Source organism: Phyllostomus hastatus, unplaced genomic scaffold, assembly GCF_019186645.2.
Source record: "Phyllostomus hastatus isolate PE091 unplaced genomic scaffold, TTU_PhHast_1.1 phas_contig_113, whole genome shotgun sequence".
Taxonomy (NCBI): Eukaryota; Metazoa; Chordata; class Mammalia; order Chiroptera; family Phyllostomidae; genus Phyllostomus; species Phyllostomus hastatus.
The window spans coordinates 14,636,686-14,882,909 of NW_025333530.1; the positions used below are offsets into that span (position 1 = coordinate 14,636,686).

The 246,224-nt window shown below is 40.3% G+C and overlaps 6 protein-coding genes and 4 pseudogenes across 26 annotated transcripts; 7 read left to right on the forward strand and 3 right to left on the reverse strand.

The window, feature by feature from the left end:
• Nucleotides 1–308: 308 nt before the first annotated feature.
• Nucleotides 309–5,895, forward strand: ATP5MG (ATP synthase membrane subunit g). Its single transcript, XM_045838930.1, has 3 exons — nucleotides 309–466; nucleotides 3,718–3,878; nucleotides 5,693–5,895. Exons 1-3 carry the CDS (start codon nucleotides 415–417, stop codon nucleotides 5,789–5,791), a joined length of 312 nt encoding a protein of 103 aa, XP_045694886.1. The 5' UTR covers nucleotides 309–414; the 3' UTR covers nucleotides 5,792–5,895.
• A 21,950-nt stretch (nucleotides 5,896–27,845) lies between these two features.
• Nucleotides 27,846–125,181, forward strand: KMT2A (lysine methyltransferase 2A). Of its 8 annotated transcripts, XM_045838132.1 has the most exons (38): nucleotides 27,846–28,345; nucleotides 30,357–30,455; nucleotides 62,103–62,172; nucleotides 64,797–67,450; nucleotides 68,716–68,893; nucleotides 70,177–70,411; nucleotides 72,288–72,352; nucleotides 72,792–73,169; nucleotides 73,736–73,809; nucleotides 74,749–74,880; nucleotides 79,189–79,302; nucleotides 81,596–81,742; nucleotides 82,373–82,468; nucleotides 82,713–82,833; nucleotides 83,734–83,856; nucleotides 84,271–84,455; nucleotides 85,576–85,749; nucleotides 86,486–86,596; nucleotides 86,896–86,969; nucleotides 87,485–87,678; nucleotides 88,197–88,303; nucleotides 89,218–89,355; nucleotides 90,028–90,186; nucleotides 90,454–90,571; nucleotides 90,698–90,776; nucleotides 92,183–92,343; nucleotides 92,541–92,726; nucleotides 92,920–95,513; nucleotides 96,825–97,159; nucleotides 97,814–97,894; nucleotides 99,434–99,498; nucleotides 101,807–101,977; nucleotides 104,044–104,118; nucleotides 116,224–116,398; nucleotides 116,558–116,665; nucleotides 119,112–119,195; nucleotides 119,602–119,731; nucleotides 120,460–125,181. In XM_045838132.1, the coding sequence occupies exons 1-38, from the start codon at nucleotides 27,902–27,904 to the stop codon at nucleotides 120,733–120,735; spliced, it is 10,710 nt and encodes a 3,569-aa protein (XP_045694088.1). In that variant the 5' UTR covers nucleotides 27,846–27,901; the 3' UTR covers nucleotides 120,736–125,181. The 8 variants fall into 8 exon arrangements, with proteins under 8 accessions (XP_045694088.1, XP_045694047.1, XP_045694062.1 ...); XM_045838091.1 differs by having other exon boundaries at nucleotides 92,920–97,159; XM_045838106.1 differs by having other exon boundaries at nucleotides 83,734–83,847; nucleotides 92,920–97,159.
• LOC123818173 lies at nucleotides 74,172–74,551 on the forward strand (annotated as a pseudogene).
• On the reverse strand, nucleotides 100,624–101,090 carry LOC123818168 (annotated as a pseudogene).
• A 585-nt stretch (nucleotides 125,182–125,766) lies between the features above and the next one.
• Nucleotides 125,767–129,657, forward strand: TTC36 (tetratricopeptide repeat domain 36). The gene is made up of 3 exons (XM_045839635.1): nucleotides 125,767–125,952; nucleotides 126,810–126,998; nucleotides 129,334–129,657. Exons 1-3 carry the CDS (start codon nucleotides 125,841–125,843, stop codon nucleotides 129,594–129,596), a joined length of 564 nt encoding a protein of 187 aa, XP_045695591.1. The 5' UTR covers nucleotides 125,767–125,840; the 3' UTR covers nucleotides 129,597–129,657.
• A 64-nt stretch (nucleotides 129,658–129,721) lies between these two features.
• On the forward strand, nucleotides 129,722–134,191 carry TMEM25 (transmembrane protein 25). Of its 2 annotated transcripts, none has more exons than XM_045839626.1 (9): nucleotides 129,722–129,997; nucleotides 130,358–130,451; nucleotides 130,730–131,041; nucleotides 131,481–131,771; nucleotides 131,941–132,072; nucleotides 132,329–132,359; nucleotides 132,508–132,608; nucleotides 132,750–132,836; nucleotides 132,960–134,191. In XM_045839626.1, the coding sequence occupies exons 2-9, from the start codon at nucleotides 130,382–130,384 to the stop codon at nucleotides 133,031–133,033; spliced, it is 1,098 nt and encodes a 365-aa protein (XP_045695582.1). In that variant the 5' UTR covers nucleotides 129,722–129,997; nucleotides 130,358–130,381; the 3' UTR covers nucleotides 133,034–134,191. The 2 variants fall into 2 exon arrangements, with proteins under 2 accessions (XP_045695582.1, XP_045695575.1); XM_045839619.1 differs by having other exon boundaries at nucleotides 129,725–129,917.
• Nucleotides 133,046–153,555, forward strand: LOC123817703 (annotated as a pseudogene).
• Nucleotides 153,556–169,108: 15,553 nt separating this feature from the next.
• On the reverse strand, nucleotides 169,109–169,670 carry LOC123819118 (annotated as a pseudogene).
• On the reverse strand, nucleotides 169,608–200,764 carry IFT46 (intraflagellar transport 46). 12 transcript variants are annotated; one of them, XM_045839372.1, is made up of 14 exons: nucleotides 200,697–200,715; nucleotides 200,148–200,251; nucleotides 199,752–199,848; nucleotides 196,975–197,054; nucleotides 194,730–194,882; nucleotides 190,844–190,977; nucleotides 188,434–188,508; nucleotides 188,189–188,282; nucleotides 186,855–186,983; nucleotides 185,848–185,969; nucleotides 185,430–185,496; nucleotides 179,961–180,021; nucleotides 179,577–179,662; nucleotides 176,201–179,105 (listed from the first exon to the last, which is right to left on the reverse strand). In XM_045839372.1, the coding sequence occupies exons 2-14, from the start codon at nucleotides 200,169–200,171 to the stop codon at nucleotides 179,010–179,012; spliced, it is 1,218 nt and encodes a 405-aa protein (XP_045695328.1). In that variant the 5' UTR covers nucleotides 200,172–200,251; nucleotides 200,697–200,715; the 3' UTR covers nucleotides 176,201–179,009. The 12 variants fall into 12 exon arrangements, with proteins under 12 accessions (XP_045695383.1, XP_045695370.1, XP_045695339.1 ...); XM_045839379.1 differs by lacking the exon at nucleotides 200,697–200,715 and adding an exon at nucleotides 200,543–200,678 and having other exon boundaries at nucleotides 194,730–194,858; XM_045839364.1 differs by lacking the exon at nucleotides 200,697–200,715 and adding an exon at nucleotides 200,543–200,678.
• A 5,703-nt stretch (nucleotides 200,765–206,467) lies between these two features.
• On the forward strand, nucleotides 206,468–243,424 carry ARCN1 (archain 1). 2 transcript variants are annotated; one of them, XM_045838932.1, is made up of 10 exons: nucleotides 206,468–206,626; nucleotides 221,616–221,879; nucleotides 224,581–224,760; nucleotides 224,897–225,102; nucleotides 226,003–226,167; nucleotides 229,256–229,421; nucleotides 233,508–233,655; nucleotides 233,948–234,056; nucleotides 236,790–236,994; nucleotides 241,437–243,424. In XM_045838932.1, exons 1-10 carry the CDS (start codon nucleotides 206,624–206,626, stop codon nucleotides 241,524–241,526), a joined length of 1,536 nt encoding a protein of 511 aa, XP_045694888.1. In that variant the 5' UTR covers nucleotides 206,468–206,623; the 3' UTR covers nucleotides 241,527–243,424. The 2 variants fall into 2 exon arrangements, with proteins under 2 accessions (XP_045694888.1, XP_045694890.1); XM_045838934.1 differs by lacking the exon at nucleotides 221,616–221,879.
• The last annotated feature ends 2,800 nt before the right edge of the window (nucleotides 243,425–246,224 follow it).

Sequence of the window (246,224 nt, forward strand, 5' to 3'; positions counted from 1 at the left end):
CTACCTTCCCACATTCTCAGACGTGAAAACACCTTACGCAAAAGTCGAGATTGACAGTCCAAAAAAATTTTAAAAGGCGGGGGGGGGGGGGGCAGTGAGCATGCGCCTTTCCTCCAAACCGGCCTTCCGGGCTTCCATGAGCGGCTGCCCCAAGCAATGCCTGTTTCGCTGCGGAATCCCACCTTTCTTCACGTGCAGTCTGACCTCATCTTTAGTACTCACTTTCCCTTCTGTGGCTGAAGAAGCTAAATTAAACAGCAAAATTCCAGAAAGACAGTAGGACGACTAAATATCTCGGACCGGCTCAAACACAGGAGACCTGACCTTGGGAGCGGGACGGGGTCCTTCGGTGGGTCCTCTCGAGGGGTGACATTCAGCTGGCCTGGAGGACCACAGAATTTCCATCCGGCAACCATGGCCCAATTTGTCCGTAACCTCGCAGAGAAGGCCCCAGTGCTAGTAAATGGTGAGCGCGGCGTCAGCCTACCGGAGTGGGTAAACAGCATGACCGGACGCCCGCGACGGCCTGAAGAAGACGCGGGCTGTGGGAATCCGCGGGGCCCGTGGGAGCTGGGAGGGAAAGGCCTGAAGGTCGGGGGACCTGGAGGCAGATGTACGGCTCCTTTGGCCTTCTACTCTCCTGGCTTGCAGCTTGGGTTCTCAGTGCACCCTACCAATTGTGGATTGTGAAGGCCGCAGTGCAGGGGGATGTGTGCTGGAAGCCCGGCGCGGCCGCCATTAAGCTCCTTAGGGCGGGGATACGGCTCTGCTAGGAAAGCAAGAGCAGAGATGTGTGACAGGACATAAATTCTACCTCATCAGGCCGGCTGGTTCTTAATAGAGTATTTTCAAGTCTACAGAAGCTTTTATGGTTGAGTAACTTTCTGAACGTTGACTTTGCTTTCTATCCTGCGGGATTCTGAGGGAATTTTTAGGTGGTATTGGATTTCAGGGACGAATATCCCTTCCCCAGTAAGCATAAAAAGGGTTGTATGTAAACAGTAGTTAGTCCTTCTTATTATAGGTGAGTATTCATAGTGTTTTCCGTTTGAAAAATCTGAAGCTTTACTAGTAAAGCGCTGTATTTCAGAACAGCCCTGAATAGTCACAGCTCTGAGTAGCAGTCTGCTCTGTTTGTAAATACTTCCGCTCTCTGCTGGGTAGCAAGGTATGAGGTAAGTTAAACTGACACAAGCTTCCCCACATTACATTGAGTTGTCCTATCTTCTTTTCACCGGGCACCACATCAGCCTTGCGGTTGCCTTCAAAGGCCGAATGTAATTTTAAAGACTCTATAAATGTAACTACTCCTTAACAGTTAAGCGAGAGCTTGGCACTGCCGCCTGGTAGAAACAAGGTGCCGGGCTGGGTAAAACAAGGATAGAGGGCTGGATTCCACCGTGGGCCTTGTGTTTGCTACCTGTGGCCTAGCTTCTCTAGAGTATGACAGTTTTTCAATCTTTCCTTGCCTTCCATGACCTTGACAGTTTTAAGGTATCTGTGTAAGTATTTGTTTAGGTATCCTAAACAGATGTTCCCCAATCTAGATTTGTCTTGTGTTTTTCTCATGATTATTCTGGAGCTATGGGTTTTAAGAATACCACAGAAGTGAAGTGCTCTAATCACATATCAAGACGTATGTGATATCCATATAACGTCACTGGTGAAATTAGCTTTCATCACTTTGTTAAGGTAATGTTCCCTAGGTTTCTTCACTGTAAAGTTACCACATTTCCCTTTCCATATTTTGTTCTTTAGAAGCAAGTGACTAAGTCTAGCCCCTGATGTAGGGGGTGGGGAGAGGAGTAGCAGCAGTCATCCGCAGGGTTTCCATCTTCTAGAAAGATCGAGTATCTGTGTACCTTTAAATGGAATTTTCTATGAGAGATATGTCTCTTCCCCGTTTATTTGTTCAGTTACTTATTATATGGACTCATGTACATTTATTTCATATTTCATACCTCCAGTAGTATGTTATTTATTTTCTTGCTGAAATTGTTGCAGCCTTGGCCTTTGAGAACTCCTTCAGTTTGGCACCTCTATCCCTTTGATATGCCCCCTTTACTTGCTGGTACTATAAGATGCTTCAGACTCATCTTTTATTTTCCCTGCCATAGACTCAGCCATTTCTCCAAGGAGCCGTAGTTCTTTTTATTGGACAGTGGTATTTTGTAACTAAAATCTAGGCACTAGATATATACCTTGCTACTAGACTACTATATCATTGCTGCTAGGCCCTCTTAGTGAACAAGATTGTGTGTGCACACACTAAGCCATGTGTATACCTGCATACATATAAATTATTTCTGTATCCATCTGCATATATGTATTAAACCAAACATGAATCCATATGAATGTCTCCAGCTCTAATCCAGTACCACAGTATTTATTCTTGCTTCTGTTCTTTCCTACCAGTAATTTATCTCCTAAAGTATAGTGTTTGTGTACAGTATACTGATTTTTTTAAAGGGTGAAATATCTGTGTTTTGGGGTTTACATTTTAAAGAGAGTTACACAGACTTTGTGCTTTTTGATTGCCCCATCTTCAGGCATTCATAATTCTATTTAGAGAAATATCTCTTCATGCTTTTTGTCTGCCTAAAGATTTACCTATAGTCCTAAGCACAAAGGATGAGGGAAATAATAATTCTAAGAGTAAACAACAGGCAGTTAGTAACAGGAAAAGTATGAAAAGCCTTCGATCTGCCTTTCAACAATAGACACTTCATGGATGCTCATGCATTTGTGCTTTTATTACATTTGTCTTGTAATTTTTTTTAATAAAATGCCTTTCTTTTGCTGAAATCACTACCATACTCTCACATCTACACTGATTGTTTAAAATCTTTTTTCCTTGAGGAATTTCAGCTTAGTAATAGATTCAAGTTTTGGCTGCTCTTAACAATACATATAGGTTTTATTTTTATTGTTTTAGGTGTTTTGAAGGAGGGTTAGCTGTGCTTTTGTTAAAGATTTAATCCAACACATATTGATGAAGATATAAAAATGGGTACTAATTATAATTCCATCTGGATTTGTGACCAATATTGTGACAAGTTTTAATCTTTTCTGTAGGATGCCATTCTACGTAGCTCCTTCCCTCCCCTACTGTACCTCTTCCCTCCAAATTTTCTATAACACCACCAAGGAAGTGTTACATTGCTGCTGTTTTTTTAATCCAACTTCTAGTAACTATGGTTAACTAGATTTCTCATTCATAAGTAAAGTAACAGTACTAGCTGCCCACTAGTGAAATCCTGGCATAATTGAATATGCTTATAGTATCTTGCCTAATTGAACGTCCCTGGGACACAGGTGTTCTGCATCTTTAAAAGCCTTTTATTCCCTGGCTGGTGTGGCTTAGTGGCTTAAGTGCCAGCCTGCAAACCAAAGGGTCACTGGTTCCATTCCTAGTCAGGGCATGTGCCTGGGTTGGAGGTTAGATCCCTCAGTAGGGGGTGTGCAGGGGGCAACCACACATTGATGTTTCCCTTCCTCTCTCCCTTCCTTCCCCTCTCTCTAAAAATAAATAAAATCCCCCCCCCCCCCCAAAAAAAAGTGTTTTATTACCAGGAGCTGCTTTGGCTTTTCACACTGGCTGCACATTTCATACAAGCAGTGAATGAATGTGATACATAAATAAACATTTCTGTCCAGCCCACACATCTGCTTCTTTCGGTCTCTATTGAGTTCATCCTGTTTTGTTTTGTTTTCCAGCTGCTGTAACTTACTCAAAACCTCGACTGGCCACATTTTGGCACTATGCCAAGGTTGAGCTGATTCCTCCAACCCCTGCTGAGATCCCAACAGCTATACAGAGCTTGAAAAAAATAGTCAATAGTGCTCAAACTGGTAGCTTCAGACAGCTCACAGTTAAGGTAACTATGTGTTAAATGAAAACTTATACATAAAAGAAAATGTCTTCCCTTGGGATTTTCCCGATTGTTTTGATTACTATATACATTTTCCATTGAGGCTGAAACTAACATAATGAGAATCTCTTTCTTGACTATCGAGTTATTAGGCTATTATATATCTTACTTTTCTATATGTTTTATAACAAAAAAGTGAGCATTTACTGGGCAACTTTTTTCCCCTTCCTATTTTACTTAGTATACTAAAATAGGATGGCTTTGACTGGTATGGCTCAGTGGGTTGGACGTCCTCCCTCAAACTGAGGTTCAGTTATCAGTCAGGACACATGCCTGGATTGTGGGCCAGGACCCGGTTGGCATACTGATGGATGTTGCCCAGAAGCAACTGATAGATGTTTCTCTCCCTCTCTTTCTCCCTCCTTTACCCTCTCTCTAAAAGTAAATAAATGAAATAGGATGTCTTATTTTTGCTGATTCTATACCTTTTTTCATCTCTAGTCCTGGAACTATTCCAAATTTGGTCAAAAGATCTCTTGGAATATATCACAGTTAGGCAGCTCACATTCATATGAAGGATAAAAATATCAAAACCTAGCAACCATATATTATGAAATGAAGGGTTATTGAATTATGTGAAGATAAAATCTAAAGACCTGGAGATTGTGTTTTATGTTTGCTTGCATGATCAAAGCATAGGATTAAAAAACCCTAAATAACTAAATTATTGCTGACTTAATGCCCTGGCCAGGTAACTTGGTTGGAGTATCTTCCCAATACACCAAGATTACAGGTTCAGTCCCCAGTTAGGGCACATAGAGGAATCAGCCATTGAATGCATAGATAAGTAGAACAACAAACCATTGTCTGTCTGTCTGTCTCTCTCTTTCCCGCCCTCCCTCTCTGCCCTCTCTCCCCCCTCCTTCCTCTCTCTCTAAAATCAATAAATATAATAAATAAATTATTGCTGACTTAAGAATCCACATCCTGGAAAAGATGGTTAATTTTTTTCAGAAAACTTCCAATATGTCTGGTTTAATTTGAAGGGGGAAATTCCTTTGCAGGTGCTGAAAGGTAAAGGCTCAATTTTGTTGTGGAAAGTTGCTTTTTTTCAACTAGAGTTTCAAGATCCATATTTGCACTTGCATGTAACACTGTTTTCTGGAACTATAGATATACTTTTCTCTTCGGGGCAGTAAAACATTGATCTGTAAAACTGAATAATTACTGAATACAAGTGAAGGCAAATAATAAATAAAAATGATGTCTAAAGGAGAATACAGGCCCTTTTATCTAAATGTCTGTTCAAAGACTTGCCTTCTCATAGCCATCCTTTCATATGAATGCCCTGTCTAAAAGTGTCAGCTGTTTCTAGGATGTGGGTTGTTTGGGGGCTCATAAAGTATCTTATAAACTAAAAACTAAAGTGTTAAGTCAGCTCAGATCTTTAAAGAATGCTTTGAAAGAATTTATAAGCTCACCCTGGCTGGTGTGGCTCAGTGGGCTAAGTGCTGGCCTGTGAACCAAAGGGTCAAAGGTTTGATTCCCAGTCAGGGCACATGCCTGGGTTATGGGCCAGGTCCCCAGTAGGGGGGTGCCCAAGAGGCAACCACACATTGGTGTTTCTCTCCCTCTTTCTCCTTCCCCCCTCTCTAAAAATAAATAAAGTTTAAAAAAAAAGAATTTATAAGCTCTAGACTACTTACCTTACATAATTGAAATTTCAGGGGTTCTCAATTGAAGAAAGTTAACATCAGTAATTCTTGACTTTAACTAAAACTACCCTCTAACTTTAATAACATCCTTATATTCTTTTTCAGGAAGCTGTGCTGAATGGTTTGGTGGCCACTGAGGTGTGGATGTGGTTTTACATTGGCGAAATCATAGGCAAGCGTGGCATCATTGGCTATAATGTTTGAAGATCAACCTTTAACATCTATTTCTTTTTGGTTTATTATTTGAATGTTCTTGGACCATGAATAATCAGAATGGTATTTGAATTAAAAAAAAAGGTATTTCAAAATCAGTGTTTCTGTATCAAACACTTCATGGAAAGGTCAATTTCTCTTGATATTAGGTTGGGTTGTCTTTTGTTTTAATAACGTTAATACAACCTTTAACAGGAACCTAAACAACAAAACAAACACACAAGCAAAATATAACCAAAGACACTGAAACACAGAACAGGCTGACAGTGACCAGAGGGGAGAGGGGAGGGAATTTCAGGGGAAAAGGGGAAGGGTTTACAGGAACAAGTATAAAGGACACATGGACAAAAACTAAGTGGAAGATGGAAGTGGGAGGGAGGTGTGGAGGGTTGTGGGGGTGGGCTGGTATGCGAGTAAAACACAGAAAACTGTACTTAAACAACAATTAAAATAAAATAAAACATTAATACAGCTCTAAATGCATGTCTGCTTAGCCTGAAAATGGAAAGCATATATGTGAATATACCAATCTGGTATATATATTTCTGAGGAAAACATTTTAATTTAAAGGTTGGAAATATGTTACTTCAAAAAAAGTCGGGAAAAGGACCTTGAGAAAACTAGAATTTGCTGCAGTGGAAATAGTAATACCATGTATTAGAGTTATATCATGTTAGTAGTTAACAAAATTTGGATAGTTTCTCTTTGCTAAAATGAGAGAAAGATCTTTCTGACAACACCTATGTCTGATATAAATGTTGGGATATTTGGTGGTATTCCAAGTATGTATCTTTATAACATCTTTAACACCAGGACAGTGAAAGAGCCATGACCTACATTATTCTATCTGGTTTTATGATTTTTAGGAACCATCTTTGCCAAAACAAAATACTCTATGAGTATTTAAACAGGGTTATTACTTAGTATCATCCATAGATCTAAAAAGTATATTATGTCCTGCCCTGACCAGTGTGGCTCAGTGGGCTGGGCATCTTCCCTCAAAAAGAAACGTCACTGGTTTGATTCCCAGTCAGGGCACATGCCTGGGTTGTGGGCCAGGTCCCCAATGGGGGCATGCAAGAGGCAACCGAACGATGTTTCTCTTCCTCTCTCTCTCTCCTTCCCTTCTCTCTAAAAGTAAATAAATAAAATCTTTTTGAAAGTATATCCTAAAACAAATAGAAGTGATTGGTTATCAGTTTATCATCTTAAGCCATTTTATTGAGGATATAGGAGAGACTTAATCATTCATTGGCTTTTTGCAGATCTTAGCATCTTTGAATAGCTCATTGGTACTTTCTGAATCCATTCAGACAACTACTTGAGCTTAATAAAGGTCACAGCTCTTCTAATTGATAGATGATCTCTATAGAGACTGCTACTCTTCTGAAATAGAAAGTAATGTCTAACACTGCTTCTGCAATAAACATTTTGATAATTGATACTAATTGGTCCAAATTGATACTATCTCTTTTCAAAAACCATTCGATAATTTAAAATATGCATAGCAGAAGACTAAAAAGATGCTACTACAATAATGGTCTTCTTTATGGATTTTTCTTTTTCATGCACTATTAAAATTAACCAAGAACTTTTACATTTATATGTAATGTGTTTTTTTTTAAAACCAAATTGTCACCCCAGAAAGTTTTCAGAATAAACATTTACTACTCATGTCACTGCTTCCTCCTCTGTCATACAGCACATGTCTTATGTATAGAGATCTTACATGTATGGATCAAGCAGTGAGCTTCCTTGAGTGGCCACTTGACTTCACCAGGCCTGTTACTTTTTGCCTTCCTAAATCTTAAATGTCCTGTCGTCTAGCAGAGAACTATTTAGGCTGCCTTTTACTGAATTTGTTTGTGCCAAGTGTTTGGCACTAACAACTCATACCTCAGATATTTATAGCGTACCTCCTAAGCCCTGACACTACAAAACTGTATTGAACTGTTTCACAAGAATTTGGGCTGAGACAGGTAATTAAGCATGTAATACAATAATATGATGTGCTGTGATGAGGGAAGTGGAAGGTGATACTATGTATACCTCAGCATTATTCTGTTTGGATAAGTTTCTTTTTCCACTCAAGATATCATATACACCTAAGTATTAACTTTTGCCATGATTTCTAAGGATAGCTCAATACTATATACTTTTTAACATTTCATATTTGTATAGCATTTTACCTTTTCAAAGCACTTGTACTATTTCATTTAGCTCTCAAATTTTCTTTGAGGCACAAGGCATTTAAGTCAGGAACTAAGCAGCAGAAACAAATGATATGGCTAGGGTCCCATGAGTTGGGTTTGCTTGTTTTTAATTTATTGATTTTAGAGAGGAAGTGAAGGTTGAGTTTGTGTGTGCCTTGATGGGGATGGAACCAGCAACCTTGGCATATCAGGATGATGCTCTAACCAACTTCATGCTCTAGCCTGAGCTACCCAGCCAGGGCAGAATCCCTTGAGTTTTAAGAGATGGAACCACTATTTGGGCCCAGGTGATTGTCCCATGTTGTTTGTCCCCTGACCACCTCTCAGACCTTGCTACTTTATATTTTCACAGTTCCATTCTGTATCACTTTGTGTATATTCTCAGTCCAGTTTGCCTTACCATCAAGCTATTTAAGCTTTACTGTCTCATCAGATGTCAGCCTACCTAATCTTATATATTAATATTTCCTAGTTAGTGTGGTTTTATTTCTACCAAAACATGAATTGGTACAATTGTGATCACTCCTGAGATGAATAAAGTAGCAGTTCCCCCAGAGAATCCTGTAGCAAGGGAATTTACACTAGTCCTGCCTACCAAAAGAAAGACACTGATGCTAATAAAATACTGACCTGCAAGGCCTTTGACAATCTGCCTTCAGTGTTGCCTTCATCTCATTTTGCTAGCAACCATTGTTTCAACCACACCATTTCTAACCACTCTCCATAAAAACTCCCAGATTTAAATCTCATCATCAGGTTATATGGAGGTGGGGAGGGGGTGGCAAGGTAGGTTTACAGTTGTGAGTATGCGCAACAGTTTATTCTTGTATTATTAATTATTGTGTTTGTATTATTTGTCTTGTTACTGTTATTATTTTGTATCCTTATGATTTATCTTTTAGGTAATAATGGTTGGTAATTTACCTACTTTTGCTCACCCCTACATACCTACTGCTCCTGATTGTTAGCATTTTCTACCAGTCACTAGGCCACTCTTATTTCTTGACAATTTTTTCTCTTGGCTCACTACCACTCTACAAAACTACTTCTATCTTAATTCTTGGCAATTTCAACATACACATGGATCAGTGGATTTCAAAGTACGGTCCCTGGACTGCATCAGCAGCCGCATCACTAGGAAACTTAGAATTAAAAATTCTCAGGCTCTACCTGGAAACTCTGAGGGTGGGATCTGGCAATCTGTTTTAATTAGCTTTTGTATCATTTTGATTAAGGCTAAAGATTGACATAAATGATCCAACAAACTGGCTTCTCAGTTCTTAAAAAGTCCAATGATTATATATTTCACCTTCCTTCAGCACCCATCTCATTCCAATGTCTTTACTGATAATTACTACTCCATAGTTTGAATCTCATGCATCCCTCTCCCTGACCACTTATTATCTTTCCAGTTCATTCCCTCTAATATCACAACTACTTCAATTCAGAGTCACCATGATCATTAACAAATTGATCTTCCCCACTACCTGGATGTCCTCTTTTCCTTTCTTACCCAACTTATTTGTATACCATCATCAGCCACAATCATTCTCTTGAATACACCGTCAACTTTTTTGCTTCTCATTCACTGTTGTACTCGCCAAAATCACAACGTTGGCTAAAGTGTACCTGCCCTGCACAGTTAGCTGAATGGAGTTGGAGAAAACAAAGTGGCTAGTCACACTTTATGTTCATGATCAGAACCTTAAGAAATCACTTAATACTACCTGACAGTCATACTGTATTTCTTTTGGGCCATGATTATCTCCTTCAACAGATTACTTGCTTTCTGCTTAACTAAGAAAATGAAAGCAATTGTAGAACTTCCATTGACTACCACATCATCAACTCGGTACTTTGCATTTACTATTACTAGATTGTTTATGCTCCCTTTTTTTTTTTTGACTCTTCACCTGAGGACATGATTATTGATATTACTGATTTTAGAGGGAGAGTGAGGGAGAAACACTGATCGATTGCCTCCTATACACACCTTGGCTGGGAGTTGCCTCCCAAATGCATCCCAATGGGGTATCAAACCTACAGCCTAGGTATGTGCCCTCACTGGGAATTGAACCCACAACCTTCTGGTGTAGGATGACACTGAACAACCTGGCCAGGGCTGTTTATGCCCCTTTTTAAAGCCAATCCCTCCACTCAATGTCGTGCCATCATTTCTCCCCCTTCCTACCTACATCATTAGTTTTTTCATTTAGTGTTTCTATGAGTTTCTAAAAAGTTATCAATACTGCCCCCAATTTCTGTTCTCTCTTGAATGCACTCCAGTTAGGTGTTTATTCCTGCCACTCCACTGAAACTGCTCTTTTTACACAGTAAATGCAAATCACTACTCAGTCTTCATTTAATTTGACCTTTCAGCAGTATTTGACTTAGCTGAGTATTTCCTCCTGCTTGATGCACTTTCTTTTTATTTTTTATTATATTCTTTGGTGAAAAGGAAAGGTACGGTTTATTCAAAAGTTATACAGGTTTAGAATGCCAGAATGTCACCATTAAGTCCCAAAGTCTCTTTAAAACACCCATAAACACACAGTCCAGCCTCCCCTTGCCAAACCCGGCCAGTCAGGGGTACCGTATTGTAGAAAAAGAAAATAGCAGTCTGTAGCTCACCTAGGCTCCTATTCTTAATCCAAAACCGCATCCTCATGGCAAGCCTTCTGCATCCTTTCAAACCACTAAGAGAGCTCCACATCGCTGCTACATCTTGCTTTCCTGCTTCCTAAACCACGTGGTCAAGGGAGCCCCCTCTCCACTCCCCAAACTGCATGGTTAAGCTCCAGTATGGCTGCCATGCCTGGGTTTAAATCTCTGAGAGGATCTTCCTCCATAACCCCATTTCTGACTCTTGCTACAATCAGCTACATCTGCCAGTAGTCTGGTTTCTTCTGCCTTTCTCAGCTGCCATTGTTAGTTAGTCCATGGCCCCATGATGTGGAGCCACCTCCAAGCCACTCTCCTACACATAGGAAGCCCCTCTGAATACATCACATCACAGCTTAGAGTCACATACATCTCCCTGGCTCCGTTCAGGCACAGGTTTTAATATTATTAAAACACTGACCAAGTTACTCCCATTACAATGCCCCCTTTCATATATAACCCTTTATATTATTAAAAAGGACAATGGGCAAATGTCTCATCTTCTTGTAGCTACTTCTGGCTGGGCATGGCTGCTCTTCTACCTACCCTTGGGTCTGGGAGTCCCTAAAAGGTGGGGGGGGTGGGGATAGAGGATGGCTTTCCCGTGAAGGGAAGGACCTTGCAGGATCCAGGTCAGTTTGCTATTACCAGGGAGTGGCAGGCTTGATGTCCAAATGCTGGCATTACTTGACAGTTGATATCCTTGTCATATTCTGGAGGTAACAGATTTGGCAAAAGGGTTAGAAGGCACAATTAAACCATAATCACTAAATGACAAAGGCAGGAACTAATTTTTCAATGTCCCACATTAGGAAAAGAATGGCTTATCAGGAGGAAGGTGTGCAAGTCATGCTACACCTGTCCAAAGCCCTTTTGCCTACTATACTGATGAACTTTCTGATACACTTGACTTCTAGAGCTTGTCTTTGGCCTTTCTTATTCCTTAATTTTTGTTTACATTTCAGTGTCCTCTTCTGGTTCCCCCTTTTCCTGGCCTTCTATCTTTAGAATATCCCAAAGATAAGGCTCAGTACTTCTGTACTCGTTTCATTGGTGATCTCATCCAGTCTTATGGTTTTAAATAACATCTATGTACTGATGACTTTCAAATTTAATGTCTAGTCAATACCTATCCTCTAAACTTTAAAAATATATGTCACTGCCTATTTGATATCTCCACTTGGGTCTTTAATAGACATCTCAAAATTAACATGACCAAAATTGAACTGATTTTCTTCCCCATCACCATCTCAAACTTATTCCACAGTTTTTTCCCTCTTGGCTGATGACAACTCCATCCTTCTAAATTTTTAGACTAAAATCCTTTGTAGTTATCCTTGACTGCTATCTCTTATATCCCCATATCAATCCATGAAGTCCTATTGGTTCTACATTAAAAATATATCCAGAGCCCTGTCTGGTGTTGCTCAGTGGATTGAGCACCAGCCTGTAAACCTAAAGGTAGTCAGTTTGATTCCCGATCAGGACACATGTCTGGGTTGCAGTCCAGGTCCCCCACTGGGAGTGTGCAAGAAGCAGCCTTCTCTCACACATCGATGTTTCTCTTTCATACTTTCTCCCTCCCTTACCCTCTCTAAAAATTTTATATATATATATATATATATATATATATATATATATAATTAAATTATTAATATATATTAAAATGTATATATAAAATTTGTCCAGAATCTGACCATTTCTTACCATCTCACTGCTAACACCAAGGCACTATCATCTCTTACTAGGATTGTTAAAATGGCCTCCTACTTCCAAGCTTACCTGTCTACAGTCTATTCTTCACATCAGTCAGAGTAATCCTATCCAATTCTTACGTAGGACTATGTCACTCCACTACTCAGAGCCTTTCAGTGGCTTCCACCTCACTCAGATTCAAAGCTAAATTCTGTGGACTGCAAGACCCAACAAGATCTGACTTTCTATTATATCTCCAACCTCATCTCCTACCACCCTTACCCTTTCTCATGCTGCTTCACTGGCCCCCTTGTTCTTCCTTTAACACACCAGGCAACTCCTGGACCCTAAGCTTCAAATGCCATTCCACAACACAAGATATTCCCAGGTCTGGTTCCCTCACTTCATTCAATGTTTTCATTGTGAGGTTCCCCAACCACCCTAATTACAATTGCAAGAAACCTCTCTCCAAATATTCTTTTCCCTTACCTTATTTTTCCCCCAAAATTTCAACTTGTATTCTACATTATTTACTGGTTTTATGTTTATTTTTAATTGTTATACCTTGCTAAAATAAATGCAAGTCCCACAAAGGCAGATATTTTTAAAAATCTGTTTTGTTCATTAATAAATCCCTAGCTCCAAGCACATAGAGTTTTCTCAATATGGATGTGATCAATAAATTAATTTATCCATTCATGAATCCATACCTTCATAAATGCTGTTCCCTCTGCCTTCATGTCAGCCCTCTCTACTGATATATCTCTGTTCCATTTTCAAAACCAGTTAATAACTTCTTTCCAAAAATCTTTTCTGATTTTCCCAAAATGCTTCCCCTTGACCTCCTGTTGGGCCTCTTACAGCAAACATCATCGCAAACATCATCGTACTCTAATATTTTTACATTTGTGTATTTCCCTTACTAAACTGTAAGCATTTTAAGGAAGGCACAGTATCTAATTCACCTTTGTAATCCTAGCCTATCACCCTACCTGGCTTGTGTACAGTAGTTTTTCAAATAATGAAATAGCAAACTCTACTTACTGTGCTTGGTGCTGGATTGATAAATAACAGAGTTTAGTAGCAGTTTGCCACAGAGGGAGATGCAGGCCTGGGGGACTCATTTCCTGAAGGCCTGTAGACTGGAACTGCTACAAAGCTGATTCCAGATGAGTCACTTCTACATCTCAACCTCTAACTCTGAAATGGAGATTTTGATCCCTGATTAGCAGCCTTTCTCTACCAAACAAGGTTAATACAGGGCTGCTTTTGCATAAGGCCTAGGAGAGAAGAATGAGAAGGTGGGTGGTAGAAGATCCCTTTACAGAAGACCTAGCCTGATATCCCAGAAATTCCTTAGGAACTGATAATCCCTCTTTCTTTGCCAAGCCTGGATATCAAGATTTATATCCTTAGTAGAACTGAAAGAAGCACATCGTTATATGTTTACAGCACCACGCTTTTCCTTATAGGATTTACCCATGCAATCTTTGGATGGGTTTTTTTAATAAGAATTAACATGTCAGACTTCTTGCACAAAGCAAGGTTATCTTTAGAGGCTCCACGTTTTAATGCATTCTGGTATTGTCAAATATAAAAGCAATTAAAACATCATTGGGTGGTTTTGAATTACAGCCTACTTGTTAAAATAGCTATTGTTTCCTCTAAGGACAGCTTGCTTTTTTACCTGTGATGTCATCTCACTCTAAGTCTCAGGAGGATAGGGAACTGACTAGAACAAGTGAGTAAATATGTTCTGAAATAACAATGAATTCTAAGGTGATGGTAGAAAAGTGGTTACCAATTTTAATGACCCTCAGATGGAGTATCTATACTCCATGTAAGAAAGCCATGTAAACCCAGATTAGTGGAAGGAAGGCAGGAAGGCAGGCAGGAAGGAAAGCAGAGAAGGAAGGAAGGAAGGAAGGAAGGAAGGAAGGGAGGAAGGAAGGAAGGAAGGAAAGGGAAGGAAAAGAAAGAAAGAAAGAGAAAGAAAGAAAAAAGAAAGAAAAAGAAAGAAAGAAAGAAAGAAAGAAAAAGAAAGAAAGAAAGAAAAGAAAGAAAAGAGAAAGGAAGAAAGAAAAGTCTTAGCCACATAAATATTAAGAGTGATATTTTGATTGTCATTACCTTGAACCCTGTTATGGTTTCATCTGTCCTGATTATGCTAGTAGAAGTATGCTTATAATACCCATATTACTACTACAATGGGGAAACTAATTTTCATTTCACCCGAGACTTCAAATTTCACCCCCACTGCACTGAGGGTCAACACTAACACCAAATGGCCCTTGGTTTGGGACTCTTGAGTTTGTTTGCTCAACCATCACCATCTGCCCCATCCACCCATTCCAGAAGACAGCTGCCTATAAAGACTGATAACCTAAAGTTACACACAGAAAAGCCTCAAGAACACAAATCAGCAACAAAACCTATTTTTCTCTTAAATCAGTATCTACAGCTGCATGTTTTCTTATTTGTCCATCTCATCTACAGCAAAGGACCCTTGAAGGTAAGCATAAGTCACTCATCTTGGAAGATTTAAAAGAATGTTACTCTCCTCCCTTTTCAGTGCAAAATGAAATGAAGTAAAACCATTTCCTGAGGTGAGTGAGCCACGGGAAGGGGACTGGATTGTTGGACTTAATTTCTGGTTTCCTAACTCTAACCATATCCTCTACTCTCAGATGTTTCATTTGGTATTGGCACTGTGAGGAATAGGAGCGAGGAAGGAAGATGGTTTGCTTTTTACATTTTTATTCAGAAATGTACACTGAACTCTAACCCTCATGTAAGACACTCCATTTCAATTTTAACAGAACCAACTAATTCCTAACATATAATTTGTGTCAGAACCTTGATATTTCCTGAATTTTAAGCAATAGAATTTGTTAGATATTAATAGAGAGGGCTCAGAATAGTGAAGAGAATAAGGCTAAAGAAGAGAGGCTGAAACCTAGTCCTAAACATTTTTAAAGGTTGCCGTGGCTGGTGTGGCTCAGTGGATTGAGTGCCATCCTGCGAACCAAAGGGTTGCCAGTTCAATTCCCAGTCAGGGCACATGCCTGGGTTGCAGGCCATGTCCCCACTAGGGGGCACAATGATAGGCAGCCACACACTGATGTTTCTCTCCCTCTCTTTCTCTTTTCCTTCCCCTCTGTCTAAAAATAAATAAGTAAAATCTTTAATTTTAAAAACTGTTAAATAAAAGGTTAATTAACCAGTGATCATTTAACTACTTGATGTCTACCTATAATGTTTCAAAATAAGTTCTAAGTTTTTTTAATTAAGTTTATTGGGGGGTAACATTGGTTAATAACATCATATAAATTTCAGGTGTACAACTTCATAATGCAATATCTGTATATTGTGTGCTCACCACCCAAGTCTAGTCTGTCACTACATATTGATTATCATTTACCCTCTTAGTCTTCTCTCTGCTCTCCAAGTTCTCAGTTTTTAAACTTGATATCAGACCCTCATGTACCTTCACATATGAGAGACATTAGTAAATGTAGCTTTTAATTTAGGCTTACATGTTTGTATCAGAGATTATAAGGCCTTTGCCTTGTGCAATAATGGCCATGTTCTCATGGTTTTGTCTGTGTTTTTTTTTTTTACTTTAGTTACCTACCAAAACACTGTGCATTTTTTAAGTCTAGGAACTAATGACTAAATACTTTGCACATTGTAATCTAGAATCAAAAACATGTCAAAACAACCTTACCCAACTGGCCTTGAGAAAGGCAACCTTTAGAAAATCTTCCAAGCCAGCCACAATTGCTGAAAAGAAAATAACCAAGTGCTAATCAGTCAAAGAGTTTCTTCAAGTGACAAGAAATTCTAGTCTTTTAATACTAACACCTTCACTTGTAGAAATTCATCTCAGAATTCAGGAATTGGTAGCTTCTAGTTCCTCTGAGAATATTCCTAATGAACAAGTTTTCCACCTAGCTAAGGGGATGGCTTTCTGGAATTACATTGCAGAACCTAGGTTATAATTAACTCAGACTTCCTCCTTCTCTTGTACCTTGGCCATGATCTTAATCCTCACCTAGATTTTCCATCCTATCTATGGATAAAAATTTGTTCTAAATTAGATCAACTGAACTATAGTTCTATTAGTGTAAGATAAGTTGGCACTGGTGGCTGAAAGGAATCTTAAACCAATTTTAGACCATTTAGTTAGATACTAAGCATGACAAAAATAGAAAGTTAGACATCCCAGTGGGAGGGTAATATTGCTCAGTTTTACCTTTTTTCTCCCTGTAGTGAAAAAAACATTACTTGCTAATGCTATTAAGTCTAGTAAATTTTTAAAAAATAATTTGGAGGCAAACAAAATGTTTCCAATTCTAGGAACTGTGGCATTGATAATACACAGAAAGAATGAAAAGGGGTGGTAAATTGGGAGAGACTTTAGAACTTAGCAGCTTTCAACTGAATGGATTTAAAGTCATATTTAAATGATGATCAGCTAGGTCCATTGCTACTTTATCTAAAGAGCTCAAAGACCACCCTGACTAGTGTGGTTCAGTAAGTTGGGTGGCCTCCTGCAAACCGAAGTGTTACTGGTTCAATTCCCGGTGAGGGTACATGGCCAGGTTGTAGACCAGGTCCCAGGTGTGGAGTGTGCAAGAGGCAACTGAATGATGTTGTTTCTCTCCCTCTCTTTCTCTCTCCTTCCCCCTCTCTCTAGGAATAGACAAATAAAATCTTTTAAAATAAATAAATAAATAGTTCAAAGACCTATCCTATATTATCGCTTTGATTCCTAGAACTTTGCAAGAAAGGATTATGAGATAGAGTAGAATCAACTGTGTTGCAGGTGTGAAAGTTGAGATTTAAAGAAGTTGTTATGCACTTTCACTTACATGCAAGAGAAATACCTTACCTACTACATAAAGAAGAAAATATAGCCCTGGCCATGTGGTTTAATTGGTTGGAGCATCATCCAGTACACCAAAAGGTTGCAAGTTTGATTCCCATTCAGGGAACATACCTAGGTTGTGGGTTTGATCCCTGGTCGGAGGACATCTGGGAAGCAACTGAGTGATGTTTCTGTCTCTCTAAAATCAATAAAAAAACATATCCTCAGGTAAGAATTAAAAAATAATAATAACCATTAAATAAGTAAAATATAAACTGTCCAACATGAACTCCTTAGTTTCCTCCCCTTCACCTCAAACTGGTCTATTTCTGATTACACCCTTCCTTCCTTTCTCTGGTCCAAGAGGAAGACATTTAGGACATTCTTTCTAAAATGATCCTTCTACATTTGCCCTTGATTCTCTTTCTTTTTACACTACAGTGATCTCTCCCTATCCCTCCCCCATTGTCATTTGTTCATTTATTTATTTATTTAAAAATGTATTATAATAGGTCATATTAAGTGCTTGGGACACTGACATAAAGGACACATTTCTTACCTTCAAAGGGCTCACAGTCTAGTAGAAGAGGTAGAAAAATAAATAATTACAAATCACACAATTACGATATAGCACATAAAGATCAACAAGAGAGTCTGCACAATATGCAATGATTGTACACCCAGGAAAGGTTGAGGAAGGCTGGGGTGGAAGCAATGACAGCTGAGCTGAGTGTAAAAATTAGCTAAAAGGACAAGACAGGAAAGAAGGATATTTTATTTTTTTAAGATTTTTTTATTATTTATTTTCAGAGAGAGGAGAAGGGAGGGAGAAAGATAGGGAAAGAAACATCAATGTGTAGTTGCCTCTAGCATGCCCCACACTGGGGACCTGGCCCATAATCCAGGCATGTGCCCTGACTGGGAATCGAACAGACGACCCTTTAGTTTGCAGGCCAGGGCTCAATCCACTGAGCAACACCATCCAGGGCAGAAAAAGAGTATTTTAGACAGGGAATAACATGTACCAAAGCATGACCATACAAGAGAATTCAAGTTCAGTAACACAAGAACACAAGGAATAGATATGTGTTAAAGGCAAAGAGTAAGGGAAAATTAGACAAAATAATGAAAGACCTTGAAGATGATAAAGAATGAATAAAGTGTCTTATGGATGGAAGTAATATGGTCAGATTCACGTTTTAAAAAATTCAGTCTTGTAGCAGAGAATGATTAGACTGGGAACAATTGCAGTAAACCTGAAAAGAAATGGGCAACTGGGAGTGCATGGCAGTACAATTAGAGGAGGGAATACTGAAAGAGGCAAACTTCAGTGTAAAGAGGAATTCAGTTTAAGGACATACAAATAAGGAGGCCCAACAGAGTGTCGAATACATGTGTCTAAAATTAAAAAGAGTGTTTGTGCTGGAGACATAAATTTGGAAGTCACAAGCACATAGAGAGTGACTGGGGCCTTGAGTATGAGATGAGATTGCTCAAGAAGAGTAAGTAAGCTCCATGAGGAGAAGGCAGGCATTTTTGTATTGTTTATTGCTATATTCCTGGCACTTAGAACTGTTCCTGGCATGTAGTGAGCCTTCAGTAAGTATTTAAATCAATAAAAGAAATAATGGAATGAGGGCTAAGAACATAACTGAGAAATATCAACACTAAGGGGTGGACACAGGGAAAGAAGCCAGTGGCTTCTCCCTCCCTTCTTTCTCTTTCTCCCTCCCTCTCTTTCTCCCTCCCTTCCCCTCTCTCTAAAAATAAATCAACAAAATCTTTCAAAAGAGAGAGACTGAGAGAAACATCAGTTGGTTGCCTTTCACATACCCTCAACTGGGGACCTGGCCCACAACCCAGGCATATGCCCTGACTGGGAATCCAACTAGTGACCCTTTGGTTCAGCACTCAATCCACTGAGCCACATCAGTCAGGATGTCCCTGTATGTTTTAAAACACCCCCTCCCTCATTACTTCACACACTTCTTTCTCTGCCACTATCCCGTCAGTCACTTTATTCCTCTTTGTTGTTCTCTAGATATGCTCCCCTCAGGCCTTCTACATTTGCTGGTTATACTTGAAATGCTCTTTCCTCAGACATCATTTGGCTTACTCTCTCATTTCCTTCAGTGGTCTGTTCAGATATCCCCTTAACCCAAAGGTCTTTCCTGGCCATCCTATAAACTATCGCATCTCAGCATTTCCAAACTCTGTACTCTCTTTATCCTATTAATACAGCACTTGTCACCAACCGACGTATTATAGTCATTTATTTATTGCCTGTATCCCTTCACTAGACTGTGAGCACCTATAAAGTATACCTATGAAAAGCACCACCCTTGAAGAAGCAGAGATAACCGAGAGACTATTCCTGCCCTTGAGGAGCCCACAGTTCAGTGAGTCATGTAACCTAACAAGTAATTAGTGTGGAAATGCTCAAAGCACTTGGCTGCAGGAGTCTGAGGCCCCAGGGACAGTGCTGTTTGGGTCAGTAATTACAGTACTCTTCAGCCTGGGTGGCAGTGAAAACCATAAGTTTAAGAAAATATGAGAAATGAAAAGCACTCCGGATACACCAGTGTTTAAGGGGTGAAGGCCAGAGAAAGGAAGCTGAGACGAAATAATCAAAGTGAAGAAAAGCTGAAAGAATGGAGTCAGTGCTTTTATAGTATACTACTAAGACCCATAAGCAATGAGAATCCGTTACAATTTACCATGTGTCAGCTAATATTCTAAGCATGTCCATATGTTCACATATTAAACCTCACAACAACCCAGGGAGTTAGGCAATGGTATGACACTGTTTTACTGAGAGGAAACTGATTCACTCACCCAAGCGAACACACCTACAGAGAAATAAAGATTAGAACCCAAGCAGTTTGAGCTTGTACTCTTAATCACTATGTTGTTGTCCGTAATACTACACTGACTATTCTAGCTCTATGCCTTTTCCTATTTCATTGAGTTCTATTAAGAGTCAGGTACTGTTCTAGGCTCTGTATGTAGAATAGTGAAACAAAGTCCTTCCCTTCATGGAGCTCATATCCTTGTAGGGGAAACTGACATTGAACAAGTCAACAAATGCATAATAATAAGTGCTGTGAAGAAAAGTGAAACAAGGATAATGTGTCATTAACAATAGGGGGTAGGTAGCCCCTCTGAGGAGGTGACATTTAAGTAGAGATCTGGAGAGAAAGAGAGGAGCCAAGAGGTATCGGGGGTAAGAACAATCCAGGCAGAGGAAATGGCAAGTGTGAAAGCCTTAAGGTGTGAGTGTGCCTGGTGTGTTCCAGAAACAGAAAGGAGGTCAAAGCAGTAAAACACAATTAAATGGCGCAGGGCGCAGGGGGCGTGCAGGGCAAGATATGAGGTCAGAAAGATATGAAAAGGTTTCCAGGACATATTGTTAAGTGAAAAAGATTAAAGGGTCAGGTATAGTAGTTTAAATGGTATAATCACATTGAGTAAAGAAAATATGTATGTGTATACACGCATATATACACACATATATCTTCTGACATATTAGAATACAAATTTTCCAGTAATTATCTTTTTATTTTATATTCTTCCATACTCAAACTTTTTACCTTGCATGAATTATTTTTATAATAACCAAAACGTAGCTTAACAAATAAACTCAACCATCTGTTCAGCAGCTCCAGCTACAGTCCTTCTCTCCTCTCCGAAGAGCTGCCTCCACTTTCTTCTTGCTTTCTCCATTTCCCCCTCAACCAAGTATATTCTGACTTTGGGTTTCACCTTTCTCTTGCAACTGCTGTTAACGAGATTATCTGTGACTTCTCTAGGACTATGAAGAACACACTTTAGTCCTTTTGCTTCTTGACCTTTATTCCACTTGACATTGTTTACAGCTCATCTGTCTGAAAGTCTTTTTCTCCTCTGACTTCCTTCTTACCTCATTTGACCTCACTGAGCATTCTCAGTCTCCTTTCATGGGCTACTTAAATTTTTTAAAATTTATTAATTTTTAGAAAAAGAGAGAGAGAGAAACATTGATTCGTTGTTCCACTTATTTATGCATTCATTGGTTGCTTCTTGTATGTGCCCTGACCAGAGATCCAACCCTTGGTGTATCAGGGCGATGTTTTAATCACCTGAGCTACACACCCAGCGCTCATTCATTAATTTTTGTTAGCCCACCTGGTAGACTCTGGTTTCTTCTGGTTTTGGTTTTGACCTCTTTACCTATATGTGCTACACACACTCTTTCTGTGTGGACTCATCCATGCCCATGGTTTTTAGACAGTATAGGGACTTTGGCCAGGGAATGGAAAAACATTGGGTGGCCAGGAAGCCAAGTTAAGACCAGGTGGCCAGAGGATGTGGAATCCATTGAATTTTTTTAATTTTTTAAGGATATTATTTTTTATTTATTTTTTGAGAGAGGGGAAGGGAGGGAGAAAGAGAGGGAAAGAAGCATCAGTCGGTTGTCTCTTGCACGCCTCCAACTGGGGACCTGGCCAGCAACTCAGGCATGTACCCTGACTGGGTATCAAAGTGGCAACCTTTTGATTTGCAGGCCAGCGCTCAGTCCACAGACCTACACCAGCCAGGGTGAAACCATTGTTTTGCATGTGCAATTGATCAAGGTTTGGCCCCCATAGGACTTTTCTAGGGCGGTGGTAATGAGCAACACAACCATCTTGCCTGCACAGCACAGGTGCAAGATAGTTGCCAAATGGCCTGACAGAAGGAGGAAGTAACTTCTTCCTGACATAGAAAATTCTACTTCCTGAACCCCTCACAAGCCCACCTTTTCAGACCAGCCTGCTTTTTCATCAGCTTATAAAAGAAACCAAGCAGACCCAGCCCCGGAGCCAGTTCAGAGGACCTTCCTTTCCTCAAGCATAAGCTTAATAAAATCTGTCTGGAAATTTCTTTGGGGTTTCCTCTTGATTTCTATCTTAGGAAACTAAAGAACCCCAATCCTGGTAAGAGTTTCAACTACCACCTCTGTGCTTCCAATTCTCAAATCTATATTTTTAGCCTTTTCTTCTGAGCTCCAATCCAATATACCCAACTACTGTTTAGACAGCTCCATCTGCAGATCTCACAGGCCTCTCACACTCTACTGTTTCAAAGCCAAGATCCCTTGGGTATGAATCCCAAGGTCCAAGAGTGCAGCTGAAAAGGGAGTCAATTTTTTCTGCAGATATTAATTGTGCTGGTACAGACACTACTTGGCACAAGGGATACAAAGATAAATAATACTCAGTTCCTGTTCGCAAGGAACTCATGGCCCAAAAATCACTTAGTCTTTGCCTTTGGCCAGGACTACACCCAATCCTTTACAGAAAACCAGCTGTTCATCATGCTGGGGTCAGTATTTAAAGTCCTTTTAGTCATAAGTATAGCTTTACTTAATTTTTTTTTTCAGTTCAGAAATACAAACTTAAAGATTTGGGGCAGTTGCAAATTGCAACCATTGCTAACTTTTTAAAAAAAAATCCGCACCATAGGACATGCTTATTGATTTTAGAGAGAGGGGAAGGGAGGGGGAGAGTTGGGGAGAGAAACATCCATGTGAGGGAGATACATGGATCAGTTGCCTCTTGCATGTGCCTTGACCCAGGACCCAACCCAGGACGGAACCTGCAACCTAGGCATGTGCCCTGATTGGAATCGAACCTCCACCTTTAGGTGTATGGGATGATGCTCCAACCAACTGAGCCACACCAGCCAAGGTGCCTTTGTAAGAGTGATGGAGTTGGCCCTTCCTTCCCCAGAAGAAAGCAGCATCTAAAGACTTGGAATAATACTCTGTTCAGTGATGATCAGGCCTTCCTATGGGTAAATTTAAATGACTGTAGTCACTGTTCTTTTCTTAGCAGGAAGGCTTTAGGGATTACTAATCCAATGTTTTCCATGGGTGGCAGGGGGCCTGTTTGGAGAAAGGAAGTTGCTGATTTGAGAGGGGGTCCCTTCACCAATGAATAAGGAGACCCCTGGGGGGTAAATGTGTCTACCTGAATGACAGAGAAGACACTTTACTTAGATGATCTTATTCAATCTTCATAACAATCCTACGAAGTTGCTATTAATATCCTTATTTTGCAAATTAGGAGCATAATGAGCAAGGGTGCCAGTGTTCAAGATCACATAGCTACAATTACTGAACTTGCAATTCAGCCCAGATTTGTGACTTTGAGCCCATGTTAGTTCCACCACAATACTATGTGCAATGAGATGTCTTTCCAGGGAGGGGAAAAGGGAATGAACATGTAGAGGTTCCTTCAAACGAGAAGTAATTAATGAGTTGCAGAAAGTGGGGAAATTTGGGGTTTCCTTCTTAAAAGTTTCTTTTTGTCATTTTGAAAAAATTAAAATAGTGTGCATTTCTACTAGGCTGCCAACAATCAAGAAGTAAAAAAATCTTTTCTGGAAAGGCATGGGGAACAGGGCACTCAAACATTGCTTGTAGGAGTGTAAAGTAGTACAGTATTTATAGGGGACAACTTGTTGACATCTATCAAAATTACAAATGTACATATCATTTGACTCAGCAATTCCACTTCCAGAAATTTATATTACAGGCCCTGGCCAGGTAGCTCAGTTGGTTAGAGTGTCATCCCAATATGCCAAGGTTGCAGGTTTGATCCCTGGTCAGGGCACATACACGTATCAACGAATGAATGCGTGAATGAGTGGAAAAACAAATTGATGTTTCTCTCTCAGATCAATAAATAAAATTAAAAGAAGAGAAATTTATTCTAAAAATATATTTGCACACTTACTAAATTACATATGTTCAAGGTTATGCACTACAGCATTGTTTAAGATAGTAAAAGTTTGGAAATGATTTAAGTGCCCACTAAAAGAGAATTGGTTAAATAAACTATGCTGCATCTATTCCATGCAGGAAATGCTGACTACCATAAGAATGACTTCCAAGATATTTCTAAGCAAGATCCAGGAAGTGGGGTCAATATTCTTACCTTTATGGAAACATTTCTATATGTATTTGCTTGTATAGGCATAGGCTATCTCTGGAAGAATATACAAGAGACTGATAACATTAGTTGCTCTTGAGAAAAGGTAAGATATGACTGAGGGAGGTGAGGGTAGTTCAGAATAAGACTGGAATGAAAACTTTAATTCCTTTAAATTTTTAACTATATGACTATATTAGGTATTCAAGAAAAATAAATTGAATGGTAATTTAAAAAATTAAGCACATGGAGTTTAAGGTACCTTATGAATAAGGCACAAAATGTCTTTAAAAATATTCACATTATTGTGTAGCCATCACCACTATCCATCTCCAATTCTTTCCATCTTGTAAATCTGAGACTCTACACTCATCAAACAATAACTCTCCATTCTCCCCTCACCCTAGCCCCTGGCAACCATCATTACAGTTTCTGTCTTTATAATTTTTTTAAAGATTGTATTTATTTATTTTTTAGAGAGGGAAGGGAGGGAGAAAGAGAGAAAGAGAGAAACATCAATGTGCGGTTGCTGGGGGCCATGGCCTGCAACCCAGGCATGTGCCCTGACTGGAAATCGAACCTGCGATGCTTTGGTTCACAGCCCGTGCTCAATCTATTGAGCTACGCCAGCCAGGTGTCTTTATAATTTTTAACTACTATAAATACCTCATATAAGTAGAATCTACAGTATTTATCTTTTTGTGACTAGATTATTTCACTCAGTATAATGTTCTGAAGGTTCATCCACATTGTAGTGTACTACATAATTTCCTTCCTTTTTAAGGTTGAATAATAGTTCACTTTATGAACATACCACATTTTGCTTATCTATTCATTGGCCAATGAACACTTGGGTGGTTTCTGTGTTTTTGGCTATTGTGAATAATGCTGCCATGTACATTATTATACAAATATCTCTTTGAAACCCTGCTTTCAATTCTTTTGAGGGTATACCAGAAGTGGATGGAATTCCTTGATCATATGGTGATCCTATTTTAAATTTTTTGAGGAACTGCAATATTGTTTGTTTTCCATAGCAGCTGTACCATTTTACATCTCCACCAACATTACACAAGTGTTCCAATTTATCCACAGCTTTACCAACACTTGTTTTGCTTTTTTGATGGTAGCAATCCTAAAATGTCTTTTTGGGATCAGCAGTTTGGTTTATGGATATTCGTATCAGACCTAATGATTTTTGGTCCTGCTACTTATTGTGTGACCTGGGACATTACTCTAAGCCCCAGTTTCCCCATTTGTAAAATCAGAACTGCTGCAGAGGGTTTAAGAGAACTGAATGCACATAAAGCCCTTAGGCTTGTAGAAAAGCACTCAATAAATATAAGTTATCATTTCTGCATTAAAAGCTCCAAGAAACCCAGTTCTGATTTGCTCTGCCTCGTTTTGGAGTAGTCTGGAGGCAGAGACCAAGATGATTTCTCTAGTTTCTCTAACTAGAGGATTCAGTCTAAAGATTTCATACAATGTTAGACATTCTTTCTTCCTGCTGCCCCCACCATCCTGCAGACCTCCCGCCTGTGTCAAATGAGGTGTGCCTGATGTAAGGTTACTCAGAACCTACCTGGCTTAGGTTTTCTCAGGGGTAGAGGACAGCAAGAAACCCTGTTGGCAGTTACATAAAGCCTGTCGCTCAGGGCACTGCCTATTACCTCTGCAGACCGTTACGCATATTAAAGAAGGGGCGACAAAAAAAAAAAAGCTAGAGAGGGAACAAATCAGGATGCTTGAGGGAATCCATGTGGTCACCAATCTGTAAGTGATCAGAGCAGTCTCACCGAAACAAAAACCCCCAGCGCCTAACGCTAAATAGTATATTGTAATTTAGTCCTCCTTAGCAGAGTTTTGAGGCTGTCATTTAAGAGACTCTGCCATGACTCCTACTCGTTTTGCGCCTGGTAAACCACGCAATGTAACAACGAAATCTGGTTGTGTGTGCGCTTTGCAAACCATCTGGGCTTCGTCCTGCGTGGTTGGAAAGACGATCGATCCGGGACGAGTTGGGGGGAGTTGGAGCTCGCCTGTGTGTCTTCCCTTCCTCTGTCCCCCACACCCCCCCAACGTTCGCTTTGCATAAACATTTTGCGGTTGGAGGGACGCAGGTTTTCAGCACCAGGAGGTTGTGGACCTTCTCTGGAGGCGTGCGGTGCACCCTTCAGAGGACTAGAGCTGATTGCAACCTGTTCACCAAGAGCGTCCCCCTCTTTCCCAAATTCACTACCCCAGGCTGTAATATTACATGCAGTGCGCTGTAACAGTGCAAGAGTCCAGGACGACAACATGACCTTCCTGCGAACTCCACCTCGGTTGGGGGAGGGGGTGACTTAGGCTACCCCGGGCCTGCAGGCTGTGTATCGATTCCCCAGCCTCAGCCACCGCAAGTTCTCCCGGTGCAAACTCCACCTTCCCTTCTCTGCTTTCCCAGCTTTACGGGCTTCTAACGCCTAGTTTGAGGCACCCTCCCCTCTTTCCCTCGATAAAGTAAACCCGGTAGATATTTGTCCCCGCCCTAACCCTCCTCCTTCCTCCCCCCTCCTCCCCGCCTACTAATTCCGCCCTGAAATCGCTGCCGGCGGGCCCCAACCACGCAGTGTATCATAAAGCCCGGAGCTCTTCTCCTCCCTCTCTCTTAATCAGAAACGTGCTCGTGAACCCCCTTCCCTCTGCATGCACGTATTAGGGTCTGCTTTGCTTGCAGCGACAGGCACAGAACTGAGGAAGGGGCGGGGGCGCTTTTGCCCGCCTCTTCCCTCTAGGCCCGGTTAGCCATCGAACTTTAGCTACGTTGTAACACCGCCTCGTAAGCCAAGCACGCCTTGGCCCCGGTACGCGAGCTGGAGAAACAGCCCAACTCATTGCTGAAGGGTACGAAAAACAGGGGTTCCTCAGCCCCGAGTGCCTATTAGGACGAAGAGGTGGCGGGAGACCTGCCACTTGCTTGTGCATTTTGGAGAGAGCTCCAGCAGGAAAATGGGAGGGGCTCTTTTATTTTTTTTTTTAAGCGCATTCATTGAAGGCTTTTCTGTTTTGCATATAGTAAACTGGGAAACGCTTCCGTTTTGCAGATAATACAAAAAGGGGTCTTTTATTCTAGAGGCGTTAAATTAGGGCCGACCCATGTTGTGTCCGTGCCCGGAGTAGAGAATGCTCACTAGTCCCCAACCCGGCAGCCGCGTTATCCTGGAAGCTGCTCTCCCGAGTGGTTCGATTCCCAGCGCATCCCGGGAACATGTGTAATTGGCCTCTGCTTCTCCAGGATGCAGGCGGCTTGCTTCCCTCCGCCTTCGTCCCCTTCTAGTCTGCGCCCCCTCCCCCTCTCCCCGGAACCCGCGCTCGGCTTCGGGCTCCTCGGCTTCCTTCCCCCCTCCTTTTCCCGAGCCCGGCCGCTCCCGGAGGGCGGGGTATGCAGTTATTCAGGTTGCTGGGCGGGCGGCGGGCAGTAGGCAGGGGCCCGGGCCTCGGGTTGGCGTAGCGGCGGCCAGGCGTCAGAAGCGGATGCCGGAGTAGGGTATCCAGGTTACCGGGCCTGCTGGCGCGGCCCGGCGCTCTGCACTGCGGCCTGCTGGGCGCCGGCCGCCTGGCGGCGTCGAGCGGATTAGGCAGGTTCCGGGGCCCTCGGCCCCCCCATCCGCCTCCCCGCCCCCCTGTGTTGTCGCCTCTCCCTCTCGCTGCTTCACTTCACGGGGCGAACATGGCGCACAGCTGTCGGTGGCGCTTCCCCGCCCGACCTGGGACCACCGGGGGTGGCGGCGGCGGGGGCCGCCGGGGCCTAGGGGGCGCCCCGCGGCAACGCGTCCCGGCCCTGCTGCTTCCCCCCGGGCCTCCGGCCGGCGGCGGCAGCCCGGGGGCGCCCCCCTCCCCCCCGGCTGTGGCGGCCGCGGCGTCGGTGGCGGCGGCGGCGGCGGGAAGCGGCGGGGTTGGGGCTGCAGGGGGAGCGGCCGCTGCCTCAGCACCCTCTTCGTCGTCCGCCTGGTCTTCGTCTTCGTCATCATCCTCAGCCTCCTCTGGGCCGGCCCTGCTCCGGGTGGGCCCGGGCTTCGACGCGGCGCTGCAGGTCTCAGCCGCCATCGGCACCAACCTGCGCCGGTTCCGGGCAGTGTTTGGGGAGAGCGGCGGAGGAGGTGGCAGCGGAGAGGTAAGGGGGCGAGGAACCCCCAGGTTTGGGGTCTCGACCCTCTGTGGAGCCTCCTCCCCTCCCCCATCTGGGATTGTGGAGCGTCCTAATTTGGGGACCATCCTGGGGTCCCTGAACCGGGGCATTGGCCCTCCCATCTTGGGACCCCCATACATGGGTTCAGATCTCCCCAGGCGCTCCCACCCTGGCGTTTGAACCCATATGGCTGAGTGCGTTTCCCTTCCCACTCTCCTCCTGACCCTTGCCCAAATGCCTTGGCACCGACCCTTCACCGGGGCTTCCCATCCCGGGACTGAACCCCTCCTCCCTTCCACAGATTACCTCATCCAAGCAAGATTCCTCCCACCCTCCCTCCTAGGGACCTGATCTCTCCACACCCTGCCTCCCTCTCTGGGCAGATGTTACACTCTTGGGGCAGTTTTTCTCTTGGGTATCTCGGGTGATGGTCTTATCCAGGTCCATATTCTATCCTTGGGGACCGTTGTCCTTTCCAGTACCTCGCTTCCGAAATCCTGATGAATCCCTAGCTCCATCCCGGGGCCAGGTCCTTACTACCAGCCACTCCCCCTTCCTTCACCTCCGCCCTGGTCCCCCACTCCCCACCTCCTACCCCAAGCAGGTAGATGCTCCCTCATCCCGCCCTACCCCCCCCCCCAAATCTTTCCTCCTTTGCCTTCCTTCACCTCCTTTCCCTCTAAAGATAATGGTGATATCCTATACAGCGGTCTGCTTCCCCGTCATACAGAGCTACAGTTTCTAGCGTATTGGTAAATTACCGTCACTCCACCCTTTCCTCCTTCAGAATGAAGGATTAGTGGCATCTTTGAGGGGAAATAGTTAACTGTTCCCTGTGCTCAGAGAAGAGCATCTTTCCCCCGGAGAGGAGGCAGGCTTTCCCTCCAGCTCCGAGGATGGGGCCCTGTGAGGGAGGTGTTTGTGGGGGACTTGGGCAGCACCCTCCCAGGGAAAGCAGCTGCTCTCCTATCCCACCCACTGCGCGGGAGAGCGCGCAATCTTCAACCCTACCTCCCTTCTGGCCTCCTTCTCTCCAGCATTGCATTATTGATCCACCTTTTCCAAGGCCAATCCTGGGGCATGAAAAGGGTGGGGGAAGAGGGGTTGAGTGAGGAGAGTAGATAGGGACAGTTTTGCTTTAGTGCGTGGTGGTGGTTGCTTTTGGTTGGGAAAAAGGGAGTTATGAAGCAAAGTTATTCTTTAGAAAGAGTTAGGATTATGTCTCTGATTCACGATCTTTGCCCCTTCCACATTAGTACTGGAGTGAGAATAGGGATGCTTTGATAAGCATTATTCAGTCTCCTTCAGCAAAAAGGAAAGTTGCCCTAGGAATGGAAGTTGACTTGAGGTTCAGCCATGGCATTACACATTTATTTTCCATTAGATGCAGAAGGGGGAATTTGAATTGTAGGGGAAAGGGGAGAAGAGGATGAGGGATGCTAGGAGGAGGAAGAGCAGCTGCTAGGAGTCTAAAGGAAGCGCTGGTTATGGGGTTGCTGCTCTACACTGCTCTTGATTGAAACAGAAAGGGAAAGATAACCAGGCATTTCCTGCGTGTTCTGCCGTTAGTGCATACAAAATATCCTGGGCAAACCCCTATCCCCTAGTGTGTCCTGCACCCCTGTAGATATATGAAACATCCTGGGGAAGAAGTTGGGAGGGGGGAGATCCCAGAGATCCCAGCCCCTCCTTTCAAGGAGCTGGCATTTTTTAGTTGTTAGTCTTCCTGCCTCCTTTTTTAAATCGTTTCTAAGGCAGCCTGATGAGACTGACAACAACCCGCCTTCTGATAGAGCAGGGAGGACATGATGGGGGCGTGTTCCTTGCTATGTAGCTAGCTGCAGCGGCCCTTTTCCCTGCCTCTCTCTGCTATATCTCCACCTCCTTTTCCCAGCCCTTCAGAAGGCAGCTGCAGTCAGCAGGGTTGCTTGAGACTATTTATTGGTTGCTGTAGATTATTATTTTTTTTTGAAAGGCCAATTCTGTATTTTTTAAGCTAACAACACAGATCCCATGTAGTTGGAGAACCAAAGGCCTCATACATGACAAAAAGACTGAACCGGTCAGGTTACTTGCATGGAGTTGGTGCTTAAATGTGAGTTGATTTTGCTTTTCTAAAAGATACAGCAGCAAAAAAAAAAAATTAAGACATTTCATTTACCTGCTTATTTTCAAAATTGAGACTTGCCTGGTTATATGTAAATTTTAGCCCCATGTGTATTTGAATATAATAAGAAAGTCTTTATTAGGAGAAGCTAGTCTATTTTAAGAGGATCCTTGGAAGCATTTTCTTTTTGTGTAGCATGCTTATGTATTTTGTATTAAAGGACCAAGTGTTTACATTCCAAATGTTATCATATTAAAAAGCAAAGTTTTATGCTGACAGTTTCCAATTACAGCTTTTTAAGAGACTCGTGAGAAAGAGAGCTACCTGGATTCAGGGACCTAATGTCTGGGCACCAGAATATTTTATCTGTTGGTCTTTGATAAATCACCTTTAAAGTTTTAATCAGGTACTAATGTTTTCTTATCCACTGGCATTATTTTGCTTAGCAGTAGTATACAGTGAGTGAAGCCTCTTAAGAAATTGCAGTTATTTTAAATAAGGTCATATTAGTAAGGTTTTTCTTCTTTTAAAAGTTTTGCCAAAACAGTAGTTACTTCTTCACTATGAAAAGAGTGGTTGACTGCTTATTGAACTTTATTTTTTGTGAATTGGGCTTAACTGGACTGTTGTTTCATTAGTAAGCTTTTCATGTGATAGTTTGAGGCAATCTAGTATGGGTTGGTGGTATACATTGATTAGTGCTAATGCATAGTGATTATGTCCTTTGGCCTGCTAGTTTTCAATGTAGAAATCAAGCATTTTGTTATAGAGTCTTACAAATCAATGATAAAGTTCCAAAAGGAGGTTTAGGATTCCCCTAGGCCACATACTTACAGAATTCTGAAGATTGTTTCTCAGAATTCACTCAGCACTGTAGCAAGTCTTGCCTGGATTCATGAAGACATGGTTTGTGACCCAGAATGTTTCTGGCCTTCAAAATTCTGGTTTGGTTTAAATGAATAATGACTATAACTTGTTCATAACAAAACCTAAGTTAATATTTACAGAGCTAGTAGTATGTTAAGGTGATTGAAAGGTAATAGAACTTCCAGATCACTTCTCTTTTTAAATTTCTTTAGCCATAGGAGACTTGTCCTTCACTGCCACACATTCCTAACTTCCCTCATTGAATATCTTTCTGGGTTCTACATATAAGAGTTACATACTACATATAAGAGTTCTTCATGACCAAATTCTTGTGGAATGGGTTTATTTTTAAAAACAGGTGTTTCTGGTCTTCTGTATGACAATTAGGAAATAGAATTTGAGTTTGATTTTATCAAGCACTGTAAGAAATCAGAGGTCTGCTTTTGTGCCTTCATTCTTGCCTGCATAGTGTCTGTTACAATTTATTGAGGATTGGCTCAGGTAATGTTAGCATAGTTCTACTTTGCCATCTAAATAAGCATAGTACAGCATCTTCTGTTGACTAGAATTTGAGCTGTTTGAAAATAAATACCAGAAATGGTTTATTTATCAGCAACTAGTCTTTGTACCTTCTCTACTACCTCACAGAATGTTGAAAGCAAACTTTCCACCCTGATCATAAAACATGGCAAACTTTAATTATATGTAAATTGAAACTGAATTGCATTGGTATGTATTTGAAATGGCAGTTTAGTTGAGATAAACTGAAGTGGGTCCTTGGGTTGGGCTTAGAAAAGATGATGGTTCTGTAGTGAGAGAGTATCTGTGTTGGGTTTTTTGGTTGTTGTTGTTTATTGGGCGTATGTACCAAGAGTGGGAGTTGCTCCTTAATTGCCTTTATAGCTAATCCTGAGCTTGGTGGAAGGGAAATGAAGCAGAGAGCACAAGTGGACTAGAAAAAGCCTTGGAGTAAAATCCTTTGGAAGTCAGTGGACTCTCTTCACACTCATCTCTCACTGTTCAGTTACGGGACCATAGGCAATTCACATTTAACCTTAAATTTCAGATCTGTAAAATGAAACAGTTGGGTTAATATTAGCTCCTGAATTCTTTTCTACTCCTTTCCATTATGTGAAATTTTGGTCAGTGCAAAACTTCTTACTGAGTTTTTTTAGAGTCAGAGTCAGGGAGTCTCTTTGGTTATTTTTAATGTCAGGTTGTACATTTTCCTATTTAATTGGTGTTATTGAGGAAGTTTTCATTGTATAAACAAAATATAAGGAGTTAACTGTATGGAAAAAAAATTCTTTGCTGAAGTTGATGACGTACATGTATGACAGGTCAAAGGGGCAGTTGTTTTCAGTCTAGGTGGTATATTCCTCCAGGTATGTGAGGTGTTTAAAATGCATTTTATTTATTTATTTGTTTATTTATTTATTTATTTATTTATTTTTAGAAGGAGGGAAAGGGAGGGAGAAAGGGAGGAAAACATCAATGTGTGGTTGCCTCTCGTGAGCCCCCTACTGGGGACCTGGCCCACAACCCAGGCATGTGTCCTGACTGGGAATCAAACTGGTAACCCTTCGGTTTGCAGGCTGGCACTCAATCCACTGAGCTACACCAGTCAGGGCTAGATATGTGAGCTTTTAAATGAAAAGAAAAATCCAGTATATTAATGTAGTTATAACTCCAAAGTGATAGTATCTACGTTGCAGGGAGTGGTTGTTAATATGCTTTAAAATGTGGTATATAGTACTTTGGTTTGGTACTGAGTGAGCATCAGAGAAATGCAGTCTGTAGACCTTTTCTTCATCTCTCATTGAAAACCCTGTTACATGTGCCCATCTTAACCTTCCATTTAATTATCCTGTAGGAAATCATTATTCATAAAATAGTAATTATCTTTCTGATTGGAAGTTGAGAAAAAAATACTCCCATCTTGGCTCAATTCCCATTTCTTTGCTCACCCTGGAGCTGTCCTTCCATTGAGCTGTGCAGTCTCAGTACCTTTTGCCTTCCTTGCCCTGTGACTAGAGGGGGTTGCAACAGTGCTTTTCTTGCTCTGAGGGATCAAATACTTCAGTGCCTCTCTCTTTCGGAGACTCACTGTATTTTAATTGTAGGTCTCCTAATTGAGATGTTTTTGTGCCTGCCCACATTCCACTAGTGTTGGCACAGAACTTCAGCTTGTTTCTAGATTTAACTGAAGGCCTTCTTGTCTGTTTCCATTCTTCCTCTGCCAGGGTGGAACGCCCAGCAGCATAGACCTTTGAGAAACGGGGAAGCTTTGTGATTGTCATTGCTTTGGGGAGGAATTTATTCTAGGATTGCTGGGATGGAACCTTCTTTTGTATGCATATGTTATTTTCAGGTATTAACAAAAATTAAATTACTAGTGACTCTGACGTAAGATATCTACATTATAGTTAGTGCTTAACCTTGTAGACACTAGTGGGAGAGAGAAGGCTAAAGAGTTCACAGTTAAAAAGTATTTGTTTGGGTCTTACCTACATTGGTTTAAAGCTTTATAAATAAAACCTTATATAGAGTAAATCACAGCTGATTTTTTTATTGTTGTTCACTGGTAGGTGATAAAGACAATCAATGAAATTATTGATTGCTCCTACAATTGTATCAGATTTAAAAACAGACTGAATGAAAATGAACTTGGAGATTTGAATTAACTTTTTGCTTAGAAAAGACTTTAGGAGATTTTAGAAATTATTGAATTAATTAAGAATACTCCTGTAGGCTTCAATATTTCTTGAGAAGTTTAGGAAATGGCTAGACTTTCAGAGTAGTTTCAGAATAAGGTAAAATATTTTTTCTGGAAAATGGAGCTTCACTTTAGTTCAAAACACAGCATATGTGGTGTGCCACAGGCAGTTATCTTCTTTATTAATAAAAAAGAATTTTAAATCCTTCACCTGGACCCAGATGGTTTCATTGATCACATCAATATGAGGCAGGCAGACAAAGGACCACTATTTTGTGTTATAGTCTTTCACTGGCTGTGAAGAAGGCCTGAAAGAACGAAGTACAGGATCTTTATGGCATGCATTAAAAAAAGCTGGAGGCTTGCACTCTTATACCTGAGTGTGGGTGGTTTTACGGCCTAATTCTCTAATTGCTGGCATTTATGACAGTGTGCATGCCACTGGGCCCTGTGGCTGAGGTGGATTATGTTGAGAATGGAGAGAGAAAAGGGATCCTTTGTTAGGCTTTTCATTTTCTCCCTCAATAAGGTCTCTGAGAAAGCCCCAAGGAAGTAGTGAAACACTGGGACTGAGGGAATAACATCCCATAAAATGGTTCTTTATGTTTTTAAGAAGGATGATCTGCTTTTCTTGACCTATCCAAAGAAATCCATACTACCACTGTTAAATATTTCAATGAACTCTGTACCTTGTCAGGTTACAAACCGGAGGAAGCTAACCATTGTAGCCTCTGCCAGACATTTACTTTTAAAGACTAAGTAATACATTTGAGAGAATTTTGTTCTGTGATTTATAGTTGTTTTGGATGACCTAAATTCCCTCACAGAATTAGTACAAAACTTGTTAGAGGACAAACTTGGTTTTAACTTTTTAGATGTTAAATATACTACCCTAATTAGTTTTAACAGTTAAAGATATAAATGTAAGAGTTAGTTGGCAGTTTTCTGTGCTGTTTGTGAAAATTCCCCTTTCTTTGAAATGAGTACTTGTTTTTCTATTTGAAAAATAGACTGAAGGGAGTTCCCCAGATATCTTACCTTTAATTATTGCTACAGCAGTGCCCCATGTTTTAACCAGTGGATAGGGTCTATTCCACTGACATCTATTTCTGGAGTTGTACTTTTCTTCCATATATTTTGTTTTCTTGCATTTCTGTTTTGTGTTTGGTTGGAATAATTGGGCATAGAATTTTTTTATGTCTTTCAGCAATAAGAGCTATGAACCTTTCTAATATTTAACTGTTTTAATTCTTATGTCCCATGCTTTGCTGAAGGAGCATTGTTGTTGCTCATTTTATTGCATCAAAGTATTGTAATTGTGGCTTTCTGTCTTGAAGTAGGAAAGTAATGTTACTTCTGAGGAATGTTTTTGGAGAAAAATTTTTTCATGAAACTCTCCTTTGTATTATCTTAGTTCTAAGAACTGGGAAGAAGTTAATCACAAATAATCTACACTGAGAGTAATAAATATTTATACATGCCTATATTCAGCTTCTGTCCATCCATGACTATCAACTTATTTTATTTATTTATTCTTTAAAAAGATCTTATTTATATTTAGAGAGAGGAAGGAAGGGAGAGAGAGAGGGAGAGAAACATCAAAGTGTGAGAGAAACATAGAGCAGTTGCCTCTTGCATACCCCCATCTGGGGAACTGGCCTGCATCCCAGACATGTACCCTGACTTAGAATTGAACTGGCTACCTTCTCAGGCCAGCACTCAATCCACTGAGCCACACCAATCAGGGTGAGTATTAACTAATTTTTAGTTTAAATACAAACATGCAACATATTCCCTAGATTATTGCCTTTAACTATAAGCAGTAAAACCATGCAGATAATATTTCTTTAAGCTTCGTTAATGAATTTTTTTCATAATCTTTCAGATTTTTTATTCATATATAAACACCTTTACAAAGGAGGAGAGTCTCATTCTCTAATCTCTAATAGTATGAGATAGTGTAGCATAGAATAATTAAGATGTGTTAAAACCTTGGGCTCTGGATTTAGACTGCCTGGGTTCAGATCTTAACTCTACCATTTTTTAGTTGAATGACCTTGGAAAAATTTCTTAACCTTTCCATGCTTCAGTTTCTTGTAAATTATTGGGAGTCATCTTCGTAAAATTATTGTAAAACTTAATTGAAATTATTCATATAAAGTACTTAGTATTTTGCCCAGTACATAGGAATCCCTAATTATTATTAGGATTCAGAGATTGAAAGGATATGAATGCTGTAATCTTTTATACACCAAGATAACGGGTTTTCATTATTTTTACTTATACATGTATACACCTATTTGAGTGCTATAATCTAGACTTTAGAATGTTCTTTTTCTTTATATATTTTATTGATTATGTTATTACAGTTGTCCCATTATTTTTTCTCCCCTTTATTCCCCTCTGCCCTGCACTCCCTCTGACCAGCATTCCCCCCACTCCCCCACTTAGTTCATGTCCATGGATCGTACATATAAGTTCTTTGGCTTCTCTATTTCCCATACTATTTTTAACCTCCCCTTGTCTATTTTGTACCTACCAACTGCCAGTATGCTTCTTCTTTTTAAAGAATTTTTTTAATTAAATAGTGAATGCCTTTTCTAACTCTGCCTTTCTTTTTTAAAGAAGGCACACTTTTTTTAAAGATGTTATTTATTTTTTTAAAAAATTGTGGTTCTTTTAAAGATTTATTTATTTTTAGAGCAAGGGGAAGGGAAAGGAGAAAGAGAGTAAGAGAAACATCAATGTGTGGTTGCCTCTCGTATGCCCCCAACCAGGGACCTGGCCACCAACCCAGGCATGTGCTTTGACTGGGAATCGAACCAGCAACCTTTTGGTATGCAGTCCAGCACTCAATCCACTGAGCTACACCAACCAGGGAATATTTATTTATTTTTAGAGATAAGGGAAGGGAGGGAGAAAGAGAAGGAGAGGAACATCAATGTGTGGTTGCCTCTCATGTGTCCCCTACTGGGGACCGAGGCTGCAACCCAGGCATGTGTCCTGGCTGGGAATCAAACCAGAGACCTTTATGGTTCACAGACCTGTGCTCAATCTATTGAGCTATACCAGCCAAACCTCAATTATGCTTCTTATTCCCTGTACCTTTTCCCTCCATTCTCCTACTTCCGGCTACCTGCTTATAACCCTCCATGTGATCTCCATTTCTTTGATTCTCTTCTGTTCTAGTTGTTTGCTTAGTTCGTTTTTGTTTTGTAGGGTCAGTTTTGATAGTTGTGAGTTTGTTGTCATTTTACTGTTCATAGTTTTGATCTTCTTTTTCTTAGATAAGTCCCTTTAACATTTCACGCAATAAAGGCTTGGTGATGGTGAACACCTTTAAGTTGACCTTATCTGGGAAGCACTTTATCTGCCCTTCCATTCTAAATGAGAGCTTTGCTGGATACAGTAATCTTGGATGTAAGTCCTTGCCTTTCATGGCTTTGAATACTTCTTTCCAGCTCCTCTTGCCTGGAAAGTTTCTTTGGAGAAATCAGCTGATAGTCTTCTGGAACACCTCTGTAGGTAACTGTCTCCTTTTCTCTTGCTGCTTTTAAGATTCTCTCCCTATCTTCAATCGTGGGTAATGTAATTATGATGTGCCTTGGTGTGTTCTTCCTTGCGTCCAACTTCTTTGGGACTCTCTGAGCTTCCTGGACTTCCTGGAGGTCTATTTACTTTGCCAGATTAGGGAAGTTCTACTTCATTATTTGTTCAAATAGGTTTTCATTTCTTGCCCTTCTTCTTCTCCTTCAGTTCACTGAGCCACACCAACCAGGTCTGATTACCAGTGTTTTAAACTCTGCATCTGATAGGTTGGCTATATCTTCATTGCTTAGTTCTGTTTTTGGAGCTTTGTGCTATTCTTTCTTTTGAGCCATATTTTTTTGTCTCCATGTGCCTGTTACATCTAAGGGGCAGAGCCTTAGGTATTTACCAGAGCGGGGCTACTCACTTTGATGTGTAGTGAAGCTGTATGTGGGGGAGGGATCAGAGAATGAACAGTGCTGCTTGCTTGGCTCTTGGCCAGCTTTCAGTCACTTCCCCTGCTACTCACAAGTAAATTGGGCCCTTCTCGTGCTGATTCCCGGGTGGGTGGATTTATGTACATTCAGGACCCTGTGTGTCTCTCCAATGAACTCTCCTGTGAGGCTGGGAGATTCTGGCTGCCGCAACCCCCACAGGTTTTTTCAGTCAGAGGTTTTGAGGCTTTATTTCTTCGTGCTGGAACTTCGGGTTACATAGTCTGTCTCATTCCCCAATTGTTCCTCCTGGTTTATCCACATGCAAATGTGAGACTGCCAGGTCCTTCATCCATCACCTTGCCACGAGTCTTTTCCACCCTAGCTGCCCTCTCCACCCCTTCTCCCAGTCTGGATGAATGTTTCTTCTTTAAGTCCTTGGTTGCCGGACCTCTGTACATTTTGATTTTCTGGCAGTGTTGTTTTTTTGTTTTTTTTTTAATTTGTTATTGTCCTCCTTTTGGTTGTTCAAGGAGGCAAAGTGTATCTACCTATGCCTCCATCTTGGCTGGAAGTCTAGAGTGTTTTTGTTGTTGGGTTTTTTGTGTTTTTTGGGGGGAAAAAAAAAGATCTTATGCATTAATTTTGAGAGAGAAGGGAAGGGACGAAGAAAGACAGGGAGAGAAACAGTGATCAGTTGCTTTCTGTATCTGCTTCAACAAGGAACTGAACTCATCACCAAGGAATGTGCCCTGACGGGATCAAACTGACAACCTTTCACTTTGCAGGACAACACCTGAATAACTGAGCCTGGGTATTAAGTTCATCAGTAAGCTAGAACCAAACTGAAGTCCAGCCATTCATCTTGGTAACAGTGGGTACCATTAGTGTTAAACTGAAACATAATTAGAAATAAAGTAGAAAAGAGAGAAAAAAGAACAAGACAGTAAATAAGAAGGTAGAATACCAAGGAATACAGTACATCTATAAATTGTATAATTATTAGGCTAAGGCAGCTGTATGAGAATTGCTACTTTGGTCTCTGTAGCTAGTGTTCCTTTTTAAGATTGTGAGTACTTGATGGTCCCCTACAACAACTCTAAGGCTCTCCAGGGTTTTTGGCTCCCTGGTTGAGATCCATTACTCTGTACTTGGTAACTATTTGACATTTGTTCTCACGTTTCTGCTTGGGTAGATAAGTCTCCAGAGATCAATGCAATTGACAGTTTAATTATAGAAGAAATGCTAAGTTATAGGTTACAATTTCTGGGGTTTGGAACTTAACTTGAGAAGTAAAAATAACAACAAATAGAGTAGTCAAAAACAAATAAAACTTTTTAATTTTTCAATTACAGTTGACATTCAATATTATGTTATTTCCAAGTGTACTGCATAGTGGTTAGACATTTGTATAACTTACAAAGTGGTACCCCCAATAAATCTAGTACCCCCTGACACCATAAATAGTTAATATAATATTGTTGACTGTATTGCCTATGCTATAATTTACATTCTCTTCAGATTAAAGTTGAAGAATGACTAGCAGAGGGTAGTATGCTTAAGAAGGAAAAGTACAATTCTGATTTGTCTCTCTTAAATAAAAAGTTTGCTAAAATACACAATATACTATCTTTTGCAGCTAAATAGTTGTTCTTGTCATATGTCTAATAAGGGGCCAAGCTAGAATTCAAATCCAAACCTATATTTATTTGAAAGCTCATCTGTCTTCCCTGTAATGTTTTATCTTCAACTCCATTTTCTTTTTATGTCATCCAACCAATTTTTGAGCCTTGACCATGATATTTGTGTAGTGTTTATTTCATTAGTCCATGCTTTTCTGTTTATACCATCCTACTTTAAATTTCTGTTACCTTTGCATGGATTATTACTATAACTGCCTTTGTTTTCACCGTATGCAGTGTTACTCATGGTTTTCTTAAAGTCACATCTGATTATATCACTTTACTCTTAAAATCTTTTGATTTCTTATGATTATAAAATAAGATTTAAAATTCTAAGCCCCTGCCTTGGCTGGTGTAGCTCAGTGGATTGACCGTGGGCCTGTGAACCAAAGGGTCATTGTCAGGGCACATGGCTGGGTTGCAGGCCAGGTCTCCAGTGGGGGTTGTGTGGGAGGCAACCACACATTGATGTTTTTCTCCCTCTCTCCTTCCCTTCCCCTCTTTCTAAAAAATAAATAAATAAAATCTTTAAAAAAATTCTCAGCCCTTCATAATCTAGCTGGCCTACATTTTTACATTTTTAACATTACCTTTTAAATACACATTCTCATTTATGTGATTCAACCATATTGAACTACCAGTGTATTACATGTTCTCCACAGTCTGTGTGTACCTGCTTTTGTACTTTTGTGAATACCTCTTCTTCACCTTAAAGTCTTACCATCTTATCCTCCCTCTGGCTCATTTATCTTTTATGGCTCAGCTCAGATCCACAGGTCCCAGCTCTTCCATGAAGTTTTCACAGATACCACTACTAGTTGAAACTCAACTTCTAATTTCCTGTATGTATGTATGTATGTACATATATACGTATTTATTGTACTTTACAATAGAATTTACTTAAGGAAACTTTAAATTGCAAACACTTTTTATTGTATCTTACTTTTCCCTGTTAGATTGTGATTTCTTTAAGACATGGAACAATTTTAAGTCATCATTTATGTTTTATATTGTTTACAATGGTGACTTTTCATATAAAAGGTTATCAGTGAATGTTTATTGAATTGAAAATTTGATATATGTACAACTTTTAGGAATACATTGCAATGACATATAAGCTATTGATGTTGTACAAGTATATTAGCAGGAATATTTTGAATAATTTTTTTAAAATAGTAAACTAAAGTATCACAGAGGAAAGTCTAAGACCCATCTAAAGACATTTTTGTGAAAGTGCTAATTAGGGTTTTAGAAATGATGTGGTGGTGTCTTGATGGGATGGCATCACCTCTTTTGTAGCCAACACTAGCAGTGATTCTCCCCTTGCTTGAATGTTGTTTCCATTTCTAAGTTCCTCAGTTTAAAAGGAAGGGGGAGACCTTTGAGATGATTCTGAGGAGACTCAAAAGATGATTATATGATTCGAAGTCAGTCCTATGAGGAAAGGTTGAGAGGTTGAGAGGCCACTTAATAACTCTTCAAAAAACATGAATGAATCCATTATTAAGAATGGTAACCAGCTGTTTTATAGCTCCGCTGATGTGAGACTAAGACAAAAATAAGTTTCAACTCAAGCAAAGAGTAGTTGTGTAAAGAACTTGTTGCTAATGGTGGTTGTCATTATAGTGATGATAAAAAGGTTACCAAAATAATTTTATGGTCTTCTCTGGAGGTGAATTTTTAAAATACGGTCCTGCCTATATATATATACACACACACACGTAAATATGTTTTTGTGTGTTTGTGTGTAAATATGTCTTTTATACATATATATACACATACCTTTCAAGCTACCTTCTCACTCTGAATCAATAAGTATATGTATATATTTTTAAAGATTTTATTTTTAGGCAGCAGGCAAGAGGAGAAAGGGAGAGAAATATAAATGTGTGGTTGTCTCTCATGTGCCTCCTTCTGGGGACCTGGCCCCCAACCCAAGCATGTGCCCTGACTGGGAATTGAACCAGTAACCCTTTGGTTCTTAGGCCTGCACTCAATCCACTGAGCTACACCAGCCAGAGCTTAATAAGTATATTTTTATTCAGATCCTAGAGGACAGGGATCATGTTTTGTACTTTTTAATATTACCTAAGAGGTCCTACAGCCTGGTTGGCACCCTAAGAAGTGTTTGATTTGAATTGTCAATTTATGGCAGTAATTAGCTTTAAGTAGTAAACTCCAGAGAAATGTCATTATGAAATGATTTTATAGTGGTTTTATAGGAGAATAAAATTTTAGTAGATGGAGCTATGAAAGAAATCCTAAACATCAAGAGAAACCAGGGAAAATAGTACGTGTGCTTTCAATATAGGAAACAAGTAAGTATTTGTAGCTTTTACAGTTGTAGTTGAAAGAGATGTACTTCAGAATATTGCTTGTTAAGGTTATATCATTGCTTGTGCATATGTTATTAACAAGCTTTGTAAATCCTTCCCCATCTAAAGTAAGTTTGCTTCATGTGAATGAGGACTACAAAAGTCTCTGACCCTTAGCTTTTGAGGCTGTATGGAGGGCTTGCATCACTCAGAATGAAACCTTTTAGATATGTTGGGTTGCACAAAGCATTTCCTGTATAGTCAGAATGAAAACTGAATTGGGATTATTCATACAGATTACCAAGTCTGGGCTATTAATACCAGCTTGTTTCTTACCAACTCTTAGTTCTAAAACCTTGATTGAGTTACTGAAGCTTTAAAACTTTTGAATTTAGTACTGAAGTTGTGTATAAATTCCTTCTTTTAGGTGAACTGATACTTGGTTTATTTAAGGTTATTAATATATAGTGAATATTTGCTAAGTTTCATTATAGGAAATGCTGTCCAATCTTATTAAATGACTGGAGTTTTAAGGTGAAGCTGGACTGTTGCAGGAATTCTGCAAGTGATGGGAAAGTGAAGGACAGTTCGATTCCCTAATTGTAAAATTTGGTGTCATTTAAGAAACTCTGGGAATTGGAAAATATGAAAGGTTCATACTTTTCTTGTAACTTAAATGCTAGTCATACAAGTATAATTTAGAAAGCAAGAGATTATAAAAGCAAAGAATAATTCTCAAGATTTTTTCTTCTACTTGACATACTAGTGTTGGAGTAAAAAAAAAGTACCAGGACTTTTTTTTAAAGAATAGGTAATGCCCCATAATGTGGGCTGCTCAGAATGTGATAGCAAATGTCTAAATGTAATTTGGTAGGTAGAAGAGAATCCATTGGTTTTTAAAGATATTAAGAACATAAAACTTCTCAACTCATATATTAAACTTTAGTTTCTTAAAAACATTGCCCAAAATATTGCTGGTGTGGCTCAATGTATTGAATGCCAGCCTGCGAACCAAAGGGTCACTGGTTCACTTCCCAGTCAGGGCACATAACAGGGTTGCAGGCCAGGTCCCCAGTAGGGGGGCTCTCGAGAGGCAACCACACTTTGATGTTTTAAATATAATCTCTGCCTGATAATGAGAAATGTTAATCCAAAAGTCACCTAGGATTAAACAGTGCAAAGACAATACAATGTTCTTCATTAACAATGGTTGGTAAAATTTTCACCCACACAAGAATGAAATCTGTTTTAAAATATTTAATTGAATTTTACCTAGCAACTGTCACCTAGAAACACAAACAAATATACCCACGTTTTAAAAAATCATCATTCGAGGACATTTTTTTCCCATTGCTTTTTAGAAAGAGAGGTAGACAGTTAAGGGAGAGAAATATCAATGTAAGGAGAGAAACATTGATTGGCTCCCTCCCGTAAGCGCCTGGCCTGGGGATGAACTCGCAAATTAGGCATGTGGCACTGATCGGAAATCGAACCCCCAGACCCTTGGGCTGCAAGATTTTGCTCTAACTGAGCCACACTGGCCAGGTCAGAAATGTATCCACTTTGTAATCAGGGAAAATATGCCCCCCTTATCCTAACTCCACATTGACAAGAGCAAGAAGTAGAGATGCTCAAAACAGCTAAGCAAATGAAACAGGTAAACTCTACCTACCCTGCTTCAGAAAGGGGTAGCCATAATATTGTTCATTTGTCTTAGGAAAAAACTTAAAAAAAACAAACAAATAGCAAAATAAACTCACTACACCACATAGTAAGCACTACAGACTCTTGGCAATGCCCCAAATTACTTTGCAGAATCTTAAAGATCAAAACAAATGAGCAAGAAAGGTATATTTTCAGACTCCTAGTTTCCAAGCCTAAATGGGTTTATCTGCTGCAGCAGAGGAAATAGGCCATCTTAAAAGATATACTATAGAAATTTAGTTAATCATCACAATCACAGGGTTTATTCTGTTTAATAGGAAGATACCACAAAATGACCAGATCCATTTGAACAGGGTGGAAAAATTAAATAAACACCAACATTGTTTTCAGAGATGTTTTTGTTTATCGTAAGAGGTTTTAGTCCTCCATGTGCCTACTTGTTCTTATCTTGGTGCAAAACTCAGGTGCATCCTTCCTTCTGGGAAGATGGGCTATTGGATGACCAACAACAACAAGAGTAATACTGAGGAATTCATAACTTCCTTTCCTCTACAGGTAAATGGGAATTATCTCTCCATACTCAGTTTTCTGAAGGAGCAATGGTAAGTTAGATGACAAAAGTGAACATTCCCTTTGGCAACAAAACAATACTACCAAGTCAGCTAACACAATTTTTATGCAATATTTTAAAAGTTATTTTTAAAATTTTATTTTAGAGAGAGGGAGAGGAAGGGAGGAAGAGAGGAAAGAAACACTGATCAGCTGCATGTGGCAGCTGATCAGTGTTTCTTTCCTCTCTTCCTCCCTTCCTGTAGCTGAGGCACATACCCTGACTGGGAATTGAACCTGACTCTCCAGTTTGTGGGAAGATGCCCCAACCAAGTCACACCGGCAGGGCTTGATCCAGTATCTTTTTTTTTTTAAAGGGATTTCTTTCTTTCTCTTTTTTTCTTTTCTTTTCTTTTCTTCCCTCCCTCCCTCTCTCCTTTTTTCTTTTCTCTTCTTTTCTTTCTCTCTTTTTTTTAAAAAATAGATTTTATTTATTTAAGTTTAGAAAGAAGGGAGGCAGACAAATATCAAAGTGTGGTTGCCTCTCGAGAGCCCCCCTACTGGGGACCTGGCCTGCAACCCTGTTATGTGCCCTGACTGGGAAGTGAACCAGTGACCCTTTGGTTCGCAGGCTGGCATTCAATACATTGAGCCACACCAGCAATATTTTGGGCAATGTTTTTAAGAAACTAAAGTTTAATATATGAGTTGAGAAGTTTTATGTTCTTAATATCTTTAAAAACCAATGGATTCTCTTCTACCTACCAAATTACATTTAGACATTTGCTATCACATTCTGAGCAGCCCACATTATGGGGCATTACCTATTCTTTAAAAAAAGTCCTGGTATTTTTTTTTTTTACTCCAACACTAGTATGTCAAGTAGAAGAAAAAATCTTGAGAATTATTCTTTGCTTTTATAATCTCTTGCTTTCTAAATTATACTTGTATGACTAGCATTTAAGTTATAAGAAATTTATTATTTACTAGCATTTATTTTTATTTTTGGAGAGAGGGGATGGGAGGGAGAAGGAGATGGAGAGAAACATCAGTGTGTGGTTGCCTCTCGAGTGCCCCCTACTGGGGACCTGGCCCACAACCTAGGCATGTGCCCTGACTGGGAATCAACCAACATCGCTTAGGTTCTCAGCCCACACTCAATCCACTTAGCCACACCAGCCAGTTTAAATCACTTCCTGTTATGTATTCAAATAACCACTGTTCTTTTTGATGCACCATTAACGAAGAGAACTTGATATGGCCCTGTCCCTGCCAATCCTGACAAGAGATTGGTGATGTTAGTTCATTAACTGCAACCCTTTCATGAGTAGATAGGTTTCAAAACCATCTTGGTTTAAGAAATTTGTCATTCTCTTTTTAAAGATTTTATTTCTTCAGAGAGAAGGGGAAGGAGGGAGAAAGAAGGAGAAACATTGATGTGCGAGAGATACATCAGTTGCCTCTTTCATGCCCCCAGTTGGAGACCCAGCCCAAAGCCCAGATGCGCCCTGAGTGGGAGTCTGAACTGACCACCTTTTGGTTCCCAGGCCAGCGCTCAATCCACTGAGCCACACCACCCAGGCAGAAATTTGTCTCTTGATGTCTGTATATTCACCTATTCCTGAATATATCCTTTTCCTTTTGTATAGATTCAATTGCATTATCATTATATTCCACTTTTTAAAAATGATTTACAGATGTCACTATATTTTCTTCTATTACAAATGGTGAAGAGTGCTTACAAAGAAGCTCATCTTCCCCTAAATGGCATTCATAAATATAGCAGTCTATAAAGTAAGAGATGGAGAGAGGTTGGAAAATGTAATTCATCTTCTAAAGAACACTTTAAAAATTATTTATTTATTTTTTAAAGAGGAGGAAGAAAGGGAGAGAAACATCAATGTGTGGTTGCCTCTCACGCACCCCCAGCTGGGAACCTGGCCCATAACCCACGCATGTGCCCTGACTGGGAATTCAACCAGCAACCACTTTGGTTTTCAGGCCAGCACTCAGTCCACTGAGCCACACCAGCCAGGGCTGTTTCACCTAATCTTGACCACACTTTTAGGCAGCCACTACTAGTCCCAGGCAAGGAAACAGGATGCACTGAAGGACTTGGATATTTAATAGGTATTCTTAGACTTACCATGTCCAAAAATCTTGATTTTCCCTTTCCTTATTTTGGAATGACTCTGCTACTTACCCAATTTCTCAGCCTTGAAGTTTAAGAGTTATTCTTAAGAGTTAAGTCTTTCTGTACTACCTCCAAAATACCTTCAGTCCAACTTCTCATGAATCCTACCACGAAAGCCCCAGACTTATCCACTCTAATCTTTTGGCTGGACAACTTGGTCATCTTGCTTTTTACCTCACTAAAGTTCATTCCTCACATAGCAACCATGTACTCCAAGATTAAGTCATTCAAATCTTATTATTCACTCTCTTTAAACCCATCCGATCCCCATCCTACTAAATCTAAATTCCTTTTTATGGCCAACAAAGCCATACATGAGCAGGCCTCTGTCCAAGTCTGCTGCTTCAACACCATGTCTTTGTTCTGACTTGTGGTACTGCAAAGTCACGCCTTTTGTCTGTCACACATGCCATGCTTGTTGCTGTCCCCAGGCCTTTGTACTTACTATCAGTTTAGAATACTACTATACCTAGATCTTTATATATCTGTCTTTTTCTCATCATTTAGGTCTAAAGCAAGGTTTAGCAAACTTCTCTGAAAAGGGCCAGATAGTCTGTTTAAACGACTTACCTGTGCTGTTATAGTGTAAAAGCAGTCACAGACAATACATGAACAAATGAGTTTTGCTGTGTTTCTAATAAAACTTTTATGGACACTGAAATTTGAACTTCATATAATTCTCATGTACACAGAATATTCTTTTTTTTGTTTAACCATTTAAAAATATTAAAAACCATTCTTATGTCACAGACTGAACAAAAACCGGTGGCAGGCCAGATTTGGCCTGTGGCCCATAGTTTGGTAATCCTTGGTAAACCATCACCCTAGAGAAGCCCTTTCTGACCATCTTAAGTGTAAATAACCCCAATAGCTAACCCTCATTATTCCTTATTGCCCTCATTTCTTTATTTGTTATATGTTTATTTTCTCTCTCCACTAGATTGTAGCCTCATGGAGTAGGGATTTTTGTCATTCCTTCACCTGTGTGTCTTTGGAATCTACAACCCTGCCTGGCTATACTCAGTAGGTAGTGGCTGAGTGACTGAATGTCAGTCACACTTGAATTATGGCTGTAGACTGCTATCTGGTAACCCTTTATTAAGAAAAAGAACAGTCTCTTTCCTGCATTAATTCCATGTATATGTGTGTACCATTTCCAGAATAAACTTGAAATATGGCTGTGCTCCCTGCTGTTTATTTTATCAGTTTTGGCTTTGCCATTCTAAAATGGGCAAGGTTCTGACCATTCATCATTTATCTTGGCCCTGCTGTGGCTACCCCTTTCCAGTCAAATCAGTTTTTGCTAATCCTTGCATCTGACTTTTTTAAAGTATATTTTATTGATTATGTAATTACAGTTGGCCCATTTTTCTCTCCCCTTTATCCCCCTTTGTCTGATATCCCTCCTTCCCTCCAACATCCCCCCCGCTTAGTCATGTCCATGGGTCATGCATGTAAGTTCTTCAGCTTCTCCATTTCCCATACTATTCTTAACCTCCCCGTGTGTATTTTGTACCTATCAATTATGCTTCTTATTCCCTGTACCTTTTCCCCTACTCTCCCCCTCCGCACTGATAACCCTCCACGTGATCTCCATTTCTGTGATTCTGTTCCTGTTCTAGTTGTTTAATTAGTTCGTTTTTGTTTTTGTAAGGTCAGTTTTGATAGTTTGACCTTGTTGTCATTTTACTGTTCATAATTTTGATCATCTTCTTCTTAGCTAAGTTCCCTTTAACATTTCCTATAATAAAGGGTTGGTGATGATGAACTCCTTTAACTTGACCTTATTTGGGAAGCACTTGATCTGCCCTTCCATTCTAAATGATAGCTTTGCTGGACAGAGTCATCTTGGATCTAGGTCCTTGCCTTTCATGACTCGGAATACTCCTTTCCAGCCCCTTCTTGCCTGCAAGGTCTCTCTTGAGAAATCAGCTGTTAGTCTTCTGGGAACTCCTTTGTAGGTAACTGTCTCCTTTTCTCTTGCTGCTTTTAAGATTCTCTCCTTATCTTTAATCTTTGGCAGTTTAATTATGATGTGTCTTGGTATGTTCCTCTTTGTGTCCAACTTATTTGGGATTCTGAGCTTCCTGAACTTCTTGGAAGTCTGTTTCCTTTGGGAGACTAGGGAAGTTTTCTTTCATTATTTTCTCAAATAAGTTTCAATTTCTTGCTCCTCCTCTTTTCCTTTTGGCACCCCTGTGATTCAGGTGTTGAAGTGTTTAACATTGTCCCAAGGTTCCAAAGCTACTTCTCATTTTTTTGAATTCTTGTTTCTTCATTCTGTTCGAATTGGATGTTTATTTCTTTTGTTCCAAATCATTGATTTGAGTCCTGGTTTCCTTCTCTTCACTCTTGGTTCCCTGTATATTTTTCTTTATTTCACTTTGCATAGTCTTCACTTCTTTGTTTATTTGTCGACTATACTCAGTGATTTCTGTGAGCATCCTGATTACCAGTGTTTTGAATTCTCTGATAGATTGGCTGTCTCCTTGTCTTTTTCTGGAGTTTTGCTCTGTTCTTTCATTTGGGCCATAGTTCTTTGTCTTGGCACACCTGTTAGGTTGTAAGGGGTGGAGCCTTAGGTATTTGCCAAGGTGGGGAAACTGATTTTCTACTTTTCATTATTCCCCTTTCCCATTTACTCTTAGTCAGCCGGTTTTGTCTGTGATTTATTTCCTTCAGGGGTGCATTAAAAACAATTTTTGTAGGTAGTGAGTTTCTTTGAGAATCTGAAGAAATCTGTTGTTTCTGACCTGACAGGTTCCCATATAATCAAAATTTTGCTTGTGATTTTAGAGGAATTGCTAATCTTGCTCCTGCCTATCATCTCTTCTGCAACTAAGGTCATGCTTAGCCCCTTTCCTAAGGGAAGTGAATTTCCTTTTTTTGTATTTTGTATGTATTCCCTCCCAGTGGTGACCTCCCATCCCTTTCCATTTATTACTACTTTTTTCAAAAACATTTTTTTATTTGTTTTTAGAGAGGGGAAGGGAGAAGAAATAGAGGGAGAGAAACATCAGTGTGTGGTTGCTTTTTATGAGCCCCCTACTGGGGACCTGGCCCCTCAACTCAGGCATATGTCCTGACTGGCAATCTAACTGGCGATCCCTTGGTTTGCAGGTCGGCACTCAATCCACTGAGCCACACCAGCCAGGGTTTATCTACTTTGCTTTGAGGATTTTTAATTTCTTTTTCCTTGCTGCTATGTATTCCTTCAGCATATAAACATAGTCAACTAAAAAGAAGAATCCTCCCCAACTGGCCTTACCTTACCTTGTGCCCTCTCTCTTTCCCCATATAACTGAGTTTTTTTGTTTGTTTGTTAGTTTGTTTTTTAATTTTTTAAAAGATTTTATTTACTTTTAGAAAGAGAAGAAGGGAGGGAGATTAGCATCAGTGTGTGAGAGATACATCGATCTGTTGCCTCTCGCATGCCTCGAATTAGGGACCTGGCCTGCAACCCTGGCATGTGCCCTGACTGGGAATCTAGTTGGTGACCCTTTGACTCATGCCAGCACCCAGTCCACTGAGCCACACCATTCAGGGCTATAACTGAGTTTTTTTTCAAAAGAGTTACCTATAGTTATCTCAGTTTTGTCACTTTCTAGTTACACCTCAACCACTGCACTTTTGCCTCTAACAACATGGCTTTGAAACTGGTTTTGGATGGTTGGTCACAGGTGACCTCTCGGTTTTGATACCCAACTTGGCACTCCTCACATGTAATCTCGACTGTTTTGTACTTACTGTGTGTGACCTTCCTTGGCCATTCCATCTCTGTCTCCTTCCTTCGCTTTCCTTTTCCCTAGACATTGTTAAGTATAGGTATTTTGGGGGGATCTGCCATTGACCCTCCTTTTCTCTCAGTATTCTCTGCCTGAGTGATTACATTCATACGTAGTTTCAGCATTCATATATTCATTGGCTCAAATGTGTTTTCTCTGGATAGACAACTTGGATAGGCATTTCAAATTCAAATGTATAAGGTAGTCTCCCTTCCCATTCCTGTAAACTTCTGTGGTATTCCTATTCTTATAAATACCACCATAAACCTAATCAACATCAGCCAAACACCTGCAAGTCTTTATTAATTTTTTCCGTTCCCTTAACCCTTGATATTAGAACTTTTTCCATTTTGTCTCGTAGCTGTCTATGGATTCTGCCTTTTTCCCTAGGTCCCCAGTGCTGCTGCAGTCATTTTATAACTGGTCTTTGTGCATCTTGTTTTAAAGACAATCTCTACTTTCCCACTGCTGTCATAATGATCTTCTGAAAATATAAATCTAACCATGCTTCTTTCTCTCCTGTCTAAAAATGTCACTGATGAACTACAGCCTTCAGGGTAAGGCCCATAGTTCCTTAAAGGTAAACTAATCTCACGAAAGGATTTAAGAGCCTATGTGATCTGCCTCCGCTTCTCCCCTTTCTCCAGTATCTTATGCTCCTTTCCCACATTAGCTTAGGGCCTTAGCCACACTGAAGTATTTGTAATTTCACTCCATGCCATGATCTTGTACCTCTGTGCCTTTGTAGATGTTATTCTCTCTGCGTGTAATATCTTCCTCACATCCTAACTGACCATCCTTGAAAAGATACTAGGTTTTCATTTTTTTCTGCAATGGCTTTCCTAACTCTTTCTCCTTTAGTGAGTTAGTTTCTTTTCTGCTGTGTTTCTATAGCTATTCCTCTAATATAGCAGGCAACATACTATATAACATTAATTTATTCATCCTTTGTTGATAGATTACCACATTGTAAAAGGCAGAAGTTGTCTTTTATCTCTGTCTTTATCCCTTAACCCTGAAATGGGCTCACAAACATGTATTTTAAGTGAATGAATGGATTTTTGTCTGTCCCACCAGCCTGAAAACATTCCCACTATGCATTTTTTTTTCTTTTAAGATTTTATTTATTTTTTAGAGAGGTGGGAAGGGAGGGAGAAAGAGAGGGAGAGAAACATCAATGTGTGAGAAACATCCATTGGTTGCCTCTCACACGCCCCCAACATGAGGCCTAGCCTGCAAGAGAAGCATGTACTCTTAGTAGGAATTGAACCGGCCACCCTTCAATACGCAGGCTGGTGCTCAATCCCTTGAGCCACACTAGCCAGGGTCTGTTATGCATTATTAAAAATGAGAATCATATTGTCTAATTCTTTGGAGTCCACTCATATATTCTACTACAGTGCTGTTACCACAGTAGATACTTAATGTGTGTTTTTTTTAAACATTTAATTCATTTATTTTTAGAGAGAGGGGAAAGGAAGGAGAAAGAGAGGGAGAGCAGCATCAGTGTGTGGTTGTCTCATGTATGCCCCCTACTGGGGACCTGTTCTGCAACCCAGGCATGTGCCCTGACTGGGAATTGAACCAGTGACCCTTTGGTTCACAAGCTGGCACTCAATTCACTGAGCCATACTAGCCAGGGTGATATGTAATATTTTTTAAACAGTTAAATGTATTGTATGTCCTTTACTTTCATTTTACAAACATTTATTGAGTGTCAAATTTGTGCCAGATAGTAAGGAATACAAAAATGAATAAGTAAACTGCTCTTGCCTCAAAGAATGAACATTTTACGGGAGTCAGGTATGTGAACACATTTCTTAATCTCTTGTGCTCCACTCATCCAACACCCATTGGTTGCCTGAGGACCCTGATTCATCAGGACGATGCTCCAACCAAATGAGCCACCTGGAAAGGGCTAGAATTTTTTATTTGTAAATTATAGTTGACATAAAGTATTATGTTAGTTTCAGGTGTATGCCTGCATAATTAGACATTTATAGTACTTACAAAGTGACCACCTTGATAAATGTAGTATCCATCTGACACTATATATAGTTATTACAGCCATACTGACTATATTCCTTATACTGTGCTTTACGTCTCCATGACTATTCTATAACTACCAATTTATACTACTTTTTTTAAAGATTTTACTTATTTATTTTTAGAGGGGGAAGGGAGGGAGAGAGAGAGAGACATCAATGTGCAGTTGCTGGGGGCCGTGGCCTGCAACCCAGGCATGTGCCCTGACTGGGAATCGTACCAGCGATGCTTTGGTTCACAGCCCCACGCTCAATCCACTGAGCTGCGCCAGCCAGGGCCCCCAATTTATTTTCTTAATCTCCTTACCTTTTTAATCCATGCCCCCAACTATCTCCCAACCACCTATCTGGCAACCATCAAAATGTTCTCTGTATCTGTGAATCTGTTTCTGTTCTGCTTGTTTGTTGCTTTTGTTTTTTAGTTTGAACATATAAGTGAAATCATCTGGCATATGTCTTCTGTCTGACTTAATTCAATGAGTATTATACCCTGTATGTTTAGTCATGTTGTTGCAGATGGCAAGATTTCATTCTTTTTTATGTCTGAGTCATATTCCATTGTATATATGCACCACTTTATCCATTTACCTCTTTTTTAAATATATTTTATTGATTATGCTATTATAGTTGTCCCATTTTTCCCCTTCATTCCCCTCCACACTGCACACCCTCACCCACCCACATTCCCCCCCTGTAGTTCATGTCCATGTGTCATACATTCTTTGGCTTCTACATTTCCCATACTATTCTTGCCCCCCCCCCTGTCTATTTTCTACCTACCATCTATGCTACTTATTCTATGTACCTTCACCCCCACTTCTCCTCCCACTCCCCTGTTGCTAACCCTCCATGTGATTTCCATTTCTGTGGTTCTGTTCCTGTTTTAGTTGTTTGTTTAGTTTGCTTTTGCTTTTGTTTTAGGTGTGGTGGTTAGTAACTGTGAGTTTCCTGTCATTTTACTCTTAATATTTTTTACCTTCTTTTTCTTGGATAAATCCCTTTAACATTTCATATAATAAGGGCTTGGTGATGATAAACTCCTTTAACTTGACCTTATCTGAGAAGCACTTTATCTGCCCTTCCATTCTAAATGAGAGCTTTGCTGGATAGAGCAATCTTGGATGTAAGTCCTTGATTTTCATGACTTGGAATACTTCTTTCCAGCCCCTTCTTGCCTGTAAAGGCTCTTTTGAGAAATCAGCTGACAGTCTGATGGGCACTCCTTTGTAGGTGACTGTCTCCTTTTCTCTTGCTGCTTCTAGGATTCTCTCCTTCATTTTTACCTTGGCTAATGTAATTATGATGTGCCTTGGTGTGTTCTTCCTTGGGTTCAACTTCTTTGGGACTCTCTGAGCTTCCTGGGCTTCCTGGAAATCTATTTCCTTTGCCAGATTGGGGAGCTCCTTTATTATTTGTTCAAATAACTTTTTTTTAAGATTTTATTTATTTATTTTTAGAGAGGGAAGACGGGGAGAGAAAGAGAGAGAAACATCAATGTGCAGTTGCTGGGGGTCATGGCCTGCAACCCAGACATGTACCCTAACTGGGAATCAAACCTGCAACACTTTGGTTCGCAGCCCGCACTCAATCCACTGAGCTACTCCAGCCAGGGCTTCAAATAACTTTTCCACTTGTTGCTCTTCCTCTTCCCCTTCTGGTACCCCTATAAATTCAGATGTTGGAACATTTAAAGCTGTTTTGGAGGTTCCTAAGCCTCTCCTCATTTTTCTGAAACTCATTTTTCTGAAGAAACAAGAAACTCTTGTTTCTTCATTCTTTTCTGTTTTGTTGTTTCTTTCTTCTTTCTGGTCTACTCCATTGATTTGAGTCCCAGTTTTCTCCCATCACTATTGGTTCCCTATACATTTTCCTTTTTTTCACTTAGTATAGCATTCATTTTTTCATCTAATTTGTGACCAAATTCAACCAATTCTGTGAGCATCCTGATCACCAGTGTTTTGAACTATGCATCTGATAGGTTGGCTATTAGAAGCATAGCACTTCCCCCAAGCAAACTGAGCCCTTCTGGTGCTGATTTCCATGTGGGTGAGCTTGTGTACATTCTAGGACCCTGTGGGTCTCTCCAATGAACTTTCCTGTGAGGCTGGGAGTCTCTCCCTGTGCCTCAACCCCCACATGTGTTTTCAATGGGTGATTTGAGGCTTTATTTTCTGGCACTGGGGCCCTGGGATGTGTGGTCTGTCTCGCTCCCCAGTTTCGCCTGGTTTATCCACGCGCGAATATGTGACCTCCCGGTCAGGCAGCCACATTGGGCACCTCGCTGGTTCTGCCCGCTGCCACTCTGCGCCCGGGGTCTGCCAGCCATCACCTGCGTGCCCGCGATCCACAAGCCACTGCTTGTTTTTTGTTTTGTTTTGTTTGTTTGTTTGTTTGTTTGTTTGTTTGTTTGTTTTGGCTGCGACCCCTGTTCCCCTGGCCGCCCTTCCCACTGGTCTGGATGAATGTGTCTATATTAATTCCTTGGTTTTCGAACTTCCATACAGTTCAATTTTCTGTCAGTACTGGTTGTTTTTTAGTTTCTAAATTTTTGTTGTCTTTATTTTGGTTGTGCAAGGAGGCACAGTGTGTTTACCCACGCCCCCATCTTGGCCAGAAGTCTCCTGTTCACCTCTTGATGAACACTTAGGTATGTTACTTCCATATCTTGGCAATTGTAAATAATGCTTCAATAAACATTTAGATGTATATATCTTTTCAATTTAGTGTTTTGGGTTTCTTTGGATAAATACCTAGAACTGGGATTTGTCTCTTTTTATAGCCTTTGTTTGAAAGTCTATTTAGCCTGGTATAGATACTGCTACCCTATTTTTCTTGTTTGTTTCAATTTTCATGAAATAACTTTTTCTACCCCTTTGTATTCTGTCGTTCCATCTGAAATGAGTCTCTTGCTGACAGCATGTGTTAGTCTTGTTACCCATTCAGCCACTGTGTGTCTTTTGATTGGAGCATTTAATACATCTGCATTTAAAGTCATTGTTAATAGGTATGTAGTTACTGCCATTTTACTCATATTTTTTATCTTCTTAAAGAAGACCTTTAACATTTCTTGTAATACTGGTTTGGTGGTGATGAACTTTAGCTTTCTCTTGTCTGGGAAGCTCTTTATCTGTTCTTCGATTCTAAATGATGGCTTTGCCGAGTTGAGTAATCTTGGTTGTAGGTTCCAGCTTTTGATCACTTTGAATATTTCTTACCAATCCCTGCAAAATTTCTGTTGAAAATTTCGGTCTTAAGAGCGCTCCCTTGTAGGCAACTAACTGCTTTACTTTTGCTGCTTTTAAAATTGTCTCTTTAGCTTTAACCTTTGACATTTTAATTATGATGTGTCTTGGAGTAGTCCTCTTTGTGTCCATCTTGTTTGGGACTCTCTGTGCTTCCTAGACTTGTATGTCTATTTCCTTTACCAGGTTAGGGAAGTTTCCTCATTATTCTTTTAAATAAGTTTTCAATTTCTTTTCTCTTCTCCTTTGGCACCCCCATGATGCAAATGTCGGTACGCTTGAAGTTGTCCCAGAGGCTCCCTATATACTATCCTAATTTGGGTGGGGGGCATTCTTTTTTATTTTATTTTTTCTGTCTTGATTGTGTGTTTTTTGCTTCCTTATATTCCAAATCCTGCAGGGGTTTTTAAAAAATATTTTGTTTATTTATTTTTAGAGAGAGGGGAAGGGAAGGAGAAAGGGAGAGAAACATCAGTGTGTGGTTGCCTCTCTCCTGTGCCCCATCCTGGGGACCATGCCAGCAACCCGGGCCCGTGCCCTGACTGGGAATTGAACTGACAATCCTTTGGTTTGCAGGCCTGTGCTCAGTCCACTGAACTACACCACCTAGGACCCTGCAGAGCTTTTTTGTTTTGTTTTGTTTTTTAATCCTCACCCAAGGACATGCTTATTGATTTTAGAGAGAGGAAGGGAGGGAGAAGGAGAGAGATAGAAACATCAATGTGAGAAAAAAACACCAACCAGTTGCCTTTTCTATGAGCTCCCATCGAGGTTTGAACCCGCAACCTAGGTATATGCCATGATCGGGATTGAACCTATAACCTCTGTTGTATGGGACCATGCTCCAACTTACTGAACCACTGGTCAGGGCCCAAATCATTGTTTTGATTCTCGGCTTTATTCTGCTGATGATTTCCTGTAAATTACTCTTCATTTTAGTAAGTGTATCCTTCCTTTCTTACTGGTTCTTTTCTGTGGTTCCCATGGCCTTTTTTATGCTGTTGAAGTTCTACCTTCACCTTCTCTTCCCCAAAGTTCGCTGAACATCCTTAGGACCATTATTAGGTAGGACTGCTATATCTCCTGGTCTTGGTAGAGTGGCCTAATATATTAGGTGATCTGTAGGTCCTACCTACAGAACAGTAGGTATTCCAGTGGTACAACCTCACATGTCATCTGAGCTGGGCATTCCAGGTGTACCCTTCATGTGGAATGTATTCACTCACCTGTTGTAGTTGAGCCTTGATTGCTATTGGCACATCAATGGGAAGGACTAACCACAAGAGTGATCCACCGCAAGGACTGGCTACCACCACCGTGGAGGATCAGCTGTGTAGGGTTCAATCTCATGTAGCAGAACTCACTTTAGTGGGGTCCAGGTATCTGTGGAGTCCACCCTTTGAGTATGTCACTTCTGAAGGTGGTTGGGTGGTCCTTCTGCATGGTCTGAAGCTGTCCACCAGGTCCACTGGCTCTGGGGCCTCCTTGGAGGTACAGGCCAACTTCAGAGGCTGCCTGTGCCCTGCCTGGTGTCACCCAGCATGAGCTACAGAGCGATCTTCAGATAGTAGCTACTCGTGCTGGTTGGAGGTGCCAGGGAAAGGCCAAGCTGAGAAATGAGACCAGCTGCCACTAGTGCTGGGCCTGGAACCGCTTAGCAAGAGATCCAGGACAGGGTATGCAGAGAGGTTAGATGCTGCTTGCTTGAGAGATTTTTTTTTTTTTGAAAAGTCAGCAGCGTAAGCCAAGATAGGTCATTTGTGTGGAAAAGCCGATGAACAGGGCTTGAGTAACACAGTAATTTGGGTGGGACTGGGTCTCAGGGAATCACCAGTGCAGGGTATACTGTGTTAGCCATGTTGATGGAGTCTCAAATATGGCCCTGCCTGCTGGAACTGTGGGGAGCAGGTAGGGAGCTCAGCAAAGGAATGATTACCTCTGTCTGGGAGAAAGCTGCCCCTCCAGCCTTTCCCCTAATGTTAGTCAATTAAGTTCCTCCTTGTATATCCATGGTGCCTTTCCAGCTGCTGTCCTAGCACTGGGGCTCAGAGGGAGTGAGTCTGAGTAAATCCATGCGTGGGTCCTGGAACTCAGAAGCCCTCTGTCTCACTATGCTGGTTTTTTACAACCAGAACTTACTAGGACATCTTTACTCAGCACTGGAACCCTGGGTTGAGGGAGCCTGGTGTGGAGTTGGAACCCTTTACTCCTCAGGGGGGATCTCCACAGCTGAAATATTCTTTCCAATTTTTAACTGCCACTCACGGGTGTGGGACCAGCTCTTTCCATATCTCTGTACCTCCTACCAGTCTCTATGTGGTGGCTTCTTTTTATCCTTAGTTACAGGACTTCTGTTCAACTAGATTTCAGGTGATTCTGAATGATGATTGTTCTGTTGTTGTGACTTTGATGTGGTCATGGCAGGTTCTGAGTATCATGTTTACTTATGTTGCTGTCTTGACTGGGTGCTCCTTCATTGTATTCTTAATCATTGGAAGCTAAATATGATTTAATAGTATTTTACAGTGTTCAAGCTGACAAGGAGGTATGAAAGTGTGAAAATACTGGAGGTATAGTCTCCAAGATACCATTGTGTGGAAGGAATAGGTGTGATGATGGCTTTCACCTATGCTCTGTCTTGGAATGCTGTGTTAATCAGAAAGAAAGCCGTATTGGGAGAAGTGTGTGTGTGAAGACCAGCTGTTTGGGCCCAGTGCCCAGGAAGTCTGAGTTATGTATATGTAGCATGATTTCTTCTGTATGCTATCTCTTCAGGGTGTCCAGGGTTATGACATTTGCCACAGTACCAAACATGGATTTAATTGAGGTTCCTTATGTTCTCTTTCTTGTATATATTTGGCATTAGTCTTTGATTTCTAGGCAAGTCTAAATCCTTCAGAAGCCAGAACTGTTACCTTGTTTACTAAATTTTCCAGGGACCCTCATGTTTAAAGTGGGTGATGGGGGCAAGATTAGAGTCAGGAAAGACTTCAGTCTCCATCCTCTTGTAGCAGTACCTTCCCATTGTTTTTTGGAGCTGTCTTTCTTAAAATTTTTAGGGCTCTTATATGTGGAATTGGAGGTTCAGAGTTAGAAGACTAGAGAGAATTCTTTAGCATAGCAGCGATGGCTTTTGGTTTTGGCTAAATCATCTGGATTATATAAACAATGGGTACTTTTAAAAAAAAAAGATTTTATTTATTTATTTTAAATAGAGGGGAAGGGAGGGAGAAAAAGAGGGAGAGAAACATCAATGTGGGAGAGAAATATCAATGGGCTGCCTCTTGCACACGCCCCAACCGGGGATTGGGTCACAATGTTCAACCAGCTGAGCCATGCCAGTCAGGGCAGTACTCTTTCTCTAAAGCATGCTTTAAGTGGTCAACTGAAGTGAAAAGTAGGTTCTTTCGTGGAAATAATAGTCTTTTTTGACTACTCATTCTTTTCTTATATCAACTATAAGACCATAAGGAAAGAGTTACTTCCACCATTTTGAAAAGTACCGTATTTGCAAACTTCAAACATTGGCAAAGTTAGTTAAGTTACTACTTGACAGCTCAGTAGTACTGTGTTTTGGAGCACACTGCAATTAAGATCATAGAGTTACATTTTGTGAAAGTTTGAAATATAGAATGGTGATTAAGGTTGCTGATAATAAACATAGCAATGTGGATCTCTTATTTCTTTCACAGATTAATAATCTTTCATTACCTTAACTGTTTGTTACTTTTTCTGTTATTGTATATATAGTTATAGAACTATCTTTCATTACAGCACTTGAAGTATAAAATTCATACATTTAGCAATGTAGTCCTCTAGTAAGTGTTGGGAAATACTCAGATGTCTTTGTAATGCATACATTAGGTTGTTCAATGAGGACATAATAATTAATTAAATCAGAAATGTTAAGGATTTGGAAATGGTCATCATGTTGCTTTAATAGTAGTTGAAAGAATAGCAGATAATAGTAGTTGAAAGAATAGCAGATTTTGTACTGAAGATGGCTTGATTCCTTTAAATATTTATTTATAGTTTTAAATTGTAACTATTATGATAGGAAGTTCATTGTAACTAACTGATCTTAAGCAAATCATTTGGCCCCTTAGAGCTTCAGTTTCTGAAACCACATCGTTAATGGATGTTGTCTTAAAGTTTTCTGAGTGATTTTACATAATTTATGTATTTTATTTACTCATTACAGTAGTCCAATAAAGAAATTAATATATAAAACTAGTCATTGCCTTGACTAATATCAAACAGCCTGCATATGCTAGAACTGAGGCCTCCAACAAGTCCCTTAATCTCAATGGTGTCACATGCCTACAAATGGGAGGATTGAACTGCCCCCTCTAAAATTCTAAGATGCTGTCATATTTTTCAAAAATATGTTTTACTTATATTTATTATTTTTAGAGAGAGGGAAAGGGAGGGAGAAAGAGAAGGGGAGGAGAAACATGGGTCAGTTGCCTCTTCAAGGCACCCCTACCCAGGACCAAACTTGAAACCCAAGGTATGTGCCTAGACCGGGAATCAAACCAATGACCTTTTGGTTTATGGAAAGATACCCAGCCAACAGGGCCACATCCATGACTTTTTTTTTTTTTAACAGTATCTAAGGCATTTACCATGAACTGTTTGTCTGCTTTTTCTCAAAGTAAATTTTGGATTACTATTTTAAATGCCCCTTTTCCTGCCCAAAAGTACAATTTAAAAATTAACAATATGAGGCTTCCTTTATTGTGATAAGATTTTTGGATTGTCTTGTTAGTTTGGTCTTGTTTTGCTTTTTTGTTTGTTTGTTTTGGTAATGTTTTAGTTTACAAACACAAACCCTGAAAAATCTTTCGAGAAATTTATAGGATTAAGACCTACATGCCTCAGGTTATCCTAACTTGTTTTAAGATGAAGAGAGAGATTTTTTTTTATATTCACAAATGATGTTCACAATAGAATTTATTTTAAATTTTATTTCATGATTAAAGAAGAGACTAAAAAGTAATATGTATTCCTTAAATTTAGGTTTAATTCTTTGTTTTTTTAATCTTTTTATTTATTTTTAGAGAGAGAGGAAGAGAGGGGGAAAGAGAGGGAGAGAAACATCAATGTGTGGTTGCCTCTCACACAGCCCCCACTGGGGACCTGACCGGCAACCCAGGCATATGCCCTGACTGGGAATTGAACTGGCAACCCTTTGGTTTACAGCCCATGCTTAATCCACTGAGCTACACCAGCCAAGGCAGGTTTAATTCTCATAATTATAATACTTTACAAGAAATCTCTTTGAAAAGGATAACTGCAGATCTTTTAAATAGTTAAATATTTCAATAATTTTAACACTCTTAAGAGCAAGAACCTTTTTAGATTCTAGTGAGTAGTGTCTCTCAGTTGCATTATATCCAAAGTCTTGGCCTCAAGCATTTTGCCTCTCAAAAGCATTTCAATTTAAGAGCTGAACCTGCTAATTTGTCTAACAGGTTGCATGTGTCTTTTAATATATTACTGGTTATGAGTGGTAAACAGATTAGCACCTGAATTGAGCTTTAAACTAACTGGAGAAACAATTCCTCAGAAAATCCACAGATATGACCCACATACACGTGGTCCTTGCTCCTGAGGGGAAATTTGGGAGCTTTAATTGTTGGAACTTAGTTTGTATCAGTATACATCGGAGGTTCAAGAAAATCTGTCTTTCGTTCCTTATCTTTTTCTTGTTTGGTATGGATTTTGTTACTGGAATCTGAAGTTCTCTCTCTTTCTCACCTCTCTCTGGAAGGAACTTCTAGTCTCTGAATCAGTGAATTTCTATTAATCAGTTTGTTTAAATAGACCATCTTTTGTGAGAACATGTTCAAAATAGGTTTAATCCTTGGTATTTTTTTTTTTATAAAGGGCAGGTCAAAAGGGAGAAGTAGGAAGTTTTCACCTTTTCTAACTGAAAATAAGATGATTCCCTATGTTATTTTTGCATGAATTTCACCCTATATGTCATCAATTCATGATCGCTTTCTCAGATGCTGCTGCCCACCATTAAGTCTCTTATCACAGGGCATTTTAAAATGATGCCATAAAATGCCATGCTGAGAATCTTTGAATCTCAAATGTATAGAAATCACATCTAAATGTCAATTCCTGAGTTAAAGAATTGACGATTATGGAAACTTCAGTCTGTATTAATATTTAGTAAATCAGAGATTATGATATTGTTTATGTTACTCCTTATGTGTTTGTAGACTTAACTACTTGTTGAAAAGATTTGTTTTATCGGGGCTGTATATTTCTGCCATTGTACTGATTTGAATACTTGAATTAAAGTTCTTTAATTGTTTTGGGCTGCATCTATAGTGTGAACTTTTGGACTGTCCCCTGGGTTTTATGCATCAAAGATGACATTTCAGTGCATTGTTCAATTACACACAGCTCCTGTTTATAATAAAGCTGTATGCCTAGGTCCATTTATTTCAATACCAGTTATTTTAGATACCCATATGAATGATGATTAATATAGAGAGGATATTTTTTCAAATTCATTTTTGTCTCCTCTGGGCATTTCTTTAGGATTTGTTTGCATTTATGTTTTGGTTTCTGATTTTAAAATAATTTTCCTTTGTTGTAGGATGAGCAGTTCTTAGGTTTTGGCTCAGATGAAGAAGTCAGAGTACGAAGTCCTGCAAGGTCTCCTTCAGGTATGGCCAGTTAAGTGCATGGTGCCTTTAAGTTGTATTTGTTAAGAGACTGCGACTTCCCCTTGTCGTCTTTGGATGTAAAGGATGGTCTTAAATAGTAGCGTTTTGTTTTTTGTTTGTTTTTTGCACATCATTCCTTTTCCCTCACACTAAGTAAGAAATGGCTTGTGATATACATCTATTCATGGGACTGACTCTTGTCAGGCTTCTCTGTGGGAACCACCTGTGACATGATAGGTAGGCTTCCCATGGGATGATTGAAAAATCTGGTAGGCAAATAGAAAGTACCTACTAAGAGCAACCTCCGATTTACATATTTTGAATTATATGGTAGTATGTATGACTTTGGTAGTAATTTGACCAGGTTAAATTTGGTCTGTTACTGTGAAAGAACTAAAAACAAAATATTAGCACTGTGAACTATTTTACCCAATTCTTGAAAGGCTGTATTAAAATAAAACAAAAATGATATGGGGCATTTCCATTTATAAACAATAGTTTTGGCATTGTTCTCACTAAGAAAATATCTAGAATGTCTTGAAATTCTAGACTTACAGCTAGCTTTCTGACAGTCCTTAGTGGAGATAACATGTAAGGGTTTACAGCATTCTCTTCTATTTTGTTCTGTATAGGAGACACCTGTAGATCTTTTGATGAAGAAAACATTCCCTATTTGTGCTGCTCTTCTGAATTTTTGGATGATTTTTAAAAAATTTTGCGTGGATAGACAATCTAGTTTTAAAATGTTGTTAGCTGTGTTTTTGCTTTTTGACATTGATAGTTTGTGATGTTTGTTAGCATTTGGGTTTTATTTGAGTTGTCATGTTATGTAGTATTCTCATTCAAACACATAATGACAATTTTCTTTCCCAAATGGTGATGGTATTGTCATTTAGTTTGGAGAAGTTTGTTGGTAGGATCCTAGTATTTGTGCCATTTAGACAGTAGCAATGTTCTCTTGAACATGTGGTTAAATCCTAAAATTTCATATCAGAAAGTGATTTTAGAGATCATCTGGGCTAACCCTTATTTATACATGACAACATGAGGCCCAGAAAATACATGATGAGCAATTACTTATAATTGACTTGTGAGTTCGTTGAATGTGTCGTGGATTATGGAGGTTCACAGCAGAACTGGACTCTTCTCTGTTCTGCTTTTTCTATTTGTCCACCAAAAGCTTTTAAAAGTTGGATAGGTCTTCAGAATTAACAAAGCCCTGTTAGTTGCCAGGTTCAAGTATATCATGATGATAAGGAATCTTGTGATGTACCTGGGGAGGAGTTTATTTTGATAATTTACAACCCTTTCTTGGTGGTTTCCTCTTAAGTTTTTTTGTTGGCTATCAGTCTCTCTTGAATGTTGTCTTGGATTTTAAAAAATCATATGGATATGTTTCATTAATTAAAAAATGAAACATAGTTTCTCTGCTGTCTCAGCCTGTTACTTTTGTTGTAATTAGTATGTATTGAGAATGGATTTGTGAATCCTTAATCTATTAAGAGAAGTCTCAAGTTAGTTAATTGGTGAGGAAAGCAATTATATTTAGAGAGGTAAATAACAAGCCTGTTGTTGATTTCTGCTCTGTTAGAAAGTTCCATAGTCTAAAATGTTCATAAAGGCATGCATCTCTTTTGGTTCCTGTTAGGGGAGGTTTTAAATCTCAGAAGAATGTTGAGTTAAATAAAACATTAAAAAGTCATGAGAGAAGAGAAGATATGATAGACTAGGCAACTCTTAATACATTTAGAACATACAAATGTATACAAAAAGTTTTAGGAAAATTTTGTTTTCTTATGATAAGTAGCACATTGAGCTGATTTATAAATTGTCAAATTCTTTTATTTGGAAGGAATATGATTTAATAAGTTGTTGATTTGCTCTTACAGCAATTAAAGTTAAATCTTTTTTTGTAACTTGAGACTAACTAGTTCAAGAACCTATAGGTACGAGGACAGATTAATGGGCATACTATCATGCCATATCACTGATTAGATTACATGCTGCTGAGTTAGTTCAGTGATGATTTTCTGATGTCTCATGAATGAATACTTTCCTATTCATAAAACTTTTTTAGTTTACTATGGCAAAAACAGATTGAAAATATAGGAGGCTGAGCTGCTCAGGAGCCTTTCTCTATAGAAGTTGGTTGTTTAATTGAAGAGCACTTTGTTCAAATTTATTAAAGCAAAAATTTTGAATTGAAAAGATGGGATGAGTTACTATAAACATGTTCTTAGTGTCATTCTTGGTGGCTAGAATATGGAAAAGGTAGTACAGATGTTTTTTAAACATTTTTTTTTTTAATCAGAAAAAATCTTGCTTACCTAAAGTTGTAGGAAAATCACTTTTGTATAATATAAATTGCTCAGTTGAAAAACTTTTATGGTAGATTTTCTATCAAAAAAGTAGTTAAATGTTCTTTTAGGTGGAATGTTATTTAGTTGATTTCTTTGAGAAGGTTTTTGGGGAAAAGAAACTAAGCACAATTAAGATTTTATTGACTCATTAGACTCAAGTAGAGTTCAGTACCAAGTGGCTTGTGCTAAATTATATTCAGCTTAGTTAAGACCTGAACTGAAAAGCTAAATGTATGCTCTTCATTGTTTAATTTCTGTACACAGTTAAAACTAGTCCTCGAAAACCTCGTGGGAGACCTAGAAGTGGCTCTGACCGAAATTCAGCTATCCTCTCAGATCCATCTGTGTTTTCCCCTCTAAATAAATCAGAGACCAAATCTGGAGATAAGATCAAGAAGAAAGATGCTAAAAGTATAGAAAAAAAGAGAGGAAGACCTCCCACCTTCCCCGGAGTAAAAATCAAAATAACACATGGAAAGGACATTTCAGAGTTACCAAAGGGAAACAAAGAAGATAGCCTGAAAAAAATTAAACGGACACCTTCTGCTACATTTCAGCAAGCCACAAAGATTAAAAAATTAAGAGCAGGCAAACTCTCTCCTCTCAAGTCTAAGTTTAAGACAGGGAAACTTCAAATAGGAAGAAAAGGGGTACAGATTGTACGACGGCGAGGAAGGCCTCCATCGACAGAAAGGATAAAGACACCTTCAGGTCTCCTTACTAACTCTCAACTGGAAAAGCCCCAGAAAGTCCGGAAAGACAAGGAAGGAACACCTCCACACACAAAAGAAGATAAGACAGTAATCAGACAAAGCCCTAGAAGGATTAAGCCAGTTAGGATTATTCCTTCTTCTAAAAGGACAGATGCAACAATTGCTAAGCAGCTCTTGCAGAGGGCAAAAAAGGGGGCTCAAAAGAAAATTGAAAAAGAAGCAGCCCAGCTGCAGGGAAGAAAGGTGAAGACACAGGTCAAAAATATTCGACAGTTCATTATGCCTGTCGTCAGTGCCATTTCCTCACGGATCATTAAAACCCCTCGGCGGTTTATAGAGGATGAAGATTATGACCCTCCAATTAAAATTGCCCGACTAGAGTCTACACCGAATAGTAGATTCAGTGCCACATCCTGTGGATCATCCGAAAAATCAAGTGCAGCTTCTCAGCACTCCTCTCAAATGTCTTCAGACTCCTCCCGATCTAGCAGCCCCAGTGTTGATACCTCCACAGATTCTCAGGCCTCAGAGGAGATTCAGGTACTTCCTGAAGAACAGAGCGATACCCCTGAATCTCATATTCCACTACCTATTTCCCAGTCCCCAGAAAATGATAGTAATGACAGGAGAAGCAGAAGGTATTCTGTGTCAGAGAGGAGTTTTGGATCTAGAACGACAAAAAAATTATCAGCTCTACAAAGTGCCCCCCAGCAGCAGACCTCCTCCTCACCACCTCCACCTCTTCTTACTCCACCCCCACCATTGCAGCCAACCTCCAGCATCTCTGACCACACACCTTGGCTTATGCCTCCAACGATCCCTTTAGCATCACCATTTTTGCCTGCTTCTGCTGCTCCCATGCAAGGAAAGCGAAAATCTATTTTGCGAGAACCAACATTTAGGTGGACTTCTTTAAAGCATTCTAGGTCAGAGCCACAATACTTTTCCTCAGCGAAGTATGCCAAAGAAGGTCTTATTCGAAAACCAATATTTGATAATTTCCGACCTCCTCCACTAACTCCTGAGGATGTTGGCTTTGCATCTAGTTTCTCTACATCTGGTACTGCTGCATCAGCCCGATTGTTTTCACCACTCCATTCTGGAACAAGGTTTGATGTGCACAAAAGGAGCCCTCTTCTGAGAGCACCAAGATTTACTCCAAGTGAGGCTCATTCTAGAATATTTGAGTCTGTAACTTTACCTAGTAATAGAACTTCCGCTGGAACACCTTCTTCAGCAGTATCTAACAGGAAAAGGAAAAGAAAAGTGTTCAGCCCTATTCGATCTGAACCAAGATCTCCTTCTCACTCCATGAGGACAAGAAGTGGAAGGCTTAGTACTTCTGAGCTGTCACCTCTCACCACACCGTCTTCTGTTTCTTCCTCATTAAGCATTTCTGTTAGTCCTCTTGCCACTAGTGCCTTAAACCCAAGTTTTACTTTTCCTTCTCATTCCCTGACTCAATCTGGGGAATCTGCAGAGAAAAACCAGAGACCAAGAAAGCAGAGTAGTGCTCCAGCAGAGCCATTTTCATCTAGTAGTCCTACCCCTCTCTTCCCTTGGTTTTCCCCAGGCTCTCAGACTGAAAGAGGGAGAAATAAAGACAAGGCCCCTGAGGAGTTATCCAAAGATCGAGATGCTGACAAGAACATGGAGAAGGACAAGAGTAGAGAGAGAGACCGAGAGAGAGAAAAAGAGAATAAGAGGGAGTCAAGGAAAGAGAAAAGGAAAAAGGGATCAGAAATTCAGAGTAGTTCTGCTTTGTATCCTGGGGGTAGGGTTTCCAAAGAGAAGGTTGTTGGTGAAGATGTTGCCGCTTCATCTTCTGCCAAAAAAGCAACAGGACGGAAGAAGTCTTCATCACTTGATTCTGGGACTGATACTGTTTCTGTGACTCTTGGAGATACAACAGCTGTCAAAACCAAAATACTTATAAAGAAAGGGAGAGGAAATCTGGAAAAAAACAACTTGGACCTCAGCCCAACTGCCCCATCTCTGGAGAAGGAGAAAACTCTCTGCCTTTCCACTCCTTCATCTAGCACTGTTAAACATTCCACTTCCTCCATAGGCTCCATGTTGGCTCAGGCAGACAAGCTTCCAATGACTGACAAGAGGGTTGCCAGCCTCCTAAAAAAGGCCAAAGCCCAGCTCTGCAAGATTGAGAAGAGTAAGAGTCTTAAACAAACTGACCAACCCAAAGCACAGGTACTCTTTTCCATGTTGCCTGTTAAAATCAACAGACTATCAAGCCCCTTCTATGAGCAAGTTTTAGGCTAAGTGTTTCAGTTACATCCTGTTACGGGAATCAGGAAAAGGTTAGAGGAAGTGGTAGCATTTTGCAATGGTCCTTTAAGGACTGGTAGGATTTTGATAGGTATAAAATGATAGGGTAGAACATTCTATGTGGAGGGAACAGTGTGGGTAGAGAAGCATTTCAGGTACAGTGACTAGCTGGACTGGTACGCTCAGGAAAGTGAAGGACTGAGACTGAAAGGTAGGTTGGGGCCATGTGACAGAGAATGCTGAGTTGTTTGTACTTAATGGGTTTGGTGTATTGCAATCTGTGACTTAATTTTGAATGTGGATTTCAGTAGTCAAATTGTTTTGCTGTTGTTTACTTTAGAAAATGGGGGTGGGTGCAGATTCTCATCCTCTGAATAATAAGTGATCAGAGCAATAAATAATAGGTGTTTACAGAATACATATGAGAAGCATTTGGCCTTAAGTTGTGGGACAGAAAAGTTGTAGAATTGAGTTAGTTAAGAGGAAGACAAACAGATTTTTACAAAGAACAGCAATTTTTTTTTCCTTTTTACGCAGTGAGCTAGGCACTGGTCTTTTCTGAGAAAGCCTGCTGATCCTTGGGTTCTTTTTAAAAAATCGTCATGTAGATGCATATTTGTGCAAACATATCAAGTTAGGTTACAGTGACCACAAACTTGGGTTTGTTAATGTTATTCAACCTAGGGCGCTATATTTTAGTAATTGTGCCAGTTGAGAATTCAAACAGGGACTTATCTCTGGCATTATTTTGGATGTTTTTTTGGTTAGCCTCCTAGCGTTAACAGCAGTGGCTCTTTAAAATGTGAGACATTCCTGTTTGGAGCCATGGCCTTTTTATACTTCTATTTATAGGTTATTTCCTCTTCTCTGTTGATCATGGAAATAATAAGAAATAATCTATGGTTATACTGAACTCTTTGATAATATAGACTGGCAACTTAAATTTTGAGGGAAATTTTTAAGTAGTATAATTGGGAATAAAAATTTAGTTGATTCCTGGTTTTTTTCCTGCCAGTTTTAGGATATAGAAGTAGTTGATTCCTGCATATTGATATGGCTTATCAACTAGAAATAATTAGAGTGATTCTAGATTTTAATAAGTTAATCTAAAATACGTTGGTTTCATTTAATTATATTTTCAACATGTATGGTTGTTATTGTTTGTTTTTGGTTTGCCTCATATTTAGGGTCAAGAAAGTGATTCATCAGAGACCTCCGTGCGAGGACCCAGGATTAAACATGTCTGCAGAAGAGCTGCTGTTGCCCTTGGCCGAAAACGAGCTGTGTTCCCTGATGACATGCCTACCCTGAGTGCCTTACCATGGGAAGAACGAGAGAAGATATTGTCTTCCATGGGGAATGATGGTAGGTTAGGATGTCAACCTTGAAGTTGTAGCACACACATGATTTGTTTGCTGATCATTCTTAGGATGTAGGCTCTTCAGAGCATTATTCATTAGCCCAGATCCTCTAAACAACAGAGGGAAAGGGAGGATTAAATGCACAAGGATTTCATTAGAGGAAATGGCTATGAGGAAAAATGGGGAGGGAGCCAGGGAAGGCTGGGAGAATTTCAGACTGTTCTTCAAATCTGGCTAATGAAGGAGGGAGGGAATATTGGGCAGAATCTTCCTAGATTGCCACGTAGTATAAAAAAGTTCGACAAGACTGTCCTTGAGCAAAAGTTGACTGCCAGAAGAATCTTGTGTCCTGCCATGTTCAGTTGCTGCATAGGAGCAGCTCCCATGGCAAGTGTGGGCTCTGTACCACTGGATCTCTGCATTCAGCAGCTGGGGCCTTTGGTCACCTATGCTGCCTATGGTTGGAGGTTAGTGAGGCACAGTCTCATGGTTGCTGTACAGTTCTTAAATGATAGGTGACTGCTCGTATAAAATTTAGAGGTTTAATGAATCTTCAGAAGCATTCAATACATATTCTTTTCTTTTTTAAAAAATTTAGTTTTAGCCCTGGCTGGCGTAGCTTAGTGGATTGAGCTCGGGCTGGGAACTAAAGTGTCCCAGGTTCGATTCCCAGCCAGGGTACATTCCTGGGTTGCAGGCCATAACCCCCAGCAACCGCACATTGATGTCTGTCTGTCTGTCTGTCTGTCTCTCTCTCTCTCTCCCTCCCCCCTTCCCTCTCTAAAAATAAATAAATAAAATCTTTAAAAAAAAATTTAGTTTTAGAGAGAAGGGAAGGGAGAAAGAAAAGGAGAGAAAACATCAATGTGCAGGAGACACACTAATCAGTTGCCTCTTGCAACTGGCCCACAACCTGGACATGTACCCAGACTGGGAATTGAACTGATGACCTTTCAGTTTGCAGGTTGGCACTCAATCTATTGAACCATACCAGCCAAGGTTCAATTTATATTCTTGAACTTTAGGTTAGACTATGTTTTGTTTTCAGTGTTTGGATTTCTGCTTTCATGATGTTGCAAGTTATAAGCATTTAACAATATTTAAATAATTACTTAAACAGCTCCAAGTTCTACATTTGGATATTTTTATTGTATTCATTTTTGGAGTTGCAATGAAAACAACCTTAGAATGTATATAATAACATAAATTGATATTGAGGATTTCTGCCTCTACTCCCAAGAAGGAATTAGATACTCCCTCAGAACTAATGACACCTTTCTTCAACAGACAAGTCATCCATTGCTGGCTCCGAAGATGCTGAACCTCTTGCTCCACCCATCAAACCAATTAAACCTGTTACCAGAAACAAGGCGCCTCAGGAACCTCCAGTAAAGAAAGGACGGCGATCAAGGCGGTGTGGGCAGTGTCCTGGCTGCCAGGTGCCTGAGGACTGTGGTGTTTGTACTAATTGCTTAGACAAGCCCAAGTTTGGTGGACGCAACATAAAGAAACAGTGCTGCAAGTGAGTGGTGTCTTATTCTGAGGCCTTGACTTCTCTACCTTGAAGATTATTTTGTTGCAAAGATGAATCAGGAAACTAAATGTGGTTGTATTGAATTTTTGAGTTGCAAGATTAGCTGCATAGTTGGATTTTGCAGTGTGGCTAGGTTTGGGATGTGCTTAAATAAGAAATACTCTGAAATAATGCTGTCTGATAGAACATTCTGCAGTGGTGGAAATGTTATATTTTATCTGCTCAGTTCAGTATGGTAGCCATTAGCCAAATGTGGCTATTTAACACTTGAAGTGTGGTTAGTGACTGAGGAACTACATTTTTCATTTCACTTAATTTAATTTTTTAAAAAGATTTTATTTATTTTAGACAGAGGTGAAGGGAGAAAGAGAGGGAGAGAAACATCAGTGTGTGGATGCCTCTTGTGCGCCCCCTGTTGGGGACCTGACCTGGCCCGCAACCCAGGCGTGTGCCCTGACTGGGGATTGAACCAGCGATCTTTTGGTTCAGGGGCTCGTGTACAATCCACTGAGCCACTTCAGCAAGGGCTGTTTCACTTAATTTTAATTTCAATGTAAATGGCTGCATGTGTCTAGTGGCTACGATATCAGCTTACATCTGGGAGGTTTCTGCTTGAAAACCGACACATTTAGTTATAGTATTTATTAGTTCAACTGAAACTACCTTTATCTTTATGGCTTTCAGGAAATATTGGTAATATCTTGTATATGTCTCTTTGCTCTCAGAATGTTTTCATGCATATGGAATTTTTGATATGGAAGTTTTGGTTATCTTTTCTCTGTTTTTTTGGTGTATCTGTGGATGCTGTTTCTGCCCTCTGGGATTAACTTGCTTAAAGTTGATCAAAAGAGTTGCACAAACAGAAATTCTGGTGACTGAGCGTCTCACAAAGTACCTGGCATAAGGAATAGAGGTTATCAACAGATACTTTCTGAATGAATGAGTAACTTGAAATGATTTGTATGAAACATAGTTGGGAGAGACGTTGCATTGCTTATTTCCCGGGAGTCAGTTTCTAGGAGACAATAAGTAGTTCTGTGCTTTGGTTCAATCTGGCCTTAAGCAAGAATTTTGTCTCAGTCCCATTTGTGTAAAGGAGTGAGAATTCATAGATCAGCGCAAAGATATGCACTAGCAGGGTAAAATTATACTAAGTTTAGTGGTTGAAATGATTTGGTTCAATTTTATACTTCAAATTAAGTCTGAGTTTCACTAAATTGAGGAGTGGAGTCCTGACATAGACCTGCAGCATTGTGGTGCAGGCAGAGGACTTGCTGGGTAATTTTAGTCCATTTTGTATGGAGATTACTAAATGAATATTAACTTTGGAAGGGAACAGAAGTAATTTGATAATAAGAAATATCAACCAGTCATTTTGTGTGGTGCAAATCAGTACTAGGTCGTAAGAAATTTCAGTCTCATTTTAAAAATAATTTGGTAATTGGTCTTTTTAGATCATAAAAGTAGGTAAAATTGCCAATTGAAGGATTCAAAGGTTCAGATTTAATCTTAAGTAATTGAGCATTCCTTTTTCAACTCTCAAAATGAACCTGAATATTCACTGATTCTTTTTTTTTTTTTTTTTAAGATTTTATTTATTTATTTATTTTTAGAGAGGGAAGGGAGGGAGAGAGAGAGAGAGAGAGAAACATCAATGTGCGGTTGCTGGGGGCCGTGGCCTGCAACCCAGGCATGTACCCTGACTGGGAATCGAACCTGTGACACTTTGGTTTGCAGCCCGCGCTCAGTCCACTGAGCTACGCCAGCCAGGGCTTATTCACTGATTCTTGCAGACAAATTAACACTTTTTCAAATTGCTTCTCTTCTAAAATTGTTTACTTTATGGTAACTTTTGTTATTCCAGGATGAGAAAATGTCAGAATCTACAGTGGATGCCTTCCAAAGCCTATCTTCAGAAGCAAGCAAAAGGTGATGTAAAAAGTTCTTCCCCAAAATGCTTCTTGCTTTAATGCCATTTAGTTTTATACATCTAGTGTAAAACTAATACTAGTTTTTTTTTATTTGTTTGTTTGTTTTTAAGTACTCTTTCCCAGGGAGTTGATGGTTGTTGAAGCTTGGTTGATGGACATAGGGGTTCATTTTACTATACCCTTTACCTTGGTGTATGTTTGAAAATTTCCATAATAAGACATTTTTAAATTCATATAAAAATTACAGTTTATTTCATTCCCTAGATCAATGAAAGTATACCTATTTTACCTGACCAAGTTGGCATTAACTTTCTTGAGCCTCTTGAGTGTCAGCTTTAGCTGCAGGAAACTGAGAATAAGATTATGTTACATTCCTGTACTTCTGTTTTAAATAAAATTTTTCTTGCTTGTAGATAAATAATCATGTTTTTCCCTAGCTGTGAAAAAGAAAGAGAAAAAGTCTAAGACCAATGAAAAGAAAGAGAGCAAAGAGAGCAGTGTTGTGAAGAATTTGGTGGACTCTAGTCAGAAACCTACCCCATCAGTGAGAGAGGATCCTGCCCCCAAGAAAAGCAATGGTGAACCTTCTCTGCGAAAGCATGTTGAGGAAAAGAATGAAGAAGGGAATGCCTCTGCCTCAGGACCTGAATCCAAACAAGTTATTACTCCAACTTCCAGGAAGTCCAGCAAACAAGTCCCCCAGCCAGCACCAGTCATGCCCCCACAGCCACCTAGCACAGCACCACCAAGAAAGGAAGTTCCCAAGACTGCTCCTAATGAGCCCAAGAAAAAGCAGCCTCCACCACCAGAGTCGGGTGAGTGAGGAAGGCAAGAAGGAGCTGCTGGATGAGAAGTCCTAACAAAAAAGCATTGGTATCTTAAACAGCATTTGGAAATCTGAAATGTATATCTTTACCTTTTCAGTGCAAGAAAATTAGCTCTTTTAACCATTATATAGTAATAAGGAAATAGAAACGAAAGAGAAACCAGTTAAGTTGGTCTTAATTTTTATTTAATGCCTAGAGTTTAAATAGTTTTCTCTTTACTTTTTTTTTTTTAAGATTTTATTTATTTATTTTTAGAGAGAAGGGAAGGGAGAGAGAAAGAGAGGGACAAAAACATCAATGTGTGGTTGCCTCTCACATGGCCCCCACTGGGGACCTGGCCTGCAACCCAGGCATGTGCCCTGACTGGGAATTGAACCAGCGACCCTTCGGTTCACAGCCCATGCTCAATCCTCTGAGCTACACCAGCCAGGGCAGTTTTTTCTTTTCTAATACCCTTTTCTTCACAGGCCAATGAGTACTAAAGTAGTAATTGCTATTTAGCATTAACTATGCGTTTAATAGCATTTAACTGCAATTTATTTTGAATTCTTTAGGTCCAGAGCAAAGCAAGCAGAAAAAAGTGGCTCCTCGCCCAGCTATTCCTGTAAAACAAAAACCAAAAGAAAAGGTGAGAGATTTGTTTCTCTGCCATTTTTCAGGAATGTGTTCTATTCTGTAGGAAAATAGCCTTATTCTTGACATTTACATGACTGATGAATGAAACTGCATTTTTCTTTCTATGTAGATGGCAGCGGAATTTAGGCATTAGCTAATTTCTATTTTTGTCTCTCTCCCCTTGTTTTTCCCTTCCTTGTGGCCCTATATGCTTATGCTACATGCCGTTTAGTATAATTGTTTTTTGCTGTCAATATCCTTTAGCAATATTTGTAATAATCCCTTCTTCTGTGCTTTATTTTTATTATGTGGAAAGATAGAGTTATGTTTTTAAGAATCTTCTGGCTCTCTTCACCATGTTTTTGTGTCACCATAATGGTGCACATGTATATCCTGGCTGATGCTCTCAAGAGCATCAACAATGCCAAAAAGAGAGTCAAACACTAGGTCTTTATTAGGTCATGCTCCAAAGTCATTTTCCAGTTTCTAACAGTGATGATGAAGCATTGGCCAGTTTAAACCGTTGATGATCACAGAGCTGGGAAAACTGTCAGCTTCATAGGCAGGTTAAACAAGTGTGGAGTGATCAGCCCAAATCTGATATGTGACTGAAAGATCTAGAAAAATGGCAGAATAACCTGCCCCTGTCCCATCAGTTTGGTTTCACTGTACTGACAACCTCAGCAGGCATCATGGACCACAAAGAAGTAGGATGAAAACACACAGGAGTAAAAGTCCTGTGATTCTTTTTCTAGGAATGTTAATACATACATGCAAATAAAATGCCTCAATGGAAAAAAATCTTCTGAAGAGTACTTCACTATTTCTATAGGATACTTAAGGTTGAAAACTTGTTTTCCAGATTAGTAAGATTTCTCATTTGTATTATTTTCTGTTGTAAAAGTAAATGCAAGTAGAGTGTGGTTTTGTTCTTTGTCTTCTATCTCTGTAGGAAAAGCCACCTCCAGTCAATAAGCAGGAGAACACAGGCACTCTGAACATCCTCAGCACTCTCTCCAATGGCAATGGTTCTAAGCAAAAAATCCCAGCAGATGGAGTCCACAGGATCAGAGTGGACTTTAAGGTAAAAGTGTTTAGTGATCACATAGTATATTAAGTGTTGTGGACTTTTTTTTAAATAATTTTTTATTTTTCAATTACAGTTGACATACAATATTATATTAGTTTCAGGTGTACAACCGCCTGATTAGACATATAACTTACAAACTGATCATCACGATAAACCTATTTATCTGGCACTATACGTAGTTATGACTGTATTATTGACTGTATTCCCTATCCTGTACTTTACAACCTGTGACTATTTTGTAACAGCCAATTTGTGCCGTTTAATCCCTTCACCTTTTTCACCCATCCTCTAAACCCCTCCCATCTCGCAACCATCCAGATGTTCTCTGTATCCATGAGCCTGTTTCTGTTGTTTATTTTGTTCTTTAGATTATACATATAAGTGAAATCATCTGGCATTTGCCTTTCTTTGACTTATTTCACTCAGCACAGTGCTCTTTAGGTCCATCCGTGTTGTTGCAGACGGCAAGATTTCATTCTTTGTTATGACTAATATTTCATTTTGTATATGTACCACATTTTCTTTATCTATTCACTTACTGATGGGCACTTAGATTTCTTTCATTTCATGGCTCTTGTAAATAATGTTAGAATCAACATATGCATATAGATGTCTTTTTGACTTAGTGTTTTGGGTTTTTTTTTGATAAATACCCAGAAGTTGAATTGCTGGATCCTTTGTCTCTGGTTATAGCCTTTGTTTGAAAGTCTATTTAGTCTGGTATAAGTACTGCTACTCTACATTTTTTCTTGGTTTCCTTGTTTGTTTACATTTTCATGAAATACCTTTTTCTATCCCTTTACTTTCTGTGTCTTTCAGTCTGAAGTGAGTCTCTTGTGGACCGCATAGGTAGGGGTTTTGCTATCCATTAAACCACCATATGTCTTTTGATTAGAAGATTTAATCCATCTGCATTTAAAGTAACTTGATCGATATATAGTATTGCCATTTTATTATTCATATTTTGATCATCTTCTTCTTAAAGAAGACCCTTTAACATTTCTAATAATGCTGGCTTGGTGGTAATGAACTCCTTTAGCTTATCTTGTCTGGGAAGCTGTTTATCTGTCCTTCAGTTCTACATGATAGCTCTGCTGAGTACAGAAATCTTAGTTGTAGGTTCTAGCCTGCAAAGTTTCTGTTGAAAAATTAGCTGATAGTATTGTGGGAGCTCCCTTGTAGGCACCTAACTGCTTTTCTCTTGTTGCTTTTTTTTTCTCATTGTTCAGTTTTTTTATTTCAATTTTTAAAAATTTTAAAGATTTTTACTTATTTATTTTTAGAGAGAGGGGAAATGAGGGAGAAAAACATTGATTAGTTGCCTCTCACACACCCTCAACTAGGGACCTGGCCTGCAACCCAGGTGTGTGCCCTGACTGGGAATCAGACTGTGACAACTTTTTGGTTTGCAGGCTGGCACTCAATCCACTGGGCCACATCAGCCAGGGCTCAGGTTTTTTAATTGAATATCATCTTAGGGAGATACAGCACCCTTAAAAGGCTGTGTACCCATCCTCCATCTTGCTGCTTTTAAGATTCTGTCTTTGTCTTTAACCTTTGGCGTATTGATTATGATGTTTCTTGGTGTGGGCCTCTTTGGGTTCACCTTGTTTGGGACTCTCTGTGCTTCCTGGACTTGACGAAATCAGGGAATTTTTCTGACATTTTTTCCATATAGGTTTTCTATTTCTTGCTCTTTCTCTTCTCTTTTTGGCAACCCATGATGTGAATGTTGGTATGCTTGATGTTGTCCCAGAGACTCCTTAAACTATCATCATTTTGAGGGTTTTGTTTTTCTCTTTGCTTTCTAAATTAGTGTTTTCTGCTAACTTATCTTCTTCTTTTTTTTTTTCTGCTACTTTATCTTCTAAATTGCTAATTTTACCCTCTGCTTCATCGGCTGTACTGTTGATTCCCTATAATATAGTCTTTATTTTAGTTAGTGAATTCTACATTTCTGACTGGTTCTTTTCATGTTTTCTAATTCCATTTTTTTTAATTTATTATTAATTTAATTTAGAGAGAAACATTGATTTGTTGTTCTACTTAGTCATGCATTTATTGTTTTATTCTTTTTTTTTTTTAAGATTTTATTTATTTATTTTTAGAGAGGGAAGGGAGGGAGATAGACAGAGAGAGAGAGAAACATCAATGTGCGGTTGCTGGGGGTTATGGCCTGCAACCCAGGCGTGTACCCTGGCTGGGAATCGAACCCGCGACACTTTGGTTCACAGCCCGCGCTCAATCCACTGAGCTACGCCAGCCAGGGCTATTGTTTTATTCTTATATGTGCCCTGACTGGGGATCAAACCTGCAATCTTGGTGTATCAGGTTGACGCTCTAACCAACTGAGCTACCTGATGAGGGCCTCTAGTTTTAATTTTATGTTTTTGCTTTATTGAAGTTCTAAGTTTCTCTACTCTTCCCCTAAGTTAATTTAGCATCTTTATAACCAGTGTTTTGAACTCTGCATCTGCTAGATTGCATATCTGTTTTGTTCAGTACTTTTTCTGGAGTTTTGTTCTATTCTTTCATCTGAGACACATTTCTTTCTCATTTTGGCTGCCTCCCTGTATTTGCTTCTATATATTAGGTAGAGCTGCTACATCTTCTGGCCTTAGTACAGTGACCTTATTGGTAGGTGTCTTGTGGGGTCCAATGGTTCAGCCTCCCCAGCCACCTGGAACTGGGTGCTCTAGTTGCGCTCCCTGTGTGGGCTATGTGTGCTTTCCGGTTGTAGTTGAACCTTGATTGCTGTTGGCATATCAGTGGGAGAGATTTACCCCCAGGCTAATTGGTTGGGAGGACAAGACTACAGCAGAGGATCAGGTGTGCCGCAGCCCACCCAATGGGACAGGACTCCGTTTAGTGGAGCCCTGGTGCCTGTCCACTCCCCTTGAGTGTGTGGCAAGTGAAGGTGGTTGGGTGGTTCTTTGATTCAGTCTGATGCTGTCCACTGGGTGTGCGGACTTTGGGGCCTCCTTGGGACAAGCAGGCCAAGGTCCGCAGCTGCTTAGGGCCACCAGGTGTGAGCTACAGAGTGATATGCTGATGGCTGCTACTTGCTGGGTTTGGAGATGCCTGGGAAAAAGGCTATGCTGCAGACTGAGTTCAGTTGCTGCTAGTGCCAGCCTTGGAACTAATTAGTAGCAGGTATGGGGCATGCTAGGGCCAGATACAGCTTGTTTGGGGTTTGTGGACCTTTGAGATATTGTAAAAAAAAAAGTCTGCAGCATGAACCAGGCATGCCATTTGTATGGAAATGGCACTGGCAACTGCCTTGCTGGGCATGCAAGGTGGGTGAGGTGGAGTCTCAAGGAATCAGCAGGGTAGGCAAACTTGTTAGCCAGGTCGATGGTGCCTGAAATATGGTACCTACCTGCACCTGCAGGGGGTGGGTTCAGCTAAAGGGAACTCATTGCTCGTAAGTCTGAGTACTGAATAATGCTGTGCAAGAGCCCTTTAAGAGGAACACCTGGGATTCTTGTAGTTCTCTGTCACTTAGCCACCGTCTTCATCCGTTTTTATAGCCAGAAGTTATAAGGACTTTTCTTCCTGGTACTGAAACCCTGGTATGGGGTTGGGACTCCTTGTTTTTTAGGGATATCCCTCCCAGTTTTTAACTACCACATATGGGTGTGGGATCTGTGTCTCTGGCCCTACTACCAGTCTTGAAGTGGCTTCTTTTGTATATCTAAGTTAGTTATAGGATTTCTGTTCAGCTAGATTTCAGGTGGCTTTCAATGATGGCTGTTCTGTAGTTTAGCTGTGAGTTTGATATGGTTGTGGGAGGAAGTGAATACCACGTTTACCTTCTGCACTTAAAAGTGAGGAAATTCAGCACTAACTGGGGAAATGAATAAGAACTCTCCTTAGCAGATGGGTTCCAGTGTGTGAAAGCTTTGATCACTCTTTGTGAACTGACTGAAGGACATTGGTGTGGGAACACCCTTGTTCATCCAAAGTAATAAAGTATATGTAGATGAGAATAATATTTGAGGAAATAATTCTTTCACATAGGAATTGTCAAATGATGATTTCTTGAATTAGCAAAACTAATAGAAATTCAATTCCAGTATATCTTTGCATATAGTTAATGTGAATTGAACCAATAATTAGTTGAGCCTTTTAACAGTTTGTATTTGAGATTAAAGATTTTCAAAGCAGCAGTTGTTTTTGAACTCATAAAATGTAGTATTCTTGACATTCTGGTGTCATCTAATTTTACTATTTTTATCTTTATTTTCAATCCAAAGTTGTGTCATTCTAAATCTTTTATAAATGATTTTTCTGTCTCCACAGGAGGATTGTGAAGCAGAAAACGTGTGGGAGATGGGAGGCTTAGGAATCTTGACCTCTCTCCCTATAACACCCAGGGTGGTTTGCTTTCTCTGTGCCAGTAGTGGACACGTAGAGGTAAGATATTCTGCTTCTTGGTACACTAGAAGGTATAATGGTAGGTGTTTTTGTTTTTTGTTTTGTGATTTAAAAAAATGCCTTGACCTGATGTGCCTCAGTTGGTTGGGCAACATCCTACAAAGTGAAATGTCACCTGTTCCAGGGCACATGCCTTGATTGGTGGGTTCAGTCCCTGGTCTGGATGCATATGAGAGGCAACTGATTGATATTTCTCTTTCACATCGATGTTTCTCTCCCTTCCCCTTTCTTTAAAAATAAATAAATATTTGAAAAATATAACTATACTCTGATTTATTGGTATGCAACAGGTACTACTCCTTGTTTAAACCAGCTAGTGAAATGCTTTTACTTTTTTTTTTTTTTTGAGATTTTAGGAAGGCATCTGCTTCTTATTAGAATAGCAGAATTATTGGATGTGAAAAGTTTAACAGTCTAATCTTCTAATTTTACTCTTTACTAGAGGTCTGTTTTTTCTACTAGATAACCAAACATGGAAAAATAATAATACAGTGTTCGTCTAGATAAAGAGATGCTTTTAATGGTGGTTTTATATTAGATACCGAAACCCTCTTGTCTCTAAAGAGCTCTTAGCAATTAATAAGAAAAAAGAGTAACACCCAGTTAAAAAAATTACAGGCCTAAAGACAGAAATATATAATTCACAAATGAGACATAAAAACATAGTGGGAATGAGCATTGAGCTTTCTGATGTCCAAAAACTGGAAATTAAAAGCCTGATATAAGAAAGGAAGGCTCTCTGTTGGTGGAAATCTAAATTAGCTACATTCTTTCTTTCTGAGGGTTATTTGAAAATGTGTATTTTAAAATAGGTATACCTTCTAACCCAGTAATTATACTCCTAGGCATTTATCTCATGTATATAATTAGGTAAATTAGCAAATATGTGTGTGTGTATACACAAGTATGTAAAATAAACATTTCTCTCTATATATGTATAATAAAGAGAAGGGCTTCTTTCAGTATTGTTTATATTGGGGTTGCTATAGATGTCATTGAAACTAAGAATATTCAGTCTATAAGTGCCAGGGGCTACTGTATTTCTTTTCCTACTTAATCTAATGCTTTGCATTTACACAATATGCTAGCTACAGAAATACCATAACTTAAGCAACAATACTTTGACTTCTGTGACTAAACAGGGTTGGTTTGTTTGTTTTTTCAGAGTATAGGTGCTCTAAATTGTGTAGCTGTGGGGGGATGGAGGGTAGGGAGTTGGAGGGGGTAAAGGGGGGTTAAATGGTGATGGAAGGAGAACTTGGGGAGTGTACGTACAATACAATATACAGAGTGATATATTATAAAACCCTATACCTTAAATCTATATAATTTTTTTAACCACTGTCATCCCAATAAATTCAATAAAAAGAAAAAAATGTGTAGTGCACAGCAGTCCTACAGAATTCCTAAAAACTGAGCTAGAGGATGAACAGCGCACTGCCATGTGCCCTTCGGCAGCATACCCAGTGCCTGATGAAGGCTCCCTGCATCCAGATCTAAAAGTTTGTATGTTGACATGATATCAGAGTTACAGAAAAGTTACAAGCATAGTACAAAGAATTCCCATATCCCCTTTACCCAGAGTCCCCAAATGTTAATAGTTTTCATTTATAAGTAGACACATTTTTTTCCTAAAAATTTGGAAGCAAGTTACAGCTCTTTTACCTCTAAATATTTTACTATGTATTTCCTAAAATCAAGGACATTCTTATAACTACAGTATAATTATCAAAGTCAGGAAATAATGATACATTATTACTACCTAATATATGGACCTTATTTATGTTTAACCAGTTGTCTCAATAATTATTTTATGACAAAAGAAAATTCTCGGTCGCCCTCATTCAAATTTTTAAAAATATTGACATGAAAATAATTATTTCTAAAATTAGACACAGAAAGGGTAAACCAGAGCCTTAAATTGTTTAGAATATTATAGAAAACCCTTAAAAACCCTCCCTATTTCCTTTACCCCACTCCTTTACATTCTCATAGCCCTTTGTTTATATTTGTCTTATGTTACTTAGCATATCCTGTAAAATCTTGGATTACTATTACTTTGTTGCTTTATAATTCTGTTATTCCCCACTTTAGTTCCCTGTACCTCCTGCAGTGCCTAATATGCTGTTTAAAAAATATAATCACTGCTTAATGAATATATATTTAATAAAATATAGGTAGGACTGTATTTCTGAAGACCTAAATGTATTGGTAGGATTTGGTCGATATTTCTGCATGTCATTTTACAACTTTTGTTTCCATCTTTCCCTAGTTTGTGTATTGCCAAGTCTGTTGTGAGCCCTTCCACAAGTTTTGTTTAGAGGAGAATGAGCGCCCTCTGGAGGACCAGCTGGAAAATTGGTGTTGTCGTCGTTGCAAGTTCTGTCATGTTTGTGGAAGGCAGCATCAAGCCACAAAGGTACAAAAACTAAGCAGTAGAACTACACAGACTATTGTTCTCTATCTCCATTTCTGCCTTTTTACTTTAGGATTGTGTACCTGAATTTATTCTCTTGGCTTAGTCTATTTTGACTATTTAATTGGGTATTTTTGTGTTTTAATTTTGGGAATATAGTAGAAAACATGGTATTGGAAAAAATCCCCAAAATAGCCCTGGTTGGTGTGGCTCAGTGGATTGAGTGCCAGCCTGTGAACCAAAAGGTCACCAGTTCAATTCCCAGTCAGGGCACATGCTTGGGTTGCAGGCTGGTCCATAATTGGGGATGTGTGAGAGACAACTGAATGTTTCTCTCATACATTAATGTTTTCTCTCCCTCTTTTCCTCCCTTTCTGTCTCTCTAAAAAAAAAAAATAAAATCTATAAAACCTTTTTAAATATCCCCAAAATCTACCTGATAAGAATATTCATCACTGAATGCCCTCAGCATGAAATAAATCTGATGCTTTAAGAGTAAATTAATTGAGGAAATTTAAAATGTTATTATGATGCGCTATACCTACTTGAAGACAAATATGAAATGGGGTATGAAATAATAGGTGCTTCATAAAGATGCTATGATGCCACCTTTGCCTTTGTACTTTCTTATAGCAGCTGCTAGAATGTAACAAGTGCCGAAACAGCTATCACCCGGAGTGCCTAGGACCTAACTACCCCACCAAACCTACTAAGAAAAAGAAAGTTTGGGTGAGTACACACAAACTTTCTAAGAACTATGCTGTTTCAAAGAGAATTATCATGGGCCTGTAGGCTTGGACAATTTACAATAGAATACCCTTGCTTCCCGATGTCAATGCAACCATTTTTTTGCCTGTTATTAGAAAAAGCCATCCCAGCAGAGAAGTCAACTCTAGAAATTTGTGATCTTTTTAAATAAGAAAAAAATACTAAAAATAAGAAATTTTATTAAATTTCTTTTCTTCCTTTACAGATCTGTACCAAGTGTGTTCGCTGCAAGAGCTGTGGATCTACGACTCCAGGCAAAGGGTGGGATGCACAGTGGTCTCACGATTTCTCACTGTGCCATGATTGTGCCAAACTCTTTGCTAAAGGTACCTCAGAAGAGCCAATTTTATCAACTTTTAGATGCTGTACTGAACATTATAGTGGAATAAAATAAGTCTTCACACATCTTATCAAGGACACCATTTAGATATATTTACTAAATTTCTGGTCTTGCTCTTTCCTTTACACAGAGAATTATAGCAACTCGACATGTTTTATAGGTTATAGGAAGGATTAAAGGTATTTTTTAGAATATTTAAATAACCGCAAAGAAATGCTCTGAGCCAGTATGTTCCCAAAGTAAGGTACATAGATATTTGATTTTTTCAGAAATGATTTTAGGTGGTACTGAGGCAAACATTTTATTTTAATTGTTATACTGGGGAAAAAAGTATATAAGTAATACATTAAGCTCATTATTTTATTGACTTAGGATAATGATGATGCAAAGTTCACTATTGAAGCTATTTATGCAAATCAATGTTGTCTATTAAGTAAAAAATAATAGAGAAGTTACATGGATAAAACAAATGAATGATGGTAGTACATTGTGCTCTACTCTAAAAGCCCTGGTAATAAAGTATAAATTAACTAACTGTTTTTCCTCCCATGTCCTTATCTCTTTTTAAAAATTTAAAGCTTATTTTGGAATATTTAAGAGATGAAGTTCTCACTTCCATCCTTTTTCTATTACATTATCTGTACAATCTACCTCATGACCTTTAAAAAATGGGTCAACAGAGGAGAACTAGTGGCGCATTCTAAGAGCTCAGAATAGTCTTGACAATTTACCATTCCATAGAAGAACCATGCTGGCATGTGTAATTCCAGAAGAAGAACATAATGATTTGCAGTCTAGATTGGGTTGACATATGTAAGTCCAGAGCCTTGGAGTCATCATTGGTTTGTGAACCAAAGCATTGCTGACAACTTTGGTTTGCTTTCAGGAAACTTCTGCCCTCTCTGTGATAAGTGTTACGATGATGATGACTATGAGAGTAAGATGATGCAATGTGGGAAATGTGATCGCTGGGTCCATTCCAAATGTGAGAATCTTTCAGGTACAGAAGGTTGGAGTCTTTTTTTAGTTTCCTTCTTTCTTCTTACAGCTGCATTTATAGCCCCCAAAGTACTATAAATGCAAAATTATGATAATGTTATTTGAAGCTTTTAAAAAACTTTTTCGTCTCTAGAATCAACAACATTGTGTTAAGTGTGTGCTCATTTATTTTGAGTATGTCCCTCTGAAATATTTATTTGCTGACCTTTGTTAGTACTATAACTTACTGATTATCCAATAACCAAATCCTGGATTAGTGTTAATAACGCCCCTTTGGAAATCCATACCTGTGAGTTTCTAGGGGATATTAGTCTTAATGCTATTCCTAACATACAGATTTATATTAAGTTCTATGGAATAGTTCCCTTTTTCCTCTCTCCCACTCTTCAAAGCACCTTATCATTGTAGGGTTTTGCTTTCCTAGATGAGATGTATGAGATTCTATCTAATCTGCCAGAAAGTGTGGCCTATACTTGTGTGAACTGTACTGAGCGGCATCCTGCAGAGTGGCGACTGGCTCTTGAAAAGGAGCTACAGATATCTCTGAAGCAAGTTCTGACAGCCTTGTTGAACTCTCGGACCACCAGCCATTTGTTACGCTACCGACAGGTAGGCCCATGTTTCATTTTGTATTCTGAGAGTTTGTTCTTAGGTGGTTTTTGCCTAACAGAATGTGTTTTGGTTGGTTGGGTTTCTTTTTTTAATTAAAAAAAAAGAGTTGCTTCATTTACTTTTATACAGTTGCTTGTTCTGACCTAAACCCATTAAGAACATTTTTAGAACCAAGAAGGGGCCATATGTTCAAAGGCTATGGGGAGTCAGTGAAGCACTTCACCCAAAAGAGTAACCTGGTCAGAGTTATTTGTTAGGGGAAAAAAGAGATTCTGATTGGAGACAGGTAAAGGATGGGAGAGGTCTGAGTTTAGAGGTAGGAACAGGGGTCAAAGGGCAGTTATATACAATAAATCTAGGTCAGAGAGCTTAGTAGACTAAAGATGATGGTGGGGTTAGAGACCCTTTGGCTCTGGGAAATCCCCAGGGCTCCTCAGGACACTATTTGGAAACCACTCTTCTTATCCAAGTTGTGAACTTTACATCTGTGAGTAGCCATTGGGAATACAAAGTGTAATGTTGGAGGAACCACATGAATTACTTGAACTCAGAGTCAGGCTATTGCTTTATCTTTTAATAGAGCTTAATTTTTTAAATAAGAAAATTAGCTGCCATTTATGTCTTAATCAAAAGGAACTGGACAGTTTCTATTTATTCATACTAGGTTTGGAAATTACTAAGTAAAAATCTTAAGTCTTAAATTAGCCTAGTGGAATTATTAGATAACTGGCTCATTTTAACTTTTCCTTTTCTGTAATTGGAGAAATGTCTTATTTTCATGTTCTTTAAATTTTACAATATGAAGCCCTGGCTGGCGTAGCTCAGTGGATTGAGCGCGGGCTGCGAACCAAAGTGTTGCAGGTTCAATTCCCAGTCAGGGCACATGCCTGGGTTGCAGGCCATGACCCCCAGCAACTGCACATTGATGTTTCTCTCTCTCTCTTTCTCCCTCCATTCCCTCTCTAAAAATAAGTAAATAAAATCTTAAAAAAAACACTTTTAAAAAAGTTTTACAATATGAGTCATTCAGTACCATCTTTGTTAATTTTAATATAATTTGCATAGATGCCTTATTTTTCACTGTTAGATAAATGAAATATATCTTCCCTGGCAATAGGCTGCCAAGCCTCCAGACTTAAATCCCGAGACAGAGGAGAGTATACCTTCCCGCAGCTCCCCAGAAGGACCTGATCCACCAGTGCTTACTGAAGTCAGCAAGCAGGAAGATCAGCAGCCTTTGGATCTGGAAGGAGTCAAGAGGAAAATGGACCAAGGAAATTACACATCTGTGGTATGTCTCTACAGCAAACTACCAAAATTTCAAGTGCCATTTTAGCTTTTTTATGTCTTATGGAAGATGAAACTGGGTATAAGCATTAAAAGATGGTTTGTATTATATTTAGAAATATCATGTGGCTTTAAATACCTAAAAATATGAGAGTTGTTTTAGTTCCATGTTTCAGAAGGTAAGTTATGATAAGGAAGACAGTGTCTTAAAATGGTTGTTTTTATTTGTCTTTCATCTGTTTTCTGGAAATTATTTTTATATTTAAGTCATTTTATATTAAAGCTGTTTATGGAAAAATGATAATGTGAAGTTAATTGGTTTGACCCTTTTGAGATAACATCTGAATATTATCTTTCTATGTAGGATATTAATTTATAGATATATGCTTTTTAATTATGGTTTTAAAACTATATTGGAAATGATCGATTTTTAACTCATGGTCCATGTTTGCTACTCAGTTGTTTATTCATTTTAGTCTAAATAAATAAAAAGTTGTAGCTTTGCGTAACTTACTATGATATAGCTAATTTATTTGCATTCTTGCTTTATTCCTTGCATCTCTTGACTTCCACAAGTTAATTGTGAACTGAATCTCAAATCTGTAAAGAGAGCCTACACTATATGAAAATAAGGTGTTAGTTTCCTGTTGGATCCCTGGTGGATGATTTAGGGGAGAAGAAGAAGTGGTTTTGAGAGCATACTGTTTTATGAATAATTAGTGCTTTGTTTTTATATTCAGTTGGAGTTCAGTGATGATATCGTGAAGATTATTCAAGCAGCCATTAATTCAGATGGAGGGCAACCAGAAATTAAAAAAGCCAACGGCATGGTCAAGTCCTTCTTTATTCGGGTGAATGATGTTAATAGTTCATCATTTTAATGCTTTTATGTGTGGATAATTACCCCATAAACAGAATGGATTTTTTCTCTTGTACATTTTGCTTTGCTATGTGCATAAAACATAATTTGGTTTAATTTGTTCTGCTAATTCTTTGGGAGGAAGTTGGTGAGGTCACCAGAGTGGATGGATCTGTTCCTTAGTGGGACAATGTCATCCTCATATTGATAGAAGCTTGTGTAAAGTTGTTGGTTTTTATGTGGCCTCCAAATGAATGTTCACATGTTTACATTTTGTTTGTTTGCTCTTAGCAAATGGAACGTGTTTTTCCATGGTTCAGTGTCAAAAAGTCCAGATTTTGGGAGCCAAATAAAGTATCAAGCAAGTAAGTGAATTCTTCATTACTTTTTTTTTCCATCAGTTAGAAATCCAAGAGTTCTTATATTTCTAGATTTAGGTATTTTTAGAGTAGGTTTTAATATTAAAAAATTAATCAGCTGAAATGCTTTTTCAGTGCTGGCTTAGAGACAACAGTGTTGAGTATAGTCTATTGTCATGTAGTCTGTTCTATTTTATTCAGTTCAAATGGTGTTCTCTACCTCTCTTGAGTCTTCATATTTAACCTTAAATTTCTATTCCAATAAATTCTTTTTGATTTCCTGATAAGGTTATCATTTGTTTCTGAAAGTTGAACCAAGAGTCATACATTGAGATTATACTTTAAAAAATAATAAACTCCTGTGTATTTAGGTAGTTTCCAAATTGTCACTTGGTTTTACATTTTGTGAATGGCCCATGCATGGGGCCAAGACCTGATGGTACCAAGAATTGAATTATTTTGTACAGTTCTGGGCATATTATAGGGGTTCAATAAATACTTGTTAAATCAATTATTTTCAGCAGTGGGATGTTACCAAACGCAGTGCTTCCACCTTCACTTGACCATAATTATGCTCAGTGGCAGGAGCGAGAGGAAAACAGCCACACTGAGCAGCCTCCTTTAATGAAGAAAATCATTCCAGCTCCCAAACCTAAAGGTCCTGGAGAACCAGACTCACCAACTCCTCTACATCCTCCTACACCACCAATTTTGAGTAAGGCACCAAATAAAGAGTCATTTTCCATTTTTCTCTACATGTAAATGATTGACTGTGTGAATCTAATTTAATATCCTTGCATGTTAGAAATTTTGAAGTGACTCTTAAAGTGTAATAAAATCATTACTTTTGCTTTGCTTGGAATGTTAACAGGTATTTATATAAATATTCTAACAGGTGGTAAATACTTTTGGAAAGTGTTCATTTTAAGCCCTGGCTGGTGTAGCTCAGTGGATTGAGCACAGGCTGAGAACCAAAGTGTCACAGGTTCGATTCCCAGTCAGGCCACATGCCTGGGTTGCAGGCCACAGCCCCCAGCAACCGCACATTGATGTTTCTCTCTCTCTCTCTCTCTTTCTGCCTCCCTTCTCTCTCTAAAAATAAATAAATAAAATCTGAAAAAGAAAAAAAAGAAAGTATTCATTTTATAGGCTATTTAAGCTGAATTGTTTTCTTTTTTCCTGGAAATCAAATTAGTATTGCCAGTTGTAACTGGATGTCTTTTGGATTCTAAGGTACTGATAGGAATCGAGAAGACAGTCCAGAACTGAACCCACCCCCAGGCATAGAAGATAACAGACAGTGTGCATTATGTTTGACATATGGAGATGACAGTGCTAATGTAAGTACCTTGGCATATGGGCTCCTATTTACTAGATATCCAGAATGAAACTCTTTGTTCTTTATGTCTAAACTTGATGACTGGGTGCCATCTATTAAATGAATGTTTGTCACTTAATTTGTGAAACTTGGGGTTTCTTTCTATAATTGATTTAGCTGATTTAAATAATGATTTGCTTTAAATTAACCTGCTGCTGTCTAGTACTTTCTATAGGAGGTTCCTCAAAAAGATTTTAAGAAAGTCAATAAAATAAAGTTGCATATTAAATAGCTTGTATTTGATGTAATAGAGCAGAATGGTTAATATCCCCAGTTCACGCAGACTGCCTGGATCCATTTGTGTGCTTCTTAACCTTAGCAAGAAGCTTAACCTCTCTGACCCTCAGTTTCATCTTTAAAATGAAGATAATAATACGTACCTCAGAATAGTTATGAGGATTAAAGGAAATAATGTACGTAAGCCTTATTTAGTATCTGGCACATAATAAGCTTAAAGAAAAAGGTTTTTTTTAATGCAAGCTGAGAGAGTTGGGTTTGAAATATGGTTTTAAAGAAGTCAGTGCATTTTTTGTTATGGTAGGGAAGGTGGGTGGAGGTTGAAAGGCGTATAAAGGATAAATGGTAATGAGAAAAATTACAATAAAAAAGTCTGCATTTTTATAAACTTATTGTTACCACATATTGCTTATTTTTTAACTTTCTGTTTATAAAATATCTTCAGTCTGTGGCCAAGGTAATCAGGAAGGAGGGAAGTGGAAAAAAAAATTGAAAAAAGGAATGTGATTTATTTTCACGTGTGTTCAGTTAAAGATTTTTAATTGATTTATTGTCTTGACTGAGGTAAAGCAAATACCAAGGAAAACTTTCTTTGACATAATATTCTTTAAAGAAAAAAGACATCTCTTCATTTCATAGGATGCTGGTCGTTTGCTGTACATTGGCCAAAATGAGTGGACCCATGTCAATTGCGCTTTGTGGTCAGCAGAAGTATTTGAAGATGATGATGGATCACTAAAGAATGTGCATATGGCTGTGATCAGGGGCAAGCAACTGGTAAGAACTTGTGGGTAAATGTTATGGAAGAGATTCCCTCTCAGTTTCCAGATGTTCTTTATGTGACTAAATGCTGACTCACTGATGTTTTTTATAGCCAGTAACAAATATTAGTATCCACTATAGGCTGATCATTATTCTTCCTCTTGGAGTATGGGTACAAAAGGGAAAAAAAAATAGTCTTCCCTGGAGAGGAGCCCACGTTGTGATTGTGGTGACAGACAGTCTAGTTAAAGGAAATTTTTAAATCATTTATCTGTTAAATCTAGTAACTAGAGAACCATTATGTTTCAGACTAGTATAATCTTTCTAGAAGTGAGTTCTTTTGGACATAATAGCTTTCTGAAAAGACGATGTTTCAGCATTGATCTTCAGAATTTCATCTTCTCTAAATCAATTGTTCATCGTAGAAGAAAAACTTACGTTTTTGCCCAAATTCTAAATCAAATTATAATATTTAAATTTAGTAGTTACAGGGCCCCATGGACAGTGGGAGAGAGAAGGTTTATGGAAGAGACTTTATGAGTCATCACTTCCCTGAAATTCAGCAGATTACCAATAAACAAAAGGAATTATAGGAAACCCAGAATGGAGTGATTCTATAGAGGAGATGGAAAATGGCTCAAAACATCTGAAAGTCTGATTCAGGCTCTCTCCTTTCTGCATTGTTAGAGATGTGAATTCTGCCAAAAGCCAGGAGCCACTGTGGGTTGCTGCCTCACATCCTGCACCAGCAACTATCACTTCATGTGTTCCCGAGCCAAAAATTGTGTTTTTCTGGATGATAAAAAAGTATATTGCCAACGACATCGGGATTTGATCAAAGGCGAGGTAAGAGAGCTTTAGTTGCTTTTTGAATTCTCTAGGGATTCAGGGAAAATAGACTGAAAATAGCAAGCAAGGTCATAAACTTTGTTTTACCTTCCTTCTAGGTGTTCCTAGAATGTCCTCCTTTTAGAGACATACAGAAGTCCTCCTAGTGAAACAGAAGGGTGATTTTGAGCTATGCTCTGTACTTTCCCTCTGAGAGAGTTAGTGTCATGAGGATGATTTATAAAGGGACAGCCTATTAACGGCTACTCTGGGTTTTCATTTAAGGTGGTTCCTGAGAATGGATTTGAAGTTTTTAGGAGGGTGTTTGTGGACTTCGAAGGAATCAGCTTGAGAAGAAAATTTCTTAATGGCTTGGAACCAGAAAATATTCACATGATGATTGGTATGACATGGGCCTTGGTTGTTGAGGAAGGCTGGGTGTATCACTGGGGTACTTTCTAATCTTTGGTTATAAAATTATTTTGTGTGTATCATTATCTCTTCTAATAACTTTTTCTTCCTTGGTCAGGCTCTATGACAATTGACTGCTTAGGAATTCTAAATGATCTCTCTGACTGTGAAGATAAGCTTTTCCCTATTGGATATCAGTAAGTAACACTGTAAAGAGAATATAGCAGTTGTGGAACTTGAATACTCTGAAGGAATGATCAAATTGCTAAATACGAAGCCATACTTGTTAGCTAATTTTAACTACTATTAAAAATTAACTATTTTATTGCTACTTCTCATAGATTAGGACTAAAGCATCGTTTTATGTCAGCTAAATCCAGTTATGGAAGCAAAACATTGAATAATATTGTGATAAGTTTGTATAGTAAAGGTTGATTACTAGAATTAGTGAGGTGATTAGATTGTAAGGTATAAAAATGTCGAATCATTATATTGTATACCTCAAATTAATATAACTTATATATTATATACCAACTATACCTAATTTTTGTCAGAATTAGTTCTAAATAAAATTAAGGAGAAAACACAATACCAGTCTCTTAGTTTACTGAATTCCGTTCACCTGGATTCACCAGTTCAGATTCTTATCATGGTCACATCGCACACACTTCAACCTGCTGTCCTCAACAGTACGTTTCATAGGTCCTTCTAAAAATAAAACCTCCCACAATAATAATCAGATTCTCCAGTAAGAATTTATAATCATTCCTATATGAAGAAAATTGTTTAAACTTCTAACAGGCTGACAATGTAAATTTAAAATTCCCTTTTTATCTCCCCTTTTAGAGTCTCATTTTGCTATATATACTTCAATTTACTCTGCATTTCAATTGTGACCACAGTCTGTACTCTGCATTTAGCTGGCAGCTTTTTGTACAAATTAGGCTCCATCAGCATCCAACAATTTGAAGTAGTTACATTCCCTCGTCTCATGGGGCTTTTCTTCCAAAGGAAACACATCAGGCTTGCTTTTTCCTCACTTTGTACACATTGTGGGGAAGTAGTCCCTTCCCGAAAGCCAGTAACTGTTTTATGTGGTAGTTAGTATTTTTTTTTCTCTGCGTTTTTGGATATTTTACTATTTTTGTCTCCTTAAAATACAATAAAAAATTTTTTTGCTGCTGTTTTCTAAGAAGCTAGTAAAAATAAAGGACTTCAAAAAACCTGGAACAAGCCCTGGCTGGTGTAGCTCAGTGGATTAAGCATGGGCTGCGAACCAAAGCATCACAGGTTTGATTCCCAGTCAGGGCACATGCCTGGGTTGCAGGCCACGGCCCCCAGCAACCACACATTGATATTTCTCTCTTTCACTCTCTCTCTTTCTCCCTCCCTTCCCTCTCTAAAAATAAATAAATAAAATCTTAAAAAAAAAATTTAAAAAGCCTGGAACATCCTAACTTGGGAAATCTAAGAGTCCATGAAAAAAAGCTAAATTCTATAAATCAAGGAGACCCGGAACCTAGGGTGAGAAGAGGTTTTGACAAATGTTAGTCTTTGCTTCTGTATACTCACTTCTAGTGATCTTTCCAAATCTGTTTGCTAGGTGTTCCAGGGTATACTGGAGCACCACCGATGCTCGCAAGCGCTGTGTGTATACATGCAAGATAGTAGAATGCCGGCCTCCAGTTGTAGAGCCAGATATCAACAGCACTGTTGAACATGATGAAAATAGGACTATTGCTCATAGTCCAACATCTTTTACAGGTTAGTCTTTAATCAAGATGTTACTTCAGTTAGATTTTGGGAGTATCGTGATTGAAGCATGGGAAAAATGTCATTTCTTTGGGAGATCTCATTTGATTCTATTTTGATATTTTCCAAATAACTGGCTTTTTATTGGGTCATTTGTTTGATATTTTCATTGGACTTTTTTTAGTAAGGGTTTTCATATCCTACCACAGAAATGTCATCTAAAGAAAGTCAAAACACAGCTGAAATTGTAAGTCCTCCATTACCAGACCGACCTCCTCATATACAAACCTCTGGTTCCTGCTTTTATCACGTCATCTCAAAGGTTCCTAGGATTCGAACACCCAGTTATTCTCCAACACAGAGATCCCCTGGCTGTCGGCCATTGCCTTCTGCAGGTAAAAGACTTCATTTATCCCGAGAAGGTCAGCTCAAAGATGAGTTTGTAATTCTTTCAAGCAACTTTATTTTAGTGACTTCTGTGTATTTTTAGTTACCTAGAAATATTTATCAGCAAGTCATTGAAACCAACGACTACCACACATTTGTTCTATCTATAATAGACTTTATTACTTTTTCTCTCTTGTTTAGGAAGTCCTACTCCAACTACTCATGAAATAGTCACAGTGGGTGACCCTTTACTCTCCTCTGGACTTCGAAGCATTGGCTCCAGGCGTCACAGTACTTCTTCCTTATCACCCCAGCAGTCTAAACTCCGGATAACATCTCCAATAAGAACTGGGGGCACTTACTCCAAGAATCGTGTTTCCTCAATCTCCACCGTAGGGACTACTACAGATCTTGAGTCAAGTGCCAAAGCAGTCGATTATGTCTTAGATCCACTGACTTCAAATACTGATTTAAGACAAAACACTTCCACCTCTTCAAATTTGCAAAGGACAGTGGTTACTGTGGTCACTAAAACCAGTCACTTGGATGGATCTTCATCTTCAGAAATGAAGCATTGTAGTGCTTCAGACTTGGCATCCAATAGCTCCTCTGTGAAAGGCGAGAAGACCAAAATACTGAGTTCCAGGAGTTCAGAGGGATCTGTACATACTGAGGCTTACTCTGGTATTCCTAAACTGGCCCCACAGGCTTATAATACAACATCTGGTGAATTAAATAGTAAAATCAGCACTTTTGCTGAATTCTCTTCAGTGCCATTTTCTTCTAAAGAGGCTCTTTCTTTTCCACCACTACATTTGAGAGGGCAAAGGAATGATCGAGACCAACTTACAGATTCTAACCAGTCAGTAAGCCCATCTCCTGGTGAAGGTAGTGAAGTTAAAACCTTGAAGCTATCTGGAGTGAGCAACAGATCATCTATTATCAATGAACATGTGGGATCTAGTTCCAGAGATAGAAGACAGAAAGGGAAAAAATCTTATAAAGACACTTTCAAAGAAAAGCATTCTAACAAATCGTTTTTGGAACCTGGTCAGGTGACAACTGGTGAGGAAGGAAACCTTAAGTCAGAGTTTGTTGATGAAGTTTTAACTCCTGAATTTATGGGACAACGACCATGTAATAATGTTTCTTCTGATAAGACTGGGGACAAAGTCCTTTCTATTCCAGGAGTCCCCAAAGCTCCATCCATGCAAATAGAAGGCTCTGGCAAGGAATTACAGACACCCCGGAAACGCACAGTCAAAGTAACACTGACACCACTAAAAATGGAAAATGAGAGTCAGTCCAAGAATACCTTAAAGGAAAGTAGTTCTATTTCCCCTTTGCAGATAGAGTCAGCATCCCCAACAGAACCAATTTCAGCTTCTGAAAGTTCAGCAGATGGTCCAGTGGCCCAACCAAGCCCCAATAATACCTCATCTCAGGAGTCTCAGAGTAACAATTATCAGAATCTTTCTGTACAGGACAGAAATCTGATGCTTCCAGATGGCCCCAAACCTCAGGAGGATGGCTCTTTCAAAAGAAGATATCCTCGACGAAGTGCCCGGGCACGTTCTAACATGTTCTTTGGTCTCACCCCACTCTATGGAGTAAGATCCTATGGGGAAGAAGACATTCCATTCTACAGCAGCTCCACTGGGAAGAAACGAGGCAAGCGATCAGCTGAAGGACAGGTGGATGGAGCTGATGACTTAAGCACTTCAGATGAAGATGACTTATACTATTATAATTTCACTAGAACAGTGATTTCTTCAGGTACAGAGGAACGGCTGGCATCCCATAATTTGTTTCGAGAGGAGGAACAGTGTGATCTTCCAAAAATTTCACAGTTGGATGGTGTTGATGATGGGACAGAGAGTGACACTAGTGTCACAGCCACAACAAGGAAAACCAGCCAGATTCCAAAAAGAAATGGTAAAGAAAACGGAACAGAGAACTTAAAGATTGATCGACCTGAAGACACTGGTGAAAAAGAACATGCCATTAAGAGTTCTGTTGGCCACAAAAATGAGCCCAAGTTGGACAACTGCCACTCTGTAAGCAGAATTAAAACACAGGGACAGGATTCCTTGGAAGCACAACTGAGCTCTTTGGAGTCAGGTCGCAGAGTCCACTCAACCACCCCCTCAGACAAAAATTTACTGGATACCTATAATACTGAACTCCTGAAATCTGATTCAGATAATAACAATAGTGATGATTGTGGGAATATCCTGCCCTCAGACATTATGGACTTTGTTCTAAAGAATACTCCATCCATGCAGGCTTTGGGTGAGAGTCCAGAGTCTTCTTCATCAGAACTTCTGAATCTTGGTGAAGGTTTGGGTCTTGATAGTAATCGTGAAAAAGACATGGGTCTTTTTGAAGTGTTTTCTCAGCAGCTGCCAACAACAGAACCTGTGGACAGTAGTGTCTCTTCCTCTATCTCAGCAGAGGAACAGTTTGAGTTGCCTCTAGAGCTGCCATCTGATCTCTCTGTCCTGACCACCCGAAGTCCCACTGTCCCTAGCCAGAATCCCAGTAGACTATCTGTAATCCCAGACTCAGCAGAGAAGAGAGTAACCATCACAGAAAAGTCTGTGGCATCCTCTGAAGATGACTCAGCACTGCTGAGTCCAGGAGTAGATCCAGCACCTGAAGGCCACATGACTCCTGATCATTTTATCCAGGGACACATGGATGCAGACATCTCCAGCCCTCCTTGTGCTTCAGTGGAGCAAGGTCATGGCAACAGTCAGGATTTAACTAGAAACAGTAGCACCCCTGGCCTTCAGGTACCTGTTTCCCCTACTGTTCCTATCCAGAACCAGAAATATGTGCCCAATTCTACTGATAGTTCTGGCCCATCTCAGATTTCTAATGCAGCTGTCCAGACCACTCCACCCCACCTGAAACCAGCCACTGAGAAACTCATTGTTGTTAACCAGAACATGCAGCCACTTTATGTTCTCCAAACTCTTCCAAATGGAGTGACCCAAAAAATTCAGTTGACCTCTTCTGTTAGTTCAACACCCAATGTAATGGAAACAAATACTTCAGTATTGGGGCCCATGGGCAGTGGTCTCACCCTAACCACAGGACTAAATCCAAGCTTGCCAAGTTCTCAATCTTTGTTCCCTACTGCTAGCAAAGGATTGCTCCCTGTGCCTCATCACCAGCACTTACATTCCTTCCCTGCAGCTACTCAAAGTAGTTTCCCACCTAACATGAGCAGTCCTTCTTCAGGGCTACTTATTGGGGTTCAGCCTTCTCCAGATCCCCAACTTTTGGTTTCAGAAGGCAGCCAGAGGACAGACCTCAATACCACAGTAGCCACTCCATCCTCTGGACTCAAGAAAAGACCCATATCTCGTCTTCAGACCCGAAAAAATAAAAAACTTGCTCCCTCTAGTACCCCTTCAAACATTGCCCCTTCTGATGTAGTTTCTAATATGACATTGATTAACTTCACACCCTCCCAGCTTCCAAATCATCCCAATCTATTAGATTTGGGGTCACTTAATACTTCATCTCACCGAACTGTCCCCAACATCATAAAAAGGTCTAAGTCTGGCATCATGTATTTTGAACAGGCATCCCTATTGCCACAGAGTGTGGGAGGAACTGCTGCCACAGCGACGGGCACACCAACAATAAGCCAGGACACTGGCCACCTCACTTCAGGGCCTGTGGCTGGCCTGGCATCTAGTTCCTCTGTCTTGAATGTTGTATCAATGCAAACTACAACAGCCCCTACAAGTAGTGCATCAGTTCCAGGACATGTCACATTAACAAACCCGCGGTTGCTGGGTACCCCAGATATTGGCTCAATAAGCAACCTGTTAATTAAAGCTAGCCAGCAGGGTCTGGGAATTCAGGACCAGCCTGTGACTTTACCACCAAGTTCAGGAATATTTCCACAACTGGGGACATCACAGACTCCCCCTACTGCTGCAATGACAGCAGCATCTAGCATCTGTGTCCTCCCCTCTGCTCAGACTATGGGCATAGCAGCTGCTTCACCTTCCAGGGAAGCAGAAGAACACTATCAACTTCAGCATGTGACCCAGCTTCTTGCCAACAAAACTGGAATTCTCTCTTCCCAGCGTGATCTTGATTCTGCTCCAGGGACCCAGGGATCCAGCTTTACGCAGACAGTAGATGCTTCTCATAGCATGGGGTTGGAGCAGAATAAGGCTTTATCTTCAGCTCTACAAGCCAGCTCAGCCTCTCCTGGAGGCTCACCACCCTCTGGACAGCAGTCAGCAAGTCCTTCAGTGCCAGGTCCCACTAAATCCAAACCAAAAGTCAAACGGATTCAGCTGCCTTTGGACAAAGGGAATGGCAAGAAGCACAAAGTTTCCCATTTGCGGACAAGTTCTTCTGAAGCACGTATTCCAGACCAAGAGGCCAACACATCATCCCTGACATCAGTCACAGGGTGAGAGATCTAAACACTGGCTCTGGGTTTGTGGGATTTGTGCCCTGGGTCAGAGGCTGTTTAAGTGATAATCAGGGAGGGACAGTCTTCTGTTCAGGTTGCAGTACTCGGGTGTTTTCTGGGTTTTAGCTTTCATTTTTTTTCCCCTCACAGTGGTAATTTATAGAGAAAAGGTCAGTTTCATTCTCGAGCAGTTTGTCTCTTGAATAGAATTCATATCTAATTACTCTTTGCTCTGATTTAAAACTGCTACTGTTTGCTTCTATTTCTTCTTTACTCAGGCTTAGAATGCTGAAGGATGATTATTCCTGTTTACAGGGCAAAGCCACCTTTTGTAGATCCTCATGAAGTCCTATTTTTAAAAAATACAACATGATGTATACATGTGAATTTTTACATATATATGCACTCATATAGCCATCATTCAGATCACAATTTAAAATAATCTCTAATGCTCCAGAAGGCTCCTTGGGCCCTCTCTTAGTCAGTGCCCCTGCAGGGTAGTCATCATCTAACCTGTATAGCCACGAGTTAGTTTTCCTGGCTTATAAATTTTATTAGATCCTGACAGAGTCATTTCTTTTGACTGACCTCCACATTTGGTACATATTCACTGGTGGTTTTTCTGAAAAGATATAAACAATTCTGTTTCAGGACTCTAGGAGCAGAGGCCAAGCAGCAAGACACAGCTAATGTGGAACAGTCATCACAAAAGGAGTGTGGGAAGCATGCAGGGTAAGCAAGCATAAAAGCTAGTTCTCTAAGATTAAGTCCTCGATTCTGTCCACATTATTTGAAAAATAGTTTTTTTCTGCCCTGGCTAGTGTAGCTCAGTGGATGGAGTACGGGCCTGTGAAGCAAAGGGTCACTGGTTCAATTCCCAGTCAGGACACATGCCTGGGTTGCGGGCCACATCCTCAGTAGGGGAGCGTTCGAGAGGCAACCACATATTGATGTTATTCTCACTCTCTTTCTCCTTCCCTTCCCTTTTCTAAAAATAAATAAGTTCTTTAAAAAATAGTTGTTTCTGATTTGTATTAATTTTTGTCAAAGGTTTATTTTAATAGAGGTAACACATACATGTTAAAAATAAAACAGTGTAGAATTCTTTAAATAACGGATAATGGTACCCTGTTCATCCTGCCTAACCCCTTCCCAGTCTATTCTTTAGAGGTAATAATTTGTTTTGCTAATAATTTGTTTTCATCCATATAGACACTTGTATTCATATACAAATAAACATGGTGTATATATATATATATATATACACTTTGTGAAATGAATAATGCTGTACATATAGTTCTTTACTTAGTTTTATCACTTATTATATATACATTTCTGTGCTAGTAGATACAGATGCACATCATTTTTAAAATTTTACTTATTTTTAGAGATAGGGGAAGAGGGGGAGAGAAACACCCATGTGCGAGAAAAATATCAGTTGGTTGCCTTTCCCATGCCCCTAACTAGGGACCTGGCCAACAATGTGCCCTGACTGGGAATCGAACTGGTGACCTCTCCAACAGCCTTTCAGTTTGCAGGATGATGCCTAACCACTGAGCCATACTAGTCAGGGCATAGATGCACTTCATTTTTTAATGGTTGCCTCCAGCTCTAGTGTGTGCATCTACAATAATTTATTTAACTAACCCCTGTTGGTACACATTTGGATTGTTTCCAAGACTTAATTTTTAAAAGTGAAAATTGATGGTGGTTTATTGCTCATGCAGTTTACTTTTGTTTTTAATTAAAGCAGCCAACTTAGCAGTTCTTAAGTACTCCAGAACTGCTTCTAACAAGTGTGCTTTTTTCCAATACCAATACTAAGAGTATAAAAAAAAATTGAAGGCTACAATCTACAACTTCAAAAGTAGAAATTTAATGGCAGTACTTGGGATGGGGGGAATCTCATAAAAAAATGATTTTAGTCCTGGCCTGTGTGACTCAGTTGGAGCATTGTTCTGTGACAAAAAGATTGTGGGTTCAGTTCCAGTCAGGGTATATGTGGGAGGCAGCCAGTCAGTGCCCTCTTTCCTTCTTTCTTTCTCTCTAAGAAGCAATGGGGATGGGAAAGATGGTTAGTAGTGTGGTGATGGTATTCATTCAACAGGTTCTACTCGAAGCACCCTGTGGTTTTCCATTTGTTGTTTTGAATAACGAACATAGCTGTATGTCAGATTATAGACAGTTTTTATCTTTGAATTAAAGAACTAGCTGATGTTACATCTCACATTTGTTTTGGGGGGGGTTGTGTGTGTGTTTATGTTTTTTTAGGCAAGTGGCTGTTCTTCCTGAGGTTCAGACAACACAAAATCCAGCACATGAACAAGAAAGTACAGGTATGTGGCTAGGTTAAGGGGTTAGAATCAGAATTTCAAAGCCAAATGTACTATACAAATCACTTACATTATCTACTGATTTTCTAGATTAAAAAAATTTCTTCGTCCCAAAGAAGTTAAGTGATTAGCCAGAGTTGTAGACTGATACTCAGAGCATTTATCTGCTGGTTCTGTGCTCTTACACTCTGTATTCTGTGGTCATCTGTCAACTAAAGGAAGCAGACCAAAATCTCCACTTTTGGGCCCTGCTTGATTTAATAGCATGGTGATTTAAATAGCCAGTGATGGCCTGACTTTATTCATCCCTTAGTTGTCACTGAGGAAAACAAAAGTACCATTTTCATTATATGAGAGCCAGATTTTGGTTGCAACGCCAGATACATCTCCATGCCACTTTCTGTCTGTCCTAATGACCTTGATCAGTACACACTGGTCACTTCAGGATTAGAGAGCTCTGTATATGAGGCTTTGCCCATTTCCCTTGGGGGCGGGGGGGTCTTTGCAAAAGAGAACCAGGTAGAGAAAATGCTTAGACCTAAGATTTGAGATGTAATCATATCCTGCTGACTTGCTGATTCCTCCAGAGTATTGATATACCTCTTTTATGTAAGAAGGCAGTAAGGATGCTAGCGCAGACTCGGGAGCCAGGTGGGTTAAAACACCAGCATTACCATTCATTCACTATATGAACTTGGGCTGCTAGGCTACTTACCTAACCGCTCTTCCTCAGTTTCTCACCTTTGAAATATAAAAAATAATAACACCTACCTCACTGGTTTGTTTTGAGGTTCACATAAGTTAATATATAGGCAATCCCAAGAAGTGTGCCCAATACATACTGCTTCATATACATTAACCATTATTCGTTTTTTACTTTAACTCTGTTGAGGGTAATTGCTTATTGAAAACTAAAAAAATGTCATACTAGAAACTACCACAAAGACAGCATGACTTTATGTTAAAAAAAATTCTCATTTTAGCTGCTTCTAGCTATGACCTAGGTACTGGGTTGGCCAAAAAGTCTGTTATGTTTCTTGGCGGGGGTGGGGGGTGTTCTGTTTTGGGTTTTTTTTGGTAGCGGTAGTGTAAAATTTTTATATTTAGAATTAGCCAGCTGGACTCAGTTTAGATGATCCCAATTTTGTTGTCAGTGCCCAAAGCATCATAATCTGGAGCTGGTCGAACATATGCCTTCTTCTCCCCATCAGGCCTGATCAGGGTGTTGACCTTGGCCACATCAATATCATACAGCTTCTTCACAGCCTCTTTGATCTGGTGGTTTTGGCCTTGACATCCACAGTGAACACAAGTGTATTGTTGTCTTCTATCTTCTTCATGGCTGACTCACTAGTCAGGGAGAACTTGATGATGTTATAGTGGTCAAGCCTGTTTCTCCTAGGGGCGCTCTTCTGAGGATATTTAGGCTGCCTTCGGAGCCGCAGTGTCTTAGGCCTCCTGAAGGTGGGTGATGTGCGGATCTTATTCTTGTGGACACCTTTTAGCTCTGCTTTCTTTGCCTTCAAAGCCTTTGCCTTGGCATCGGCTTTGGGAGGGGCTGGGGCTTCCTTCTTCGCTTTGGGCACCATCTTCATGAAAAGAGTTTTCTAGACCCGTTCTTTTTCTGTATGACGGCTCTTGTAGTGCCTAGTTGTCTTTAACTTCATTTCAAACAATTTTGTTCGATTGTATTGTGACAGCTGTCATGTTAGTGTGCATTTTAAAAAAAAGAAAATTGGTGAGTTTTTGTGTAGCCATTTTAATGTTGAAGATGGAAGAAAATATGCAACATTTTTGGTGTATTATCTTTTATTATTTCAAGGTAAAAAGTAAAAACACAACTGAAATGCAAAAAAAGATTTGTGCAGTGTATGGAGAAGGTGCTGTGACTGGTCAAACGTGTCAAAAATGGTTTGTGAAGTTTCTTGGTACTACAGACATTTTGGCCAAATAATTCTTTGCTGTGGAGCTCTCTTATGCATTAGAAGATGTTTAGCAGCACCCCTGGTCTCTACCTACTAAAAGCCAATAGCAGGAGATAGGTGACAAACTCAAAATATCCAGAGCAATAAAGTTATTGGTGAAAATGGAAAGTGTGTTTTTTATTTTATGGAAACAACATAACGGACTTTTGGGCCAATTCAATGGTAAGCTGTTGCACCTCTTTGAGACTCAGTTTTATTGTCTGCAAATGGAAATAATACCAGCTATGTAATGTTGTTAAGCTTAGAGATAATGTACGTAAAGCCAGTGTTCCAGAAGTGTTTTCTGTTGCAACCACTTTGTCTATTCTCCATTTTCTTCCTCATAGAACCTAAAACAGTGGAAGAAGAAGAAAGTAATTTCAGCTCTCCGCTTATGCTTTGGCTCCAGCAAGAACAGAAGCGGAAGGAAAGCATTACTGAGAAAAAGCCCAAGAAAGGACTTATTTTTGAAATTTCAAGTGATGATGGCTTTCAGATCTGTGCAGAAAGTATTGAAGGTAAGTGGATTAAATTAGGTTGGCCCACCAGCACAGTTGCTATTTCAGCTAGTTCTCCACTTTGTGTATATTTTTACCACTTGTATGGGCAGCTTTGTGCTAACTATAATGCAAGATATTTGGAGACACTATATATTTAATTTGTCCTTAAGACTTAGTGTTCTTAAGAAATAGTCCATAGTTTATGTGAAAAATTAGTGGTACAGTTTATGTGTTTAAGATTACACACACCCTAGCAGAGCATATGACACCTCTGTTATCTCTCCAGCTTTGTCTTCTACTACTTCCTTATGCACCTGACACACAATTCTCACCTCTGTCCATACATTTCTTCCCTTTGCTGGCAATGCTTTTCCTATCCCCATTCACCTGGTTGACTTCAACTCATCCTTTAAGATCAGCTCAGAGTCTTCTCTCACCTTCTGAGGCAGAGAAGCAGTCCCACTCTCTCCTCTCTGCCCCTTTTAGATTCTTAAGTGTTTCTCTCTCATAGCTTAAAATTTGTTCTGTAAGTGTTCATTTGTGTTATGCCTTGTTCAGTCAACAGGGAACTTCCCATAAGGGCTTGAATTTTATTTTCTTACTCATCTTTGTACCTCAAGCACATAGGTGTTCATTAACTGTTGAAGATCTAGTGAATATTCTATAGGCAATAAGTACTAGAGGAGTTTGAAGGAAAGAAAGATCATTGTAGTTCAACTAGGGTTATAAAAAACCCATGAAGATAACAGAATAGAAGATTCTTTATGCCCTGACCAGGTGGCTCAGTTGGTTGGAGTATCATCATATATACCAAAATGTGGCGGGTTCAGTTCCCAGTCAGGACACATACCTTGGTTGCAGGTTGGATCTCTGGGTGAGGTGCATACAAGAGGCAACCGATCAATGTTTCTCTTCTTACATCGATGTTTCTCTTTCTCCCCTCCCCCTCTTCCACCATTCCTCTCTCCCTCCTTCCCTCTCTCCCTCTCTCCCTCTTCCCCTCTCTAAAATCAGTAAACATATCCTTGGGTGAGGATAAAAAAATTGATTCTTTAAAAGAGATGGGTTTAATTTGGGTTAGGCAAAGGGAAGGGGGAGTGCTTTCTTAGAAGTGATGTAAGTTAGGAAGACAGCATTAAATTTGGTGGAGGTAGAGTAGTGTCAGGTGGGAAAATGATGTTTAAATCCCTGTCACATAGTAGTGAAAGAGAAAATTGGGAAGGTAGATTGGACATAGGTTTTGTAGGGCCTTCAGTGCCAAACCATGAGGGCTTTGAAAATTTGGGAGAGTGGAATAAAAGCTTAATGTGGTAGCTTCATATGAGATAGACTTGTACACACTAGAAGACAAGAGGTCACTAATGAGAAGTACTTCAGTAGAAATGTCAGGTAATAAAACCCCTTTCCAGTAGGAAAAGAAAGGAAAGAACAGACACACTTAATGACTGCTTGGATGTGGAGAACAGAGGAGTCAAAGATGCCTCTGAAGATTCAGACCTGGGTCACTAAGGAAAAAAAACATGTAACACATGTTTTCCTCCTACAGGAAAACTATTTTGAGAGTATGAAATCCACATATGGGTTACTTACCACCATTCCATGCTTCTCTGACAATGAGAGATCACAGAATCTTAGGTTAGAGTTGGAAGATACTATAAAGTTTTTCTAGTTATACTCCTTAATTTTAAGGAACTAAGAAGTTAGGATCTCATCACAGTCTTGGTTAAATTATTAATGCTAGTATTGTATTGGTTAGGGGTACAGGAAATAGAATTAATACCAAATGTTTAGGTTTGGGATCCAGATTACCAACAGGGGATGTGAATGCTTTGGGGATTCGGGGTCATTTTCAAAAGGTATGACTCTTCTTACTGCTCTGTGTTTTTTTCTAAAAGAAAGAAACACTTCTGGGTAGTATACCTTTCCAGCTTCTTTCTTATGCACTGAAATGATTTAAACAAGACAAAAAAAGTCTGTTCTAAAGCATGCAAATGTATTTTCATGCTTTAGGGATTCTAAGCACAAAGCTTATGCATATCACTTGTGGTAAGAGATACTGGCTTTAATATTTTATTTTCTCACAGATGCGTGGAAGTCCTTGACAGATAAAGTCCAGGAAGCTCGATCAAATGCCCGCCTAAAGCAACTCTCATTTGCAGGTAATTTCTATAGAGTGATAAACTTACTCCTGTCTCAGAATGGTAATTTGTTAGTCTAAGAGTTGATTCTACCAAAAAAAAAAAGTCATTCTTTTTTTTTTTTAAATAACTTTTTACAGCTTTATTGTGATATAATTTTTATATTGTTCATCCATTTAAAGAATATAATTCAGTGGCTTTTAGTGTATTCACAAAGTTGTGCAACCATTACTTCTGTATAATTCCAGGACATTTTTATTATCACTAAAAGAAACCTGTACTCATTAGCAGTCATTTCTCAGCCCAGCCCCTGGCAACCACTGATCTGTTCCCTGTGTCTGTGGATTTGCCTGGACATTTCATAGAAATGGGATCAGACAACATGTGGCATTTTGTGACTGCCTTCTTTCATTTAATATGATGCTTTCAAGATTTTTCTCTTCTGTAACATTGCATCAGTATTCCATTCCTTTTTTTTTCTAATAAAGAATTTTGTTTTACTTTATTTTGGTAAAATACACATAAAATTTACCACCTTAACCATTTTCAGGTGTGCAGTTCATTGGTGTTAAATGCATTCACATTGTTATGCAACCATCACCACACATATATACCCATTAAACAATAACTCCCCATTCTTTTCCTCATCCTGGCCCCTGGCAACCGCCATTCTCCTTTTTGTCTATGCTGGTTTAACTACTCTCTACTCTTAGTACCTCATATAATCATACAGTGTGTGAATGGCTTATTTCGCTCAGTACAATGTCCTCAAGGTCCATTATGTTGCAGCATTTCTTTACTTTTTAAGACTGAATAATATTTAACTGTATGTATATTTCACATTTTGCATATCCACCAGTTGTTGATGGACACTTTTCGTTGCTTCTGTGTTTTAGCTACTGTAAATAATTCGGCTATGAACATGGGTATACAAATATCTCTGAGAACCTGCTTTCAATTCTGTTTGGGGGTATATATACCTAACTGTGGAATTGCTGGTTCATATGATAGTTCAGTTTTCTTTTAATGTATTTTATTGATTATGCTATTACAGTTGTCCCATTTCCCCCCCTTTTTCCATTCCATCTTGCATCCCCCTCCCACCTGCATTCCCCCCCCGCCTTAGTTCATGTCCATGGGTCATACATATAAGTTCTTTGGCTTCTCCATTTCCCATACTATTCTTAATCTCCCCGTCTATTTTGTACCTATTTATGCTTCTTATTCCCTGTTATATGTTGTCGATAATTGTGAATTTGTTGCCATTTTACTGATCGTATTTTTTATCTTCTTTACCTTAGATAAATCCTTTTAATATAATTTTATATTAACATTTAATATAATAAGGGCTTGGTGATGATGAACTCCTTTAACTTGACCTTATCTGAGAAACACTGTATCTGCCCTCCCATTGTAAATGATAGCTTTGCTGGATAGAGTAATCTTGGATGTAGGTCCTTGCCTTTCAGGACTTGGTATACTTCTTTCCAGCCCCTTCTTGCCTGTAAGGTTTCTGTTGAGGAATCAGCTGACAGTCTAATGGGCACTCCTTTGTAGGTAACTGTCTCCTTTTCTCTTTGTGCTTTTAAGATTCTCTCCTTATCTTTGTTCTTGTGTAATGTAATTATATGATGTGCCTCAGTGTGTTCCTCCTTGGGTCCAACTTCTTTGGGACTCTCTGAGCTTCCTAGATTTCCTGGAAGTCTATGTTCTTTTCCAGATTAGGGAAGTTCTCCTTCACTATGTTTTCAAATAAGTTTTCCATTTCTTGCTCCTCCTCTTCTTCTCCTGAAACCCCTGTGATTCGGATGTTGGAACGTTTAAAGTTGTCCAGGAGGTTCCTAGCCTTTTCTCATATTTTTGAATTCTCGTTTCTTCTTTCTTTTCTGATTGAATGTTTCATCCTTCCTTCTGGTCCAAACTATTGATGTGAGTTCCTATTTCCTTCCCTTCACTGTTGGTTCCCTGTACATTTTCCTTTGTTTCACTTTACGTAGCCTTCACTCTCCTCTCTTTTGTGACCATACTCAACCATTTCTGTAAGCATTGTGATTACCAGCGTTTTGAAGTGTGCATCTGATAGGTTGGCTTTCTTCATTGCTTAGTTGTATTTTTTCTGGTGCTTTGATCTGTTCTTTCATTTGGGCCATTTTTTTTTGTCTCAGTGTGCCTGGTACAATGTAGTAAGGGGTGGAGCCTTAGGTGTTCACCAGGGCAGGGCAACCCACTTTCTGCTTTGTGGAGCTCTATGTGGGGGAGGGGTCAGAGAGGGAACAGTGCAGCTTGTGGAGCTCTGACCAGTTTTCAGTCACTTCCCCCGCTACCTGCAAGCAAATTGGGCCCTTCTGGTGCTGATTCCCCGGGTGGGTGGGTTTGTGTACGTTTTAGGACCCTGGGGGTCTCTCCAACAAACTCTCCTATGAGGCTAGGAGTTTCTCCCACCACCTCAGCCGCCACAGATTTTTTCAGTCACAGGTTTTGAAGCTCTATATTTCCCCATACTGGAACCCTGGGTTGTGTGGTCTGTCTTGCCCCCAGGTTGTTCCTCCCGGTTTATCCACACTCAAATGTGGGACTGCCCGTTCGACCAGCCATCACCTCAGCCAGTCCAGTCCTTCAGCCTTGAGTCCTCTCTGCCCTGGCCCTTTCTCTGCCCCTGCAACCCATCTGGATGAATGTTTCTTCTTTAACTCCTTGGTTGTCAGACTTCCAAATAGTTCAATTTTCTGGCAGTTCTTTTGTTTTGTTTTGTTTTGTTTTGTTTCGTTTTGTTTTGTTTTAAAATGTGTTGTTGTCCTTCTTTTGGCTGTGCAAGGAAGCACAGTGTATCTGTCTATGGCTCCATCTTGGCTAGAACTTAATAGTTCTATTTTTAAGTTTTTGAGGATCCATCATACTATTTGCCACAGCAGCTGTACCATTTTACATTCCCATGACAATGCACAGGGATTTCAGTTTCTTCTCATTCTTGCCAACACTTGTTTTCTGTTTGATAGCAGTTATCCTTATTAGGTATAAGGTGGAATCTCATAGTTTTTTATTTACATCCCTAATGGTTCATGACATTGAGCATTTTCTCATGTGTTTATTGGTCATTTGTATATTTTCTTTGGAGAAATGTCCATTCAAGTGTGAAGTTCTCTCTACAGTGTTGGGCAAAAGTAGGTTTCCAGTTGTGAGTATGTGAGACAGTTTATTCTTGTGTTGTTATTTATTACTTACTGTATGATCTTACATATGAACAACTGTAAACCTACTTTTGTCCCACCCTCAATATTCTGAGGATAGTGTCCCCTATTTTTTTTGCAGACTGGTGAGGGAGATATTTGCGAAGCAAGAAAATACGGTTTATAGGTCCTGTTCTGACCAACCTTGATTGTCATTAGATGAACTGTAATTAAATTTGTACGTGTTACTCTGAACTGGTTTTTAATAATGTGTAAAATTCTACTTCTGGAGGGAACCAGCTTTTATTTTTTTTTAAATATCCTCACCAGAGGATGAGTATATTGATTTTAGAGAAAGAGAGAGGGGAACAGGGGAGAGAAAGAGAGAGAGAAACATTGGTTGGTTATCTTTCATATACTCCATGCTCCAACCAACTGAGCACGTGGCCATGGTTAAAACCAGCATTTTGACTCAATATTCTCAACCTCAAATTGGATAGCCTAGCCCTTTGGTTTGTCCGTGTCTTTTACTATAATATGCAATGGTATGGTCAGTTCAAACACTATCTCCACCCTGCTGCTATCAATATTACATTGGATTCAGATAAGTAACTTCTCTGAGTCTTGGATCTCCTTCAAAATTTGTGAGAATTAATTAAAATAATGAATCTGACACTATTGGCAGCTATTTATTTATATCTCCTAATATAGCTAATGTGCCAAGTTAAGACCATTATCCTGACTGAAGGGATCTGAAACAGAATTTAGAGGAATTATTGAATACCAGCAATTTTTTATAGTATCTTTTGATGCCCAAATTTTTTTAACTTTTTTTCTTTCGTTACGTAGGCCTTTAATGTCATATGTAAGAAATCACTGCCAAATCCAGTGTTATGAAGATTGTTTTCCTATGTTTTTTCCTAAGAGTTTTATAGTTTTAGGTCTTACACTTAGGTTTTTGGAATGTTTTAAGTTAATTTCTGTATATGGTATTAGGTAAGGTTCCAGCTTCACTCTTTTGCATGTGGATATCCAGTTTTCCTGGCACCCTTTCTTAAGAAGACTGTCCTTTACCCCACTGAATGGTCTTGGCACCCTGACAAAATCATATGACCAAATATGTGAGGGTTTATTACTGGACCCTCTGTTCTATTCTATATATCTACATATCTATCTTTATGACAGTACCACACTGTTTTGATTGCTGTAGCTTTGTTTTCAGTTTTTTTCTTTTTATTTAATTTATTGGGTTGATGCTAGTTAACAAAATTATACAGGTTTCAGGTGCACAGTTCTACAACACAGCATGTTGTCAGTTTTGAAATCAGGAAATATCCTCCAGTTTTATTCTTTTTTCAAGATTGTTTTGGCTATTCAGGGTCCCTTGAGATTTTTCTTAAAATTTTTATGTATTTATTTTTAGAGAGAGTGGAAGGAAGGGAGAAAGAAAGGGAGAGAAACATTGGTGTGTTGTTGCCTCTTGCACATCCCCATCCTTGGAGTCCTGGCCCATAACCCAGGCATGTGCCCTGGACTGGGGATTGATCCAGTGACCCTCCACTGAGCCACACCAGCCACGGCAGGGTCCTGTGAGATTTAATGTGAATTTCAGGATGGGTTTTTCTGTTTCTGCAGAAAACCTCATTGGGATTTTGATAAGGATTGCCCTGAATCTGTCAATCACTTTGGATATGTTTGACCTCTTAACAGTTAATATTAAGCCTTCTGATCCATGAACGTGGATTGTGTTTCAATTTACTTGTGTCCTTTTAAAGTTTATTTCAGCAATTTTTTGTAGTGTTTTAAAAAATACTTTATTCATTTCTAGAAAGAGAGGAAGGGAAGGGAGAAAGAGAGGGAGAATAACATCAATCAGTTGTCTCTCACATGCCCCCAACTGGGGACCTGGCCTACAACCCAGGCAATTGCCTCAACTGGAAATTGAACTCGCAACCCTTCTATTTGCAGGCCAGCATTCAAACCCACTGAGCCACACCAGCCAGCGCTGTTTCATAGTTTTTATTGTTCAAGTCTCACCTCCTTAAGTTAAATCTTAAGTTTTTTCACTTTGTGGTGCTATTATGAATGGAATTGTTTTTGAAATTTTCTTTTCACATTGTTCATTATTCATATGGAGAAACGCAACTGATTTTTACTTTTGTGTGTTGACTTTATATCACGCTACTTTACTGAATTTATTTACTTGTCCTTAATAGTTATTTTGTGGAATCTTTAGGACTTTCTATATATATGAGAACATCTACAAACAGTCTTGCTTCTTCTTTTCTAATTTGGGTGCCTTTTATTTATTTTTTTACCTAATTGCTCTCAGTGGAATTCCCAGTACTATATTGAATAGAAGTAGAGAGTAGACATTCTTGCTTTTTTCATGATCTTAGAGGAAAAGCTTTCAGTCTTTCACCATTGAGTCTGATATTTGCTGTGGGTTTTCATATGTCGTTTGTATTAGTATTTTATTCCTTTATATCACCAAATAGTATTCTATTATGTGATATCCCGTATATATTGTATTCATCAAACTGGGTTTTTTCACCTTCTGACTATGATGAATAATGTTACCATGAACATTCATATACAAGTTTTTATGTAGGTATGTTTTTATTTCTCTTGGGTGTGTACCTAGAATTGGAATTGCTGGGTTATGTGGTAACTGTGTGTTTAATTTTTTAAGGAACTTCTCAATTGTTTTTTCAAACTAGCTATATAGTTTTATATTTCCACCAACAATGTACGGTGGTTCCAGTGTCCACATCCTTGCCAGTACTTATAATTGTCTGTCTTTTTTAGTATAGATATCTTACTGAGTTTGAAATGGTATCTATTGTGGTTTTGTTATACCTTTTTTTTAACTTTTACTTTAGAAAAATGTCTTTTATTAATAACAATAATTTTGTAAATTATGAGTACATTATATTCATGAAAAATCTCCTAGCTCTCAATAAGGAACATTACCTTTTTATGCAAATTTTGTCTGTTTCTGTACACACCACTTAACAATAAAGAATAGAGTCAACCTTCTCTGTACTCTTTTTTTTTAATTATTTAAATTGTTGCAGTACAATTTTCTATCTTTTGCTCCCATCCTAACCCACCCACCCTGTATTCTTAAATTTCTTTTTTTTTTTTAAGATTTTATTTATTTATTTTTAGAGAGGGAAGGGAGGGAGTTGAGAGAGAGAGACAGAGACAGAGACAGAGACATCAATGTGCAGTTGCTGGGGGTCATGGCCTGCAACCTAGGCATATGGCCTGACTGGGAATCGAACCTGCGATGCCTGGTTCGCAGCCTGCGCTCAATCCACCGAGCTACGCTAGCCAGGGCGTATTCTTAAATTTCTAAATGCCTGACTGAAATTTTTTACTTTCCCAAGCGCATGGATTAGATTAATGTACATATAGCCACAGAGACTCATCAAATACCTTCTTTTTAAAGTTGAAAGTTTCTCAAGGCTAATAGACTGTAAATTAAATTTAGGCAGTGTAAAAATATTAATACAACTCTTTCCAGTGAACATTAAAGATTTTAATCCATTGACTCTGTATTTTCTATATCTATCTAACTCTAATCTCTTTTCATATTGATAATAGGAAGGGAAGTGAATGCATACTTAAAGGAATATAACCTTTATAATGTTTTTGTTTTGAAAAGGGAGGGAAAATATTTGAAGTGTACATTAGAAAATACTAATATTTCTTTAAGTGACAGGTACACATATAGCTGTTATAACAGCCTGTGTACTTTTCTGTATTTTAAAATATTACCCCCAACAAAATACAAATGGTCAATAACAATGAAAATATACTCAATTTCACTCATAATTTTAAATGTGCATATTATAACATGATTAACTGTTTTTGCCTTTATTGTATTTTAAAAGATTCAGAATTTGGAGGTAATATAGAGAAAGATGGAGGAGATGGGCTCTCCCTTACATTACTAATACAACTTTTTAGAGGAGCAATTAAGTGGTAGCAATTATTTCATTCAACAATTCCACTTCTAGAAAATAATCCTACCTATCATCTCAACTGAATCAAAAAAATGTATAAGGATATTCATTCCAACATGTGGTTGCAAAAAAACTGGAAACAACCCAAATACTTCTCATTGGGGGAATTTAGAAAGAAGTCAAAGTAAATTCATTTGAAAAGGCAAGTAAACTCTGACTGGTGTGGCTCAGTGGATTGGGTGTTATCCTGCAACTAAAAGATCACTAGTTTGAATCTTGCCTGGGTTGCAGGCCAGGTCCCTGGTTGGGGGTGTGCAAGAAGCAACTATTTGATATTTCTCTCCCTCTCTTCCCCCCACCCATGCGTCTCTCTAAAAATTAATAAATAAAATCTTTTTTAAAAAGGAAAGAAAAGGCAAGTTATAACCGTATGTATCTAGAGTGTTCATGTTTTCCTTAAGATACTTCTGTGTTCGTGTGTGTGAAGCTTTCGAGGAATATTCCTGGGAACTTAGAACTTTACTTTTCTGTACTATTTCCCTTTATTTCTCTCAGTAGGTGTTATTTTTATGGATTTCTTTAAAACTTAGTTAATATTTAAATATATTCTGTTTTTAAAAGAATAGGTGACATCCTTTTCCCCCCAGTTAGATGCCTTTATTTTGTGACAAATTTCTGTGGCCTCACTTCTTAGTATAATTTAAATAGAAGTAGTGAAAGCAGACCTATTTAGATGATCGTATGTTATATTCTCTTACTATGTGCATATGGTATTTTACATGAGTTGATTTTGGGGTGGTTTTTTGGATAAACCCCATTTAGTCATAGTGCTTTATGTGTTGCTGGACTTGGTTTGCAAAAATTTTGTTGAGGGTTTTTGTGTATATGTTCACATGGGACGTTAGTCTATAATTTTCTTTTTCTTTTTCTTTTTTAAGGTTTATTTATTTATTTTTAGAGACAAGGGAAGAGAGGGAGAGAAACATTAATGTGTGGTTGCCTCTCATGCAGACCTGGCCTGCAACCCACCCAGGCATGTGCCCTGGCTGGGAATCAAACCCGCAACGCTTTGGTTCGAAGGCTAACACTCAGTCCACTGAGCTATACCAGCCAAGGCTATAGTTTTCTTTTCCTGTGATGTCTTTGTCTTCATAATTGATTTCCTATGTCTGCTGTAAAAAGTCATTACAAACTTGGTGGCCTATTCTTTCACATTTCTGGAGGCCAGGCATCCAAAATCAGTTTCACTGGGCACAAACTAGGGTGTTGGCAGAGGCACTAGGGGAGGATCCATTTTGTTGCCTTTTCTGGCTTCTAGAGATGCATTCTTTGGCTTATGGCCTCTTTCTCCATCTTCAAAACCAACACTATGCCATCTTCAAATTACACTATCTTCTGCTTTCTACTCTTTTGAAAGTCAGGATTCTCCTGGGTTTTCAGCCTCTTTACCTCTCATTCTCCTGCTCAGGAGGCTTGTTTAGTCATTCTCATGTTTTCACATTATACACTAATGGTTCAACGCATTCTTCCTACTGTCCTCCATACCTCAGGGTCAGAAAAATACAGTAAATCTTGATGTGCTTCCTTTCCCTCATCATTCACAACCAGTTGGTCACTGCTATTGGTTCTACCCCAAAAATATAAGTCGTATTTATTTTTTTCCTCAGGCATAACCTTTGTTATCTCTAACCTGTAATATCAGAAAGCCTTATAACTGGTCTCTGAATCTCTTTGTAATGAATCATTAGTGTCATTAGAGGTACCTCAGAAGCTTCTTATTGTTGCCAATAGTTGTTGAATAAATTTTCAGTCCTTAAATAATTGTTATTAGTAAATATTCACTTGAACATTTGTAATATGCCCGATATTATGTTAAACACTAAGGTGAGTAATGGCTGAGTAGAAGCAGACTAAGCCCTGCTTTCCTGAGGCTTCCAGTCTATGAATACTTTCACAACAAGGTCTCCTATTCACCCTTCCTCCTCTGTTCAGTCTTAGATCTCACCACTTTTCTCATCCACAAGATTCCTTGTTCTGTAGTCGTATTACATTATTTACTGTTACAGATCCCTCAGTGTGGCTTAAAGTGTGGTCTGTAGACGTGAATCACAACCTCTGGCCTAGGAGGTGAGAAGCTGAATTTTTAACATGTACCCCAAGTAGTTCTTGTTACTTACATTCCATGTGCTTTCACAGTAGCATACCATGGTTCATGCAGTTCCCTCTACCAGGAATGTCCTACCTACCTCCATCTTCTCTCTCCCTGCACCCCAAATTCCCTTTTTTGCTTTCCTGTTAATTCTTCAAGACCCTGCACAAAGTCACCTGTTTCCTTTAGCTTTTCTTGACCATTCTTCTCTATACCTACTGCCTTATCACTAAGGATACTTTTGGCCTCAAGTTACAGAAACCCCAACTCTTAGACTGATTTTAATAGGAAAATAATTTATTATCCTACATAACAGAACACCCAGAGGTAGGACACATATCAGGATTGATTGATATGGGAGTTTGCAGTGTCCTAAAGACCTAGATCTTTCCTTCTTTCCACTTTGTTCTCTATAGTAAAGGTTCATTTTCAGGCTGATAGCACACAATTGCACAATTCCCAGGATCACAGTCAGTCATGGCAATGTTAGCAAGCAGTGGACTTCTCATATCTCACAGATCAGAACTTGGTACCATGTCCATTCGAAAGCTAGTCCCCTCCAAGGGTTGGCTTAGACTAATCATCTGAAGTAGAACGGATGCTGAGGGTTAACCACAATGATCATTACATTCTCCAATCCAAAACTTGTCTGTTACTCTCCATCTCTAGAGCTATCACCTTGTCCTCATGACTTTATATTGTAGTGGAAGATACAATAACACTGACGAAGATAAAGTGGGGTGTTGAAATAGAGTGACACAAAGGTGGGTAGCTGGTGGCAGGGAACCTCTCCTAGAGTGGTCAGGAAACAAGTCTCAAGAAGAGGTGACATTAAAGCTTGAGAACTGAGTGATGGGGGTCAGCCAGTCATGAATAGGTAGAGTAAAAGTCCTCAATGCAGAAGAAATAGCAGATGAAAAACCCTGAAGTGGAAATACCTTTGTGTTTCTGTCTTCCATGAAATGAAAGCTCTATGAATACTGGTACCTTGCCTGCCTTGTTCTCTTCTGTATTCCTGAGGTTCTAACTGTCACTGTAGAGAGATAGAAAGAATGTGTGGGGTATAGTAAGTACTCAGTAAATATTTGTTGAATAAATGAATCCACCCACAACAAAATAGATTGTTCCCTCTTATGAGTGCCTCCAGTACTTTATACTCAAGTTATATTTGGATACTTCCACATTGTGTGGTTTCTGTACACATCCCTCCTCCTAAAACTCCTTGAGAACAAGGGCCATGCAGGATCCATCTTTGTTTTTCCATTATTGACATGGTACCTAATCTCATAGTGAGCCCTCTTGTGAATGTACAGCTGAACACTCACCCTAAGTGTTAAAATGAACTTGTGATAATATACTTAAGTACGTTTTTCAATGTGTTTTTCTGCCTGAGAATCCACAGCAACCTAAAACTCCTAAAAAAACCTTCTTGGGGAATATCAGTGCTGTATTAAAAAAAAAAAAGTTTGCCATTGTCTTATATGGTTTAAGCTCTTATATTGTATAATTGTGTTATATACTTACATTGAGTGCTAATCAGAACAGTTGTATTTGTAACAGTGTTCTTTATGTGGAGCTTGACTTTCTACTTGCCACTGAAACGAAATTATTTTCCTTTGAAATTCTCTAATAGATACTATACATATAATAATAACTGTCACCTCTTCTAAAAAAATAACCTAAGACACAGAAGCATTTTAAAATATGAAAAAAACAAACAACTGTAATAGCAAATTAAAAGCTAGATAAGGTCCTGTCACCCAGAAGTAACTATTGTTAACATTTAAACATGGATGTCCTTCTGGACACAGCATGTGGTTCCCAAATTATACTGAGTATGGCTCATAACACAAACTATGTCTGTTGAAATTTCATAGGTGATCCCAACACAGTTATGCTTATGAACTACATATCTTGTCTACAACAGACACCATTATTGTTTTGGCATCTATTAATAAAACTAAAAACAATATTTGTAAATGAAATAATATGGTTTACTTAATAAAGATATAAAGACCATTAGCTAGTCGTTCCTTTCAAAAAGAGTGTGGCTGTTGTTACTGTGTCCCATCCCTTTAATGAGAGAAGCACATCCTTTTAGAATGAGTTTCCATTGATTATAGAAAGGTTTTTATTAAAAAAAAAAAAAAGAAGAAGAAGTGCTCATTGATGGCATGGGACTGGTAAGTAAAACAAAGCAGCTATTGAGGGGAGTTATACAGTTCAAAGTTGAGATTTTGTCACACTAGTTATGTGACCTTGGGTATATTTAAATTATCTGAGCCTAGGTTTACTTACCTTAAGTTGAAGTTAGTAACTCCTGCCTTGTGTGGTCATTAGGACCATAAAATGAAATAAGGCATATAGCATTTTTGTGCACATACACAACATGGAAAATAGTCCATAATTTGGTAGCTTGCTTTCAGTTTTTTTTTAAGATTTATTTATTTATTTTTAGAGAGGGAAGGGAGGGAGAAAGAGACAGAGAAACATCAATGTGCGGTTGCTGGGGGCCGTGGCCTACAACCCTGGCATGTGCCCTGGCTGGGAATCGAACCTGCGATACTTTGGTTCGCAGCCCGCATTCAATCCACTGAGCTACTCCAGCCAGGGCCTGCTTTTTTCACTTTTATCTGTCACAAGTATTTCCATATTGATCAGTCTGTACCCACATTATTTTAATGGCTATCTAATGCAAATGTCTGGCTAGTCTTTAGTAGAGCTCACCCTTGAGCAGCGTCTGGCAGAGTTATTCTCTAGCGTAGGCATTTCTTTAGTACTGTGTACTTTGCTATTTGTTGTATTCCTCACAATGCTGGTGCCTTTGATCCAACTATAGGTGTTAATGGTTTGAGGATGCTGGGGATTCTCCATGATGCAGTTTTGTTCCTGATTGAGCAGCTGTCAGGTGCCAAGCACTGTAGAAATTACAAATTCCGTTTTCATAAACCAGAGGAGGCCAATGAACCACCCTTGAACCCTCATGGCTCAGCCAGGGCTGAAGTCCACCTGAGGCAAGTTCCATTCTTTTCTATAAGCAGTTTTGGGTCCTGATTTATTACCAAATGATGTAATTATTTTCCCATATAACCTTTGAGATTGGCGGTGTTAGTGCTGTCCTTACTGCTTCTGTTAAAGCATTTCTCTAAATATATTTAATCCTTTGGCTCCAGGAAGTCAGCATTTGACATGTTTAATTTCCTGGCTTCTAAACATCGGCAGCCTCCTGAATACAACCCCAATGATGAGGAAGAGGAGGAGGTACAACTGAAGTCAGCTCGGTAAGTCTTCAGTGGTGAGGGGTCATTTGAAATTCTCTTCTTCCCTCTACTCACCTCTTTAGGGCACTGTGTAGTTTTTCTTGGATCAGAATTGCCTGGGCAACATTTAAGAAGACTGAGATGCAGGTTATGTTGAAGTAGGTGTAGCTGGCTGGCAAAAAAAAAAAAAGAAGACGACAACAACTTCTGGCCAAGATGGAGGCGTAGGTAGATACATTGTGCCTCCTTGCACAACCAAAAGAAAGACAACAACAATTTAAAAACAACAACAACAACAAAAAACAATCAGAACTGACAGAAAATTGAACTGTATGGAAGTCTGACAACCAAAGAGTTAAAGACACATTCATCCAGACCAGTAGGGTTGGAGTTGGGCAGCCGGGACAGAGAGGGCTTGTGGCAAAGGGCAGCTGGTGGACCCAGCAAGGTGGTGGATTGTGGAGTGGGGCGTGGTGCGCAAGGTGGCTGGTGCACCAGGTGGTCCCACATTTGCTCCCAGATAAACCAGGAGAAACTGGGCAGTGGGACAGACTGCACAACCCAGGGCCTCCGCTTGGGGAAATAAAGCCTCAAACCACTGATTGAAAACACCTGTGGGGCTTGAGGTGGCAGTGGGAGAAACTCCCAGCCTCACAGGGGGTTCATTGGACCAGACCAACAGGGTCCTAGAACGTACACAAACCCACCCACATGGGAATCAGTCCCAGAAGGGCCCAATTTGCATGTGGGAAGTGGGGGAAATGACTGAAATCCGGCAGAGAGCGGATCAAGCACCATTGTTACCTTTCGGACCCCTTCCCCACATACAGGGTCACAACACAGCAACGTGGGTTGCCCCGTCCTGGTGAACACCTAAGGCTCTGTCCCTTACTACGTAGCAGGCATGTCAAGACAAAAAAATGGCCCAAATGAAAGAATAGATCAAAGCTCCAGAAAAAATAAAACTAAGCGACGAAGTCGCCAACCTATCAGATGCATAATTCAAAATACTGGTAATCACGATGCTCACAGAATTGGTTGAAGCTGGTCACAAGTTAGATGAAAAAATAAAGACTGCTCTAAGTGAAATAAAGGAAAATGTACAGGGAACTAATAGTGATGGGAAGGAAACTGGGACTCAAATCAACGGTGTGGACCAGAAGGAAGAAAGAAATATCCAACCAGAAAAGAATGAAGAAACAATAATTCAAAAAAATGAGGAGAGGCTTAGGAACCTCCAGGACATCTTTAAATGTTCCACATCCAAATGATAGGGATACCAGAAGGAGAAGAGGAAGAGCAACAAGTGGAAAAGTCATTTGAACAAATAAGGAAGGAGAACTCCCCCAATCTGGCCAAGGAAATAGACTTCCAGGAAGTCCAGGAAGTTCAGAGAGTCCCAAAGAAGTTGGACCCGAGGAGGAACACACTGAGGCACATCAAAATTGCATTAGCCAAGATAAAAATGAAGGAGAGAATCCTAGAAGCACAAGAGACAAGGAAAGAGTCACCTACAAAGGAGTTCCCATCAGACTGTCAGCTGATTTCTCAAAAGAGGCCTTACAGGCAAGAAAGGACTGCAAAGAAGTATTCCAAGTCAGGAAAGGCAAGGACCTACATCCAAAATTACTCTATCCAGCAAAGCAATCATTTAGAATGGAAGGTCAGATAAAGTGCTTCCCAGGTAAGGTCAAGTTAAAGGAGTTCATCATCACCAAGCTCTTATTTTATGAAATGTTAAAGGGACTTACCTAAGAAAAAGAAGATAAAAAACATGTACAGTAAAATGACAGCAAATTCACAATTATCAACAACCACACCTAAAACAAAAACTAACTAAACAAACAACTAGAACAGTAACAGAACCACAGAAATGAAGATCACATGGAGGTTTGTCAACAGGGGAGTGGCCGGGGGAGAGAGGAAAAAGGTACAGAGAATAAGTAGCATAGATGATAGGCAGAAAATAGACAGGGGGAGGGTAAGAATAGTATGGGGAATGTAGAAGCCAAAGAACTTATTATGTATGACACTTGGGCATGAACTAAAGGTGGGGGGGAGTGTGGGTGGGAGGGGGTATGCATGGTGTAGGGGAGTGAAGGGGGGAAATGGGACACCTGTAATGGCATAATCAAGATATATTACCAAAAAAATTTAAAAAATAAACAAATATTGTAAACTAAAAAAAAAGAAGAAGAGTATGTTATGGAGGAGAAATGAGATTAACTGTAAGATGTATATATTGTTTGACCATAGTATACTCTGTCAGCTCTGTCTGTACTGCTCTAGTCGTCATGGTCAGAACATACAATGTGTATTAAAATAGGCCTGATTTTATAAAGTATTTGTTATGCTTGGCCTTGAACAAAATGAATATTGTAGCCATATTCTCTAGGAACCTTTGATCTAAGATTCACAATTATTATTTCCTGAATAGAATTAATCAATAATGTGCTTATCTCTTTAGGAGGGCAACTAGTATGGATCTGCCCATGCCCATGCGTTTCCGGCACTTAAAAAAGACTTCTAAGGAGGCAGTTGGTGTCTACAGGTATGGGTAAAATTCTAGAGAGAATTATAGAAAACTACTAAAGTTTTCCCAAATGCTGGAGTGACCTCCCTCATTCCATAACTTAGGTTTTATAGGTATTATTAATTATTGAAGTACTGGGATCCTGCAGTTCTTGAACTGAACAACAAATTTAACGTAAGTCAGCATTACAATGTTGCTACTTCTAGTAAGACAGAATAGAGAAATTTTTAATCCTTGTCCATTTGTTAGAACATTTAATATGTTCAAATCAGGTGGGTCCAGATTCTTTTTTTTTTTCTAGTGTCTGTCTGTCCCTCTTGAGGGACTAACAGACCAAGGAATTTCATTCATTTATTCATGTAGTCACATAGTTAACCTTATTGCAAAATTTGTGTCTGATCTCTTGTCCATCTTTATGTTTTAGGTCTCCCATCCATGGTCGGGGTCTTTTTTGTAAGAGAAACATTGATGCAGGTGAGATGGTGATTGAGTATGCTGGCAATGTCATCCGTTCCATCCAGACTGACAAGAGAGAAAAGTATTATGACAGCAAGGTGAGTCTCACACTTTTACTCTCCAGTTCTTTTGTTTTGTTATAAAAAGTGGCCATCGACTATAAATATCTCTAGATCAAAAAATAGTGTATTTTATTGATTCAAAAACATGTTTGTTTGTTTGTTTTTTCAACATTTTAACACCTGAAATTTGTGGTGGGCCCAGTAAAAGTTTATAAGCCACTCTATGGATCAGTACATAAAATATACTTTGAAGGTTTGTCTGAGTGGATGCCAGAATTAAAAGCACCTAGCAACACATTTTTTAGGTTTCCCTTTCCTGGAGACATTAAGAAACCAGTAGTCTATTCCTGTAATCTAGAGATTCATCATGGAAGCATCATGAGAGATGAGAGAAATCTGGACTATTTTTTTTTTTAAGATTTTGTTTGTTTGTTTATTTGTTTGTTTTAGAGAGGAGAAGGGAAGGAGAAAGAAAGGGAGAGAAACATCAATGTGTGGTTTGCCTCCTACATGCCCCCTACTGGGGACTTGGCCCGCAACCCAGGCATGTGCCTTAGACCAGGAATCGAACCATCAGCCCCTTGGTTTACAGGTTGGTGCTAAATCCACTGAGCCACACCAGCCAGGGCAGAAATCTGGACATATTACTAGAGGAAACTTTGTTTATCAGCAGCTATAAGTCACATCAGAAAAAGGTTGGAAAATGTTCTCAAATCTGAGCTGAAATAAGTAACAGGTTCTTCTCCATTCTCCTGCACATATAGGGCATAGGTTGCTACATGTTTCGAATTGATGACTCAGAGGTAGTGGATGCCACCATGCATGGAAATGCTGCACGTTTCATCAATCACTCATGTGAGCCTAACTGCTACTCTCGTGTCATCAATATTGATGGACAGAAGCACATTGTCATCTTTGCCATGCGCAAGATCTACCGAGGGGAAGAACTCACTTACGACTATAAGTTTCCCATTGAGGATGCCAGCAACAAACTACCCTGTAACTGTGGCGCCAAGAAATGCCGGAAGTTCTTAAACTAAAGCTGCTCTTCTCCCCCAGTGTTGGAGTACTAAGACCCAGGGCCATCCAGAGCCGTGCTGAAGGTCTTTGCCAGCAGCTAGGAGTTCAGGATTGAGTGGTCAGTTGAGGGGCCTCCATGATGGCTGAGCTCCCTTATGTCCCATATTCACATTATACATGTGATCATAGTCCCGGAGAGAGATAAGGTCTCAAGAAAAGATCTCTGACCCACTTTTCACTGGGGCCTTCTGATTATATGCTGTTAAAAAGTAGGAAACGGGGTCCCTAGTAGACTTGCCTGGAAGGAGATATGGGTTACTTCTGTTGGGAGGTTGGGCCTGAGCATCTCCTCAAAGAGAAGTTGCCATCCTCTCCTTAGCCCTTTCCCAAGCACTGTAAGCAAGGAGTCAGGCAAAGCCTCAATTAGAGGGTTGGTTGGGTACCCAATAGTTTTCCAGCCAGGCCCAGCCTGTGGCCATCTGTTGAACAGAGAAGGTCTGATTGTTTTCCCATACGATCTTCCCACTTGAGAGTTTATTTCTACTTGGAAAACAGGATTCTTAGCATCTTTGATATCAAAAAGCTGTCTTGGGGTTGTGCCAATTAATTACCAAACGTTGAGCCTGTGGGTTTTAAGTGGGAGTATTATCCCAAGAGCCTTATTTCAGCCAATTACCTTTCTTGCTAATAGGAGCAGCTTCCCTCTCATTCCTTCTCTTCACTCTACTTCTTTGTTTTCCCTGTTCTTCATCCCACTGCTTCCCCATCCTGGATGGTAAGAGACAGTGACTCCCTGCTCAGGGACACTGCCTACTGGGTATACCATGTGCCTATGGAAACGTTCCCTGAGCCTGTGAGCACCCCTGGTGGGGAAATGGACAGGAGCCATTGGCCAGAACCAGACATAATCAGGAGTTTTTGTAAAGCTCCACTGAGAGTTTTAATGGAATATATGTAGCATGATATTTTAGAAGAAGAAAATATCATTTAAATAATTGAATCATGCAACAACCAGGATGACCTCTGGGCCCTATTCTGAGGACAAGGTGACTTTATTTTTCTGTTATTAAGACATAGGAAGATTTAATTTTTATATGGTCAATTTCCAGTTGAAGGCACAACACTAATCAGATTTCCATGCCCAAAACTTGGGGACTAGACCAACTAGTATTGAGGGAACTCTGCCACCTATGCAAAATCCATGGATAAAGTAAGTTAAATGACACTACTGCCCTGATTACTCCTTAGGATGTGGTCAAAGCATCGTCAGATATTCTCTCCCTTCCCCCAAGACAGTGTCCTGAACCTGTCAAATTAAGTCATTGGATTTTACTCTGTTCTGTTTACAGTTTACTATTTAAGGTTTTATAAATGTAAATATATTTTGTATATTTTTCTATGAGAAGCACTTCATAGGGAGAAGCACTTATGACAAGGCTATTTTTAAACCACGGTATTATCCTAATTTAAAAGAAGATTGGTTTTAAATAATTTTTTATTTTCATAGGATGAAGTCAAAGAAAATACTCAGCTGTATACACAAAGTCTGGTTTTTCCTGCCCAACTTCCCCGTGGAAGGTGTACTTCTTATTGTTTAATGTCTAGTTTGTTTGTGCCCTGTTGACATAAAAGTTTCCTAGGTTTGCTCTTTGACAATAAATAGAAAAGGAAGGTCACCCAACTCCATTGGGCCACTCTTCTTTCCCACACTCTCTCCTTTCTGTTATTAGCTCAGAGTGGTGAGAGGTGGTAATCCATTTTTCCCTCATCTGTCCTACTTCAAAGTTAGCAACCAAGTTGAATGACAACCTGACATTTTGATCACCATCAGCCTCATAGATCACCTCGTTCCCTTTCCTCTACCCACCAAGTCCTCATTAGCTGCAAAGAATCCACAGATCCTCCGGTGCCCCGTTTTGGGGCAGCCTGTTGAAACTGAAGCACAGTCTGACCACTCACAATGAAAAAAGATTTCTCTCTGCCTTTGTCAGCCACGAGGTTTCAGAGCAGTGTAGTCCAGTGGAGGCAAGACAGCCTTTTCTCCACATGAGAAGCCTGTTCCTATGGAAGTCTGACAAAGCAGTAGGACCCAGCTCAGCACTCTGCTCCAGGACTAATGGTTCTGCTGTGCCTTCCATCCTGGGCTCCCTGTTCTTCCGTGACCTTGAGAACTTTGTTTGGTGGCTTTGCTGGAACATTGTTACTGTTTTCACTGGCATGCAGGGAGCACAGAACTGTGGCCAGGATGGCAGAGACTTCCTTGTTCATGGAGAAGTGCCAGCAGGGGACTGGGGAAAAGCACTCTGCCCAGACCTCACCTCCTTTCCTCCTTTTGCCCATGAACGAGACATGGTGGCTCTAGGGGTTCTACTATTGTCTGGTTTCCTTTATTGCACTGTGTGAGATTTTTTTTTTTTTTGTAAATCCTTTTACTCATTTTCCCCCCAAGAAAAAACCCTTAAGCTGCATTTGTTACTGAAATGATTAATGCACTGATGGATCATGAATTCACCTTGAGAAAGACCCAAAGGCCAGTCTAGGGGTCGGGGAAACTCAGCTAAACTGACCTAGTTACTGCCCTGCTAGGCCATGCTGTACTCTGAGTCCCCTTCCTCATCCTCTTTCTACCAGTCCCAAACCCTGAGGCCAGGGGAGGACCCCACATCTTTCCTTCTGCCAGCTGCAGATCATTTGCCTTGCCTTTCCACTCCCTAATTGTAACCACAGAAATGAGAAATTCCTCGTTACAGCTCAGCCTTGAGTTCATTGCCAAAATTCAGCATACCTGCCAGCAACTTGGGAAATGAGCTAAGATTTCCCCACAAGAAGGAAACAAGGCAAAAGTGCAGACTGAGGAACTGTGGTGGGTCATTCCTAAGAATAAGCCAAAGGGGCACTCCAAATCTCTAAGGAGTAACAGGCTGCAAACCTGGTCAGTTCTCAGTGAGAGAGCCAGCTCCCTTACAGCTTTGCTGCTAGAACCTGTTACGGCTGCATTTCCTGGTGGCCAGTGACAACCGTGTATCCAGAATAGCTGCATGGGGCTGACCCTTTGGCCGGAACTTGGTCCCTTGGCTCCCGCTATGTTACTGTCCACCACCCCCAGCCCAGCCCCTCCTGTTTTTAGACCAATAACAAGAATTAAAGGGGAAGCCCTGGCAGCTATATATGTTTTCAACCAGTCTCCTTTTCCGGGATCCAGGCCACTGCCCTGTTTGCCTCTGTCAAATCCCCGGCCAATGCAGTGAGCACCATGCAGCTCCCTTGATTTTAAAAAAGAAGAAAAAGAAGAAAGACAAAAAATAATCTTTTAATGAATGTATCTTTCTAAAGGACTGATGTTCAATCAAATATCTGAAAATACTAAAGGTCAAAACCTTGTCAGATAATAACTTTGATTTGGGACTTTTAAATAGGATTTTTTTTTGTTTTGTTTTTAAAGGAAAAGCGGGTCACTGCAAAGGGCTGGGTGTAATTTTGTTTCATTTCCTTCATTTAAAGCAATACAAGGTTATTGAGCAGATGGTTTTGTGCTGAATCATGAATACCAGTCAAGTCTCACACTCTGAAAACTTGCAATTTTTTGTCTTGGTTTTCAAATAAATATAAATATGATATATATAGGAACTAATATAGTAATGCACCATGTAACAAAGCCTAGTTCAGTCCATGGCTTTTAATTCTTTAACACTATAGATAAGGATTGTGTTACAGTTGCTAGTAGTGGCAGGAAAATGTCAGTCTGGCACTTCTCTGATCCTCTGAAATGGAGAAACCCAAACCATAAAGAGATGGTGGAAACAGCCCATTCCTAAGGGTCAGAAAGAAATGCAGAAGTGGTGTCACCTGGATCTTTTTTCTGCCAGTAAATGTTGCCAGGCAGTATCTGTACTCCTTGTTCTCTATTTTTGGTTATGAATGTTGGGGTTACCACCTGCATTTAGGGGAAGATTGTGTTATGTGCTTTCCTGGTATCTTGTTCTGAGGTACTCTAGTTCTGTCTTTCAAACAAGAAAATAGATTTGTGATGTTTCTTTCATTGAATTTTTAACAGTCTCTTTAGTAAATACAGGTAGTTGAATAATTGTTTCAAAAGCTCAACAGATAACAAGCTTCTTTTTTAGAAATAGGACATTTCTTGACAACTTTATCATGTATAACAGATCTTTGGTTGTTTTTTTTCCCCTGTGTTCTTCCAAGCTTCTGGTTAGAGAAAAAGAAAAAAAAAAAAGAAAAAAATATGTGTCTAAAATCCATCAGTGTTAATAACTCCCTGTGACAGGGATGAAGGAAAATAACTTTAATAGTTCAAAAAATAATAATGCTGAAAGCTCTCTACGAAAGACTGAATGTAAAAGTAAAAAGTGTACATAGTTGTAAAAAAAAAGGAGTTTTTAAACATGTTTATTTTCTATGCACTTTTTTTTATTTAAGTGATAGTTTAATTAATAAACATGTCAAGTTTATTGCTGCACATGGTGGAGCTTTCTTTTGGCATTGCTGGGGTGGAGCGATGGGGGAGGGGTGTGGCCTGTAACCTGATTATAGAGGACCTTCCACAGTCCTTTATTTTAAGTTGAAATAATTAAATCGCTCTTCATTGCCTTTCACACTGGCTCTCTTAACTGAATTTTCTTTCCGTATCAATGATGTATATTCAGGACCTGATTAATTCTGGATAGGAAGATGGGCTCAAGAAGACAAAGGAATAGCTCCTGTACTGCCTACATACTTCCCTCCTAGAAGCAGTTTCTAGGGATTTTCTCCCAATCTGTGAATGTAATAAGAGCATTTAAGGGAGAACCTGGACAGCACCCTCTCTTTGCTCTACTCCACCTTAAGGCTGAAATTGGATTTATTTACTGTTTCTCCTAGGACTGGGGTACTGGTGGGGAGGCAGTTGAGAAATACCTGTAAATGTTCTGCCAGGCCGGGGTCACTAACCTCTGGCCAAGGGAGGTTGAGTTTACACTACAGCCAAAAGAATGGAAGACACTCCTGTTTATGGGGGATGGTCCTCATCCTCTCTCTAGATCAATTGGCTGTGAAGCTCCGTCACCACCCACCACTTATTCCTCCCTCTCTCATCCTGAGTCACCTTTTCGGATTTTTGTAGTTGAGCATCATGGGGACTCTAAATGATCAGGCAGTATTACAGGCCATCTTCAACCCCAACACCCCATTTGGAGACATTGTTGGGTTGGACCTGGGAGGTGAAGCTGAGAAAGAAGTAGAAGGTGAGTGTTTGACCCTGGAGTATAGCTCTCCACATTGGCTAGTGTGCAGGCCTCCCTAGGGAAGCAAAAGGAATGGTCTTTTTCTTTTGCAGTGGGGGTGGGGGGGATGGGGGTCTTCCAAAGTCCCTTGTTTGTTCCATGCCCCTTGGACAACGATTGAGGTTGGAATTAAAGATTGGCTGTACCTCAATGTACTGATGGGGGTTTGGCAAGAGTCACTGTCAGGAAGAGAGAGCCAGAGTTTGTTTCAATCCTTTTGTCCCCACACTTCTAAACTTACTCACCACTTAATTCTCTCTGTGATCTAAGCTTAACTGTTGACATGTAGGAGGGTGACATTAAACTCTCCCATGTTCGTTAAAACAGAGGATGTCATCCCACAATGGAAGAGGGCAGGGCATGGCTCCAGTGAATGGTTCCAACCTAAGCAAGCATTCAGTGTTAACATATTATTACAAGCCAAGCATTGAGTTGATCCTTCCACAATGAGTGCACTTTGTGTTGAAGGTAATATAGTAGAACAAAATGGAGACAGGCTAAGGATCCAGAAAGACCTGGGTTCAAATCCAAGCTATGCAACATATATACTATATGACCTTGAGCAAGTATTTTAGCTACAGTGAGCTTTATTCTCTTAATGGGGAGCCAACCAAGGTCCCCTTCCCAGATCTCTTTGTGACTTAGGCAGTACCAGCTCTCGGTCTTAGTGACCTCAGGTCCCCTGCCCCAAATATTGTACCTGACTCCTGTGACCCATACCTCAGCCCAGTAAGTTCTGACTCAGGTTTCTAAAGCCTAAGGTGGCTTTTGCTTCTTGCTCCCAATTGTACATTCTCCTGGCTCCCTCCTTGGCACAGATGGAGTTTTCCCTCAAGCACAGTTGGAGCAGTCCAAGGCCCTGGAGCTGCAGGGAGTGATAGCAGCTGAGTCCGGTGACCTTAGCACAGCCCTGGAGAGGTTTGGCCAAGCCATCAACCTGCTGCCTGAGAGGGCATCAGCCTACAACAATCGAGCCCAGGCCCGGCGACTCCAGGGAGATGTGAGAGGTGAGGCTAGCTCTGGACCCTCTGCAAAAGAGGCCCTGGAGTACACAGACCAGAGATGAAGTGGTGGATCTGGGGAATGGGGTGGGGAATCATTAAACCCCTCTGGAATCTGCATTCTTACCTATAAGATATTCTGGGCCCTGCTAATCTCTTGGGGCTATTAAGAAATAGCAGAATAGACTGTATTCCATTTACTTATTTAATGGGAATCTACTTTGCGGCAATGGGCCAGGTGCTGAGGACACAAAAGATACAGCAACTAAGGGACTTTACATGTCATCTGTCATAACTAATTTAATCCTCACAACAACCCTGAAAGGTAGGTATTACTGTTATCTCCCTTTTCTAGATGAAGAAACAAGCATGGAGGTTAGGTAGCTGGCTACTCTCCTACAGCTGAGAAGTGGCAGAGCTGGGATTCAAACCAGGTGGCAATGCTTGAATAATACTGCCTCGTACATCCTAGGGGGTAGGACAGACATATAATTATGATACCACCATAACAGGTTAGGAGGGATCTGCTCCTGAAGGATAAATTTTAAAGGGTGAGTAGGAGTTAGCTGGATAGAGGAGGAGTTGGGAAAGCAGTCTATAGAGGTCCAGAAGGCATGAAAGAAAGGTACAGGAATTTACAGTCTCCAGGCTGACCAGGACAGAAAGAGGAGGAACTGTGCACTAGGGCCAAGAGGTAAACAGGAATCACAAAAGAGTCGTTTGTTTTTTAAAGATTTTACTTTATTTCAGAGCGGGGAAGGGAGGGAGAAAGAAAGGGACAGGTATACCAGTGTGTGATTGCCTCCTGTGTGCCCTCCACTGGGGACCTGGGCTGCACCCCAGGCATGTGCTCTGACTAGGAATTGAACCAAAGGCCCCTTGGTTCGCAGGCTGGCACTCAATCCATTGAGCCACACCAGCCAGGGCTCACTAAAGGGTTTTAGCTGCTGCATTGTGGTAACTGGCTGAAGTGGGGACCATGGGACAAAGGGAGCCATCCACGCTGGGAACCGGAGAGCAGGTCCATCAGTGGTGTAAACCACAGAAAACTAGTAGGGAACTACTAGACTATTAAGACTTGGTGCTGGAGGTACCCTTGGGACCAGTAATGCCAGGCTGGAGAGTCTGGACTCTATTATAGGAACAGTGGAGAACCTCAAGGGCCCCTTTTCCAGGCTTGTCTGCCACCTGGCTCTGTTAAGGCAGTGTTGTTAAAGGCTGCTGGAGATAGCCTGCAGGCCAAAACCCCAGACAGGATCAGAGGCAGTTCTCCAGGAGGTGGCTTTCAATTCCTCCAGACTAGTTTCTCTGAGAGAAACCAAGAAATGTCATCAGAGAGCTTCTCAAAGGTGCAGGTCCAGGTGCAGTGGGGGACATAGCCCTTGTGGGGTTCCAGGGATCAAGACAAACACAACTGGAAAGTTGGCCTTGCTTGAGAGCTCCCCAAGCACCCAGATGAAATGCAGCTCAGTGGACCCTACAGTGGACAGCAGCAGGTTCCTGGAGGTTGAGTTCAGATGCCTAACCCCAGGACTTCATGAGAACAATAAAAATTAAAATGGAGCAGGCCAACTCTGGCTCCAAGACCTTCAAAGAAAATTAGATACAAAATAATGAAGATTATGGAAATAAAGAATGAGGAGAAGCAGTAAGTGGAGAAAACAGGTGAGGGAAACTTAAAAATCACACAATGGGCCCTGGCTGGTGTGCCTCAGTGGCTCTGCCTGCCTGCCTTGGAACCAAAAGGTCACCAGTTTGATTCCCAATCAGGGCACATGCTTGGGAGGAGGACTAGGTTGCGCGCTGGGTCCCCAGTTGGGGGCGTGCAAGTGGCAACTAATTCCATGTATTTCTCACACTGATGTTTCTCTACCCCTCTCAAAAAAAAAAAAAAAAATCACAATGGAAGATGAGAGAAAAGCCTTCAAAAGGAAAAGAGAAATGTACCGTATTTGTAAGAAACAGTTGTTAGTAAGTATAATTATATTGGACTCTTGGATTCAGAGTTAGTCACCTGGTACATGGAGGATGGTTAATTACATATCAATATATGTGGAATAAATTGCCAGCTACATGACAGCAACGGGCCCCATTCATGAACACAGTGATCATTTAAAATGCTCCCAGCAACTTTCATGTTTTGGTGTGAGACTTAAGTCCTAGCTCTGCCACTAAGTGGCTGTACAGGCAGACATGTCTTCCCCCAGCTCTTCCAGTCTTCATCTGTGCAACAGGAATAGCAATAACTAACTACCTCTAGGTTAACGGGCAGGCGGGCTGTAAAGGGCTGAGCCCGAGGCCCCAATTCTGAGCCCAGATTCTATGCTCGCTCGTCCTGCAGGAGCCCTGGAGGACCTGGAGCTTGCCTTGACGCTGAGCGGCGGGCAGGGTCGCGCCGCCCGCCAGAGCTTTGTGCAGCGGGGGCTACTAGCGCGGCTGCAGGACCGGAACGACGACGCCCGCAGGGACTTCGAGCAAGCCGCGCGGCTGGGCAGCCCCTTTGCGCGGCGCCAGCTAGTATTGCTCAACCCATATGCAGCGCTGTGCAATCGCATGCTAGCCGACATGATGGGGCAGCTGCACGGTCCCAGCAACAGACGCTGAGCCGGCCAACGGACAAGGGAGGGGAGGGCCCTGCACCAATAAAACTGCCGACTCACACGAATCCCGCCTGTATCTGCTCCCACACGCGGTCCCCTCTGGAGAAGGGGATTGGGGAGGGTGGACAGCTCAGGGAGTGCGGGGAGGGATAAGTAGCTGAGGTCCTTGCAGCCTAGCCGGAGGGGCCCATCAGCGTGGTCAGGCATTGATTGGCCAAGCCTGGTGCTCCCTGCCCCACAGCTCACTGCAGTGCTCACCAGGCCTGAGCAGTTGCTCCAGGCTGAGCTCCAGCGGACGGCTAGGCGAGCAGCCCCAGAAAGTGGGGTGGGTATTCTTTGCGCTCCCCGCAGGCGAGACCACTTTTCCTTCAGCAGCAACCCGAAGGATGGGAAAGGGGGCTTAGGGTGAGAGATGCGGGGAGGGGGCAAGAGAGACGGTCTGCAGTAGGACGTTCCTTTTGGGGGAGGAGCACGGTGGTGGAGTATTAGCATGTGTGTGCCTGGGCCAGGGGTGGCTGCAAATGTGCTGGTTGTTTCTTTGTATCCTTGGGGGCGTGCCTGTTTGTCTCCTGCATCCAGAGAGTTGATTTGGGCTTTTGAGCTTGGCTGTTTGAATCCTTGTCTTCACCCCTGTAGATTGGTCTACATTTGTGTTTGCGTTTTCATGGTTTATTTTTGTTTCTGTAAAGTTAATTCCCAGAGGAATTACTAAGTAGGCCTGATCTCACCTGGTTAATGTCAAAGCCCGACCCCTTCTCTCGGCAGCTTGGGTCCTAGGCCGGCGCCACCATGTCGCTGCCTCCACACCCAGTTACCATCCTTCACACACTGCTGCTCCTGCCAGCCCTTTTGAGCTCAGGTACTTGGCCCTTACCTGGGCAACACCCCTCTTCATCCCTTGGTCAAGCACTTTTGGGATCGTGTCTCCTCCTCTCTCCTCCCTTCGTTTTGGGTACTCACTTCAGGCTTTATGCAGCAGAACTGGGTTTCCCCTCACACACCCACCCAAGATACAGCCAGTTCCTGGTGAGAGAACCCAGGTGCTCTGTCTCTTGGCCTGCTACCCATCTGTAACTGGACCTCATCTTGGTCACAGAATAATACCAACCCTAGCCAGAAACCCCTGTTATTTTCCAGGTTGGGGAGAGTTGGCGCCACAGATCAATGGTCAGACCTGGGCCAAGCTGGCACTTCGGGAGAATGAACGCTATCCCTTCACCTGCCAAGTGACAGGAGGGTCTGGCATCCCCCAGTTGTCCTGGTACCTGGATGGACAGCTGCAGGAGGCCAGCACCTCAAGGCTGCTGACTGTGGGTGGGGAGGCCTTCTCTGGAGGCACCAGCACCTTCACTGTCACTGCCCAGCGGGCCCAGCATGAGCTCAATTGCTCCCTACAGGACCCAAGCAGTGGTCGGTCAGCCAACGCCTCCATCATCCTCAACGTGCAATGTGAGTGCCCCTGAGGTGGGCAGGGAGAGAGGTTCACTGCCCAGGGACCCCCAGCGGCTACCTGGCAGGTGGTCTGGTAAGACTTTTAACAAACATTTAAGTGCTTTGGAAGCATTAACTAACTTTAATCCTTACAACAATTCTAAGAGGCAATTACTATTGTTATCCCCACTTTATATATGAGAATATAGGCACAGAGAAGTTAAGCAATCTGGCAGAGGTCATACAGCTGGTAAGAAGAAGAGCCAGTATTCAGATCTGTACATTTTGACTCTAGTGTTTATACTCTTGATCACAACAAAATGCTGCTTCTCAGGTAGACATAATCATCCTATTTCCCAGTGTCCCCTTGAGGAGAGGTCCCTTCTGGGTTTGGGAAGAAAGGGCAAGGAGTATGAGGGGCTGTGGTGAGAGCATATTGGCCTCTGCTTTGCACCAGTTAAGCCGGAGATTGCCCAGGTCGGTGCCAAGTACCAGGAAGCTCAGGGCCAGGGCCTCCTGGTGGTTCTTTTTGCCCTGGTACGTGCCAACCCACCTGCCAATGTGACCTGGATCGACCAGGATGGGCTGGTGACTGTCAACACCTCAGACTTCCTGGTGCTGGAAGCCCAGAATTACCACTGGCTCACCAACCACACTGTACAGCTGCAGCTTCGCAGCCTGGCATACAACCTCTCTGTGGTAGCCACCAATGATGTGGGTGTCACCAGTGCTTCACTTCCGGCCCAAGGTGAGTGTGGAATCTCAGTACAGAAATGGGGGGATTTGTTGCCCTTTGGATGAGGCCTGTGAATGAGTGGTCCCCAGCCACCTTGGGCAATGAGGACAGAGTAGTGCCTGTGGCATCTCAGAGTTGGGGGCCCTGCTTACTTGGAACCTAACCAAAGGACCACCTGCAGGACTCCTGGCCACTCAGGTGGAAGTGCCACTGCTGGGCATCATTGTGGCTGGAGGGCTATCCCTGGGCACCCTGGTGGCATTCAGCACTTTGGTGGCCTGCCTGGTCTGCAGGAAAGAAAAGAAGACCAAAGGTAGGGCCAAAGTGGTGGGGGGAAGAGGGCGGCTGGGGAGTGGAGGTGAGGTCAGGGTGAGCAGGAGGGCAGAAAGAGTTGGGCAGAACAAGTCATCTCTGCAGGCTAATCATGGGTAATCATGTGCATCCCAGGGGACAGAACTGGGCATCAGAGAGACCCCTTGCCTAAGAGTCCTGGGTCTAAAAGGGCAGGTGGGCAGAGCCCAGAGTGGGTGAGCACATTGAAAACCGTGTTATGGTTTCTTTCTCCTTAGGCCCCTCCCGACGTGCATCTCTGATCTCTCGGTAACTCTTCCTGGGGCTGGGTAGAGGGGCTGAATGGAGATGTAGCATGGGGACAGATGGGAATCTGCCATTGCTGGTAGTTCTGGAACTGGTCCCAAAGAAGCCTGCTGGAGCCAGGGTGTATCTCCAGGCTTTGTCCACCTTGTAGTGACTCCAACAACCTGAAACTCAACAATGTGCGTCTGCTGCGGGAGAACCTGTCCCTTCCATGTAACCTTCAGCTCAATGACCTCACTCCAGATTCTAGAGGTACATCCAGGACCCTCTGTTTGCCCCTGCTTTATCTTCAGAAGTGCTCTTAAGAAAAAGAGAGACCTTGGTACTTAGGAGGGACAAGGTCCATCAGGCACATTCCTTGTCCTGGGCACCACCCGCTTTGTCACCCAACAGGGAAACCGGCAGACCAGCAGATGGCTTGGAAAAACAGCCGACCAGAGCTTCCGGATTCAGAGCCTGGTGGCCTCCTCACCAGCCAAGGTACTCTCCTCCTCCACACCTAAGCCCTTGTGCTTTTGCCTCTAGGTCCCCCGGGGCAGAGAAGGGTCTCCTAACTCCCCAGAATGTGGGTTACCAAGACTCTGGGCATCTCTGACCCTGCAGGTTTCATCCGTCTACCAATGCTGGGCTACATCTATCGAGTGTCCAGTATGAGCAGCGATGAGATCTGGCTCTGAGCTAAGGGCAAGATGGAGGGTGCCATGGGCCCTGGGCACTCTTCCACTCCTCCAAGGCATCCTCTGTCCTGCCATGTTGCCAGTGAGAAGAGGCCAGTTCCACTTTTGTTGCACCCCTAACTGGAGTGCCCTCTCTGTCATCCATGTGATAGTTCTGTTGGGATCTGACCCTCAGGGGCACAGGTATCCTTGGCAAGATGCCGGCTGGACCTAAACCCTTGTTCTAACTCGGGTTGCGGGTCTACATGTGATGCTTGTGCCCAAGCAGATACAGCTCTTCGCTCACATGTTCAGATGTCATCTGGTATCTTAAGTGTGGCATTGGCTTGGGCCTGCCCTGCCTCATACCAGTACTTGGCACCTTGTACAGCTGGCAGGGGTTGTGCCTGGTTGTGGGACAAGGAAGGCCTTGCATGTCTTGGATTTCTTTTCCTGTGCTATGTAGCTTTGTTCCCTCAGGGAAAATTCAGGACCCCGCTAGCCATATAGAACCAAAATGTTCTTTGCACAGGTGACAACCCCTGGCCTGGGGGCATTGGCCAAGCACAAACTATTCTTTTTAGCTGTATACCTCTATTTTTTCTCTGTCCCCACCTTCTCTTGGGCATCATTGGTTATATATTAGACCTCTTCCACTTCCTCACTGGGCACCAGACTTCCCTATTGGCCTGGTCTCTGGTGGTGCTAGTGCCTGGTGTTATCATAAATCAAGAGAAAAGAGGGAGATGAGAAGTCTAGTGGTGTCCAGGACAGCATGTAGCTATGCATCTTCTTAGTGTTTTTCTTACAGTTAGCACTTTAAACACCTCCCCTGGGGAGGGGTGAGTGAGAGCCTTCTCTGTGGGTTCCCCAAGTCTGGTCTTCCTGTGATGCAGTGAGTACCCTGAGCCCTTGGAGTTGATGGTTTCCCTCTCCACATGTCTTCCCTTCATGAGAGCTCAGCCCTGACCAACCCTACTGCCCCTCAGCAGGAAGCCACTCTTCCCGTCCCACCCTCTGCTCTTCAGGGAATGTTTATAGTGGCACATAATTCAACAGTTCCAGAAGCTGTTGGAGGACATGGAGCAAGAGGGACACCACATACCCCAATACAGCCTTAGGACATGTTACAAAGCAACATGGAAAAGATTGCAAATTAAATATATTTCTCCCTTGTTACCTTGTTTTGTCATTTTTCTCATGTTACAGCCAGGCACAGTGCTGAGCACACAGTAAATTCAATAAACTTGACTGAATGAATGTTACATGTCTTTCCTTCCTTCAAATAGGTTTCTTAATGAAATCTTCAAGTCACACAGTAGAGAAAATATAGCAAATACCTGTGTGCCCGCTACTCAACTCTTGAAACTTAACACTCTATTTGCTTCAGATCTTTTGGGGTTTTTTAAAAATATTTCTCTAAATACCAGTGACAGGGCTGACATTTTCTATTTCCAGAGTGCCAGGTGGGGATCATAGTTATACCCAGTGACTGCGTCTCCTTTGGCCTCTATCACTTGGGAGAGTCTTCCCTCCTCAGGACTGTAGCTAAGCAACACTGAACCCCTTTTCCCTGACCAGAGGTACAGAAGGTTCAGACTAGGTTGTGGTTTTCCAAAAAAAAAAAGGGGGGCGGTGGGTCATGGGGGGAAAATAAGACTGGAAATGGGCCTAGTTATGGGAGACAGATTTGTAGTCTATCTTTTTTAGTGACAGCCTTGGCTTGCAGAACCATGGCCTTTGCTCACCTCTCTCATTCAGTCTTTTCCTGCATGGGACCAGCGAATGCTGCCCACCCCCCTGAGAGGAATTTAGTTCCCACCTCTTCTGGTATTGCTTGTAAGCTCCTTCATGGTTTCAGAGTGTTTAGGAGCCAGGATACCCTGCAATCAATCCTGTTGACCCTCATCCACCCCCCTTCCTTGATGGTTCTTCGGCAAGGCTGGAAGCCCAGGTCTTACTTTAGCAGAAAGGTTTGCTCTTCCTGGCAAATCTGCTATCCTTGCAAGTGTTTGCTAAGGGGTAGACTTTCAAATTAGTGTCCCAATTCTCCATGCACATCCCTTAGCTTAGAAATTTCTTGCACCATTGTTGAGTAACTCTTTGAAGGATTTGAAGAAAGTTCACTCTTATGAGAAAATGCAGATTTAAAAACAAACACCTCATTATGCAGGTCAAAGCCCATCAAATTATAATATGGATGAAACTGAAAACAAAAACAAAAAACAAAACACTATGCTAGAAAAGCCGAACCCAAAAGACCACATATTCTATGAGTCCATTTATATGAAATGCCCAGAATAGGCAAATCTATAGAGACAATGGGTTAGTGATACCTGGGGACTGAGGAAGGGAACAATGGGGAGTGACTGCTAATGAATATGGGGTTTCCCTTAGGGTGATGAAAATGTTGTGGAATTAGTGGTAATAAATGCTCAACTTTCCAAATAAACTAAAAACCAGTGAATTGTACATTTTAAAAGGGTAAGCTTTATGATACGTGAATTACATCTCAAAGTCTGGGTGGAGGGGCTGCTGCTCTTGCACTCCTGGCTCTGAGGTCTCAGGCTTTGCCTCACTCTGCACTTTGTTGAAACCCCCAAATCCAGTGTAGCCAGCATGAGGAGAGGCACTGGCAGCACCTGGGATTTTCTCTGAGTCCTGTTTAGCCTCCAGACAGGCTCTTCTCAACCATCTGTGAGTTCAAGGTAACTGTCTCTACCATCCACCCATCCAGCAAAATCAGAGTTAATACTGTTGGCAACAGCATTAGGCTGTTAGACACCAGTCCAGATTTGTCAAATGGACTTTTAAGACCCTGGGTCAGCTGAATGAGAAAACACAATGTATGCATCACAGAGAAAGCAGAAGCCACCAATACAGGCAATTACACAGGCACCAATGAGAGTGGCTTAAGCAGTTCTATTTATGCTACTTAGAGGTCCTGCAAAGATCCTCGTGGACCTTCCCTTGTATGGGAAAGAAGGTAATGATACATTGGTCCGCTGCCCTCTGACTGCGCCAGAAGAAACCAATTACTACTCCCTTATGGGGTGACAGAGGAACTTCTTCCCAAGGACTTCGTATTTGTCCCCAATCCCAATGCATCACCACCACCAGAAACAATGCAAAAGTACCATGCTTTGCTTGCAGTGCTCCACAGACAAAAAGGACCAGTCAGTTCCGTCAAAGAAGTTCACCCTGAAAGAGAGCAGCCATCAGAGCTGTGCCAGTTGTGTTTGTCCAAAGCAAGCTATCTTCTTAAGGAAGGGGGAGAATTTACAGTGACATGCTTGATAAAGGATGTGTCTGGAATCAGTGTGGTTAAAGGAAAAGAGCCAGAGTAAATAAAGCACAGAATAGTAGCTAACATCAGGGTGACTTCAATTTTACACATAGGAAAGGTTGACTGTCAACTCAGCAAGAGTTAATGATTCTGGAGTGTTCATGTGTTAAACCAATAATACTTTCGGATCAGCAAATGTCACAACAACCTGGGAAGTAATAGGTAAAGGATTCATTAATAGCTTTCTAATGGCAAATACTTATGTAGATCTGATGGTTGAATACATGGTATGTACCCAAAGCTTGAACACCGCAGTGGATATATGTGAACAAAACCTTCACTGATAAATGGGAAAGTTATCCCAACTCTGAGAATGAAAGTAGTATCAGATATGTAAGTGAACTTAATCTAACCAGATTAAAAGGGACCAAAGGAGACACATGTTTCTAATGTCCAATTCTGATGTCTCTTCTTCTGTGACATTTAATGTGTCCGTGAACATAAAACCAGAAATCCTAACTCATGAGAGGCCCAAGAATGGCATGCTCCAACGTGTGGCCAAAGGGTTCCCAGAGGCCATAATAGATTGGTATCTTTGTCTAAGCAGAGATGTGCAGATATGTTCATGTGCACATCTCATGTGCACATCATGTGCACTGAGCAGAAATGTTCATGTGCATCAGGCCAGTGGATATGCAGATACAGAACCCCTCTCTGTCACCGTTTGGAAAACTAGTGTTTCAAAATTCCATCAGTGGAATGTAGGACTTACAGCCAAATGGGCAAGAGTTCTGCCTTTTTGAATTTTGCATTTATTTTATTTTTAAGTATTTTGATTATCCTATTACCACTGTCCCAATTTTCCACTATTACCGTACCCAGCACCCTCTACTCCCTCAGGCTATCCTCACACCATTGTCCATGTCCATAGGTGATGCATATATGTTCTTTGGCTACTCTATTTCGTATGCTGTACTTTACATCCCCACAACTATTCTGTAACTACCTATTTGTACTTCTTGATCCCTTCACCATTTTCACCCATTACCCCCAATCCCCTCCCATCTAGCAACTATCAAAATGTTGTCTATATCTTTGATTCTGTTTATGTTCTATTTGTTTATTTCCCCTTTTAGATTCAATTGCTGATAGATATATATTAATTACCATTTTTTGTTCATATTTTTGTCCTCTTTTTCTTGAAAGAGACCCTTTAACATTTCATATAGTATTGTTTTGGTGGTGATGAACTCCTTTAGTTTTCTCTTGCCTGGAAGCTCTTTATCTCTCTTTTGATTTTAAATCAGTGGCGTCCAGCCCACAGCCTGCGGACCACATACAGCCTAGAAAGCTATGAATGCGGCCCAGCACAAAATCATAAATTTACTTAAAACATTATAAGATTTTTTTGTGATTACATGTCGCAATGTCACATAAAACAAATGTACATATGCTCTTGCTATTTGTGGCTTCAGTTTTATGGTGGTGTGCTGCTTCCAGTGTGTTATCTTCCAAGTGCAAACAGTAGAATTGACACTATCAGATGTTACATGTGCTAGTGGTGACTTAGTGAGGCAGGCAGCAATTATCAATAATATTTCAACCTACCATTGCAACATTAGGTGTTTAATGTTATTTAGAACTCAGGTAAGAATTCTTATTTGATTATTAAGGGTAATTCCACACCTCAGCAGCGCCTTACATATCGCCTGCCATACTTTACAATCGGCTCTCTACCTTGCCCTGCATCAGTAGCTGAGAGGGCTGTGGAAGGGCCCAAACCTTGCTTTCTATTTTCTTGTCAATTAATTCTCATAATAAAAGTAAATAAAATCCCTTATCTATTAATATTTTTAATTCCAATATGGCTTCTACAATATCTCAAAAAAAACACCCCAAAAGTTACAGAAAAATTATGGATGAAGGAAGATTGTTCAATGAAAAGTGGACAGATAACTACATTTTGGTGGAGGCAAATAGTAAGGCACTATGCTTTATTTATATGGAATTTGTGCAAGTTTTCAAAGACTATAATTTGAAAAGGCATTATATGCAAAAACATGCTGCCAAATTCAATGCATATGAAGGATCATGTGGTCAGGACAAAATAGCACAACTGAAAAAAGTCTCTTCTCAACAAAAATCTTTTCAAAATGTTACAATGGGTGGACTCCACTGTAAAAGCTAGTTATGTGGTAGCATTTAATAGCAAAAACTCAAAACCATTTACTGATGGTGAGCTTATTAAGCACTGTATAGAAAGTGTGGCAGATATAATTTGCCCTGAAAAAAAGGGGGATGTTTCTAAAATCAGTCTGTCTCACCAGGCTATTATAGCCAGATGAATTGAAGAAATTGGAAAAACCTGTTGAAAGAAGTTTGGAGAGTAAAGATGCTAATTTAAAATTTTGTGCTTTGGTGATGGATGATTGCACTGATGCTACAGATACGGCTCAACTTACCATTTTTATTAGAGGTATTGATGATAAATGTAAGGTAATTGAAGAATTGGCTTCTTTAGTGCCATTAAAAGACATGACTAGCCCTGGCTAGTGTGGCTCAGTGGATTGAGTGCTGGCCTGCATAACAAAAGGTCACCAGTTTGATTCCCAGTCAGGGCATTTGCCTTGGTTGCGGGCCAAGTCCACAGTTGGGGGTGTGCTAGAGGCAACCAGTCAATGTATCTCTCACATACCCATGTTTCTCTCCCCTTGTTTGCCCATCCCTTACCCTCTCTCTAAAACTGAATAAATAAAATCTTTAAAAAAAGACACAACTAAATCAAGAGACTTATACAAAGCAGTAAAAAACATTAAAGTGACTTTCTTTGTCTATTGCCAACATATCTGATATAGCTACTGATGCTGTCCCAGTGCTGGTAGGTAAGAGAAGGACTTGCAAAATCAATAGAAGACACCCTGGCTAGTGTAGCTCAGTCCACTGAGCACAGGCTGCAAACCCAAAGGGCTGCCAGTTCTATTCCTAGTCAAGGCATATGTCTCCTGGGTTTTGGGCCAGGTCCCTAGTAGGGGGCACATTAGAGGCAACCGTATGTTGGTATTTCTTTCCCTCTCTTTCCCTTCTCTCTAAAAATAAATAAATAAATAAATAAATAAATCTTAAAAAAATATTAATAGGAGATGATGTAATTGCCACCCAAATCTCACATTTGATGAAGTATCATTGTATAGTACACCAAGAAAACTTATGCACAAAAGCTTTAAAAAAATGAATAACATCATGCAAATCATTATCAAGACTGTGAATTTCATAAGAGGCAAGGGATTGAATCATTGCCAATTCCAGGAATTCCTTAAAAGTATTGATGCTCCCAGCCAGGGTACATGCCTGGGTTGCAGGCCATAACCGCCAGCAACCTCACATTGATGTCTCTCTCTCTCTCTCTCTCTCTCTCTCTCTCTCTCTCCCTTCCTTCCCTCTCTAAAAATGAATGAATAGAATCTTTAAAAAAAAAGTTATTGATGCTGATTATGGCAACATCATTTACTTTTCAAAAGTAAGATGGCTAAGTCAAGGACAAATGTTTAAAAGATCTTATGATTTGTGACATGTTAGCAAGTCATTTATGGTATCAAAAAACAAATTTGTAGCGGAACTTGATGATGAAAACTGGCTTACAGATTTAGCGTTTTTAGTGGACTTAACCACTCATTTAAATGAGTTAAACATGCATCTTCAAGGTGAAAACCAACTCATTAATAACATGTTTCAAACCATAACTGCCCTCCAAATAAAACTGAAATTATGGCAATCTCATAATTAAGGCAAACAATATTATGTATTTTGACATGTTGGCTAAACACAGTGCTGTGAACAGTGAAAAATATGCAGCCTTGCTTTCGATTTCATACAAGAATTTGAAAACATTTCAAGGTTTCTGGTAAAATAATGAATATTTTGCTATATTTGTGACTCCATTTTCAGTCAATGTAAATATGTTACCTGCCAATTTTCAAATGGAATGCAAAAAGCATTCCATTCCATTTGATCTGGCTTTCAACTAAAGAAAATTTTGATTGTGCCTCTTTACTGGACTTTTATATTCCTATCTTCCCAGAGACAAATATACCTTGCTTCACTATCACACCTTATTCATGCCATTGCTATTTGGAAGCACCTACATTTGCAAGTGACTATTTTCAAGAATGAAATACATTAATAGTAAAATTAGAACCAAAATATCTAATAAGCATGTTGAGAACTTACTGAGAATTGCAAGTATTTCTATCAAACCAGCTGCACTAGTTTCTCAAATACAATGTCAAACATCCCACCAGTTTTATGTTGCCCTCTTTGTTTTTACTTTCATAATTAAAAAATGTAAAATATAACATTTTATTACTTAGATATGTACTTTTTCTATTTTAGTGATCACAGACTTCAGACCAGCTCAACAATTTTAAAAGATTATTGAAAGGGTCGCTGCATAATTACGGTTATTATGTGAGGACTTTTGCTTGTCTGTGGTGGCAGATATCATGAAAATTATGTATGAACCTTTTCTATTTTTGCTCATCAGTTTTTGTTAGTGTTTGTGTATTTAATGTGTGGCCCAAGCCCAGAGATGCCAAAAGGTTGGACACTCCCATTCAAAATTAGAGCTTTGCTGCTTAGAGTAATCTTGGTTGTAGGTCCTTGCTTTTCATCACTTTGAATATTTCTTTCCAATCCCTTTTAGCCTGCAAAGTTTCTTTTGAGAAATTAGCTGACAGTCTTAATGGAGGCTCCTTTGTAGGTAACTAACTGCTTTTTTCTTGCCACTTTTAAGATTTTCTTTTTGTCTTTAACATTTGGCATTTTAATTGTGTGTTGGTGTGGGCCTCTTTGGGTTCATCTTGTTTGGGACTCTGCACTTCCTGGATATGTATGTCTATTTACTTCAACAAGTTAGAAGTTTTCTGTCATTACTTTTTTCAAATAGGTTTCCAATTTCTTGCTCTTTTCTTCTCCTTCTAGCACCTCCATGAAGCAAATGTTGGTATGCTTGAAGTAGTCCCAGAGGTTCTTTACATGATCCTCATTTTTTAAATTATTTTTTCTTCTTGGTCTGATAGGTTGTTTTCTGCCTCCTTATATTCCAAATCGCCGATTTGATTCTTGGCTTCATGCACTCTACTGTTGACTCCTTGTAAATTGTTCTTTATTTTAATTAGTGTATCCTTTGTTTTGAACTGGATCTTTTTTTTTATATGCTATTGAGATTCCCACTAAGTTCCTTGAGCATCCTTATAACCAGTGTTTTGAACTCTGCATCTAGTAGCTTGCTTGACTCCATTTTATTTAGTTCTTTTTCTGGAGTTTTGTTCTGTTCTTTCATTTGGACCATGTTCTTTGTCTCCTCATTTTACAGCCTCCCTGTGTTTGTTTCTATGTGTTAGGTAAAGCTGCTGTGTCTACTAGGCTAGGTAGAGTGGCCTAATGTAGTAGGTGGCCTGTATGGTACAGTGGTACAGCTTCCCCTGTTGCCCAAGCTAAGTACTTGAGGTGTGCCCACTGTGTGAACTGTATATGCCCTCTTGTTGTAGTTGAGGCTTGATTGTTTTTAGCACAACCTAGTTTAGACCCCACCTGTGTTCTGTCCAGGGTCAAACAGCATAAGCTACAAAGCAATCTGCAGATGGCTCTCCTTGTGCTGGGCTCAGAGGCCCAGATTAGGTGAAGCTGTGAACCAAGGCCAGCCACTGCTAGTCCTAGGCCTGGGGCAACATATCAAGAGCTACAGGACTCAGTGAAGCCAGAAGTTGCTTATGTAAGAGAATTTAGGAAAATCTGAAGCATGGGCAAAGACAAACCATGTGTATGGAAAAGCCACTGGAAACAGCTTGGATGGGCCTGAAAGTTGGGTGGAGCAGGACGTCAGGGAATCACCACATCAGGGCAAACAATGTGAGCCAGGTTGATGGAGTCAGAGATGGTACCTGCCTGGTGGCTCTGTGGCTCTGTTTATGGAGGAGAAGGATCAGCAAAGGAACAGTGGCCTCTCTCACCACTTCTGTCTAGGAGAGAGCTGCTCCAAGATCTCACCCTGATGCTGGAAAATTCAGTTCCTACCTGTACGTCCCTGGCACCTTTCAATCTGATGTCCCCATGCTGGAGCTCAGAGCAAATGAGTCTGAGTAAGTCTTTGTGCAGGCTCTTTAAGATGAACTGCCTGGGACTCCAGAAGTTTGTTTCTTCCACAGCCTCAATTATTGCTGCTTTTTACAGGCAGAATTTATGAGACTTAACTTCCTGAAACCTGGGCTGGGAGGCCTGGCGTGGGGTTGGGACCCCTTGTTCCTGAGATATGCCTCCCAATTTTTATCCACCACACATGGGTATGGGATGAGCCCATTCTGTGTCTTTATCCCCTCCTACCAGTCTTGATCTGGTCTCTTTTTTAATTCCATAGTTGTAGGACTTCCATTCCGCTGTATTTCTGATGGTTCTGAATAATGGTGGTTTTATATTTTAGCTGTAATTTTGATGTGGTTGTTTGAGGATGCAAGATGTGTTTACCTACACCACGATCTTTACTGGAAGTCAAGTACTTTTATCTTAATTCTACCATCAATAAAACCAAGGTTCAGAAAAGAGCAGTGATGTTCTGAAGATCACAAAGTGGAAGAGCCAGGATTTAAATTTAGGTTTGTTAGAAGCCAAAGCCCCATTCTTTCCATTGCAGCTCTCTATAGTTTTACAATATTAGATTCCAGGTAGAGCATGGTAAGGGCATGGAGAGCCTGCTCTGACCCCAGGAACCATCTGGCCAAGTGAGTGCCACATGGTATGTTAGGGTGGCTGTTTAACAGGGGCTGTGGAAGAATTAACAAAGACAGGAACATGCAGAGAGCAAAGTTTTATTCACTTTCCGAGATAAGAAAGGGGCTAGATGTGGAAAAATATTCCAGCACTGAAATGTTGGTACAGTGAGCTTTTATTGGATTATAAAGGGTGGGGGTTTGCTATTGTGTAGCCACTGGGCTATTAGGAGCTTTGCAACACAGGAGGTTTCCGTTGGTTTTATGTAGTTGCGGTTTTCTCCAATGTTGTCTTTTGCTTATGCCTATGGGAAGAAGTTAGTCACATTATATTCTTGCTTTTCCAGCGATTTTTCCAGTCCTGGGACATAAGCTCAGAAGAGTAAAATGGCAATCATGTTTAACTAGGTCATAGTCCTGCTTGGCAAATGGTGCCACGGTAGCAAATGGTGGTGATAGGGAAGTCAAGAGTTGGAAAATTTTAGTTTAAGGTAAATAGTTAATAAGCCTAATAGGTCATGCATATGTTAAAGCTATTGTTTCAGGAACTGCAGGTAAGGCCCACCACTCCCTGGAGAGACAGCCGGCCTTCTGGGGCACAGCTGGAGACACCCGAGCCATTGAGTTCCAGGGAGAGACAGACTGCCCGCCTGCCCACCCACCCTCCCTGGAACAGCTAACCGCCTTGGATGAGAATGCTGCAGTTTTCTAAATCTAATTTTCCCTGAATTTCAAAACCTTTCAATGCACCTTGTTCTTTGTTATAAAAAGGCTGGCTTGGAAGGAAATAAAACAGTCCATTAGGGTATAAACCCACCATCTTCTCAGATTGCCAGTCATCTGAATAAAGCATCCATAAAGATTCAATTTCTGTCTCTGCTTATTGGGTTTGGTATGTGACAGGCAGCACAAATGCTAGTTTTGGGTTTTGTTTTGTTTTGTTTTGTTTTTGTCTTGTTTTGTTTTCCAGTTTCAGTGGCAGCTTTGTTCTTTCATTCACCCCTCTGGTTTAAAAACTATTTTATTCTTAATGATTAGACACAAATCTGGGGAGCATAGGTGAAGGTCTTATCTTCTTATGGCTACTTCCTTCTGGTTAGGGATGTAGAGTTGTCCCTGCCTATGGGCCCAGGTTAGGGTCATTAAGAGGGAGAGGGTAGAATTGGACACTTTAAAAGACAAGAGTCATTGCTGGAGGTCATTTGTGAAGGGAATACCCTAAAGACCTAAATAAGCTTTCTTTTAGTAAGTATTTGGCTATCTCAGTAGTCTTTTTCTATTCTGGTAGGAAAGGCTTCAATCTATCCAGTGAAAGTGTCTATAAATATTAGTATATATTTAAATCCAGCTTTTGGGGCATTTGAGTTAAGGCAATTTGCCCATCCTTCTCAGTGCATGTGTTCTTGTGCTGTGTTGGCATTATGAGGGAAGGAGAAGGAAGGTGACTCTGGGTGTTACGGTAGTTTTTAGACTAGACAAGATGTCCCTCCTTAGTAAGGGGGTGGGACATGCTTGAACTTTGAGAAAGGCATGATTAAAAGTGAAATTACTGAGGCAGCAGCTGAGGGGTTGAGTGAAATGGTAACACTGAGGATGCCCATTTATCCCAGTGATCAAATAGCTTTTGGAAGAAAGAGGCCCTGGTGAGTGAGCCAGGGCAGAGCAAACAGCCCCATGTCTAATAAAATGTAATGGGCTTACCTGCCATGTCAGGGGTCACATGAGGCTCCTCTGGTGTGATGATGAGGTGTCCATAGGGGTGGCAGGAGGCCTCAGGCACCATTAATTCTCAGAGGCACAAGGTTCCCTTCAGAGCCTAGGACACTCACCTTTCTCATGGTCTTCCCTCTTGCAGAGGGGGCATGGTCCTGGAGGTATTTGATCCCAACTTTGCTGTGGTGTCCCATCTTCCAGTGTTTTCCTGGAATAGCCTTGCCCCTTGGTTGTTCATTGCATTCTGGGGGATGTGTGACCCTGTGGTGATATAGAACTTAAAGCTAACAAGTGACTCTTGTTTCTGTTGGGTGGCTTTCTGCTCTTCCTCTGCCCTGTCTCAATTGTTAAAAACACTGAAACCGGCCCTGGCTGGCATAGCTCAGTGGATTGAGCGCGAGCTGCGAACCAAAGCATCACAGGTTCGATTTCCAGTCAGGGCACATGCCTGGTTTGCAGGCCACGGCCCCCAGCAACCGCACATTGATGTTTCTCTCTCTCTCTCTCTTTCTCCCTCCCTTCTCTCTGTATAAATAAATAAATAAATAAATAAATAAAATCTTTAAAAAAAAAACAACAACACTGAAATTGCCCTGACTGGTGTGGCTCAGTGGATTGAGCATCAGCTGGTAAGAGGGTGCAGCCAAGGGACCCCCAAAAGAAGGATTTGTAGTGGGGTCCAGAACTCAGGGTGTACAGGAAATATTAAAAATATGGGATGTCCTCACTCCCACAAGTCTGAGCTGGGGGATGGGATACATGGAGCAGGGCCATTGAGTTGGTTTGCATAGCAACAGTTTTATAGATAACCTCTAGAATGGTCATTTAACATATCTATAACATTCAACTGGTTTCATAGATATGTTAAATAGCTGTGGCCAGCTTTGAGCCAGGAAAAAGGGAGTGACTTCTACCCAAGATGTAACTGGAAGGCAACTCCCCCTGGTTACAGAGCCTGGTGTGAGAGTTTGGAGATGATTGGTTCCACACCACGGGTCCATGCCTGCCTAGACTTATTATGGCAGCCCAGAAAAGCTGGAAAATATGGGAGTGCTGGCAAGTGTAGCCGATTGTGGGAGAAGTTGGAAATGGGGCTGCAGAGGAAGATTAGCACTGGGATTTAAACCCAGGCACAGCAGCCATGACAAGAATCACCACACAGCTTTAGTGGAGAACCACCATGTGGCTTTGGCAGAGAATCACCATGCAGCTTTGGGTCTCCCTTTGCCACACAGCTTAGGAAACTGGAAAGCAAGATGTAGCAGCGATGCAGAGCTCTCTCTTAGTTCGGAAGAATGCAGGAGCGACACTGCAGGAAGGAAAGGGGTGAAAGGACTCTTGCTGGTGGGCCATGAGGAGATGCCATGTGGTTTTGAAATAAGAACTGGCGATCCCAGAGACACAGCTGATGATGCCGGGAACTGAGGGAGGCCCACAAGCAGAGCACGGATTACTGGGAAGAACCAAGGGCTGCCTGAGTCTGTTTGTTTTCCTGAGATACGGTACCAGGCAAAGAGGGGAAGGAAGGACTGCGTGTGTTTGTGGGTGTTTTGTTGTGTTTTTTTAAATAATTTATTTGTTTTAGCTCTGGCTGGCATAGCTCAGTGGATTGAGCGCAGGCTGCGAACCAAAATGTCGCAGGTTCAATTCCCAGCCAGGGTACATACCTGGGTTGCAGGCCATAACCCCCAGCAACCGCACATTGATGTTTCTCTCTCTTTCTCTCTCTCCCTCCCTTCCCTCTCTAGAAGTAAATAAATAAAATCTTTTAAAAAAATTATTTATTTTTCAGAGAGAGGGGAAGGGAAGGAGAAAGAGAGGTAGAGAAACGTCAATGTGTGGTTGCCCCTCACACTCCCCCAGTTGGGAACCTGGCCTGCAACCCAGCCACGTGCCCTGGCTGGGAATCGAACCAATGACACTTCAGTTCACAGGCCTGTGCTCAATCCACTGAGCTACACCAGCCAGGGCTGTTTGTGGGTGTTTTAAGGGACTTTGGGATTTTGATGAAGACATTCTGTCATAAACTCTGAGTGTTTGGTTCAATTCTCTGTCCCGATCACCAAGAACCTGGTTACCTGTGCTCACCTGTGACAGACAGTTGCTGGTTCAATTTCTGGTCAGGGCACATGCCTGGGTTTGTGGACCAGGTCCCCAGGTTGGGGCGTGTGAGAGGCAACCGATCACTGTTTCACACATCAATCTTTCTTTCCCTCTCTTTCTCCCTCCTTTCCCCTTTCTCTAAAAATAAATATCTTTAAAAAAAAAAAAAACTGAAAGCTCTCTCTACCTCAGTGTGGAGCCTGGGGTCCCAAAGTTAGCTTTTGTAACTTTTTCTTGATGCCTGGGGTTGCCTGCTGGATAAAATGTATCCCTAGAAGTTCTCAGCCCTTTGCAGACTCAGGGATATGTAATGTTGAGCATGACAGCTCTAGTGGCCCCTATTATGTACTGCTCTTTATTTATAGTGCAATCTGTAAATCACTCCTAGTTAGGTTAAAAGTCAGCATTAATGATTAAACCCCTCTGTGAACTTGCTAAGATTTTCTGAAAATCAACCAAGTTTTTCTTTGCAAAGGGTCAGATCAGACACAGAGAAGGGAACATGTATCCAGATAATTCTTCTACTAGGTCTCAGGGGTCTGTTCTTGGTGGGGGTGAGGGTGGGTAGTGAGTTGGGAAGCAGGATATTCCACCCTTAGGGTGGGCCCACCTGCTCTGCTAAAGACAAAGGAACCTCTCAGGCTTGGGAGGAAAAGTGGCTTGAATTTAAAAATGTCACCTTTTTTTTTCTACATTGGAGAGGCAGGCACTCTGCTGCTTGTTAATTGCCCTACTATTTCCCAGGGCTTCAGCAGCTCCCAGGTCTTCAGGAGGGGAATTTTGAGTGTTTAAAAAACTTAACTCCTGATTTTTTTTTCTTTTTGAGTTTTATAGTCTGTGTGATGGTGTCAAAGGAAGGTGAGGGAGTGCCAAGAAAGGAATACCATATGAATTCTGCAAAGAAAGGGAAGGAAAGGAAGTAGAACTTAGTAGAAGCATTCAACAGGAGGAACAAAGATCAGGATGGTGAGAAAGTTCGAAAGAGACCTGAATTGCAAGGGACTTCAACCCATTTTTGAGACAGTGATAGTAAAGGTTGAGTTGGAGATTAGTATTATAGTTAAGAGATCTGTTTATGGTACAGACCTTCTGATCACCTCATTTGTATTGGGGCCAGGGAAGTTGGTAAGTCCCAAAGCCTTCAGGTTAAAAGGGAAGGATATCTCAGGGACAAGAACATGCTGAGGTAGGGGAAGGTTTGAGAACGGAGTCCCCAACTCAAACAAGCTAGAGATCTGCCACCATAGTTGAGCGTCCCTGAGTCCAAGGGCAGCCTGAGATTATGAAGATCTGTCCTGGAGTCAGGCATACCTGAGTCTGAGAGAAGACTGAACCCACCAAAGAGACAATCAGGAGGTATCACAGGTGGGCACAGGTAACCAGGTTCTTGGTGATCGCAGACAAAGAATTGAACTGAACACAAAGAGAATTTATAGCAGAAAGAGAGCAGATTTATTAAGTGATAGTACATTCTATAGAACATGGGAGCAGGCCAACTCTGAGCAGAGACTGACCTCAGGGGCTGGGGGGATTCTGTTCTTATAGGGCAGATATTTCCTGGCTAGTTTTGGTGAGCTTTTATTGTGCATGTACAAGTAGTTGTATTACTTTAAAGCTACTGTGCATGTGGTCTCCCATGATTTTCCTTGACTGGCCACCAGAGAAGGAAGTCACACAATGTTCACTTATTATAATGCTATTATAATGAAGCAAGGGTCATGTAGCATCTTCTGCACAGGTGCATTCATGATTCACCATGATTCAGCGCTTTTCCAGAAATCAGGAACAAGGTTCTCAGTCCTGTACTGATGTCCTTTATCTTACCCCTGGGGCACCTCCAGAGTTTACTCCCTCCTGACTATCTCCTGCCTCAGAGACATCCCTCCTGGGTAAACCCCTTGGAAAGTAATAGATCTGACACCAGGAGTTAGGGTACTAAGCTATCACTTTTGACAAAGTGAATGTTTTCTTCCTGATGTGGACATTGGCCCGCTGTGTCCGCAGCGTTATGGATGAGATATGAGAAAAATTCACACAGACTACTGAGTCCTGTGGAGAAAAAGGGATGGCATGGCTACTCTCTCAAGGGGAAAGTGCCTCAGGGTGGCCTGGCCACTCTCTCAAAGGAGAGTGCCCCAATCTTTGCCTTGACAGGTTTTTATTGGCTTTTAAATTGCACAGGAATACAGGTAAAGTTCATTAATCATTGTCAGGCAGTAAGGATCAAACAATAGATAGCATACAAAGAACTCTGAGGACCTATTCTGAGTCAGGGTCTGTTAGCTAAAGGGCTACAAAACTTTGGGAAACAAACTCATTTCCTGCTGGGACCCTTACCATTTAATTAAGAGCATTCTTAGCAAAACAGGTTTCACAGGATTTTACATATTCTTTCTTAGGCCTGATCACCCGGGGAATTCACCCTTTCCAGCACAGGGTTGCACCACCTTCTGTCATTGTTTCAGGCTTAAGTAAGGCAGGGGAAGTAAGGCAGCCAAGAGGTTAGGAGACTTCTCTCAGACAGAATGAGGACTCAGGCTATGTCAAAGCCAAGGGGCAAGGGTCCATCACCCCCTTTTGCTATAGCCCCCCAAGTCCTTCCCTGGGGCCTCCCCATGATCATGCCTGTCTTAATTCATTCCCCACTTGGGGAATCTTACCCGTCATTGGCTAATCAATAAGCATTAGGGGCCAGTTATGGATGAAGTAAAAGGAGCAGAAGCAGTGCCACTGCCAGGGAGATAAGTTTTGTCTCCTTAGTGGCTTCTGGTCTGAAGATCGCCCACTCAGCCTTAGCCATGGGTGGGTTACAGCTTCTGAAACCAGGCAGGGCGGTTCCCAACATTCTCCCAAAATTCAGAGGGACTTACTGATCACAGGCCATGTAGGGAGTAGGGAGGAGGGGGCCCACAGAATCCAGAGATGGAAAACGAATTAAAATCTTCTCTCTAAACCTCATAGAGACAGAGTTAGGGGGTGAGCCTGGGATGAGGTTCTGCTGCCCACTGTTCCCCTAGCCACAAGTCTTAGGAGACAGAGGAGAGGGAGAAATAAAGGATGTCCCCATATGGGCCACCACAATGTTAGGGTGGCCATTAACCTAGGCTGTGAAAGAATTCACAAACGAGGAACATACAGAGAGCAAAGTTTTATTCACTTTCCAAGAGAGGAAAGAGGCTAGGCATGAAGAAATACATAGCACTGAAAGGTTGGTACATCGAGCTTTTATTGGATTATAAAGGGTGGGGGTTGCTGTTATGTGGCCACTGGGCTGTTAGGAGCTTTGCAGCATAGGAGGTTTCAGTTGGTTTTGCGTAGCTGCAGTTTTTTCCGATGCTTTCTTTTGCCTATGCCTGTGGAAAGCAGTTAGCCATATTATATTCTTGCTTTTCCAGTAATTTTTCCAGTCCTGGGGACATAAGCTCAGAAGAGTAAAATCGCAATCATGTTTAACAAGGTCATAGTCCTGCTTAGCAAATGGCACCATGATAGCAAATGGTGCTGAGTTTGTCCTTTCAGGGTGGAGTCTGAATCCTTTTAAACTTCACATTTAAAGAAAAAAATCATTCCACTTTTTGTCTGACATCTTCTCAAGGCAGCAGTGGTAGCAGCTGCTCTTCAAGATTTTCTACATTGAGTAGTGATTCAGAGCTAGTGCAATTCTGAGAACTAGATGGTTTCAGAGCACAGTTAAGGCTCCTTTGGAAGGAGGGCCCCCAGAACTTCCACCTTCAGCTCAGAGGGTGGTCAGGTGTATTGTTTCACCCACATGCTCACTAGTAGAGCTTGACTGGGGTAGGAGGTGCAGTAAGAGGGGAGCATGGGGCTGTGTTATGAGCTAGCTGTTTTCCTGCTTTTCTTCAACAGGCATCCAAGGATAAGAAGAAGAAGAAAGATGCTGGAAAGTTGGCCAAGAAAAACAAAGACCCACTGAAAAAATCTGGAGGCAAGGCCAAAAAGAAGTGGTCCAAAGGCAAAGTTTGGGACAAGCTCAATAACCTATCTTGTTTGACAAAGCAACATATGACAAACTCTGTAAGGAAGTTCCCATCTACAAGCTTATAACCCTAGCTATTTTCTCTGAGAGACTGAAGGCAGCCCCTTCAGGAGCTCCTCAGTAAGACTTTGTAAAGAAGTTTCAGCCCTGGCTAGTGTATCTCAGTGGATTGAGTACTGGCCTGCAAACCAAAGGGTTGCTGGTTCAATTCCCAGTCTAGGGCACATGCCTGGGTTGCAGGTCTGATCCCCAGTGGAGGGGGCATGAGAAAGGCAACCACACATTGATGTTTCTCTCCCTCTCTTTCTCCCTCCCTTCCCCTCTCTAAAAATAAATAAAATCTTTTTTAAAAAAAGTACTTTCAAAGCACAGAGCTCAAGTAATGTATACCAGGAGCACTAAAGGTGGGAATGCCCCAGCTGTTGTTTAAAATGCATGAGAAACAGTTCCCACCAACTATACATTTTGAAAAATAAAACTTTATTTTAAAAAAGAACAAATCCATTCCTATATCCTATTCACACCTTTGCTGATTGGTTTTGTGATCTCAGCCAATATGATTGCATTATTGTGATGATTCTTACTTACAGATATTTACAGAAAGCCACATTATGAAGTGCAGTGAAAGGTTGTTGAGGAGGGAAATGGAAACAACTATGTTTACATAGACCTAATGCAACTTCCTTATGATCACAAGTGGGAGTTTCTCTGAAAGAGACTGAGTTTTGGGACAACCTTGGGGGCTGGCATCTTTGGGAAGTTGTTGAGGCCACATCTTACAGCTTCACTAAGTTAGGGTGGCCACAACTATTGTTGTAAAGATGCTCAAACCAAGTGCCCATTTAATGGAATAAGAAGCCCTAATGTCTGAACTCAAAGTCTTGAATTACCTCAGTAATCATATAAACATTGTGCATTTGCTCAAAGCATACATGATTGATTGGAGGGCCCACCCTGGCCATTACAGAATATTGTTGCTATGGTGATCTTTTGAATTTTCTTTTATTGTTGTTGATTACAGTTGTCCCACCTTTTTCCCCATTGCTCTCCCCTGCCCTACCCTTCCCCCCCCACACACACACATTCCCACAGTCAATCTCTATAGGGAACCTGTCCGCGTGGAATGGCAATGTAGCCCAGCCCTGTTGGAAAGCCCATAGGTGCCTGGTGGCACTCAGGACGCCAAACCCATGGATCGGTTCTCCCATGGGAAACCAGGCCTGCATTATACCTAGGCTGCTTTGAGGCTTGCTCTTGCTGAAACTCCCTCACCCTGAGTTGAGCAGCAAATGCTTATTGCATTATCTTTAAAGTAACTTCCTGAAGTCTGTGCTAATTCTCCCAAGGACTGAAGTGTAACCAGATCAATTACTCTTATCATTCCCTTGCATTTGCAACATTTTTTTCCTTGTTAATCTGTAAGAAATAATCAGTAACATCCTTCCCTTTGTTACCTGTAAAAGCAATCACCTAAAGCAAACCTGAGCATAACGAATGAGAACCTTCTTTGATGTATGCTATTAGAAAGCCATTAAAAGCTTGTCAAGGCAAGGTCAGGGCGCTCTCCCCTTGAGAGAGTGACCAAGGTGCTCTCTCCCTTAGAGAGTGACCATGCCATCCCTTTTTCTCCAAAGGACTTCTGTAGTCCATGTGAATTTGTTTGTTGTATCCACAACATACGGACCCCACTGGACAGAGTCCACATCAAATCACCAAATTGTCCATAACCATGAGTCCTCTATTCATGTTCCTTGACTTGCCCTTTCCCCTTCTTTGAGGAGATGACATGATTCACTTATTTGCTCAAAGCAGGAAAATCACACAGAAGCAGCACTTTATAAGAACCTTCTGCATTCAAAGGAGTCTTCTTGTAGTGATAGTATTAATGAGTACACGGATATGAAACCTGGAGTTTCTTATGTTGTACCAACCAAGGCAGACAAAAGGAGATTGGCAAGAGTAGGCACATATGTAGAAAGAGATGTAACTCCTACCATCGTGGAAGATGACGAGATGGAAGATCTACCATCAAGGAAGATCCCTGGATCTGGAAGACTTGCTGAGCTTTTCTTACCAGGTTGCAAAGGGCATGACCGTCCTGGCCTCAAAAAAGTTGTATTCACAAAGACTAGGCAGCCAGAAATATTCTCTTTACTCATTGTAGAATCACAAAGGTGTGTGATTTTTGTCTAGCCAGAGATATCAAGAATGATTCTAATTGTCTGGTCAAAGGAAACACTTGGCTACCTGTGAAGTTGTCGGCACATTAAAGCATTTTCAACTGTGTGTACACATCTGAAAATGATGTCTGGTCCTATGGGATTTTTCTGTGTAAGCTGTTATTTTTAGGAAGCAGCCCCTCCCCTGGAATCCTGGTTAATTCTAAATGCTACAAGATGATCAATGAAGGTTTCTGAATGCTGAGCCCTGAGTATGCACCTGCTGAAATGTATGACATAATGAAGACTTGCTGAGATGTGGATCCCCTAAACAGGCCAACATTCAAGCAGATTGTTTGGCTGATTGAGAAGCAGGTATCAGACAGCACCCATCATAGATGTTCCCACTTAGCAAACTGGAGCCCCAGCAAGGAGAACACTGTGATAGACCATTCTGTGCATATCATTCCATGGGCAGCAGCACCATGCCCACCTAGCCTCTACTTGTACACAAAGCTGCCTGAAGCAGAATGCATGCCCAGGGGCTCCCCAACACAATGATTCAAATTATTTTGGTTTCTCTGATTATTTTGATTTTTTTAATTGCATCCTATTCCAGGATACAGAACTCCCTTCTGTAATCCTGTCTTTATGAACACACTTATAGTGGTCAATGATTTTTGTCATCAGGCCCCATCCCTTGCCAGGATTCAAATTGCATATACTGACAATAGCAGAGTAGTTCCTGTTAATGAAAAAAACTTGAGTTGGAGAAAGAAAGGGTCAGATGGGCTTCAGACACCGTGAGTCCTTTCTGAGATTTCTCTAATTTCTGTTTGCAAACTATGGTTAATACTTGATTTCAATAAATGGAAGTAGTCACCTTTGGTCCTTCTAACCATTTATAATGATATGATGGTGCAGCAAGATTAGAAGCTGAAATTTAAGTTTTCTTTAACTTCTTTTTGAAACATATCTTACTGATTATGATATTACAGTTGTCCCATTTCCCCCTTCATTCCCCTCCACCCTGCACACCCCCTCCCACCCACATTCCCCCCCTTAGTTCATGTCCAAGTGTCATACATATAAGTTATTTGGCTTCTACATTTCCCATACTATTCTTAACCTCCCCCTGTCTACTTTCTACCTATCATCTATGCTACTTATTCTCTGTACCTTTTTCCTCTCTCTCCCCCTGCCACTCCCCTGTTGATAACCCTCCATGTGATCTCCAAATCTGTGGTTCTGTTCCTTTTCTAGTTGTTTGCTTAGTTTGTTTTTGTTTTAGGTGTGGTTGCCAATAATTATGAATTTGCTGTTATTTTACTGTACATATTTTTTATCTTCTTTTTCTTAGATAAATCCCTTTAACATTTCATATAATAAGGGTTTGGTAATGATGAACTCCTTTAACTTGACCTTAGCTGAGAAGCACTTTATCTGCCCTTCCATTCTAAATGAAAGCTTTGCTGGATAGAATATTCTTGGATGTAGGTCCTTGCCTTTCATGACTTGGAATATTTCCTTCCAGCCCCTTCTTGCCTGTAAAGTCCCCTTTGAGAAATCAGCTAACACTCTAATGGAAACTCCTTTGTAGGCAACTGCCTTCTTATCTCTTGCTGCTTCTAGGATTCTTTCTTTACTTTTTAATCTTGGCTAATGTAATTATGATGTGCCTTGGTGAGTTCCTCCTTGGTCCATTTTCTTTGGGACTCTCTGAGCTTCCTGGACTTCCTGGAAGTCTGTTTCCTTGGCCAGATTGGGGAAGTTCTCCTTCCTTATTTGTTCAAATGACGTTTCCACTTGCTGTTCTTCCTCTTCTCCTTCTGGTATCCCTATAATTTGGATGTGGAACATTTAAAGATGTCCTGGAGGTTCCTAAGCCTCTCCTCATTTTTTTTTGAATTCTTGTTTCTCCATTCTTTTCTGGTTGGATGTTTCTTTCTTCCTTCTGGTCCACACCGTTGATTCGAGTCCCAGTTTCCTTCCCATCGCTATTGGTTCCCTGTACATTTTCCTTTATTTCACTTAGCATAGCCTTAATTTCTTCATCTAATTTGTGACCGAATTCAACCAATTCTGTGAGCAGCCTGATTATCAGTGTTTTGAACTGTGCATCTGAAAGATTGGCGACCTCTTTGTTGCTTAGTTGTATTTTTTTCTAGAGTTTTGATCTGTTCTTTCATTTGGGCCTTTTTTTGTTGTTGTTGTCTTGACACACCTGTTACATAGTGAGGGGCAGAGCCTTAGGTGTCCACTAGGGTGGGGTAACCCACATTGCTGTGTTGTGACCCTGTATGTGGGGAAGGGGTCTGAGAGGTAACAATGGTGCTTGCACCACTCTCTGCTGGATTTCAGTCACTTCCCCCAGCTCCCACAAGCAAATTGGGCCCTTCTGGGGCTGATTACCGTGTGGGTTGGCTTGTGGGACCCTGGGACCCTGTGGGATTCTAGGACCCTGTGGGTCTCTCCAACGAACTCTCCTGTGAGGCTGGGAGTCTCTCCCACTGCCACCTCAACCCCCACAGGTGTTTTCAATCAGTGGTTTGAGGCTTTATTTCCCTGAGCTGGGGCCCTGGGTTGTGCAGTCCATCCCACTCCCCCTCTGTTTTACGTGGTTTATCTTCGAGAGAATGTGGGATGGCCCAGTCTGGCAGCTGCTGCCTTAAGGCCAGCTGCAGTCTTGAGTGCCCGGTTCCACAATCTGCCACCTTGCTGAATCCACCAGCTGCCCCCTTGCACACCCCTGTCCACTAGCTGCCACCTTGCTGCAAGTCCTCTCTGCCCCGGCTGCCCAACTCCACCCCTCCTACTGGTCTGGATGAATGTGTCTTCTTTAGCTCTTTGGTTGTCAGACTTTCTGATTTTCTGTCAGTTCTGGTTGTTTTTTGTTTTTAAATTGTTGTTGTCCTTCTTTTGGTTGTGCGAGGAGGCACAGTGTGTCTACCTATGCCTCCATCTTGGCCGGAAGTCCTTAAAAAATTTTTCATTGTTATTCTATTACAGTTGTCTCAATTTTTCTCCCTTTGCCCTCTTCAGCCCAGCCTACCCTCCTGCTCCCACAGCCAATCCCCACACTGCTGTCCATGTCCATGGGTCATCCATGTATGTTCTTTGACTAGTCCCTTCCCCTTCTTTCCACCATTATCTCCCTCTTCCCTCCCCTCTGGTCACTGTCAGCTCTGTTCCATGTTTCCATGCCTCTGGTTCTATTTTGCTCATTAGGTTATTTTGTTCATTAGATTTCCCTTATAGGTGAGATCATATGGTACTTGTCTTTCACCTACTGGCTTATTTCACTTAGCATAATATTCTCCATTTCTATCCATGCTGCTGCAAAAAAGTAGGAGTTCCTTCTTCCTTTCTGCTGTGCAGTGTTCCATTGTGTAAATGTACCACAGTTTTTTGATTCATTCATCTGCTGATGGGCACTTAGGCTGTTTCCAGCACTTCGCTATTGTAAATAACACTGCTATGAACATTGAGGTGCTTAAGTTTTTCTGAATTGGTGTTTCAGGGTTCTTAGGATATAATCACAGCAGTGGAATTGTTGGGTCAAAAGGCAGTTCCACTTATAGTTTTCTGAGGAAATTCCACATCATTTTCCACAATGGTTGCACCAGTCTGCATTCGCATCAATAGTGCACTAGGGTGCCCTTTTTTCCATGTCCTCACCAGCACTTGTTGTTTGCTGATTTATTAATGATGGCCATTCTGATAAGTGTGAGGTTGTGTGTTATTGTGGTTTTAATTTGCATCTCTCTGATGGCAGGTGATGTTGAGTATCTTTTCATGTGCCCTGAGCCCTCTGTATGTCCTCCTTGGAGAAATGTCTATTCAGATCATTTGCCTATTTTTAATTGGATTGTTTGTCATCCTGGTGTTGAGTCATATGAGTTCTTTATATATTTTGCAGATTAAACCCTTGTCTGATGTATAATTGACGAATATGTTCTCCCACATATGGTCTGTTCCCTTTTCATTCTGATGATGGTTTCTTTAGCTGTGCAGAAGCTTTTAAATTTGATGTAGTCTCATTTGTTTATTTTTTCCTTTATTTCCTTGCCCTAGCATATATATCAGCAAAAATATTGCTATGTGGGATATCTGAAATTTTACTGCCTATGTTTTCTGCTAGGACTTTTATGGTATCATGACTTAATAAGTCTTTCATCCATTTTGAGTTTATTCTGGTATATAGTGTAAGTTGGTGGTCTGGTTTCATGAGATTTAAGATCTTGATGTGGAAAATAGAACATTATTAGGACAAAGTTCAGAAGTCTGAATATCTGGACTTAGAAAATGTATTTCATGCTGGGAATGAGACATAGACCATGGAAAATGCTCCCCGAGTATGAATGAAGACTTGCTGCTCAGTGAAACTTTGTGCTACTGACCTGCTTTTTAGCCAGAGTTTGCTGTCAGGGAGCTGAATTGGAAAGAGGGCCTCCACAGCCAGCATCTGTATATACTCATCCTGCAATTGCACGTGTTCACATACCTCAGGCGGGGGAACCCACAAGGTGTTGCTTCTGGCTCAAGTCAGCTGTATGTAGGAATAAAGAGCCAGGCAAGTTTGAAGGACAAAGTTAGTGCTCTTTTTAAAAGGAAAAAACATAATTATATAGCATAATCTTGACAAAAATCTCTTTTTGTACCTGATGAACTTGCTCTATAGATTCTTCAGAACAAGCCTGTTAGCTTCAGGAGGGCATTGTGCTCAGTGGATTTGATGCCATTTGAAAGATGTACTGCATGATTCCAGCAGAAGTGAGAAAACAGTGGTGTCTTAGTTTGGATACTTCTGTAGCAGGAAATAAAATTTAGATTCAGCTTCCTTTGCAGGAATGACCTGGATGCCAGGCCAGTATCCCTATGTGTGTATGTGTGCGTGCTTCAGTGTGTACGCATGTAGGCAAACCTTCTGGGGGATATTCTTGCCCTGAGCCCAAGAGACTCCTTCAGTACCCAGAAACGGCCTGGCTTTTCATCTGTATCACTCTTTTTCCTCTCTCTTTCTCTTTTTATCATCCATACTACTCTTGATTCCCTTCACCTAGCTGTCCTGAGATGCTCACCAAAGGTTTACCTACAGGCATATATAGGGAGTGGAGTGCCTGCCTAAGTACCTATTTATTTGCAATCCCCCTACACTTACGGCATTGTTATTTATATTCAACATACTGTACTCATTCTTTAGGCCTTATTAATGCTACTCTCCTACTGAAATATATTTAAATTTTACTGTTTAGGTTGTAGTCTGGCTATTATTCTTAGAGTTTACCTTATTTTTCATCACTGCCTAACTATAAGAGGTCATGTGTATGTGGCCAGGTTTGTGTGTTGTCTTGCAAGATTCAGATATGCTTCCTGCACAGTTTCTTCTCCTCAGTCCCTTAGTTGACATCTAGAGAACTGTGGCCATTCATCTGGAAGTACCCATTTGCACTGGAATTCTATGCTCTCGCACATTTCCAAAGGTAACGGGTTTGGGGATTTGTTGTCGACATAAGAGATTGTTACTGTTTGCCATACTTTGACATTTTCTTTGCATTTCTGTTAACTTTGTAGTAAGAACAGTGGTTGCTAACTGTATGTAGATGTCTAGGCAATTCAGGGGCGTTTCACTGAGAGTTTTATCTTGGATATTATTGGAAATTTTAATTTTTATATTTTTTTCCTGTTGACAACTTTTTAAAGTATATTTTATTGATTATGCTATTACAGTTTTCCCAATTTTCTCCCTTTATCCCCCCTCTGCCGTGTACCTCCCAGTCCTCCAGTATCCCCCTTGCTCAGTTCATGTCCATGGGTTGTACATACAAGTTTGTTGAATTCTCTGTTTCCTATACCATTTTTGACCTTTCCCTGTCTATTTAATGCCTACCAATTATGCTTCTTCTTTCCTGTACCTTTCCCCCTCTTCCTCCCCTCCCCCTCCCCACTGAAAACCTTCCATGTGATGTCCATTTCTCTGATTCTGTTCCTGTTCTAATTGTTTGCTTAGTTTTTGTTTTCATTGTTTTTCTTTCTTTTATTTTTTTTTGGTTCATTTGTTAATAGTTGTGAGTTTGTTGTCATTTTGCTGTTTATGTTTTTTTATTTTCCTTTTCTTAGATAAGTTCATTTAACATTTCATATCATAAGGTGAAATGATGAGCTTGGTGATGATGAACTCCTTTAACTTGACCTTATCTGGGAAGAAGCACTTTATCCTCCCTTCCATTCTAAATGATAGCTTTGCTGGATAGAGTAACCTTGGATGTAGGTCCTTGCCTTTCTTGACTTCAAATATTTCTTTCCAGCCCCTTTTTGCATGCAAGGTTTCTTTTGAGAAATCAGCTGATAGCCTTATGGGAACTCCTTTGTAGGTAACAGTCTCCTTTTCTCTTGCTGCTTTTAGGATTTTCTCTTTGTCTGTAATCTTGGGTAACTTAATGATGATGTGCCTTGGTGTGTTCCTTTTTGAGTCCAACTTCTTTGGGACTTCCTGGAAGTCTATTTCCTTCGCCAGATTGGGGAAGTTTTCCTTCATTATTTGTTCAAATAAGTTTTCAATTTCTTGCTGTTGTTTTTCTTCTTCTGGCACCCCTATAATTCAGATATTGGAATGTTTCAGGTTGTCCCAGAGGTTCAAAAGTCTCTCTTCATTATTTTGTATTTTTGTTTCTTCATTCTGATCCAGTTGGATGTTTATTTCTTCCTTTTGTTCCAAATTGTTGCTTTGAATCCTGGTTTCCTTCTTGTCAGTGTTGGTTTCCTGAATATTTTGCTTTATTTCAATTTGGGTATTTTTCATTTGTTCTTTCATTTTTTGACCAAGCTCAATCAGTTCTGTAAGCATTTTGATTACCAGGGCTTTAAATTTTCCATCAGATAGGTTGGCTATCTCCTCATCATTTAGCTCTCTTTCTGAAGTTGTGTTCTGTTCTTTAACTTTGGCCCTATTTCTTTGTTCAGGGGCCCTGTTAAGGGGGCAGGGCCTTAGGTATTTACCCAAGCAGGGCAAACCTCCTTACTGAGCCAAGGAGCTGTCTGTGGGGGAGGGACCAGAGAGGGAACAATACAGCTCACCTGCTCCTCTCTAGCTCACTTTTCAACGAACTCTCATGTGAGACTGGGAGTTTCTCCCACCGTGGCAACCACTGTAGTCCAAAGCCAGCTCTGTGTCGCAGTTTCCCCTTAAGTCAGCCCCTCCCTTGCAGCCTGCCGCCTCGCTGCAGCTGGCCCACCTGCACAGTCCACTGCCTCGCCACTGTTGCTCTCTGTCTGCCACCTTACCGGTCTGTTTGTTCTGTTTGACTGTTTCTTTAATTCCGTGGTTGTTGGAGCTCAATGCAGTTTGATTTTGCTGGTGCTTCTGGTTGTTTATTGATTTTTAGATTGGTGTTATCCTCCTTTTGGTTGTGCAAGGAAGTGAAAGGTTTCTACCTACACCTCCATCTTGGGCAGAACATATTTTTATATATTTCTTTTACATCAGATGTTTCTTTGCAGTGGCTTAATGTTCGAAATTATTTTGTGGCTTTTTTGGTAAATATTGAAATGTAGCAATAATATCTTTTGAATATCATGAAGCCTATGAATTAAATATCTTATTTTCCTTTTTTTACTCTTCACCCAGGGATATACTTACTGATTTTAGAGAGAGGGGAAGGAAGGGAGAGAGAGAAGATAAACATTGATGTGAGAGAGAAAGACCAATAGGTTGCCTCTTATATGCACCTTGACTGGGTGACTGAACCTGCAACCCAAGCATATGCCCTGACTAGGAATTGAACCTGCAACATTTCGGTTGGGTTGGGACAACACTCCAACCAAATGAGCTACACCAGTGAGGGTGAAATATTACATATATATATATATATATATATATATATATATATATATATATAGTAACTTTATGTGTAAATATGGAAGCACTGCAAGTTTAAAGGGTGTTGGTGTTCTATGTGTTTTTTTCCAGGTATGTTCTCCAATTGTTGACAGTTCTGAAGAATTCTAATAAAAATGTAAATATAAAAGTTTAAAAAATTAAATGGTAATCAGACTTGTACATTTCACTGATGAAATGTAATTTTTACCTGATAAAAAATCATAAATAAATATTGAACTCCAGTTAATTACATGCATGCTAAAGTATATAGAGGTAAAGTGCATTGATGTCTGCAACTTACTCTGGAATGTATCAGAAAATAAAATGGATTGATGAATGGATAGAGGGATGGAAATGTGATAGGTAGCAAATGTAGCAAACTGTTATTTGTAAGATTTAGGTGGTGGGTATATAGGATTTATCATTCAATTCTTCCAAAATTCTTTTTTTTTTACCATTTTTATAGTAAAATATTGGGAGGAGATTCCTGATCTAGTTCCTTCAATATTTCTGAAAGCTAAGGAGCATGGAATTTTCAGCATTATGAATGCCCTTTACATTGCATTTTAATATACTTCAGTATATTAATTTTTTAATCTTTACCCTCCAATAATATGCAGGTTGCTTGTTGCCTTGAGTTTGAATGTACAGCAGTCTAACATAGTGCAGGTTGCATTTTTCCCATCTGGACTATGTTTTACTGAATTCCTCCATACACAATAGACTGTTTAATAAGGACATAAAAAATAATATTCAGTCCTGATGGGTGTGGCCTACTTGGTTGAGTGTCATTCTACAAAATGAAAGGTCACAGTTCTGTTACCAGAGAGACTTGAGTTAGGCAACTCCCCCTCTTCGGGGAGTTGCTCACAAGAAAATAATTCAAGTGAGAAACAACATATATAGTGGAAATGAAGTGGCAAGTTTATTCATGAAATATATTTTAGCATGAAGTTGTAAGCAGGCACCCAACTAGTCTGAATGCCCTGACTATTGGGATTTTAGGGGTTTTATGCTTGTAGCCAGCTTCTGTGTTCCCCTCCTCTTCCACTCTCCAGGCCTTGGGATTAATACACAGTTTCAAAGGCTTTCTTTCCCAGGTGGTGGTAATGATTCATACAGATTTCAAGGGCTCCCTTCCTCCTGTGCTATTATGGTTTCTCTTGTGATTTTGGAAACACCTGGCAATCTCATCAGACCAGGCTCAGCACTTCTGAGTTAATAGGTGAGACATGTCTCCTTCCCCTTCCCTCCCTTGGTTTACTATCTATTCTGCCTAATAGTTCCATTCCAGGTCAGGACGCACGCCTAGGTTGTGGGTTCTGTCCCCAGTCAGGATACATGCAAGAGGCAAATGATCAATGTTTCTCACGTTGATGCTTCTCATCCTTTTTCTCCATTCCTTCCCCTCTCTAAAAATATATAAATACATTTTTAAAAAATTATGTTTAACTTTTTGCATTGCTGGTAAGTATGTAACATGGTACAGCCACTGTGGAAGACATTGTGACAGTTCCTCAAAAAGTTAAACCAAATGATCCAATGGTTTTACTTCTAGATTTATTCACAAAAGAAGTAGAAGCAGAGACTCAAACAGTTACTTGTATACCAATATTAATAGCAGCATTATTTGCAACAGCCAAAAGGGGGAACCAACCCAAATGTCCATTAACAGATGAATGGATAAAGAAAATGTAGTGTATATACCCAATAGACTGCCATTCAGCCATTTTAAAAGGAAGAAAATCCTGACACAAGCTACAACATGGATGAACCTTGAAGACATTATGCTAAGTGAAATAAGCCGGATACAAAAGGACGAATTTTGTATGGTTCCACTTAAGTGGTACCTAGAGTAGGCAAATTCAGAGACACAAACAAAAATTACCAAGAGCTGGGTAAAGGGGGTGGGAGAGACAAGAGTTATTGTTTAATGGGCATAGTTTCAATGTGGAATGATAAAAAAAGTTCTGAAACTGGATAGTGGTTAGGTTGTGATGGCTGCACAACAATGTGAATACACTTAATGCTACTGAATTGTACTTAAAAGTGGCTAAAATGGCCCCGACCAGTATGACTCAGTTGGCTGGGCTTTGTCCTGCAAAGCAAAAGGTCACTGGTTCAATTCCCAGCCAGGGCACGTGTCTTGTCTGGGTTGTGGATTTGGTACCTGGTTGGGGCATGTATGATAGGCAACTGATGTTTCTTTCCCTCTCTCTCTCCCTCCCTACCCCTCTCTTTAAAATAAGAAATACTTTTAATAATTTTAATAAATAATAAATACTTTTAAGTGGCTAAAATGGCAAATTTTATGTTATATATATTTTATTTTGATCTTTAAATTTTGATTAACAATTCAATCTTCTTACTAGTTATAGATCTTTCAAATTTTCTGCTTTTGAGTCTTGGTAGGTTTTGTGTTTCTAGGAATTTGTCCAGTTTGTTGGCTACAATTGTTCATACTACTGTAATCCTTTTTATTTCTGTAAAATTGGTAGTAATGTCCCCACTTTCATTTATTTTTTAATTAATTAGTTAATTAATATACTCACCTGAGGATATTTGCATTGGTTTTAAAGAGAGAGGAAAGAAGGGGGGGCGGGGAGAGATACTGATGTGATAGAGAAACATTCATCTGTTGTATTCTGCATGCAACCAGACCAGGGATGGAACATGTGACCTAGGTTATATGCCCTGACCAGGGATCAAACCCACAACCTTTCAGTGCATGGAACAATGCTCCAAACAAATGAGCCACCCAGCCAGGGCAGAGATATTTTTTTTTTAATGTAAACATTTATAGCCATAAGTTTTTCCTCTGAGTACTTTTGCTACATCCAGTAAGTTTTGGTATGTTATGTTTTCATTTTCATTTATCTCTATTATCTAATTTCCCTTGTGATTTCTTCTTTTGACCCATTGGTTGAGTGTATTGTTTAACTTCCATAAATTTGTCAGTTTTTAACTTTTCCTTCTAGTGATTTCTAACCTCACCCACTGTGGTCTGAGAAGATACTTTGTATGATATCTATCCTTTTAAATCTTGAGACTTAATCTGTGGCCTAACATATTTCTATCCCAGAAAATGTCCCATGTGCACTTGCAAAGAATGGGTATCCTGTTGTTGGACAGAGTGTTTTGTATGTGTCTTTTAGATCTAGTTCTATATTGTTTGTCCAAGCCCTCTATTTCCTTACTTATCTTCTTCTGTCTGCTTGTTCTATGCATTCTTCAGAATGGGTATTGAAGTGCCCAGCTATTATTGTAAAACTCAGTTGTGTCAACTTTTGCTTCATATATTCTGAGGGTCTGTTATTAGGTGTGTAAATGTTTAAAATTGTCATATTTTCTTGCTATATTGCATGTTCCTTTTTGGAAGTCTCCTATTTGTATTTCATGGATGTGGAATCTTCTCATCTCTCTGTGACAAGTTTGTCTATATATTGAAATAATCTGAGGACTTACAAAATAATAATAAGTAATAATAAAAATATGAATTCCTGTATCCTACCTTCAGAGATTGTGATTTAATTAGTCTGGTGTGTTGTCTAGGAGAGGAAACTTTTTCTTTTTTTTTTTAATTCTCACCTGAGACATTTTTTTATTACTTTTAGAGAGAAAGGAGAGGGGAGAGAAAGAGAGAGAGATAAACATCAGTGTGAGAGAGAAACATCAATCAGTTACCTCCCATGTGTGCCCCGACTGGGGGTATTGAACTGGCAACCTCGGTATGTGCTCTGGCCAGGGATGAAACTCACAACCTTTCAGTCTATGGGACAATGCTCCAACCAACTGAGCCACACTGTCCAGGGCTGGGAGAGGAAACTTTTTTTTTCTTTGTTTTTACATGATTACTAAGTTTAATTCAACTGTTATACCCAAGTTTGTCTTGTGAAAATAAAGTGTTCTTATCAAAATTACATTGTCATGTAAGTATAGATTTGTTGTTTTTGATACAGCTCTAGAAAAAAGTTGGCACCAAATGCACATAAAGTTTTAAGGCTTAATAAAATACAGACTGGTAATCTCTCAATGCAGTTTAGAGGTTGAGAACAGGATGCTGATAGTTAATGAATCTTCCAAATACAGATGACCATCCCCACTGGGCTCACAGAAGAGAAACTCCTCTTCTGCTTCTCCCAGTGACCAAACTACCCGAGCACTCTTAAACCCATTCTTATGGCCCCAGGGAGGAAAAAGGGAGAACGATGAGAAGAAAAGTAAGACTGGAGTTGTCACTGTTTCCCAAAGGGTCTTGCTAAAGCTCCGGCTCTCCTTATCCTCCCAAGCCTCTCTTCCCATCTTTGGTCTCCCCATCTCCACCCCAGAAATCCCTGCCAGTGGACAGAGCTAGAGTTCTTCCTCTCATTGGCTGACAGTGGGGGCAAAGCCACAAGGGCCAGCAGTACAATGTCAGGGTTCTTCCTAGTAACACAATTTGGAATTCACAAATCATTTTCTTGTATATGAAAAAACAAATGTAGTTATAAATGGCAGCTCATTTCCACCATCAACACATTTCATTACAAGTTGAACAAGTTAATGTATTAGGCCTTAAAATCTAACTACCGCTTATGACATTCTTTTAATGGGGAAAAAATGCTCTGAATTCCAGACAACTTTCTTAAAAATGACTATTTGAAGGATGGAGACAGGAAGTACCTGATAAAGTCATATGGATTAAGCACTTCTTGGCTCCAAAGATAGCAGGATAACTGAAAGGAGGAAAATTCTTTGGCTAACAAAGCCACATGCAGATCCCTTTAGTGTGCAGGGTGTAAGAAGGGTTCAGCAGGCAGCTCCTGCAGGCACTTAGTGTCTCGGCCATATGATAACTAAACACAGTTGTTTCTTTCCTCAATTTTAATAATGATGAAGACATTTCTACCACCTGGCATTTGCTCTGTAGACACTCATAACAAAAGCCTCTACCACACAAACCCTTTCTCCTGTTAACTATTGGTCCAGCATGAGTGAATAGAGACTATTCCCCTTAGGAGGCAAGAAACTTCTGCCTGACAGAGTAAAAAAACTTGACTGGCCAGTTGAGGCTTTGCTGCCAAATTAGTAAATCTCCTAGCCTAATGTTTCCAAGTCTCTTCTGGAAAAGGAATATAGTCCAAAGATTCTTCAGAGCTTTGTAAAGGGTGGTCTAAGCAAAATTTTTTTTCTTCTTTGGTATACTTGAGTAACATTTTTCTAGAAAGGTGTCAGAAATAGAACTGTCAATATGTCATTTATGTCAAGCTGCTGTTTAGGAATAGCTCATTAGATATTATTAAAGAATTCAAACATGCCCTGGCTGATATGACTCACTGGATTGAGTACAGACCTACGAACAAAAGGGTCATGGGTTCAATTCCCAGAGCACATGCCTGGGTTTCAGGCCAGGTCCCCAGTAGTGGGTGCATGAGAGGGAACCACACATTCAAGTTTCTCTCCCCTTCTTTCTCCCTCCCTTCTCTCTAAAATAAATAAATAAATAAAATCTTTAAAAAAATAAAAGAATTCAAACGGAAGAATCCAAGGTTCTCAAGCATCTCTTTTACCCAATGTCAACAGGAATAAAGACAGACACATGAAGGATTTAAGTAACCCAATTACCTGGATGTATCTGGATAGTTTTAGTCTTGAAGAAGTCAGTGGACAGGCAGAGATTCCTGTCAGATTGTTACAGGGTGCAGCCAAGAGGGGGGGGACCCCAAATGGGTATTTGAAATGGGGTCCAGAAGTCAAGGTGTTCAGATTTTAAGATGTCTTCACCCCTTCCCCCACAGGTGTGAGTTGGGGGAAGGGGCACACAGAGCAAGAACATGCAGGGCAGCTTTGCAGCTAATCCATGGCATGGTCATTTAACATACCTATAGACTTTGGCTGGGCACTTAGATATGCTAAATAGCTATGGCCATGCTCTAGGCCAGGGAAATGGAAAGGGACCTCCTCCCCAAGATGTGACTGGGGGGCAGGTCCCCTGAGTTACAGTGCCTGTGTGGGAGCTTGGAGAAGATTGTCTCCAGGAGATGGGGTCACACCTGCCCAGACCCACGATGGCGACCAAAAAAGCTGGAAAAGACAGCAGATTGAGAGCAAGTGTGGTTCAGTGTAGGAGTCGGAAATGGGGCTGCAGAGGAAGATTGGCGCAGGGATTTAAACCCAGACACGGCAGCCATTGAAGGGAGAAGCACACGGTTTTGGCTGGGTGGGGACTCCCGTGGCCCTAGGAGAGAGGACCACGTGCTCTTGCCAGAATAGGGACCCCTGCAGCTTTAGAAGGGGGAACTACCACCTGGTTTTAGCAGAGATCCCGGCAACACAGCTGAGGGTGCCAGAAACCCAGGGAGGTCTCCCAGTCAAGACAGAGCACTAACTGGGAATAACCAGAGGACTGCCTGAGCCATGGACTTCTATTTCCTTTCCTGAGATACGGTACTCTGGACTGGGCAAAGGGGGAAGGACTGTGTCTGTTTGTGGGTGTTTTAAGAGACTTTAGGATTTTTGATGAAGACATTAGGTCACTACTTTAAGTTTGTATAGCATTAAATAAACATTTCCTTTCCTTTTCACAAATCTCTGGCATTGAGAGACGTCTTTCCTCTGGCGGTGGACATAACAGACCTGGGCGCTTCTCTCAGTAATAATGTATCGTCCCAGGCCCCACCCTTGCTTGTTCTGTAACAAGATCACTACAGAAAATTGGGGTAAAAACCTCTCCATAAAGTGTAAGACTTAGAACAACTTCTTGTTTTATGCCCAATGTTGTTTCTGGATTTCTTTCTAAGGCTTTAAACTCTGCTACTATGTTAAGTGATTTCTACATACTCAGTGGGCTGGAAGATTGTTGCTGCAACAAGGACATGAAAGATACCACTTCATCAGGCTCCTATAGCCTTGCACCAGCTCCCCACCCAGCCCATCTGAGAGTTCCTCTCACATCCAAAATTGCAGAGTGTTCACCAAGGAGTCACATTTTCCCCCCACAAAGATATGTTTCTTGACAGTCTGGGAGGCAAGCTCCTGTGTGCCTCTCATGGTGGTGTTACAGGGTATAGCCAAGAGGGGGTGCCCCAAATACAGATTTGGAATGGGGTCTAGAACTCAAGGTGTCCAGGAAATATTAGGATGATTTCACCGCTCCACCCCCCCAACATGTGTGTGTTGGGGGAAGGGACACATGGAGCAGAGCCATTGAAAGTTGTTTTGCATAGCAACAGCTTTGCAGCTAACCTCTGGCCTGGTCATTTAACATATCTATAACCTTTAACTGGTTGCATAGATATGTTAAATAGCTGTGGGCATGCTCTGAGCCAGGGGAATGGAAGTAACTTCCCCACCAAGACATAACTGGGGGACAGGTCCCCCCAGTTACAGTGCCTGCGTGGGAGCTTGGAGATGATTGGCTCCACGACATGGGGCCACGCCAGCCCAGACTCACGATGGCAGCCCAGTGAAGCTGGAAAGATATGAGAGTGCTGGCAGGTGTAACTGATTGTAGGAGGAGTCAGAAATGGGGCTGCAGAGGAAGATTGGCACAGGGATTTAAACCCAGACACGGCAGCCATTGGGGGGAGAGGACTACGCGGCTGGGGCCCTAGTAGAGAGAACCATGTGGCTTTGCCAGAGTGGGGACCCCCGCAGCTTTAGAAGGGGGAACCACCACCCAGCTTTAGCAGAGATCACGGCGACACAGCTGATGGTGCCAGGAACTGAGGGAGGCCTACCAGCCAAGCACGGATTACTGGGAAGAACCAGGGGCTGCCTGAGCCATGGACTTCTATTTCCTTTCCTGAGATACGGTACCCTAGACTGGGCAAGAGGGGGAAGGAAGGACTGTGTGTGTTTGTGGGTGTTTTAAGGGACTTTGGGATTTTGATGAAGACATTAGGTTACTACTTTTAAGTCTGTATAGCATTAAATAAACATTTCCTTTCCTTTTCATGAATCTCTGGCATCGAGAGACGTCTTTCCTATAAGGCCACAGACATAACGAACCTGGAGGGGTTCCTTTCAGTAATAGTATATTGCCCTAGGCACTCCCTTGACCCCCTTTTGTTCTGTAACAGTGGCAGTGGAACCTGAGCAGTGGCTTCAGATACGCAACACACAACACAGTACTGACACACAAACCCCTCCCTGCTCCTTTGGACTAAAGGAGACTTTGAAATCCTATCTTTTTAGTTACAGAGGAAGCAATAGTTTCTCTAGTAGAAAAAGATGCTGGATTTGCCTCCAGGTGAAATCAGGACTTTGTTGTGACACTGAGGCGTGGGTCCAACCTGGACTCCTGGCTGTCAACCGGGGTGTGGGCTGGGGCTCCTGAGCATGGTCCACTTCTCCCAGGCCACCTATCTCACCCAGCTCTTCTCTGGGCAAGATGCTCGCTGTGGATTTAAGGTCCAACTGTGGGTCTTCTTCACACAAGAGCATGTGGTCCTTGAGTTTGTTTGAGTGTGCCAAGGAAAAATGGAAGTCACTGGCAACTCAAAAATGTTACTCACCTTCCCACCAGGTGGGTTCAGGCACTATGGAGTGTGCACAGCAGTTGATTCCCCAAAGATACCACTTCCTCTCCCCCCGGGGGTTGGTTCTCTTAGGAATGTTCTGAGGTTCTTCAGTTGGTCCAAACATAGTCGATGCCATCCTGTTGGGTTGGCTTGAAGGAACACCTTCTGGACTTCCAAATAGATCACCTGATGCTCCTCTGGGAGGCTTCATGGCCCTGGAGCCAGCTCAGCTGCCCTCGGTCTCCAGAATATGGAACATGTGGCCTGCTGCTTGGCCACTCCTAGCCTGTGGAGCCATGATTCCCACCAGGTTCTGGAAACTTTTCTTTAAAAGATCTCCAGTTGAACTATCAACAAAATGGAAAGAACCTACAGAATGGGAGAAGATAACTGCAAATAATACATCTGAAAAAGGGTTAATATCTATTTTTTAAAATATTTTATTTATTTATTTTTAGAGAGGGGAAGGGAGGGAGGAAGGGACAGAGAGAAACATCAATGTATGGTTGTCTCTCATGTGCTCCCTACTGGGGACCTAGCCCGGAATCTGCCTGGCATATGCCCTAGGCTGAGAGTTGAACTGGTGACCCTTTTGGAATAGAATCAGTAATCCTTTAGTTTGCAGGTCAGCACTCAGTCCACTGAGCCACACCCACCAGGGCCAAAGGGTTAATATCTAAAATATATAAAGAATTCATACAATTTAACACCAAAAACAAACAATTGAGTTAAAAAATGGGACATTTCTCCCAAGGAGGACACACAGATGACTAACAGACAAATGAAAAGATGCTCAGCATCACTAATTAACAGGGCAATGTAAACTTCAGTGAGCCCTGGATGGTTAGCTCAGTTGGATGGAGTGACATCCTGTCAAGGCTGTGAATTCCACCCCTGGTCAGAACACATGCAAAAATCAGCCAATGAATGCATAAATAAATAGAACAACAGAATAGATGTTTCTCTCTCTCTCCCTGCTCCCTTCCTTGCCCCTCAAAATCAGTAAATGAAAAAATTTTATTAAAACTTTGATGACATATCACCTCACACCTTTCAGATGGCTATCATCAATAAATTAACAAAGAACAAGTGTTGGTGAAGAAGTGTAGAAAAGGGAACCCTTGTGCATTGCTGATGAGATTGTAAATTAGTGCAATCATTATGGAAAACAGTATGGAGATTCATCAAAAAATTAAAAATAGAGCTGCCATGTGATCTAGCTATTCCTCTTCTGGGTATTTATTCAAAGAAAACAGAAGCTTTAATTGGAAAAAAACATATGCACATATGCACCCCTATCTTCACTGCAGCATTACTAGTAATACCCAAGATATGGAAGCAGCCTAGATGCCTATCAGTAGATGATAAGAAAGATGTGGGGTATATTCTCATATATATGTATAGATATACATATATACCTATACATATACATATGTACACACACACACACAATATGAAGTAATTACTCAGCCATAAAAAAGAATGAACATAAAAAAGAATGAACTCTTGCCATTTGTGACAAGATGGATGTACCTAGAGAGTATTATGTTAAGTGAAACAAGTCAGAAAAAGACAAATATACCACATGATTTCAATTACATGTGGATTATAAAAATAAATAAGTAAATAAATCAAAACAGAAAAAGACCACTATATAGAGAACAAGCAGATGGTTGCCAAAGGGGAAGGGATGGGGAATGGAAATGCTAAGAATCTCAATTCTAATGCATAACCAAGTTTGAGAAGTACTGCTCTATGAATTTTTTGAAATTAAAAAAAATTGAGACTTCTGGCCAAGATGGAGGTATAGTTAGATATATTGTGCCTCCTTGCACAACCAAAAGAAGGACAACAACAATTTAAAAACAAAAAACAACCAAAACTGACAGAAAACCAAACTGGATGGAAGTCCGACAACCAAGGAGTTAAGGAAGACACATTCATCCAGACCAGTAGGAGGGGCAGAGTCCGGCAGCCAGGGCAGAGAGGACTTGAGGCAAGGCAGTGGCTGGAGGACGGGGGCAGGCAACGTGGCAGCTGACAGACCCAGAGAGGCAGTGGATTGTGGAATGGGCAGTCCCACATTCACATGAAGATAAACCGGGAGAAATAACTGGGGAGTGGGATGGACTGCACAACCCAGGGCCCCAGCTCAGGGAAATAAAGCCTCAAACCACTGATTGAAAACACCTGTGGGGGTTGAGGTGGCAGTGGGAGAGACTCCCAGCCTCACAGGAGAGTTCGTTGGAGAGACCCACAGGGTCCTAGAATGTACACAAGCCAACCCACACGGTAATCAGCCCCAGAAGGGCCCAATTTGCTTGTGGGAGCTGGGGGAAGTGACTGAAATCCAGCAGAGAGTGGTGCAAGCACCATTGTTACCTCTCAGACCCCTTCCCCACATACAGGGTCACAACACAGCAATGTGGGTTACCCCACCCTAGTGGACACCTAAGGCTCTGCCCCTCACTATGTAACAGGTGTGTCAAGACAACAACAACAAAAAAGGCCCAAATGAAAGAACAGATCAAAACTCTAGAAAAAATACAACTAAGCAACAAAGAGGTCGCCAATCTTTCAGATGCACAGTTCAAAACACTGATAATCAGGCTGCTCACAGAATTGGTTGAATTCGGTCACAAATTAGATGAAGAAATTAAGGCTATGCTAAGTGAAATAAAGGAAAATGTACAGGGAACCAATAGCGATGGGAAGGAAACTGGGACTCGAATCAACGGTGTGGACCAGAAGGAAGAAAGAAACATCCAACCAGAAAAGAATGGAGAAACAAGAATTCAAAAAAAATGAGGAGAGGCTTAGGAACCTCCAGGACATCTTTAAATGTTCCACATCCAAATTATAGGGATACCAGAAGGAGAAGAGGAAGAACAGCAAGTGGAAACGTCATTTGAACAAATAAGGAAGGAGAACTTCCCCAATCTGGCCAAGGAAACAGACTTCCAGGAAGTCCAGGAAGCTCAGAGAGTCCCAAAGAAAATGGACCAAGGAGGAACTCACCAAGGCACATCATAATTACATTAGCCAAGATTAAAAGTAAAGAAAGAATCCTAGAAGCAGCAAGAGATAAGAAGGCAGTTGCCTACAAAGGAGTTTCCATTAGAGTGTTAGCTGATTTCTCAAAGGGGACTTTACAGGCAAGAAGGGGCTGGAAGGAAATATTCCAAGTCATGAAAGGCAAGGACCTACATCCAAGAATATTCTATCCAGCAAAGCTTTCATTTAGAATGGAAGGGCAGATAAAGTGCTTCTCAGCTAAGGTCAAGTTAAAGGAGTTCATCATTACCAAACCCTTATTATATGAAATGTTAAAGGGATTTATCTAAGAAAAAGATTAAAAAAATATGAACAGTAAAATGACAACAAACTCACAGCCATTAACAACCACACCTAAAACAAAAACAAAAGCAACCAACTAGAACAGGAACAGAACCACAGATTTGGAGATCACATGGAGGGTTAGCAACAGGGGAGTGGGGGAGGGTAAGGTACAGAGAATAAGTAGCATGGATGGTAGGTAGAAGATAGACAGGGGGAGGTTAAGAATAGTATGGGAAATGTAGAAGCCAAAGAACTTATATATATGACCCACGGACATGAACTAAAGTGGGAGAATGTGGGTGGGAGGGGGTGTCCAGGGGGGAGAAGAGTGAAGGGGAAAAATGGGACAACTGTAATAGCATAATCAATAAAATATATTTTGAAAAAAGTAAAAAAAAATTATCTTGCCTGATTTGTTTCTCTAATTTCCTGTTTTGTAGGATTCAGTCTCTATTTTTCCGGCTTTCCTCAAGTGTCTGATGATTTCTGACTATGTTCAAATTTAAGAACACACATACACACAAGGTAACTAGACACTGATAGGTAAGTTGGGACCTAGATATTTGCTTAAAGACTCTGTTAGTGTCCATAGATCTTTTCTTTTTGGCTGATCAGTTTCTCAAGACAAGACTTTTCTAGCCCTAACTAGTGTGGCTCAGTAGATTAGGCATCATCCTGAAAAGTGAAAGGCCACAGGTCCCCACTCAGGGTACATGCTGAGTTGTAGGCCAGCTCCCTGTCTCGGGATGTGCAAGAGGCAACCAATTGATATTTATCTCATACATCAGTGTTTCTCTCTTTTTCTCCCTTCCTTCCCCTCTTTCGAAAAAAAAATTTTTTTTAAGACTTTTCCAATATTCTGCTTTGGAGGTATAAACCTGGAAAAGTTCTGAGAGTCTCACTGCTCATTTCTCTATTTTACCCTAATTTAAATATGGCCTCTTTATTGCTTTCCTCATAGTTGCTTGGTATTCTTGTGTTCAGAGAGCCTCCTTGAATCACAGGTGTCTACTGTCTCCTGAGGTAAGAGATGAGCAGCGCAGATGGGGGAGTTTCTAGGAATCCAATATTTGTTCAGGCATTTTAAGCCCAGAAATATCTGGCACTTTTATTTTCTCATCTTTTCCAGGGTTCTGCAATGTCAAATGGCTCACTTCTTATCAGTTTCTCAGTCCATCTCATCCACAAGCAGCAGTCAAATTGCAGGCTTTGCACCCTTGTCCCACTAAATCAGTTACCACTTGTCCATCTTCCAAGATTGTGTTGCTATCTTGCCTACCATCATTTTCTTTCTTACTTTTTGCCTTTGCTATTGTATTTTTTATTCCTATATTGTCATTTTAGTAAATAATATTAAAGGAAGGAATGAAGATGTAAATCCTTGTATTGATATTTGTTTATTTAGAAGTGTTGTGAATCTAGGATTATCAGAGAAGGGGGACACTTCCAGTAAGGAAGAGCCTGCATGAAGGTTTAGTTAGAGGAGGAAATTCATCAGTCCAGGGCACAGTACAGTGAGCCCATTGGTTTTGCAGCTCACAGCGGGAATTATGAAAAATGAGGACTTGAAGGTAGGGAGACAGCAGCTCAAAAGAAAGTCTAAAAGGCCAAATTGAAAGTTTAGAGACTTCCGGCCAAGATGGAGGCATAGGCAGATATACTTTGCATCCTCACACAACTAGTAAATGACAACAACAAATTTTAAAAAACAACAAACAAACCAGAACTGCTAGGAAATCAAACTGTATGGAAGTCTGACAACCAAGGAGTTAAAGACAAAACATTCATTCAGACTGGTAGGATAGGCGGAGAAGGGTGGCTAGGGTGGAGAGGACACATGGCAAAGTGGCTACTGGAGGACCAGTTGATCCCACATTTGTGTGTGAATAAGCAGGGAGAAACAACTGGGCAGCAAGACCGACCACGCAACCCAGGATTCCAGTGTTAGGAAATAAAGCCTCAAAACCTCTGGTTATAAAAACCCGTGGAAGTTGCTACAGCAGGAGAAACTCCCAGTCTCACAGGGCAGTTCACTGGAGAGACCCACAGAGTCCTAGAATGTACACAAACCCACCCACCTGGGAACTAGCACCAGAAGGGCCCAATTTGCTTGTAGGTAGTGGGGGAAGTGACTGAAAGCTGGTTGAGCACTGAGCAAGTAGGATTGTTCCCTCTTTGACCCATCTCCCACATACGGCACTACAACACAGCAACCTGGTTTGTCCCGCCCTAGCAAATACCTAACGCTATACCACTTACAACATAACAGGTGTGCTGAGACAAAGAAATATGGCCCAAATGAAAGAACAGATCAAAACTCCAGAAGAAGAACTAAGCGAATGAAGAGATAGCCCACCTATCAGATGCACAGTTCAAAATACTGGTAATCAGGATGCTTACAGAAATGGTTGAGTATGGTTGCAAAATAGAGGAAAAACTGAAGGCTATACAAATTGAAATAAAGAACAATATACAGGGAACCAACAGTGAAGGTAAGGAAACTGGGAGTCAAATCAACAGTTTGGAGCAGAAGGAGGAAATAAACATTCAACCGGAACAGAATGAAGAAACAAGAATTCAAAAAAAATGAGGAGGTGCTTAGGAACTTCTGGGACAACTTCAAATATTCCAACATACAAATCATAGTGGTGCCAGAAAAAGAGGAAGAGCAAGAAATTGAAAACTTATTTGAAAAGTTAATGAAGGAGAACCTCCCTAATCTGGCAAATGAAATAGACTTCCACGAAGTCCAGGAAGCTCAGAGTCCCAAAAAAGCTGGACCCAAGGAGGAACACACCAAGGCACATCATAATTACATTATCCAAGATTAAAGACAAGGAGAGAATCTTAAAAGCAGCAAAAGAAAAGGAGACAGTTACCTACAAAGGAGTGCCTGTGAGATTACCAGCTGATTTCTCAAAAGAAACCTTGCAGGCAAGAAGGGGCTGGAAATTCGTATTCAAAGTCATGAAAAGCAGGGCCCTACATCCAAGATTACTCTATACAGCAAAGCTATCATTTAGAGTGCAAGGGTAGATAAAGTGCTTCCCAGATAAGGTAATATTAAAGGAGTTCATCAAGCCCTTATTCTGTGAAATGTTAAAGGGAGTTATCTAACAAAAAGAAGATTAAAAATATGAACAGTAAAATGAGAACAAACAGCTATCAACAACTGAACCTGAAAAAACAAAAATGAACTAAGCAAACAACTAGAACACAAGCACATTCACAAAAATAGAGATCACATGGATGGTTTTCAGTAGGGAGGGGGCAGGAGGAGAATGAGGGAAAAGATACAGGGAATAAGAAGCATAAATGGTAGGTCCAAAATAGACAAGGGAGGTTAAGAATAGTATAGGAAATGGAGAAGCCAAAGAACTTATATGTACGACCCATGGACATGAACTAAGTGAGGGGGGCGGGGATGTTGGTGGATAGGGGGATGCAGGGCAGAGGGGAATAAAGGGGAGAAAAAAATGAGAAAAATGTAATATCATAATCAATAAAATATACTTGAAAGAAAGTTTATACTTAGTAATGTAATTATTACATCTTACATTTTGTGGCACTAAATGTTTTCACGTTTTTTACACACAGGAAAAGCCTAAGAGTTTAGTGTTTATTATAACTGATTCATATATAGTTTGAGGCATAGAAGTTAACTGATTTTTCTCAGGGCCAAAAAACAAGTAGCCAAAGGGAGTAGCTACAGATTGTTAAAGAGGAGGGAGGAGTCCCTGTCCAAAACAGTTCCTGAAGATGATCACTGGAGAGCTACGGTGGGTGTGCTGAAGTAGGGAGAAATCCAAAAGACTCATGCATTAACCAGTAAGTTAGGGAGGAAGTAAGGTTGATCCTCATTATTTGCAGATTTTGTATTTGTGAATTCACATACTTGCTAAAATTTATTTGTAATCCCAAAATCAATGTTTGCAGTGTTTTCATGACCATTTGTAAACACACTCAAAGCAGTGAAAATTAAAGGCTGAATAAAGCAACACTGCCTTTGGTCTCAGCTCTCACACTGTATAAACAAGTGCCCCTTTCACGGTCTATTTAATGCCATGATTTTGCTTATTGGTGGTGATTTTACTGTTTAAAAATGGCCCCCAAACATAGTTCTGAGGTGCCTTAGAAGTGTTAGGTAAGCTTCACTATGGCATGATTTATAGTGCTGGTGGCTGTGAATTCAATGAATCAGTGGTAGGTTGATGAAAATGTTATAACCATAGGCATATAGGAGCCTAACCTTGTATTTGCCCTAGGAGCAATGATTCAGTGTTGGCTAATGCAGTGTTCACGGTGACTTTATAGAATATAACTACCATGAATAACAAGAATCAATTTATCAGTGCTAAGTCTCAGCTCTAGCCAAAGAAGTTAATCTGTTTCTTAAAAATCTAACAGAGTAGGGAGAACAAGAGCAAATATCCATGCACTTTAAAAAAATCTGTTACAACTCTCACATACGTGCATAATGAATATGTGTCAGAGAGTTCCTCACTGATTACTCAACCAATTAGTGAGGAAACCAGCCACATATTAAAAATTGGTTCAGAGAGCATTCAAATTGCTAAGCATTTATAAGCAATTAAAGAAATTTTAGTTTAAGATTGCTAGATTAGATACAAAACTGGTTAATGTTCTGCAAAGTATTAAAATCACTGAAATTAAAAAAATCTAATGGAGAATATGAGTTCCTATCATATTTTGCTTCTCTTTTATCCCTATGGGTTCAATGTGAGCAATAATGAAATCCATTCGAGAACATAGCACCTGGTCCCAATATGGTGTTAAAGTAAGGCCTTAGCTCAAATGTTTCTGCTCCGCAAATTCAAGCTTAATGTGAACATCATAGTTGGTTTAAGAGTCTAAGAAATGATTCCCCTATGCTGACAGTGTAGCATTTTAATGTAATTTTCCTCTCCAATCAATTCTTGCCCCACTTTCCACTATATTAGTACTTGGTTCCACTATCTATTCAGTTCCTCAAGACCCAAGACCTGGGAGTCATCCTTGATTTCTTTCCTTCATCCCCTGCATCCAATCTATCACCAAGTTTTGTTCTACCTCTACTGGTTATTAATTCATTGTCTCTTAGCCCCACACTCTCCCTTCTATACCCTGCTTTATACTGCTGGATGTTCCAGATTTCCCTGCCAGCTGTTAATTTCTGCCAATGGGAGGAGGCACCAGCAAGAAACGAGAAGGCTGGGAGAGAGGAAACAGCAGCCATTGCTCTCAGTTGCTGTAGAAGTGGAGACGAGGTCCACGCACCAGCCGTGCCTCCACATGGCACCTCCTTGCCATTCAAGACCACTACGGCACGTCTTCCACTTCTAGCACCTGCAGTGCATCCCACCCCTTTAGCTTTTCATTCCTTCAGTACCCTGTATTCTCCCTTTTGTTTCTTCAGCCCTTCCAATACTTTTGTAACCAATTTCCCACATTTAACACTCTTTGTTAGGAAGTTAACTAGCATGGTTTTTCACTTTTTGACTGGAGCAGAGGATATAAACTCCAAAATATTTCCCAAATGTATCCATCTTTGCTACTACCACAATGCCCACTCTAATCCAAGGCACAATGATCTCTCACCTGGATCACTGCAACAGCTAGGCTCCCTGAGACCACAACCAGGCAGGTGCCTGTGAGGCAGGCAGCATAACTAGTGAGGCCCCCTGAAAAAATAAGTTCTGGGGGAAAAGGATTCCCCTCTACTGCCAATCTTGGAGGCTGGTATTTGATTTTATTTCATAAAGTTAATTTGCTTAAACTGTTATTCACTTAACGCTTATTAATAGGCCAAGTTCCTTATCTCTGCCTCTTGCTCAGTCTGCCTTTTCTCTTTCATGTTATAGAACAGCAGGACAGCCTGAAAGATAAGAGGATTTTATTTGTAAAATCTTTGCCAACTAACTCAAAAATGAAAGCAAATTAGTTCCATTGCTGTAAAAAAAAAAAGTCTTTTCAACTTTTCTCCTAACTGAGCATCCTGAGATCCCAGAAATTTCAATTCATCTAACTCAAATTGCCATAGTGGTAGAGATGCAACATTCCTACAGAAAGGAAATCTTGAGACAGGCAGAAGCCATTTAACGAACATGCGTAGTGCTTTCTGGAAGAAAAGGTGGTAGGACAAATACTGTCCGAGTCAAACTGTGACGCTGGCAGGATGCCAGGTGGCTGACGACAATCTCTCTTCAGCTGGGGCAGAAAAGCCAGCTCAGCCTTGAAACAAAGTGTTGGGGGATGTGTCTCAGCCAAAGGTTAATGTCTCTGCATCTCCAGCTTGGGAGGTAGAGTTGGATGAAGGGGTGAATGCTTTCTTGCCTTCAGCTAGAGCTTTAAAATGCTGTGAGGAAAGAGGAAAGGGAACATGGAATATTTGGGTTATGCTAGTTGCTACATTTTAGCAAGAACTAATGTCTTTACAGCACTTTAAGCTCCGATTTTCTCCCAATTCTACTTTCAAAACAATTCTTTGGTATTATCTTTGAAAAACAGCTAGAAATTTGCTCTACCTCCTACAATAATAAACCCCGTTCCCCTTCCTTCCTGCTTTCATTCATTAGACCACTTAGTTCTCCCATAAGAATGAGTGTCTTCTATAGATCCTTACCTAAGCTCATCTCCTCCACCTCCTTTCCTCTAAAAGTCCCACCCCTGCCTGCTTTGCAGCTCTCTTAATTACGGAGAAAGGTAATGGTAATTCTGGGCAGAAACATCTTACATTGTCATAAAACACAATCACAGCTGACTCAGAATAGTGGAGACTGCAGCAATCCTCATTGCAATTTAAGTCAATCTCTAATGCTAGACTTACCTGTGAGTTTTTGAATTCCGAGTAAAGGGAAAAGAGCAGGTGGAGAGACTGAATCCGACTCTTGTAGATAGGAATGTCTAGGATGGCTGAAATCAAGTACTCCCATGAGCAGAACCAAACAAAAACCTAGGACTTACGGGTCATTTCTGTTTAAGTTAGCCAATCCCCTCCCAGATGGGCTATGTTACCATGGCTTTGGGAGTTCAATACCCAGCAGGTAGTTGCATAAGCCCAACACCTCCCTTCAGGGCTGCCAACAGCACAAGTGGCTTATAGTGAAGGCTGTAACTCAGAACACCATCTTCTCAGAGTAAACAATCCTTTTCAAAAGCCCACAGTGGGTTTATCCAGAGATGGGGACAAGGAAAGGATGGAAGAGCTTACCACAGATCATGTCAATGTACTCTGCCAGGCTGCAATCAATCTCTGCCGTAGGCAGGCTCACCTAGGAAGCACAAGAGATGTACCAAGGTCTCTCCGAAGGAAAAAGAGCTCCTAGCAAAAGTCGTACATATTATGGGCTGAGTGGTGTTCCCCCAAAATCCATATGTTGAAGTCCTAAGCCTTAGCACTTCAGAACATGACTGTATTCAACATACACTCTTAAAGGAGAAAATTAAATTAAAAACTGGTTACTAGAGTGGATCCAGTATGACTGGTATCCTTATAAGAAGAGGAAATTAAGACATGGATACATACAGAGGGAAGACCATTGAAGACACAGGGAGATGATTGCCAATAAGAAAGTTTCTGAGGAAAAAAAAATCAACTCTGCTGACAACCTGGTGTCAGACTTCAAGCCTCCAGAAGTGTGAGAAAAATAAAATAAACTTCTGTTGTTTAAGCCACCCTGTCTGTGGTACTTTGTTATGGCAGCCCTAGCAAATAATACAACATGCTTTTTTTTCTCTGATTATTAAAATGGAATTGGTCATATGTATTAACCACCAAAGTAGCAGATGATCTAACAGAACCAAAAAATTTTCTAAGTAAAATATACTGCTGTCCTATCTTCCTGTGTGTATTTGTAAAGAAGAAATTGGTACTAGTTTATATCCAAATATTGATAACTACTTGGTATTAATAGGCTTAATAGTCCTGCCTTGATCAGTGTGACTCAGCTGGTTGGACATTGCCCTGCAAAGTGAAAAGTTGCCAGTTTGATTCCAGGCAACATGCCTGGGTTGTGGGTTCAGTCCTTGGTTGGAGAGTATACAGGAGACAACCGATCAATGTCTCTCTCCCACTTTTTCCCTCCCTTCCCTTCTCTCTACAAAATAAATAAATATTTTTTTGCAAAATGCCTAATGGTCCTTGTACATCAAAGAACTGGACATGACATCTCAGGTAACAGGGTCCGGGTCTAAACAAGTTTAGCATAAGTTTAAAAACCATTAGCGTTCTGGCCAAGATGGAGGAGTAAGTAGAAACCCTTCGCCTCCTCTCATAACCAAAAGGAGGATAACAACCAATCTAAAATCAATAAACAACCAGAAGCACCAGCAAAATCAAACTGCATGGAACTCCGACAACCAAGAAAATAAAGAAAAAATCAACCAGACGAGGGGTAAGGCAGAAAAACCTTGGCAATGCGGCTGAGGGGCGGGGCTGACTGCCGAGCTAGGCGGACTTGTGCAGGGAGGGACTGACTTAAGGGGGAAACTGAGACTCAAAGCTGACTGTCAGCTCCGGCTGGGATTGCCACAGTGGGAGACACTTCCAGTCTGACTCAAGAGTCTGTTGGAAAGTGCACTAGAGACGAGCAGGAGAGCTGCATTGCTCTCTCTCTGGCCCCTCCCCTACAGGCAGCACAGCAAAGAGGGTTGCCCTGACTGGGTGAACACCTAAGGCCCTGTCCCTTACAACTTATCAGGTGTGCCAAGACAATGAAATATGGCCCAAATGAAAGAACACAGCAAAACCTCAGAACTAAGTGATGAGGACATTGCCAACCTAACTGATGGAGAATTTAAAGCTCTGGTAATCAAAATGCTCATAGATCTGATTGAGCTTGGTCAAAAAAATGAAAAACCAAATGAAAAATACCCAAATTGAAATAAAGCAAAATATTCAGGAAACCAACACTGACAAGAAGGAAACCAGGATTCAAAGCAACAATTTGGAACAAAAGGAAGAAATAAACATCCAACTGGATCAGAATGAAGAAACAAAAATACAAAATAATGAAGAGACTTTTGAACCTCTGGGACAACCTGAAACATTCCAATATCTGAATTACAGGGGTGCCAGAAGAAGAAAAACAACAGCAAGAAATTGAAAACTTATTTGAACAAATAATGAAGGAAAACTTCCCCAATCTGGCGAAGGAAGTAGACTTCCAGGAAGTCCCAAAGAAGTTGGACTCAAAAAGGAACACACCAAGGCACATCATCATTAAGTTACCCAAGATTACAGACAAAGAGAAAATCCTAAAAGCAGCAAGAGAAAAGGAGACTGTTACCTACAAAGGAGTTCCCATAAGGCTATCAGCTGATTTCTCAAAAGAAACCTTGCATGCAAAAAGGGGCTGGAAAGAAGTATTTGAAGTCATGAAAGGCAAGGACCTACATCCAAGATGACTCTATCCAGCAAAGCTTTCATTTAGAATGGAAGGGCAGATAAAGTGCTTCCCAGGTAAGGTCAAGTTAAAGGAGTTCATCATCACCAAGCCCTTACTATATGAAGCATTAAGGGACTTATCTAACAAAAAGAAGATTAAAAATATGAACAATAAAATGATGACAAACTCGTAACTATCAACAAATGAACCTAAATGAAAAGAAAAACAACAAAAACAAAAATTAAGCAAATAGCCAGAACAGGAACAGAATCAGAGAAATGGACATCACATAGAGGTAGTTCAGTGGGGAGAGGGTATGGAGGAATGGGGGGAAAAGGTACAGGGAAGAAGCAGAATTAGTAGGCATTAAATAGATGGGGAAAGGTAAAAAATGGTATAGGAAACAGGGGACTCAAAAGAACTTATATGTACAACCTGTGGACATGAACTAAGGGGGTGGGGAATGCTGGAGGGTTGGGAGGGCAGGGTGGAGGGAGGATAAAGGGGGAAAAATTGGGAAAACTGTAATAGCATAATCAATAAAAATACTTTTTTAAAAAAATTAGCTTCTTAAAAATTTTTCTCTTTTTATAAAAATCAGAGTGCATATAATTCTGCAATTTCCTTTTTTCACTTAACAACATGTCATTAATATCTCTTCATAGCAGAGCAAAATAAGGCCAAATAATATTCCATTGTATTCCTATTCAATTCCCTCACTAGACATTTTTCCTCAGCTACAGCTTTAAAATTCTGTAAGGCAAAAAGAGATTATCCTTAAATTCTTTGCTTTTACGATTCCTCAATAAACATGTACAAAAAAAGAAAACCTCCCTTTTCATAGAGCTTATATTTTAGTTGGGAGAAACAAAAAACAAAATAAGTAAAATATATAGTATATTAGAAGGTATATATTATAAGAGGAGTAAAAGAGGGTGGGGAACATGGGGGAGTTGGTGTAACAGTTTTAAAATGATGGCCAGGAAAGACTTATCAATCTTCTTTGTTCAGTTTTCTTTTCTTTTTTTTTTAAGATTTTATTTATTTTTAGACAGAGGGGAAAGGAAGGAGAGAGGGAGAGAAACATCAATGTGTGGTTGCATCTCACACACCCCTTACTGGGGACCTGGCCCGCACCCCAGACTTGTGCCCTAGACCAGGAATCGAACTGGTGACCCCTTGCTTCATAGGCCTGTGCTCAATTTACTGTGCTATACCATATACCAGCCAGGGCCAGTTTTCTTTTTTTCACATGTAATAGCTCTTTGCTTGTATTAGTAGTGTTGTTACATATATATATAATTTTTCTCAGTCTATTATTGTTTTAACTTTGTTTATGGTAACTATCACACTTTTCCCATTATAATTTTTAAGTTTCTTATTATGCTAAGAAACACTTACCTACCCTAACAGTATTAAATATTTGTCTCACTTTTTAAAATAGTACTAGTATGACTTTATTTTTACATTAATTGCTTAATTCATTTGGAATTCATGTATGCACATGTTTGGAGCATAAACCAAATTTTTTCAAATGGCTAGTCAGTTGTCTCATCACAACCCAGTGTATCTCCATTTAAAATGCCCTGGCTGATGTGGCTCAGTAGATTGAGTGCTGGCCTGTGAACCAAGAAGTTGCTGGTTTGATTCCCAGTTAGGGCACATGTCTGGGTTGTAGGCCAGGTTCCTGGTTGGGGGCTTGCAAGAGGCAACCTATTGATATATCATTGTTTCTCTCCCTCTCTTTTTCTCTCACTCGCCCTCTCTCTCTAAAAATAAATAAATAATATCTTTTAAAAAAAGAATCTTCGAAAAAAATAAAATAAAATACTACCTTTCTTACACACCATGGGTTTGTTTTTGGATTCCTTTTCTAAGATTTTTATTTATTTTTAAAGAGAGGAGGAGAGAGGGAGAAAGAGAGAAAGAAACATTAATGTGTGGTTGCCTCTTGTGCGCACCCAGCTCAAGGCCTGGCCCACAACCCAGGCATGTGCCCGGACTGGGAATAAACCAGGGATCCTTTGGTTCGCAGACCAGACCTCAATCAACTGAGCCACACCAGCCAGGGCTGTTTCGGGATTCTTATGTTCCACTCATCTATTTCTATTCCTATGCCAATGTTTTATTTACTATAGCTTTATAATGTGTTTCTTTTCTTCTTTTTATTATTGATTTGAGAGAGAGAGAAAAAACACAATGATTTATTATTCCACCCATCTGTGCATTCACTGGTTGATTTTTATATGTGTCCTAACCAGGGATGGAACTCACAACCTTGGTATTTGGGGACAAAGCTCTAACCAACTAAGCTACCTGGCCAGGGCTAAAATGTGTTTCTAATGTCTGATGGGGTAAATCCTCCATTATTTTTTCCTAAAATATCTATGATTAGTTTTAGTCTTAAAAACCGATTCTCTCAGATAAACTTTATTACCAATTTTAATTTTCTAAAAAAAGCAATTAAAATCCTAATTGAAAGGCAGTACACTTATAGAGTAAACTGATAGTGCTACAAGATTGAATCTTCCTGTTTAGGAACATGGCATGACTCCTCATTCATTCAAATCTGTGTCTGCCCTTCATTAAAATTTTATAATTTTTTAGAAAAAAATCTTACCAATTCTTATTAAATTTATTCCTGTATTTTTTAAATTTGGGGTAATTATGAATAGGGCATCAGCTTCTTAGAACAGCATAAATAACTCTGTGGAAAAAGGTAGAGTCTAAAGTAATAATGCAGGAAGCATATATACATGTTCACTAAAAGGTACATGTTACAATGTTCACAGAAATATTATTGTAATATTGTAGTAATATTGTATTTGTGATAACTCAAAACTGTAAACTACCCAAATGGCTACCATAGAATAGATAAATTGTCACATATTCAAACAAGACAATATTGTACGATACTGAGAAAAATGTACAACAATGTATGAAACAATATGGATGAATCTCCATATGAATGAATAATATAGATGAGCAAAACAAATGTGACACAAAAGAGTTCAATTACATTTAGATAAAATGCAAAATAGGCAAACCTAATCTACACTATTATAAATCAGGATAATGGTTATTTGGGGACATGGGAGTAATGTTCTGTTTTTTTATCTAATGTATTGATTTACACTGAGGTGTTCAGATGGTGAAAATTAATCAACATGTACATTTCCGATTGTGTACGATACATCAACTAATAAGTTAATAATGACAATACAGGAGAAGAGAAAACACTGGGTCCTAGACTGAATGCCATACTTTTTTAGATCCTGCTACATTTCACTCACCTTGCCCAAAAGCTCTTCAAACTCTGGGGACCATTCCTGCATCAGCGTGTCAATATCAGGCATTGGCCTAAAAGTACAAAGGTAAATATAAACAAGAAACATGGACAAGTGACACCAGCAACCTTTGGATCAGGATGAAGGGAGGTTCTGAATCTGGCACATTGGGATTTCAGGTGAACACAGAGGGGCAAACCAAACTTACCCAGGGCCTGGAGTTTAGAAGAGCTGGCTAAGTAACAATACCAGATAAATCACAACCTTTATGTCTGCAATCTCAGCCAGTAGTTGCCAGGATCCCTGTGACCTCAGGCTGATCAATGATGTCCTGAGGCTTTGGGCCCTCTTCTCAGAAGCAATGGGTTCACAGGTGGTGAAAGTTACTATGGGTTACAGTGGTGAAGAATGTGGTATTTCTTACCTAGTATAATGGACAGTTGCAGGGGGTTTAGAACGATGTAACTCAGAGATGCTCTCAATCCATGTATCAATGGCCTTGGGATTCTTTTCTGCATCTTCCAGGCTCTTTACTTTCATGTGTTGCTAGAAAAACAAGGGGAAGGCTGACTGATGGCACTTAAGTGGTACTGTTTTTATAGCATGACTCATCAAGTGCTATTTCACACACAAAATAGCTGATAAAAAGAGGAGACTGACAGCAGCCACATAGAGATTATAGGAAACCCTGATAAAATTTTCTAGCACCATGGGAAAGGGGCAGATCAATAAGAAAGAACTGACTATAATAAGGTACCATTTCACATCTATTGGGATGGCTAAAATAAAAGAGAGTAAGAAGTGCTGATGAAGATGTGGAGAAATTGAAACATTCATTCATTACTGGTGGGAATGTAAAATGGTTCAGTCACTTTGGAAAACACTTTGACAGTTCCTCAAAATACTCAATAGTTATCATATGGCCCAGTAACCCCACTCCTACATATATATCCAAAAGAATAATAATATATGTCCATGCAAAAACATGTACATATTCATGGCAGCATAATTAATAAAAGTGGAAAATGGTGAATGGATAAACAGAATGTGATATGTGCATACAATGGAATATTATTCAATCATTAAAAAAATGAAGTAGTTACCAGGGTCTGGGAGCAGGGGAGAATGAGAAGTAACTACTAATGGGTACAGGATTTCTTTTTGGAAATATAAAAAAATAATATTCTTAGATGATGATGAATATTGTTAGTATATTCTGTGAATATACCAAAAATCCCTGAATTTTATGATTTAAAAAGGTGAATTTTATGGTAGGTAAATTATATCTCAATAAAACTGTTATATAAAAGATAGGGCTGTCCTGAAGCCACAACCATCCCTGTCAGCAGGAAGTTAGTCAACTAAACAAACACCAGCAAGGCTTGTGCTCCAGCTTCTCCAGCTGGGGCCCGTACTGGGCTAGTGTCTTACCGTGATATTGTGTTGCTTAGAGTTCTCTGTTAACCAGAGTGAGAGCACTGTAGGGTCTGACTGCTTTGTAGAAGGCTCGTCTAGTACCAATAGGCCAAGGTTGTCAGGCTTTCCATCAGGACGTGGGACCTGGTTAGGAGAAAAGTGAGAAAACAGAGAAAAAACATGAGAAGAATATAAAAAGGCCGCACATCTTGATTCCAATAAGCTGAAGAGGAAGAACTCATCTGGTTCATCACTATTACTAGTATTAAAGAGCATGCCTGGCCCTGGTCAGGTGGCTCAGTTGCTTGGAGCATCATCCCATACACCAAAATGTTGTGAGTTCTATTCCTGGTCACAGCACATATCTAGGTTGTGGGTTTGATCCCTGGTTGGAGTGCGTACAGGAGGCAGCCGATCGATGTTTCTCTCACTCTCCCCGTCTTCCTCTCTCTCTAAAATCAATAAATATGCGCTGTCTGGTGTGGCTCAGTGGATTAAGTACCGACCTATGAACCCAGGGTCACTGGTTCGATTCCCAGTCAGGGCACATGCCTGGGTTTCAGGCCAGGTACCCAGTAGGGGGCATGTGAGGGGCAACCACACACTGATGTTTCTTTTCCTCTTTCTCTCTCCCTTCCCCTCTCTCTAAAAATAAATAATTAATTGACCTTTAAAAAATAAAATAACATAACATAAAATCAATAAACATATCCTTGGGTGAGGATTTAAAAAAAGAAAAACAGCATGCCTGTATAACATGCTGTACTAAAATTCTATCTAGAAAAACATGCATGATCTTAAATATAAAGCTGAAGTCATGGATAATTAGGTGACAGATCTATGACAGATTTTTAGCATATAATGAGATGATTAAGTATTACCTAATAGCAATGAATAAAATATGGAGTAGAGAGCAAGTTTAAGAACTCTAATGAGAAAAAAATACAATAAATAATGTGAAGAAACTTTAGAAAATTAAATTACATTTTAAAAAGAGAAGTCTAATGAAATGAAAAATATGTTTCAAGGTAGCCAATCCTTGTCAAGAAAATTAGAAGAACTGGTAGAGCCCTGGCTGCCGTAGCTCAGTGGATTGAGCGCGGGCTGTGAACCAAAGTGTTGCTGGTTCGATTCCCAGTAACGGTACATGCCTGGGTTGTAGGCCATGACCCCCAGCAACCACACATTGATGTTTCTCTCTCTCTTTCTCCCTCCCTTCCTTCTCTAAAAATAAATAAATAAAATCCTAAAAAAAAAAAAGAGTATATAAAAAAAAGAAGAACTGGTAGAGTAATAGAGAGGTCAAAAGAAACATCTATTGACTCATTTTTAGGATATTCTGACTGTACCTTTAAGAATGCATCAATATCCCCAACAGCTGGGATAAAATCAGGAATGAAAGGTTTCAGTTTGTGGTCCAGGTCAATCAACTGAGGTGTATACCTAGGAGATATTGCCAAGGGAAGATGGGAACAGAGAAACTCACTTTACTATCAGGTTTAAAAATCTAAGGAGAATGGCCTTATTTCAGACTAGAGGTAGGAAAGGGCAAGGTAGGGCCTGGAGGGTTAGGTTAAGAAGTCCTAATACTTACCTACTTATATATTGGAAGAGTTCCTTAACCTCAGCAGAAACTGGCAAATGCTCATAATCTGCAGGATCATAGGCTCTGGGGAAAGCAAAATATGATTCAAGGTAGCCAGTGAAGAGCAGATGTTGCTGAGCCCTGGTTCGGCCTATGTCACCACTACTACAGAGCACATGACTCTGAATCTAGTTTCTGCTCCACATCTGCCTTTCTTGGGTGGTCTGCAAGGCAACTTTAAAATTGATTAAAATTGCCCTGGCTGGTGTGGCTCAGTGGATTGAGCACTGGACTGTGAAGCGGAGGGCTGCTGGCTCGATTCCCAGTCAGGGCACATGTTTGGGTTGCAAGCCAGGTTCCCAGTGTGGGGAGTGCAAGAGGCAACCATACATTGATGTTTCTCTCCCTCTCATTCTCCTTCCCTTCCCTTCTGTCTAAAAATAAATAAAATCTTAAAAATAAAATAAAATAAAATTGATTAAAATTAGTTCTCAGTTATCTCTGACAGTAAAGAAGAATACAGTTGCAGAAAATCCAACATAATTTTTAAAAGTTTCACACTAGCAGAAATTGTTTTCCCTTTTTTTGAATAAAAGGGATAAGAGAAAAGATGGAATAAGATATTAATTTCTAGTATGCAAATAGCTTGCCCCAAGACAAAAAGGAATTTTTACAAAGATGTTTTTCACAGTGTTTTTCATAAAATTAAAAAATTAGAAACAAATAAAATATCCAACATTTGAGTAATGGTTAGGTATGTTCAAGTTCACTACTGCATAGTTACTAAAAAATACTTGTATTGACACATGAAATGTGTACAGTAATACATATATACATACATACATACATACATACAGCCCTGGCTGGTGTAGCTCAGTGGACTAAGAGTGGGCCTGTGAACCAAAGGGTCACCAGTTTGATTCCCAGTCAGGGCACATGCCTGGGTTGAGGACCAGGTCCCCAGCAGGGGGTGTTCGGGAGGCAACCACACATTGTTTCTCTCCTTCTCTTGCTCCTTCCCTTCCCCTCTCTCTAAAAATAAATAAATAAAATCTTTAAAAAATACAACACATTAATTATAATTAAGTAAAATGTAATAAACATTGATAAAATATATAAGTGACTTTGGATGTTATTCATAAGGCTGTTCTGGAGAGAGTTGCTTAATAAAAAATTAAGTAGATTAATGACTTAAGGTTTACATTTCCCTGATTATAATTTATGATCATAAAGTAAATTGGGAAGCATGAAAAATCAGTCTGGTATTAACTTTCCTCATTTACTTAAGGTCTTCCTGCAAGTGGGTAACCCAAAGGTAGCTATTTTTTTTTCAACTAATTTAATAAATTATACATGCACAGGATGCAAAATAAAAGGTGCAATGAAAAGTTATGTCTCCGTTGCCACCAAGTTCCCCTCCCAAAAGTAATCACTATTACTAGTTTCTTAGTGAATCCTACAGATAGTTTATGTAGTATTTGTTTTATACACATGGTAGCAAAACATAAACACTTCTATACATTTTAAAAATCTAGCAGCATCTCTTGGACATTATTCTTTACCAGTGCAAAGGGTGATGCCACATTCTTTTCCATGGCTGGATAGAATTCTACTGATTCGTTACACCATCATTTATTTAACCAGTGATTACATTTTATTATTTTGTAAAAGATTTTATTTATTTATTTTTAGAGAGAGGGAAAGGGAGGGAGAAAGAGAGAAAGGTCAGTGTGTGGTTTCCTCTCACACACCTCCTACTGGGAACCTTGGCCTGCAACCCAGGTATGTGCCCTGACTGGGAATCAAACCAGTGACCCTTTGGTTCACAGGTTGGCACTCAATACACTGAGACACACCAGCCAGGGCCCAGTAATTACATTTTAAATGGATGGGCCTTAGAATCCACTTTGATTAAAACCTATAGGGGTAGATCATAACTAATCTAACACCAGGGTTTGGAACAGGGTAAGAGGTTTTTAACTTAAGCATCATTTAGGAACACTTTGTCTCAGTGTTGATCTACCTATTCTCCGCCTGTCCAAAAAGAATTTGAACTTAAAGTTTTCTACTCCTCCACCTGTATGTTTTCCTTGCCAAATAGAAATGCTTTGGTATGTACATAAATTTATTTTCTTTTCCCCAAAATATGAACTCCCTGAAGTCAGGGACCATCTTTTAGATTTATTCAGCCTCATGAACCCTAAGCCCACAAATGTTTCAAATAGTGCAAGTAACATCATGGTACTCAATGAGGCAGTGGAGCCAGAAAAGAATGAAAATGCATTATAGTGGGTTTTTGAGATGTGAAAATCCTAAACAGACATCAACAGAGATGCTGGAATTTCACTTTTAACTGATATCCTCCTAATCTATGTTTTGAAAAGGGTGTTTTCCTCCTTGACAAAGGTGGTTTTCTCACCCTTCCAGAGGGGCTCCATGCTCTTCATCATCATCTTCTTCATCGGAATCAGTTTCAGATGAGTCATCATCCTCATCATCATCATTTTCACTAAAGCCCTGTTGAGGTGTCAGCTGAGAGGTCTTCTTCTTCTCCTGAGGTAGGGTAGGGTAGGCAAAGAAAGGCCCATATAAAGAAAAATTTAGTGTACCTATGCCCAGTTCGCTCCTAGGACTCTAACCAATACCCTGCCACCCGGCACCACATTACTGGAGAAAAAGCAGAACTCCCCGGAAGGGCCTTGAGAACCACCTTCTGCTCCTACTCATGCAAACTCAGTCACCATTTCTATGACCATATTCTATTTCTCTGCTTGAGGTTTGAGTATAAATTTTATCTGATATATATCTATTTTAACTATTACTAAGGAGATCCTAAGACCTCTGCATAAACTATCCAGTAGGTTCAACTATAAAATTTGGGCACTTTTGGAGAAAGCAACTCTAAATTGTTATTTTGGAAGGAAACGGGGAATGAAGTAAAATGAAGTGGGGAAGACAAACTTGAGGAAATCTTAATACTCACAAAGATCCCAAGGAGGAAATTTAATATTTAATTTGCAAGATTACCCAGAGTAAGAGTAACCATCAAAAGAAGAAAGTCAAGGCTTCGGTCCAAGATGGCAGCATAGGCAAACATGGCTCACTTTCTCACACAACCATATCCAAATTACAACTAAAATATAGAACAACCAACACTCAGAACCATCAGAAATCAAGCTGAATGGAAGTCTGACAACTATTGCGTTAAAGAAACCACATCCATCCAGACTGGTAGGAGGGAAAGAGACGTGGAAGGAGGAGTGGAAACACCCGACGGGCTGATCCTACACTTATGTTGTGGATAAAAACTCGGGAAGGATATCTTGAGAGCAAAGAGTACCAGCCCCAGTCCAGGGTAGCAGTGCCAGATAAGTCCCCAAAACTTCTGGCTACAAAAACCAGCAGGGATTGCGTCAGTGGAAGAAACTTCTGGAGCCTCAAAAAGTTCCTCTTAAAGAACCCACACATGGACTCTTCAGACTCACTATTTAATGAGCTCCAGCACCTAGGTAGAGGCTCGAAAGGTACCAATGGCAAATGGGGAGGAAGTGAAGTGTCAGGCATCAAGGTGAGAGCTGGGGGACAGCTTTCTCCCAGAAAGAAAGGTGAGCAAAGGTGATTGACCCTGTTTGGAAACCTCCCTGCACAGAGCCACAGAGCCAGCAGTCTGGCACCATATTCAAGACTCCATCAATCTCACTAACACTGTTTACCCAGCCCTCTAGATCCCCAGACACTATGCCTTGCCCAACTTATGTGCCCACCCAAGCTGCTTTTCCATATGAATGGCTGGTCTTGGCTCATGCTTCACATCTTAAATCCTCTCAAACAAGCAACAGCCAGTCTCAGTGAGCCTCCAGCCCCTGTACCTCTTGCTAAGTGTCCCCAGGCCCTGCAGTAGAAGCAGACAGCCTAGGTTTATTGCTTGTCTTTGCCTGGGAATCTCCAAGCCCACCACAAGTAGCAGCCACCTCAGATTACTTTATAGCTCAGGCAGGGTGGCTCTGGGCAGAACACAGGTGGGGCTGACCTTGGCCTGTACCACCCAGAAAATCTCAGAGCCTATGTACCAGTACACAGCTATAGACCACATCAGAGCACCATCACCCTGCCCCTACACAGCTGATCTTCCATGGAGGGTGGAGGTTGGTAGTCAGTGGTCCCTGCTGGTACTTGCAGCTGACCGGCCTGGGTAAATCCCTCCCACGGGTAAATCCCTCCCATTGACCTGCCAACAGTAATCAAGGCTCAAAAACGAGAGGGGGGTACACCTCACACAGCCCACACAAAGGGTGTATCTCGAGTACCCAGCTTGAGTGATAGGGGAGGCTGTGCCACTAGACCCTATAAGACACCTACTACATTAGGCCACACTACCAGAGAGAGAGTCATAGCAGCTCTACCTAATACATAGAAACAAACACAGGGATGCTGCCAAAATGAGAAAAAGAAATGTGGCCCAAATGGAAGAACAGAATAAAACTCCAGAAAAAGAGCTAAATGAAATGGATATGAGCTATCTATCACATGCAGAGTTTAAAACACTGGTCATAAGTATGCTCAAGGAACTTAGTGAGGACCTCAACAGCATAAAGAAGTCCCACTCAGAAACAAAGGATACACTAATTGAAATAAAAAACAAATTACAGTGAAACAACAGTGGAGTGTATGAAGCTGAGAATCAAAACAATGATTTGTAACATAAAAAAGCAGAAAACACCAATCAGAACAAGAAAAACGAATTTAAAAATTAGGATAGTTACTGTAAACAGCCTCTGGGACTTCACGCATTCTAACATTCACAGCACAGGGGTGTCAGAAGGAGAAGAAAAAGTCAAGAAATTGGAAATCTATTTGAAAAAATAATGAAAACTTCCCTATTTTGGAGAAGGAAATAGATATGCAAGTCAGGAAGCACAGAGTCCCAAACAAGATGGATGCAAAAGCCCCACTCCAAGATATATCATAATTAAAATGCCAAAGGTTAAAGATAAATAGAGAATCTTAAAAGCAGCAAGAGAAAAGCAGTAGCCCCTGCAGAGTAGTTCCCATAAGCCTGTCTGTCAGCTGATTGATTTCTCAAAAGAAACTTTGTGGGCTAGAAGGGATTGGCAAGAAATATCCCAAGTCATGGAAAGCAGGGACCTACAGCCAAGACTGCTCTACCCAGCAAAGCTATCATTTAGAATTGAAGGGCAGATAAAGTGCTTCCCAGACAAGAGAGAACTAAAGGAGTTCATCATCGCCAAACCATATTACATGAAATGTTAAAGGGACTTATATAAGAAAAAGATGATCAAAACTACGATCAATAAAATGACAATAAATACTTATGTACCAACAATTAGTCTAAAAAACATACTAAGCAAACAAGAGACAGAATCATGGATATGGTGAGCATTTTGATGGTTGCCTGATGGGAGGGAGGTGTGGGGGAATGGGTGAAGATGTGAGGGGATTAAGAAGTACAAATAGGGCCCTGGCTGGTGTAGCTCAGTGGGTTGAGTACTAGCTTGCAAACCAGAGGGTCACTGGTTTGGTTCCCGGTCAGGGCACATGCCTGGGTTGCAGGCCGATTGATGTATCTCTCATACATTGATGTTTCTCCCTCTCCCTCCTTTCCCCTCTCTCTACAAACAAACAAACAAACAAACAAACAAACAAACATATAGGTAGTTTACAGAATTGCCATGGGGATGTAAATTACAGTATAGGAAATGGAGTAACCAAAGAACTTATGCACATGACCCATGGACATGAATGATGGTGTGGGGATTGCCTGAGGAAGTGGGGGTGCTGGGTGAGAGGAGAAAAGGGGGAAAAATTAGGACAACTGTAGTAGCATAATACATAAAATGTAATGAAAAAAGAGTTCATAATCAACTTCCTGCCTGAACTTTTTTTTAAAGAAATCTTTTTCTTAAACTGTTTTTTAGAGAAGAAGAGGGAGAGTGTGGGTGTGGGGGAGGGAGAGAGGAGTGGAGGTGGGGAGAGAGAGAGAAAATTTGCTGTTCCATTTACTTATGTAGTCATTGGTTGATTCTTGTACGTGCCCGGCTCTGACTGGGGATCAAACCCATAACCTTGGCATATCAAGTCAACACTATAATGGAGCTACTCAGTCAGGGCTCCCTGCCTGAATTCTGAACAACAGTTCCAGGAACTATGAGTTTTCTATTTCCATTTTCTTCAGTGGGTATCTAACCAATCCCTATTTCTCTTTCTTTCCCTCATAAGTTAAACACAATGACTATACATTGTTTCTCAAGATAAGAGGCTCTTCTATTATTGGCATTACAACCTACCTTTCTGAGCTTCTGGTTCTCTATGCACCATCCCACCCTCTCAAGTCCACGAGCAGGGGTCTGATGGTACTTGGGGCTTGCAGGGGCAGTTGGGATGGGGTCCGTGCCTTTGCCTCTGTAGCCTGGAACCTGTAGAATGCCCTCACTTAGGACCTGAAGGATGACCAATTGGCCCTCTTTAAAAGAAAGTTTGGAAGCTTGGTTTCCATATGCTATATGGCTTATACTGAGGTTAGTATACATTCTTGTATGGTAAAACAGCTATTGGAACATAAAATTGTGACACATTATAAGACATCAAAACTGCTTTTGGTCAAGATTTATTATACATAAATAAAAATGTAATTTTTAAAGATTTTATTTATTTATTTTTAGAGAGGGGAAGGGAAGGAGAAAGAGAGGGAAAGAAACATTGATGTGTGAAAGAAACATAGATCACTTGCCTCTTGCATGCCCCTACCTGGGGACCAGGCCTACAACCTATGCACACACCCTGACTGGGAACTGAGCTGGAGTCCTTTCAGCTTGCAGGCAGGTGCTCAACCCACTGAGCCACACCAACCAAGGCTATAAAACTATATTTTAACTAATCTATAGTATGTGTGACAGATGACACACAGTGGCAGAATTTATTCAGTGACTAAGCCTTATTGGTATACAATTAATAAAAATCTCCTATTGTGTTCTTTCTTAATATAAAATCTGCCAAAATTATACTTGGTTACAGGGGAAGCAATCTAGCAAAGGGAGCTTTTTAAGAATATTGTCAGTTTAAAGATTATTCAGCCCTGGCTGGTGTGGCTCAGTGGATTGAGCACCAGCCTGCAAACCAAAGGGTGGTGGGTTCTATTCCCAGTCTAGGGCACATGCCTGGGTTGTGGGCCAGGTCTCCAGTAGGGGGTGTGTGAGGGGCAACCACACATTGATGTTTCTCTCCCTCTGTCCCGTCCCCTCTCTAAAAATAAAAATAAAATCTTAAAAAAAGATTAAAAAATGGAACCTTTCTGCAGACTCTGGGTGCATACAAAATTGGAAATACAAGTGAGCCTTGAATATTGACCACATTGTGATGACGATTAGAAAAACTTTGGCTGAATATATAAAATTAGGAAGTTAAGAAAATTATTCACTTTTGTCTGCTTCTTCAAAGTTTGCTTTGCAAATCCCTGATCTAAAGGCAGAGGACTTTAAAACATTTTTTAAAATTTATTGATTTGAGAGAGAGAGAAACATTGACTTGTTGTTCCACTTTTCTATGCATTCATTGGTTGATTCTTAGGTGTGCCCTACTGGGGAGAGGATCCGCAATCTTGGTGTGTCAGAATGATGCTCTGGTGTGTCAGCTGAGCTACCTGGCTAGGGCTAAAGGGGACTTTATATATCACAAATTCTTTAAAAATTACATTGTGGGTTAAAACATTACATTGTAGATGTTAAAACAGCACACTAATCACAAAGTGGTGCTACCTTAAAATGTTACCGCTTAGGCTTTTTATGAAATCAGCTTATAATACTACAGCTTTCTGCATTGCTTCAAATATTCTTCTTCACTAGAGTTTTAAAAGCTCCTGTTCTTAAAGGACAACTAAAATGTAACCATTGGATCATGTGATAAGGCTGAACACAATGGTTATTAAACAGAGCACCTGCAACTTTTAGAGCTGTAGGCATCTTTCTGCCTTTGTCTCAGAAATAGGGTGATTTTCTACATTCATAGAATGACAATAAAGTGACACTTGGGTCTTAAGACTTCAAAATTAAAGTCTCTTTCACAAAATATTGGCAGTATCACAAGTTGTTGACAATAAACAAATGCCTAAAACCATAATTCCAAACTTGCTTTATTAAGAGAATTTCTTGGAGTGCTTGCTAAAAATATAAATTCCCAGGCTTTTACCTTCAAGACTCTGATTCCATAATTCTGGATGGAAACTGGGAATCTGCATTTCAAAAAATGAAGTGCTCCCAACTGGTTCTTATGATCAGTGAAGTTTGTAAAACACTGGCCTACATTATATGAAATTCCTCACCAAAAAGTCAGCTGTAATAGTAGTCTTTACTCCTGAAGAAGAATCAAAATTTTAAGGCTTGATCTTCCCGATTGTCCTCCAAGAGCCCAGAGGTACCCAACCACTAGAGGTGAATATTCAAGAAATATTTACTACTGAACCAGTGTCATCTCTAATTACTAAAAAAAAAAAAATAAAAGTAGAAATTCCACAAAAAGCCATGGGTTATACCACACCTTGTTATCTTCCTCTTCATACTCATCACTGCTGTTATCAGCCATAGTCTTGTTAGGAGGATGGGCAGAATGAGGAAGTCCTTAAGAGAAAAGTTTTCCCTTTAGGTTATTGTTAAAATGATTTTTAAAGACAAATACTTTTAGTTTATAATATATTATAATCTAACCACTTTATGGAACACAGTTTATATGAACATCTACCTAAAGGATAGGAGACTAAACTCTAGTCATGGCTCTGTCAATTCAATATATATTTACTAAGCATCACTGTGCTTAAGTCATGGGGTTAGACATTACGCTAACTGATTATTTGCTGTTACATAAATAGTATAAAATCTGCCCTTAGTTGCACATTGGTAAAATGAGGTTAGTAATTAGTAAAGTGAAAAGAGTACTGGGTTTATAGTCAGAATACTGGGTTTGAAGAACAACTCTATCACTTGGACAAAATCCCTTAACTTCTCTGAGTCTCAGTATTCCCATCTCTAAATGAGGTCAATAATACTTTTCACTCAAAACTACTATAAGGATCAAATGAAAAAACTTACATGAAAGAAACTTACATAGCTTCTGTCAAATTATAGTCACAAATATAAACCTGAATCAGTGCCCACAGAGCAATAAAAATATTCTGAACAATTAACCCAAAATATTCACAACTAAATGTAAAATGATAACTGGTATGATTTCTAAATCAAATAAAATGACAATTAAACACCATTTTCCAGCGTACTAAATTGCCCAGAATAAAAATAAATTATCATGTCCATAGCTGGCAAGATTAAAAATATGGTCAAGTCAAAAACCTGGGTGTCTAGGTATACATATACCCACCAGATTAAAAGCATTGATTCAAACAGAAACTTGTACACCAATATTCATAGCAACATATTCATAATAGCCAAAAGATGTAAAGAACCCAAGTGTCCAACAGGAGATGAATGGATAAGCAAACATGGCTATATAGACAATGGACTATTATTCAGCCATAAAAATGGAAATTCTAATACATGCTACAGCATGGATGAACCTTGAAAACATTATGTTAAGTGAAATAAGCCATATTGCGAAAGGACAAATATTGTATGATTCTACTACAATAGGCTACAATAGGCAAATTCACAGAGACAAAGTAGGTAGGAAATATAGGGGAATGGGGAGTTATTAATTAATAGGTATTTTTCATCTGTTCAGGATGATGAAAAAGTTCTGAAAACAGTAGAGATAGCTACATAACAATATGAATTTATTTAATGCCATTGAATTATACATTTAAAAAAGGTTATCATTTTTTTAAAGATTTTTTAAAATTTATTTTTAGAGACAAGGGAATGGAGGGAGAAAGAGAGGGAGAAAAATGATGTGAGAAGAGAATCATCAATCTGCTGCCTCTGTATGTGCCCCATCTGGGACCAAACCTGCAACCCAGCCATGTGCCCTGACTGGGAATCAAACTGGTGACCTTTTGCTTTGGGGGAGGACACCCAACTGAGCCACACCAATCAGGACTAAAATGGCAAATTTTATATTAGGTGTATTTACCACAACAAACAAACAACCCTGAATATCACCCTTGATTCCTAACTCAAGAGCCAAATCTAATCCATCAGCAAGTCTTAGTGATTTTTCCTCTCGCTATTCCCAACTTCCTCACCCCACCCAAGCCACTGTCACCTCAAATCAGCCACTGCAACATTTCTTCCACCTGGTTTCCTAGTTTCACTTTTTAATCCATTCCACATATAACAGCAGCACAGCCTCTAAAGCTCTGCTTATTATGCCTTCTGCCTACCTCCTGCTTGCCTCCTCTGATATCACTCCCTCCTACCATATGCTGGTCTCTTTCAAGTCTTCACACTAACAAGTTCTTCCTAGCATCAGGGCCTTTTCACATTTCACTTGCTCTTCGTTTTTTCTGGCCTACTTTTCCTCAGTGTCTGGATCCTTCCCATCTTTCAGTCTCAATAATGCCTTAGGTCATCCCTGGCTACTCTAACAGTGGGGTTGAGCTCTGGCCTTGGAACCAAGTTTGCTGATTGGATTCCCAGTCAGGACACATGCCTGGGTTGCATGCCAGGTCACCAATTGGAATTGAGTGAGAGGATCGTTTCTCTCCCTCTTTCTCCCTCCCTTCCCCTATCTCTAAAAAATAAATAAAATTGTAAAAAGAAAACCTAGTAGATCCCACTGGTCACCATCATTCTCCATAACGTCAAACTCTTTGCCTCCATCAGTGCATTTATCACATTTGTAATTACATTTGTTTATTCATTTGTTATCTGTCTCCCATGATTACAAGCATCAGGAGGGCAGAATCAATGTGCAGTGACAAGCATAAGGCTGGCACATAGTATGCATTCAAAAAATGCACTGTTGGATAAATGATGATGTCAAGTCCTCTTAAAATATTCCACTGAGATTTTTACTGGAGTTGTAGGTTAAGGGCAGATTATTGAAGCATCTTCAAAAGTGAGAAAAACCGTTTTAATACATTTTTAAAAATGATACTCCTCCTCCCCAGCAGATGGTGAGCAGAACAGTATCATGAAGTAAATAGTGATTGGGAACACTAATCAGGTTGGAAGAATCCTGAAACCTAAGTGGCTGTCTTTTCTTCCCCTTAAGTGGGTAGAAAACAGAAACAATGGAAGTGAAGTAACGACTCTGAAAGCAAACATTTGCTATTACAAAATAGGAATTTCATGGAAACAATCATGAATCCCTCCTGCTTTGTTCTGAGAACCATTTTTCTTCTTTCTTCCTAATTCCTCTTTTACCTCTGTATCTTGGGGTTGGAGTAAAAATACTTGCAACCTCTTCGGAGTCGTTAATCTCTAGACGCTCATCATATGTCTGGTTCTCAACAATCTTGGTCTAAGCAAAAGGAGACATGATTACATAGCTCATGTTATGAGATATTAAGCACTCCGTGGAGAGTTGCGATTCCAAACCAGCATTGGTCCTCCTCCTTACTCAACGCATCATTTTTACATGAAACTTTCACCCCCATTCAAACTTTCCTTAAGGCGTCTTGGTTCTAGGTCAAGCAGTTAATCAACCTGCTGCAGCCCTTATATAGGAACTGCTGACAAGCTGGCTGAGGAAAGAGGGAATCGTGGAGGGAAACAGCTAATTTCTGCACAAGCTCCCCAAAGCTGTTAAGATACACCTACAGTGGGTGGCATAACAGTGTTCATCTGCAGATGGCGACTCTCTCCTCAGGTTATGCCAGTTTTCCCAAGGCTGTCGAGGTTTCTCCGGGAAGGCTGTAGAGGCTCTACAAAGAGTTGTCTCTGGAGTCACCTTGTTTGCCGGAAAACAGGGCAAACTCCAGTCTCTCGGTCCCATCCAATAATCTGAAAGCATCACTCTCATGCCCCCCCCCCCTTGTCTTGCAGGTCAGATCCCGAAGAAAAAGAAGCGGGAGGTGGGGTGAAGAAAGGAAAGAAGGAACGGTTGTCATGGAGATGTGAAAAGATTGGGGGGCGATTGGAAGAAGGGAAAGGGAGTCATCTTAATTTCCTCTTGGGAGGGAAATTCTCTTTCTGCTAGTATGAGTACAAATTACCTGTAGCCCCTCTGAATCCGTCTCCTCTATAAGGAAAGAACCCCGGCCTACGGCTGGGGTCTCACTCGGATCTCCGGCCAGGCCACTCAGGGATTCTACCTGGAGCAACCCTCCTGTTGTTAGTCGCTAAGTACAAATAAATAAATAAATAAACCTTAAAATCGCGGGACAGGCTTTCACTCTCGCGAGACCTTCTCCATTCTTGGGTCAATTGCCTTCCAGCAAGGGATCCTAGGATCTAGAGCGACTCAGCGGGGGCGGGGCGGGGCGGGGCGGGGCGGGGCGGGGGGTGGGGTGGGGTGGCGGGGAGCCTCTCTGGGCTATCAAGTCTCCTGTTTGTCTATGGTTTCAGTAGTTGCGTTTAATGCGTTTGTGGCGGCATCCAGCGGCCACGAGTGGCAAAGCTGGGTGATGAATTTAGGTTCCTCCCTAGGAGAAGTACCATTGGTCATGCAGTACCTCTAAATCAGTCTAATCAGAATTTAAGCAAAATTTCTAAGGAATAGTCCCACAACTTTTTTTAGCATTTATATTACATTATAGCTCTTCCCCTGAACAGTATTCAATGCATGGGACATACACTAACAAATTATTCCTTATTTATCTGAGGTTCCAGTTTAATCGGTGTCCGTACTTTTATTTGCTAAAGAAGACTGAGGTTCTTTAGGGAAGGCTCTGTGTCTCATCAGTTTCTAAGATCTTTAGGCCCTGGCTAGTGTAGCTCAGTGGATTGAGTGTGGGCTACAAACCAAAGAGTTGCCAGTTCGATTCCCAGTCAGGACACATGCCTGGGTTGTGGACCAGGTCTCCAGTACAGAGGCGTGCAGGAGGCAAGAACACATTAATATTTCTCTCCCTCTTTCTCCTTCCCTTCCCCTGTCTCTAAAGATGAATACATAAAATCTTTTTAAAAAATAAATCTTATGTACATTAAGAAGAAGATCATAGCATCAGTGTGTTGCATAAATTAGGTGCTTTAAAAATACTCATTGGGTGGATGAATGATGGAATAAGTGAATAAAGATGTAAGGAACAAATATATATATATATTTTTAAAGACTTTATTTATTTATTTTTAGAGAGGGAAGGGAGGGAGAAAGAGAGAGAAAGAAACATCAATGTGCGGTTGCTGGAAGCCGTGGCCTGCAACCTGGGCATGTGCCCTGACTGGGAATCGAACCTGTGACACTTTGGTTCCCAGCCCACACTCAACCCACTGAGCTACACCAGCCAGGGCTCAAATATACTTTTTTTAAACTACAGACATAGGAAGTTTTGGAAGTCAGAGAGAGGGAGAGAAACAAAGAAAAGAATATTGGGAATTTGACCCTGAAAACCTGCCAGAGGAAAGCAGCAAAGTGTCTTTAAAAAGGAGAATGAGAAACTCATCTTCTGAGACACTTCTGGTTGAAAATGGAACTGCAAACATTTAAAAAAATTTTTTGTCACCCCACTGGTGTGGCTCAGTGAGCTTGTGACCCAAGGGGTCACCGGTTCGATTCCCAGTCAGGGCACATGCCTGGGGTGCCAGCCAGGTTCCCTGGTGTAGGGCCTGTGAAACGCGACCAAACATTAATGTTTCTCTCCCTGTCTATCTCCCTCTCTTCCCTTTTGTCTAAAAATAAAGAAATAAAATCTTTTAAAAATAAAATATTTTTTGCCATTTGTTATTGCTAATAATAATGAATATGTATTACCCTGACTGGTGTGGTTCTGTTGGGTGGGTGTCTTTCTGCAAAGGAAAGGTTGGTTGGAATCCTGGTAAGGGTGTATGCCTGAGTTGTGGGTTCTGTCCCTGGTTGTAGGAGAGGCAACAGATCACATCAACCTTTCTCTCCCTTTCTTTCTCCCTCCCTCCCTCATCTCTAAAAATAAATAAAATTAACGAAAACAATAAATACGTATTGTTGAGCACTTTCTATGTAGGAACACTTACATTACATAATCTTATTTATTAATATATTATCTACTTCACAATTTGATGAGATTGATGTTACTGCCAATTTACAGATTAGGTAATCGAGGCTTAGGAGAATTAAAGGAACTTGCCTAAAGTCACTCAGTAAGTGCTGAAAATGGGAGTCAAACACAGATCAATCTAATTCCCAACTATAGGCTTTTAACCATTATGACATACTGCCTCTAAGGTACTTACAAAGCAGGCTTGCAGAGGTGATTTTCTCATACAATTTAGTTCAGTTAATGTCATATTTCCAATGAATCCATATCAATTGGCCTTTGAAACCTTTTGGTCCACATTGAAGACCCTGGAAGCCTTCAAAATAAAACAATAATTTCAGGCATAATTTTTACTTTTTTTAAAATTAAGAACTTGTTTGTCCCTTTTTAACATATGTACTTTTATAACAAAAGTAAATAATGCAGTTTGACATATGAGTATACCCTTTCAGACATGCAACCTTTTACAATATGGAAGCTCTGTAATGATTCTACTAGAAAGCCACTGGAGATTTGAAATGAGTAAGAGTGAGAATTCTATACTGCAGTGCTTAAGAGTACAGATTCTGAAGTCGAACAGCCTTTGTTCCAATCACAGCTTTGCTATTCTCTTGCCCTGAGACCTGTGGTAGATTAGTTTTCCTCTTTATACCTTATAAAATAAAAATATTAATTAATGTTTCCTTCTTATCTCAGAGAATTTTTGTGAGGATTAAATGAGATAATCTGTATGAAATATTTAGAGTAGTGCCTGGTATATTGGCCTTTTTTTTTTTTAAGGTTTTTTCTCTATTTAGTTTTAGAGGGGAAAGGAGGGAGAAAGAGAGGGATAGAAACATCGATGTGTGGTTGCTTTTCATGTGCTCCCTTCTGGAGACCTGGCCTGCAACCCAGGCATGTGCCCTGACTGGGAATTGATCCAGTGACCCCTTGCTTTGCAGGTGGGCACTCAATCCACTGAGCCACAACAGCCAGGGCTTTTTCTTTTTTAAAAAATATTTTATTTATTTATTTTAAGAGAGAGGAAAGTAGGTAGAAAGGTGGGAGAGGGAAACATCAATGTGTGGTTGCCTCTCATGCACCTTCAACTGGGGACCTGGCCCAGAACCCAGGCATGTGCCCTGACTGGGAATCCAACCAGTGACCCTTTAACTTGCAGGCTGGCACTCAATTCATTGAGTCATGCCAGGCAGAGCTTTTTCTTTTTTAAAAGATTTTATTTATTTATTTTTAGAGAGTGGGGAGAAAAGGAGAAAGAAGAGAGTAGAATAATGCCTGGTATACTGTAAGTTCTCAGTAAACATTATGAAACACACAGGAGATATACAGAAGCAGGTGTGTCAAGATGAGAAAAGCTGGGTTTGAATTCTGGTTCTATCCCTTACTAGCTTTGTTGAGTCTGGGCAAGTGCTTAACTTTTTTTATCCTCAGTATCTTGATCTAGATTATTGTAAAGGATAAGAGGTAATATGTATAAAGTACTTTACACAAAATAAGCACTCAATAAAAGTTTGCTGTTTACCCACTATTGTAGCAGTGGAAAAATGCTATAGAGTTAGCCATGATAAAATTATATAGGGAAGTAATATAGCAAAGAACTGCTGAATCACGTATGCTCTAAGCCTGACATTTGCCATGGGAGAACTACCTATACCAACAAAATTAGAAGACTGGATTTGACACTTGTTTCCTTTATATACTGGCCTAGACCTTTGGGTAAATTTTTAAACTTATCATCACTCTAAAAATTTTTACCTGAGGATGTGTTTATTGATTTGAGAGAGAGAGGAAGGGAGAGTGAGAGAGAAATATTGGCACTGCTGGTGTAGCTCAGTGGATTGAGCATGGACTGCCAATCACAGGGTTGCCAGTTTGATTCCCAGTCAGGGCACATGCCTGGGTTGCAGTCCAGGTTCCCAGTAGGGAGCATGAGAGGCAACCACACATTGATGTTTCTCTCCCTCTCTTTCTCCTTTTCTTCCCCTCTCTCTAAAACTAAATAAATAAAATCTTAAAAGAAAAAAAAAGGAAACACTGATAGGCTGCCTCAGGAACTCGTCAAAGCCACTGGTTCACACACTGACTGGGGCTTGAACCCACAACCTAGGTATGTGCCATGACTGGGATTGAACTTGCAACCTATTGGTGTATGGGATGAAACTCCAACCAACTGAGCCACCTAGCCAGGGCTTGTCATCATTTTCTTCACCTACAAAATGAACATAAGCACAGTAACTGCTCTGATTCCTGCACACTTAAAAAAAAAAAAAGATGTAACCAACTCCATAATGTTTTCATCACTCCAAAAAGCAAACCTCATTCCCCATTCCTCCCCTCTCCCACCCCTTACAGCCCTACATCTATCTCCATGAATTCACCTATTCTGGGCATTTCATATAACGGAATCATACAAGATGTGGTCTTTTTTTGTGACTGACTTATTTTATTTAACATAATATTTTCAAGGGTCATCCATGTTGTATAATGAATCAGTACGTTATACCTTTTTATGATTCACCATTTTAAAAAAGTTTTTTTTCCTCCCCACATACCAGAGAGCTTGTCCAATGCTGAATTCCAACACCAGGAGCCACAGACAGAACAAAGAATGATCCAGGGCCGGCAAAATGACCCAGGCTCCCAACCTCCCGGGACCCTGCCATTAACACGGAGGATCCCACTGTAAACATTAACTGGATCCTTGTGGCGGCTGAGGTTAAACTGCTTTGTAACTGCTTGTGCCCTCACACATGTTTCTGAAATGTGCCTTGGATTTATAGCTTACCTCCCATTATCATTGTGGGAAACCTCATGTCCTTGGTATAACATTTGTTTTCCATTCACTTATTATGGGCATCTGGATTGTTTCTACTTTTTGGCTATTATGAATAATACCTGTATAAACATTTGTGTACACTGTTTTGTGTGGACATCTTTTTAAGAATTTTAATTTTATTTTAAAATATTTTATTTATTTAGAGAGGGAAAGGAAAGGACAGAAAGAAACATCAATGTGTGGTTACCTCTCATGTACTCCCCATTGGGGACCTAGTCTGCAACCCAGGTATATGCCCTGACTGGGAATCGAACCAGCCACCATTTGACTCACAGGCTGCTGCTCAGTCCACCGAGCTACACCAGCCCCAGGGGATTTTGCTTATTTATTTTTTTGAGAGGGGAAGGGATGGAGAAAAAGAGAAAGAAAAACACCAATGTGTGGTTGCCTCTCCTGCGCCCCCTACTGGGGACCTGGCCTGCAACCTAGGCATGTGCCCTGGGAATCCAACCAGCCACCCTTTGATTTGCAGGTGGGCACTCAATCCACTGAGCCACATCAGCCAGGGCTGGTCTTGTTTTTAATGTTGTTAGGTATATATACCAAAGACTGGAATTGCTGGGTCATATGTTTTAACTTTTTGAGGAGCTACCAAACTATTTCTGAAGTAGCTGCATTATTTTACATTTGTGCCAGCTGTGGATGAGGGTTATATTTTCTCTATATTCTTACCAACATTATTATTGTATCCATCTTAGTGAGGATAAAGTGGTATTTCATTGTGGTTTTGATTTGCATTTTTCTAAGGATATAGATCATATTTTCTGTGCTTACTGGCTATACGTATAAACTGTGGAGAAATGTCTATTTTCCCCATTTTAAACTTGGATTGTCTTTTGTATTGAGTTGTAAGAGTTCTTTACATACTCTGATACTAGTCCCTTAAGCACACTGGGTTATTTCATATATTAAATGATATAGTGGCTGAGAGCATTATAAACTGTTACAGGTGCCACAAATTAAAAGACAGTGCTGACAAAACGCGAAGAGGCCGAAGCCTGAGCTTCCAGTGCTACTAAAGGTTCCTGGCCTCTCCGGCCAAGTCTCCACCCAGTCAACTACGCACAATTTCCCCTACCCTTGTCGCCCCGCCTTCCGCCCTTTGACCCACGCCGTTTCCGGTTGGAGACGTGGCTCAGGGCCGCCATTTTGGCAAGAGGTGAAGCGGCAGCGGCTTCTGTCAGGGGGGACAGCAGGTCGAGAGCAGCCGGTGTTCCCTCTCCCCTCGTCCCAGCCCTAGCCCCAGTGGAACGCGAGCGCGAGTACGCCCCACCACCGTCCTCACTATGGTAAGATTTGAGCCATGCCGAATTCCCGGGTCGGGCCTCGCTCGCCAGCTCTGCCTCCATGACGGCCTGGTGCTCAGGCCAGAGGAGCCCTTCCCGGACGGCCGGGAGCCGGCACTTTCCTCGCGGGAGCAGCCCTCTGCCCAACCTCCTGGGCTATCCGAGGGACCTGATTCTTGTTCCTCTGTCGTGGTACCCACACCCCTCACCCCCACAGTTGGGCACCCTCCTCTGCCGAGATCCGGCTTCTGGAACTGGCCGGAGTTTTTGCTCTGCGAGAACCTAGAAATGGTGTTGCTTGGACCCCACGCTGCGGCTCTCGGCGCAAAAGTCCAGCTTGTTCTATGGGTGCCTAGGCTCAGCAAGCTGGACCTCTCTCCAGGCATTCCCTTCTGCAATCAGCTTGCCTCCCATCATCGGTGTTCCGTAGGCCATTAATGTTCGAAAGCCATACCCATGGGTGCGAAAAATTGGCGTAACCAATTTTTTTTGTTTGTTCGAGAAGGGGAGATACAGGAAAGTTAGAAAGGCGGCATGGAACAGAAAGAAGTAACTTCTAACACTACTTTATAGATCCAGGTGTCCCTGAGACCTTCCACTACTTCCACAGAACCTAAGTGTGTCCATTTGTCATTGAGATTGAGTATATGCAGTGTATAGAGTATTGGGAAAATGTGAACGAGTTGTAAAGAACACAGGCTTTTGGTCTTCGAGCAAATGATTGTTCAGGTGAAGTAAAATGTGTATGTGGCATATCTCAGTAAGAAGGGGTTATGCTTTAGGACCTGTTATTTGCCCCCAGACACGTTATCTTTGTCTTCTCAACTATTGTGGACATGGGAAAAATTAATGTGGGTGAGGATGGGACAAAACACAGTTCTGACTCCACTAAATCTTACTTTATCACTACAGTTTGTGAATATTTATGAAGTAGGAGAAATTCTTTTGTTCCACACGAGCTAGTAAAATATTTTTAGTGCACTTTGTGCCCTCAGTCTTTTACAGTAAGTTTTTTCTTTTTCCCTTTTTGTTAGATAATTTGATTTAAAGCATCTTCTCACACACTGGAGAGATGAAGTATAATCTGGGGCTTAATCCCTGGAGAGATTAAGTTCTATTGACAACCTTTTAGATGAGAACTCGGGATTCATGTTTGGGCCCTCAAAACACTAAAAAGGTTTTTTCAGCTTCAGGCACACAAATTACATCAAGCAGGTTTGCCTCATAAAATTTTAATGTTGGACATAAAATTTCCAGAATCTCTTTTTTGTTTCCACCATAATGCTTGGTATTTGGATAGTGATTTTAAACTTAATTTCCTTTTACATCCTGGATGTATTTGTAGTGCATTTTAGAGCATATTATAATTTTAATAGCAAAATTAAAGCCTTGTTTTATCTAAATGAAATATAGATAATCTTTACAAAAAGATGTTGGAAAGTTATTGGAACTTAGTACAGCAACTCCTCACTTAACGTCATCAGTAGGTTCTGGGACTTTAAGTGAAATAATATAACAAAACCAGTTTTACCATAGGCTGGTCTATATATAAACGAGGTCTCATGTCATCTCATCAACGTTTTAATTAAATGATCTTGAAAGAACGTTATTTGGGGACCTGCTATATATATTTTTATAAAGATTTTTATTTTATCAAGAGTGGGGAAGGAAGAGAGAAAGAGAGGGAGAGAAACATCAATGTGAGAGAGACATATCAATCAGTTGCCTATCATAAGCACCCTGACTCCCCCTGACTGGTAACTGGACCTGCAACCCAGGCATGAGCACTAACTGGGAATGGAACAGGTGACCCCTTGCTTTGCTGGACAACGCCCAACCAACTGAGCCACACTGGTCAGGGCTTGGGGACCTGCTGTATTTTACATTGGTTGATAACTAAGGGATGGTAAAGTTCTAGGTGTTGAGTGATACAATATAAAATCTGCTTGTTATTTGGACATGTACAGTTGCGTCATCTATTTCTGAATTATGTTGGGATTTGGTATGATCTAGAAACCCACAGATTTATGTATTCTGAAGAACAACACCTCAGTACACATTCTGTTCTGTTGGCTTGTAAGATATTGTGTTATTTCTGTGTAGTGTTTTGGGGTCCTATAGGAAGATATCCCCACATAGTAAGACTGTCCAAATAAAGTGACAGTCTTACTGTGTGGGGATATCTTCCTATAGGTAGATTTTTTTTTTTATCTTAACATTTTATTTATAATCTGGTGCAGATCATTGGATTGAGTGGAGCACCAGCCTGTGAACCAAAGGTCACAGATTTGATGGCCAGTCAGGGCCTGAGTTGTGGGCCAGGTCCCCTGGTTTGGAGTGTGCAATAGGCAACCGATTAATGTTTTTCTAGTGCATTGATGTTTCTCTCCCTCTCTTTTTCCCCTCACTTCCTGTCTCTTTAAAAAATAAGTAAAATCTTAAAAAAAAATTTTAAGCATCTAGAAAAGCTGTACTTTGTAGTGAAAACCCATATAACTGCCAGCTAGGTTCTGTAACATTTCACTGTACTTGTTTTATCACACATCTGATCATTCATCCATTGCTTTATACATCTTTTTAGGAGAAATAGGTTTCCTTTGGCTTTAGTCACTGAAATCAGTAATAGTTCTAGTAGAGAAATAAATGAACAAATGCAAAACAAATGGCTTATGATGAACTTATAAAATGAAGTATATTAAAAGAAAAAAATGAAATATAAAAAGGGCATCTTTTGATTTTTTTCTAGTTTTCTACAAATTAGAACATGTTCTTATTTTGTTAACATTTATCAGGTATCACTGTTAATTCTTTTTCTTAATTAACCTGATCCTAAGTCTCATGGTAATACCAATGTGTACAATGTTTGCTTTTTCTACAGAGTGCTGTTCTTTTCTTAATAAGTATAGGCAATGAGTAAACTTAATATTATGTCCACATTATATATAAATGATCACATTAAGTTCAGTGCCCAAAAGTTAGTGGTTATTAGAAAGCTAGATTTGGGTTTATATGGCTGACCTACACATGATGGGGGAGAAACAAATCCTGCACAGTAATAACTGTTCCCAATTAGGGGATTATTGCCTTTCCCCCCCTCTTTTTCATACAGCAGCTACACAGCTATTATAGTCTTTTTTTTCTTTTTTAAAGAGGGAGAGAGAAAGAGAAACATAGGTTTGTTGTTCTGCTTATTTATGTATTCATTGGTTGATTCCTGTATGTACCCTGATTGGGGATTGAATTTGTAGTCTTGGCATATTGGGATGATGCTCTAACCTGGCCAGGGCCTTATTTGTTTGTTTGTTTGTTTGTTTATTTATGAGATTTTATGTATTGCCATGGCTGGTGTGGCTCAGTGGATTGAGCTCTGGACTGTGAACCAAAGGGTTGCTGATTTGATTCCCAATCAGGGCACATGCCTAGGTTGCAGGCCAGGTCCCTAGTAGGGGTCACGGGAGAAGCAACCACACATTGATGTTTCCCTCTCTCTAAAAATAAATACATGAAATCTTTTGTATGGGAGGGGAACATCCATGTGAGAAATGTCAAAAACTGAAAATGATTTTCTTGAGTTTCCACTGATTTGCCATTTATTTATTCTTTAAATAGTACGTTCACTGCAGAAGCTGAAAATGATGCCCTTTCATCTTTATTGTCTATAAGCTTTTGTTTTAGAAGAGAAACTGGTGATCAGCTTAAAACTCGCACTGAGTACTTTTTAGGTTTTAGGTTTGATATGTGGTCTGGATTGTATTTTAATCTTCCCTCTGATTTTATCTGTAATTACATCATGCAAACAGAAAAACATTGTAGAAACTATCCTTAACATGATCATGAATTATGAAGGAGAAAGTGACTGCTTAAATCTGGAAGTGAATAATACTGAAGTATTTAGGGGTTGGAGGATGTCCTTGACTTTTTTGGCAGGGGCGGGGGGGGCAGGGGACGACACACCACTGTGCATATATTTATGCTGACCTGTTATTCTTGGACCTCTATCAATCACTAGTAGAGATGAAGGATGTTAGGCAGCTATCTCTATCTCTCACACATACACTATACAAACATAATTTGTTTTGGTTAGGCAGTTTGCCTTCCAGGACCTTGATGTTAATGTGAAATACGTTTCCAAAGTAGTTTCTGCTGGAGCAGTGGGTGTGAAGTGAAGGTATTGTATATTTTCTGTTGCTGTAAAGTTTTTAAATACTTAGATTTACAGAATGTTAGGGATGAAAAAAACACTTTAGATTTCCCATAAGCTAACCTCTAACTTAGGGATATTTCAAGAAGTAGTTAAGTGACTTATTCAAGGTCATATGGTAGACCTAGAATAGTGGTAGAAGCAGAACAGAAACCTAATTTTCCAGGTTTCTTGAGTAAAGAAACCTTCTAATTCATGTAAATCAGGATAGGAGAGAGTTGTCATTTAATTCAAAAACAAAGAACAATATATACAAACGATTGTAAATACTATTAAGAGAAAAGTTGTTTAACAAAGCTTAACTTAATGGGTGATTTATTTTTTTAAACAGTCCTGAAGAAATCATTTAACTTCTGGACCCTAGTGTTTTACATCTGTAAAACAACAAAGGGTTCTTGAAAGTTCCTTTTAAGTGTAAATGTTCTTTTCCAAAAATATAAATAATAAATAAAACAACTCTGAGAATCATACTTAGTTTTCCTAAAAGAAAATCAGATCAAATTACAATAGGAAAAATTAATTTGCCTTAGTGTGTGCTATATATTTTTATACTGTATACTATATTTAGTCACTGCTTTTTAAATATATTTTATTGATTATGCTATTACAGTTGTCCCATTTTCCCCGTTTTACTCCCACATCCCCTCCCACCCACATTCCCCCCCTTTAGTTCATGTCCATATGTCATGCATATAAGTCCTTTGGTTTCTACGTTTCCCATACTATTCTTACCCTCCCCCTGTCTACTTTCTACCTACCATCTATGCTACTTATTCTCTGTGCCTTTTTCCTCTCTCTCCCCCTCCATGTGATTTCCATTTCTGTGGTTCTGTTCCTGTTCTAGTTATTTGCTTAGTTTGTTTTTATTTTTGTTTTAGGTGTGGTTGTAAATAATTGTGAGTTTGCTGTCATTTTACTGCACATACCTTCTTTTTCTTAGATAAGTCCCTTTGACATATCATAAAATAAGGGCTTGGTGATGATGAACTCCTTTAACTTGACCTTATCTGAGAAGCACTTTATCTGCCCTCCCATTCTAAATGATAGCTTTGCTGGATAGAACAATCTTGGATGCAGGTCCTTGCCTTTCATGACTTGGAATACTTCTTTGCAGCCCCTTCTTGCCTGTAAGGTCTCCTTTGAGAAATCAGCTGACAGTCTGATGGGAACTCCTTTGTAGGTAACTGCCTCCTTATCTTGTGCTGCTTCTAGGATTCTTTCCTTACTTTTAATCTTGGCTAATGTAATTATGATGTGCCTTGGTGTGTTCCTCCTTGGGTCCAACTTCTTTGGGACTCTCTGAGCTTCCTGGACATCTATGTCCTTTGCCAGAATGGGGAAGTTCTCCTTTCTTATTTGTTCAAATTAACTTTTCCACTTGTTGTTCTTCCTCTTCTCCTCCTGGTATCCCTATAATTTGGGTGTTGGAACGTTTAAAGATGTCCTGGAGGTTCCTAAGCCTCTCCTCATTTTTTTGAATTCTTGTTTCTTCATCCTTTTCTGGTTGGATATTTCTTCCTTCTGGCCCACACCATTGATTTGAGTCCCAATTTTCTTCCCATCTCTATTGGTTCCCTGTACATTCTCCTTTATTTCACTTAGCATAGCCTTCATTCCTTCATCTAATTTGTGACCAAATTCAACCAATTCTGTGAGCAGCCTGATTATTAGTGTTTTGAACTGTGCATCTGAAAGGTTGGCGACCTCTTTGTCGTTTAGTCGTTTCTGTGGGCTTTGATCTGTTATTGTGTTTGTGCTTTTTTTGTTGTTTGTTTTGTTTTGTTTTGTCTTGTCTTGACTCACATGTTACATAGGGAGGGGAGCAGCCTTAGGTGTTTACCAGGGCAGGGTAACCCACATTGCTGTGTTGTGACCCTCTATGTGGGGGAAGGAGTCTGAGAGGTAATAATGGTGCTTCTCTGCTCTTTGTGGGATTTCAGTCACTTCCTCCACTTCCCACAAGCAAATTGGGCCCTTCTTTGTTCTAGCACCCTGTGGGTCTCCCCACAGGTGTTTTCAATCAGTGGTTTGACGCTTTATTTCCCTGCACTGGGACCTTGGATTGTGTGGTCCATCCCGCTCCCACTTTGTTCCTCCTGGTTTATCTGTGCGAGAATGTGAGACTGCCTGTCCGCCACCTGCTGCCTTGCCTGCCAGCTGCAGCGTTGCACACCCAGTTCTACAATGTGTTGCCTTGCCAGGTCCGCCAGCGCTGTCCTCTCTGCCCTGGCTGCTGGACTCCACCCCTCCTACTGGTCTGGATGAATGTGTCTTCTTTAACTCCTTGGTTGTCAGACTTACATACAGTTTGATTTTCTGTCAGTCCTGGTTGTTTTTTGTTTTTAGATTGTTGTTGTCTTTTGGTTGTGTGAGGAGGCACAGTGTGACTACCTATGCTTCCATCTTGGCTGGAAGTTTCTATTTAATCATTGCTAAATATCAATAAACATTTATGTGAAGAGGGCCTTTATTACTTCAGAGCATTTAAGAAGATGAATATTATTTTTGGATAGGTTAAATTTATCTTGTTCCTACCTTCCAACCGTACCTTCCAGCCATGTTAACATGTGTATTCATTAATATGTATAACACAGTGAATAGAAACTGTGCCAGCTTTGTGGAACCTGTAATTGTGGTGTGTGGTGTCTTAGGTGTTTAAATCCACACTTAGTGTGGGGCACTTTGGTCCTACTTTGGGAACCTTATTTTGCATATATCTGGGTAATGACCCAAAGAGAATCTCAGATTTTTCCTGCTTGGGATCTACTATCTTACCCTACTGTGTCTTCATCTTTACTTATTCACATCCCCCAATTCATCAAAGCATAATTTAAATGCTATTCTACGAAGTCATCCCTTTTCTCTTCCTCCTCTGAATTCCCAAAGCACACTACTTGACAGTTTGCCTACCTATGCGTACTAGGCTTCTTTTTTTTTTTCCATTGAGGTATAACTGACATACAACATGAGTTTTAGTTGTGTGACATAATGGTTCAATATTTGTATATATTGGGAAAGAATCCTGACAAGACTAGTTAACATTTGTCACCATACATAATTATAAAAATGATATTTATTTATTTTAGATAGAGGGGAAGGGAGGGAGAAAGAGAGAAACATCAGTGTGTGCTTGCCTCTCACGGGCCCCCACTGGGGACCTGGCTCACAACTCAGGCATGTGCCCTGACTGGGAATCGAACCAGCAACCTTTTGGTTTATAGGCTGGCACTCAGTCCAGCCACATCAGCCAGGGCTAATTATAAAAAAGATACATTAAATAAAATTTTAACTTAAAAAATTATAAAAGGTGAGGAAAGAATACAATCTAGTTCCTCTTAGTATTCTCAGAGAGCATCTAGTCTGTGCAGTAGGTATTTAATAAACAATTATTTAGTTAATTCTTTTTTTTAAAGGATTTATTTATTTATTTATTTATTTATTTATTTATTTAGAAAAGGGGAAGGGAGGGGGAAAAAAGAGGGTGAGAAACAGATGAGCAAAACATATTTTTCCCCCTCTTGTATGCCCCCCAACAGGGACCTGGCGGGAAACCCAGGCATGTGCCCTGACCAAACTGGGCGACCTTGCCGTTTGCAGGACAATGTCCAACCCACTGAGCCACACCAGTCAGTGCTATTTAGTTAATTCTTTTAATAATATTGCTAAAATGGAATTCTCAATAAAACAAAATGGTTGAATTCTGGTTACAGGTTGCTTTTTGTTCCTTTTTCCTTTTTATGTTGCCTTTGGTGTTTATTTTTACCTAAATTCTATCTGTATGGTGTGGAGGCATTTTAAATTCCAGCTGCTGAAGGACTACCCTGAAACATACAACATTGTTTCTAACAGGATTATGATTAGATATGTTAGATATGGGTTTCATATTAAATCCGCATATTTATATAGGTCTTAAGGCTTAGTCTGAGTGGTAGTTCTTTTAGATAGACATTTAACTTCATGTGTTTAAGTTATGCTATACATAGTATCTTTACTTAACTGGAACTTATTCTTTCAAAACCTCATAAAATCTAAGTTAGGGGACCATAACTTCCTAGTATTACAAATGTGTGAGAAATAGAGGTGGAAGGAGCCGGATGATCGGATCCAACTGCCTTTACTTGATGTTGCACTTACAGGCGGGCTGAGTTGGATTGACTACAGCCCCTGGGGAAGGCAATAGTGGGGTTTTTAGCCCTGGCTGGTATGGCTCTGTGGATTGAGCAGTCAGTTTGCAAACTGAAGGGTCGCCAGTTACATTACTGAAGGGGCACATGCCTGAGTTGCAGGCTGGCTCCCCTGTTGCGGGTGTGTGAGAGGCAACCATTTGATGCTTCTCTCCCTCTTTTTTCTTCCTCCCTTCCCCTCTCTCTAAACATAAAATAAAGAGTGGGGTTTTTAAAAGAAAAAGTGCTGGATTTGTGGGGGAATAGGGGAGGGGTTAGTCTCTTGTTCTTCTGGGTAGGTGCCTCCGGGTTACAGGATGTGAGCCAGGACAATGGGTTAGGTAAAAGGCGAGCTGTTCCCAGGTACAGGAGGGTTGGTCAGTCTGGCCACTGACTGTTGTAACTGGCGCCAGGTGTCTATTCTGCTCTGTAGAAGAGAGTTTCGATTAAGCTGTGGGCTACAAGTGAGTTAGGACAACTGAGTCATAGGCAGTCCACAGAGTTGTAAACTGGCCTGATGGGGTCATTAACAGTCTGGTGGGCTGGGAAACTGGCCTGATCCTTTCACCTAGGACTGTGGTTCTCAGCTTTTGCTTTTTTTTTTCTTTTCTTTTCTGTGGGGAGACCTCTTACAAGGGTTACATTTACAGCATGCCTCATTTGTTAGTACTGTTTCTCATTGCATAAAGTAATTCTCTGTGGGCCATTTCAGAATTACTGCTGTACAGGCTCTATGAATTCCTTAAAATTTTATAGGGAAAGTGTCTGTCTGCATTATTTGAAATCAACATGTTGACAAACCCATAAAGGTAAAAATCTGCTACCTTGAAGTGACAAATTTTTTTTTTAATGAAATGCATTTCTTGGCATGTTTATCATTAGTAATTGTGCTATTTTACATTGCTTTATGTCGGTGGTATAAGTCATATAGGCCTTTGGATTATGGGCTCATTGTACTCATTTGGCCCTCATATAATAGCTTGTTAGTTAGATGATGCTCCATATGGAGAGACTATATAGCAAAGAAACTGAGTGTAAGAGAAGTTGAGTAACTAAAGGTCAGGCAGTAAGTAAAAGAATGAAAACTAGCCTTGGCTGGCGTAGCTCAGTGGATTGAATGCCAGCCTGCAAACCAAAGGGTTGCTGGTTCAGTTCCAGTCAGGGCATAAGCCTGGGTTGCAGGCCAGTCCCCAGTAGGGGGCACACAAGAGGCAACCACACATTGATGCTTCCCTCCCTCTCTCCCTCCCTTCCTCTTCCCCTAAAAATAAATAAATAAACTTTTTTTTTAAAAGAACAAAAACTAGAATTCAGATCTTTTCACTCCCAGTCATTTGGTTTTTCTGATATCAGCTTGGTTCTTTACAAATTTCTAATTCACTTAGTTGCGAAGAGGAGAAACCAATGTGAGGTTATCCCAAACGAGAATTCCTCCATCTTCCTGATGAAAATTTAAAAAAGGTTTTTGTTAATTAGAATATATAATTAGGAGTGTAGCACAGTCAACTATGTTCTTAAAGTATTTTTTTAAAGATTTTACTTATTTATTTTTAGACAGAGGGGAAGGGAAAAAGAAAGAGAGGGAGAGAAACATCAATGTGTGGTTGCCTCTTGAGTGTACCCAACTAGGGACCTGGCCCGCAACCCAGGCATGTGCCCTGACTAGGAATAGAACCAGCTGCCCTTTGCTTTGCAGGACACTCAACCAGCTGAACCATGCAGATCAGGACTAAAGGTCTCTTAAAAACAAATATCCTAGCCCCAGCTGGTATGGCTCAGTGGATTGAATGCGGCTTGTGAACCAAAGGGTCAGTGGTTTGATTTCCAATCAGGCACATGCCTGGGCTGTGGGCCAGGTCCCCAGTAGGAGGTGTGCGAGGGGCAACACCACATTGATGTTTCTCTCCCTGTCTTTCTCCCTCCATTCCCCTCTCTCTAAAAATAAATAAGTAAAATATTAAAAAATAAATAAAATAAAATCAACTCTCCTTGCCCTGGCCTGGTAGCTCAGTTGCTTAGACCATCATCCCAATAGGCCAGTGTTGTGGGTTCTATTCAGTCAGGGCACATACAGGTATCAGCCAATAAATACATAAATGGGTGCAACAGCAAATTGATGTTTCTCTCTCTCTCTCTAAAATACTAAATTTTAAAAAATTAAAGGGATATTTATGTAACTGACATTCAGCACATGAAATTGTGACTTTTGGCCCTTAGGTTAATAGATAAATAAGATGACCGCTGATTTAGAATTGGAACATAAAGTAATTGAGAGATCATCTTTAATGTGAGAAACTATAGAAAGAATTGAAGCTACACAACTCTTTTTGAAGACAAGTATTCCTTATTTTAAAAAGTTATTTTTTATGATTTTATGTACTTATTTTTAGAGGGGGGATTGGAGGTAGAAAGGGAGAGGAACATTGATTTGCAAGAGACATCAATCAGTTGCTTTTCTCACATGCCCCCACCTGGGGCCCTGGACTGACCCATGCATCTGCCCTGAGAATGGAACCGGTGACCTTATGGTTTACACTCCAGCACTCAATCCACTGAGGTACACCAGCCAGTGCATAAAATTATTTTTAAATTGATATTATATCACACCTTACAAATGGTCGGTTTCTTAATATTATTAACCATTCACTATTCAAATTTTCCTGGTTTTCTTTTTTCTTTCTTTCTTTTTTTTTTTTTTTTTAAGGAAACTTCACAAACCACTTTTCTTTTTTTAAAGATTATATTTATTTTTAGAGAGAGGGAAACGGAGGGAGTAAGGAAGAGAAACATTGATGTGTGGTTGCCTCTCACATGCTCCCAACTAGGGGACCATGCCTGCAACCCAGGTGTGTGCCCTGACTGGGAATTGAACCAGTGACCCTTTGGTTTGCCTGCCATTAGTCAATCCACTGAGCCACACCAGCAGGGCCTGGTTTTCTTACAATATTTTTATAGTTGTTTGAGTCAGGATTCTAACAAGATATATTGTGATTGCTTAACATGGCCTCTTGTTTATTTTAATCTATGGCTTTGCTCTCCATTTTTTATTTTTTATAAAGAGTTTATTTAGTTTTAGAGGGGAAGAGAAGGAGTGGGGGGGGGAGGAACATCAGTGTGTGGTTGCCTCTTGTGCACCCCCTGCTGGGGACCTAGCCTGCAACCCAGGCGTGTGCCTTGACTAGGAATTGAACTGCGACCCTTTGGTTCGCAAGCTTGTGCTCAATCCACTGAGCTACACCATCCTGGGCTGCCCTCCATTTTTTAAATTAAGATGTATTCAACATACCGTAAGATTTAGCCTTTTGAAGTATACAATTCAGTGATTTTTTTGTCATTATATTCACAGAGTTGTACAACCATCACTGCTAAGTTTAGAACATTTTCATGAACCCAAAAAGAAACCCCATATTTATTAGCAATCACTCCCTACTTCCCCTCTCTTAGCCCCTGGCAACCACAAGTCTCTGCATTTGCCTGTTTTGGATATTGCCTATAAATGGAATCATATAGGATGTGGTCTTTTATGTCTGGTTTCTTTCACTTAGCAAAGTTCATCCATGCTGTGGCATGTTCTTCATTAGTTTTATACCTAAAGAATGTTCCAGTGTATGAATATAATATTTTATCAGTTGATGGACATTTGGATTTTTGCTTATTAGCTATCATGAATAATGCTGCTGTGAACATTTATGTACAAATTTTATGTGGCACAGCTCCTTTCTAGGGGATAACATTGAGGCAAAAATCTTACCCTTGGTTATTTGGAAATAAGTGGCATATAAACCTTCAGTGAACTAGTACAGAGTTTTACCTGCTTGTCATCAGTAGGCTGAGGTAGTAACTACAGTATTTTCCCAGAATATGTAAGTGATTGAAACATGAACCTCCTATAATAAAAATTAACATGAAATCAGATTTCTTAAGTACATTTGGTTCTAGTTTTCTAAACAAGTACTCTTGCCACTGATAATTTAAGGCCAGTTTCTTCTTAGGGATTATGTGTATTACCTTGCCCTTATTTGAACAAATCTTTTTTTCTCTCACACTATTAAAGTTAAAAACATGGACTCACCATGATGTTCACTTTATTTGATTTTAAACACATGACCATGTTTGTTTGTTTTTAAATCCTCACTTAAGGATATGTTTATTGATTTTTTTTTGAGACATACACACACATCATTATGAGGGAAAGATATTAATTGGTTGCCTCCTGTACTCGCCCCAACCAGGAATTGAACCAGCAACGTTAGGAATGTGCCCTGACTGGGAATTTCAAGCCCACAAGCTTTTGGTGTATAGGATGACACTCTAATCAACTGAGCCATCCAGCCAGGGTACGATGTACACTTTAAATGTCATACAATTCTACATTTTAATCATACAGAGCTGGGTTTAAAAAAAAAAAATGGCCCTGGCTGGTGTGGCTTAGTGGATTGAGTGCCGGCCTGTAAACCAAAGGGTCGGCTGTTCAATTCCCAGTCAGAGCATGTGCCTGGGTTGCAGACCAGGTGTCAGGCTGGGGGTGCGTGAGAGAGAAACACGAATCCCTCTCTCCCTCCCTTCCCCTCTCTCTACAAATAAATTTAAAAAATTTTAAGTTAAAGACATGGAGTAGAAAATTTCTTTTGAAAGATCAGGGTCATAACCTTTTTCTTTTTGTAGAATTTTAGTCAGAGTTTATTTAAGCCAAACTAACAATGTATGTTGGGGAGCAAGATCTTAAATGCTCTCAGAGTCATAACCATTTTGTGTATTTTTTTTTTCTGGGGTCCTTTACTACCCTCAATATATCTTCTTGCTTCATATCTAGGTAATAACAAAAACCTCCCCAGTGGTTGGTGGTGATAAAAGATACATTTCTTAAGTACAAAACTATGTAGTTTAGACAACTATAAATATTTGGGGAAAATAACTGTTTTTGGACTTTTAAGCTAGCCTTTTACCATTCCTAATCAACTGATAACTCTGATGCTGTATTTCTCTCTGTATGTCTGGAATATTTTCTAGCTTTTTAATATACAAAACAAGATTCTTCCTAAGACTATTTCATATGATTTAGGACTACATTTTTTAACTTACTAATTTGATACAACATAAAATGAACTTTAAGATGGGAAATTAAGTTTCAGTGTAGCATTGATAGAATTGGAAACATTAAAAAAATTGCATAATATTACTTTCTTAAATCTATTTCTTTCTAAACTTTACAGTTGTTATTTGGGAAATAGAGCAGTTGATAGCATTACCTCTTTTTCACCTGAGAAAATCTGCCCCATGTGCATTACCTCTTTTTCACCTGAGAAAATCTGCCCCATGGAGGTAAATCAACAAAAATGAAAATTTGTGCAGTAGAGGGAAATTATTTATACAAGATAAAAATCACACTTTTCCAGTATAAATTGTTTTTACCTGGTTGCTTGGGAATAAGCATGATAGTAATTATTTCCCAAATATCCTGATTGATGGATAAGTACACTGTGTTCTCCTTTGATTATTATAAAACTATATTGATATATTAAAATTATAAGAATATTTATTTGAGATAGCTAACTTGTGTTTTCTTCAAGCTCCTCACCTGTACAGACAGGTTTCTGTAAAGCTAAAAAGCCTTACCAGTAGGATGTTAACATTTCAGTGGGTGTATCCTGTTCTTGAGGTTTCTTACAAAATGTGTTAATTCTTGTGGATTCTTGGGTTCCCTCACTGAAAAGACTGTTAAGGTTGTATTTAATTTTATTACTCTACTATATAGCATTAGAAGTCTCCTCATCTTCCCTTGGTGCTTTGTCTTTTTTAATGAAATGCCAGACTCTGAAAAAAGGCTGTTGATCATTGCCCAGTGTCAAAACCTGTGTGAAACATTGAGTCATTTAGTTTTCCATTTTACAGATTGTTTACATATGTGGAGGGTAAGCTAAGGTGGGATGGGAAAGTTAAAGAGCAGAAGATAAATTTAAACTCTCAAATTGGTTCTATGTTCTGGGTAAAAATGAAAGCGAAGGTCACTGTCTTACAAACATTTAATCAAAGTGACCAGACACCAGTTTTGACTGAAATCTCTGTTCTTAGAAAAAGTTAAAACTTGTCTTTATGAGCCCACCAAGGCACAGAGCAACCCAGTTCTGAGTCATAGGAGGCCCATTAGTAATGCATGTAGAGATTTGAAAACAATTATTTCTTTACTAACTTTACTTTAGGTATGTTATTGAAACATAGGAATAATAGCTTCATTTTCCACTACTATAACTTTGTCTTATGAATTGTATATGATAATTAAAAGAAGCATGAAATAGAGTTTGAAAGTCATTCTCAGTTGGTTGGAGTGTCTAGTACACCAAAAAGGTCACTGGCTCTATTCCCAGTCAGGGCACATACCAAGTTGCAGGTTTGGTCCTGGTCAGGATGTGTATGGGAGGCAACCGTTTGCTGTTTTCTCTCACATCAATGTCTCTGTCTCTTCCTCTCACTCTCACTCTCTCAAGTCAATAAATATATCCTCACACAAGGATTTCTTTTTTGATTCTAAAAATACTATATGTCATTCTATAGAAGATCTGAGAATGTTGAGAAAACAGATATGACAAAATAATTAATTTGTACTTATTTACATATATGTTCCTGACAGGTGCTTTTAGCAGCAGCAGTCTGCACGAAAGCAGGAAAGGCTATTGTTTCTCGACAGTTTGTGGAGATGACCCGAACTCGGATTGAGGGCTTGTTAGCAGCTTTTCCAAAGCTCATGAACACTGGAAAACAACATACATTTGTTGAAACAGAGAGTGTAAGATATGTCTACCAGCCTATGGAGAAATTGTATATGGTACTGATCACTACCAAAAACAGCAACATTTTAGAAGATCTGGAGACCCTAAGGCTCTTCTCAAGAGTGGTAAGAGTCCTTTTGTAATAGTAGGTTACAGTCTTTTTTGCTTTAAATTCTGTGTGAAACTGTTTTTACCCAGAATAGCTGATGCTTACCAGTTTGTGTGCTCCGTGCTTCCTCACCCCCACACCAGCAGCTTATTGCTGCTACAGCTCTTTATTAATTTTTAAAAGTTTTTTAAAAGGTTTTTTAAATTTATTTTTAGAGGGAAGGGAGGAAGAAAGAGAGGGAGAGAAAAATTGATGAGAAATATCAATTAATTAGTTGATTGGTTGCCTCTCACACTCCCCTTCACAGGTGACCTGGCACGCAACCCAGGCATGTGCCCTGATTGGGAATTGAATTGGTGACCTTTTGGTTTGCAGGCTGGCACTCATCTCCTGAGCCACACGAGCCAGGGCATTCTTTTTTAATTTAAAAAAATGTTTGTTGGGTGCCCTCTTAGGCTATGAGTTTCCTAAAAGGGAATATGGAAACTGCCCTTTCCTTTCCTAGTTCTGAAGTGGTTACTTTAATCTGCCTTTGTGGTTCCGACACTTGTTTGGCTGAGTTCTTGGATAATGTACTTTAGATCTAAAGACTTCAGGGGCAGCAGCCAGGCAGCCCAGATTCAGCTAAGGCTCTCCACATGTCCGGTGCTCAAGAGGAAGGTCAGCTCCGCCTAGGGGTTGGTGAAGAAAGAACCCGAGATGATCAGCAAGGTTGTCAGCTAAACTTGATCCTGCAAAAGTGGAAACGAGCCCAAAAAAGGCAGCAGGAGAGGATAAATCTGCAGACCAAAAAAAGGTGCAAATACCCCTGACTGGTGTGACTCTGGACTGAGTGCCAGCCTGGGGAATCAAAGGGTCTCTGGTTCAATTCCCAATCAGGGCACGTGCCTGGGTTGTGGGCCAGGTCCCCAGTAGGGGGCTCATGGAAGGCAACCATACATTGATGTTTCTCTCCCTCTCTTTCTCCCTTCCTTCCTGTCTCTAAAAATAAATAAAACATTTTTTGTAAATGCAGGTGAAAGGGGAAGGGAGAGCAAAGGGAAAACAGGCTGAAGTGGCTAAACCTAAAGATCTACCTGTGGAAAACAGAAACTGAAAATGAGGAGAGCCCAGCCTCCAATGAAGTGGCAAAGAAAACGCCAAGCCTGATTAATATCATATACTCTGTCTTATCAGTATATGACATTATCCCTATCTCCCTTGTACAATACAGAGGAATTGTTACACTGTATCAAGTGTTTTGTAGCCCTAGCTGGTGTAGCTCGTGGATTGAGTGCAGGCTGCGAACCAAAGGATCGCTGGTTCGATTCCCAGTCAGGGTACATACCTGGGTTGCAGGCCAGGTCCCCAGTGGGGAGCTGGAGAGAGGCAACCATATGTTCATGTCTCTTTCCCTCTCTCCTTCCCTTCTCTCTCTAAAAATAAATAAAATCTTTTAAAAAATTTGTAAATGCAAGTTTTTTAGTAGCCATAGAAACCTTTTTTTAAAAGATTTTAAATATTTACTTTTAGAGAGAGGGGAAGGGAAGAAGAAAAAAACATCAATGTGTGGTTGCCTCTCATGCACCACCTACTGGGGACCTGGCCTGCAACCAGGCATATGCCCTGACTGGGAATCAAACTGGTGATGCTTTGGTTCACAGGCTGGTGCTCAATCCACTGAGCCACACCAGCCAGGGCTGCCTTTTTTTTTTTTTTTTTTTTTTTAAGAGGTGAAATCATTTGCTGGTGGTTTATTTTTTGAGACAACCAGAAGATAGTGGGATATTGAATATGGAAGACGGTCTTAGATGTCAGCCTAACATTCTATAGATGGAAGGTAGTTTTTATAATACCAAGTATACTAAATGACAATTTGGAGTTAGTCATGCATTTAATGTATCTTGAACATTTTAAGTTCTATTCTCATTTTTTTCTAAAGATTTTATTTCTTTTACAGAGAGGGGAGGGGAGAGAGAAGGGGAGAGAAACATCAATGTGTGGTTGCCTCTCATGTGCCCCTTACTGGGGGCCTGGCCAGGCATGTGCCCTAGACTGGGAGCTGAGGCAGCAACCTTTTGATTCTCAGGTTGACTCTCAACCACTGAGCTACACCAGCCATTGCTGCTCTCATGTTTTTGGTAGAATCTTTTCCTAAAGAAAACCACTCCTTGATCTTGGTTCCCCTGTGAAAATTTTGTGCACTCTGTAAGTCTTTGGTGTGGTACTCTAGTTTTTCTAGTAATTTTGTTAACGTGCTATGAAATACTGGAAATTTGATTATGAAGTATATATGATATTGAATTGTGAATTAGTAGGACTTTGATGTAACAGTATATCAGTATTTGAAGATACATGTACTTGCTACTCTCTTAAGAAAAATTAGCCTCAAATTTTAAGCTGGAAAGTCACTGGAATAACTATTTAGAAAGAATTATAACTACATGACTTTTTAGGTTTTTGGTATGTATGGTAAGAATTGTGTACAAATTGAAATGTCTGTATTCTAAAAAATCAATAAAACCTCAATTATAAAAGAACTTCTTGAAACACAGAAGAAAATGGCTTATTGATATAGGCATACAACAAAGATTTTAAACCAAAGTCTTGCTTAAAATAGAGTAAAAGGAGCTAATAAAGGGATTTGGGTTTATTAAAATTTGTGTACTTTAAACGATAAGACTTGAAAAACATAACTGCTGATGAATCTTTCTTTTCCATTGCTGTCCATGATTTAGATCCCTGAATATTGCCGAGCCTTAGAGGAGAATGAAATATCTGATCACTGTTTTGATTTGATTTTTGCTTTTGATGAAATTGTTGCCCTGGGATACCGGGAGAATGTTAATCTGGCACAGATCAGAACCTTCACAGAAATGGATTCTCATGAGGAGAAGGTGTTCAGAGCAGTCAGGGAGGTAAGTAGTTTCTTCTCTGGGACTGCTGGTTTGTATATCTTTCTTTTAGGTATCACTTATTTGATTATCCTGTTTTTATTTGCTAGTGTAGGCTATACTCAAAGCCACATCTATATACGTATGTCTCCTTTCATAGACTCAAGAACGTGAAGCCAAGGCTGAAATGCGGCGTAAAGCAAAGGAATTACAGCAGGCCCGAAGAGATGCAGAGAGACAGGGCAAAAAAGCACCAGGATTTGGGGGATTTGGAAGTTCTTCAGTCTCTGGAGGCAGCACAGCTGCCATGATTACAGAGACCATCATTGAAACTGATAAACCAAAAGTGGGACCTGCGCCAGCCAGGTATAATCCAGTGTGTTACCAGCAGCCCTAGAATGGCAGATGAAGGCTATATGTGTCTTTTTGGAGTGATGTCTGATTTTGGGGCAAGCAGTAAATAATGGGTGACTTGGTGAAGGAAGATATAAAATTGAATTTGGCTACATTATATAGGGATAAAGGAGAAATCTGAATGTGATGTTTTTCCCTTTTGAGTATAAGAGAATTTTTTTTTAAGCATTTTGGTTGGAGATTTGTAGGAAGGGCTATTTTTTTTAAAAGATTTTATTTATTTATTGTTAGAGAGGAAGATAGAGAGAGAAACATCAATGTGCAGTTGCTGGGGGTTATGGCCTGCAACCCAGGCATGTACCCTGGCTGGGAATCAAACCTGTGGCATTTTGGTTCGCAGCCCGCGCTCAATCCACCGAGCTACACCAGCCAGGGCTGAGAATTCTTTTATAAATTATACCACAACCTCAATTTCCTATGAGAGTTGCCCTGTTTTGGGAGAGGAGTGAAATTTAACTGTTCATGGAACATGGATTTTTGATCTGGTGTTCCTGAAAGGATTTCAAGGAGAATTTGTGACTACATGAAATGATGTGTAAAAGTTTGTGCAAGGGTGTATTTATCTGGATGGAAGATACAAAGTTTTCATCAGATCATGCCTGCTTACAAAACTATAGCTTTGATCTTTGGGTACTTGAAGCTCACATGTTAATAGTGACTCAGATACCAGTTTGGGCAGGGAATAGTCTAAACACTGCGACGCTAGGGTTTTTCCCTTGAGTTCTTCACATTCCTCATAAAGAATGGCTTCAGAGAAAGCTTCAAAGATAGGGAGTTATTAATTAATGTGTGTTTAGGTTTTATTTTTAAATCATGTGTGTATTTTTTCCTATTTTGTATTCTTCCACTTAGACCTTCAGGCCCCAGCAAGGCTTTGAAACTTGGAGCCAAAGGAAAGGAAGTAGATAACTTTGTGGACAAGTTGAAATCCGAAGGTGAAACTATTGTGTCCTCCAATATGGGCAAGCGTATGTCTGAAGCAACCAAAGTGCATGTTCCACCCATTAACATGGAAAGGTAAGTAGTAACCTTTTCTGTAAGGACAGACCATGTAATGTTTAAAAATTTTTATTTCATTCCACTATAAATTCTTTTTGTGTCTTTTAATTTTTCCAGATTTAAAAGACTTAGGGTATATTCTAGGTCATTAACGTGAGGTCTTTCTTTTTTACTTTAAAAATAATTAGGGGCTCTCAGCCATGTATTTACAGGGAAGTTTAGGACTTACCTTTTATCAACTCTGTTTAGTAAATTAAAAAAATAACCTATCTGCATGCCTAGTGTGTGCTTGTCTCTTAAAATGGCCTTGAATTAGAGAGCTAATGCTGTGATCGCCCTTATACTGTATTTTGACATGTCTTTTTCTAATTACAGTTTCTGGAGAACCTATCTTCAATGTGAAATTTATAAATATCTTTAACAGCAAATTTGCATATTATCTTTTGCCTTTTAAGTAGTTCAACCCAGTGTAGAACATTTTGATTTCTTATCTCAAGACTGTGGTACTGGTTGATAACATTTTTAAGTGATAGGTATCAAGTTCACAAACATGACTCAGATTTCTTGTCCTGAAACCCAGACCTACTGTTGTTGATGGTTTTGAGGGCAAATGTAAAATGAGTCTGAGAGGATACCTCTATCAGGTGTACATAAAAGTATTTTGTATGTTCTGTTCTATATGAAATGGGCAGGGTTACATAGGGATAAATCTTTTCAATCATTAAAGCTCCTATGGTTGCTGTGAGTGAAACAGAGGCTTGACACTATTTTAAAAAGATGTTAGAGACCATCACATTTTAGAGAGGACTTGAGACTCTTTTCTAAATGATGAAATACTTCTTGAGCATGGTGCAAACACTTGTGAAGGTAAATAGGACTCGGTGTTGTCTTAAGATAGGCTTTTTTGTGGTCTTGAGTCTTGCTTCTGTTTCTAGGAACAGAAGTGGGAACAGAAAACAAAGTTGGATACCAGAATATTCTTTTTAGCCTTGGCAGTTCACCCACCTAAAAATAGTTTTTAAGATTATATTTACTTATTTTTAGAGAGAGGGGAAGGGAGGGAGAAAGAAAGGGAGAGAAACATCAATTGGTTGCCTCTCAAAGCCCCCAAGTGGGGACCTGGCCTGAACCCAGGTGTGTATCCAGACAGGGAATCAAATGGGCAGCCCTTCACTTTGTGGAACGATGCTCAACCAACTGAGCCACGCCGGACAGGGGTAAAAATAGTTTTAGTAAAGAATATGGAAAAAAAAAAATGGATAGATTATACTTAATAATTGCCCATAGCAGCAGCACTTTTTATTTTACTTAATTTTTTCTATTAGGTTATACATGTATATAGTTCAAAATTCAAAAGGTTCAAATGGTATTACAGAAAGTCTTACTTCTGCCTAGCCAGGCCAGTTTCTCTTTTTGGAGGCAACTAGTGTTAACCAGTTTCTTGTTTGTTTGTTTGTTTGTTTGTTTGTTTGTTTTTCTTGGGGGTGTATCTTTCTGAGGGGGATAGTCTGTATATAAATGAATAAAAATATATGTGGTATGTTTTTCCCCTTTTTATACATAAATGGTAACATACTAGACACATTTTCTAGTTGCTTTTTTCACTTGATTATTTTGGAGACAAGAATTTCCTTAATTTGAAGCTATAGAGACATGACATCTAAATGCAGTGCCTTACCTAGACTGGATCTTGCACTTCTACCCAAAGGACATTATCTGGTCACCTGTCAAGATTGGCATATGGATGGTTGATTAGATAACAGTATTGTACCAATATAAATTTACGAAGTTAATAACAGTACTATGGTTATATAAGAGAATATCCATATTCTTACAAAATGTACTCTGCCATATTTAGGGGGAAAGGCCACAATGTACATTATGTGCCTCTAAATGGTTCGTGAAAAAAAATCAAATACATACTATTGATAGAGAGTATGCAAATGATAAAACAAATGGGATAAAATGTTAATAGTGGGTAAAAAGGCTATACATGACCTGGCTGGTTGCCCAGTTGGTTGGATCATCATTCTGTACACCAAAAAAAGGGTTGCAGGTTTGGTCTCCAGTCAGGACACGTAAGGGAGGCCACTGATCAATGTTCCTCTCTCACATTGATGTATGTTCTCTCCCCCCTCCCCCCCAACATCCCCTCACGCCCTCTCCTGTGCTCCCTCTCTCTCAAATCAGTAAGAAACCCTGATCCCTGTGGGTCAGTGGGTTGGGTGCAGTGCTACAAACCAAAAGGTCGCCTCTTTGATTCCCTTTTTGGCCGCATGCCTGGGTTGCAGGCCTGGCTATTGTTTGGGGGCATGTGAGAGGCCATCAGTTGTCCTAGCCAGTGTGCTCAGTGGATTGACTGCCAGCCTATGAACTGAAGGGTCACATGTTCCATTCCCTGTCAGGGCACATGCTGGGTTGGGGGGGAGTGCGAGAGGCAGCCCACCGATATTTCTCTCACACTTTGATCTTTCTCTCCTTCTCTTTCTCCCTCCCCTCCCTCTCTAAGTAAAAATATTTTATAGAAAATCCGTAAGTATGTCCCTGGTTGAGGGTTTAAAAAAAAAACCCTCTACATGTATTATAGGTATAATTTTAATTTTTAATACTTGAAGTTATTTTTAAATAAAAGCTTTTAAAATTGTTGTTCACTTTTTTCCACAACTGCCTAATATTCATTTTTGTGGATATGATACCTTTATCTATTTAATCGTTTCTCTATTGATGAACATTTAAATTGTTTCCAAACTTTTGCTATTATAAACAGTGTTTTAGTGGATAACTTACTACATTGTTTACATGAGTCAGAATTTATCTGTAGGATGAGATTTGCTGAATTGAAGGGTATAATGCTTTAAATTTTGATACAAAGTGGGATAAAAGTAAGCTCACAGTTTGTATGGAAAATAATACAGTAATTAATAAATAATAAACCAAGAATAAACTTTCACACTCACAGAACTGTAAACATATTTTTGCCAACCCTGTATAGCAGCAGCATCTTAAAATTAGTTGTAGATGGGTAAATCACCTCCACTTCTCACCTGAAGAAGTGGAGTTCTGGTTTCTGTCTTTTTAAACAAATGTATTATTTTTTTCTTTACAGTGTGCATATGAAGGTTGAGGAGAAAATTACACTGACCTGTGGCCGAGACGGTGGGCTACAGAATATGGAGTTGCATGGTATGATCATGCTGAGGATCTCGGATGATAAATTTGGTCGCATTCGTCTTCACGTGGAAAATGAAGATAAGAAAGGGGTGCAGCTGCAGGTGTGTAAAGACTTTTGTTTGTGCTCTCTCCTTTCTGGGAACACACCTACATATTTCTTCCCCCTCAGGTATGCATCTCCTAAGCTCTAAGGATCTCCACAAGACTTGTGACCAGGGGAGCAGTGGGCAGGGGCAGCTCATCCTGGGCTTACCCCCTGATCCTGTCCCAAAGGCCGCCTTTTTCTCAGACTTTCCTTTTTTTATATTTTATTTAATTATTTTAGAGAGAGGGGAAGAGAGGGAGAGAAACATTGATGTGTGAGAGAAACATTGATCAGTTGCCTCTCAACACACTCCCAAATGGGGACCTGGCCTGAATCAGGCATGTGCCCTGACTAGGAATAGAACCCATGACCTTTTGATTCTTGGCCAGTGCTCAATCCACTGAACCACACACCAGCCAGGCTTCTCTGATTTTTCAGTGAGCCAAAGCAGTCCCACCTAGGCTCTCTTCTGTTGCTTCTTCTACCCTGAGCTCTTCTTTCACTGTCCCCAGCTTTAGTAAATGTATTCTTACAATGAAAGAGGGAGGGAGGAAAAGACTTTTTATTTGTCTACCTAATACAGTCTTCGCAACTGGAGTTCCTCATATAGACCACAGAACACAGAAAATTATTAAGGTTGTATAACTTGTGCCATTCTAGATGCATAGAAAAGAAGTCAATTTATTGCATATAGTGGATATCGTGAGGCATTAAATCTCTCCTCAAGCCATGTGAGAGGGATCAGCAGCAGCTGTGTAAAATAGCCTTTAAAAATATATTTTTATTTATTTTCAGAGAAAGAGAGGGAGAGAAACATCAGTGTGTGGTTGCCTCTCATGCGCCCCCTACTGGGGACCTGGCCTGCAACCCAGGCATGTGCCCGAACTGGTGACCCCTTGGTTCACAAGCCGGTGCTCAGTCCACTGAGCCACACCAGCCAGGGCTAAAATACGGGAATTGAATGAAAAGTCATTTTAAAACCTAATAAATTATTTTATACTTATAAAGGTGCAGAGAGAACCTATCTGTTATGTAAAGATTAAAAAGAATTCATTTAGGAATCCACTGCTGGACATAATAGTTTTTTAAAAAACAAAAGTTTTAGGCTTAATAAGGAAGTATTTTATCTTTTGTTTTTATTTTTAAAAGATTTTATTTATTTATTTGCAGATAGAGGGGAAAGGAGGGAGAGAGGAAAGGAGAGAAAACATTGATGTGCTAGAAAAACATCTATCGGTTGGCTCTCACACACCCCCAGCCAGAGACCTAGCCTGCAATCCCAAATGTGCCCTAACTGGGTATTGAACTGGTGACTTCTTGGTTTCTGGTATGACACCCATCCCATTAAGCCACATTAGCCAGGGCAGGAAGTATTCTATATTTTATTAAAACAGGTTATGGCCCTGACTGGTATGGCTCAGCTGGTAGGACATCATCCTGTGGAACTGAAAGGTCACTGGTTCAGTTCCTAGTCACCTGCCTGGGTTGCAGCTGGGGTTTCCTGGGGCATGTATGGAGGGCAACCAAGCAATGTTTGTCACCCTCTCTTTTTCCCTCCTCCCCTCTCTCTAAAATAAAAAATAAAATAAAATACTTAAAAAAAAAACAGGTTACAAAACCAAATTCACTCTGCCACTGTATAAACTACCAGTGCTTGTTTTGTTGTCTGAAGGGCAGTATCTAATGGTATATTTGGAAAGTGCATAAAATCCTTACAAAAAATAAGTGTGTTTCACCTGCCTGAATATGTATGAGATATTCTTTATTTATTACAGTTGTTCCTGTCACATTTTATTCAGACGATTGATTTCATATCTCTTATCACAGGAACGAAGGCTTTTCAGGGAAGAATGTGCTTTTGTCTATTTTGTTTTCTTCCCATAATCAACACAAATTGTCTTTTAGAAGTAGTGCTTCTATTATTTGACACCAGCTTTGCTGACTGATAAAGTATATGATGTCTGTCCAGAAGGTATCCAGCCATGTAATATGAAAAATTGAGACATTTATTGAAGAAGATACAAGAAACATTGTACATAGGAAAATGACACCTCAGTCCCCTTCAAAGTAGGTGCCTTGGGACCTCACACAGTTCTCCCAATGGCCATCAGCTTGCCCTGTTGTATTTTTCTGAATTTAATTGATGGTCTGAAATTTCTTCCCTTTCAAAAGTGATTTCAGTTTTGGGAAAAGCCAGAGGTTGCAGGGCGCCAAATCAGTGTTGTAGGGGGGCTGAGTCACCTGGTTGATTTGATGTTTTGCCCCCAAAAAAACCCGACAACAAAAAACTCTGCACAAGACATGATACCACAAGAGCATGTGCTTGTGGTGATATAGCCGCCACCAGTTGACCATAGCTGTGGCCTTCTGAATCATCTAAATAGCTTTCACGGGGAATGTTCAGACTTAATGCAAAATTTGATGCAGATTCGTTGCTCTACTCACTCAATCATTTTGAATGCAATGGCCACACAATACGCATGCTCACTCAAAGGCGTCTATCATTCCCACTGACTAGTACAGTGAAGTTGTTATTGTTCACATGTGCACATTCTAAATCACTCTCCATGGCTGCCAGATGACATTGATGTCATGCAGCCTATTCTCATATTAACAATGGCTGGAATTTTTCCAGGCAGGCTTGTATTTGGGTTGTTGTCCAAATGCTACTAGATCTTTTTCTTCTTTTCTCCTAACATAACTTCTTTTTAAAAGATTAGGGCTTTAAACAACAATAAGGGGGGGTGGAGGAGATGATCAATAGGAAAACTTGTATTCATATTTGAGATGAAATATTAGTTCACCTTTTCATAGAATAAGTATATAATAATAAAACATTTTAACCCACTTAAAAAAATAAAATAAAAAATTAGGAGCCCTTGCTGGCGTAGTTCAGTGGATTGAGCGCGGACTGGGAACCAAAGTGTCCCAGGTTCGATTCCCAGCCAGGGTACATGCCTGGGTTGCAGGCCATAACCCCCAGCAACCGCACATTGATGTTTCTCTCTCTGTCTATCTCCCTCCCTTCCCCTCTAAAAATAAACAAATAAAATCTTTAAAAAAAAAAAAAAATTAGGGCCCTGACTTGGTAGCTCAGTTGGTTAGAGAGTCGTCTGGAAACTCCAAGGTCATGGATTCAATCCCTGGTCAGAGCACACATAATAATCAACCAACCCTGGCTGGTGTGGCTCAGTGGATTGAGTGCTGGCCTGTGAACCAAAGGGTCTCCAGTTTGATTCCCAGTCAGGTCATTTGCCTGTGTTGTGGGCCAGTTTGGGATCCTAGTAGGAGGCTCATGAGAGGCAAGCACACATTGATGTTTCTTTCCCTCTCTTTCTCCCTCCTTTCCCCTCTGTCTAAAATAAATAAATCTTAAAAAAATCAACCAATGGATGCATAAATGGGTGAAACAACAAATCACTGTGTCTCTCTGTCTCTCTCTAGAAATCAATTTTTTTTTAAGATTTTATTTATTTATTGTTAGAGAGGGAAGGGAGGGAGATCGAGAGAGAGAGAAACATCAATGTGCGGTTGCTGGGGGCCGTGGCCTGCAACCCAGGCATGTACCCTGACTGGGAATCGAACCTGCGACACTTTGGTTCGCAGCCCGCGCTCAATCCACTGACCTATGCCAGCCGGGTAGAAATCAATTTTTTAAAAAATAGATTAGCTCATCTTACTAGGCCAGAGTTTGAACAACTTTAGGGCTGCCATCTGGCCTAGATAGCTGATCAATGTGTGACCCTGGTCTTTTAGTTGGCAAGCTTGACTTCACCACAAGGCTATTCCCTGTGAAGTATTTTTGGAAAGGACTTGGTTAAAGGTCTTTTTACTTTCTTAATTACAAAATTAACTTCTCAATTACAAATAAAATGACTTAGAGTTGCAGTCACTTTTTTACTTATTTTTTAAATAGTTTAAATTTTTAAAGTCTTCTAAAGAAGTGAAATCTTTCCTCAAAATAAAGAATTGGATTTTTTTAGGTACCCTATTTGAGGTGTTTTGATTATGGGCCATGGAAGACCAGAGGGAATTTATTCCTGTCTTACACTAAGCCTCAGAAGCTTTCTTTCTGTTTTGTTTTGTTGTTTTTTTTTTCCAGACCCATCCAAATGTAGATAAAAAACTTTTTACTGCAGAATCTCTCATTGGCTTGAAGAATCCAGAGAAGTCATTTCCAGTCAACAGTGACGTAGGGGTGCTAAAGTGGAGACTACAAACTACAGAGGAATCTTTTATTCCACTGACAAGTAAGTGCTTCTGGCCAGTCCCACTAAGATAGTCTGCTGAGAACTAGAAATAGCCCTGGCTTATACACTCTTGTCTTCATTGCCATAACAGAATTCTTTTTGAGAAAATGACCTGCTGCATTTTGTGTATTTTAATCATTAGTTTTATTTTTTAGTAGTTTTAATGTTGAAGTTGTTATTTATAATAGTTTACATTAGGATGTTTAAGGTGCACAGCTGTCAGCTTTGATTTGCCATTTTAACTTTACTCTTTTTCTAATGTTCTAGTATGCCTGCTTTGCTTTCTCCTCAGTTAACTGCTGGCCCTCAGAAAGTGGAAGTGGCTGTGATGTCAACATAGAATACGAGCTACAAGAAGATAATTTAGAACTAAATGATGTGGTTATTACCATCCCACTCCCGTAAGTGGTGTTCCCCATGTAATCATTTTTTTATATTGGGTTTAAGGACCTAGTCTTTTGGAACTTGTTTTGGAGGCAGCAGTTAACTGGCTATTCATTCTAAGATACTTCTTAAAAAGACCAGTTGTGAAAGAAGCCAGGTACAAAAAGGTACATGCTATGTGATTTCACTTACATGACATTCAGAAACGGTAATACTCTTAATACTCTTGGCATAGAAATCAGGAGGTTTTTGTTTTGTTTTAGAAGAAGGCATTTGACTGCAAAGTACAAAGGGGCACGAGGGAACTTTTGGAGATGGTGGAAATGTTCTATGACTTGATTGTGATTGTGCGTACAAGATTATATACATTTGTCAAAATGTATTGAGCTGTACTTCAAAAGGAATGTGAAGTTTACTGACTTGATAAGCAAACAGGTTCTAGAGCTATTTTCAGATGTTGGTCCTCAGTTTGTTCATGTAGTAATGAAGATTTCCAGGAGGAGGAGCCAGTGCTTACTTTCTGTTTTGAACTCTTGAAGAAATTGAGTCTGTTGGAATGAATTTTTTCATTTTGCTCTCTAAACTCTCACCTAAAGATGAGAATGTTTTCAAGGGAATTACTGATTCTTTCCGACAAAGGATATCTAGATTAGTTTCAATAAACTTTCTAACAGCTTTATTGAGGTGTGATTAACATGCAGTACACTACACATTTGAATTTTATAATTTTTTCCCTGACTGGTGTTGCTCAGTTGGTTGGGCGATGTCCCGCAAAGTGAAAGGTCACGGGTTTGATTCTGGTCAGGGCACATGCCTGGGTTGTAGGTTTGGTCCTCAGTGGGGGCACCTATGAGAGACAACTGATTGGTGTTTCTCTCACACATCGATGTTTCTCTCTCCCTTTCTTTCTCCCTCTTTCCCCCTCTCTCTAAAAATAAATAAAATCTTTTAAATTGTACATTTTGTTGGGTTTTGACATGTATATGTCTGTGAAACCATCACCACAATTAAGCTAACAAAAGTGTCTGTTGCCCACAAAAGTTATTATTGAGTGTTTAGATTTTATTTATTTATTTTTAGAGAGAGGGGAAGGAAGGGAGAGAAACACTGATGTGTGAGAGATACATCTACTGGTTGCTTCCACACACCCCTAACCAGGGGCCTGGCCCACTACCTAGACATGTGCCCTGACTGGGAATCGAACTGGCAACCCTTTGGTTCACAGGCTGGTGCTGAAGCCACTGAGCCACACCAGCCAGAGCCTTGTGTGTTTAAATGGTCTGCTTTCTAAGTTCATCTGGAAATACTGTCTACCTTAAGTTTATCTCCTCACTGTCATTTCCAGTGAGTGTACACTATTACTACTTTACTAAGAAATCCCATCTCCTCTCCTTTACCTCTTAGCCTCCCATACCCCATGAACACCCAGTAAGTGTATTTTTGATGTACCTTTACTGTTAATATTGCTTCGTTATTGTTGCAGAGAAATGGAACTAATTTAATTTTTAAGTGTGTTTCCTTTTTGATAATTTAGGCCTTTATATGACGAGGTCTGGTTTTAGTCATTCTTATTTCCATTTTTAAAAATAGGCTTTATTACTAGTATCCCCTTTAACTGGGAACCGTCTTATTCTTCACAGCTGGTTCTTCTTTCAGAACAGTAGGTGGCTGCCTTGAACCATTGTAGGTCTTGGGCATTGGTAGCAGATGTGGGTTTGTTGGGACTTTACTAGACTATGTTTAGGCCTCTCTATCTACCCTATAATTGTGGCAATGGTAGTTTCCTATGTCTTAGTTCAGTTTTTCAATAGCTTCTAGACTATTGAACATTTAGATATCTTTTACCCTACTATCTAAAACTGATCAAATCAGAATCAGATTTGGAACAGGGCAAAAAGAACATATATGCAACTGGGACCATAAAATTGATAGGGAAGAGTTAATTGTGTTGTATCATCCTTAAAGTTTTCTTTGACTCCATTATTTACCCTGCCCCTATTATAAGTATTGCATGTCACTGGTGAGTTAAAAGATGGTAAGTTTAGAATGAATAGGAGTTGGTCACACTGCCTGGCAGCCATGTGTGGGGATGCAAAGTACATTCTAACTAGTTCTTTTGCAGATTACAGACAACTATATGTCTTTTTTTCCCATCATGTTTGCATTTTGTCAGTGGGTAGTTGTGCTTTCTCTTAACACAAGTTCACTTATGGGTTGTAAATCAAATAAATCCACTGGCTTCAGCTACCGTAAATGCTGAAACATTCTAAAATCTTTGAAAGCATTCTCTCAAAGGCCTAAATTCATTCCATTCTAAGTAACTATATAATGGTATTTAAAGTTTCCCCCTGGTATTAATTTGCTTTACCTACTGTCACCTATAAAGAGAGCTACATTATATTAAAATTCCTTCTTGATACAGCAGCAAACTATTAGTGCAGATTTTTAGAAATATATTCCACTTCACACATTTGTCAGTCTCAGTCCCCAGCTAGCTCCATATGTTAGAACAGGCATATTTGCCAATTACTTATGGTTGTATATATCTGTACCTACAAAGGGAATGAGTGAGACCCTTAGCCAAGGTGCTGGGACTGTGATCCTTGAAGTTATTAGGGAGCCTAATTTTTTTTGGACTATATAAAAGTGGGCAGAATTTGAGGAGCATAATCAGATTTAAGGCTGATTTTCCTTGGCAGAGTTTTTTCAGCTCTGGACAACTAACTTGACATGGATGTTTCTTGTAACAGATCTGGTGTTGGTGCACCAGTGATTGGTGAGATTGATGGTGAATATCGACATGACAGTCGACGAAATACGTTGGAGTGGTGCCTGCCAGTGATTGATGCCAAAAATAAGAGTGGCAGCCTCGAGTTCAGCATTGCCGGGCAGCCCAATGATTTCTTTCCTGTTCAAGTTTCCTTCATCTCCAAAAAAAGTTACTGTAACATACAGGTACACCATTTTAATATAGAGCCTAAATGAGGAAAGTGGTAGGTAGCATGGCTTCATGGTCAGAGCAAAAAACCAGAAAAGCTGGTGTTCCCTGCCCATTCCATTGCTGGCTCATTGTTTGATCTTGGTCATATTTTTCACCCGCTTTACCTCAGTTTTCCTCTCTAGATCAGACAAAGTAAAGACATTGAATATAAATACATATACTTATGTATTGTGCAAGATGTATGTATATCCCTTAATTGCCTATTTTTTTATAATCTCATATTTTGAGATCCATTTGCCAAAACACCCAACACATAGTTTTGTAATGCCTTTTGTAATGTCACTTGGTTTAACTCAAGGAATGAGAAAAAAATGTTTTATTTAGAAGGTAAAATTACTGCCCCCCAAAAGTGATTTTAATACAAATGGATACATTCTTTTATATTGTTTATGTCACAGATATAAATACAGATAATCAATCCTGGCTGACGTGGCTCAGTGGGTTGGGTGTTAGCCTGAGAACCTAAAGGTCACTAGTTTGATTCTGCTCAGGGCACATGCCTGGGTTGTAGGCCAGGTCCCTACTTGGGGGCATGTGAGAGTCAGGCAGCCAATTGATGATGTTCCTGTGTGACACTGGTGTTTCTCTCCCTTCCTCCCTCCCTTCCCCCTCTCTAAAAAATAAATTTTAAAAATCTGTTTTAAAAAAAGATATAAGCACAGATAATCATGAGTTAATTCTGTTGCAAATCTTGTCCTTTAGGTAGGCAAAACAATAGAAATTTGTGAACTCTTCCTTGTTTTTAACTCCTTGTTCTTCCACTTTTTAATTTGCTGTACAAGGACCCAGTATATATAGTCTTGTTCCCCTTTGATTCATTGATTTGCTTATTATTCTAGCACTATCTTATCTTCCTAGATGATCTTTGCCCTTCTGTAAGAGCTTAGGAGGTTATAATCCACCTCTGTTGGATGCTTCCAAAGAGTAATTCTCTTTCTTACCTCTGGGTTATTGGCATAACCCCATCAGTATTGGAGCACATATTGTTGAACCTAAGACATAAGATAGAAATGGGTATGTTTTCCTGTTTGGGACCATTTAAAGAATAGGTAGTATAATTGCCATCTCAAAACCTCATTAGAGCCCTGGTTGGTGTGGCTCAGTGGGTTCAGCGTTGACCTGCGAACCAAAGGGTCGCTGGGTCTATTTCCAGTCAGGGCACATGGGTGAGTTGTGGGCTGGGTCCCCAGTGAATCTTTAAAAAAAAGAAAGAAAGAAAGAAAAGCTCATTAGAAAATGTGAATCAGGAGACTTCAGGCCAAGATGGAGGCATAGGTAGACAGACTGTGCCTCCTCACACAACAAAAAGAAGGACATCAACAAATTTAAAAACAAAAAACAAGCAAAACTGACAGAAAATCAAACTGTATGGAAGTCTGACAACCAAGGAGTTAAAGAAGACACATTCATCCAGACCAGTAGGAGGAGTGGAGACAGGCAGCCTGGCAGAGAGGACTCGCAGCCACGCTGCGAGGCAGCATCTGGAGGACCAGGGTGGCATCTGGAGGACCAAGGCAGCATCTGGAGAACCAGGGTGGGCAAGGTGGCGGCTGGTGGACCCGGCGGTCCCACATTCACGTGCAGATAAACCGGGAGGAACAACTGGGGGGAGCAAGACCTCGCAATCCAGAGTTCCAACACAGGGACATAAAGCCTCAAGGCCTCTCACTGAAAACACCTGTGGGGCTTGAGGCAGCAGTGGGAGAAACTCCCAGCCTCGCAGGGTAGTCTGTTGGAGATACACAGGGTCCTAGAACATACGCAAACCCACCCACCAGGGAATCAGCATCAGAAGGGCCCAATTTTATTTTGGGTAGCAGGGGAAGTGACTGAAAACCAGCAGAGAGTGGAGCAAGCAGCACTGTTCCCTCTCGGATCCTTCCCCCACATACAGCATCACAATGCAGCGAAGTGGGTTGCCCTGCCCTGGTGAACACCTAAGGCTCCACCCCTTACTATAAAACAGACATCCTGAGACAGAAAAATAATGGCCCAAATGAAAGAACATATCAAAGCTCCAGAAAAAATACAGCTAAGCAACAAAGAGATAGCCAGCCTATCAGATGCACAGTTCAAAACACTGGTGATCAAGATGCTCACAGAATTGGTTGAATGTGGTCACAAATTAGAGGAAAAAAATGAAGGCTATGCTAAGGGAAATAAAGGGAAATGGTGACAGGAAGGAAACTGGGACTCAAATCAATGATGTGGAGCAGAAGAGAGAAATAAACATTCAACTGGAACAGAATGAAGAAACAAGAATTCAAAAAAAAAATGAGGTGCTTAGGAACCTCCGGGACAACTTCAAATGTTCCAACATACAATCATAGGGGTGCCAGAAGAAGAGGAAGAGCAAGAAATTCAAAACTTACTTGAAAAAATTAATGAAGGAAAACTTCCCCAATCTGGCGAAGGAAATAGACTTCCAGGAAGTCCAGGAAGCTCAGAGAGTCCCAAAACAGCTGGACCCAAGGAGGAACACACCAAGGCACATCATAATTACATTACCCAAGATTAAAGGAAAGGAGAGAATCTTAGAAGCAGCAAGAGAAAAGGAGATAGTTACCTACAAAGGAGTGCCCATAAAACTGTCAGCTGATTTCTCAAAAGAAACTTTACAAGCAAGAACCGGCTGGCAAGAAGTATTCAAAGTCCTGAAAAGCAAGGACCTACATCCAAGATTACTCTATCCAGCAAAGCTTTCATTTAGAATGGAAGGGCGGATAAAGTGTTTCTCAGATAAGGTCAAGTTAAAGGAGTCTATCATCACCCAGCCCTTACGTGAAATGTTAAAGGGACTTATCTAAGAAAAAGAAGAGAAAAAAATATGAACAGTAAAATGACAACAAATTCACAGTTATTAACTGAACCTAAAACAAAAACAAACTAGAACAGGAACAGAATCACAGAAATGGAGATCACATGGAGGGTTATCAGTGGGAGAGTGAGAGGGGGAGAAGGTACAGAGAATAAATAGCATAAATGGTAGGTAGAAAATAGACAGGGGGAGGTTAAGAATAGTATAGGAAATGTAGAAGCAAAAGAACTTACATGTATGACCCATGGAGATGAACTAAAGGGGGGGAATGTAGGTGGGAGGGGATATGCAGGGTGGAGGGGAATGAAGAGGGGGAATGGGACAACTGTAATAGCATAATCAATAAAATATTAAAAGAAAAATTATACCTGGCTGGTGTAGCTCAGTGGATTGAGCGTGGGTTGCGAACCAAATTATCGCAGGTTCAATTCCCAGTCAGGGCACATGCCTGGGTTGCAGGCCACGGCCCCCAGCAACCGCACATTGATGTTTCTCTCTCTCTTTCTGCCTCCCTTCCCTCTCTAAAAAGAAACAAATAAAATCTTTAAAAAATATATTAAAAGAAAATTTTTTTTAAGTTTATTTTTGGGGGAGAGAGAGAGAGAGAGGAGGGAGAGAGAGAGAGGAGAGAGAGAGAGAGAGAGAGAGAGAGAGAGAGAGAGAGAGACATCAATGTGCGGTTGCTGGGGGTTATGGCCTGCAACCCAGGAATGTACCCTAGCTGGGAATCGAACCTGGGACACTTTGGTTCCCAGCCCGTGCTCAATCCACTGAGCTACGCCAGCCAGGGCTAAAAGAAAAATTTTAAAAAACGTGAATCAATGGTTCAAGTATTGTGTTGGTGCCGTTATAGGCATCATTGTTACAGGAAATTCATTAAACTATACATGTTTTATTATTAAAAAGAAAAGACAAGATAGCTTTAGAAGGACCCAGCTAGATCTAAAAAATGAGTATGATAGAAAAGCTTAGTAAGACTTTGAAAACAAATCAGACAAATAATTTCCAAGTGTTAGAATACTGCATTTTGGGTCCAAATGTTAATTGATCATCCTGGTAGAATGTCTATGAACTTCATAGGTTTTATATGGTAAGGCCTGGGCAGGGGCCACTCATTCTGGATCTTGTGCCTAATACCACTGTATGTCTCATCCTAACAGTTGTTTTTTCTATCCAGAAAGCTTGCTGATTATGTTGATGGGAGAGAGTGATACTATTAGCTACATTTGTTGTGAATTGAACTTCTTCTTTAAAAGATTTTATTTATCTATTTTTTGAGAGATGGCAAGGGTGGGAGAGAGGGAGAGAAACATCCATGTGAGAGGGAAATACCAATTGGTTGCTTCTCATATGTACTCCAACCAGGGGAATCTGAACTGGTGACCTTTTGCTTTGTGGAATGACACCCAGCCAACTGAGTCACACTGGTCAGGGCATGAATTGAACTGTTTCAGCATTTCTGACTGACTTTTAATACTGCTTTTAGGAAATCTGATCTGCTATATACTGAGAATTTAGTCAGCATCTTGGAGGCTCACTCTCCTTTTGCTTTACCTTACTCTTTCTTTGTTTTTCTAGGTAACCAAAGTGACCCAGGTCGATGGGAATAGCCCAGTAAGGTTTTCCACAGAGACCACTTTCCTAGTGGATAAGTATGAAATCCTGTAATATGAAGAGGAGGAAACTGAAAAGGAAAACTTTCAAATTAATAAAGAAGAAGCCAACAGTGGCTGAAGAGTCCCCCCCCCCCCAAATCTACAAGCCATTGGAGACCCCTTTTTTTTCCTTAGTGTAATGCACGATGCTCAGCGCGCAAGGACCCTCAACTCACTCTCAGTGTTTCAAGTCACAGGGACATTCTTTGGCAAAGAAATGACACAAACATAAAGGGAAAGGCTGCTGATTTCTTTGGCATATTGTACAGGCTGGCAGGAAAGCAAGCTCTCCAGAGAATGCCCCCAGTTAAACACCTTCTTGGCCTTTGCCTAAGTTCCTCCTCTATTTTGATCCCTAAATATAGTTATATTTCATACTTTGTTTTTTAAAAGTTTTCTCTGCAGAAAATTTTAATGTTTCATACTCCTTTTCTTTACCTTCAGTTTTTTTCTGTCTATACATTCAAGCACTGGGTTATCTGTATATAGGTGTTGTATTTATTTAGTACTCCTAGAACAAATTGATCTAATCCAAGTTGATTTTTAGATTATACAAGTGAATTGCTTAAGGTGTTTGGAGTCTAGAAGTTAAAAAAATAAGGATGTCTCGTGACCTTTTCCTATATCCATTCATTCCTCCACTCTTGTGCCAGGTTGTTTTATTTTTAGGCTGGTTTAGAACAGTATAGTGAATATTAGCTGAGTAACAGCTTTCAAATGACACAGCCCCCATTTCAATATTTAGGAGAATGATCATGTCCAGTTACGGATTTCACATCCACAGGTAATTGTGTCTACTGATGGTGCTACCTAGGCTTCAATTACTCCACATTTTGAATACTTCAGCTAAAATATAATAGTTCATGGTCTTTGTAATCCATTCACATTCCTCAGATTCACCACCTCTCTCTCTCTCTGGCTGTTGTCTGTGTCATCAGTCCTTTTCTAGCAAGAGATGAGGTTATGATTTTGGAGCCTGTGGGTTCAGTGAATCCTTGTGCCAATCCCGTTGGCCCTAAACTATCAAGGAGACTTTATTTCCAACGCCAGGTTTTTAGGATTTCAAGAGGCAGCTGATTATATTGGTATGTATTAGATTGCTGGTGTATACTCCCATTTCCTTCTAGTCTGCTCACCTTTTTTTTCACCAGCTCATCTTTCCATGTTTCTGAAATCCTCCCCTTTTCCTCTTCTAAGACTTTTCTATTGAGTGTCATCATGTAGTAGTTATTTTTTAGCTCCATCCCATCCATTACTTTTTTAATTGAAAAAACTACATTAGCCATCCCATCGCTGGCTTTTAACCCAGTATTGCACTCAAAGGTTGGTGGAGTTATCAGGCTGCAACCACAGGCAGGGGAAGAGGCAGGTGACAATAAATGACTTCTGCACTGTCAGCTGCTTGGAGAGTACCAGTCCCACTCTGAACAGCATTGGTCTTCCCTGTGAAAAGTATACTTTACTTGAAGCAAAGAGGTCACATAAATGGTCATGGATGGAATTGTTTGCCAAAGAAATTTCTGGCCTTTCCCTTTCCCTTAATTGCATCAGGGAAGAATCGTTATCTCTAGCTTGGTTTCCAAGTGAGGGTTTTTGTGTGTGTGTTTGTGTGTGTGTGCGCGTGTGTGAAGAGTGTGTGTTTTTTAGGAAGGGGACTGGAACAAGAAATCTGTCATGTAGTTAAATAGGCAAGAATCTTATTAATCCAGTTTTGTTTGCGAGTTGCTTGTCCATATCATTTTTTTTTTAAAGTTTAGTTTTACAAAAACTTCTTTTTCTGAAATTACTTTTGGGGTAATATTTAAAATGAGAGATGTTTTATAACCCTGTAAAATACATAGGGAATATAACATTCCAGTATATACAAAGAAGGCAAATTCTTTAATCAAATAAAGAATATTATAAAACGAATGTTTAGTGGACTGTTGTCTCATACTTCGGTGTCTACTTGCTGATTCAGGATGATGGGATCTAAGATGAAAAATTAATGATTTTTTTAAGAGAAAATAATTATCTTATTCATTGCCTTTTCCCATTACAGGTATTGTAGTCTCCTTGTGTATTCTGCATTTGAGCATACACATACACATGTGCTTTGACAGTAGCTTTTGAATTTAATGCTACTTATATGGACTTTTGGTCTTAATTTTGTCAGGGGCAGTTATAGAGTCAGAAAACTAAGGCTTTGTCTTTAAAGAATAATAAAGTTTTGTAATATGTTGAAGCATTCTCTTCCTCGTAAGACATACAGTGGTACGAAGTAGGTTATCCAGGGATGAGTGATGAATGTCTTGGGAGTTCTTAATTCCCTCAGAAGGCTTTATTACTTGATTTAAATAAATAAAAACTTAAACATCAACAAGTTGGGAGGCAGATTATTCTCTCATGAACAGTAAATGGGAATGAAAAAGTTTTTATTTTAATGATGAAAGCCAAGATTTTGCATTTTCCTCCCTTAGAAAGTATCTGGTCTGATGTTGCTGAAATGTGGCTTAGCTCACTTTAATCCAATGAAATGAATTGTAGCAAAGCCACACCATTCCCTGACTGGCAGCTAATTCCTCCACTGCATACGTGGACTTTCTGTTGGCCTTCTGTTAAGGGAGACTAACAAAATAATTGGATCTGACCAAACATTCTGTTAATGTAACAGGCTGGTGATTCCTCCTCTGGTTTACTTAATTCTGTGTAGAGGAGGTAGGGAGCACACCTCTTCTGTGGTCAGGAGTTCCTTTTTGAAAAGATCTGTCCATTCAACTACTCACAGTAGTTTGAAACCCAAAAGCAATTGACCTGTGCATCTCGTGGGAAACTTTGTCCTCCATTAATTTAAAATTGTTCACATTGGATAGGACCTCAGAGATTTCCAGAGTTGAAATAGAGTAGTCTTTCTTAAAGGTTCACTTCTTGCAGAACTCTTTGGAGGAAGATAGGAGAAAAATAGGAAAAGCCCCCATCCTGAAGGAAATTAAAAAGTCTAACTAGAAGCAATGGCTGTAGCTACTTACAAAGCCTTTTTTTCCTAAACAGACAACTGTTAAATTATAACTAGTGATACTCAACATGGGTCTCGATGAGGATGAAGAATAGGGCTTATGTCTTGGAGGGGTATCCAACATTCAGCCCATCGGCCCCATGCAACCCAGGATGTCTGTGAATGCAGCCTAACACAAAATATAAGTTAAAACATGAGTTCCTTTTGGGGGGAGGGGTGATTATTGTATATAATGTGTGGCCCAAGACAACTTCCCATGTGGTGCAGAGACGCCAGAAGTTTTGGGGGAAAGGTAGGCTTTAAAGGAAAGCAAAAACTTGGCATTGGCTCCCCTTTTTTATGCATATTTCTTATTGCAACCATTCTCTCCATTTCCTCTTGCCCGTTCTATATATTTGCAGCTGTAGAGCTTTTAATGTCCTAGAAGATGCGTAAGTATGTTGATTGCTATGGGTTGCACTCACCCAAGGGCAAATAGCATCTCTACAAGTATCAATTTCATTCTACGGTGGGGAGTTGATTTATGTGGAAGCAAGCCTTTAGGAAAAAGACTACATTTCAAAGCTGTTGCCTCTCTCAAACCACGGATAAAGCAACCAGGCAGATTTTAGAAGCTTCGGGTTACTTCTCACCCCTACCCCTCACCAAAAAGGAAAAGTTTTTTGCCTTGTTCTTCATAGGCAGGGGCTAAGTGGTTATTTAGGTCTTAGTCTAATTCTAGAAAGCTCCCATAGGTGCACTCCCTACTATTGTAGTCAATAAATAAAGCTCTTGGTAATCAATAAAGTTGATTACCAAACAGCTATTTGAAAAAGGCATTACAAATTCAAGGCAATAAGAGAAATGGAAATCTTGTTTCACATTCTTTTGCCCAAATGAATGCTTGTTCTTTTCAGCTTATAGGAAGGTCCTGAACTGGCAATAGAAGACCAGTCTTCTGTCACACCCAGATTTCCCACTCAGTTTGGATATATCTTATCTTTGGGTGGAAGTGTGGGTTGTGCAGTTTTGAAGACAAGCTGAGGAGACAGCTTCTGCTCCTTTGCGGCTGCCAATGGTTTGCATTTTTCCCCCAAGTTGGATGCAGCGAGTTTACTTGGTGTTATTGCTGCCACCACACCTACACTAATGATGCCTTAGTCAAGGAGTTTACTTGGTGTTATTGCTGCCACCACACCTACACTAATGATGCCTTAGTTCAGGATCCAAGGAGGCCAGAAAAAAAGTTTTCTGGGTCAGGTATATTTAAGGGATTATTTGCTATAATGAGCAATCATCACCTTTCTGGAGCTGGAAGGAGTACAATTTGAGAAGAGGGACAGAGGTGGGAAATGTGCCTAGGTAAAGGCAGGAGCAGTGTAGAAATCCACTGCTGACATTCATAGACAAGTGCAGAAGGCCTAAAAAAAAATTCACTCTTCCACCACACCCAGCCTTTGCCCTCTCCCCGTTTCCACTTTGGAAAGTCTGAAGCATGCTGGAAAGCTTTTTTTCTTGCCTCTTCCTGAGCTCCCAATTGCTGGACCTCTTGCATAACAGAGCACCGAGTTTTTGATGTACTCCAGATGTGGAGCAGAAGTGGGGGTGGACTGTGAGGGTGGTGAGCTATAGTCCCCTGAGTGCTGTAACTGTGGGGACACAGGGAACAGCAGAAGCTAGGACACATTGCACAAAGCCTTTAGCATGGGGTCAGTCATCCAGTACCTGTGCTGGGAG

Excerpts from the sequence above, each read along its gene's own strand:
- KMT2A (XM_045838091.1), top strand. The coding sequence starts at position 27,902 with ATGGCGCACAGCTGTCGGTGGCGCTTCCCCGCCCGACCTGGGACCACC. Across the intron at positions 30,456-62,102 it reads CATGGAGTTGGTGCTTAAAT|GATGAGCAGTTCTTAGGTTT; the intron begins GTGAGTTGATTT and ends CCTTTGTTGTAG. Across the intron at positions 97,895-99,433 it reads GAGTGTGGGAAGCATGCAGG|GCAAGTGGCTGTTCTTCCTG; the intron begins GTAAGCAAGCAT and ends ATGTTTTTTTAG.
- TTC36 (XM_045839635.1), top strand. The coding sequence starts at position 125,841 with ATGGGGACTCTAAATGATCAGGCAGTATTACAGGCCATCTTCAACCCC. Across the intron at positions 125,953-126,809 it reads AGCTGAGAAAGAAGTAGAAG|ATGGAGTTTTCCCTCAAGCA; the intron begins GTGAGTGTTTGA and ends TCCTTGGCACAG. Across the intron at positions 126,999-129,333 it reads ACTCCAGGGAGATGTGAGAG|GAGCCCTGGAGGACCTGGAG; the intron begins GTGAGGCTAGCT and ends CTCGTCCTGCAG.
- IFT46 (XM_045839372.1), bottom strand. The coding sequence starts at position 200,171 with ATGAACACTGTTATGCCACCCACT. Across the intron at positions 185,497-185,847 it reads GCAACTGTCCATTATACTAG|GCCAATGCCTGATATTGACA; the intron begins GTAAGAAATACC and ends TTGTACTTTTAG. Across the intron at positions 180,022-185,429 it reads TTGAAGAGCTTTTGGGCAAG|GTGAGCCTGCCTACGGCAGA; the intron begins GTGAGTGAAATG and ends TGTGCTTCCTAG.
- TMEM25 (XM_045839626.1), top strand. The coding sequence starts at position 130,382 with ATGTCGCTGCCTCCACACCCAGTTACCATCCTTCACACACTGCTGCTC. Across the intron at positions 131,772-131,940 it reads TGCTTCACTTCCGGCCCAAG|GACTCCTGGCCACTCAGGTG; the intron begins GTGAGTGTGGAA and ends GACCACCTGCAG. Across the intron at positions 132,609-132,749 it reads CCTCACTCCAGATTCTAGAG|GGAAACCGGCAGACCAGCAG; the intron begins GTACATCCAGGA and ends GTCACCCAACAG.
- ATP5MG (XM_045838930.1), top strand. The coding sequence starts at position 415 with ATGGCCCAATTTGTCCGTAACCTCGCAGAGAAGGCCCCAGTGCTAGTA. Across the intron at positions 467-3,717 it reads GGCCCCAGTGCTAGTAAATG|CTGCTGTAACTTACTCAAAA; the intron begins GTGAGCGCGGCG and ends TTTGTTTTCCAG. Across the intron at positions 3,879-5,692 it reads TCAGACAGCTCACAGTTAAG|GAAGCTGTGCTGAATGGTTT; the intron begins GTAACTATGTGT and ends ATTCTTTTTCAG.
- ARCN1 (XM_045838932.1), top strand. Across the intron at positions 225,103-226,002 it reads GTGGGACCTGCGCCAGCCAG|ACCTTCAGGCCCCAGCAAGG; the intron begins GTATAATCCAGT and ends TCTTCCACTTAG. Across the intron at positions 229,422-233,507 it reads AGAAAGGGGTGCAGCTGCAG|ACCCATCCAAATGTAGATAA; the intron begins GTGTGTAAAGAC and ends TTTTTTTTCCAG.